Source organism: Tachypleus tridentatus, chromosome 11, assembly GCF_004210375.1.
Source record: "Tachypleus tridentatus isolate NWPU-2018 chromosome 11, ASM421037v1, whole genome shotgun sequence".
Lineage (NCBI taxonomy): Eukaryota > Metazoa > Arthropoda > Merostomata > Xiphosura > Limulidae > Tachypleus > Tachypleus tridentatus.
The window spans coordinates 42,185,783-42,418,620 of record NC_134835.1 but is presented as its reverse complement, the minus strand read 5'-3'; the positions used below and the strand labels follow the sequence as shown (position 1 = coordinate 42,418,620).

At 33.8% G+C, this 232,838-nt stretch overlaps 2 protein-coding genes and 2 long non-coding RNA genes across 15 annotated transcripts; 2 read left to right on the top strand and 2 right to left on the bottom strand.

Annotated features, from left to right (window-relative positions):
- Positions 1-9,835: 9,835 nt before the first annotated feature.
- Positions 9,836-13,658, top strand: LOC143232034 (uncharacterized). The gene is made up of 2 exons (XR_013017349.1): positions 9,836-10,030; positions 10,248-13,658. It is a non-coding gene; the product is annotated as an uncharacterized LOC143232034 (long non-coding RNA).
- Positions 10,778-42,045, bottom strand: LOC143232033 (uncharacterized). 8 transcript variants are annotated; one of them, XR_013017342.1, is made up of 5 exons: positions 41,901-42,045; positions 35,163-35,276; positions 32,464-32,516; positions 25,149-25,234; positions 10,778-14,762 (listed from the first exon to the last, which is right to left on the bottom strand). It is a non-coding gene; the product is annotated as an uncharacterized LOC143232033 (long non-coding RNA). The 8 variants fall into 8 exon arrangements; XR_013017345.1 differs by lacking the exon at positions 25,149-25,234 and having other exon boundaries at positions 32,464-32,699; XR_013017347.1 differs by lacking the exon at positions 25,149-25,234.
- A 19,887-nt stretch (positions 42,046-61,932) lies between these two features.
- LOC143232032 (regulator of G-protein signaling 7-like) lies at positions 61,933-160,160 on the bottom strand. Of its 2 annotated transcripts, XM_076467030.1 has the most exons (16): positions 159,825-160,160; positions 138,486-138,768; positions 101,892-101,988; positions 96,225-96,275; positions 94,868-94,974; positions 89,211-89,259; positions 85,159-85,223; positions 83,263-83,339; positions 81,560-81,641; positions 78,732-78,821; positions 78,370-78,431; positions 76,629-76,742; positions 73,097-73,300; positions 69,446-69,664; positions 66,561-66,776; positions 61,933-62,945 (listed from the first exon to the last, which is right to left on the bottom strand). In XM_076467030.1, the coding sequence occupies exons 2-16, from the start codon at positions 138,561-138,563 to the stop codon at positions 62,759-62,761; spliced, it is 1,698 nt and encodes a 565-aa protein (XP_076323145.1). In that variant the 5' UTR covers positions 138,564-138,768; positions 159,825-160,160; the 3' UTR covers positions 61,933-62,758. The 2 variants fall into 2 exon arrangements, with proteins under 2 accessions (XP_076323145.1, XP_076323147.1); XM_076467032.1 differs by lacking the exons at positions 101,892-101,988; positions 138,486-138,768; positions 159,825-160,160 and adding an exon at positions 97,074-97,100.
- Positions 160,161-204,107: 43,947 nt separating this feature from the next.
- Positions 204,108-232,217, top strand: LOC143232031 (SUMO-conjugating enzyme UBC9-B-like). 4 transcript variants are annotated; one of them, XM_076467026.1, is made up of 7 exons: positions 204,125-204,244; positions 205,076-205,147; positions 205,374-205,457; positions 212,843-212,915; positions 224,728-224,837; positions 227,364-227,443; positions 228,070-232,217. In XM_076467026.1, exons 2-7 carry the CDS (start codon positions 205,082-205,084, stop codon positions 228,134-228,136), a joined length of 480 nt encoding a protein of 159 aa, XP_076323141.1. In that variant the 5' UTR covers positions 204,125-204,244; positions 205,076-205,081; the 3' UTR covers positions 228,137-232,217. The 4 variants fall into 4 exon arrangements, with proteins under 4 accessions (XP_076323144.1, XP_076323141.1, XP_076323142.1 ...); XM_076467027.1 differs by having other exon boundaries at positions 204,195-204,432; XM_076467029.1 differs by lacking the exon at positions 205,374-205,457 and having other exon boundaries at positions 204,108-204,244.
- Positions 232,218-232,838: the final 621 nt, after the last annotated feature.

Genomic DNA, 232,838 nt, shown 5'->3' with positions numbered 1-232,838 from the left:
AAAATCAAGGATTCAATTTCTCTCGGCATACGTAACAGACAACCCAAAGTGGCTTTGCTATAAGAAAACACTCACCTCATATAATTTCACACTGATAAAATTATGGAAGACAATACGTCTTTCAAGCATTTCTATTGCACTTTTAATGCTTATTATATTAAGAAAAAATAGAAGCATAATTTCCTATCAATATGTTACACACAAGTCTTTATTTTACCTGTACAACGGCCCCCTCAGTGGTAAAGCGGCATTTTTTGCGAATGTTTGTTTGTTTTTTAATTTCGCGCAAAGCTAGCTACACAAGAACTATCTAAGCTAGCCGTCCATAATTTAGCAGTGTAAGACTAGGGGGAAGGCAGCTAGTTATCACCACCCACCGCCAACTCTTGGGCTACTCTTTTACCAACGAATAGTGGGATTGACTGTAACATTATAACGCCTCCACGGCTGAAAGGGCAAGCATGTTCGGTGCCACCGGGATACGAACACGCGGCCCTCGGATTATGACTCGAACGCCTTAACTCACCTGGCTATGCCGGGCTTTATTTTGCGAACGTACAACGCTTAAAACCTAGTTTCGATATGCATGGTGTAAAAAACATAGTCCTTTGTGTAGCTTTGTACTTAATTACAAATATACAAAACCATCCAACGTACTGATTGATACTCCAGCTAAAAATACATAATGGTCTTAATGTTGGATAGATAACTTAAACCATGGCCTGGTGATTAAGGTACCCAATTCGCAATTTGCGAGTCGCAGATTCAAGTTCTAGTACCGAACATGGTTTCTTTTTCAGCCATAGTTGCGTTTTAATGTGACAGTCAGTCCATTATATTTGGGAGATAGTAGTCCAAGAGTTGGCTATTTACTCAAAATCGCAAATGGCTGGCGCAGATAGTCAGCGAAATTCAACAGACAAACAGTTTGAAGAAATAATACAGCAAAAATAAGTATTAAAAACGTGTTGTTAAACATTTAAGTTAAAGTGACGGACAGAAAATATGAAGTATATAGCATAATCTCGAACGACTATGGTTGATGTAAATCAGTTGATACGATACGCATCCGCTTTGAATAAAGGTTTGAATCCTAACAGATGATAGTGATAACATCTATTGTGCTAACGCTTATGTTGATGTCCAACTGATAATGTCAAATATAAGGATTAACCTTGTTTGTAAAAGAATAATGTAATCGTGATACTATTTTAGGAGCTAAAACCTACACTGTGCTATTAACAGTTAGGAGTTTAACACTTAAGATTTGTTGTAAGGAGTTATATCGGGAGACTTCAATTAATTATCTTAACGACATCACACAATTTTGAGGTTTTTCTCAATCTGTTATGAAACTTATATTCGGGGAAAATACTCAAATGACTGAATAATTAATTATGGTTAAATTATAAAAAAATAATAATTCTATTTAGAACAAAATTATAACGGGTGCGTATCAAAACGTGCACTTTAAAGTTATTTCACATATTTTCAAAATTTTGACATGTTTTGTTCCACATTTTGCCAAGTGAGGAACACTTTGGATAATCCCCTCCCAACGAAACTGAGGTACAACCGAGCATTATTAATAAATTGTTTATCTGCAAGACATTCCGGATAAAAGCAGGAAATGTGAGTAAGCATATCCTTAGACCCTAAGATTTGACGTTTTTGGTAGAATCAATTAAATCTAAGGCCTTTGAACCATCATATACCCGTTTTCAGTATTTTTTCATATAACCATCTCCTGATGTGGCGAAGATGTTTTCGCTTTTTTGTACATAATGTAAAACCTGTAGATTTAAAAATAAATGCGAAACAATGATTTATAGTTTAGCTGTCAAAACGCTTTAATTTAATGTGTAATACATCTCTTTCTCTTCAATAGCGGTTTAACAGTGCATTTACAGATTGTACAATTCCATGTGGTACAGACATAGTTTTCGAAAACGTGAGATGTTACAAATGTAGTAAATGCCATTAAAAGAATGTGAAATCGAACTTAAAATTCTTATTTTTATTCATAGTAAATACAATATTACATGATGTATACACGAGTTTAATTCAAAGAGGAAACTTGAGCTCTTTCCTAGGCGTTACTTTTCATACTTACAGTTTCAAAGTTGGTACATTTCAAAAGAGATTTTTGTAAACACACCTGACACCAAAGTCATTTTTAATTTAGCACACATACTTTATCACTTTATTGCAGGCTTTGGAGGCCATGGGTAGGTAATTCAGAAAGAAAGCCAAAAATGACCCACCTTATCCCAAATCTAACCTTAGTCCTCAGGAGTGGGCGTGTGTTTTTGAGACAATATGCTGTTTATTCAGATAACAGCCTCGTGAGCAGTATTCATAGAGTGCTGAAACAGAAAATATTGGATAAGAAATTGTATCGTTCCACTGGTAGAATAACTCCTTCCTTGCCTCATTAACATGTTTCAGGTTGCTGGTCTTGTCATTAGAGCGAAAGTAAAACATTCCAGAGGTCAAGAGTTGAAAGTAGATTATTTCCTAAGGATTTTTTCAACTTCTCAGTTATATTTTAACTTAATCATTTCCTAATACATGACGTCTGTTTCAACTGAGATATATAGGCCTAGTAACAAATGATCCACAACATTATGAATATTCCGCTAAAAATATTTATTTGTCAACTCTGGAATGCAGCGTTATAATCTTAAATATGTTTTTTTTATAGCTATCATATTAAACTTGCTTATATGGCTGAATTTTCAACTGCATAAATATTGTTACAGAGGCACAATTTGTGATAAACTGTACACTAGAAAACCCCTGGTTGGAAGTGTTGAGATTCCATGAAGGTCTAAGACACCTCAGGAAGCTAGTTCAACGTCTTCCATGTCGACTTTTTTTTTAAAAAAATAAAGCTGTGAAACTATAAAAGAAGGGTGGGAGGATCAGGGATTATATTCTCAGGGAATGGAAGACGACATATGATGTAAAAATAGGCAAAGTTCATGCTTGCACCAAAGGTCAAATATTCAAATATCCGCAACAGGATTCACGTATGCAAAGTAGGTCCTAAATCCCTTGTTCAAGATGTCTTCCGTATAATCAGTAGTCTTGTGTCTGCCTTTATTGCGTTTATCATATAAAAATATGATAAACTACAGAGCTTACGAGTCTTCCCCCATTGGATCAAAACTCATAATGAAACCGGAAGGGAGTGGAAAAGAGGAAGTGAAAATGCCAGAAGAGGAAATATATATAATGGAACATTGGTGACATTTATCTCTTACAGTTTGTTTTACATATTTTGGGGGCATAATAAGCTTCAAAAACATTATCATGTTGAGATAAGTATCTCTGGGTTGAAATGTGTTATTTTTACCGTCAGAAAAATACTTTGAGCTCAGGAATGAAGTGTATAACAAATTAAAACATTTTCGTGCTATACAAAAATGATGAAATCTCTCTTTTTAAATAACTATGTTCATATTCGTCAAAAAAAGGATTTTCCAGATTCTCAAAACTGAAAAAAAAAAATGATCCCACGAAACATTTCATAAAAGCCCAACATGCACTGATGGGTTCGATCTTTACAAAAAATATCAAAACTTAAAACCAAAGGAAGAACAAAAATAAACAGCGGAGCTTTTATCATAAACTTCGTTATTCTTGTTGCAATCTCTTGTGATGATAAAGGGTAATGCTTGTTGGGATAAGAAACACATAAAAAATGACAAATTTATGCTTGAAAAACTCACTACAGGAAATTCAAAAGTCTGGATTTCTCTGTAGCTCCATTTCCGATAAAAAAAAGTTATTAAAACATGTTTCTTATACACAAACGTTCAATACACTTATTGTAAATATGTTAATTAACAAAGTCGTTACAGCTAAAAAACGAGCATGTTCGGTCACAGAATTCGAGCATGGCTCAAAGATTGCAAGTAGAGTACCGTTATCAAAAGATCAAACCAGGCTGACTCGTAAGAGTTTTGTTTGTTTGTTTGTTTGTTTGGAAATTTCGTACAAAGCTACTCGAGGGCTATCTGTGCTAGCCGTCCCTAATTTAGTAGTGTAAGACTAGAGGGAAGGCAGCTAGTCATCACCACCCACCGCCAACTATTGGGCTACTATTTACCAACGAATAGTAGGATTGACCGTAACATTATACACCCCCACGGCTGGGAGGGCGAGCATGTTTAGCGCGACTCGGGCGCGAACCCGCGACCCTCGGATTACGAGTCGCACGCCTTACGCGCTAGGCCATGCCGGGCCGACTCGTAAGAGAATGCTCAATTATTGCATTTTTTCAGAACTGAATGATTTTGCTGCTCAAGCCTTTTCCTTGAGCCTAATTGTCATTGGTTTTTTGTTTCTCCTAGTGGTTCATCGGTAAGTTTGTAGGTTTATAACGCTAAAAACAGATAGTCTATTGTGTAGCGTTGTGTTTCACAAAAAACAAACAAACTCTCCAAAGTATATTTCTCCATATTTGCAGGCACGCCATAAATAACGTTTTATTTTTTAATTTACCGATAAGATGTTTCTCAGTGTATTTTATGTCCCCTGATGAGAAAGTGATAAATTTACAGACTTACAACGCTAAAATGCGAGGATTGATTTCACGCAGTAGACATAGCATATCACAGTATTCAATGTTCCTTTGTTCTAAATCAAACAAACAATATTTTTCAAGATCTTAAGAAATTACATTTTACATCTCTTAGTGAAGAATATTTAGTAAAAATTCAACAGCTTATTGAATAATTTCTTCATTAAATTTCTGTCAAGTTTAAACTTCATTTGTTTTGAAATTCGCGCAAAGCTACACGAGGGCTATCTGCGCTAGCCGTCCCTAATTTAGCATTGTAGGACTAGAGGGAAGGCAGTTAGTCATCACCACCCACCGCCAACTCTTGAAATACTCTTTTATCAACGAATAGTGGGATTGACCATCACATTATTATGCTCCCATAGCTGAAAGGGCGAGCATGTTTGGTGCAACGGGGATTCGAACCCGCGACCCTCAGATTAAGAGTCGAGTGCCTTAACCACCTGGCCATGTCGGGCCCGGACTTCATTTAAAAAAAAAAGAATAAAAACTGTTATAAATACCGGGAATACAACACTGTGCAAAGGTGATAAAGTCAAAAATTAAATTTCAGACTATTTTCAAAGAACAATGGAAGGTAAATCTTCATATTTAGTACGACAGAAGACTCAGTAAAAGTGGTTGAGTTCAGCAAACAGTTATTTTGTCTGCTCTCCTTTTTTATTTAATGATTGGAAACAGTCTTTCAGGCATTGTTGTAACATATTTTACCAAAGCATCCTTTGGGGTTTTACTCCAAGTATTTCTAATACACTCCCATGAAGTTTCTTTGAAAGTAAATTTTGATTTGTCAAGTTTTTGATCTATCATTTCCTTGATATGCTCAAATGGGTTGAGACCACGGTTCTGTGGAGGTCGTTGCATCACTTTGATGACTCCGGCAGCTTCTTTCTTAGCTAAGTAATTTCTACACAGATCGGACGAATGTTGGGGGTTATTATTTTCTTGGTAGTTGAATCTTTTACCAATAATACACAAACCACTGGGTGTACTTGTATCTCATGATATTTAAGCTGGTTCATTGTTCCATATGTTTTTTTCAAATATCTTTTGTCACCACACAGGAAAAAAAATAACCCCAAACCGTCACACTTTCACACCTATGCTTCATGATAGGTGCTATGCAATGAGGTAAGCATCTGTCACTTTTCCTCCTCTGGACGTACAACCAACGCTTTGAACGAAATATTTCAAACTTAAGACTCATCTGTCCATAACTCCCTTTTCCAGTCGCCAACAATCCAGTTTTGCGCTCTTTTTTATCGCAAATTTCAATTTCTTTACAGTGTTTGGAGATCGAAGTAAAAGTTTTTTAATTGCTACATGATCAAATATTCCATTCTTGTTAAGTCTTCTTGATAATTTAGATTTGGACACTTTTCTATCATTTGGTACTTGGTCGTTTATGCTCATGCATGATGTCACTGGTAGTCTTCCTTCCGTCTCAGAAGCTGCATAAACAATGATACTTAACAACAGTATCATTTGGTTTAGTGTTCTACTTCTTCCTTTCCTATTTTCAAACTTACCTGTCTCGGTATCACGATCTAGGGCATACTTAGCAGTGTTTGAGAAGCATTTCAAGACTGCAGCGTTTTGTCGCAGAGTCTAACCAGCATCATGTAAAACTTTAATGCAAACTCTCTGCTCTACTGACAATTTTCTATGCTTTTTGGGCTGTAGCATGACACCAAACCTTTATATATCGTGTTCAACACTGCTTTTATCAAGGTTTATTTGTGGAGTGTTATTAAATTAATTTCTTCTAGCAAATACAGGCACCACATATTGGTTACTTTCTATATAGTTAAGACATCATGGGGCACAATAACAATTATTTCAAACTAAATTTGATCAGTATGTTCATTCAAGCAGAACCATTATGACATTCCCTTGATACAAGTATATGGGAATTCTTAAGAATGATAAGTATTCTCACCCTGTCATATTCAGTTGTCAAAAGGGATCAGTAAAGCATTACCATAGTGTTGAAATCTACTTTATGTTGTGGCATGGAAGAATTATTCCTCATAAAATAGTATTAGTAACAAAATATTCCCATGTCCTAATACTTTTACACAGCACCATAAGTTTAAAAACCAAAGATAAAATTATATATACATTAAAAAAAACTGATCCGTGGATTCCCAACAGTACGTTTGGCTAAACGTATATATTAGAGAATAGAAGGCGTATTGGAAGATAATGCTAATTTTATGAAGAATCGTTTAAATGAAAGAAAATTTATGTTTTGGCTGAATTTGATATAAGAAAACCCGACTTCTTACGCTAAAGTGTACGGACGAGGAAACGCCACTTATCTACCATAAATTTCATAAATCAGTTATTGGTATTCTTTTGAAAGAATAAAAATAATATTCAAAAATATTCAGAACTCGAAACGGTAAAAATGGAAATTGAATTAGTATAACATAGAGTGGAAAATTAAGAATTAAAACATATAGAAACTGATTTCAGTGTAAACGAAGACTTTAGACATTTTTTTTTTTAAATTGTGACTGAACAATAGAAGAAATTGTGTCAAAAAAAGATAGACAGAGCCAGGAACTTCAGTTGAGAAAAACAATGGTTTACGTAACAGCTAGAAGAGGATGGAAATCCTCAGAAAAGAGGAATAATAAAACAATTTAATGACTAATATTAATTTGAGTTTGGTATTGGAAGATCCTAGACCTCTAAAGAAATTTTGAAAACAAGTTTAGTATGTAAACATGTAATAAAATTTATACTGAAAACGCCATCCTTGCCATTCTGAAGTGAACGATAATAGTAGATTTTACAGGAGTGAAGTTTCAGCATATAAAAGTAGAAGTCAAGATAGAATACAAGCTGATAGGCTGAACAATGTAAACAAAGAGGCATGACTCCTGGAGGTAAAAATAAATTTGTAATAACCCTAGTTTAACACCTAAAGGTATTTAAGTAAAATGGACTTAGCTGTGAATGAAATTAGATTTATAAAACGAGGAATTAAATCCAGATTAAATAACAGACCTAATAACATTCAAATTAAGGAAGATCTACGTGAATCTACTAGAAAGGTAATATTCAAAAGAGTTATGTTTTTAAATACGGAAGAAGATAAATTTCTTATTAAGATGGAGTCGACTTTTAATCGACTGGAAAAGTGGAATCAAATCGGAATTACATTTACTTTGTAATAAAATAAAAACATATCGTGTTTTATATATATATTAAAAAGGATAGTGTTTTGGTTGTAATGGAAACCAGATTTTATACAAATACGGCGTTAGAAACACCTTCATAATGATAATCGTAACGACAAAATGTTTAATAAAAGAGTTAAACTTCTCTATAAAGAACATAAAAATGAAATTGATATATATCGAATTTTGAAAGTGCATTACTTAGCAAGAAACTAAATGTAATTTCGGTCAAAATAAATTAGGAAATTGTTTTTATGCTACCCAAGTTGTAGAAAATGACACATAGAAAGAATACATTAAGGGAAAAAGATCGGAATACTTTTATACACGTCAATCTTTCCTTTTGTGGGAGAAAAAATATTATCATTGAATAATTTTTGGATATTGTTATAAATTTTTATTCAAATGTGAAACACTAACTCAAAGACAGTAAATTCTTTGTAAATCATTTCCCTAAAAATGTAAAACCATCTTTTAGCATCATTTGATGTTTTTACTTTATATAACATGATTTTTGACTCAAAGGAATTGAATTTTATTTTTGTAATTACATGAATTCTATTAACAAGAGGTTTTATAAGAAGGATACTTAAAATGATCTACATGCATTTCTATGAAAATGTTTTACTGTAATTGAAGAGGAAATTTGTTACTAAATTTAGGAAACTGCACATTAAAGCTGCATTAATATACGCAACACTTGAAATAGGCATTCTTAAAAGTAAAATGTTTGATTTTCTTTCAATATATTTTGCAATTTTTTATGTAAGTTATTTAAAAATAATTATGCAAGAAGTTTTTAGATGGCTCTTTTACTGTTTGTAACAAAAGTAATAACATTGAAATTTTTTCCAGCATTTTAATAGATTAAATGAAACAATCAAATTTACATTGAATATAATAAAACTATCATACCGTTTTCAGACGGTCTTTTATTGGTTAACGAAAATTACAAATTTACGATGAGTATGAAGAAGACATATATCGCTTTTAGATCGTCTTATATTTGTTAAATAAAATTATGAAGTTACAAATTTATGTTGAGTATGATGAAAACATACCATTATTAGTCGTTCTTATACTGGTTAAAGTAAATTATGAAGTGTTGACTAATGTCATACCACACCAACCAATTAACACAAACATTTAATTTTTTTAACAATCATACCAAGTCACTAAATGAAATATCCATGTTATCCTTGCAAACGTTTATACACATAATATCTGATCTGGAGGAAAAATCTTAGTTTGTTTGTTTATTTTTAAATTTCGCGCCGTCCCTAATTTACCAATGTAAGATTAGAGGGAAGGCACCGCCAACTCTTGGGCTATTCTTTTATCAACGAATAATGGGATTGACCGTAACATTATAACGCCCCCACGGCTGAAAGGGCGAGCATGTTTGGCGAGATGTGGGGTTCGAACCCTCGATCCTCAGATTACGAGTCAAACGCCTAAATCCACTTGGCCAAGAAATTGTTCAGATTATAAAATTGAAGAAATGTTTGATAAAATGTCACTTTCTATAGAAGATTACTTACAGAGGTTTTAACTCGGTAAAAAAAAATAAGTCACTACGTAAATGATAAAATATATATACGTGTATTGAGAAAATATACTGCTAGACACAATTTATTGTCTAGCAATATCGATTAATACCAAATTTATTCAAAAATAAACTGCAGATAACAAATTAAAGTACGTTTTGAAAGTTGTAAAATTTATATTGATTAAAAATTTCATAATTAAAGAACAGAAAAGGTATTGTAACATGTAATAAAAATTTTAATTTGTGCAAAATCATATCTTAAATTGTAAAATTTAACTCTTGGACCAAAAGGACAGATATAATATACAGAGGAAGGTTATTTTGACTGTAATGCTAAACATGCAACTTATGTTTATAAATATTGTATTATATTGGAGAAACAAATAATTTGAGACAAACAGTGAATTTATTTATCATATTAAAATTCCAAAAAAATTATTCCTTTCCTATGAGTAATTTTTATTTCTGAATTCTAATTATTTTAATGGATTGAATGAAACTTTCCCCCCATCTTTTCCCTTTTGGGATTGCAATGAAAATAAAATAAAAATTTTGAAAAACACAGCTCTCAATGTTGTTATCTGGGTTAGAGAAGCCTTTTCTCTAACTTTTAAGTAAAGACCCTTAGCATATGAAATATTTATTAAATAAAAATCCACAAGTGTTTTCTGACGTGTATTTCAGTAGTTTAAGCATATTATATGGGTAAGTCAGAATAAACCTTATAATTATTCATGACGAAGTAAATAAAGCATGAAAATATCTGGAATTTTTGTATTGTATATTTTTGTAATTTTACTATTAACGTTAAAATATTTCCAGGTTGATTTTACTTTTAAAGATTTGTTTTAATCAATAGTAATAATTTATTTCATAACATTGGTTAAAATTAAATAGAAAAATAAAACTATAAATTTTACAGGTATTATTTCCACATCAAAGAACATCTGAAATAGTCACTTTTGAGGGTTGCCTGCTGGTACAGCAAATTTACAATGCTAAAATCAGGGATTTCATTCCCCTCAGTGGACTTAACAGATACCCCACTGTGGTTTTGTATAAGAAAATACACACACACTTTTGAGGAAAAATTTAGAAAGTCTCATGTAAAATCCCAACATAATGGTAGCTTACCACTTAACTTACAAGAAGTGCATTATTAGAGCTGTGGAGGTCTCACAATTAATCAGTACCAGATGTTACACAACTTGTTCAATATCATCTTCTGCAGCAGACCTCATGACTTAGGAGAGACAAATATCTCTCAAGATTGATAATAAATATACATCAGTTAGTCGGATGATTTCCATTTGCAAGACAGGCTAATGCTTTCAAAGAGATAGAAGCCATGAAAAAATAAAAATTGACAAAATTAAGTACTAGTCCTTTGATTTGCAAGGTTTTGTATGGATTACTATAAGGTGAATAAAGTAATGGACTGGATCAAAACCATTTTTGACATGGGATTTTGGCACGTACAACTTGATAAAGCAAATATAAGGAAAACATCTTGTACTGCAGGAAATGATTATGTCAATTTGCTGTGTTACCTTTCTGATTATGTAAACCATTTTTGTTGCATCTTGATATTTAATAGAAGACCATTAGTTTTGTCTGAACAACCCTAGATTGTCATATATTACTGGATGTAGGAGAACCTTTGATAATACAATGATAAACTAAGAAAGGTTGTGGATTAGACAAAGATAGAGAACTTAAGTTGAATCCTATAAAAATTGTGAATTATTCTATCAACAGACAAGTTCCATGGGACACATATCCAGTATATGAAGTTTTTACAGATGCGTGAAAGATTTACTCTGTCAGAATTGGCTAATGCCAAAGAATCTACATGAATTAAAAGGATTTCCTAGACTGTGCTCTTATTATCAATTGTTCCCTGAAATTGTTTTCTGAGATAACTCATTCTTTACACATATTACTTGAAAAGCTGAATACGTTTTGCTGGACTGCTGACTGTGAACAAGCATTTGACAAATTGAGGAAAGAACTGACCACTACCACTGCCTAGCACACTAATTCTGAAAGATCCATTAATTTTAAATAAAGCCACCAGTGATTTTGAGATAGAGCATTTTTGTCACACGTATGACACAGACAAAACACATATTGTCTACTATAGAAAAGCCATAACTATCTACCTATAGAAAGACATTGAATGTTGCAGGAAAGAGGTATCGTAAAACTCAGAAAAATCTAATAAGAGACGATTGTGCCCTAAGTCAATTCCATCATTCCCAATATGGACAAATGCTAACAATTCAAACAGAAAATGCAGCATTGAAATGGTTGGTGAAGTTTTGGAATTCAGAAGGCCAGGTAGCAGAATGGCTCTAAAATCTACAACTTTAATATTGTGGATCAACTTGGATGGAACCAATGCATTATCCTGATTACCATGTTTTACTGAAAGATCAAAATAGTGAAAAGAGGGAAGTACAGGATAGTAAAAGACTACCAACAAAGTATAATCCAGAACATCACATACATAAGTGATGAAGAATTAACACTTAACTGAAAGATGCTCAGGCAAAAAATAAGAGTTTCAGATGAATCATTTAGCAGATAAAAAATAATGCAGAAAATATTTTTGTCAAACAGTCACTCCATACATCCAAAGACAAAAATGTAATGGGCACAGTATGATTTCTTATGCTTAAAGAGGGCTTGTTATGTCAAACCAGAGGACAGAAACAATTAGTACAGTCTTCATTCTGAGGCACTAACATCTTTGCAACTATTTGATGTCCAGACACATACGTGTTAAGAAGACATTGTAGGTAGTAAGAGAATGTTTATATTGGGTTAGGTGTCAGAAATCTGTACAGAATTTAAATCAACCGAACCCTGCTGTGACAAAAAAAAAAAAAAAAAAAAAAAAAGACAGATGAAACAGCATGGGCAGAAACAGTACTAATCTATTAGAGCTCCAGGAAAAAAGCTGTCAATGTACTTGGGTTTTGGCTACAGTGAAGCTGTGGTAAAAAACATGCTATGGTCATGATGAACCACTTCAAGAAAAAGTAAGAAATATGTGTTCTTCCCAATCAGGAAGCAGTAACTTTAGTAAGGAAACTTTTCAACAAATTTGTTTCAAGATTTGGTGTGTCTATGGAACTTCATCCACTTCAAGGAAGAAACTCTGAGTCAGACTTGTTTGTGGAAATGTGTTACATTCTTGGAATATAAAAAATCCAGGACAACAACCATTTTCTCTACATGGTGGCAAATTAAAACTGCACATTGTTCTGCAAACTTAGCTATTTATATGGATGAACATCAAACAATGTTGTATCAAAATGTGTCCCAGTTATTAGTGGGTTATGTTACAGAACAATATACAGTAAATGGCAATACACCATTATTACTGATGTATGGTAGAGAACTTAAAGGGTTGTTATATTTTCCATACTCTTATCCAGAAAATAGTCTCTCATAAGTCTTACACAGAATAAGTAGAGAGATTAAGGAAAACCATCAATATCATACATGACTTTATTCAAAAAGACTTAAATCAGCTTGTGATAAAATGAAAGATGACTATGATATTAATGCTGATGAAACTGGATTTCACCTTTTTAATACGATGTGTTCCACATGTAGTAAAAGTTTTGGAAATAAAAGCTCCAGCTACAAATTATTTTAATACATATCTACAAAACAGTTCTGGAAGTAAAAGCACCAGCTTGAGATTATTTCAATACATCTATAAAACAGTCCTGAAAGTAAAAACACCAGATACAGATTACTTTCCACAAAATGTTTCAACTCCTCTCTTAAGAGCTATCTTCAAGCTACAGTTAAGAAAAAAAGGATTCACCTGTGTCAGTTACTTCTTAAAAACTATATGTTAAACATACACGTAGTAATTATTTTTATAAATTCAGTTTTAAGCTTAAGACCTAAAGCAAAGCTTGATATTTCAATGTATATTATTCATTTACATTTTCTTTATTTTTGCATTTTATTACAACAACTAAAATTTTGAAATGTGTAGATCTTTCTCTCTGGAAGTAAAAACACCAGCCACAAATTGTTTTAACATATTTAAAAAACAGTTCTGGAAATAAGGACATCACCTACAGGTCATTCTAATATATGTACAACACAATTTTGATTACAAGAAGTGCAACTTACAAGATACTTTTGAATTGTGTGTTGCATAACAAATTTAATTTTTTCTTCTCAACAGCATTCACTGTTTACTGTTAGTTGGAGCACCTACATAATGTAATGCTTTCAATTTGTAATTCCATGTTACTTGTGTCAAGGATTTTTGTGATTTGAATTAAAATGATCTTATTATGGAAAATATTATCTTTACACACTACACAAAATCAGAGAGAAAGAGAAGAATCAAAAGTGAATTAACATAAGATACAAAAGATTAATTTATAAGAGAATTTTATACATGTAATATACAAAAATACTAGTGTATATTATTAAACCCACAAATAAAACAATGCAAACTGATGAAAGAATGTTGAAATGTTAAATCTGAAGCCTCAACTCAAGAGATAAAAGGAAAAAGTACAAGATTTCTTCTGTAGTTAGACATTTCACAGAAGTTCAATAATGTTAAGTAAAAAAAGTCGATTATCCTTCTTTTTCCTTCATGCTTAAAAATTACACATTATTTTTTTAGTAACTGCACATATACTATAGCCCTTGTTAACCAAATGTATTTCCTAACATTTACCATTAGAGATTACAATTACCTCATGATGAACTTCTCTGTTGTTCATCATATGCAGTATGCTTTCTCACTTATTTTTGCGTTATTCATAGGATTTACTGCTGTAAAGTTTCTTTGCTGTTAATAGTAAACATTACTTAACATTCTTTCCTTTGTAATCACACATAATGTACAACAAGATTTGACTACATGTATTTCATAACAAGTATGTTTTAAAACAATTATGAAATATAACATAATACAGAAAATTACAACAGTTGTAAAACACAGTATCCTTAAAAGCAAGGAAATTTTGGCCATTTGGGAGTAAACACTTCATAACATAATGCCGTGTAACTTATATTTACTTATCATTTTATGCTAACTATACATGTATTAATGTTTTATTATAAACACCAGTTTTCAAAGATTTTCATTGTGTTTACTTTTTAAATACGTTATGTGTTATCTTTTGCATGCATGCAATTGAAAACCTATTACATTTATCTCAAAAAATAATATAATCTTGGTAGACATGATAATGGAAAAAATTAACACATCATGCAAATAATTTTGGAAATAGCTATTTTAAAATATCAATTTGGAAGAATTACATCTTCACTTAATATAGGCACTAGAATTTTCTGTGTTCTCAGTATGGATTTATATTCTAACTTTTCAATACATCAACTGGGGATTCAGGGCACAGGTCCTGTGTGCCAGTGCTTGGCAAAACCTCCACTATAAAATTAAAACAAATGTTTTGGTTATAAAAAAGAACGAAAGCAAAATCTTTATCACATTTCAAGTTTACACATTTAACTTTTTTTCTGTTTTCCAACAAGGGTATCTTACTGAATACTTATAATATAGCATTTGATAAAATACTTGGTTTTAAATTTAAAATCTTTTCTAAAGAGCATTAACTTGAGTTAGAAGGAATTTATGTTTGTTTTTGTTCTTATCTAAAATTCCATAAACACAGTTACATTAATTAAGCATTATAAACATTGAATATTATTGAATAATTTTGGTTGCAGCAAAACTTTACAACTACATGTATAAAGTAATTTGAATTTATATTAATATAGAAGGAATTGCATTTTCCTTCTTAATTGACTTTTTAATTAAAAATCTTTGAGCTACAATTTCAATATCAGGTGCCTCAGTCTAAAGACTTCATTTGTTCTAGCTGAAAAGCATACAATTAGCTATATACATTCTTTCTATTGTGGGAATTGAAACCAAGATTTTACTGTTACAAGTCCATAACTTTATTGCTGATCCACCAGCAAAGATCTAAGGATTGAAACTGACTTATTGTTATGAATTAAATATATATTATGAACCCATATTGTAAGACATTATAATTTTCCTATTCTGAAAATTTATTTCTGACAGGTCCTTACTTCTGTTTGTATACATATCTATTCTTGTTTAGCATTGCTTTCTAGTTACAAACATTTTTTTGTATGCCACAAAACCTTTCATTCCATGCACCCCTTGATTCACATGATAAATTTAACCGATTTTCACATGCAAACTATCATGTGACAAACATCCATCAATAGAAATACCACATACCCATGTGACTCCCTCTATCCTGTTCTACCTAACTATCACTTCTAGCTTAGCCAGAAACTTTAGCACTGGTTGACAGTCTGGAGGAAGGATGATAATTGTGAGTGGAAGTAAGAAAATTATAACTTTTGACTAGGTACCTTACTTCCACTTGCATACAAAGCTAAAATCTCACACTGAATAAGTGAAGGTACTGGTGTAAGGAAGAAAATAGGAGTATCTGAAGGGCAATCAAAGGAGGGAGCCCTCTAATAAGACAATTATATATGGGAAACAACACCATTTCTGTGCCATATATACTCTTTGCACAGATATGTAAAAAGTGTGACAGATATGGACAGAAAACTGTGAGAACTACACCTCAATGAGAGAGAACACAGGTTGGACAGTGATCTGAGCCACTGCCCCTTATTAATAGAATGTGGGTAAATTAAAGGATGTACAGAAAGGGTAGGATGAGGATCATACCATCTTCATCTCAAGTTAAACTGACAGGAGGAGGAAATTCCACCACCAATCTGTGAATAAGGCACATGAGTGAGTGAGCTTGCATAAATAGTATAGGATGGAAGGAGAAAGATCACAAGCAGAGGAGAGCTGCCAAGGGATGAAGAGGTGGAACAGTTAGCACATATGTGTAATATATTAAAACAAAGAGTACAAAGGGGACATAGAAGTCTATATAGATCAAACTGGAAATAGAGGTGGTTAGGTTTGTTTTGAAATTCATGCAAAGCTACACAAGGGCTATCTACACTAGCTATCCCTAATTTAGCAGTGTAAGACTAGAGGGAAGGTAGCTAGTCATCACCACCCACTGCCAACTCTTGGGCTACTCTTTTACCAATGAATAGTGGGATTGGCCATCACATTATAACACTGCTGCAGCTTAAAGGGCAAGCATGTTTGGTGTAACGGGAATTTGAACCCATGACTTTCTGATTACGAGTTGAGCGCCTTAACCACCTGGCCATGCCAGGCTGAAATAGAAGTGGAAAATAGAAGGAATGGAAATCTGCAAGAACAAGGTATTATCCAATTTCTCTGCCAAAGTTTTGGGAAGGACAGATCAATCTGGGTTAGGAAGAATATCAGTGGCAAGCAAGTTCAAACAACAAGATCCACATGTCAAAAGGAGAAGGAAATATGTTTTAAGTGATAGATGAAAGATGGAACAAAATAACAAAGAATCAAACAGAGGTAAAGTAAACCTTGAAATACTGTATGCCTTGAAGGTTGACTAATCCAGAAGGAATGCAGCAACAGTGATAAGGCATAAGAGGTAAAAACTGTATCATATAGGAAAACAAAAAGTGTGAGATAAGGCAGCATGGTAACCTGTGATTGAGGAGATAGAAGTCCCATAATAACAGGAACAGTGGAACGAACAGGGGTTTCATTCTAGAATAACAAATTATAACAAGAAAACAAATGTATAGACTAAGTATATTAATATTATTATACTTATCTATATATATATGATATTGACCTTCTAGTTGTGCCTAGCTAAAATTAACCACCAATCCAAAGACCAATGGCAGAAAATGTTCCACTTACAGTGATAAACCTCTATGGAGATAGGGCAAATGAAATGTACTAAAAATGAAGCTACTCAATGTGACAAACTGGATTTCTTTGCCAAAGTTCAGATAAAAACCAGGCATGAAAAAGAAGTATAGAAAGCGCTGGATGAACTATCTGAGAGTGAGTGTTGCTAAAGATAGAATAAATGACATGGAGTAGCATAATAAAAATCACCCTCGAAAGGAGTCAGATAGGAAGATAAACAAAAAGATTTGTCTGGCTAATCTTGACTGAATTCAGACAGCCAATGCAAGTGAATGAGGTACTGGAGACTTAACCAAAGTAATATGGTACTGAGAATTGTGGCAAATGCCTCCAGGTGTAGAATACCTCCCATAATGAATAGCTACCAGAACACTTAAAAATCTATAGACCACTTTGTTGAATAAATAATTTCTGGGGTGAAGACAATCAGTGACAAAGTTGAAAGCAAGAGGTGCATGACATGCAAGGAGATTAATACTTTATGTGTGGGCCTAAAAAAAGGAGATCCAATGTTTTATTACAAAATAAATGAGAACGAGTGTTTCCCTGGTGATTAATATGTGACCTCTCCATAGGACTGCTGGCTATATAAAGAAAATGATCCAAAGCCTGATGTATAGTGAGAAGTTCCAGGATATTCATGTGGTAAAGCCATTTAGTCAGAGATCACTGACATGAAGCTCCTTGCTACTCAATCCATGCTCCCCAGCTGTGAAGTAAAGTGTCTGTGAAAAGATGTATATTCAGATGAGGGGGAGGAAGCAGAACATCTAACAATGTCTCAGCCTTGCCCATGCACCAATGAAGATTGTATATAAAAGAAGGAGAAAAGGCAATATAAACATTCAAGCAATCCTGCACAAGGTTCCATTGGTCATAGGGAGACCACTGGAGAGATCTCACATGAGCACAACCAATGGGAATGAGTGCTGTCATACTGACATATAAAACCACATTCCCAAAAGAGATAGGACCTCTAAGCAGTAAAAGAAGGACCAATAAGGGTGATGAAAACTGCCAGCTCCATAGAATGGAGTCCAGGAGAAGGCTGAGCCATACCGAGATAAGTGTAAAAAATACCCAAATGATACTGGGTTGAAACAAGGAAGGAATTCTTCAACTTGATGAAAAAGGTAGCCCAAGCCACCTCCATAAGAAGAAGACGAGCATGCTGGGTGGACACCAGGTTGGAATAAGCCAACAGTAGCCACTAATCCATGTTATGGCATAAGCACAACTCTCAAGCATGCATATGTTTAGCAAAAGCACTAAACAAAATACTTATGGTGTTGAAGCAAGTCCAAAAGGGGGAGTCCAAAACTGATAAACTACCTTGTGATGAACAAACCAAAGACAGTGTCTCAACAGACAAGATATAGGAATATGTAGATAAGTATTCAAGGCATCTTCCTTGGTCATCCATAAACCTAGATAAAAATCCACCTGAATGTGAAAAATGACTCCAGATCGATCACAGGTCACCAGTTTCCTTGTATCCCCAAAACAACCTGGAATCAAATCCTGGAGAAGAGTGAATAACAGGTTTGATGGCATTCTGAAAGAGAATTTCTTGTATCACCTAGGAAAGATGCTGGCATGTGGTAGGAACCTAAAGCAATTGAAAAGAAACGAGTATCTGAGATAATGAGTGAGGGGAGAGTAAGTTGATGACAAGGCCTTCAGTTAAAAACTGAAACACCCAGAGATCCTTGGAGAATTCAGATAAAGTCTCCACTGAACTGAAACCCACAGGATAGTCACTGATACTGTTTGTGACATGACAATGGACATCAAATAAAACAAAGAGAGGAATACCTCCTACAGGAAGGAACAGGTTATAGATGGGAAATGGAAAGAAGGGATGGTCAAGGCTCAGGGCAAGACAAATGATCAACCAATGAAAAAAAAGAAGAGTTAATTGTTGTCTTGCTGATTCCACTCTGGATTACAAAATTGTCAGATTTCCAAATACCAACCTAGGAAGAAAAGAAGCAAAGCAAAAGTCCTGAATATAAGTAGGTGCCAAACAGACTTGAGACAATGCAAAGATTCCAAAAACAGAGGAACCATGTGTGAAAAGAAAGAGTCAAAGTTGATAAATGTGTCAATATTGATGTAATTAAGGTGAATGTATTCCCTGAAAAACCTTCAGGATCTGGTAGACTGCCTCAGAGGGAAAGTGGATGGTGGACATATACTGTAGGATAGATGTGATGGGAAGACAAAAGTAAGAATAAGAAAATTGGGCATTGAATAAATGAACAGGATAATCAGGATCCACCCCCAAAATGGGCAAAACTGATTTTAGAATCAAGGAATGGAAAAACATCCTGATGGTAGACTAAAGCAAACTAATCCAAAGTCTGTGGAGCGTAAAGCATGATAGACTCTCATGTAATGGGGAAACACAAAAGACTGAGAGGAAGGAGTATAATGTAATAACGAAGGAAGAAAATTATAAGTAACTGGGGAAAAGATAAAACAAAATATACCCATGAAATCATATTAAAAAAACAACCTGTATGAGACCTAGTTGATCCTACAGCATGAACTTGGGACGTCACAGCAAATTCAGATGAAAGAAAAAAGCTGTCAAATGTTTCACTTGAAACAGGTTGGGTTTGTTCAGAAGAAAGTTGGGCAACACCAGGTGAAGGTGGTTAGCTCAAATCTCTAGATGATTAATTGCCAATAATTCTATAGTTGAGGTTCTCCCCACTAGAAGATATAAACTTTAAAGTGGATACTGGAACTTCAGAATTCATAATTCAAAATGGATAATGAACATAGTTATGTTGGTAAAAAGAAATAAAAAATATGAAAATACTTGTATTTAATAAATAACCTTTAAAACTTGGTAGAAATATAAAATAATTCTACTTCAGTATAACTTAGAAATTAGTACAACTGGATAACAAATAATAAACTCGGTAAGAGTTTATTATGAATACTAAATCATTGTGAAGATTGAAAAAAAACCTAAAAAAACTGAAGAGAACACAAACTGTATGCCCAAACACAAGCACTGCTAAACAAGAAGTGACAATTAGATAGAACAGCATAGAGGGAATTATAAGTCACAAGGATGTGTGGCACTTGTACTGGAAGATGTTTGCCACATGATAGTTCACAGGAAATACTCAGTTAAATCTTGTAAATTGAGGTATGTGTGTGTGAATGAGAGGCTTATTGTATGTGAAAAAATGTTTGCAAATAGAGGGCAGCACTGAACAAAAATAGCTGTGTATGTGGCATAAGTAATGAACCTCATGGGAATAATAATATTTAATGAAATATTTCATTCCTTGCACATATAAAAAGAGATCTTGCAGTTTTCAATCATTACTGAGTGAACAAATGGCTAACAATTGTGTGCATAAGCTACTCTTAAAAAATGTATACATTATATGCAAATCATGCACTTTTTCTTAGCCACTGCATACCAACAAGTTTAAAAATAAAGCCTAATTACTCCAGCTTATTACCTTGTCATTTTTCAGACTTAACTATAGCATTGTGTTTTTCAGAGACTTTTCACTAGCTGCTTGAAATCAGTTTGAAGTTAATTCTATTAAATAAAAATATTATTTCTTTCAGAAAAAAACAAACTAGTTGCAGACCTACACTAGCAACTCAAAATGTCAATCTAAAACTTTAAAAGCAAATATAGTTTCCAACCAAATACAGTATTCTTTGTCTAAACTTTCTCTTAAACAAAATATTTCATGCTTAAAAAATTTGAAAAATTTAGAAACTAAACTGTATGTATTTATAAAGTTAAAAAGTTCCTTATTTAAGGAATCAAAAGTAAAACAATAAGCATAATATAAGCTACCTGATACATACTGAGGTTTGATAAAGGCATCTAAAGGAAAGAGCCATAAATTGTGTCAATAATACTGCAGGGTCTTCACTGTGAGAACGAAATTATAAGTATGTTACGAGAGCTGAATATAAGACTAATATGAAAGTATCAGAAGATTGGTTGGCTAGAGTTGTAGGATCAATTCAGTGGTGAAAGGGGAGCTTCTTGGAAAGAATGGTTTAGATTTAAGTAGGATAGGGGCTGGGTTTTGTGCAAGGACTATAACTCAGCTGTAAGGGCAGCTTTAAACTAAAGGTAAAAAAATGGTGAGGGCTAGGTTAAACTATATGCAGAAATAAAAACGATGTCAAAAACAAGGTATAGTGTAGGTACAAAGTAAAGAAATAGTGTAAAGAGTAGGTAAGTTAAATTGTCATTGTTCTAATGCTGGAAGTATAAGAAATGAAATAATCACTTTAGAGAACTAGTCAGAATAATGGATTTTGGCATAATGGGAATGACTTAAAGTTCATTAAATGCATGGCAAACATTTCTTTGAATAACAGAATTATAGGTTATTTATGAGAGATAAGTACTAAAAAGGAGGAAGACTAGTTGTTTTATATGTAAAATGTAAGTTACATCCTGACAATGTGAATGATAAGAACAAGGATTTATTTCTGTTTGGGTTTTTATTAGAAGGAGAAGGCTTTTAGTCTGGATTTGTTATAGAACACCAAATGAAACATATGAAATTAATGAAATACTTCAGTGAGATTAAGATCTCAGCTGTGAACTCATAATTATGGAGGATTTAGTTTTAGGCATACAGATTGTGAAATGTTTGAGTCAAACCATAAGAGATTATGAATTTTTTTTAAATTTTAGAAAGTATTCACAATGCACTATTTTCTTCATCAATTGGTCTGGGAACCTAATAGGACCAGTGACATTTTAAAATTATTGTTAACAGCTAATACAAAAATGGTTGAAAGGGTGGAAAATGGGAAACTTCTGGGTGTAAGTAATAATTGATCATTAAAGTTTGATGTTTTACTACATAAAGAGATCAGAAATTAATTATTACTTTGGTTAAAAATAAAAAAAAGCAACAACAAATTTTGAAAAAATGCAATAAAAATAACCTGTATCAACTGTAGATACTGATCAAATATCAAAACAAAATTTAAATATTCAAGAAAGACATATTCCTTATTAAAAAAAAAAGAATGTGTGCAAATGAAAAACAGAACAAGTTCACTCACAAAAGCTAAAAGGAATAAACAAAGAAAAGCATTATAAGTTTAATAAATTTAAACTGAATGTTTTGAGAGAAAAATTAGAGGGTTACAGAAGATCAGCACAGTTTGTCAAACAGGAAATAAAAAAGGTTACATGAAAAAAGTTTATTGAAAATATAAAGCTAACCATGAGGATTTCTTTAAATACATTAAAAGTAAACAAAATGTTGGTATAGGAGCAGGGCCTTTGAGGGGTGATCAAGAAAGGCTCATATCTTATGATTATGAGATGGCTGGATCATTAAATTCTACTTCTGCTTAAAATATTCCTCATTCAGAATGGTTTCTAGATGTAAACAAGATAACAACGTTAAGTCTGAACTTATTACGAAAAACTTTGGGATATTTAAAGAGTAATGAGTATCTTGGGCAAGATATTTCCCAAGGGTTTTGAAGGAGGTTAAAGATTGGATATTTGAGCCATATGCTACTGTTTTGTTTTTAAGTTCTTGGATAGTGGGCAGGTGCCAGAGAACTGGAAGTTAGTTAACTTTATTCCTCTTTTAACAGGAAATAATAAAATTATTTCCAACAATTACAGATCTGTTAATCTTGTATCATGGTAGAAATTATTTTTGAAAGTCTGATAAAAGTTGGTTTGTAAAGCCATTTGATAAAGTCAGAAATTTTGTCATATGAGTAACATGGTTTTATCAGGGGAAAATCTTGTCTTACTGGATTTTCAAGAAGCAATTCAGAAGATGTCACATAAAAGATATAAAAACAATGACCTCTATAGGTGTAGGGAATAAGTTGACTCACTGAATAGAAAAGTGGTTAGATGGAAGAAAGTAGAAAACTGCTATAAATGGAGTTCAGTCAAATTGTACTAATGTCTTAAGTGGGAAACATCAGGACTCTGTGCTAGGACTTTGCTCCTTTTGATTCACATTATTGATACAGATGAAAGAATGGTTAATAAATTACTCAAAATGTTAATGTTTATTGGGTGAATAAATGACAGATGGCTTTTAATTATATTAAATGCAAGGTAATACAAGTAGGTTATCATAACTAAAGTTATAATTTTGATGAGAATAACATCAAGCATCATAGAAGGAAAAGATCTTCATGTACTAGGCAATCAATCTCTTAAGTTATTCAGGCTATGTGCTACTACTAGTGATAGAGCAAATAGGATTTTAATTGTAGCTAAAGAAATGCTTAATAAAAGTTTATAGGGCACTGTTAAGACCATATTTGGAGTATTGTGTTCAGTGTCATCTTATCCTAGAAAAAACATTGAATTGTTGGAAAAAGTTCAGATGAGAATTACTAACATGATAACTAGGATAAAAAGGTTGTAATACAAGGCCAAGTTAAGATCTGATTGAGATGTTTAAAGTTGTTAGAAGAGTTGACAGTGTTCACACAACATATTTTGTAAACTTAACTGTGGTAATGGAAGGACTAAAGGACCCACATACAAATTTTGGCAGGGTAGATGTTATCTTCAGAGAAAACAGTTTTATTTTTCTAAAAGGGTATTTAGCCTTTGAAATGGGTCACCTTCTGGTAAAATGGATGAAGTAAATTTAAGTAAGTTTAAGAGTTTGGTTTGAATTTCATGCAAAGCTACACAAGGGCTATATGTGCTAACCCTTGTCCCTAATTTAGCAGTGTGAGGGAAGGCAGCTAGTCATTACTGCCAACTCTTGGACTATTCTTTTATAAATGAATAGTGGGATTGACCATTACATTATGGCAATCCCCACGGCTAAAAGGGCAAGCATGTTTGGTGTGACGGGGATTCGAACTGATGACCATTGGATTACAAGTCAAGAGCCTTAACCACCTGGCCACATCAGACCTAAGTTTAAGGGAAGGGAAGGGAAGGCTCGATAAATATTTGAATGATAAGGGTGGGCTTTGTTTATCTTAAACTTCTAGTGAAGGAAATGGATTAGATGGGCTAACTCATTCTTTGTAGTCTTTAAATTTTATGTTTATGTTCATACCATGAGGGTGACTTACAATTGAAAAGCATTTAATTTAAGAACTAATATTTGTTTACCTAAAACTTTTTAAATATTATGTTAAAAGAATAAATTGAAGTCAAAATACACAAAAATCCTCAGTAAAAACGTACACCTGAATTGATTGATTGATTGAGTGTTTTATGGCACAAAGCAGCTAGGCTATCTGCGCCAAACATCCGGTAAAAAGGTAAAAATAAATAAATGTAGTAAAATACATAAAAGGAAATGAAGGTAAAACAAAAAAGTATAAAACCAATGTTGACACCTAGTGTACAACGTTAAGAGAGAAAGCAGAGTAAAAGAAGTTGTAAAGTACTTACTCTAGCAAAATGGTAATGATCATAACCCGCCAGGAAGACTAACAGGTAAGTTCAAGAACCACCGTCAGTAACCTGAAGTTGGCCTTTCCAGTCCTGGTTCTGGGTTATGTGTCATAGCAGCCATTATCAAAATGTAAAAGAATAGAAGTTTTAAAAGACACATAGCAAAATCGTAATAATGAGTAGACAAATGTTCAGTAAAAAGATAAAAGTAAAGTAAATGGAGTAAAATTTGTAAAAGTAAATGAAGGTAAAAACAAAACAGCAAATAAAACAGAAAATGGCGTAAAAACCAATGTTGACATCCAGTCTACAAAGTTGTAAAGGACTACCTGTAGCAGAATGGTAATGATCATAACCTGCCAGGAAGACTAACAGGTAAGTATAAGAACCACCATCAGTCACCTGAAGTTGGTCTTTCCAGTCCTGGTTCCGGGTTATGTGTCATTATGGCCAGTAATAAAAGGTAAAGTAGTAAAAGTGTGAAATGACATGCAGCAAAAGTGTAATAACAACTCACCAGGATGACTAACGAATAGTTCAAACGAATAGTTCAAACAGCAGTTAGTCACCTGAAGTTGGCCTTTCCAGTCCTGATGTCGAGTTATTTGATGTTCTGGCCATTTTCCAATGTCAAATTGAACGAAAGAGAATAAAACTGTAAAAAAGGAACCACAATTAAAAAGGTGTAATGAATAAATATGCAACACTTAAATGAGATTAAAAAAATTAATGGGCATTAAAAAATTAAAAACTTTATCAAGGTGGACAGTGATACCATCACCAATAACACTGTCCAATGTTACAGATAGACCCTGGGAAAAAATATGTTTAAAATATTGCCGTCGTTGAGAATTGAAACGATGGCAAGAAAGTAAAACGTGGCTGATAGTGATTTGAGTGTCACACAAACTACACATTGGTGCATCAGTTCCAGATAAAAGAAAACGATGAGTTAAAAAACTGTGACCAATGAGTAGTCTAGTTAGAACAACTTCCTCCTTCCTAACTTTATGGAAGCTAGATGGCCAAAGTCCAATATAGGGTTTGATTTGAAAAAGCTTGTTGTCACGTTGCTCACTCCAAGTGGACTGCCAGCTGGTACGGAGCCGAGCCTTGAAGACAAGACCATAGTCCATGTACGGAATAGGCACAGGGGTGATAGTGCCGGAGCAGATAGATTTAGCTGCTGTGTCTGCAAGCTCATTCCCGCGAACACCAACACGGCCTGGTATCCAGAAAAACTGGATAGAAGTAGCAGTTAATGAGAAATGGGCCAGTCGGTTTTGAATATCAGCGAGAACAGGGTGTGAGCCAACGTGTAGCGATTCCAGGGCCAGTATAGAACTAAGTGAATCAGTATAAATAGTGCAGTTGGAGTATTGCTCAGCTGCAATATGATCCAGGGCAAGAGATATGGCATACAGTTCAGCAGTGAACACAGAAGCTGTAGAGGGGATTCTGCGTGCAATTACTGAACCACAGCAAACCACAGCAGAGCCCACTGAATTACCTGATTTGGAACCATCTGTATAAATGGGAATTGAATGATTGTTCGAAAGATGTTTATTAAATAAAAGACGGTACTTCCAATCTGGAGTATCTGCCTTTTTTAGATGACTGAAAGAAAGGTCACATTTGGGGGCTGTAATAAGCCATGGTGGGATGGGCTGACCTGTGGAATCTGCAATGTTATCCAAGGACAGACCCAATTCATCCAATTGCGCCAAAATGCGAAGGCCAAATGGAGCAATGACAGATCGTCTGTTCTGAAAAAGTACAACCCACCGAGGAAGGAATACACATCCCCAAGTGAGATGCTTTGTTAAGGAATGAAGTTTCGAAGTATATTGTAAAGATAGTTGCAAACGGCAAAGGTGCAGAGAAGGTTCATGAGATTCAACGTATAAGCTTTGAACTGGAGAGGTACGGAAAGCCCCAGTGCAGAGTCGAAGTCCTTGGTGATGAATGGGGTCCAGCATCTTTAAGGCCGAGGGTCTGGCAGATCCATAGACTCCATAGTCGAGTTTTGATCGAATAAGAGCACGGTATACCTTTAACATCAAACATCGATCTGCTCCCCAACTGGTAGAAGAGAGGGCACGGAGGATGTTCAGTGCTCTTGTGCATTTGACCTGAAGCTGCTTTAAGTGTGGTATAAAGGCTAGCTTACGATCAAAGATAAGCCCCAAGAACTTGGTCTCTGGGACCACTGGCAGCAAAACTTCACCGATATGAAGTTTGGGATCAGGGTGGATACCCCGTTGATGGCAAAAGTGCATGCATACGGTTTTAGAGAGAGAGAAATTAAAGCCGTTTGCCATAGTCCACTTCAGTACACGATTGAGAGCAGTTTGTAGTTGCCGCTCAATATATCTCATGTTCGACGACTGACATGAGATGTGAAAGTCGTCGACATACAGTCCATTCACAATAGTGAGAGGGAGTTGTTCAGTGATGGCATTTATCTTTATACTGAAAAGTGTGACACTCAAAACACAGCCTTGAGGGACTCCAAGTTCCTGTACAAAAGAACGGGAAAGTGTCGAACCCACACGAACTTGGAATCTCCTGTCCATTAAAAATTTTTTAATAAACATGGGTAGATGGCCTCGTAACCCATATGTATGGAGGTCTCGCAAAACGCCATACCTCCATGTTGTGTCGTAAGCCTTCTCAATGTCAAAGAATATTGATACAAGATGTTGGCGTTTGAGAAAGGCTTCTCTGATAGATGTTTCAAGATGAATTAGGTGGTCTGTGGTGGAGTGCTGTCGTCAAAACCCACACTGGGTGGGCGAGAGGAGATTGTTTGATTCGAGGAACCAAACAAGACGAGCATTAACCATCCTTTCTAAGGTCTTACAAAGACAGCTCTTCAAAGCAATTGGACGGTAGTTTGAAGGAATTATTGGATCTTTCCCTCATCAAGGACATCAAGAGAAGCAGGAGATAGATGGTGCAGCATGTCATAATGAACATCATCAGGTCCAACAGATGTACTGGCAGACCGATGAAGGGCCATTTTCAGTTCCACCAGTGTAAAGGGACAATTATAGTCAAAGAAACAGTCAGTTCGAAAGGAAAGAGGTGAACGCTCTGCCCGAGTCTTGATGGCCAAAAAGGTGGAGGAACAAGCAGAAGTGCTAGATACCCAGCAAAAGCTTTCACCTGGAGTATCAGTGATGCTCCGGACATCAGCCACCTCCTGACCATCAGAGAGTAAGATCGAGAGGGGGGACAGAATTGTAGCGCCCATTAACCTTTCGAATCCTGTCCCATATGATCTTGGAACTGGTGGTAGAAGATATGCTAGTTGTGAACTTAATCCAAGATTCCTTCTGTCTTTGACGTCTTACCCACCTAGCATGTGCACGGGGTTTGAAAGTGTGGGATATCTATAAAAAGTATCCCAAGCCCATTTTTGAGCCTTCCGTGGGGGTAATCCAGAGGGGATAATGTCCATTAAAATCCCCCAGGATTAGAAATGGAGACGGCAACTGTTCAACTTCAACGAGAGCATCAAGGTCTGATTGATCATATGTCTCTCCAGGGGAAAGGTAGAGAGAACAAACAATGATGGTATGACCCAAGGAAACACAGATGGCTACGGCCTCCAAGGGTGTGTTGAGTGACAAAGACAAGATGGGCACATGCTGATCAACCAATAGTGCCACCCCTCCATGTACTCGTCCATCACACAGCCTGTCATTTCTGTACAGAGAAAACTGCCGAATGGAGACTGTATCAGCAGGTTTGAGAAATGTTTCTTGTAGGGAAAGACAAACAGGATGGTAGGAAGCAATCAGTGTTTTGATATCATCCAGATTAGAACGTAAACCTCAAGAGTTCCATTGTATCAAGGTGGCCATTTTTAAAAACGGGTAGGTGAAGTGGCTGGAGAACCCTTCTGTTTACGACCACGTCTTTTTTCCTTACTGTCCTTAGTCGGAGGAGGTCTATCAACCTCCATGGATCCTGCCCTGGGTTGATTGGGCAGGTCTTTGTTATTGGAAGGGGATTCCAGCGACTGAGGACGTGAACGAATGATTGTTTTGCCTCTTGGGGTGGGAGAAAAAAGATGTATCAGAAGAAATGCCTGTATTTGAAACTGAAGGACGTGGATCTTGAGGTTTGTTGGAACGTATGGGAGGAACAGAGATGGGCGTGGAAGTCGATTCATCAACCTTTTTAACCACGGAGGTCAAAAGGCTTTTCATTTGTTTTGAAAACGATTGTCTTGGAGGCACAGAGAGATCTGTCTGCACTCCCACTGTAGTTGTGGAATGAAGTGCAGCAGCATATGTCCGAGATGGAGTGGTGGGCAGCAATTTCCGGGCCTCAGGATATCTAATGTTATGTATCGTTTTCAAATGCTGCACCTCTTTTTCCTCCAACCATTTTGGGCAAGAACGAAAGTAAGAGGGGTGAGAACCATTGCAGTTGATGCAATGTGGGTCTATGTCACATTCATATGCATCGTGGTCCTTGCCCCCACAACGAGCACATGTCAGAGAACCACGACATGATGTCTTTGAGTGGCCGAATCTCTGACATTGGAAACATCGGAGAGGGTTTGTATTGTATGCCCTGCAAATGAGATAACCTGCCTTGATGTGGCAGGTGCACGTGATGAAGTAAATGTCAAAACGAGGGTATTTGTTGGCAGTATAACTCCATCTTTGCGAGTGGAAATGCGCCTCACTGCAGAAACTCCTTGAGTGGAGAGATCAGCGAGAATCTCTGACTCAGGGACGTTCTTCAAATCCCTCTCAACAATAACTCCTCGTGATGAATTCAAAGTAGCATGAGGTGTAACCTCAATAGGTATATCCCCAATTGCCTTTGAATTCAAGAGGAGTTCACTGTGTTGGGATGTGGATGTTTCAACCAATATGTCTCCAGATCGAAGCTTCTTTACTGACTTTGGAGAGCCAGCAAGTCCCTCTAGACCCTTCTGAATAAAAAAGGGGGACAATTGCCCTAAAGGTTTTTCCAAAAGAGAATGTAATATAAGAAAATGAGGTACGTGTGTTACAGATGTTGAAGATTGCTGTTCAGAGTCTTCAAGACGTGGTCGCTTACCCATTGACTGTTTTTTCACAATTTTATTTAAATTTTTTGAAGGAGGATCCATAGGAAAAAGGAAAAATTTCGGTACCCACTGACCCCACCCACCATGGAGCCCTACAAGGGGACGCACTACAAAATCATACAAGGACAATGCAGCAACGCCAGGGTTTCGTGAGCACTATACCCAAACACCAGCATCAGGCACAATGTCCACAACACCCATTGAGAACTTCCAACACTGGTACTTGGTTGACTCTAGCACAAATGGACCAGCCGATTGACCCAAGGGGGGCCACCCAAAGGCCGCCCGTCTACAGGAATTCAAGGCCAAAGTGGTGTGTTAGGGTTGGACCCCTCAACCACCAGGATCCTCTCCTCCCCTTCACGGGTCACCACGCACGGCAAACACGTGGGTGGATGTTTAGATCCCAGAGAAGGCTACTAGACAGAACAGAACGTTCCCTTGGAGGTCCCCTCACCACGAACAGGTATCCACACCGAGGGGCGTACACCTGAAATTATTTGATTTGTCATATATCATATGTATTTTCATGTAAAATGAGAGGCCATCAAAGCTGTTATTTCAGAATTCTTTACTTAAAAAGAATAAAAATTATTTCAATGAATTAAACATATAGCAAACACTAGTTATTTTTATTTTACCTTCACTGAATGTGTTGGAAGTTTAAAATATTATGGAACACATTTCATGCTAGAAATAATTTCTCCCTTTTTATTTCACAAACAAACTTCTCTCATTTGAGATCATCTTTAAAAACCTTTCCACACTTATAATACATAAGGTTCAATCTTTACAGATTGTTTCTGTTTTGTTTAATTGCTGGAAATACTCACTTTACTGATACTGTATTCTGATTAAGGATTATGGAATAAAAAAAAATTGAAAAAAATTTATAATTGTGTCACACATACCTTCAATATAACAAGCTTATCTATCCATATTATCTCTAACCAAGTTTCTATTTTCATTTCAATAACAATAAAACTTTATATCTAAACCAAAGTATTCTAACAATAGCAAGAATCTTAATCCTGTGTTTACAAACATGTATATGAAATGATATTCTGAAACAAATTTGAAAGGATCATTGAATGTGAGAAATATATGAATATACAACTTTTAACATTTCAGGCGAGCCAATCTTCTAATCAAGTGCATTTAAAGATATTAAAGAAAGAAAGCAACAAAATATTTAGAAAATAACAAGAACAACATTTTATAAGTTCATGATAATGCTCAATGTATGGATGTTGAGAAAAGCAGTTTTAGACAATATTATTACTTAACTATGTATTTTTACTACCTTTACTTCTGCTAGTAACTTTAACAAATATGGAGATTTTGCTTTGAAATAATAGCTTCTAAATACACAATGAGGAAGAGAAAATATGTAGGTTTTTTTTACTTGTTGTATAGCAGCTCATAGAGTGGCTCTAAGTTTTTCTCCAATACAAACTTTCAGCTCATAGCTCTAACCCTTAACCAATTTGAAAAATAATTACAGCCATAGTTATTGAGGATTTTCTCTTGTTTATACATATTGCTTATCAAAATGGTTTATTTCTTTAGAGCAAAACCTCAGACTTCAGATTTGTAAGGTTGTAGACTTTCTGTTATCCCACTGAGGAATATTATCAAAGTGGAAAATATTTTGAGTTTTAATATTTTTTCACCCATGATATAATTACTTAAGAAAGATATAGAAATTTTAATAAACATATAAAATTATTCATGATTCAGTAGACTAATTAATATATACTTTGAGACATTGTGTCATTCCAGTAGTAAATAGCACTGAAAAAGCAGTCAAAAACAGAGAATAAGTACATTAAAATATGAAGTTTCTATATATACCTGCCAGACTTGGTCACTTAGAGAATTTGGGCACTTTTTCAAAGATAAATATTTAACAAAAATGTACTTGCCACATAAAACGTTTGTAAAAAAAACTTATTTTCACTTGAACTGTTGTCACATCTAAAATTAAATATTAAAAAATAAAATATCTCTGGGCTCTTTTGGAATCAAGACCCTTTAAGCCTTTGTCCCTACTAAAATCAAGTAATCTCTGACCTTTTGCATGTGGCTATGCATATAGAAAAAAGTAATCCTCTATCAAAACTTAACATTTTACCTACAAGTCCAAATATGTTTATTTTAATCCAATACTATCTCTAAAATCTAACAGATCATTATAGCATGTCATAGAATATGACAAAAAATGTTTTTAAATTCTCATTTTTGGTCATTTTACAGCATAAAAAAGCACACCTCTCTAATTTTTTGTGCCATTATGTGTTCTCTGTTATCCTAGATATGGAACAAGATATAACAATGAAAATTAAATAATTTTTATAGTAGTAAAACATTTGAAACTTCAAATTCTACTTAGAATATTTCTACATCTTCAGACTGTGTCTTTTCACCTAATTATTTCACAATACAGCATAAAAATAGCATAGTAAGACCCAGTGTGGCTGATATAGCCATGGAAATGCCACTTTTTTACTCAGTTTAGAAATAAATATTTTTAATGTGTAAAGAAACTATATAAAATTCATGTATACACTTGCAGTGTTTTGTTGTTGTTTGCTGTTGTTTATTAGACATATAGTTCAAGTCTACTGTTTTGTATTTTAAAACTAGGTACAGTGTGTTAATATAAAAATGATAATGTATCATGATATTGAGTCACATGCATCACTTTCAAGAGCCATCACCTCATTGATCCCTCAGACTTCAATACTATCACCTGTATATTTATTAAGATAAAATAAGAGATCTTAACCTACCTGCATAAGATGACTCTTCTATCCCTGGAATCATCCCAGTAATTCTCTGAAGTCTTTCAAATAAGTCAATAACATGTTATTTTTGTTATACAAAGAGACCAAAATTGTATTTACATTCCAAGTGAGACATGTATTGTTACACACCTTCCTTACAGCAAGTGAGTGGATATAAGATGAACTGTACTGAAGAAAGTCAAAACTCTACACAGGTTGAAACATTAGGTAAAGTTATTACTCTGTATGAAAAATATTAAAAAAGCAGACATCAGAATTAAAGATAACTAACATATTTTGTAACAAAAATCAAAGAAAAATGTAATATTACAAGATAAAGTAACAGCATATACATACCATACCATATAAATCTATAATAAATACCTCTGCAAAAAACAAATACCATTCAAAAACGTGCATAACAAAGAAAATTAAATATGTAGGTACAAACATGTTACTTTAATTTTTCATGAAGTTGTTTGTCATTTTTCTGAATGTAAATAAACATAATACATTTAAAATCACCCTTTCATCATAAGCCAAATCAAATTTGCTCAAGAAACTATATCTTTACAAGGAAGAGCGTGTGTATGTGTTTCTTATAGCAAAGCTATATCAGGCTATCTGCTAAGCCTACCAAGGGGAATTGAACCCCTAATTTTAGCATTGTAAAACTGTAAACTTTCTGCTGTACCAGCAGGGGACATTTTGTTTGTCTGTTGGTTTTTGAATTTCACGCCTAGCTACACAAGGGCTATCTGAGCTAGCCGTCCCTAATTTAGCAGTGTAAGACTAGAGAGAAGGCAGCTAGTCATCACCACCCACTGCCAACTCTTGGGCTACTCTTTTACCAATGAATAGTGGGATTGATCATCACATTATAACATCCCCATGGCTGAAAGGGCGAGCATGTTTGGTGTGACAGGGATGAACCTGTGACCCTCAGATTACGAGTCGAACGCCTTAACCCACCTGGCCATGCTGGGCCAGAAGGAAGCATACAAGGAAGAAAAACAGTGAAGTGTTTTCATGTCCAGTCAATGATTTACACACACACACATATAAGTACAACAAATACCTGAATATATTTTTTGCAATAGCTCACCATAACATGACTATCAGGAAAAGAAGATATTTCTGCCAAGTGGTGACTGAGTATACCTTCTCCCTCAGAAAATTGTTTGCAGGTTCCATTTAAAGGTAATGAATATGTAGCACCATATCAGAAGGAAATACAGAATTTACAGCTTGCAAGCCATTGTATAAGTGAAACAGCTTTTTGTTGACTACAGGGCAGATTTCAAAGGTTAAGATTTTGGGCATGACAAAACAGCAATAGCCTTTATTGCCACATATCTAACCAAACATGATATGAACATGATAAGTAAGTAGATGATAGCTATGAAACAGCTCCTGTGATACCAAGCTAATTCTCTGTAGTAAATAATCTCAAAACGTTTCTGTTACTAATAAATTATACCAAGTGCACTTTCCTACAATGATAATTATTTATTGCTTTCTGTATATGTTTGTATCAGCAAACAAACATTATCACTATGCATTAAACCATTACCAAAATATTTCCTGTGCTGCTTAGTAACATATTTAAATACTAGTTACTCATATATTCAGTACTTTACTAAATACAGGTAAGTAACAGAAGAAGGGTAATATTTGAATTTGCTAGTTTCTAAATCATATGTCCTCGTTTTTGTTTTATGTTATAAAGCTTAGACAATTGCTGTTATTCAATATGTTCTTTGCCAAAAATAATTTCTATACTTGTAACTTTTTTACAAAGCATTACTGCTTTAGATTAAAAGGATTACTTAATAAAAATATTGTCTCTGCATTATTTTAATAAATCTCAATACTGTTAAAATATTAAAAAGCATGTTTTATCCATAATAAATTGTACTTTTATATCACTAAATATTATGCACAGTACATTCAACATATATAAAAAGCATAACGATGAAATTCTGAACATTTATCAATTTCATAATGACTGTTAATCTTATGTATGTGAAAATGGGATAGCAGCACGAAACAGTTATTCGTTCAATTCCTTTTCTCACTTACTTTCCACTTATTCATGCAATCTACGAAAACTTGTGGTGGTTCTTTAACCCATCTTTTTTTATGCACATCTGTGTATTACTATATTTTGTTAGTACTGGAAAATATGTATTATGAACTATTTCTTGTATTTCTATTAATGTTGTGGGAAATTCAACAAGTCTTTGGAAAAGACGATGTATTTCATCCTGCTATCTTATCAATATGCTCAGGGTTTCTTAGCTCCCTCTTTTATTTTTCCCCAATATTATTTAATAGTAATAATAATATAGTTTTTGACAAGTTTTTTCTGATTCTTATAGGCCCGGCATGGCCTGGTGGTTAAATCACTCGACTCTTAATCCGAGGGTGACAAGTTCGAATTCCCATCATACTAAACATGCTTGCCCTTTCAGCCATGGGTTCATTATAGTGTGATAGTCAATCCCACTATTCGTTGATAAAAGAGTAACCCAAAAGTTGGCAGTGGGTGGTGATGACTAGCTGCCTTCCCTCTAGTATTACAACACTGCTTAGTTAGAGATGGCTAGCACAGACAACCCTCGAGTATCTTTGCGCAAAATTCAAAACAAACAAAACTGTTTCTTATATAAATGTTACCATACTAAATAACCTTTATCCTTTACCTTGCGTTTTTGGAGATATTTTTAACCAGGTATTGTTCTTGTTGCTTGCTATTTCACTATATCTTCCACAAGATGATAAAAAGTGGCTTCCTGTGTTCACTGATTTTTATTGTCCTAAAATAAACAAAGAAGTAAGTATTTGCATTTTCAACTGATGACACATTAATAATTGAATAAGGTTTCTAATGAAAATGAGTTAGGGATATTTTCCACAATAGAAAGATAAAAGTATATTTTTGAATTAAAGGCTAATATACTTTCTTAACAAAATATTTTATAAATTTAGATATAACATCTTCAATGATATTTAAAATCATTTCATTCACAAACACACGTGCTTTCAACTCAAAGCTTTGCTGTTTTAAATCAGCTGTCTTTAACCTCCGCATGATAAGAAATTAATGATGGTCCAATTTTACTCTAACGTAAAGCTGTAGTAAAAAAGTTTTAAATATAGCTCAATTGACTTTATGTATAGGTGGGAAAAAACATTTTGGTAAAAACTGAGCGGTTTTATTTTGTACATGTAGCTTATGTTTAGACCAAATCTGACACCTAATTGTGGGTTGTAAAAATATATCAGTATATCAAATTTTAAAAAAATCCATAAAGCTAAGTATATTTTTATATTAATGTTTGTTTGTTTGAATTTCGCACAAAGCTACTCGAGGGCTATCTGCGCTAGCCGTCCCTAATTTAGTAGTGTAAGACTAGAGGGAAGGCAGCTAGTCATCACCACCCACCGCCAACTCTTGGGCTACTTTTTTACCAACGAATAGTGGGATTGACCGTCACAATATAACGCCTTACGGCTGAAAGGGCGAGCATGTTTGGTGCCACCGGGATTCGAACCCGTGGCCCTCGGATTACGACTCGAACGCCTTAACACGCTTGGTTATGCCGGACTTGTTTTTCTATGAAATAAAGCTTCCGTACTTTCTATGCGAATAACAAAAAACAAAGAAAAAGAAGGAATCCTCAATAGCTACGACAGTTGAAATTCTTTTAAGCATAATTAGAACAAATTAATCTGCGACACCTTTTCTTCCCTTTTTATAAGCTATATTTATTGTTCACCAGCAATACTAAGTGTGGGTGCCAAAATACCAGATTATATTTTATTACACATCAGGATCTCTACAAGCCTACTCTCAAACTGACATTTTTTTTACAAGATTAGACTAAGTTAATCTATGATGCTTTGGAAGTGGTCAAATACATCAGTTGGATTTGACTTTCGGAGATCAAAATTGTAATTAGTTCTTAAAGCAGTCAAGAGATGACGAAACTACAAGCTAAAAGTTTGTATTCGAGAAACTCGAGCCATTCTATAGCCACTATGCCGCGGCTAGAAATAATAAGAAACTCAATCGAAATTGGAGACTTGTTGTCTCGGGTAATTCTAAATGAGTTGTTTTGAAATTTGATATATGAAGTAACGGTTCAATAGAGCACATACACTGAAAATATGTGTTAGTTTGGATTACAGTAGTCCGATCTACAGAAATTGGAAACTCACTAAATTGTCACTCTTGATAAGACTGTATTCTGCAGGTTGTTTTGGCCTCATGACACAGTAATGTGTGTCTTGTTATATACTGGGCCTTACATGGCCAGGCGGTTAAGGCACTCGACTCGTAATCTGATAATCGTGGGTTCAAATCCCCGTCACACCAAGCTAAACATGTTCTCCTTTATAGCTATGGGGGTGTTATAATATTCCACACTGAGCACTCAAAATTAATTAGACTTATTTGGGCGCTCTAACCACCTGGCCCTGCTGGGCTACGAAATTAAACAGCGTTAAATGATACAAATCTCATCCTATCCCATAGTTTTAACTCTTCTCTGTAATAATGAAAGAAAGTTATTTTTAAAACTATTATATTTATTCTTCTGTCATGTAAATAAAGCTATCCAGACAAGAATATATTCCTTCGGTTGAAGCAATTAATTGATAATTGCAAATCAATGAAAAAAGTGTTTAAACTTATAGTGCTAAAAATATAATTTTAAAAGTACAACCACATAGCATTTTATTAGTTATTGCATTTTTTAATTTTTTTTTGTAACATTGATGTCAAACATACTATCCATGTATAAAGATACCTGGCATGTATTTATTTCGATTTTTATCAAAATGCTAAACCACTTGTAATGTACATTTTGTGTAATTACTTAAAAAATACGACTGTTTTAACTTATATACATAAATTTCTCATACACACATTTCATTTCTTTTACCATTTTGCTGGTATACTGAATTTAACATAATTTTGGTCAAGTGTATTTCTCACGCGTGATCTTTTGGGTTTATTTTCACCTTTAAGGTAATACCGGTCTTGATATTTTCCTTGACGAAACACCATTTTGCACATTTTAGGTCTTATTACTTTAAAACCTCCATAGTTAACGTCAATTTATAGTACTTTCAAATTATATTTAAGAGGAATATTATCATGAAATGCTCATTAATAGAGTGAATTATGGAAGTAACAACTGGAGTTATATTTTGACCTGGCTGATGTAATTCTTTCTTTGGTTTTACGAAAGCTACATCTTCACAGAGTCCAAGACAACGCAGTATTTTCCAGACAATCTTTCTTCACACAGTTGTCACATCATTGGAGAAATATACAACATATCCGCAACATAGTACTGTAGTTCTAAGAGTCCATCTGTGGTGGAATATTACAAATGCAGTGAGGTAGGAAAGAGTTGCAAAAGAGGGATGTTTGGATAGACATGCAGGTTTTGCAACGAGAAATTAAAAGTACAGGAAGCTACTAAAAGCAGCTCCCGTGCTCTCAAAGGAAGCTCAATATAGAAGGGCCTGGGAGCATACCCACAAAAATTAGTATAGTATTGTAATTTTCAGTTGTTATATAAGTCAAATGTTATAGCACCCCAACCACCCCCGTTTCTGATATCTTTGTAATGGAGGAATTGTTCAATCATTCATCATCAACCAATTGTTCTGATGAAGACAATCCACGAAACTTTGTTTTAGAATTTCGCGCAAAGCTACTCGAGGGCTATCTGCGCTAGCCATTCCTAATTTAGCTGTGTAAGACTAGAGGGAAGGCAGCTAGTCATCACCACCCACCGCCAATTCTTGGGCTACTCTTTTATTAACGAATAGTGGGATTGATCGTAACATTATAACGCCCTCACGGCTGAAAGGGCGAGCATTTTTGATGCGACGTGGATTCAAACCCGCGACCCTCGGATTACGAGTCGAATGCCTAAACCCACCTGGCCATGCCGGACCCTACATCAAGCTACCTGATGAGCCTACTGAGGGGAAACGAACCCCTGATTTTAGCGTTGTAAGTTCATAGACTTACCGCTACACTAGCGGGGGCCCTGCAAACATTTGTATTCTCAAGATAAGCGTTTCCCGCGAGTATAGCGGTAAGTCTACGGACTTACAACGCTACAATCAGGGTTTGATTCCCCTCAATGGACTCAGGAGATAGCCCAATGTGGCTTTGCTATAAGAAAACACAAACACACTCAAGATAAGCAGATTGCGAAAAACATATAATTAATTCAAGTAATGATACATTTCTATTTTATAAATACAATAATAATAATCAATGACTACATTGTATTTGCACTGGGAAGCTCTACAATTTTTGGTCATTGCATTCTTTACTTATGTAATATGTGTTTAATTTATATGACCATTGTAGAGCCAGGCTGCACTACAAGTTTTCCACATTCTTTTAGTTTACAGTTAAGTTTGATAATTTGTTCTTTCTGACTATAAACACAACAATTGTAACATAGTGCTGCTGAAGCAAGTTTATATCTCTAACTTCCCGCAGGGGCTAATTGGGCCAAGTGGAAATTAGGCGCTTTCTTGTTAGGTTCCCTTACAAAAAAAACAACTTGTTTTTTAATTAGCATTCTGTGTTATTCTTGTTAGCAAATCAGGCAGTGGAGTCGTCAGCGGTCGTCCCTGCCTGTAGGCTAACTGATTTAAGAGTTTGTTTTTGTTTTTTTAATTTCGCGCAAAACTACTCGAAGGCTATCTGCGTTAGCCGTCCCTAATTTAGCAGTGTAAGACTAGAGGGAAGGCACATAGTCATCACCACCCACCGCCAACTCTTGGGTTATTCTTTTACCAACGAATAGTGGGATTGACCGTCACTTTATAACGCCCCCACGGCTGAAAAGGCGAGCATGTTAGGTGCGGGGGGATGTGAACCCGCGACCCTCAGATTACAAGTCGCACGCCTTAACCCACCTGGCCATGCCGGGCCTTGATTTAACAGACACCAATTACTGTTTTCGTGTTTCAGAAACTCGATAATTTATTTTGTTATTTAAAAGATTGTTGGTTTTTGAGAGAGCACATTTATCACAGATTTTTCAAAGGTTTTAACTAAAAGTTACGTAAATTTCCTACGTAATTTACCAAAATTTCTACCAAATCTTACACATCTCTAGTAAAATAACAGAGCTTTCTTCATTTTGAAATGAAACTGTTTTTGTAACTTTAACACATGAACTGTTATTAAAGTTCTCGCTTTGTATATTTTTATGTCATCCTTCTCTCCGAGAACTTTCGAAATTCTTTTGTAACTTTAAAGTTAATTTTTATTTTCATTTGTACAGGCGCCGTTTGGATTTTGCCAACAAAAGATCGCCACTGAATAGTTTGTAAGTTGTTCCACAGGATACTGGAGCCGAGATTTTTAATTTAAAATATTAATTATCATTGTTATTTAGTAAGGTTAATATAAGAGTTAACGTAGTATGCTTCATTTTAATTTGGAAACACTGTTTGTGATCCTCTCTTCTTTTTGTACGCTAGATACAAAAAGTACAGTGTGTGAAACATATAGTAACAAGAGCATATTGTTCAATAAATTATTTGTCATAGATCTTTTTCTACAGATACGCATATGAGCACATGATCACTTGTCTTATAATGCACAATGGTGCACTGTTGTTATTATAAACTTTGAATATTTTAATTAGATATTCGTTCCTTTTTAGGTTTGCTTGTTTCATTCTTCGTGGTCTAATCGTCAGACCAGTTGGGAAACATACTTCCATATGAACTAAACGAACCCCCTGTTTTTGCGGGGACGAAATTCTGCGCTTTGTTGGAAATCTTCGACACAATTCACCATACATTTAAATTTCATTAAGCGATTTGAAACAAACAAACAACAAACTTACACACACAAATATCTGTTTAGTTCTTCCTGTCATTATTTCTTGATGTTATGGTTAAAAGAAACCTGTCAGTAAGTGCATCAGTTAGCTAACCTTTCAGATTGTCCACTATGTCTTTATGTCTGTCAAACTAACCTTTATATATTTCATTTTCATGGCTTTAAGCTGTGAATACTGTTACACTTTCTCATGGACCTGTCATTTCTTTATTTTTTATGAGCTGGTATGCTTGTAAGTGACAACTATTCAACTCTTTACAACTCTTTAACACGAGCAGGTGGCGTATTTTAATCCCCGTCACCAAACTCGTTCGCCCTTTCAGCCGTGTAAACGTGATTATTCCTTGATCAATCCACGATTTATTGGTAAAAGAGCAGTCAAAGAGCTGGTGATGGATGGTGTTGACTTGCTGCCTTACTTATGTCACTGTTAAATTAGAGACGGCTAGCATAGATGGCTATCGAATACCTTTGAGTTAAATTAAAAAACAACAACATAAAAAATTCTTATCATGAGTATTTGTTTCTCATATCTAAAGATAAACAGTCACTCGAGATGTTTTGTAACAGGTTCGTATTTATACTTTTTTAATCCATTACAGCAAATTATTTTGACTAAATTTGATTTATATCTGCCCCTGAGATAAAAAAAATTACAGAAGTGTGTTTAAACAAACATAATTACTATTAATTGATTATAGAATTGGCACGTCTAGATATTACTAAAAATATTTTTATTTTAATGCGAACAAGATCCAAGATTTCTCATCAGAAACCTGAATATAAATTTCAGAGAATACCACATCGCAACAATTTCTTCAAACTGTGAAAACAGTAGCACTACAAACTACCAACATTACATAATTTATTGTTGAAAAACAAATACTGTGATTATAGCACCAGGCGTAGACCGCAAGTATTAAAAAATATATACAGGGTTAGGACTAGAATGCAATGTCTACGTGATATGATAACGTTAAACAATCGTATAAAAAGAGTGTTAAGCCAAAAGGAATAAAAAGCAAGCTTGTTATTAATTGTTTGAGTCATTCAGCATTAATAAAAATTAGATTTAGAAGACGTAGAATGAAAATGTAAAGTTTTATTTTACAATGTAGTCCACGAGTTAATGGTGCAATACTGTTAATATTTATAAGTACGAATTTAGAAATTGCCCTAATTGATTTCATTCAAACAAAGTTATAAAGCCTAAGTTAAAATTAAAGTATTACCCAGCAGAAGTTATAATTATTAGAGAAATTTTGTCTTAAAACCTGTTCCAGCCTAAACATCTTTTTTTTTTGTTGATATAGAACTTTTAAGTTAGACTTTGTAAGAACTGATACATGTGTATTTTTCTTTTTTTTCCTTTAAATACCCACGTGAGTTACCTTTCAACTCTAAAAGAACATGCTGAATGCAAAACTCATAGATTTAACATGTTGTTCTTGATTTGAATTAAACACAAAACTACACAATGGGCTATCTGTGCTCTGCCCACCATGGGTATAGGAACCCGGTTTTTAGCGTTATAATTTCGTAGACTTACCTCTGTGTCGCTGAGGTGCTAAAATTTTGATCCAACAAGAGAAACTAACAGTGAAAAGTGGATACATGTTGGGAACATTTTTAAGTCCTTAGAAAGGGAACGTTAGTTTTAAAAAAGATGAGGTGTGTTAAAGAAAAAGAGAGAAACTTGTTTATGCCAAGTCTTTCATTCATGGATATAGCCAAAAAAAAGGACACTTGTGTGTGCGGAAAACTATGGAACTTGTATTGCGCACGCGGTTGCTGCATGAATCCGGAAATAGTAATTTTACATTAATAGTGATAATAGTGTTCTCGAACATCTGCTTAACCACACTAATGAGGAAAGAAAAGGTCAACCATTACCCTGATTCTCTCATGTCTTGTGACAAACCATCATCACATACATACTCGGCTAAAACAAACACCCTATGTGACTCATGCACTCAATTCTCTCTGTAGAATGAAAGGTGCTGTTGAGTCATTTCCGTTTAATCGAAAACTCTTAATTGTAGTTTCTTAGTCTCACATAGAAATAATAGAACAGTCAGTATTCGAAGAAGTGTGTTATCGTAAAGAACACTTTACAATAGGTAAATGCACCTAACCCGAATAATTGAAATTCTTTACTGTTTCCAGCGTTTAGGTTTACATTGTTCATCCATATTTATTTACTCTAGTGGAGGCTTTATAACCTTTTCATATTTCATTTAAGCATGTGTTTCTTGTCCTCATTCTGACACAATAATGCTAGTTTTATAAGATTAAGCCATAACCATCTGGCCAGACCAGGACAGGCCTATAACCATAACCATCTGGCCAGACCAGGACAGGCCTATAAGAGTTTAATTTAAAAATCCAGACTTAACTGACACAAAACTAGAATAATTTAGAAAACATCGTTGATAGTAAAATTAGTTGCATTGAATAAAATGTGAAAGAGTAATAAAGAAGATAAGTTATATAATTCGGAGGATTTTGAGAAGCACTTGAAATCAAGCTTTCATAGTTTTCAAAAAACCACAAATAATAAGACCACTACAACACAGAGAAATGTGAATTTTAAAACGTTAGAAAAGACTAGATAGATACAGATTCAGACCAACAAGTCAGACCAGTTGCAGAAAAGGCTAGCAAACATAGAAAAGAACACCCACACAAAAAAACAGGTCATTTCTAGTGTTGTCAGATAATACTCAAGGATGTTTGGTTTCCACAGCCACTTCACTTGAAGCAAAATGTACATGTTTACTCTAATTAACGCATCCATGCATCTACAAATTGAGATAACCACTTATATAACAGTATCTTTACGTGTAATTATACCAATAAAACCAAGAACACGCCCCCCCCCCGCTAGTACAGCGGTATGTCTCGGGATTACAACGCTAAAATCAGGGGTTCGATTCCCCTCGTTGGGCTAAGCAGATAGCCCGATGTGGCTTTGATATAAGGAAAACACAAAAAACACACACCAAGAACATCCATTATTATTTTATTTCACTTAACAAGATCATACCTAATGTAACTGACTTTATCATGTATCTAAAAATATTTACATGTTTTATCTAGTACACAACCATGCATTCGGAAGCTAGCTTTACTGGACATCCAACACCGTTTTATTGCATTTAAAACAATCATGCCCCCAGGAATTGAACTTATCTAACAATACATACATGTTTCACCTCAGTTAAGAAAACCATGTGTCCGGGAATTCAATTTACCATAAATCTAACAATACACAGATGTTTTTCTCCAGTTAACACGATCATGTCTCCAGGAACAGGATTTACTATAAATCCAATAATATCCACAGTTTTACACAAGTAAAAACAATTAAACTTCTAGTGAGTAAATTTTCCACACATCCAATAATATTTACGTGTTTTATTCCAGTTAAAACAAGCAAATGTTTTAGAAGTGAATTTACAATATATCCAGTAATTCCTACATGTTACGTTTCAGTTGAAACAATTAAGTTTTCAGGAATTGAATTTATCTTACATCCAGGAACATAATATATGATTGAACCCTCTGGAATTATAGAACTTAGAAAATTTCTTCCAATCACTGAGCTTAACTGAGCCAAAGAAAGAAAACATATTGTGAAAAGCATCGAAGGCCTGATTCGAGATAATATTGTAATTTAATTAATGCAATAACAAACTCTGAGTTGTACAACTACCGACCTGAAATTACCCACTAACTGCTATTTAATTAATTAAATACAAATAATATTGTGTAGAACAATAATCGCGTGGTTTTGTTAAAATATTAGCTTTAATTCACGAATTTCATTTTGTTGAACTTTATTAAAGTTTCTGGGGATGACATGTTGAAGGCCCGGCACGGCCAGGTGGTTAACGCGCTCGAATCGTAATCTGAGGGTTGTAGGTTTGAATCCCCCTTGCACAAAACAGGAGCGTAAATTTTTTACACCCGATGGGGGGGATGATTTTTGTAACCACTCATGTGGACTGTTCAATTTGCAAATTGGTAATCTCTGATCACGTGAACCTGAAAGCTGTAAACATGCAGTCACAGAGTAATTTTGTTGCTACGATACTTCAAGGTTTCCATGTAGGTTTGTATAAGTGAGGTGTTGCGAACAGCTTTCAAAATGTTAATAGAATAAAGACAAATGTGTCACAAAGTAACTGCCACATGAATTTATTCCTGAACACTGCACAGTATAAAAGATGACCATTATACTTGACAAGGTTACTCATAGCTTTCATTGCATGGATTACATTTTCAAATATTAATAAAATTAGTAATTACCCTTGATAAGTTTATATCTACTGAAAAACTGTTCATGTTGTTTGATAAAAATAATTAAATTGTCTTTGCGAACTCTTGAAAATTACACATCAATACAATGTAGCACTTAATTATTCATACTTTTCATTGAAGTAAAATTCATTTAGTCCTCTAGTCTACATGTTCCCAAACGTAGACCTCCTATGTGATGATCTGTTTATGAATTATTTCATAAGCTCTTCTATATTTATCTTGTCGACCTCATCTTTGTGAGTGTGACAGACTGCCACATGGTTGAGGCGGCACTGAGACATAGTTGACCTTAACAATCTCTTCAACCATCTTAATTCAGAAAAGCTGCGTTTACATTCGCAGCTGGATACTGGACACACAAGCAAAATTTTCATGAGAAGAAGCACTTCACTAAACATCTGCTGGCTTGTTTCATGCATTTTACAGTAAGCATCCTTCGCACCTTTCAGAGACACTGCTTTTGTTGTTCCTTTGAACATGGGCAACTGAAACTCGAGCCGTTGTGCAGAGATTTCTGGATGGAAGTTTATAACCGAGTTGTCAATCTTGCCAGATGTGATCATGTTCTGAAGTGCCAGATACTGCTTCAAGCCATTGTTGTCTGCATTGAATTTAGTGGTCAGATGTTCTATGACTGTGTCCATAAATTCAAAATATTGGCTTCTGTAGTAATCTGTAGCTGTTGCAGAATGGTGTGCTGAGCCATCACCTGAGATCCTTCTGGGGGGTTCTGCGAATGCGTGGTAGTTCAATAAGCACCAGATCTAGGGAAGTTACCTTTTTCTCAGCTTCATCAAATATCTTGTTGTAATTTTCCTATGTTCGCAATAACCGCAGTTGCTCAACTGTCATTGCAGATACTTCAATCATGCCAGATACTGTCGTTGATTTTGCTTGGAATGCACGGTTTAGTTCCTCTAATGCAGCTAATGGATGCTGAACCATCAACAATCCTAAAACTGTCTTTCCTTTGTCAAATCTGTCCAGCAAACCTCGTGCTTTCACTGCTACATCTGATTTTTCATTTGCTAATTCAGACAAAGAATCAACAATGTAACTATAGTGATCATTAGCACATGTAATTGCAGTTAGGGGGCACAACCAGCGTGTTGGACACAGTGGGCGGATGTATTTAACTGGACCATTGTGGCTGTCTGACGATACAATATTTTCGAAGATTATCTTGTATTTGCCTTACCTCTAAAGGAAGACACCAAGTTCATGTACCCACTGAATAGAATCTCAAACACATTCACAAGCTTCAACTGCATGTTGCATTATTAAATTAGCCTTGTGTGCTCCGCAGTGAAAAAACAAAGCTGACGGTTGCTTCTCTTTTATTTTTGCCTGGCATCCACTGTACACACCACTCATGTTAGCAGCTCCATCATAGGTTTGTGCTCTTAATCCTGACAGTGTTAAATTGAGTCTAGTCAGTACATCAAGTATAGTCGAGGATATTGTTTCACCAGTTGTATTGGAAACACTGTACAAACCAAGAAATGTGTCATAGGCGTCAAGGTTCTCATCTACGTATCGTACATATATTGCTTCCTGTTTGGCACCTGTAACATCTTGAGTGCCATCAACCATTAACGCAGAGATTTTACTCTGCTGCACTTCGTGTGCTATGTTCCTCAGTATTTGATGGCTGAACATCTCCATTATTTCATTTTGAGCCTGGGGTGATGTGAATGTGGTTTTCTTTTTCAAGTAGGCCGTTAACTCAGGATCTTCCTCTTCCACGAGCTTCATTAACAGCAGGAAGTTTCCCTCCGTATCAATATGTCCACGTAATGCTAAACCTGGACGCAGTAAGAAACGTAAACTTCTGAATATTTTGACTAGACTTCTTGTGCATTCTTCCTGCTGCTTCTTTTTTCCTTCATGTAGCTGGACAGTCACTGGAGTTACATCAAGTGAACCTTCTGGAGATATAGCGAATCTGTGCTGACAGGAGGATTGACATTCGTTAAATTTCTGTTTTGCCTTTTTCCAGTTGCAAAAACCGGTGGATATGAAGGTATACTCCACTGGCCTCTCCAACTTCCCTGTAAAAAGGCCTCTATTTTCCGCCTTGGCATATGAAAGCATATGACTTTTTGAGTCTGATTGTCGAAGTGGAGCCATGGGAACTCATCAAACCACTTGCCCTGGAAGTTGATATTTTGATATTTTGCTTTCTGTCGTGGTTTTAGTTGTGCGTCTGGATGATAAGGCTTTCCACACTGTATCTGTGGAGTGTCAGATTTTTCATTACTGCACAAACTTGTTTCACAACTATCTGGTGGTTCATGATGTGTAATAGTTGCACAAGCATTTTCAGACTCGTCCTCTGATGAACATGGTATTTCCTTTGTATGGCAAGTTTCTATTCCTTTGCTTGAGGTTGTTGGATTATCTGCATTGTCACTTGTAGTACCAGTAACTGGCTTGCAGAACTGTCTAATATCGGAAAGTTTCAGACGCTTGCTTGTCATAATTGGAATCTGTTTCCCAGATGACTCAACAGGCTAAAATACAGTCTTTATTGAAAAACTTTAACGTACAACGAACGAAGATAAAACAGAATGGAAGTAAGACTGAACTGTACAATGTATTTAAGTCGAACGCGCGAACCTCACAGTGACTACCGAGCCGACTGACCACCTGGGCATCGCTGGGACAATAATGTGTGCTAGTTACAACACAAGTAATTGCAAGTTTCTCGAAAAATACTTAAACAATCACAAATATATTATATTCCTGTTAAAGCTCATCAAAAGGCAAACACGTTGTGATATAATGACTATAAGCACGTCTATTAAATAAAAACACCTAAACAAAAACTAGCAATACAATTTGAGTAGAGGCTTCATGCCGTTGAAATCGCTCCTTTTGTGTTCTAATTATACAATAAAATACAATATTTTTACTATATATGATAAGAGAACATATTGTTCTTTTACCATAAAGCACCAGCACTTTATTAGAGGGCGGTGATAATCTGAAATTTCATGGATTAATGAGGGCCACAAACACAGGTCTAATGAGCCCTGTTGTAAAATCGAGGCTCAGACTAAAGGGAGCGGAGTGGGTGATGTAGGGCGCGTCTGGATCAGAGCAGCTCGAATCTGTCGTTAATTGTATACACTAAACGTACACTATGGTCAGCGGCGTCGGCAGCTAAGGGGAGTAAGGCGTTGGACAATAAAACAGGCTAGACATGCATAAGAACAAATGGCGTAGGAAAACCGCACAATATACACATGAGATTGATGCAGCTACAAGCTACAAATGGTCTTCCAGATCTAGATCACAGGAGTTTACGCTTAGGAGTAATATTTTCGAATTTCATGCTCTGTTCAATCTGTTGTGATGAAAATTTTACTTAATCTTACACTACGTACAAGACGTAGGTAGATTCTGTGATAGTGCTTGCAAGCCTTGCAGGTATACTTAGGCCTACTGACTGATACTTACGAACTATCGCTTAGACCGAAAAGCTTAGAAGCACGCCTATATTAAAGATGGACATTTTGGCTACTGAACAAGCTTACATCTAGGCCTAATTATGTAATTCGATTGGTAAGAACACGAGAATCACAAGAACAAACACACAATTTGTAGGCCTGTGATGCAATAAAACAAACCAACAGACCAAACTGTAGGGAAGGATGATTGTATGCACCATACCCCCACCCATTCCCCCAGGATCTACGCCTCTGGCACCAAACATGCTCGCCCTTTCAGCTGTAGGGGCGTTATAATGTGACGGTCAACCCCACTATTCATTGGTAAAAGAGTAGCCCAAGAGCTGGCAGTGGGTGGTAATAACTAGCTGCTTTCCTTCTGGTCCTACACTGCTAAATTAAGGACGGCTAGCGCAGATAGCCCTCATACAGCTTTGCGCGAAATTACAAAACAAACAAGCAAACATATATAAGTGATTAAGTGATGGGTGCAGTGATGCAGTTTGTACGAACGCTTTCATTTCTTGTTTTTAAGTATAATTATCTTCTACGTAAATGAAAGAATACCGTAAACAACAGAGAGAGAAATGAAAAGCAAAAAAATATCTGGAGCTTTTTATAATAATTTACACTTATTGGTTTTAAAGTTGCTAAAAATTACTTTAAACGTATCCTCTTGAGTATGTTTATAAATATAAAAGTGGATTCATTTGAGATATTTACCAGACAATTCGAAAGACAAATACTCAAACTATAAAAAGGAGGAATAACATTTCTGTTATTTCGTTATATGTCACACTGAGACAAGTTAGCTGAATCAACTAACAAACATATTGTAAAGACATTCCAAAAAAGTTAATACTCAGATGAAACAACCAGATTTAATAATAAAACATCATATAGAAGACATTGTAAACAAATGAATGAGCTTGTCTACATCAGTCAATAAAGGAAAAATCTTACGTACCATAAATACTCTCCATAAACAAGTCAACTGGATCTGACAGCAAACACTCTTGTTTAAGATATTATAAAGTTAATACCTTTCTTTAAACCAGTAACTAAGACTAGAACTAAAACCTCCAAATTGTAAAGAAGTTAATATTTATCTCAAGATGAATCAAATATAACAAGAAACTAAATTTCATCTAAGGCCTCATAAACAAATAATACTCATCCCTAGACGAGTCAACCAGACCTAAAAATAAAGACTTTACATATAGTTACATTCAATTTTAAACGCGCTCTAAACGTAAAAAGGAATTCCTTGCTTTATATTTGCACGTTCTATGAACTTATAAATTATACCACGTCCGCTATTATTATGAAGTTTTAACACACTTATCAGCATCTTTGGGATTGGTTATTTTCATGCTGCATATGCGCTGTTTGATATATTTAAAAAAAAAAACATAACACGAGATAATAATGACTCGCAACTATACCAGTACCACAACCAGTAAAAGTGAAATCAATTACAGCTTGTCCATGACATCATTGTAGATCTTTTAGAGTGTGTAGAGATAAGGGCGTTTGAGAAACCTTCTGTGGATGGAAAACTGTCTGGCGTTTTTTATTTTTTGACGGCACTTCGATCTCTAGTCTGAAGTTTAAAAACAACGAAACCAACAAAAACATGTCAGGTGGTTTTCAGTCCATAGAAGGTTGTGAAGATGCTGGACGTGTACCATGCCTTCTAGTTGTTTGTACGTCTATTTTTTCTTCTACGGTAGTCTTTATCTAGATTCAGTCTGTTAGCATAGTGTAAATAAATCTAACGTTTAGCGCTTCTGTGGAAGACTGGGATGTTAATTGTCAACCTCAACAACTCAGTGAAAGCCTAGTACCGGCTGAATACCTAACATTTGTCATAACCGTGTTTTGGGGAATTTGTGGTAAAATTATACAAAACAACACTACAACAAAACTACAGTAAATCAACAAATAATTATATGACAGGAGTTAATTTTTGTTACCCTTGAATCAACTTTATTTATTTTTTTGGTCTGATTATTTCATTGGGGTGTTTTCCCTAAAGAAAATATATGTTACTCATTTACACACATATATATTTATATACACACATTATATTACTAAAACTAATGGGTAGCATACCTCTAGAGAGTAACGCACCCCTTCCTATATACACATTATATTACTAAAACTAATGGGTAGCACACATCTAGAGAGTAACGCACCCCTTCCTATACACACATTATATTACTAAAACTAATGGGTAGCATACATCTAGAGAGTAACGCACCCCTTCCTATATACACATTATATTACTAAAACTAATAGGTAACATACATCTAGAGAGTAACGCACCCCTTCCTATATACACATTATATTACTAAAACTAATAGGTAACATACATCTAGAGAGTAACGCACCCCTTCCTTTATACACATTATATTACTAAAACTACTGGGGTAGCATACATCTAGGGTATATACACATTATATTACTAAAACTACTGGGGTAGCATACATCTAGAGAGTAACGCACCCTTTCCTATATACACATTATATTACTAAAACTACCAGGGTAGCATACATCTAGAGAGTTACGCGCCCCTTCCTATATACACATTATATTACTAAAACTACTGGGGTAGCATACATCTAGAGAGCAACGCGCCCCTTTCCTCTCTAAATCCGCGTGTAAAGTCCATTGTTCATTAAAGTTTATAAGTGCCACGACTTGCCAATAACAGTTAATTATGATAAATGTACCAAAACTAAAGGATCTCGCAAACATCCAAATAAAAATGGTTGTGGAACATAGCACTGATGTTATGAGTGCCACCACTCAACTCGACCATCGGTAATTTGTTGATGAAAGGTTGGAACACTGGACATTCTAATCAAAACAGTCAGCCTTTCACAGAAGAAGATGGCGTTTGGTAGTGTTAGTTAACCAGTTTGTCACTTCAAAATTAGGGATGATTAGCGAAGATAGCCCTCAACGAGCTTTGTGAGAAATTCGACGAGGTAACTTCCATTCTGTTTGATGTCTTGGGCAGCCTGCAGTCTGCTACTATTTGTTTGCTTTTGACGAACTAGTCTGCGTGTAACAATAGCATGAATAATGTTTTGGATATGATTTGGTTTTTACAACTGTGAGAATGCACCAGTCCAAACCGTAAGCAAAAATATATATTTATAGCGACACTACAATAGTTTATATATGATTCTGAATAATAAATTACTCAGTCATATAGATTTATTATTATTAATATCACAAGTTATTCACGAGGTTAGGAAAAGATATCACTTCAAAAAAACTGATTAAAGACAAAAATAGGAAAGTCTATAATATAAGCGTTTTTGAAAAGTAGAACTGGTGTTTGCTCCCTCAAATTATAGTTTCTTTTTTTTGTCTTTAACGTCACATGTTAAGAATAATATTGTTGTAAATTACGATCTTTGTTTACTTTCCTAATACATTGCAGTATTTTTTTTCAGTTTTAACAATATATTGAAAATATTTAAAGTTTCTCTCCCACAGCAATATAAGGCCCGGCATGGCCAAGCATGTTATGGCATGCGACTAGTCATCTGAGGGTCGCGGGTTCGAATCCCCGTCGCGCCAAACATGATCGCCCTTTCAGCCGTGGGGACGTCATAATGGGACGGTCAATCCCACTATTCGTTGATAAAAGAGTAGCCTAAGAGTTGGCGGTGGGTGGTGATGACTAGCTGCCTTCCCTCTAGTCTTACACTACTAAATTAGGAACGGATAGCACAGATAGCCCTCGAGTAGCTTTGTGTGAAATTAAAAAAAAAAACAACCACAGTAATAATAAAGAGCACCTAATGCCTAAACATCTGAGTATGTATTTGATATTTACACTCTATGAAGTACTCGGGGTTTAAAAGTAAAAAAAAGTAACTTAAGGTACAATGTGAACTGAATAATGTTTTATTCTTCGTGAAACGAATTATTGGTACACAGTTTAATTAAAAAATAAAGCTAATATATATATATACACATACATATATATGTGTGTGTTTGTGTATGCAAAAACACTATTGTGTCATTAATGCAAGCTTAAGGCACTTGACTTGTAATCCGAGGGTTGTAGGTTCGAATCCTCGTCACACCAAACATACTCACTCTTTCAGCCGTGGGGGCGTTATAATGTTACGGTCAATTGCACTATTCATTAGTAAAAGAGTAGCCCAAGAGTTGGCGATAGGTGGTGATGACTAGCTGCCTTCCTTCTAGTCTTACACTGCTAAATTAGGGACGGCTAGCGCAGATAACTTTCGTGTAGCTTTGCGCGAATTTCAAAACAAAACAAACAAACAGTTATGTAAACATTAACATCGAAAGGAAGGACTGCGTTAAAAATAGTAAACCGTAACCTGTGATGAAAAAAAAAAAAGATTTGCTTATCAAAACAGGCCTCAACAAAAACAAAAACGTTGCATAGATTAAAAAGATCACTACTACCTAGGTTGTAATGTGAGTTATAAGATGCGTTCTGGGTTTTGGAGGTGACTGCGCAAATATGACCCACATTGCGGTGATGATACCCCATCGAACTGTGTTAATCTCCGATCGTTAGTCTTAGATGTCAAATACAGATTTTTTTTTTTTTTTAATGTAGGAAGAAGAGTGATATGTGAGTGATTAATTAAGTTCACAACGTCCTACACCTTGTTTGTTTTTGAACTTCGCGCAAAGCTACACGAGGGCTACCTGCGCTAGTCGTCCCTAATTTAGCAGTGTAAAACTATAGGGAAGGCAGCTAGTCATCAACACTCACCGCAAACTCTTGGGCTACTGTTTTACCAACGAATAGTGGGATTGGTCGTATCATTATAAGGCCTCCTCGGCTGAAAGGGTGAGCGTGTTTGGTATGACGGGGATTCGAACCCGCAAACCTAAGATTACGAGACTAGCGCCTTAACCACCTGTCCCATATCTGTATCACACTCCACTACCCGCAGACGTGTGGGGAAAGCGACTGCTCTCCAAAGAAATATGAAATATTAAAGAAAAAAACAAACCAAGGTCTCTCGGAGTCCAGTCATCTTCCCACAGCTTCCTGCAGGGAGTGAAAAGTGGTATGGATGTACGTATGAGTACCCACATTTCGCTGGCTTTCTTATTTTTATTTTATTTTTCTGTCTTTAACATGCGAATTTAGCGAACGGAAGTTAACACAGGTAGATGGGGAATAATCACTGCAATGTGGGTCATATTTCCGCAGTCACTTCCAAAACCCAGAGCACATCTTATAATCTACATTACAGTCTGACCTTACATTAGTGACCTTTTTTCTCAAGGCCTGTTTTGATAATCAAAATACATAAATACATACACACGTATACATATGTATATAGTACTTTTAATTTATATATTTATATATATATATGTATGCCATGAAAATTTAATTATTAGTTTCATCGTTTTTAGTACTTACCCTCTTTAAGACAGTTACTACAATAGTGAGTACAAAAAACACACTTTCAATAGATGAATTTTTATTTTCATTCTAACAAATACATTGAATTTTGAACTTATATACATTGGAAAAAGTAATAAACGGGAACAATAATCAAGGCCTTGTAACCACTCTCTATTCCAACAGCTACTGATAAATACATCTACTATTAAATGATTATGCCCCACAAGAAATAAATAAGGACTGAAATTTTTAGATTAACATTACCCACCTGGAACGAGTACCATATATTTCAGCTGTTTATGTTCTATATTTGATATTTAGTTTCGAAAAAAAAATATAGCTGTACACTGGAAGAGGTGAAAACGAAACAAGATGTTAATTTTATAAAACCTTTATATATCATACGATGACAAATATTGTTCAAAATATCTCCCACAAAAACGTTTTTACCAGGATTATAACTTTTCACAATGTTTAATGTAGACAGCTCTATCACATACAACTGTTCAGTGCCACTAAAGTACATGAAGTGGGATTGACCAAAAGGGTCATTTGTTGTAAATTATTAGCTAACAGAAACGGGAAAAACGCACTCAGAAGGATCACCTAACACATATTTTAAAACAACGGCCAAAACGTAGGCTGTAGTACTTTAAACAATTTTCGAAACTTGTAAAAATAACAGACTGTCGTTCTTCTGGAATAGATAAAATTAATTTCACTGGCATAATATTTAAAGAAACTGAACTTAAATTTTACCAATTAGCAAAAGAAAACGCTTCATTTGAAACGTGAAGAATTATAGACTACATTTATAATCACTGCTATTAAGACCAATACCATAACTAGATGATAAAATCTTAGGAATAACTGGAGTTTAATTCTTAAAGGACAATAGAAAATCTCACCAGGAACGATTCATCCGCATAGTCTAAGAAATAATTTTAGGAGAAAATGTTCATTATATATGAAGTGTGTCAATTTTTTTTTTAGGCAAATAATATGACTACGGTTTTCAGTCTTGATTTTACACAACATGCATGGAACATTTCAGAATTATTATGATTTTAGGTTCATTCCTTTTTAGGATATGAACTTAACATTACCCCAGACAAAACAAAATCGTTCTGATTGATGTAAGAATTGCTTTTGATTTGAATAGAACTAAGTGAGCAAAATCGTTCTGAAATACTGCAAAATATATGAATACTCAAGATGGAAAGCGGACTAAACCTCGTGAACAAGCTAAACGAAATATTATTTATTTCAAAGTGATTTGAATGTGAATAAATATTAGAAGCTACTTTTTCTTTGTATTTTTTAGAATGTTTTAACACGCTTAGTTTTATAAGTGAAATAACCTGCTGACACAAAAGTATTTAACCACCACCATTAGCTTGGTATCAAACAAAACTTTGAATCAAAGTTCTCTTATAGAAACAAATTATCACATTCTGTACAGCCTAGTTTTGTTATATTAATACGGTTGCAAGGAATGTTTCGGTCCAGAGTAGCTTATCTTGTCCTTATCTTAAGCCTAATCACGTATGAGTTGTACCAAGTTTTTCGAGGTTACATTTTCATAGGAAGATACTATAATGTTTTACTATCTTCCGCCTTCAATTACATGAAAGTTTTAAAATTATTGATTACTTAATATTTAACCTCTGTTGCGTCTTAAATAATTCTCTTAATGTATATACTTTTTTAATGACAAGAGTAATTAAAGAAAATATGAGTAATGGATCTTAAAGTTATGGGAGTTTTTTAACATTAAAAATGAATAACGCGTGATAAAATACGTCTGTAATGGAATGTCATCATAAAAGTTCCTGGTAAGTCGTACATGTTCATTTTTATTGTTTTCAAAAATACGGTCATGTGTAGTAGGTGGAAGAAACAAGATAATCCCTGTTTCTTGGAAGTTAAAAAAGTATTTGAAGTCAGTCGTTAATATTGATCCCAGAGGGATTTGAACTGAGTTTGTGTGTTGATCGTTTTCCTTTGGTGATTGCTATAAACAGAATAACAACAAATATAAGCAAAATAAATATGAAAAACTAACATGATACCATACTGGTTAATATTATTAGAAAATAGAACTTTTAACTTTATATAGACATACTTCAGTAACAACAGATTGAAATAAATCTTATAATTGTGTAATACATCACTGTAATTATAAACTCTTATATTCAAATAAGTAATACCAAGTTTCTTTCAAAAAATATTTGAAATAGGGTGAAATATGGTTTGAACGTTTAACCTTTAAATAACACCATTTTGAAATGGTACATCTTTTTGGTTACAGGGGTTTTAAACATGAAACCAAAATATACACCGGGTTTTACAGAGCAGTATTTTTAAATTTCTGAACACAAACATAAAATTGTTCAAAATTTGTTATCTGGTAAAATCACCGACCAATGTGTTAGAACTACAATCTTGTGGTTTAAATAGAGGTTAAAAAAATAAAATAAAAGATCAGATAGGAAACTTTCATTATTGTAATATTACGCCATGAATAAAACACCACACGAAACAACTTGTACCCGATAAGATCGTTTCTTTCCAGTGGTCATACACAGGTTTTCTTCCGCATGTCTAGCACACAAAGACCCGAAAGATAACCAGTGGATATATTTACTTAAATACAAAGGGAAATGCGCCTTTACTACTTCCTTTTGCCTCACTTATTATTTCACATGCTATTTCGTTCTACTTTATCATGGAAAATATTATTAAACTTAATAGATAAATACAATAACGAGAAGCAACAACACGCGACTTAACTCACGTGTACAAAACAACTTTTATTCACTGGTAAAGACAAACTACAGAGATGTAAACTTTTAAAAATGAAAATAAAATAATTTCATATTGGTTAACGTATTGTTATGCCTGATCAGCCCTTGCACATAGACAGTGTGGACTAATCTCCTGCTCACTTCTATCTGCGCATAGCTATCTAATTTTCAACTAACATAGAGTTAAGCTAGACAACAACATCTAATGCCAACCTATGTGCTTTTTTTATCTGACGAAATAGTAGGATTTAACCGTTACTCTTAAAGCGTGCCCACAACCTCAAAGTGCAGGGTACGTTTCTGCGAAAAAGGGACACAAACCACGAATTATCTGATTCACAGCCTAAGTATATTAATCACAAGGCCATGTTATTTAAAATGAAATTTTAAAACGTGTTTTCTACTATAGAAGCTGAAAAGTTGTTACTTCCAAACATTTCTTTACTGAGAAGCTTACAGCATGACACCACTGTCTCTAGTTTAAAACTTGATGAAAACCAGTTCTCGAGCCCTTGAGGAGAGAAACAAATAGGAGAAAGACTGGCCAAGTTCTGGGTGAAACATGCGCATGGGTTGAAGTTTTTTGTTTGTTGATAAAAGTGAACTGCTCACTTTAAACCATGAAATTACAAAAAAATCATTTTTTTTTCATTTTCTTTTCTGAGACTTGTAAATAGCAAATTCACACCGTCTAGTTAGCTTATTTTACGGTCAGGTTTGAATAGCAACAAATCGACAATACATATATATTTTTTAATGAGGTAAATACTAAACGTGTGGTTATTAAATTCGATGACTAAACTCCAGTCTCAACAACCAACCTATCATTCCGGTTAGCAAATTTATTGACCAGATCACTTGTTGTGCGATGACTTTACAACTTATGGTTAACACATTATTTCGTAAAGTTAAAATTACTAGTTCAGTGATTTATTACAAGTAAACCCATGTTTCATACAACTGATGCTTTAGATAAATGAAGAACTAGGCTGTGTAGTTGACAAAATTATGCTTCATTATTATTAGTTTTACTTCAAAACGAAAAATGAATTACCGTATTTCCAGGTGATATCTTATTAGCAGCTGTGACTTCAGTTGTACTACAAGTTACAGAATGTTCATGTAATGAGCCTTTAGATTGCAAGTGCTTGTTGACTTAGTTACACATTTTACATTTCAACTAACCGAAGATAAAAATATATGAAGAAGATAATATGTGTCGAAGTGATGATTTGTTAAAACCAGTTTTTAGGAACGCTTTATCTGCTGGGTGCACATAACGTTTTGAGTCAGCATTGGATTTCTAATGCGATTTAAGGCTAAAACTTGCTAACTGTTATGAGTCTGAAAAACTTCACGTTTCCTTGTTCAGTTAATATATGGCTAAATACTCAATACAAATTCACACAAGCATGCACAAACTCTACCTATTAGGCAACAAAGATGCGTAGTATTTAAACAGTATAACAAAAAAACTGTTAATCTTTGAAATAGATACTTTTTTACTAAACTTGTTATTCGTTTACACTAAGTTTTAACTCTTAGAAATGTGCATAGCTTGCAGTAATATTAAGAAACAGTTCTGAAGGCTCACAATTAGGTTTTGGTGTAAATTTTTCCGTGTCCCTTAATATTTAATTTGACATTTGTATACACTGATAAAAGTGATATAAACTATTTTACAATAAAACAATTTACAACAACAATGAAATAAGCACCAGTTAATCTGATAAGTCTGGAAAAAATATTATTATCTAGCATCATAAGCACTTCCTATAGTATTGGATCACTTTACACAGTACAGAAGTTGAACAATCTCGATATATACAAGCCCTGAATTATAAACAGGAGAACTGACAAAGTAGTTGTGGGAAAATCTTGTATTAAATAATATAGCGAAACATATGGTTGATTATCTGGAGAACATAATGAGCAATAGTGGAAAATGCACAAGAATAGATTGACACTTAATGGAAATTTCTTTACGGTGTAAAAGATTAAATAGCAAATTGTTCAGATAATTAAAGGAATACTGAAAAGTAGACTTCAAATATGGTGAAACAGATTAGTTTGGCTATTTGGAATTAAACACAAAGCTACACAATGTGCTATCTGTGTTCCGCCCACCACGGGTACAGAAATCGAGTTTCCATTGGTGCGAGTCCGCAGTCACACCGCTACGACACTGAAGTGCAGCGAAACAGGAAAAGGTAAAATGAAAAATAACAGTAGACAATATTGAAACTTAGTTAGGAATGGGAATTAAAGGTATGTTTAGACGGAAAGAGTGTAAACATAACGGAAAGGATGGAGGATCGACTAAATAATTATAGAAAATGTGAAAAAGATGCTTTTAAACAATGAGGACTTAGAACGGAAGACTAAATATCAGTGGAAGTTTACAAAATAAAGAAATAGAGAAAAATAACAGACTTAACGTAGCAGAAAATAAAAACGGATAGATTTTTTTAAAAAGGAAACTTTTCAAAGGACGAACTACAGTGAAGGGCGAGAGCGATCAAACTGAAACAAATATATAACTATCACAGGGAATTATGGGAGGATAGCTACCAATACACTAAACCAATAGAGTGGAAGACAGAGAAAATTGTGCAAGATATACGAAAAAGAAGAAATGTCAAGATATGAATAAATATAGAATATGAAGAAAGATTAAACTGAAACATGTTTATTATGTAAGGTAATTTAAATAGATAGTGGACAATTCAACAGCATAAATTACATGTGATAAGATTAGTTAAAGGCGAGAACAGCATGCAGAATACAGCATGAAAAAAAGTGAATGGATATTAGTAGTAGTCTAAACATGTTATAGCTGTGTGAGATAATGCAACACTAACTACATTTAGCTACCTCAGAAGAATCAGATTTTACCTGAAGTGTACGCACGTCTGCTCGAAAATAGAACCTAGTTCATTTGGAATACACTTCCGGTTAAACTTTAATGTCACCAGTGTATTCAGATTTGGCGACAACACCTAGCAAGTCAACGTCGCAAAAAGCACTTTCTATGTGCAAAAAATAAAGTCAAACTTAAGTGAAAAGACTTAGAACATAATTGGGGAGAATCGATTGAATAATGATGCGAAGCGTGAAAAAGATTTAAATGTCTGTGGGTTGAAGTCTTTCACTTTTGCAAGCTTGTTTAAAGTATAAACTTTGTTATCGAATCATGACACTACATTATCATAACTAGGCTATTAGCGACACCTTCTTATTTGGACCATCTTTTGTAATGACTTTCCAGCCTTCGGTTTATGTAGCAATGCCAAAAGACATTGCTATAAAAATGAGATAGCAAAAAACAAACAAGTTAATTCACGTCAGGTTCTGGGCATCGTGCTTGTTTTCCATAGTTTAACATCAGTCTTTTAGTTTTGAGTTTTAAAACTAATATAGAATTAAACGGCCTATTTAAGCACCTTTTAAACTTCCATATGGGTACAAGTATTTGCATTCAAGCAATACAGAGCGTTATGTTTCAATCTTCGTCCTTCGTTGGTGTTGAAACCAGCTCGTTATAACCAGGTATAAATAATGATGTTATAGACGTCTTACACACCCTCATACATACAACATATATAGTATAGCTACACACATACACTATATGTTATAAAATAATTATGCAACGTATTTCACATCAAAATACAATAAAATTCCTATTTATAAAGTAAATCACAGATAAAGTGAAAAATTGTAGATCCTCTTTTTCTACACCTAAAAGTACACTGGCCACAGAAATTCTACGTGTACTCAGAATCTGGTCAGTTATTCATGGACTTAAAGTTGTCTTTCTTCAAATCTGTACGAGTTATTTTTAATATAAAAATTAAGACATATATATCCAAGTTGGAAAAGTAAAGTTTGTTTTAAAGATTACTATAATAATGGGGAGTCCATTCAGCTTGGTATATGTTGCCACGAGCTCATTATACAGGGTTCTCCAAAAGAAGTGTGGGGTTTCATATAATTAGATTTTACAGTGTTAATGAAAAACATTGCTATTTTCTGAATGAAGATTCAAGGTTCGAACTATGTTGATAAATAGGTGGTGGACAATCCAACAGTGCTGTTGAGCTTTATTTTAGGAACGAATGTTCTATTATTACTATTATAAAAGCGTACCATAAAAAACTTGGTATTAAAGTTATTCCATGTAATTAGTGGGATTCTTGGTTTATACAAAATGAAGCCAGCTGTTACACAGCTCAAGATATAATGATAGTGTTCCGTGAACTGTTCTAAAGGAGGGCAATTTCTAGTAAATGAAACAGAAACTGGCCTCCACGTCGCCTAGATTTGTAAGCAGTACTTACTTTTTGAGGGGTGTATATCAACAAGCCACGGATAACATAAAGACCGAAATTAATGACCTCATGCGAGAAACTTTGACCTCTGTAACGGAAGGTGTCATTCTTACCAGTGTGTAGCAGTTCATGGCAGACACCTACCAAACAGTATTTCTCATACATACTTAATGATTTCAAGAAACGTTAGTGAGCTATAATTTCATAAATAGTAAACAAATTATTTATACCAATAAATGTTGTCAATTATTGCAGTTTTAAATCCCGATACTTCTTTTGGCAGACCCTGTATTTCTTCTAGTATTACGTAATTGCATAATATAACACAAAAGAAAAATTTACAACTGAAGTCGAGATCTTAAATGAAAAACTGTTCTGGTGAAGTGATAAAAGGTTTGTTATTAGAGCATCCATAAGCAGATTTCCACCAATTATCCGAACAGTTTGTCCACTAATATATCTTTTCACCTATTAACCATAACATCTAAATAAATTCCGAAATAGTTTATTGTCCAATAAGCATAAGTTCAAACTGCTAATTTTTTACTAAGTATAAAGCTTTAATTATTTACCAAAGCCAATGTTTGAGTTACGTCTTAATGCTCAAGTTTGTTTTACAATTACAAAGAATCGAGCCAAATATAACAGGTTGTTTTTTTTTAACAACAGACATAGGAATCTAGCAATCTAAAACAACCTTGTTAGCAAATAGGTAGTCAAAAGGTCTATTTCTACATAAAGTATCACACAAGGCTAAAGTTTGTAATAAATTACGTGTAATCAGCTGCTCCACGCTAAATTACCAAACTACCTCCAAATATTTAAGATACAGATTCTTCCAAGTACTAGTAAATACGTTAATCTCCAGCCTAACGGTAACACAGGTAGCTTTTCGATTGTATGGTAGTGTTATTGATATTACTGGACCCGATAAGTTACTATATAAAATCTAGTCAGAAAAAAATAAGTGGGTTTAATATCCACAAGAGGTTCTATAAACTGCAATATGAAATATTACTGTTACATCTATTCATTACTACAGATATATATTTATAATTTTAGCATAGTGATATCTAACATCAACTTTTCGTACAGATGTAAATGTATGACTTTTCCGTTGGTAAAATGATACAAACTGTTGGTTCTACAGTCCAGTTCAACTGGACTAAATTATTTCAAAAGCACATTGTCGACCGGTAAAACCTTCCAGGAAGTAAGATAAACATTCAATTTGGACATTTTAATCAAAGCACTTTATCTTAAAATACAGTGAAAGACTCAAATCCAACCAACGTATTTTGAACCTACGTATCTTTACAATCAATATTTGTAAAATGTGCCAATGAACCTACATTGTAATGAAGGTGAAATGAAATAGCTTTAACCTAGGTATTGTTATAACTTATGAGGCACCTATTACTGGTAGAAATTACCAGAGAGCTATACAGTAGTGGAATGTAAATAGACTAATTTTAACTTGGACATTGATATAAACTATAAATCACTTTCATCAATGGCAACATCTACTACAGAGAATGCATACACCAATAAAAGTTAACTGGATTAACTTTAATCTATATAACGTACAAAGCACCTTAACTACTGGTAAATTCTACCAGAAAAGTGACGCAACACGTGAAGGTTGCAGTGGTTACTTTTTAACTTAAATACCTCTACAAGTTTCAACCATCCTCATTGGTTCCGTAAAGACATGCTTCTTAACAGAAGTGCTGGACAAAAACAAACGTTCCAACTTTGGTTAAGTTGTGACAACGTCTCTGATTTGTTGGAATTAGAAGAATAGTGTTAATCAGGTTAGTAAAAATCGTGTTCAGATACCTCGATTACTTTGAGGATTATTGGAATCTTTGATAGAATAGATACGACATTAAGTTTAATACGACCACCTGTATCTTGGACATTGAAAATCCACTCCTTAATAATGTAAACTATTTACAACATGAAAGTGAAAATATTATTAATATTACTAATAACAACATTGATTGTTACATTATGAAATCTTAAAGTAGCAAGTGAACCAAGTAAAACTGCGATTTTGTGGTCTACTGCTCTCAATACTAATCTTCCAGTTCCCAGGGTGCGACCAGGTTCCTGGTTCGTCGAGGAACAGCCAGCGAAAGGTTTGAACTAGTCTCATCCAGTGAACTACTAGAATGTTCCATACGTTGAGATCCCCTTGGAACTTGAAGGGTACTTCGGCCAGTATCATTCACACGGTCACGTGATACTGATGGCGAAGATAATCTAAAATAGATGACGAAAAATCTTAGACAGGTCAAAATAATTATCATGGATACTTAACTTGTGGGCTAAAAACGTATAAATTTTATGTCTAATGTTGTAGCGTTCTTCCTATTAAGTAATTAAACTATTTTTTTGTTTTTTTTTTAATATCGCGCAAAGCTACTCGAGGGCTATCTGCGCTAGCCGTCCCTAATTTAGCAGTGTAAGACTAGATAAAAGGCAGCTAGTCATCCCAACCCACCGCCAACTCTTGGGCTATTCTTTTACCAAAGAATAGTGGGATTGGCCGTCAAAGTATAACGCCCCCACAGCTGAAAGGATGAACATGTTTGGTGTGACGGGGATGCGAACCCGCGACCCTCAGATCACGAGACGCACGCCTTAACCCACCTGGCTATGCCGGGCCGTGCAGTTGCTAAGATACTGAATGGATAAGGATCTTTCAAAAAAAAGTCTTTAGTTTAAGCGACTGATAAAACTGTATTTTATGCAAGTCAAATAAACACACTATTTAGTATTACCATACAGTGACACGAAGAAAAATGAAAAGTTTGTTTCTGAAGGTCGAACCCGCGACCTTCAAATTACGAGTAGAACGCCTTAACCCACTTGGCCATGAAGGGCCAAAATAAAAAGTAAACACGAAATTAAATGTTGACATAACAAGCGTAATTTGTTGCTAAAGGGAATAAAATTTAGTATTTATCAAAGTTTTCCCCGGCACCACCAGATGGATATTGACAGGAAGTGACGACCAAACAAAAGACCTGGAATTGTAACTACTTGATAAGGAAGACTATAAACGTAACATAAGTGTACACTAAATATGCTAATTAGGTGCTACGTTGTCATTAATTAGATTAAAATTAAGATGAAGCAATAAATTTGTATAAAGTAAACATTAGACGCAGACCAATAACCAACTTTGCTAATGACTGAGTAAGAAAATCAGTATGGCTGTGGCTGTACACGTGAAAGTCTACAGAGGCTTAACCAGTCCACAAAAATTTTGCTCTTAAAATGTTCTCCCCATGTATATGATTTTGTTATGAAGGGGAATGTAACTATATTTTTCTAAACAATGGGAATGTTGTCCTTCCCAATTAGTGCTTCGTAAACAAGCATTAAAATCTGATCATTAGTTTAAATATTTTGATAAAGTTGTAAATTAAAGGAGTAAAACCACAGATGCTATAAATGATTGAATAAACAACTAAAAGTACTGGATTTATAGTACCTTCTGATATAACTGTATTGGATTTTATAGTACCCATTGATATAGCTGTACTGGATTTTATAGTACCTTCTGATATAACTGTACTGGATTTTATAGTACCTTCTGATAAACTGTACTGGATTTTATAGTACCTTCTGATACAACTGTACTGGATTTTATAGTACCTTCTAATACAACTGTACTGGGTTTATACCACCTTCTGATACAACTGTACTGAATTTATACCACCTTCTGATACAACTGTACTGAATTTATACCACCTTCTGATACAACTGTACTGAATTTATACCACCTTCTGATACAACTGTACTGAATTTATACCACCTTCTGATATAACTGTACTGGATTTATACCACCTTCTGATACAACTGTACTGAATTTATACCACCTTCTGATACAACTGTACTGAATTTATACCACCTTCTGATATAACTGTACTGGATTTATACCACCTTCTGATACAACTGTACTGGTTTATACCACCTTCTGATACAACTGTACTGGTTTATACCACCTTCTGATACAACTGTACTGGTTATACCACCTTCTGATACAACTGTACTGGTTTATACCACCTTCTGATACAACTGTACTGAATTTATACCACCTTCTGATACAACTGTACTGAATTTATACCACCTTCTGATACAACTGTACTGGATTTATACCACCTTCTGATACAACTGTACTGAATTTATACCACCTTCTGTTAAAACTGTACTGGATTTATACCACCTTCTGATAAAACTGTACTGAATTTATACCATCTTCTGATATAACTGTAATTCTCTGGTACTTCTTTCAATCTTTCTTAAACATGTACGGCACGGAGACTGCGCTAAAACAACAAAGTATCACACTTTCATTATGTTATGTGACATCATGCTCTACTTACGTAACGGTTGTTTTCTAAAAAACAAACATTCCATGAAATAAAACAACAAACTTACTAGTTAATCATCAATTAAACACACTAATGAAAATCACAACCTAGGAGTTGTGAATCAGACGATTTCTGTTTTTATACTATACTGTTAACTTATATATTATTACAAATGTTAGTTTTAAAGGTATTTCTTCACGATAATAAGACTTTATACAGAAATAAACTTGAACACTAAGTCGTTACTACTTCATCAAATTACTGTTATGTAACTTGTGTTACAAGAATACAATGCTGTTCTTGTAACTGAGACAACGCTTTTACTATAGTTAAGATACGTATATACATACAATTTTAACGATACCCGAGTGGCTGGAAAATATCAGTTTCCTTAGTTTAGCGACAGATTGTACAATAGTACATTACATAGTAGGAATTGTGTTTCACTTACAACTATGAAATTTTAACCTCAATACATGTGTAAGTGTTATACCACAGAGAACTCTCAATCTCGATTTTACACAAAAAGTAACTTTAAGCATGTACTGAAGTGGATAAAGCATCTGCATAGTGGCGGCTGGTTATACTTACACAGTGAAAATAAGGTTGATTGAGAACGAGCTTGTATAAAAAAAAACACCTCTGAATATTTGTGTAACGAAGGTAAAATATGTAAGGATAAATTGAAAGAACACGCTGAAACAATGTTTATATCTTCCATGATCAAACAATGAACAAGGAAAGTTCAAATATAAGTTTACATTAACAGTATAAAGTATTTTCTACTTAATTAAAGGAAAGATTGGATATAAATTTAAAGTAAAATCACATAATTGTTTATTGAATATACAGAGACACAAACAGAATTCAGCAACACGTGTTCAAAGGGTGACAGACAATTCTTGTACTAGAGACCTCATACTTTTGTTTAAAAGTTTTCCTGTTCAACAGTTTATTTTTCTCAGGCTAAAACACCATAGAATTATATATAATGTCATTACTCGCAGTTTGCAGGCATTACCTACATAAATTAGTGGCAGAATGTTACGAACATATCACTTAACCTATCAGTAGGAAAGATCCCGGTCCTTTTCAATATATTGTATTAAATTACTCATTTGTGAAGCAACTTTTCCCTCGAGAATGTACAAGTGAATCCAAAGGAAAATGATTAAAAACAATGTTAACTAAATCGAAATAAATGCCTTAAACTGGTTTCAAAATCAACTCTTTTTCTTTTTCAAGACTATATTACACTCCAAAAACTGTATACATACGAATAATTTCGTGCAGTCGTTAGAAAACAGTAAGATACATGGTATAGGAAATATATATTTATTACTCTTCTAATTTCACTACAGTTACATTTTGAGGTTGTCATCGTAGCTTCTGGCATTAAAAGGCTTCACATTTATATTATTAAATTAACTTATAAGCATATTAAAATCACTAGAATACGTAAAGATAAAAATAAATCTAGCAGTGGCTAGCTTACCTACTACAAGACAACTTATCAGAAGGTGTTTCTAAATCCTGAAGGTCACTCGTACTGTGGGAATGTTTTCCCGTAAAAGGGCGTTCTACACTTGGCTGTCGAATCAAGGTCAGATCCATGGTGCTGTTAGTCATATGTGAACCGCTGTTTCTCCTTTTGCTGGTACCAGCTGCTGGCGAGCTCTTTTTACGTGTTGGAGCACCAAAGTTGAAAAACCTGACAATAATGACGTTAATGTTATTAATTCAACAATAAAACAACGTAAAAAAAGTAGATAAATGGTTCTTATGCGGAAAGTTTCAAACCACAATGTTATCAGTTATTATGATCATTTGGTAACTTTAAACCTAGATCATATGAGAAAGTAACATAAATTCATGACTCGTTAAATGACAGAATTACTGAGCAGCTGGAAGTTACACTTCCAGTGGCTTTTGTTTCAAACAATATCTCGTCACTAGGTGAAGAATCTTAAAAAGGTAAACAATTACAGTCTCAGGTTACGAACGACTCAAACTTGCTTGATGAACCAACTCAATAATTGTACACAGTCTAAATGCATATATTTAAAAATAGCTGGCGTGGGTTGAGAACATTTTTTTATGTAGAGGAGCAAACAACGTTTCGACCTTCTTCGGTCATCGTCAGGTTCACAAAGAAAGAAACACATCAAGACAGAAAGCAAAATCAACTTAACAAAAGTAAATATATCCCACGAATTAAAAAATCAAGAAACCATATACTGCTGTATACCATATATTCCCGACATAAGCAGAAAAATAACCAACATTTGGACAAACCTAGTAACAAAATATGACATTCCAGTTAATACTAAATTTATTCAAAAACCAGGCACAAAACTAAGGTCTTTGCTATGTAAACACTACACTAACAAACACCACACCAACATTATTTATAAAATACAATGTGATAACTGCCACGACTTCTATATTGGAGAAACAAGTAGAAGAATGGTAACCAGGTTCAAAGAACACAAAAAGTCACCTTTACACGTTTTCGATCACTGCAAATCAAATAAACATAGCATAACCCGAAAAACACCCAACTACTAACTGAAGAAACAAACATAAACAAACGCAAAATTAAAGAAAACCAAAATAAACCAATACAAAGGAACACCTTTATACCTATATTAATAAATATAATCGAACATCTAAGCACGCCCTCTACATTCCCACACTCAGTTACACAACCGCCTTCAAACGGTCAGTTACCTCTTTCTTTCTTTGTGAACCTGATGATGACGGAAGAAGGTCGAAACGTTGTTCGCTCTTCTACATAAAGTTTTCTTTGCCCATACCAGCCGTCTTTATATATATATATTTTTTCTACAAGTGGGTTTTCTCGTCATCACGGATTAGTCTAAATGCATTAACTTTGGTTTGGTAGTTGTTAAACTCAAAGCTACACAATGGATAATATGTGCTCTGACCATTACGGGTATAAAAACTCGATTTTTAGTGTCATAACCATACAGGCTTACCACTGAGCCACTAGAGGGGGAATGTATTAACATATACTTAACTGAATTTTATAAGTTTTTAAGATCAGCACTGTCAAATTTACAAAACGTCCTTAACTCTAAGGTACCTCAGTATGCTAGTTAAAAATGACTAAATACAATTACTTACTTTAAAATGATGTGGCTATCTGCATTTATCTCATGTAAAGCACATTTGAATTATAAATAACATCTTTAGCTGAAAATAACTGAACATGTGGGTTGTTCTCAAGTTTAAGGATGATACAGTAGTCTGTACAAATAAGTATGACATGTGGGCCCATCTTCCTTAAATTTGCATAATAGAAATGATTATTGGCTCCATTACTGAAGGTATGCAGAGATCACATTTTCACCAGTGTGTGTTTGTCAAAAAGATTTCTTGAAAACAGATTAATCAATCTGGATGAAAGTTGATACACATTTGTAATGCTATGTGACTTAGTTTTTGGAGGGCCTAGATCAAAGGTCAGAGCAAGGTCGCGAAAATCCAAAAAACTCCATTCCTGTTAAGATTGGAATCGATATTTTTCACACTATCTTTGCTCTATAACTCAATTAAATATGTTCTGCCAAAATGGTTCGTGTCGGTTAATAACGACGGACATACAGACAGATCTTCATCTTTTTTAAAGTGTGAATATGGATAAACGCTGCTTGACGGAAGTATATGTTTCACTGAAAGACCCTCTAGATAACGTAGGTAACCTACATTTGTGAAATAAAGTACTAGGAACATTTCTCTGTTTTAATGGCCTGATTATTAGGATGGTCGACTTACAAGTTGCGGGTCGCGGGTTTGAATCTCCTTCATGGAATATATTCGCTCTTTTAGCACTGGAGGGGTTATTATGTTTCACTCAATACCACCATTTGTTTGTAAACGAATAGCTCAAGAGTTAGGTGGTAATGACTAGTTACTTTCCCTGTAGTCTATCACTATTTAAATTGAAATACACAAAGAAGCTAAAGCGATCCTAGTTTATTTTACGTCATGTTGTTTGTGTACTGTGACATGATCTGAAATTACCAAAATTTCATATGAACTATGACTTATTATTCAACTAAGCTTCAGTTTTGGTGTATGTCGAAATAACGTTGAGTTGTTGACCTTCTTTTTTTTTATCCCATTAACTCATGGTATCGACATTTAATCATGGTGTATTGTACTACATAACAGAATCAGGGTAAAGTAGTATTGTGTAAAATTACTTTGTTTAAATTTGCCTTACAAACGTAGTTTTGTTGCATGCTGAAAACTTGGCCCAGTGACGATTTTTTATTTTAATGATGTAAACTTGAAAGGAATAAAAGGTTTTTTTTATTTTCTAAAGTTCCTGATACTAAATAATTAATATTTTACTTCTTCTTCTGTGCCGTTTGTTGGGCGTTTCTGATGAGATTTTTGTAATGTTCAGATCGAAGAAAGCGGGGATAGGAGTCTTTCTTCATCAGTGAGAAAACGTGCTCCTGAGCAGCGTCGAATGTGTAGCGAGACGGGTTCTTCACGAGCTCTTGGGTCACCTCCACTGTTTTGCTGTCCAAGTTCACTTCACAGGGAGCACCAGATGCCAAGAATTCTCTGAAAAACAGTTTTCAAATTATGAATATCGAATGTAGTTCATCTGCGTTTCTTCCGTAAATGTTCAAACCCTTAAAAATAAATTTAACGTACAATCAAGCTGCAGTTGGTTGATTTCTGCTGATTTATTTTCAAACCTGTAGAAAATTGTATCTGATGTAACAAAGAAAAACAACAACAAAAATTAGAAAAGGTTTCAACACTATGAATTTTCTATTTATTATTTTTCACTATCAGCAATCAATAGTCACTAAAATGAGTAATCATTAACTGATAATATTACATTAAGTACAGTGTAATGACATTCAAGGAATCACACACTTTTAAAAGAGAAACTGAGTGACAATAGAACATTAATGTTCTGAAGGCATGAAATGACTAACTGTATTGGATATTAAGTCGTCCCCATTGAAGAACTTACATATAAAGGTGAATTAATATGTGCAGTGAAATGAATTTCGTAATAATTAGGTATTAACACGTGCAATGAATGAATAAAGTGTTCATAGCGTATTAACGTATGCGCAGTAGAAATGAGTAATCAGATATCAAAATTAGGTACACTGGAATACAATAAGTAATGGGAAAGTAACAAACTGGTAACAATTTACACATCCAATGACCTTTGTTCTGGAAATTCCCGTGAATTGCATTTATACGGTTTAAACGTCCTGAAACCTATCTTGGAACTGTAAGCCAAACAATCTGTATAGAATTGGAATCGCAAAAGCGGCTCGAGAACCAAGTGTTCGCAAGTTTCTCTTGATACACGTGATAAAAAGGTACACCAACTGACAAAGTTGCACGAGAAGTGTCTGACATGTGACAAATGAAGTATTGCTAACAATGGGCAAGACAGTTAAGCTCCTGCAACAAAGTCTGGGCGATTTATTATCTGGTGATACAAGATTTTGAAAATGTATAGAACATATCGCAAGTATTTTTTCCAATCGATTTATGTTGTTCGCAGACTACAACAGATACAATGTTGAGTTAAATATCTGGGGAGATGAGAAAAATGCAGTGAGTTTGACATGTTGGAACCACTAAACTAGAGGAAATAACATATTTATTTCGACTGGACATCAATAAAATATGGCTTTATCAAGCCACATCCAAGTCAACTAAAAAGTTAAATTCACAAAAAAAAAGTTCAAACAAGTACTCCAGTTAGAGTGTTCGCAGTTACCAGATACATCTCCCACTGACATCTGTGTTTTTAGGCTGCTTAAATGGACCATGTGTAATTGTTGTCCATTGAACTTTTCAAAGCACGAAAAAAGAAGGAAATAACATTGAGTTTAGTGTATTACACAAAAACTTCCTTGTGTGAAAGTTGTACTGCTAATAAACCTTTAATACAAAAGGATTTTAGTCTTTAAATTTGAATACTTCGTTAAAAAATGTGTTGAAACAACACAAACACGTCTGATACTTGAATGATTATGATACAATGATTGTGGGCTAACAAAACAGAATACTAATGTGCTGGATAATCCACAGTCGTTATATTGAATGTTTTCCAATCTACACACAAATAAGAGCTGAAGCATTTCGTAACATAAAAGTTAAACGCCGCCTAAAAAGAGTATTTAAAAACTTACTTCAGGCAAACAGCTAATTGTTTCACCATTTGATAATGGCATAGTAATAAATCTGCAAACTTATAACGCTATAAATCGTGTCTTGATACCCGTGATGGGCACAGAACAGATAGCCCATTGTGTACATTTGTGTTTAACTACAAACAAACAAACAAACCACGTGCTACTCCTAAACGGTTCATACAGAAATTCATCATGAAAATGTGACTTCGCAACACAATAATACATTAACATAAAAACAATTTTGAATTAAAAACTGGATATTATTTGTGTTTTAAGAAAACACAAAACTTTTCTTTTTATATCACTAAAACAAACAATTATTCTACAGTTTGAGGGCCATGCTTTGTGTTAACTTATAACTTTTCTTACAGTGTAATATTTAACCTATAATGTAAAACACAGTAATTCACACATGTCGAACACCAGTTATTTGGGGCTTGTAGCTACAAATAACAGTACATTCCTTCGTCAGTTTCGCAGGGAATAACTTGTGATTACATTTCATATTCATTTTACTTGGTTGTTATCCACGTATGCTAAATATAACTTAATTAGTCTACAGGGTGGCCCGTAAGTCCCTACCCATCTATATGTTATTATATTATATTCAATAATACTAATGATGAGTTGAAGGCAGCTGTTACCGCGGCATTTGGAACAATAACCCCTGCTATGTTGAGGAAAACGTCTCACAGAACATGGCGTCGCATAATATTATGCAGCGAGAATGAGGGGCAGACAGCACACAGATACACTGGATACACAAGATATATGGATGGGTAGGGAGTTATGGGCCACCCTGTATTATAACATTCTAGACTCAAATATACAGTGTGAGAATAAGATTATGTTAAAAACATTTGGAGATTAAGGAAATTCTAGACAAAATTATGATATGATCCCTTATCAGGCAGGCGGTAGCAATACCAATGTAGGGGTGGCTCGGATTGTTCATCAAAATGTGTTTTAAATATTTCTTCACTAGGTCATCAAAGCTTTACAATACTACACAGTGTTTCCTTTTATAACAACGTAGTTATGTGATAGAATTACACTTCTGAAAGTGTCTATAAATATCATAGCAAAAAGTTTGATTTTTTATTCTTTCTTCTGTTTCTGTTCTATTACATGGCAACTCAAAAACCAAAACAATGGTATCAACCAATCTTATTGAAGTGACATAGTTTCAAGTACAGTATCTGCTTTTTATAAGTTTATTAATAAGTAGTAATTAAAAAACAAAATATAGTGTAAACAATGCAATTATTACTCTTTCAAGTTAAGTTTCTTACAGCAATTTGGTGTTACTTCAAAAACTTAAATACAGAGTGAAACTGAAAGTAACAGCCAATAATAGATAAACAATGAGTATTACAGTTAGAACATCATTGAATTTAAAACTTGGTTAAATACAACCTTCCCATGTGTACTGAAACACTGCATTAAAAATATATTAAAAATATTTTTGCACAAGAAAGTAAATGTAGAGATGGCTAAAATAAACCCTCCAAAACCTATGTAAACAAAATAGTAGGTATGGCAACTTGCATCATCCCTACATAATAGAATAGGCAAGAATAACAATATATATAACCATTTAATCACCACTGAGTTTACTATTTTCGTCTATTAACATTCTTTTACACTGTGTGCCTGTGTTATTATGTAGGAATGATGCAAATGCCATCTCTACTATTTTGTTTGTATTGTTTTTGAAGAACTGATATTAGCCATCTACACATTTAGTTCCTATCTTCACTTGTTTAATACAGAACAATACCATTATAGTAAGAGGGCCACTGAAAGAAACAAATTTCTACTTTACTCGTAAATGTCTTTCACCCTGTCAGCAACACCAGTCTGAGAACCATGTTTTAAGCCTTGCACAGCTTTCCAAAAACGAATATTTTCAAAGCTATATTCTTTCCGCAGGTACACTTCGAATTCCACAACACCTGTTGGGTCAGATAACAGCTCTTCCAATGAAATCGACCACCGTTTAACTCGCTTCTCAGTTGGTATTTCAACCCTAGAAAAAGAGTAAAAAAAACGACTGATGTAATTTATATTGAATTTAATCACATAAACTTAGTAACAGAAATATATCTGTTTGGGTTGCTCATATCTTACAGCTACCCTACTGATGAGGCAATTAATTCTAATCTTTATAAGTAGCAACATAAGTTATACTCATCAGTAGATTTTTAGTCCTGCTCTGAACAGACAGTTTGCTCTGATTGGAAGTTAAAAGTGATTATGAAGATTCAAACTGGCATTCATTAGGCTAACTTGTAAACTTGAAAGATCTAACAATAATGCAGTTATGAAATAACTGATTTTGGTTCCTATTTTTGAAATTAAGATTCAAAGAGAAACACATTTGAAAATCTGCTTATCCACATTTTTCTGTCCAGAGCCAAGAGTTGAATGGAAAAATTACAGAATTACCAAAAACGTTTATAATACATGAGGAAAGATTGACTGAAAATGTAAATATTAACAGAAAAGATTTCTTAAAATACATTTAGAGTACACAAAATATTAGGATTAGGGTGGAGTCATTTAACGAATGATAAAGGAAAGCTCATTCATGATGATTATGAGATGGTTGTGTTAATAAATTCTACTTTTTTTTCAAGTCACTTTTTACTAGTAAAGATTTAAACAATATTCCTTATCCTGAACAGTTACTAGATGGAAACATGATAGTACAAGATGATCACATCACTCTGAATTTATTAACACAAAATTGGGAGGTTTAAAAGAATGATACGTCACATGGCTTACATAATATTTCCTCAAGGGTTTTGAAGATTAACAGCAAGACATGTGAATGGCTTGCTATTATTTATTTATTTTTTAATTAGTCCTTGAATAGTGTACAGGTGCTAAAGGATTGGAAGTTAGCTAATGTTATTTCTTTTTTCCATGGGAAGCAATAACATTATTCTGGTAATTATAAGCCTAATAGTCCTAAATCATGGTGACAAAAAGTTTTTAAGAGTCTTATAACAGATAGTTTGCAAAGTCATCTGATTAAGTCAGAAATTTTGTTGGAGGGTTAGCATGGTTTCTCTAGAGAAAAATCATGCCTTACTACTCTTTTGTTATTTTTTGAAGTGATTACTGCTTATGTTGATGAAGGTAAAGTTTTAACTTGGTGTATCTGGATTTTCGGAAATCATTTGATAAGGGTCTCATACAAATATTGTTAATATTAGCTCTATAGGTGTGGGAGATAAGCTAGTCCAATAGACAGAAAAGTCACTATGTGGAAAAAAACAGAGGATTGTTATAAATGGAGTCTGGCCAAACTGGATAATGTCACGAGTGGGATTCTTCAGGTCTCCTTGTTAGAACCTTTGTAATTTTTAACTGACGAAAATGACAAAGATGAAGGAATGCTCAAAACACTACTTAAGTTAACTGATGGTATTAAGGTTTTAGCATCAGGGATTGTAAGAAGGATGTTGTTGCTTTAACACAAAATGTAACTGGTTTGTTGAGTTGGCAGATAAATAGATGCATTTTAATTATAATAAATGAAAAGTAATGCATGTGGTTTAATACAATTTAAATTATAAGCATAATTTGATGAATAAAATGTTAATGGTGTTATAAAAGTAAAGGATCCTGATATTTTAGTTGATCAGTCTCTTAAGCCATCTAAGCAGTGTGCTGTTGCTTGTGGTAGGACAAACATAATTTTAGACTGTATCTACAAAATTATTGAATATAAGCATAAAGGCTTACAAGTTACAAACACTGGTTAAGGCTCATTCGATGTATTGTGTTCAGTCTTAGGCGCTTTACCTTAAAAAGGTCAAAACTGTTGGAAAGGGTTCAAAGAAGGGCTACTAGGGTGATTCCTGGGTTGGGTTGAAATAATTTTATATGAAGGCAAGTTAAGATCTCTCCATTTGTTTTTTCTTGAAGAAGGAAAAACTAGAAGGGACTTGAATGAGATGTTTAAGACTGTTAAGGGAATTAATAGTGTTGGTTCATTCTATTTGTCATACTTCATTGTGAGAATATTAGGACTAGGAGACACAAATGTAAATTATGGCAGGATGGAAGTTGCCTAGAATTAAAACAGTTTTAGTTTACAAATAGGGTAGTTACCAAGTGGAAATGGATTTTCTTCAAATGTAATGGATAAAATGAATTTAAAGGAGTTAAAAGTGAAAGCTGTTGCTACTGTTCTTAACAAACATTAGTTGTCCATGTTTTAGGGCATCAGTTTCATACTGAACACTTAACGACATAACATAAAAGTTATGGACAAAACGTGACGACTTTAAACACAAGCAGCTAATGATTTTTCGAACAGTGATAAATTTGTCTTACTATTTCACTGTGAACTTCAATATCTGTTGTTCATAGAAGCATGCAAGTGACATATTCTTTAAAAAAAAACTGAACAATTGGTTACTAATTAATGACGAATTTTCCACTGATGAGAGAAAACACAGAAACAGTTGAAGTTTCTTTAGAAGAATCTTAATGTTTTCTGACTTTAGAACTGAGATACATTACTTGAGTAGCCCAAAACATCTCTTAGACTAATTGGGCTATGTAACTAAACATATTTAGGCTTAATAATCGTCGTTTTGTCCCAAAATTTATTCGAAACTAAGATGAATTTTCTACAAAAGGGTCCTTTTATTTTTTAAACTCATATCTTTTTAATATCATTGGTTTGTTTTTTTTTGTTTTTGAATTTCGCACAAAGCTACTCGAGGGCTACCTGTGCTAGCCGTCCCTAATTTAGCAGTGTAAGACTAGAGGGAAGGCAGCTAGTCATCACCACCCACCGCCAACTCTTGGGCTACTCTTTTACCAACGAATAGTGGGATTGATCATCACATTATACGCCCCCACGGCTGGGAGGCCGAGCAAGTTTAGCGCGACGGGGGCGCGAACCCGCGACCCTCGGATTACGAGTCTCACGCCTAACGCGCTTGGCCATGCCGGGCCTAAATATCATTGGAATAATTTTACATGAAATTCGAGAAGTATTCAAATAAGATTAGTTCCAAATATTGCATACAGAAATATGGGCCACTCAAAGCTTTTATTAACATATTCACCAACTGGTATTTGAAAAGTGAATTTGAACACTTTCCAAGAACAATAATATAAATTACTAAAATATAAGACGAAACAGTGGAACATTACATTCCTTATGAACTGGATTATTTAAAATATCGAGAATGTCTTTAGAAAAATATGAAATGATTTATGACTTGCATTATTTATCATATACTACGCTTAACTCACATTAGGCCTCTTACGTTTCAAAGACCTCTATATATGCTAGACATTAGCACTTAATGTTCAATTGATAAAGCTCTTACAAATCATTGTTTAGATTCCAAAGTGTGGTGTCGTCAGATATCCAAGGATTTGATGGCTGAGCACCCGATATAAATGGATCGAAATCAGCATATTCCTTGTACCGATGAATTAAACTATGAAGAAAATATCAAAATTCCTTGAAAACAAATTCCTGAATGAATTCTTATGCATCATAAAAGTGAAATATCGCAAAAGTACAAGAAAATACATTTTCTATCACTTCTTCCAGTTAAATAAGATTTGAACATGTTATTAGTACAAAAGAAAAGAAAAATTATTTTTTGCCTTTGATTTTATTAATAATGAATATTAAATACATACTTTTTAATGAAAAAATACTTAATTGGTGAAAATAGGAGCTGCATGAAAAATGTCAAATAAAACGTTCAAGGCTCACTGTTGATATATTTGAGACTGAAGTAACAACCACATACTAAGTATCAAATAACCCTGTGGAAACGGTTCATTAGTCTTTTTAATACGGATCTAATGAAACTAAAAATGTTATGTTCAAGTTAAGTAAAATTAATCTATACAATACATCATACACACCAGTTAATATTCTGAAACATTACAGTACTTCGAACATCACAACTCGAGTGATATCAAACACTTGAGTCACAGCACTAAGTGGCACTTGAAGTGCCATCTAAAACATCTCCAACAAATACTTAATTTCACGACCACTATATGTCACATAGTAAACAAATAATTACCTAATTTCCAAAAGTAACAAGTCATGTCTTAAATAAATGTTTCATAATCATAACTATGCACTAGCAAGTGGTATATCACACCTCAGCTACACAATTAAGAGATGACTCCCCACGAAGCACAGGTTAAATTTTGAATAAATAATTTTTGGCTGGTCTTTATTTGATGGCATGGTCTAAAAACAAACAAAAATCCAGGTTATATTCTTGTTGTTGGTTTATAAAACATAGCCCAATGCACTTGTTTGTTTTGTTTTGAATTTAGTGCAAAGCTATTCAAGGGCTATCTGCATTAGCCATCTGTAATTTAGCAATGTAAGACTAGAGGGAAGGGAGCTAGTCATCACCACCCACCGCCAGCTCTTGGGCTACTCTTTTACCAATGTATAGTGGGATTGACTGCCACATTATAATGCTCCCATGGCTGAAAGGGCGATTACGGGTCGAGTGCTTTAGCCATCTGGCCATGCCAGGCCCCATTGCACTTGACAACAACCAAATATATTTGTTAATAGTTAACTCCAACTATCCATTTATGGCATCTTAGACAAAATGATTTGTAATCGTTTCTTAACTTTTCACTTTCGTTTTAGTACATTTTGCCACCCAGTAATTCAGGGGCAAATCTCATGGCTTATCATGTTAAAATCGGGTTCCAATACCCACGGTGGGCAGAGTATATAGTTCATTTCATAGCTTTGTGCTGATCAAATAAATAGACAAATAACTATTTTGGAATAATTAATTTTCCAGAAAAAGTATCACAGATACAATTACAGTACATATTTCTAGATAAGAAAAACGTAAAATGTCTTCTTTAAAATAACAACAGTGTACTTAAATGAAAAACAACACATTCTTTAAAATAACAACAGTGTACTTAAATGATAATTAACGTGTGCACATAATAAACATTTGAAATGTTTGACACAGTAATAGTTGATTTGTTAGAAATATGCATTTTATAGAGTAAGTCCTTGATTGAATTTTTGAAAAATAAGGTTTACAGTGAAAAAGAAAACCTAACCTCTCAACAACTTGACGAAGTCTTGTTCTGGGTTTACAGATATACTGCTTGAGGAATTCAATCTATGAAAAGAAAAATCAGTTTATTAATAATGAAAAAAGAATAGCAGTCATGGTGTGACTGAACTGAAAAACAAGTCATAATAAATATATAACAAGTAAGTTAAGAATTATAACAATTATACTCAAATAACAAACTAGTATGGTATACGATGGAATAATTAATCACAGAAATATTTCTTAGAAGCTACTTGTTTAGACTAAAATTATATATAATGTATTAGAACATATGACATTTAGTTCCATATAGATATATATGTACTATTTTAAAACATGTTATTAATTCAAACGGCACAGCATTACCTGCTTCTTTAATTCTTCCTTGGTCTTAGCTTTTCTAGTTGTTTGTTTATTAGCTACTGGGCTTCTTTCCAAACAACTAAATATTCCTGGCTGTAAATAAACAGTTGAAATTTTGGTCACTGCAAGCCGTTTATTTCATATGTTTTCATTTCAATCAGGATACAGTTATTGATCAAAAGGCTAGTTGTCATTGAAACATATCTGTTGCTAGTATTTGGTGCTTTCAACCTACATGTACTTCGCGTAACACGTGACTAAGTCAGCTGGCAATTACCGATCAGATGAAAGGCGATCAATCAATAGCACCGCAGTGGAAACGACTATCTTCAACCAATGAAAATACAGAGCGTGTTAATCAAGTAGCATATAACGAATTCAAATATTGGGTCTTCCAGAATGAAGACCGGTACTCTAATTATTAGGCCTGACAAGCCCATCTGTTACTGAAGGAACGCTTTTAAGCTCTAGATATTAATTAAAGTGTATATTATACGGAAAACTATAATTATAATTGTATACAAATTAAATGGTGAAATTAAAATAAAATCAATTTTGTAAATTGTTCAATATTGCAGCTAGGACTGATCTAATTATTAATGTGTACTTTTATGATGGGCATTCAACAATTGTTAATCTATACGTTTTTTTTCATACAAATCTTAAATTAAGTTTCTTTACACGAACACGCCCCCGGAGGTTCAATGTTAAGTCTCACAAATAACAATGCTAAACAGATTTCGAAACCAGCAGTGGGTGGAGAACAGAGAGCTCATATGTAGCTTTATATTTAATAAAAACATACATGAACACTTAAGCTTTCTAAAATCACTTTATTTCAAACTTGGGCAACCTTTATAGTTACTGTATCTGCCTGAATATAATGTGGAGTTTTTCTTCCAAATACCTTCAGAAAAACTACTTGTGCATCACATTCACACGCGTTAAATTTTTTTTAGGTATTTTACTTGAAGATAACACTGAAAATCATTAACGCATCATTAAAGGCTTAAAAAGAGGTTGCATATCTAGTGCAATGAACGGAACAGATGATGACTTGCTGTGGAAATCAGAAGATGAGGAAGCAAATCTGATGAATGCGATGGTTAATGACAATTCTAATGACGACAAAGTTTATGTGGAGATGAATGATTAGCTTAGTGTATTACCATGTATAAACTTCACAGTAAATTTGTAAAATTGACACAAAAATTTTTAATAGATCGATGATTGATTATTGTACTTTGAAACTATTCGATACTTTGTATACAGCTAATGTGTAAAAAAACAATTCTTTTTTCAATTTAACATTTCAAAGTTGTGTGTCTGTGCATTATATTTTAGCAAATACGAAAGCTAATTTGTAGAACCTTCCCTTTCTAAAGGATGACAAGTTTGTTTTGGTCTGATATACTCGTAGTTGTTAATACTTTTATTCATAAATCTTTAAAAATTGTATAAAGTTAAATGTTAAAATAAACTAAGTTAAATTCAGTCTCTCACACTCAGCTGATGTTAAATTTTAATTAATAATTATTCGATGATGTTATATGCTCGAATAAAAACTATTAACCGAGAAAATATTAATTGTGAGAACAATTCATTTTTCAACCGGTGGTTTAGCGTAAAGTTTGAGGGCTTTGAATGCCAGAAATGGGGTTCAATCTCTGGTTGGGTAAAGCATAGATAGCTCATTGGTCTGCATGACAAAAATTATTTATAAAAGGTTTACTTATTGGATCGAATACTTCCACAAGTTTACGCAAGACATACTTTTACCAGTCGTCACTAATTTTGAACCATTAAAATAGAGTGAAAGCAGTTAGTCAACAGCATTTATGGTAAAATTTTGGGGTATTAAACAAATATTTATAAATGACCACACAGCTCTAAACTGGAGAGCATGATTTTACAACAATGTGATGCGATTCATGGATTTCCGGCTTCATAGTCCAGCACCTTTATAAAAGGAACTTTGTTGGCGAGTTTAAATTTAAGCCTTTTTTGTGTTTTCTTTCAGTTTATTCAACGCTCATCTATCATATTTATATCACCTTACACTGATTAACCTTTACTTTTATTCTATTTAATGTTTTGTTTTTTTTAATTTTCATGCAATTTACAGACAGACACAGCTATCAATCTGGCATACTTAAAGTGTTATATTTCTGGAAATCTTAATCAGTGTTACTTTTACCTGGATTGATAATTTTTGAGTAGTAATTAGAGGTTACTAATAAGTTTGCAAGGTATATCATGCAAAAAAGGAATTTCAGAGATATGTACTATAACTTTTTTTTTTTAAAAGCAAACTTTATGATGTCTACTTAACCACAAGGTTTTGGAGTTGTATTTCTGACTGACATTTACTTGGTCGTATATTGATTTCTTTTCCAAGTTTTGTTTGTTGCATAATAGTTTGGTTGTTTTGAATTTTGCGCAAAGCTACACGAGGGCTATCGGCGTTAGCCGTCCCTAATTTAGCAGTGTAAGACTAGAAGAAAGGCAGCTAGTCATCACCACCCACTGCCAACTCTTAGGCTACTCTTTTGTCAACGAATAGTGAGATGGACTGTAATATTATAATGACCTCACGGCTGAAAGGGCGAGCACGTTTGGTGTGACAGGATTGCATAATAGAAAGTTAGTACTTAGTGATGTATAAAATTCTGACAACAAGCATTTAGTAACGCACGAAACTTCACTGTTTTTGCGTAGAATTAAATTATTCTTTCCCAAAATATAAACAACAATTAAATTTCACGTTTTATTTGAAACACAGAATGACAAGATTCTGTTTAATTTGAAACATACAAACATCAGGTACTTACCGGTGGCCTGTGAACTCGCCAGTAGGCTTTTTCTTGGCTGTCTAATACGATTTTGTCAGTTTTTTTCCTTTCCTTGGCGAGACTGAAATAAACATGTTTAAAATGTTAGTATTTAGATATGACTGATTTCGTTACTATTTTTGGGTATTGTGAAGCATTATTCATTATCAGGACACACTGATTGTAAAAATAACTGTCTTTTACGCGAAGACTCCAGAAAGCATTTAATAAAAAGTTCTTCTTCTAATATGCCAAGACTCTAGCAATTATCCACTGAGAAGCTCTGCTTCTGATACGTCAAAACTCTAGGAAGTATCCACTGAGAAGCTCTGCTTCTGATACGTCAACACTTAGGAAGCATCCACTGAGAAGCTCTGCTTCTGATATGTCAAAACTCTAGGAAGTATCCACTGAGAAGCTCTGCTTCTGATATGTCAAAACTCTAGGAAGTATTCACTGAAAAGCTCTGCTTCTGATATTTCAAGACTCTAGGAAGTATACACTGAAAAGCTTTGCTTCTGATATGTCAAGGCTCTAGAAAGCATTCACTAAGGAGCTTTGCAATCATTAATGGGACTATATATAAATAGCTAAGCCATAATGACAATGTTATAAGAATAGGTTAAACCATGAGCCAATGAGCTGAATCTTCATAAGTATGGTATACTAATAAGTTAAACCATGATACTATGGTACACCAATAAGCTAAGTCATCATGGCTATGGTATACCAAGGAGGCCTTTGGTATAACTTAGTAGAATTTCTCTAAAGTGATAGCTTTAAGACACTGACGACATAATATCATCACATCTGCACTTGCTGAGCTGGTCCTTCAAATGATGGCAGGATAAACACCTGTTATGGTCAGAACTGTCTGCAGAAACATGAAAGGAAAGGTGCGTGATATTTTATTCAATTTGAGGAGTAATTCTCAATCAATGTCTTAAAATTCACATTTCAATTTTAACCACTTTGACAGTGAAAAAAAACAACAGGTCTGGACCATGTACAAACACGTGTTCTACAAATACATTAAATACCTGTGTTTGATGAGAGTATGATTTGTACAAAGATAAGTACAAGCTATCCAAACATTTTGATATGGCACTGAGGTTGCCCAAAATGGAAAATTCTAAATAAAGCTGTTAATGACTTAAATATTAGAAACAACTATGATTTTTGTTTTGTTTAATTCACACATGCTTTTTATCAGCTGTATCAAGCAAAATTCTTACTATGAACAACCGAAAAAACTTATATGAACATTAATGTCTTAATATTTGGAATCCCAAAACTCAATTAATAATTTTACGTTGATTGACGTAATTTTCGGGACATTAAAACAAGTCTAATTGTTGTTTAATATCCTGAAAATTAGAAGAAAAAATCAACTATTTACTATAGCTAATATAATCACAGGGTGTCAATATTCACAGAATGTCATATTGTTACTTCTTGGTGGTGTCTATTATCACTCAGAATATCTTAATCATCTTTTTCTTAGTGGAAGTTAATATCAATACAGTATTATTATAGGGTCCAGTATTATTATACTGGTGCAGCAGTAAGTCTACGGATTTACAACGCTAAAATCAGGGGGTTCGATTTCCCTCGGTGGGCTTCAGCAAATGGTCAGATGTGGCTTTGCTATAAGAAACATACACACACACACATACTATTATAGGAAAATATAATTATCTTACTTGATTTGTTCTTCGGCTTGCATGCACACAAATTCCCACTTATGACAAAGAAGTTTCTTCAAACGTGCCAATGCCTCCTAGTGCAAAAAAAGAAAATTAAATTCACTTTGGATATTTGAGACAATGTCAAGTCATTACTTTGATAGCATCCTTCATAATAATCAATACATACACTTACATCTATGTATGTATACACACACATAATATATATATAATGCTGATTAAATGCGTATCTACCAATTATATCACTATAACACTATTTTACTATTTAATTAAACTATATCCAGGTTTTAGTTTCAGCAAACAATGAAACATATGAAACTAAAATATATCTCACAATGGCTGGTATGGGTATTAACACTTTTACTGACAAGGAGAGAATAACGTTTCGATCCTCCTGGTTCATTTTCAACTTAATCTTCAGGTTAATCTGAAGATGAATTAAGAGTGTCGAAACGTTGTTCTCTCTTTGTCAGAAAAAGTGTTAATACCCATACCAGCCATTCTGATATACATTTTTATTTCAAGTGGGTTTCTCGTCATCTAGAATAAGAAACTAAACATCAGTCCTGAATAGAATGTAATCCACCACTTAGGGTTTAACATTTAGAATTTATACTCTTAAGTGTAATAACAACAGAAAAAACTCGGTAAAAATTACAACATTAAGACTTAAAATAGTGACAAGTAAAATCCATCGTGTGAAAAAATAAAAAGTAAAATCCATCCTGTGAAGAAATAAAAATTTACTGTTTGAATATGATTTTAAAAAATGTTCATAAATAACCGGGCCGAATAAGTTATTACATAGATCTAAAGAGTAATAAATGGCTAGACACAATTAACTAAAAATGAAAAATATTATATTATTACAATGTTACAATATATTTCATTTATTATTGAAAAACAATGCTTAGGGTAACAGGAACAAATTACCTCACTTTTTATTGTAAATCTTTCATCTTATAAAATTGATCAAATGCAGAATAAAATTGAAGGTAGAACAGAAGTTGCTTTTTAGTAAATAATAATTTGTTTTTCTTCTGAATACCTAAATATACTGTATAAATTTAACTTGAAACACCTACACTTATGAAAGATACAGCATATTCTATAATTGAAAACGTAATTGAAGACAATCTTAGTTTGTTTAAATATATTTCATACACGAACAAAACTCTTTTAACGCAACGTTCAAATACATCACAGACATCAGGAATTTCCTTGTGAGAAAGGAGCAAGAAATAATGTTTTTTGTTATTTTGAATTTCGTGCAAAGCTACACGAGAGATCTGGTTTGTTGTGAATTTCGCGCAAAGCTACACGAGGGCTATCTGCGTTAGCCATCCCTAAGTTAGTAGTGTAAAACTAGAGAGAAGGCAGCTAGTCATCACCACCCACTGCCAACTCTTGGTCCACTCTTTGACCGTCAAATTATAACGCCTCTACAGCTGAAAGGGCGAGCATATTTGGTGTGACAGGGACTCGAACCCGCGACCATCAGAGTACGATTCGAGCACACTTATCAGCTGACCATGCCGGACATGATGTTATTTAAGTTAATCTCTGTTAATTGTGATGCCTGTTGTCATTTATTGTAAAGATATATCACAATCAAATATTTAAATAAATAATTCGTCAATATCTGATGAAGTAAAAATATCTAGATTAAACCTAAAACAGAATAAAGGAACAATAACTTCTTTATAATAGTACAATATTCTATGGTTTTACATTTTCTCGTTTTATGGATTACTTAAAAAGCTAAATTCAAAGACATTATACTGCAATACTCAATATATTGCGGACGACACGTTAAAGAATATCTGCATTTTCAAATAATCCAAATGAAACAAGAAAGCGATTAAAACACACCTTTACTTGACTGTTTCTCACCTGTTCGTAATCCTCCAAACCGTGTTTCTGTTTATTTTTTAGGGTTCGTTTCATCAGGAAAATGGCTAAAAAGGAAAAGAGAGGGGAAAATATTTCTAATTAAATGAAACTATACAATGTTTGAAAATTCTATTTCAGACTGCACATAAACAATACCAATACTATTATGCATGCAATTAAACTTCCCAAAAAAGTTTCTGAAAAGATAGCAAAGCTTTCTTCTCTGTCCACGACACATATACGATGAGGATAAGTGATCAGTGTTACTATATTTCTAGTGATTAAGCCTAAAGTTACTTCAAAATTAGACCAATTCTTGCCCAATATCATAGCAACACTACGCTACCAATCGAGTGTTGCCATATGCGATTATATCACGAAGTTATTTCAACGCTTGCTCAAAACGTTTTCTTACTTGAAACCAAATATCAGGCATGGATGATTGTGTTCTGATTCCTGTACGTAGCCATACATGGTATTTGACACGAAAGCAGAATTTTCTTTATATTCGAACATTTCTTCGTTCATTTTAAATAAAACATAAATCAAAAGTTTATTGTTAAAACTATTATTACAAAATAATATTTTATTTTATTTCACCTTTTCCCAACCAACTTATCCATTCACAAATAATACAGCACTTGTAAAGTTGTGCGAGGAAGTTCTTCTCTGAAAGCTATACAATTGGTTCTTAGACGTTAAGGTATCCTCCTCATTGAGGATTTAGGAGCGTTTTCAGTTTGTTTTATTATTTTGAACGCAATATGCTAAAAAGTAAGACATCTATGAATTCAAAAACTTTATAGCCAGTCAAGTGGAATTTGTGGTCACTTCCCTTTATTTCCACTGCACTAGTTCAAAATCTTGGTTCTTCTGTCCTCTTCAGATGTACGAGTTGTGTTTGACTACCAATTTTTTTAACTCCTCACTAATATTGCTTGTCCTTCCTCCATTTCCACGTGCCAGTTGGAGACCTTGGCTTTTCTGTCCTCTTCAGATGTATGATTCTGTGTTTGACTACTTCTCCACTGGTGATGTTTGTTAAGGTCTTAACAGTATTTGTATTTGTAGTCGTCTTATGCGATTTATTAATGCCTGGGTCTAGATGTACTCATTTTTAAAGGTTTAGAAACGAAGCTAAAAACATTATTGTATTATTCTCCTGAAAAACCTTTTTATAGAAAGGGAACTTTTATATAGTTGGAGCCCAGCAACTATCATTCTTCAACGAGTCATGGTCAACCAAGATTTTGAATGACATAACATGTTAACATAAGCCACTACAATTTCTTCCCCATCGTAAACTGAAACGTTTAAGAGCCTTTCTGCCTAAAGTACGAAACCACATATTAAATAATTTATAACGGCGAATATAATTTAGTAAAAATCAACAACTGGTATAGAAGGGTATATCTGAGTGACTTCTTAAGATATACCTGCCAGTAAAAGCAACGAATTCAAAGGGCAAAAAATAATATGAAAAATCTTACAAGTTATCACATGTGGGTCATTTCCTAAAATCTAAAAAATTCTGAAATACGCTATTCATCCTTCATTTAGACCACTGGATTAAATAAGCTATGCTTTACAATTGAATAGTTCCTTCATGAAATATTTTGCTAACAGAGGTTTAGTAGGGGTTGGTTAAAAACGCCCGTTGTGTTAGTAAGGTGTTATGCCAAATTTATTCATACCACACGTTAATTTATTTTCAAATATAAACACTCAAATCTAGTGAAACTTCTGTTCCTCCTTTTTTTATGTCCTTATTAGTCTCCCATATCTCTATATGATGTACTATTTGAAATCACACTGTGGTTCCTGCTGTTAAATGTCCCACATTTACAAATTAAGAATAAAGTAAACCAAACTAGTTATTAAACAGTATAAGCTAAAAAGTTGAGATTTTAGGATTTATGGCCAATTCCAGATTATCAATTACCAGGCTATATTCTCTACTATATTAACGACAAACATTTCCATCCATACACAATGCTAACAAGTGATTAAATTTCCATTTCAACGTAGTGAGCCTGTCGAAATAAAGTAGGGTTATTATTCTTAATATTATATGTAGTAATAGTATTTAGTAAGTAGGTCAAATAATATGGGTGTGGAGCTAAGGGTTTTTCTACAGTAGGTGTCTGATTTGTTGGCGATAAATTCAAATATAAACGAACAGCACACACTCCATGTGTTTTCAAAATACATACATATATACATTCAAAACTAGTTAAACGTATGCACAATAAATTCCTTACACTATGGAGTTCATACGCATGTTACAAACACTGTATAGTTTTCCTTTTGTCAAAAGTTCACTTATGCCTATACAATTGCTTTAGAATTTCAGTTCACAAGCCAAACTACCTTTCTCTATTTCTATCGCACCAGTATTCCTTGTATAGTTCACTTACAATTATAGCGCGAATTACCACAGTCGTATACTGGTCTTTCAGTAATTATCTGTTCCTTTTGCCAAAGTGCACTTAAGCTGGTTCTATTACTTTAGAACTCACTTTGACGAAATAAATTATACTTCTTATCTCTTAAAACTATTAGTTTTATCTAATATATTAATCGTTAGGCCTTTTACTCCTACGGCAGTTAACTTTACGTTTAACTTTTCTTGACCGAACTTTTACTTTCCATCACTTTGCATTCTCGTCTGCTCTTTGTGTTTGCTGTTCCCGCTCGTCTCACACTATTTATACATTTATACATTATCTACTTGCGCTCTAGATATCTCTATATTCTCGACATCAGAAAATTTCACGCGACGTTCAATAGCTTCAGATCAATGAATTATAAACACGACTTCCAATGATCGTCTGCTTTTATTTCTCTTATTATTAAACACACACTAAAATCATGAAATATTAACTCACATTTTAATTAATTAATACGACCTACACTAAGCAGTTTTTTTTATATCTGACGGAGTCCAAATTCGTTTTTTTTTTAATCTAAGCACTTTACTGAGGCATTCATCTCGTCTCGGATTCGAAATGTTCAGCCAAAATTCACTTACACCTTGTTCCGTGTTCTAAATAATTTTAGGTTTGACAAATTCCTATAGTCAGTACAAATGAGTTACTTCGATGCTAATCTTGGTTTGGCTTACTTGGACGTCTGGTTATTACTTTTCTGACCATTGTAAGGCCGGACTTTCAATTCTTCGTCAGTGGCATAGATAAAGAGTACAAAGGGTATCTGTCATTCCGATATATATTTTCTCTACTCAAAACTTTAGGTTCAGAGTGTGTTACAACAATCAATACCACTGAAAAACAGGTCTAACTTCATTTCCAGTTTCTTCATGACAACCGTCAGACAAGATAGAAAAGTATCAGAAAGAAAACTAAACATTACGAACTATTAAAAACATACTTATCTTATATAACTACCGACACATATAAGCATCTAGATAAACTAGTAAAATAATATACTTTATATTATTTGTAACTTGAAACATTTGTTTACAAAAGATATCTTAAGCGTAATGGTCTCACAATATTAGTGGTATTTTTAAAGAGTATGTTTTCCTTGCAAACAATAAGAAAAACCCAGCTGAAACAATGTTAATTATACATCTGTGTTTTGTTTTACACAGTGGATTTGTTCACCAGTAGCTCGGTGATAATTTTCAAGGTTTGGAATCCTTCAATTCAATGTTCAATTCCCGCAACGAACACAACGCAGACAGCCCATTATAACACTTTGTGCTAAAAACGAAATACAACAGACTGCTTTTGGACAATCTGCTGACTAAAAACTATAACTTAACTTAGTGGGTATATGAATGTTGACCAACTTCCTTTTAAGGAGTTGAAAACATCTGTTAGAAAGATACGTATAATTATTTGAACATGAAAACTGTGAAATCACAACTTTACAAGATATAATATCCAAAACATCTGTGTTGCATATTTTTCAAATTGCAAGAAACAGCAAAGTTTTATTTTGACCTTTCAAAGATATATTTATTTGGTTTTTGCAAGTGTTTCCAAGAAAACAAAAACCAACAAACAATAGCAAAAAACAACACTTACCGTAATCAGTATTGTCTGGTTGGTGATTGGAAGGCCAGAAGTATGGTGTCTGGAAGACAAATACGTTATGTAAGTATGACTTGGGAGGTTATGTAAGTATGACTTGGGAGCAAAAAGTTGATTTTAACCAAACATAAATATACAGGCAAAAACCTAATAACAAAGTGAAACTGAGGACTTAGTGTTGTACACAGTAAAACCTAACAAATAGTTCCCGGGTTTTTTGTCAAAAACTTGGAGTATTCCAGGAAAAAGTCACTGGTATTAATAAAATGGAACTAAAGTGGAGGGGTTGGATTATTCTATTAAAACTGTTAATATTAGAAACTAATCACTAACAGAATTAATGATCTCAACAGACATTTACATAAACATGACGTAACATGGTTTACAGTATTTAGTATTGTATTCAGTTAACGAGAGGTAGGCACGAAAAGTTTACCATTATATATGTAAAAATGGTTGGCATGGATAGTGCTTTCTCTACCCATACCAGCCGGCTTTACATATATAATTTTCTCTACAAGTGGGTTTTCTCGTCATCACGGAAAAAGTTTATTAGTTTCACAGATATTCGGGCGAATGTATAAAACAATGTTACAGTAATAAATACTTATTTATTAGATCTTAACGATTTTCCAACATATTTTTCTTCACCGAGTCATGAATGTAAAAACAGATGGTGTTTGACGTTACATATGTTACTACTACCAGTTAGGCAAACTTATATCAGTGTTTGAAGCCAGATATAGTGTGTATTATTGTACAACCCTTATAGATTCTGTACTTTATAACAGTTTTTGGACGTAATGTCAACTACTGCATAATCATTACCATGTGTATGTTGTTTAGTGGTTTTTGAAGCCAGATGTACCATGTGTCATAGTATTATCGTGTAGTTATTAACAGAGTTTGAGGCCTCACGTACCGAGCCCAGCATGGCTAGATGGTTAAGGCATTCGACTCATAATCTAAGGGTCGCGGGTTCGAATTCTCGTCACACTAAATATACTCACCTTTTCAGCAATGGGGGCGTTATTATGTGACGGTCAATCCCACTATTCATTGGAAAAAGAGTAGCTAAAGAGATGGCGGTAGGTGTTGATGAGTAGTTGCCTTCCTTCTAATCTTACACTGCAAAATTAGGTACGACTAGCGCAGATAACCATTGTGTAGCTTTGCGCGAATTTTAAACCAAACCCTCTTGTTTTACACTGCTAAATTAGGGACAGCTAGCGCAGATAGCCCTCGTGTAGCTTTGCGTGAAATTAATAAAACAAACTAATCTCACGCACCATGTGTCGCGGTATTATCATGTAGATATTAATTGTGTTTCACGTCTCACGCTCCATGTATTACTATATCACCTTTTATAGTTGTACACTTTATAACATCTAGTAAGTATTGTATGATATTGTTCATAATTTTACGGCAAACGTTTACCTGTTAGACATTGTAAAATTATTAAGAGTAAGATTGTAGTTACCTAAAGCCCTTGAGTAGGATCTGTATTCTATGTGCGTATATGACAAAAATGACATTATGTTAAGTATGTTCTATCCAGCTAGCAGTGGTGGCTTCACCTTGTAAAACGATTTTTGAAAAGTAAATACTAATCGACATATTTCATATGAATGCACTTTATTACAGTGGTTGTGATCTTGATATATTTAACTGTAGTAAATATTAATACACACAAATTCCTATTAGATTCGAGATCTCTCCTATAGGTTGAGATCCTGGTAGTGTTTGTGTCTTGCAGAGGTTTAGCCGTAACAAACAAAATTCCTGACCACAATGAGTATCTCTTGTTTTTATTGAAATGTCAAATGGCTGTTCTAGTTGAATGTTACGAAAGTTTCGTCGTGTTTTCTAGGAATTCCGATTGTTCATGTGCGTTCTCGTCACGTTACTAGTACATCTGACAACATGACTTTGGTCGACTTTGTTTTGTCTTATAGTCTGGTAACATTATTAAAATATTTGTTGCTGTTTCTAGTAAAAAATACTACAGTGTCGGAGTCAACTGTCGTTTTAATACCGAAACAGCTAACATAATAAAGCCAATACTGAGACAAAACGTGAATAACACTTTCCTTCTTAAAACAAAAACGCCAAGACTGCTTTTAATTACGTCTTTAGTAGAAACGAGTAAAGAGAGTGAACGTTCAGTGCACCTATCTTGCTTCGTAATTACATAGAAAACATGTCTGCTGATGGTTTAAAATGTGAAATATTAAAATTAATTATCATTTCAGACGTAGAGGAGGAACGACGGCCTGGCATGGCCTAGCGCGTAAGGCATGCGACTCGTAATCCGAGGGTCGCGGGTTCGCGCCCGCGTCGCGCCAAACATACTCGCCCTCCCAGCCGTGGGGGCGTTATAATGTGACGGTCAATCCCACTATTCATTGGTAAAAGAGTAGCCCAAGAGTTGGCGGTGGGTGGTGATGACTAGCTGCCTTCCCTCTAGTCTTACACTGCTAAATTATGGACGGCTCGGTGCAGTGGGCTAACAACCTACTCACTTAAGTACTTGTTGAAGAATCCGCAAACGATTGCGGCCCTATGTTCCAAGATGGAATCTAATGGTGATATCTAACTAACTAAGGAGGAATGATAAATATTAAGTGAAAATTAAATATGACGTAATTCTGACTCTTATCTCCTTACAAACGTGTTCAACTTATCGTACAAGTCGGAAGTTTCATACTGAAAGATAGACATCTCATCTCTTTCTTTTATACCCATATTTCTACTTAATCATTATACACAGCAAGTTTTTTTCAGTTATTTAAAACATTTATGTTTCATGATTTGAAAATTTCCAAGAGATGCAACAGTGAAAAAGTGATGTGGAAGACCGTGACATATCAACAACTAATAAATATCTAAATGCGTTAAATGAATCTACAGTAAATATATAATGAATAGAGGAATGCGACTTGTAAAGCGAGGTTGTATATTAAACTTCTAATACATAGCACTGTTCACTGTCAAGATAAGGTTTAAATAGAGGCGCATATCTCATCACAGCATGTTTGTTTGTTTGTTTGTTTTCAATTTCGCGCAAAGCTACACGAGGGCTATCTGCCCTAGCCGTTCATAATTTCGCAGTGTAAAACTTGAGGGAAGGCAGCTAGTCATCACCACCCACCGCCAACTCTTGGGCTACTCTTTTACCAACGAATAGTGGGATTGACCATGACTTTATAACGTTCCCATGGTTGAAAGGGCGAGCATGTTTGGTGTGACGGGGATTCGAACCCGCGACCTTCGGATTACGAGTCGAACGCCTTAACCACCTGACCATGCAGGGGCCCTCATCATAGTAGTCGATACGATACGCATCTAAATATAAAAGTTTTATCAACAGTTTATTACAATGTTTGACAGTTTTGTCTGTAATTTATTATCTATATTACTAACATTGTCTTATTTAAATACTTCACACATTTTCAAAGTCTCGGGTTTGATCAACTAAATGGCAGTTTGCGTGTGAAGAAAAATATAAAAAGTTGATATCTGTTTTGTTATAGTTACTTTATGTTACTTTGTACGTAATGTTTTTAATAAGAACATTTATTAATGTTCTTTAATGTTCATTTATTGAACCATCAATTTTTAGCAAAAATACTTTATTACAAATTCTGATTTTTCTATATAAAAGACTTATATTTACTGAAAGCTTGCCAGACTTCGTAAATTGTATCGTATTGCTGTTTCATCACGTCTTTAGTACTACATATCTGAAGACTTTGCTTATTCACAACCAAGTTAATGTAGATGTCTAATGACAATTACCACTGTAGTTTGGTTGCAGTTCTAGTGGTAATATTTTTACTACGATGTTTCAAAATCCAGTGTTTGAAAACCGAAACAAACACAAAAACTTTATCTAGAAAGTACGGTATATATATATTCATATCTGTCGACAAATGAGTCACGATGCAATACACACCTCTTCTAAACGAACGTATTAAACAACATTTGACGCTTCTTATAAACATAAAATTATAGGGCAGGTTTTATAACGGAATGTTACTGTCAGCTCACGTGCGCTTTAAACCGTCATTCTTTTAAACAAACAAAATACAATGTATCAATACTTTAAACTCAAAGTTAAATATATTTCTCATGTACCAATTCTACTGCGTTTCTAAGTAAAACATTCTATATTGTGCTGGTATTTTTACTCCTATGTATTGTAAGAAAAAGACTGTATGTTGTGTTGGTTTTCAGCTCTTCTACGGTGTAATTTAATTCAGGTTCGTTTCCAACGCAATTACTCGATCGACGTAAGTACCGAACTTTTATGTCGTCCAAAACCTTTGATAACAAAAGATATTTCAACGCAACTTAACTTTAAGGAAATTAAAAGTTTTTTAAGGTAGCAACGCGATATAAAATTAAAAAAGAAGAAAGGTGGACAAATCATATCGTGGATTTTCACTCAGTAAATCTCAGTACACATTGAAAGAAAATTTATTGAAGACTTTGTATTTCAAACGTTTAGCAAAGATTTACAATGTTTGCAACTAAAAACCGGATTATGGATTTGAAAGTACCTTATTATACTGTACTTAATGTACTCAGTAAAATATTATAGTTAAAATTCATATTTCGTGTAAACGATGAAATAACTTATCTTTTTGTGAAATAAAGTTGGGCTTGTTACACAGCTTGTGATGGTGAACGGTTTCTGAGTATTTCATTGATCGTATTAAAAATATGTACATAATACGTTGTTAAGCACTAATACGCTAAACACCAAGTAATCTCGTTGTGGATTTTTGTCACGATCAATTTAAACCTACGGATTAGGTGTGCTACTATACTGTTTAAATGAAATTTTGACCCTATCATGGTTTAGACGCAAACATTTGGAAAGAATTGCAAACCCTTGTTAAAATTAAAATCACCGAAACTGGAATTATTTTTTTGAAGTTAATTACGAAAACTGCCGCACCTTTTCGTTTCGTTAACAAAATAACTGAAAGCTTAAAAAACACAAAAAATCCCATATACGTTTATAAATATAACGTAGCTAACCTTCTCACAGTTCAAACTCACTCGCTAGTAATATGGTTTCTATAGAAACTGATAAAAAAGGAAAAATGAAATAAATTGATTCTGTTACAGACTAAGAAGAAATTTGCTGGAAAATAAATCTCATCAGGAGAAATAATAGGACAGTACATACGAATAATGGCGTATCAGCAAAAATATAGTAAACATACACACTTTAATAATATAAGACGTATACTGTATCTCTGTTACTATCAGAATGATAATTGTTCTGTAAAAACAAATCGACTTATAGTGATTGAAATCTAATCGCGTAAAGAAGCTACTTTATTTAAATATTTCGTATACCTTATGAACTTCTGGTTACTAGATGTTATACATTCTTAAACTATTAAAATTATCTTAAATTTTACCTGAGTCTTGTGTTACTACTGCTTATGTCATGTTAAAACAAAACGGTAATAATAAAATTTGTATTTACTTCGTGTATTTCAAGGAAGTGAACAAGTTTTATCTGTAACATTTATGTTAAAATTACATTTCTACAATAACTAAAATTGAAAATGCTATAATAATAAAGAGTAATGCTACCGATATAGATTAATCATATTCTGAATTTTCGTTCTCACCTGAAACCTGTAGAGGGTGCTGTCGTCTTTCAACGCAAATTTTGTATCATTAACGGGAAAGAAATATCCGTGTTGGCAGAGAATGTTAGCTATGTGGATGGCTTCGGCTAGCAAATTATGAGAACACGTACTAATTCACAAATGGAAACTAAAATAAGTATATAGATACATACATATGTAATCCAAGTGTAAAAGTAAAAAAGCGATTTTATATAAGTGTTTGTCAATTATTTGTAAAAACGTTACAAATACTTTAGTACAGTGGTATATTTGGTTATCGTAGAATCATTTTGATATTAGTAGTTTGTAGAAAATAAGAGTAAGTAGTGAAGTAACCCCAGAAAGCTGAAACTGTGGGGAACCAGAAATGTAACGTAGTAATAACTTATTGTATAAATCTTTATTTTTTATCAGAGCGATGTAACTGTAAGGCTTCTACTTGTTGTTTTTTAAACTTTTGAAAGCAACCTAGTCTATAACGTAAACCTAGAACTCTACAACCTAGTCTATAACGTAAACCTAGAACTCTACAGCCTAGTCTATAACGTAAACCTAGAACTCTACAGCAAGGACAAATAACTTGAAACACGTTATTTACGAACACAAAGTAACTGTATGGACATTAATGATATGGTTCCATTTTTGCCCTTCAAATGACACTAAGTAATAATACATCTTAACAAGCTTAAAGTTTCTTATCATGACATAACACTAACTGTAGATATTTTGTTCATCAAATTCCTCGTAATTTGTCTATTTCAGGTTCAAAATCAGAGGCTTGTCAAAATAGCATTTTCACATCAATCGTGTTTATCACTCTCACAAGTCACTGCCCAGCAGGCCTTTCTACAGTACCAGAACTCGTCAAGTGGGCTGCACGATGAGCGACAAAAGAATCCTTGAAGCGTTATTTATGTAACGAGTACATACATTAACATTTACGGTTTAAACATCAAAACTGGTGAAGCATTTGAAATCAACAGCCTGAAAATGTGCGATAAAAACCACTTTAACTGGAAATATCACCCCCTAACACTTCTCGTAACTTGTTCATTTTAAATTCAGAATCTCAAGCAAAACAGATGCTATGAATATTTTCTTTCGAAGAGGCAACTTTACAGTTAAATGCCATTCATCTCACAAGCTATCGAATACTGCCAATCATGATAACTTAGGCTAAAATTTGCAAGTCGTGACAAATCCAGTCTGGATGTTTTAAAACACTATAAGATTGCAAAACTATTAATATCGGTTGATAAAATTAATGAATGCTTGTATGTGGGTTCGATCAATTATTTCAGTATTTCTATATACTTAACAGACGAATTGAAGACATGAATCTTTGAGTAAGTCTCACCTATGTCTTCGATGTCTAGTCTGTCCATCAACCATTCCACAATATCGTATCCTGAAAAAAACGTGAGTGCATTAGGAAAGTGTCTATATTAATAAAGGCACAACTGGATTAAATACTAAACGTTTGTGAACAAAATTAGATATTTTTGATTTTACAGACAAACTTACAGTCTATAATTTGTGTTTGCGAAAAAAGTAAACGTCCGTTGATTTACACATCAGCTGAAGGTTATCCCAACAGGGTAAGTTTAAACAATAAACAGTTTTTGTGCCGAAAATTGGATTTGGAGTTGGACAAATTCCTTTTTTTAGGGGGGAGTAAATGTTATTTTTGTTAACATAGGAAAAGGTTATTTACAAGGTTTCATTTGCTTGTTTGTTTTTAAGCAAACAGCTATACAACGGGCTGTCTTGTTGTCTATCCAACGTGGATATCAAAACCTGAAATGTTATTCTAAAATATTCATATGCAATTTTATTGGCGTGACAAACGTGAAACGTTGAAGTAAACAAAGATTAAAAATAATAGATTTTTATATTCAAGTTAAATAAACAATAATTTGAACTTCTTTTATAAAAACAACAGTTTCTCAATAAAAACAGTTTAGGAGCAAGTTTTTATAGTTAACGAATTCTTCCAGTTATTTATTTCCATGTAGTTAGTAATTTTCGGTTGCTTTTTGTTCAGCATTAAGAAGTTATTTTGATATTTCACTTACTTATAAAAAGTAACTAAGTTCCACGAATAAAGTCAATTTCCAATCTAAACATTACAATAAATAACTTATTGTACAGGATTAAAATCGGTAAAAGCACCGATAAGACGAGAAAACAATCTCATACACTTTACCTGTTTCGACATACATCAATGTGTCGTTCTCAGGAGTGTAATGTTTGTAAAAAATTACCCTTATTTATACAATTACCAGAAGACCAATTTGGATATTAAAGAATTTCATGCCATCTACTGAGAACATTTCTATCAGGTCCATCACCCTTATTTACTAATTTATATTTATTTTTTAATATTCAATTATCTCAATCGATTCACGTATATTCATGCTAATTAAATTTCCAGGTTGTGCTAAGATAAGTTTCTCATTGAATTTTAGGTTTAGTTTTACTGAGGCGTTCTGCTAAAGGTAAAATAGTAATACTGTTGTTTTTAAAATTTATTTTGTGAATGTTAAATTTCTTTTAGTTTCTCTTATGTAAGTTACTTTACTTTCACATGATATGATGTATATATATGCCAAATTTTTCCATTAAGTCAGTTATCTTTAATTGTATTAAGAATTTTACTAAGTGTTTATTGGTTTGTATATTGGAAATATATGTTTGTTTGTTTTAATTTTCTTCATCATTTGATAAAATAAGTCTGATGTAAATGTTACAGTATGTTTTCTTTTAGCAAACCTACACCAGACTATCTGCTGAAGCTAGCGCCAGGAATCGAACCAGTAGAATTACCTCTGTACCAACGGGAGACTTAACTGTTTGTCAAACATTCTATTTTTTACCTTTTTCGGCAAATGGTTTTAACTTCATACTTTTGTCCCTGTTTTTGTTTTTTAGTTTGTTGGCAGCTGTCAACATTGAGGATTAAAACTTCTTTCTACTGCTACGTGCTTAAATAAATATAACTCGTAATTAGTATCATCGTGTTTGCAATATAATTGTAGTATTCTATCTACATAAGAGTAAAAAACAGGTTTCTGATGTGGCTGAATGATTACAGGGAAGGGTTTGCGATGAATGTCAGTTTGTAATTTATCCATATTTTTATTCATTAAATATAAAAAAACTAAACAGCCATTTCTCCAATTTTCATAATCAAATCTTGTAGAATTATCAATGTTTTTAAAGTAATTACCAAAATTCAATATTTTTTCTGTACTTTATCGCCAAATAAAAAATGTCTCCTCGATATACCTTAATCATACTGCAGGTTTTTATCTGCTATTTCTAACGATTATCTTTCAAAACTGTCTCTCTTAAACCATTTTATGAAGGAGTGTATGTGTGTATTTTCCTATAGTAAAGCCACATGGAGCTATCTTCTGAGCCCACCGAGGGGAATCGAACCGCTGATTTTAAAGTTGTAAATCCGTAGACATACCGCTGTACTAGCGGGGGGAACATAATAAAGGAAATAAATGAGAACCCTTAACTAAACCTTCGTTTTGTTTATCAACTGTTATTAATTTGGAAGAAAGTTTTCAACACATACTTCTACAAAGTTACTTGTAACCATTATTTCTAAAATCGAGTTATTATAGGACAGACCAAAAGAAATTTATTATTCAAAATGAATGAACACAAAAAATGTTTAAATAATAATATTTCTATTTCAACTAAACACACAACTGAATGGAGAACAACTATTATTTTTACACAACCTAGAAATCTAATAAATACGAATACACGTGAATCGTTTGAGATAATTAAATATTAAAAAAAAATAAACGTAAATTATTAAATAAAGATGATGGACCTGCTAGAAATGTTCTCAGCAGATGGCAAGAAATTGTTAATATCCAAATTGGTCTTCTAGTAATTGTGTTAAGTGTTATTCATTGCAAAACATTACACTCCTGAGGATGACACATTTTTATATGTCGAAACATGTGGAGTGTACGAGACTTTTCCAGTCTCACGAATTTTTACCGATTTTAATCTTGTATAGTAAGTTATTGGCATTTTATTGTAATTTTGAGAATGAAAAGTGTCTTACATTTAGAATTGTGTATAAAATAATCGTTACTTTTCAAAAAAATAGTTTAACATTCCTGCGAAGTGCTTAAAAATAACGGTCAAATTCCAGAGAAAGAATTATAGTGGAGATAATCCAACAAAATCATTTTCTGAAGGATACACGCACTTGGACTACTTTGCTGAATGTTGCAAGTATAAGAAAATATGAACAAATTCTAGCAATAGCTTTTCACACTTCACAATTTGTAGTAATAAATATCGAATATTCAGATGTTTTCCTGTTGTGTCTTACCTTATTTCTGCATCTACTTACCTGAAGTGTAACAGAACTGTACACGTTAAGTAAGTGTCAGAACTCTTGAAAATGCTCATGGAAGTAAAGTCTGTAAAGCTGTGCTAAGAATGTATGCATTTACACAATTCCACACTAAGTGCTTTTGCCGGTCGAGGAAAATCACAAGCACTGAAACTTTTTAAAGTTTCTACTCAATATATAAGAGTATTTTAACAATTAAGAGGTAAATAAAAGTTTCATGTTTTGTTTACAAAGTTACATTTGTAACGTGGTTTTAATACGTGTAATACAAGTGATGTAAACATGTTGCAAAAAGGTTTGTTCAAAACAGGAAGAGACTGATTCATTCACGTGACCTCTGTCCTAATATTCTTTCTAAACATTACTGGAATATCAGGATATCAAAGCATCAGACTGTCATCTGAAATAAATGTTTAGAAAAACTTGTAGATATTTCGTCTCGTTATGGTCGCGAATGGATTATTAAAGACTCAATTGTAATTGAGTGTAACAGGATGGATGACTAACAGATCCTGATGCTGTACTTTACTCATTATTGTGAACCTGAGTTCAAACTACCTTCTTGTGTGCGTCTTATCAGAAGCTCCTGATGCTGTTATTGAATAGTTATCGTGAATTTGAGTTCAAAATACCTTACTGTATGCGTATTTAAACTGGTCTGAACCGGACAGAAATCTGAAAACTTGCAATAAACAGAAGAATGAGGCAGATTCCTCTCATAAATGGACAGAGGTCAGTGAGAGTGTAGGAAAAAAGTTTACGATGGGGATTGAAGCACTGTTATGAATTTAAAATAAATATATAAACATAAATATATATATATATAAATACACACGAACACGCACACGCACACTAGCATATGTGTGTATACATTTCAGATTTTGTTCATTTGGGTGTTTTTGGTTGTTGTGACGAAAACATTGCTTTTTATGAAATGTCAATGGGATTCTACGAATAAAGGATTAATATCGTAATTTATGGAAAAATATTTCTGGGTGTTCTTAACATATAGTTAGTCTGTGCAACTCTTCTGAAGTCAAGGATATGCCGAGTTCGTATTTTCTTAGTTTCAAAAATTACAATATAATTTTTGTGACGTTTCAGTCATACAAGGTTTAAAAAAAAGTTACATTTCTGAGGTTTAATCTACAACTCACACATCATATCTCCACCTGGGGCCAGGCATGGCCAGGTGGTTAAGGCACTAGACTCGTAATCTGAGGGTTGCAGGTTCGAATCCCCGTCGCACCAAACATACTCGCCCTTTCAGCCGTGGGGGCGTTATAATGTAACGGACCAACCCACTATTCGTTGGTAAAAGAGTAGCCTAAGAGTTGGCGGTGGGTGGTGATAACTAACTGCCTTCCCTCTAATCTTACACTGCTAAATTACGGACGGCTAGCGCAGATAGCCCTCGTGTAGCTTTGCGTGAAACTCAAACTAAACCAAACCTGTCTAGTCGATAAAAATTTCATCTAGAGACATGGAACATTTCAAAAAATTAAAGTAGAATTTACCTTCCAACTAGTAACAACAATTCAGTTTTCAGGAAAAAGCTCACGATTTCTTTTTTCAGCTAATAAATCAATGTGTGTTTTGACGAGAAAAATGTTCCACGCAACGAAACACATGAGTGACACCTGGATTATAAATTTATCTTGCAGAAGATCATAATGTCTCAGTTATAACAAAAGAAAAACGGTAACGTCTGTTAGTGGTGGTCCAAGGATGATGGCATACTGGCATGTATACTAACCTGTTTGTGGTGATCCAGATAATAACAGTACACTAACCTGTTTGTGGTGATCCAGATAATAACAGTATACTAACCTGTTAGTAATAGATATATTTATATGCATTACTAACTTCTGATCAAAGCAAGCTACCAATGTACATCAGAACAAACAACACACCCAGTTATGAGCACAGCCAGTTAAATATGCTATTTATCCTATCTTAATTATTATGATTAGAATGCATTCTTTCATCATGTAGGTACTGTCGTTGTCAAACTATTTCATGTACATTATTTCAGGTTATTTAAAGAGATGGCAAGAAAAATAATTCTATCGTCGAACTATCAATTAGCTACAAGTACGAGCATTACTGTGTAACTCAACAATAAATATCCACAGTTACTTAATAAAATACGACATATTTTAAAGTGTTGAAATGTGAAGAGGATGAAAGCTCTCATATCTTGACAAATGACGTCATGCGTTGCTAGCCAACGTCACTAAACGAGACTCTCACTAATGGTATATACACGACTGAACTTTCTTTTCTTCACAAATGTCTTTAAATGTCAATTTTCTCGGTCTGATGAACGACAAAAAAACATTTCGCAAATAATTTAATTCTGTGATAAAACAAAGTCTCGTCAGTTTTCACAAATTATATAAGTGTAAATGTTTGATTTCAACTGGTAAAAAAGCAACTAAAACCAATAACTCATTATGTCAAAGCTATATGAAAGATGTATGTGTTTCATAAACTAAGAAAGAATTTTGTGTTGGTTTGGTGAGCGAGTGGTTATTCTTCAATGTAACGAGGTTTAAGATGACGCCATAAATTGTTGACGTTTTAAGCATAATGACGTCACAAAGAATTAAATAATACAGAGATCGATAAACTTACCCATAAAGGCACATGGAATGGATGTGAGGAACGACTTCTGACTCCTCACGGGAACTCCCGCTTCCGGATTTTGCATCTCTCTGATCAGCCTCTCCATCTAGTGTCAAATTAATAAAAAAAAAACAGACACTACAAATTTCACTTATTTTCGTTCACTTGGTAGTATGTACAAACAAACACAGATATACAGTCACTAAGAGAAATATTATTGAACTGTAAAGAGACTAATTAATTTACTGTATCTTAAAAATAAGAAATGACGTAATTTTAATGACTGTTCAGCACGAATTAAGACGCCTCCTGCTGGAACACTAATTCACTAATGACTTTCATGAAGCAATTGTTTCATGTGTGCTGCAAGTTTTAGATTTTACGTACAGTACCACGTGACGTCTTTTCTTCAATGATTATATTTTTCATTTTATGACCTTCACATTAGACAATTTATACCAAGCTGAATAGTTTGACAGTTAAAGCTGTAGCGGGGTACAAACCAGTTTGTTTATAAGAAGTGAATCAGTTTACACTATAGAAAGTAGAAACGAGTACTAGGAAACCTGTTACAATATAAAGTTATATACAAGAAACCCTGTCGATCAACGAACTATTGTAAGGGACAATGTGACTATAGTTCTTCTTTACTACCACAGCTTACAACATGCAACGTTGTTTACAATATTTCATTCTCTTCTCCGTTGTGTACACTAGTTATTTCGTTGTCCAAAATTAATTATTGTTATCGAATGGGAGCACTTGAAAGGCGCTCGTGCAATTCTTGAAAATTGTTCAACAAACAAAAGTGGATCAAGGAGGATACTACAATGACGTCAAGTATTTTGCGAAAATAGAAACTTGGGATATTTGTGGTAAAAATAAACCTGATGACCAATCTGTCGGTTCACTACTTGTCACTGAGTTGTACGGTTTCGGGGAATTCCATTTTTCTCAGTAACCATGGGAACAGGAAATCGACAAAACAACAGTAGGCTTCTTATAGTTTGTTTTTTAACTACATTAGTTGGAAGGCAATTAACCGACACCACAAACAACCAACTATCGCCCCACCCAACAACTCTAAACGTACTTCTGCAGGGGCCCAAACGTTTTTTATTTCAAGAGTGAATAAAACCAAAAGTGAGAGTAACAGATATCATGAGAGTAACAGATATCGTAAGTCATTTGCACATTTTACTGATGTCACGACACTACAGATTGCAACATTAAGTGTCCTTTATGTGACATCATTTTGTGTCTACTGACTGATTGACCGACACACAATATCCTACTGCGATCGGTTAAAACAAGTGACCTCTCGAAGTGGTTTCTGTCCTGTTTCGGGTAAATTATTTTACCTCGCTTTTTTAATACATCCACGCTTCTAAAGTGCTGGGCGCGAACCTTGGCTACTTAGACATAGTCTCGCACATTCACCAATGGTTCATGCTAAGTCGCTTGTTATAATGCTAGTGCATATATATTATTTATATAGTGTTTTTATTTGTCTTTTATTCATCATAGGATTTCAAGAATATCCATCATTGATACTACTAACTTATTACTCAGCAGCTAAGCTGTTTAAGGCCCGGCATGGCCAGATGGTTAAAGCACTTGACTCGTAATCCGAGGGTTGTGAGTTCGAATCCCTGTCACACCAAACATTCTCGCCCTTTCAGCAGTGGGGGTGTTATAATATGACTCTCAATCCCACTATTCGTTGGTAAAAGAGTAGCCCAAGAGTTGGCGGTAGGTGGTGATGACTCGCTGCCTTCCCACTAGTCTTTAATAAATTAGGGATGGCTAGCGCAGGTAGCTCTCATGTAGCGTTGCGAGAAATTCAAACCAAACTAAGCTGTTTAAAATACCAAAAAATGAATTTTTGTATAATCCCAATACTCACCTCTTTTCGCGTAGAATGAAAGCATTATGGGAAATATTCCCTACAACCATATACTACTGTAGTTAAGTCTACATCGTTTTTTGTTGTTGTAGAACAAATCACATGTGGTTATTTTGTATGTGTGTGTGTTTGTGTTATCACTACGAGAAAAACGAACCCGGATTTTAGCGGATGTAAGTCCATAAATTTATCGCTGTCCAACCGTGGTACTAAGGTCATGTTCTCATGTTAGAGATCTGTATTACAGCGATTGTTATCCAAAAATTTAGTTTCCTGATTATCGATCAAATTTTCTCCGTCAGCGATGGTTATATTGTCACCCCTCTGTGTGTGTGTGTTGTCAGCAGAATTAATCGGAAATGGCTGAATGGACGAACGTTGGTATACATTTGTACTATGACCCAAATTAGAAGTGGTGAGTTTTTAGATGGTCGAGGACAAAGGTCAAGGTAATAGAAAGGTCATAAAAATTTAAACATCCTTATCTATTAACACGGTTCCGATTTTTCACATTATTTTTGCTTTATACCTCAGTCAAATATAAGATTTTGATCAAGCTCGGTGGACGTATGTGGAATTATTGCTCATTATCTGGTGCGTGTCCGATGATAACGACGGACACACGGATACATTTACATATTTTTTGAAGGACGAATATAATCAACGCTGCGTGGCACCCTCTTCTGAGCGTTCCTATAGTTTATATTATTTTCTTGCATAACACATTAGGTGAATATATTTACTTTTGATCATTATTGGTTTGGTTTGAATTTCGCGCAAAGCTACTCGAGGTCTATCTGCGCTATCCGTCCCTAATTTACCAGTGTAAGATTAGAGGGAAGGCAGTTAGTCATCACCACCCACCGCCAACTCTTGGGCTACTCTTTTACCAACGAATAGTGGGATTGACCGTAACATTATAACGCTCTCACGGCTGAAAGGGTGAACATGTTTGGTGCCACCGGGATTCGAACCCGCGGCCCTCGGATTACGACTCGAACGCCTTAACACGCTTGACAATGACGGGCCGATCATTATTGTGTTTTCATTTAAAGTTGAAGTAAATACATTGTTATTTTCAGCAATAAAACTTTAGCCATAAATCACTGTTATCATACATTACATTATCATATGAAAGTAAGCCTTAATAATAATAAAGTATTTTTTGGGAAATTAATTAGAATCTCAACACAAAATGTTCATTGTTTTTGTTTGCATTTTTTTGACGTGTGAAAAATTTAGTTATCAGTCACACGCTACCTGATGTTTATGATTTGAGAGTTTCTTTCAACACTTACACGCTGATGTTACTGTAGATCATACATACAGATGATAAAACTCTGAAATGTCGTCTGCTAATTTATTAATCAGTGCGAAAAATCAAATTCTTGAAATATCTTCCTGGAAGTAAAAAAATCCGTTTATTTATTTTTCCTGCTCATTTGTCTCATTTCTTTCAAGTACTTTACTTCAAGTGCGAAATAGAAAACTCGAGTAATTATAGGCAATTTAAGCTCATGCTACAATTTTGTTTTTAAAACTGTCTCTAGGCGGCGATAGATTAATCTCATGGTTATAAAAAACTTAGAATTTTTCAAATTGAGCTCATATTTCGTTCGTGATAAATTGCAATTTATCTAGGTGGCATTTGTTAGAACTTTGAGAATTTTTAAAAAGCCACTGCGTTTTGAAAATAAACTTGCGTAATTTTAAATTATCAAATGTAATGCAGGCTAATGAATGAAAAGAAAAAGATTCATCTGAAACTAATTATTAAAGATAATACTTCGTTTAAAGCTCACTACTTCACGCGGACGATCGAACGTTGTGCCTCATAACCTGTAACAGTTACTTTTAACTTAGCGTCAAATCTAATTAATCAACAATAAAGACAATTGTTGGTTTACACAGTCCTTTATATGTTTGTAGAAAACAAACAAGAATAAAATACAACAGATACCAGCGGTTAAGTAATGCTAGTTTACACGGTCCGATAACTACAGTAAGATATAGATTCTCTAGAATTATATAGATCTATGCATGCACATGTAACATTTTTTTAAATCTCGAAAATCGACTCATTTGATAAAGTTAAGAATATTAAAATCAATAAAATACTTCGGTACCGAAACACAAACTCTTAAATACGTTCTGAAAATTATTCATACTGTATTTTAAAACTTGTAATGTGTCTCAGTCCTGACGAGTGCACTACAGAACCGATTCCATGTGTATCTATGTGTCGTCTGAGCTTACTCCATTTTCAGGATATTTTGATTATATTTGTTTTCCATGGTTTAAAGATAGATTTTTGTGTGACCCCCCTTTCTCTCTGTTAAAATCTGTTGTTGTTTTTTCAAAAGGATAAAATGAATATGTCGATAAACGTCCAGATTAATCGTTTACTTCAAGCCGCCAACAGGGACTACTGACCACTTCTTCAACAAATGAAAACATGACATTACTGCAAAATATGATAGTTACAAACACTTGTTACCAATATTAAACTAGTGTAAGAGTAACATACCGCTGGATACACAAGATAATGTAAGGTTTATTTAATTTATTTTGTAGCTTAATAACTAATGATTCTAATTTGGAGTTTGTTGAATATACAAGACTCTTTAGTTCAATAGTTATCCGTTAGTTTATTTAGTGATTTAATATTCAATGAATGTTTACTTTTCATACCAATAGAGTTATTTAAAGCGATAGTTATGATATGCTTGGTTGCATAGCTCGGTAAGAGTTGTGTGTGTGGTTCAGTTTTGTAATGTTGTTGACACCAAGTTACTCGATCTTCGGTATTTTTCTCTATCTTGAGTATAGTTACGTTATCGTATCGTTTGCATGGCTTAGAAAGTTCGAGACCTCAGTGAACAACATAAATATAGGTGATTCAGCACGCGCAAGTCAAGTAGAGAAAAATAAAGTTCAGTCAGTAAAAAGTTAGAAAACGTGATGTTAGCTGGCGTTTGAGTAATTAGCCATAACGGGAGATATTTTAAAATGAGTTTCACAATTTAATAGAGATAAGGATAATAATTTGTCTTGTTAAGGGGTGTTCTGAAGTAATTGAACCAGTTTGTGTGAACTTTGAAGAAAGATACAATTATTTGAAGTGCAAGATATGAATGTGGTAAACTACAAGGTAATGTTGAGTGAACTTATGGCTGATTGTACGGTAAAAAACAGTAGGGAAAAAATAATTTATCTTGTCAGTTGGATTCTAAAGTAACTGAATCAGCCGATGTGGACGTTCGTCAAGAAAAAACATTGCTTAGAGTTTTAGATAAAACTGCGATATCCTGTAGAATAAAGAATTGTGTGCATATGTTTAACTTGTTTTGAATATATTATTTAAAAACAAGTGGATTGTGTAGTGTCCGTTTATTGTTCGAATTTATCGCCAAGTCACGGACATCACCCAGCTCACACATATATAAAACCATGCACATACCAATGTTGTATATTCAATATACCACTTTTGAAATTTTAAGAGTTTAGTGCAAATATGGGAAGTTACATGTAATCAAAACAGTCAAAGTAAAAGTAAAAATAAAAACAAGTTGCTGGAATAATAAGTCCCGCTGTCCAAATGATTCATCCAAGACTATTGCAATAATATAGTTACAGCTCTAACAAAAAATAAGTCACACAACCCATTTTTTACCTTTGCCCCGAAGAGGGAAAGAAAGAGTATGTGTGTGCGTCTGAAAGATAGAGAGAGAGATCGAGTGTTTCCACGCGCGTATCTCAAAGAACTAATACGTTATTGTATATGAAATTTGTACACAAGATGGGGGATTAGTATGGGACTGTCCTTTCTAAATTTGATTCTGATCTGGATTGTGAGTCACTTTGAAACATTTTTTTATAATTGAGAGAAAGGGCAGTTTCGGGTTAATAACTCCTTATCACACGAAAAGTATGATCTGGATCTCAGATGATTTTTTGGGATTTAGAAGTTGAAATTTTACGTATGTAATAGAAAAAAGGGGGGGGGGCACAAGATATCTCCGGTTATTCTCGTTCTGCATGAAAGTTCATATTATAAGAGATTAAACGTTCAAAGTATCATATCTACTCATTTTCATTAAAATGCTTTCAAGAATTTAACACGCTTTGTTTCAATACGGTTGGAGCCCGGCATGGCCAGGTGGTTAAGGCGTTCGACTCGTGATCTGAGGGTCGTGGGCTCGAATTTCCGTCACACCAAACATAGTCGCCCTTTCAGCCGTGGAGACGTTATAAAGTGACGGTCAATCCCACTATTCGTTGGTAAAAGAGTAGCTAGCCCAAGAAATGGCAGTGGGTGGTGATGACTAGCTGCCTTCTCTCTAGTGTTACACCGCTAAATTAGGAACGGCTAGCGCAGATAGCCCTCATGTAGCTTTGTGCGAAATTCAAAAACAAAGAAACAAAATCTGAGGGCTTTGGAATATAGTTAACACTTCTGAGTTTCTAAACGACGCAGGAACAGTGAAATGTTTAAACGACAGTCTAATACTGTTCTGATACGAAATAAAATGTTTGTTAAGACAAATATTTGTATCCAGGAAAACAAGGTTCAAAACACTTGTCATGAATGAATATACGAAAAACCGCGTACTGTATTGTTAACATTTTTAAAAATAAGACAGATTTGTATTTATTGCAAAATTACAAAGACTATCTTCAGCCGTTCGTAATTTGGGACTACTGAGCAAAGAGAAGGAAGCCAGCTAACAACACAATACCACACAGTTATGGCTGAAGAACTGACTGCCACTTTTGTAACACAACCACAGCTTAAAGAGCTGAGAATATTTTGATATCGTACAAATTAGAACTAGACTTGCCAATTCCATAATCCAGAGTTCTACCAGCACGATCCCATTCTCACACATAAAACATTAACATTAAACACTATAAATTGCTGATAAGGCCATACGACGCGAATAGGATTAAGTAGTAAGTAGTGAACTACTGAAAAAGAAAGAAAGAAAATTCCGTAATGTCATGTCCGGAAGTGGTTCATATGTAACAAAAATCCAACTTCTATACTTAGGCCTATACGAGTTACTCAATTACTTCATAATTATAATTAAAAGCTATAGCGACATGTTGGAATAAGAACATTATGGTATTTCTTTGTTTACATAAATTGTGATTAAAATTGAAAGTGGATACGAGTTCACATTTTAAAAAAGAAACAAAGTACATGTATTTTAGAGTGTATTGATTTCTGATTAAGACACGTTACCTACAGAGATCAGAACTAAAAATTTATCTAGTAATCAATATATACCGTGTTTCTCCGATAATAAGACCTACCTATAAAATAAGACCTAGTGTGATTTTTGGGGATAGTTTTAATATAAGCCCTACCCTTAAAATAAGCCCTAGTTAAGAGTGGCAGGAAGAGGAAAGAAATAAAACAAAATTAATTTATTAATTAGTTTAATAGTTAGTTAATTAGTTTGTTTAAGTATTAATCAGTTAGTTTAATAGTTTAATAATAGTTTATTTTAAATGGTTAGTTTAATAGTTTTACTTTGTAACTTCATTTTTTTAATATATCAAAATAAGACATCCCCCGAAAATAAGACCTAGTGTCATATTTTGGAGTGAAAATTAATATAAGCCCTGTCTTATTTTCGGAGAAACACGGTATAATGTGATATACTAATCTAAAAAGTATGCAATGCCATAAAACAAAACTTAGAACTATTATTATGTACTAATTTATAAGATCTTAATCCTCGCTTTTAGCGATATTCTCCGTTTCAATTCTTACAATATCTCGCGATTCCGTTAATTAGATTACATTGGTCCTAACTAGTTATTCCAAGCAAACGATGCAAAAATAATCATTGTAAAAAACAATACACATACCCACACACACAATATTTATGGGTTTTTTTTTTCAGTCCTTTTCAATTTTACTTTTGGAAACCTAACACATGTGTGTGTGAGTATATTTATAAAATAAAACATTTTAACCAACAGTGTTAATAAAGATAAATTAAAGAAAAAATAAAGCATAACTTACACAATACAATTCTTTGAATTTAATCATTATACAGAGATTTAAAGTCTTAAAGATAAATTTATGGAAACATTAAACAATGACTGTTTTAAGAAAATCACTGAGAAAATAAAAAACTGAACTTCGTTAAACAAAGAAATTACAAAGTGTCAATTCACTACAAAGATTATTACTGAAATATAAGATATTTTTAACATTTTTAAAGCCCATGAAATATATAAACTGATAGATTAAGGTAAACGTTTCTTATCACTGGCGGCAGGTATTTTTCTCGTAATTTTATAACTTTATATATTAGAATAACCTAACCTACAATGAACTTTATTCATAAATGTACAGATATATACATAGATTTAAGTGTCAGTTTTATATAAACACCAGTCTGAGCGACAGATTTGATTACAATGTGATTTAACAGTAGGAACAAAATCAACAATATACCTATATGTTTATGAGTTTCTAATCTAAATGTCAATTACGTTAAAAATTAACGTACTTTTATTAACAAAGACAATATTACATTCTTTTGTTTGTTGAATTTCGCTCAAAGCTACTCGAGGGCTATCTGCGACAGCCATACCTAATTTGGAAGCGACAGGTGAGAAAGAAAGGAACTGATTAATACTACACATCTCCAGCCCTTGGGCTACTATTTTCCTAACTAATAGTTGGATTAACCGTCACATCATAACGCTGGAAAGGCGAGCATGTTCGGTAACGAAATTCGAACACGTGACCTGTAGATTGCGATTCATATCCTTTAACCATCATGCGATAAGTCTAAGGGTTTGTTTGTTTTTGAATTTCGCACAAAGCTACTCGAGGGCTATCTGTGCTAGCCGTCCCTAATTTAGCAGTGTAAGACTAGAGGGAAGGCAGCTAGTCATCACCACCCACCGCCAACTCTTGGGCTACTCTTTTACCAACGAATAGTGGGATTGACCGTCACATTATACGCCCCCACGGCTGGGAGGGCGAGCATGTTTAGCGCGACGCGGGCGCGAACCCTCGACCCTCAGATTACGAGTCGCACGCCTTACGCGCTTGGCCATGCCAGGCCAACTACACGAGAGCTATCTGCGCTATCCGGCACTAATTTAGCAGTGTAAGACTAGAGGGAAGGCAGGTAGTTATCACCACCCACTGCCAACTCTTGGGCTGCTCTTTTACCAACGAATAGTGGGACTAAGTGTAATATTATAACGTCCCCACGGCTGAAAGGGCGAACATGCTTCATGGAACGGCGATTCGAGCCTGCGACCCTCAAATTGCGAGTCGAGCGCCGTAACCACCTGGCTATGCCGGGCCTCAAGACTAATGGACAGCATACGATTATACAAGAACTCTCACGTTTCCTAAAGATATGTGAATGCTCTTTTCTTGTTTCATACAAAATGTTAATGAAATAAATTCCTATTTTGATGGTACAATGTACTGATACTATACAAACCATTGTCGTCACAAAATTGTCTTGACTGTTAATTCTCGATCGAGTTATAACTGTTTTATATTCCTTGTTATTAGACCTAAAAATAGCCTAGTTCGATGCTTCTTTCAATTTCAATAACTGATTACTTATTCAATAACTGCTGTTATTATATGTCCATATTCTTTAAAAATGATGTCTTAACGCTTGTAACTTATAGTTTTATTTTAAATTGTGACAGTAGACAAAATATCATTACATCAGACTGACTTCGTAAAAGTATTACAATGTCTGCCGTATGCAACCTACAAGGTGTTTTGTTCAACGTTAGAACAAAATCCCTTCGTTGGTGGGAAGGTATCAAAAAGTTTGTTTGAAATTCTAGTTATCTGTACCACAAGATTCTTAACGTAAAAATAGATAGATCTGAAGCGCTCTTTTTCGGATGTGAGACACATAAAAAAATTTAAAGGGAGTAAAGAGAAAATAAAATCTAAAGCCACGTATAATTTTAACACTTTTGTTAGGCCTAAAATATATATATAAAATGTATTACGCCATATTATCTAAAGAGAAAAAACAATGAAGTAAAACAACAAATTGTGTTTATTTTTTCCCTAAGACAAATGTTGCAAAAAAGTAACTAAAATGCTTATCACGTGCGCGTTCGCATGCCCATGAATCCGCATATTCATAATTTGCAACTTGCTGTCAGAAAAAACCAAAACAAACAGCAATCCATGGTTGGGAGCTGTGGGTGTGCGATAAGACTAACAGAGAAATTCCAATATTCAATCACATACGATTGTTTGATTAAGAATTGACAGTAAGCACTGTTGACTATCTCCTTTCCTTCTAGCCTAGCAGTTCAAAATTAGGGACGGCTATGCGCACATAGCCGTTGCTCAGGTTTATGCGAAATTCTGAAATAAACAAACAAACAAACAAACAAAACGTGAAAGTGAACTAATACTGATTAGGGTTCGTGAAAATAATGTTTATTTAATTTTAAGACCTCATATGGCAAGATAATTCGGGAACTTGACTCACAGTCAGGGTCATGGATTAGAATCCTCGTCCCAGCTAACATGCTCGCCCTTTCAGTCGTGGGGCACTATATAATGTAACGGTCAATCTCACAATTCGCTGGTAAAGGAGTAGCTCAAGCGTGTGTGATGATGACTAGCTGCCTTCCCTCTGGTCTTTCACTACCAAATTAAGGGTTGCTAGAAGAGATAGCCCTCATGCAGCTTTGAGGGAAATTCAAAACAAACTGATTTTATTTTAATATCTCTAGTGTTACAGCGGTATGTTTGCGGACTTACAAGTTAGAAACCGTGTTTCGATACCCGGTGTGGGCAGAGCACAAATAACTTCAAACACATAACGAAAAAAATTCTATTCTAAAAATTATGTTAACAAATGTTCATATTCTGATATCATAAATAAATTATTACATACACACACACACACATACACACAATATTTCCCAACCCAATTATGTTTATTTTTTCAGCATATGAGTTACGCTCACACATGAAATTTTATTTTAATATATTTCGAATACCAAGTTCTATTTTTTTCTATTAAATACATTTATGTTGAAATGGACTTTTAACTATATAAATTTAACTTTTAAATATATAAACGAGTGTGTTTCTTTAGAAATCTTATCGTGTGTGAGGAAGTTTTAAATAACCAGTAGATATACTTCAGGATACTAACTGATCTGTTTGTTTAAAGTCAAGCGCAATGCTACACAATGGGCTACCTGTACTGTACCCACCACGGGTATTATAAACCAGTTTCTAGCGTTGTAAGGTTTCAGCGTTGTATTACTGGAGTGGTTACTAGTTCAGACCGAGCCATTGAGAATTTCAATGACTCGATATAAACTCAATTACTCATTGCTATAGTTAACAATAATACAGTTTGTATTATTACTGTTCCGTGTGCCAAACACACAGTCGATGTGAGCATACTTCGCAGGTACTATGAAAATAGTCTATACACTGTCAGATTATAGTATTATCACACCTAATTCATGTGATGGTGTTCCATTAACACTAAACCCGGCACTTGTTGTGACCTCATTGTTCAAGTTAGCACACCTTTCCACATTTTAAACTAATAAGTCAGTCGATACGTCATTTTAAGGTTGTTTTAACGACGTAACAAATCATAATCTATTAAACAGATTAGGCAAAAATCTGTCATATATAACACCATGCAGATATAAACAGCTTTGGACAGAAACTTGGGTCCAACAGTGACACAGCGGTATTTCTGCAAACGTACAAGCTAAAAACCGTGTTTCGAAACGAGTGGCGAGCACAGCACAGATAGCCCAATGTGTAGCTTTATACTTAACTTCAAACAAACAAAGGAATAGAAGGTTAGAAAAAAGTTTGTTGATAGGGAACATTTCATTTGGATATACGAACTACGTGTGTCGTCACTGTGCGAAATCAATAAATTTCAGTACAATGACTAACTGAAATTCATGTCATAAAATTACTTCTAAATCTTATACCATTAAATACTATACGTAATAAAATGATAAAAGAAGTTTACATATCTTGTACACCTAAAAACAAACTATAAGACTATTGTTTTTCAGTCTCTGAAATTTTAATTAAGAAATTTCGGTTTTATACCAAAGCGATCAATTCACAAACGAGGATTTAGAACGCTAAAATCAGGGTTTCGATTTCCCTCGGTGGACTCAGCAGATAGCACAATGTGGATTTGATATAAGAAAATACACACACAAACGAGGAACGCTATCCCGGATCTGGCACACCCCGTTTCTTGTGTTTGTATTTAGATTGAAATAAACATAACTCGTGATTGCAACTCATGTGGATATTATTCAACCAGAGACCATGGCTAAAGGTTAATTAATAATCATATTTCGCTATCCTAACAAGATGATGATTCAGTTGGCACGCGACGATGGCTTATTAACGTTCTATGAAAGCTTGTTCACTTTAAACGTCGGATCCTAATATATTATTACTTGTTCATAAATGGGTGTTCTCGTCTTCTCTTGAGAGATAGTAACTTGCTAAGCTAAATTACAAGGACTGCAGTAATAAAAACACTAATGACGTACTTCTGGTTTATTACAAGTAGGGGAGTTTCGCTTAACATGACTTTGTTTCAGCAAATTAAACTTTTTTCATATATAAAGTACAATGAGAAGAATAACTTATACTTTTACGTAACGTTTAGAGTAAAATAGAGTTGAGTTCATTCTAATTATGTTCTATTATCGTAACGTGTCACACAAGTACAGTTTCACGCCTTATCTCGCTCAACATCTAAGAAATCTGCACCATAAAAACCCTCATATTTCTCTAGATTATACTTTCCGGGTCTAAGAAAACCGCCTACTTCAAACTTGAAAAACCGATCATTACTAACGGCTGAACAACTGTTACCGAATGGAAGAAAAATCTGGTGATACCAGTGGCTTGAGGATTCTTAGTACAATCTGAAGCATTCTACGGTGTATAATAAACATGAGTCACGTTACTTTAAATACAGATTTAACCCGACTTTATGAACACAGCTGCACTTAAGAGTCTCAAGCCCGCTGTTTTAAAAGTGGTTCGTGTCGCATCCAAGAATGTATTGATAGAAATCTCTCAGCCATTAAGTACAACAATGGATCCAAAAACCACCACCACTAGACTCCCATTCAGTGTTATTTCGCTCCACAACTGCACCCAGAACCATATATATAATTGGTAACGTCATATTAATGATAGAAATAAAAACAATAATTTCATGCAGTTTCACTGCAAGGTTCCAATAGTAATGGTATAACAAACGTCCGTATTCTCTCTTTTCTACAACTTAAGTCGAAAGGAATTTTTGTTTCCATAACCACTGTGTTAGTATCGCACGGAATTAAAACAACGAGTTTTTTAAGTTGCTGCAATGTCGAATGTGTTCATTACGACCTTGGGAAGGACAAAGGTTAAATATCCTTTTTTTTTTTCTCAAAATCAGGGCCGGACAAAGTTCATGGAAGATCCCCACGTTCAAACAGAGCAAAGGCTCTTATATATACGTCCATATGTATTACAGAAGTGTAGACATAAAGTAGTATTTCCATATTTAACATTGAAATTAGACACAAAATGGAACAACAACATAAAATATTTATTCATATATAATGTATGTATTTTCAAAAGATCAATTTTGCGTTTGATCTATCTATAGATAGTAACTTGAAACTGGTCAATTTATGAAAGGATAAGAAATCGGGAGTTATGAGCTATGAACAGTGATCATAACCATTGATAACTAGAAATGTTTTGTTGATTCTTTGGTTGCAATGTTCATTAATCCGGCCAATCTTTATTATCACTCTAATGTATTTGAGAGAAGCCTGTTTGTCCTCAAACTACTCCTTTACATTTGGAATTGATTCGGAATGGGCCAAGAAATTATTTTACTTTTAAAACGCATATAATTTATGGCTACAATAATGACTAAATATATATCATCCACTAGGGATACTGGTGAAACTTTTATAGCTTCGTCTCTCATTAAGAGTGTGCATTTTCAATCATTACTGGTGTATTTAAGGCAAAACATTATTTATATTCATAACTGGTAAAACGTAAATTCTACAATTGCAGTTCATTTCAAACTCAATCATTTGGGGAATTTCTTTTCGCGTATTCTTTATGTGTATTTTCAACATACACACACTTATACAAAGTAAGATTTTTTTAAAGTCACAAGCTACTCAATGCTTTTTGATAAAAAGAATGAACAATTCTATTCTTTTGTACATTTGATTTCTATTTTGCCAATGGCGTATTTCGAGGTGAGGGGTCATAAACGGATAAATTTGGTAGTGTAGAAAAAATTAACGCTTCACAAACTCTCCCCCGAAAACAATTAAAAAGAAATTAGCTCTATATTAGAGAAAAGTAATATTTCTTCACTCATAAGCAAGCTCTCCACCTACGTCATACACACCAGTGCATAATATGAATAAAACTAGGCTTAGCAACTTTTTGTAAGAGCCGTGTTCCAGGTTCCGTACTTTCGTAATACCAGTCTTAGACCCTTACAAAACATTTCACAGATACTCTACTGTATTTCGTGAATGTCGACCTTTAAGCTCATGTTTAACCAAGTCAAAGGTACAAAAGCCCATTAGAACTGTCATCATTGGCATTAAGAGTGGTTGAGCAGAGTTGCCATGATTCCACAGTGTTGGGTCATCCGACGATTTCGAGGTGAGAATAGAAGCTTGCAAGCCTTTATCAACGTTATATCCATGCTTATTATCTTGTTAACGATATGAAATATAGTCCAGCATCATCACAATGATTTTCTGGATAGGCTATCCTTTGTAAATATAGCCTTCACTTTGCAAATAAGGGCGTTGCTATGAAATGAATTTGGGTGTGGTTTCAGAGTTATAATTTTGACTAACATTAGGAGCTCCCTTTTTGAAATATTACTTCCTTTGGATCTATATCGTTTAACAATCTCGTTATAAAAATATCCTTCTTTGAAAATGACTGCGAACATTTTCTCCAGCTACAAGTTTCGACGAATTGTACTATCGAACTGTTGAAAATATAGATGTTAAACATGTCACTTCTGACGTCACGACTCGCATCAACTAGAACACTTTATTGCGTTAGTATAAAGAATAATTCAAGTAAAGTGCGACTAACCGTCTGTAAAGTTGCTGAAATTATCAAAATTTAAAATATTTTTATATGTTAACGATAGGAAGTTTGTTCGAAAGTTAATTAGTAAATTGCACAGTGACATTCTAGCAACGCCCTCTTTTCTATTTGCAAACTCATAACACATTCTCACAGAATACGTTATAAACTAGAGATGATCATGTAAGAAGCGTTAAGGAAATTATTAAAACTAAAATATTCGTTTTTGTCCCGTTAGTTTGCATTATTATGCATTACGCAAAATATAAACAAGCTAAAAAGTATAATAAACTGTAAACAACAATATAAAGGCGACACCATTTAATCAACATAGAAAAATTAATTATTGTTTTGCAGATCAGGACATGCCGACCATAATTATCGTCTTTATGGTACTGAGGTTAAGGTTAACTCCAAAACAATGATTATATTCCAATATACTGTCTATCTTCCGCTTATATACTCCATTTGTTTTTTTGTTTTTTTAATATTGGGCGTGTACATCAGTTTGTTTTCTTTTTCAAATCAATGATTTATTTTGAGTAGCTGACTGTACTACAGTTAAGAAGGTAGCTTCATTTAAGTACTTTATAATATCGTGCATTTTTTGCTTTTTTAATAAACTGAATTTTATAAATTAGAAATAATAGTTGTATAGTACAGGTTAGTATATGTTTTTTGTTAACTTTTGCTTACACAGAAATGGAACGTTGCAATTAGCATGAACACACAGAACAGTAAAGTGTCCAGTTGAACTTCATGAAACTTAAGTTTTACTACTGAAGAAACACAACTTGTGTACGCTATATCACGACAGCAGAATATAAGAAACAACGATAGAAATCATACTACATAGTAATTCGAGATAAAATGCCCATAAGTTTCTGGAACACGCAATTCTGAAGGACTAAAAGAGAGAAACAAACATAATATTACAAAGATAAAAATATTATAAATGGAAACAAGATTCGTATACTATGATACACCATCTCATCACTTTAAAAAAAAACATTTTCTGGGGAGAGTGCGCCTCATAAGGTAAATTATACATTATAAGGTATTGCAGAACATTACCTTATGTTATTACTATTTTTCTAAAGATGTTGGTCTCTCGTAAGGAACAATATAACAACCATTAAGGAACAACTACTGAAATTTTCATTTACTCTATACGGAATTTGGATTCGAGATGAAAGTGGTCTATTCTCTCTTATAGTAACAAATGTATTCGCTATGGAACACTACAGAATGTGTATCCTGAAAAATATTCGTACAATTTCTTATCGTGTCGAAGATAATTTTCACAGAATAGGGATTCTTTCCGAACAATCTCATACTCTCTCATAGTGTTAAAGATATTCACCATGGAATATGTATTCAGAGAATCAACGTTAAAGATATATATCTTTCAGAAGTAGGTATGCAGGGCATAATAATACACTCTAGTACAATGTTAAAAGGTGTTCTCTGTGGTAGAAATTACAGATCCAGTTTAAAAAGAAAAGTTATTCCTTAACTGAATGTAAGTGGTTCTCCATGGAACGTGGACTACTGAGGAATGGTGGTATATTTTCTTACAGTGTTAAAGATGTTCCTTATGGCACAATTCGTGATAAACAATGTTCTATATGGAATATGGACCTCTAAGAAATAGTATAGCATTAAATTAAAATAGAACAGAAATAAGTTAACTGGTTATAAATAATTACTTTCCAAACAACATAATTTGACAGACAATAAATGCACGAACTTAGCGACAAGTTCAGCTTTAGTATGGTAGTTTTTAAATGTATATTAATAACAGTAGATACTTAAGGAAAAATGTAGAATGCATTTAACAAATTACTTACATCCACAACAGTTAGGGTGTTTTTCAGTAATTAACAACACCACATAAATAAAATGGAGGTGGTATTTAACCTCAACTTCAGAAACTGACGTTAGTTGAAAGAAACAAAATCAACTGTATTTAACATGTTTTAAACAATGTTTAGCAGTGAAGCAAGTTTTCTGTCAGGTTCGGATACAAGGAGAATCCTGTTAATAAAACCAAATGGAATAACATTATAAATACACACATACGTAAACTGTGACTTGTAGCTCATAAAGTAGGGTTCGTGTATTAGAAACTGCCCCACCTGTCGCTCAGTAAACAGAACACTAGAAGAGTCCTGGGAAACTACTGAAAAGGGGTTGCTAAGAGCGCTTTCTCACCATTTAACAAGTGCCATTATCGTACGTATCGGTATGAACTTGGTGTAAGCCACACCTAAATACGGCGGAGATGTACATCAACAAGTAAAACTTTTAAAAACAATATATTTTAAACAGTGATGTCGAGAAAACCCACTTGAAGAGAAAAATATATATGTAAAAACGGCTCGTTTGGGTTGAGAAAATATTTTACTTAGAGGAGCGAACAACTGAGGTCTATACTATGTAAAAACTACACTGACAAACACCACACCAACATTATTTATAAAATATAATGTGATAACTGCCACGACTTCTATCTTGGAGAAACAAGCAGAAAAATGGAAACCAGATGCGAAAAACATAAAAAGTTACCTTCACTCGTTTTCGAACACTGCAAGTCAAATAAACACATAACCATAGAAAACACTGAAATACTAAATAAAGAAACAAACACAAACAAACGCAAAATTAAAGAAGCCTTACTTTTACAACAACTTAAACCCAAAATACCCCAATACAAAGGAACACCTTTATACCTATATTAAAAATAATATAATAAATAATATAAAATTATATATTCAAATATCTAACACCGCCCTCTACATCCCGACACTCAGTTGCACAATCCCTTTCAAACACGTGGTCAACTTCCGGTCAGCTTCTTTCTTTGTGAACCTGACGATGACCGATAAAGGTCGAAACGTTGTTCGCTCCTCTACGTAAAATATTTTCTCAACCCAAACGAGCCGTTTTTACATATATATATTATAAACACATTCACGAAGAGGAATTTTGTAACGAAAACAGCGCAGACATGAACTGTTCCCAGCAGTTTCAAGTATCTGTTGTTGTGTTTTTTTAGTTTACATGTTCGCCGTAGTTGTTTCTCAGAAAATAACGTAAATGCTGCTGATAATTCTACGACATGAGTTGTTGGAACAGAAAAGTTTGTGTAGAGGAACTACTTTATTTCACATGGTGTTAACGACATAAGGTGTACCTTAGTCTCAACCAATGTAAATGCGGCTGCACTAAAATTGGAAATTTATAAATGATGACCTAAACCTTACAGTGAAATATAAAGTCCTTCGTTAAAATCATGCAGAACTAGACATCACATCTTATCAGACAGTTTAAAGATATAATTTCAAACTAACAATAATGTAAAAATATTAGGGAGGCTTCTCAGAGTCAACTATTGTATATCGTTACACACTAAAACCCACTTCTCATCAGAATGAATCCCTTCCGTGAAGTGAACCGATACTTATCTTTACAATGACGTCATCACAAAAACACTTGATCATTACTAAAAAGACCGCAAAGACATGAAACTGTTTTTAGCTGTTAAAAGCAACTTTACGTGTGGAAGGTGTCTTAGTATAATTTGGAAATTTACCACAACTTTGATATTAAAACTAAATTCTTACAGAAAACTAATGGATGAGAATCGACGTAGCTAGGCTTATGAGATATTTTAAACCGCAATTCTTAAGATACGAAATGTTTTTATTTTGGTCAGATGAGCTAAAGATGTTTCACGCTATTCCAAAATCCGAAGAAGTGTTGGGTGTTAAATTGAATCGTATCAAACTTGTCCAACGACTGAGCACCAATCCAGAATGAAGCAAACTTCCTCTTTGAATGAAATATAATCAGAGAATAAGTGACTGTTTTTGAAACATTTACTACTGTTACCAGCGAATAAGTTACAACTTTGAAAACAGTACATTTTTCCAGCACATTCTCGGACACAATATGGACGCATCCACATGTCATGAATTTACTTACTTTAAATTACAATACTGCCTCTGAAGTTTATTTTCGAAAGTGCTATCAGTCAACAAATTTGTAAAGTGAATAACTTATATGATCGAACATTATGTCAAGTGGCTCAGCATAGCAATGTATTTACCTTCTGTAATTTTAGACTGCTGTTTCGTGAAAATAATACTAATGCACAATGTTATTAAACTCTCAAAAATAACGTTCGAATTGAGGATACTTCGTGATATCTAACGTTCTGTTAAAAAAGTAACTTACTTTCACATTGTTTTAGCCTGTTTTAAATGTGTTTGATAACGGTTATAATTTTACGTTTCAAATATAATAAAATCTTCACAAACTTGAAAGGAAAACAAGTAGCTCCTTTCTCTCGTATTTCTTCCATCTTATGTAGAAATTAAACTCAGGTATATTTTTATACATTCCTCCTTATATTCACTCTTAAGTTCTTAAAATTAATCAGGTAGTTCTCCCCCCCCCTTGGTGCTATAGATTTTTAGCCTGATCCATACACAACTAGACTAGTTCTTAAGAATGATGAGTAACTTGATTTCAGTAAAAATAAATTCATAATATGGTCTTAAAATATGGTCTTTATGCTTCATAAAATAACACTTCATCAACTTGATCTAAGTCATACCACAACAGTTGTTCATACAATTTCATAAAATAAACAGCTTAACTGCGGTGTCTATCGTATTCCAGATAACTTGACGAATCGTGGTATTGAATGAAAGACGCTGTCGACATTCGATGTGGCAGATATAATGTGACTGATATATTTTCATATATTCTTCTATACTTTTTCCCAACATTCTTAAAAGTACTAGTTGACGTATCCGTTCAACGCAAAGGGAAACATATAATTTTAGGTACTCGCAAATAGATTGTTACCTCCCAAAGCTTATAAGCCAGGTTTGATGGCAATCAATCCAGCGATTCGCCTGTTATAATGGAAAACAGACTTTTGTCAGAAGATCTGATTGAACTAAATGATTAAAATGCCTGAACTGTGAATATTCATGGTCTATTTCCCGTTGCGTTATAAAAGTGTAAATCAGAGTAAATGGTTGCTACTATTAACTAGAGGCCTTCTCTCTGGTCTTTCAGTTCAAATTTCGGGATGTACTTTGTACAGGTAACTATTGAGTAGGTTTGTTTTATCAGTAATAATCCTAACTGATAAAAAATAAACGATGATGGTATTGAACACTTATTATTCTAAAACATTTGTCACCATAAGAATTATTCACTGTGGAAAAGAAACATTGGTTTTAGTGCTAGCTTTAGAGCATTTCAATGTGTATGTATCTGCATCACAACAACCTGTTGTCATTGACACTGATCACAACCCATTGACGTTTTTAAAACAAATGAAGGGCAAAAAACAGACGGCTGTTAAACTGGAATTTATCATTACAAGAATATGATTTTGAAGATAATCCATGTCAAAATGATTGATAACATTTGTGCTGATGCATTTTCACGCGCTATGTAATTTTATGTTCACGTGGTTATTTATTTTGATTGTGTTAAATACTGTAATGAATTATTGAAATTGTATAAATATTTTCTAATATATTTAACATATTGTTGTCAATGTATGTATATAATACTTTAGTTTAAAACTGTCTAACGCCAATTTTTAATTCATTAAAGAGGGAGAAATGACGGATTTACTATCATATATCTGTTTTAATATAGAAATTTGTTTGGGTTAAATTTATGTTAAGAAATGCTTGTAACTTATACTTTTATATGTAGTGAAACTCTTGTCTATTCACTAAAGCTGTAAAATATTCCCGAGTGTCAGAATCAACAATAGTTGTATGTATATCTATAAATATAACCAACGCGACACGCCAATAAACAGTATATATTATTTGTTTGATATAGATGGTATACTATAATCCTTAATCGGGAACTTTAGATATTTGACCCGGGTCGTTTATAGATTTCGAATATTATAAACCATTTAACTTCAGCGGATTCACATCGGACGTCAGTATTCTATGAAGACGTTATATAACTTCAGCAGTGGATAACTTAACGTCTGATTAGCAAAGAATGCAGAGCTAGCTAGCTATCATATAAATGAATTGTACTTACATCAATTCGAAAGTAACTCGCTCATCGTTAGTATTCGAAAATACATCAAGGAAAATCCAAACCAGAAAGAAGACTCAATACTGTTTGTGCATTTTATACAGATCAGTACTTGTAATAACCATTACTGTAAGATGTGTTATTAATATCATAAAGTGGATATACATCAGTACTTGTAATAACCATTATTGTAAGTTGTGTTATTGATATCATAAACTGGATATATATCAGTACTTGTAATAACCATTATTGTAAGTTGTGTTATTCATATCATAAACTGGATATATATCAGTACTTGTAATAACCATTACTGTAAGTTGTGTTATTAATACCATAAACTGGTTATATATCAGTATTTGTAATAAACATTACTGTAAGTTGTGTTGTTAATATCATAAACTGAATATATACCAGTATTTGTAATAACCATTGCTGTAAGTTGTGTTATTAATATCATAAACTGGATATATATCAGTACTTGTAATAACCATTACTGTAAGATGTGTTATTAATATCATAAAGTGGATATACATCAGTACTTGTAATAACCATTATTGTAAGTTGTGTTATTGATATCATAAACTGGATATATATCAGTACTTGTAATAACCATTATTGTAAGTTGTGTTATTCATATCATAAACTGGATATATATCAGTACTTGTAATAACCATTACTGTAAGTTGTGTTATTAATACCATAAACTGGTTATATATCAGTATTTGTAATAAACATTACTGTAAGTTGTGTTGTTAATATCATAAACTGAATATATACCAGTATTTGTAATAACCATTGCTGTAAGTTGTGTTATTAATATCATAAACTGGATATATATCAGTACTTGTAATAAACATTACTGTAAGTTGTGTTATTAATATCATAAACTGAATATATACCAGTATTTGTAATAACCATTGCTGTAAGTTGTGTTATTAATATCATAAACTGGATATATATCAGTACTTGTAATAAACATTACTGTAAGTTGTGTTATTAATATCATAAACTGGATATATATCAGTACTTGTAATAACCATTATTGTAAGTTGTGTTATTAATATCATAAACTGGATATATATCAGTACTTGTAATAAACATTACTGTAAGTTGTGTTATTAATATCATAAACTGAATATATATCAGTACTTGTAATAACCATTACTGTAAGTTGTGTTATTAATACCATAAACTGGATATATATCAGTACTTGTAATAAACATTACTGTAAGTTGTGCTATTAATATCATAAACTGGATATATATCAGTACTTGTAATAACCATTACTGTAAGTTGTGTTATTGATATCATAAAGTGGATATATATCAGTACTTGTAATATAATTTATGTAATGGTCGAACGGTTCACAAGCTACTACGACAGGTAATAGTGGAAGGGGCAGCCCACGTTTCCATTCACAACACTGCGTGTAAAGTCAAGAATTGCTGATTACCTTTGCTGGTAATAAATAAACGAGTGTGTTTGTGTTTTTCTTATAGCAAAACTACACTGGGCTATCCGCTGAGTCAACCGAAAGAAATCGAACCTCTGGTTTTAACGTTGTAAATCCGTATACTTACCGCTGTACCAGTGGGGAACATAAATAAGCGACAGGGTTATCTACAAACTTTGTAACAAAAATATTGTTGAATAGCTTTAAAATATAGTTTGCTTAATTTTTAAAGTATATTACAAGATTCTCCCTTTGCAACTGAAACAAGGCAGTTTGAAAAGATAAAATGTTAAAGAAATTATAAATAGGAAAACAAATATATATGTTCTTTTACAGCTTAGAATTTAATGTAAAGCGAGTGAGGTATTTCTGCAGTTGAGATATTTACTGAAGTAAATGAAAAGAAGCCTGGATACCAAACACCATATATGGCCAGGTGGTTAAGGCAATCGACTCGTAATCCGAGGGTCGCGGGTTCGAATCCCCCGTCACACCAAACATACTCGCCCTTTCAGCCGTGGGAGCGTCATAATGTTACGGTCAATCCCACTATTCGGTGGTAAAAGAGTAGCCCAAGAGTTGGCGATGGGTGGTGATGACTAGTTGCCTTCCCTCTAGTCTTACACTGCTAAATTAGGGACGACTAGCGCAGATAACCCTCGAGTAGCTTTGTGCGAAATTCAAACGATATGCTAAAAGGTTGAGATCCCGAATTATCAAAAAGCTGTGGTAGAAATATCATGTTAACCTTTTTTACTCAATTTTAAGAAAACGTCCGACATGACTGAAACATTAGTTATATTTATAGACAAGACTTCACTTTCCTGCAGTAAAATGTTAATAATCATGGTTTCTTAAGATAAGAAATTAAAATCTCACTCTACAATGCCTTAACAACCAACCATAAGTTACTGCCACAAGATAACAAGATATTTTTATACCACAGAGTACGATATATCAATGAAGAGCATTTGGGTGTTAAGGCGTGGGGACTATAAATCTTCTTAAGAGAAGGTACTTTAAGCTCTCCAATTGTTCAAGAAAACTACTATTTGTTCTCAAAGAGGATAATCACTAAATTAATGACCCAGAACTCAATCTTCAATCAATAGCAACTTAATGGCAAAAGCTAGAAGACTGTATAACACTGTACTAACTTATATTGGCTGTAAATATCATAGGGTTCTCTTATCATATTGAAAAGTAAAACAAAAATAATATACAAACGTGTATTTTGGTTGCTACAGAAACCAGGGATGACAAATCTGTGGTTTTATGATGGAAATGTTGACAATATCATGTTAACTTACTCAAATATCTCTCAAACCGAAACATAGTTGCTGCAATATAAGCTCATAATATCATTGTAGCAAGGAAGAAATGATAATGCCAACCTTTCATTGTTTTATTGACCTAAATTAATGTCGGCGACCTTCAAATTGGACGAACAAAATGAGTTGATGCGTAGTTTGATAATTTGGTTAAGAATGTTTCAAAATTATATCAGTATATTCTCAAAAGGCGTATAAAAATGATCTAGAAAAAATCATATCAAAACCAAATTGTTGTAGGAAAAAATCAAGGAAAAAGAATGCGAGCACAATAAAAGAAACTATTGTAGATATTTAAAGAAAAGTATTACAAGATAAATACAGTTATATTTTTATATAAAAGACAATGTTAATCTGAAAAATCATCGCTTGTGCATTTGGAAATTAATACACTTTAAACGGATCAACACATATGTTAAATATAACAATTTTACAGATGGTCCCTCTCATCTATCTGTGGTTCAAGAAAAGCTCCTAACCATCCGGATGTGCAAAGCCATCAAGAAGGCTTGGGACTCGACGTTGTGTTTTACATTTCTATCAGTTTAGCGAGATTATTAATCTGTGTGGAGCAAAAAGACAACATTTCGAAGACAGCGATCAAAATTATTTTCCGTGAAAGTGAAAAAACTCATATACAGAGTTTAAGACATCAGTGAACCCATATCCTAATCCAATCTGAGACAACAATTTTATCTGCATAACGAACGAAATGTGGAGAAAAAACACTGTTGCGACAAACCTGATTATATCTCTTCATACTAACAAAGTAAGAAAATCAATAGCTACTTTTATGAAAAAGATGAGCAAAGAAGTTAGGATAATACCAATCCATTTCGACAACATACGTCAAGTCTCCAATGTAGTTCCAATAAAATTTTTTTTCCTTTTAATCTACCAAAACTTGGTATTGAAGTCGATTTTTATGTAAAGTAAAAGGTCCGTTGAAAGTTTTTCAATATGTGTCTTTAAGAATTAATTTGCCATCTTTGACAGAAGATAGATATAACAGAATTTGTGATGTCGGGTGATAGTGTGTAATCATGGACTTTAGGCTAAGCATGATTCACAATAGTGAAATTATTCTAAGGAAAGCGTACCACTTATAATGTCATGTTAATAAAATATCGTTTACTCACAGTATATAACTGAATAATTGAGAAAATCATATATATATTGCGAACGGTAGTATCTGTCCGAGGGTTCACCTGCCTACCATTCAAAAAGCTGTGCACGCATGCAAAGCTCAACATTCCCTTTTCATGCTAAATTTGAGTTTGCCAGCAGGATATTCTACACTAACTTGTTAAGAATTAGCTCCACTACCATTTACATGTAGATTTACTGTATGTTACAGCAGAATAGCTCTCAACACGACTGAAATGCTCGACAACTACTTTTCGCTCTGAGTTTTGGTTCACAGTGAAACCACGAGTGCAGCACATTTAACCTTTTTAAAAGCCATGAAATAATTAAACAGATACATTAACTTAAATTGTTTCAGCTCAGATACTTTTGCTTCTGTGTATAATAATTTTATGACTCTTGTCATATTTCGTATTTAAAATACGAAAGTAATATTGCTGAGAATCTTCAGCAATGCAATTAGTAATAAGAAATATAGTGTCTAAGCCTTTAGATCAGCAATAAAGAATTAAATAGGTTATATTAATAAGATTTTGAATAAACAAATCAGAAAGTCACGTGAAAACAACAGTCGATATAGGTAGCTTAATGCCACCAAAAACTAATCGCTTTTGGGAATGGCACGCAAAAGCACTTTCTAACACAAAATATTTATACACTCAGGTCAAGGATTTACATCTTCCAAGAAATGGATACAATTTGTAATTTATGGTATTGGAAAACAAAGTAGTGTGGATTAACTTAGGGTACCAGGACCATTCAGAAAGAGGTCCGTAGTAAGTAAAGTATGACGTCTTGTAAGTTGCGAGAATTCAAGAACGCAAAGATCACTGTTAAACGCCGTCCATGAGCATCAGGCAACAGTACTGTTCACAATCAAGAAGGATCTCTGTCTAGAAAAGCAACACAAGTGACGTGTATGCATGTTGCTTCCACGACGTATCTGTTATTCCGTCGCAAATATAAAGCAAATGGAGTATAAAACAGGTTTTTATGCTACTTAGATATAACAGTCAAGTAGATGAAAACACAGCGCCTATAGATTTTTGTGTCAAACTGTTGAAACAGGTACTGAGAAACCGTTGTTGGCATGCACTAGGTAGTTTATAAAAAGTGCAGGCGAGAGGAGTGTACTTTGGAGTTGAGAGCCTTACGAAGGTGTCTTTTGCAAATGGAAACTACGCTGAAGGGCTACTGACAACATGCAAGATCGTCATATAAAGCACAACCGGACGTGGCAAAATACTGTAACGACGTGGTGAGTCTAACATTGCGTTAACACAACGTACTGAACCGCAGTACATATTTACTCGGCGCAGATAGCTCTCGTGTAGCTTTACGCGAAATTTAAAAATAAACAAACAATACGTTACTCGGAGTTTCATACGTAGTTAAGGGCCGTATTTAAATATGTGTAATTATGAGCTCGACACCTTCTATGTTTAACGCTAAGCAGTAAGTTTTTCAACCACATTATATTTTATTGTTTTAAAAAAAAGTTCACAATGTAACAAAACTTTAGTTTACAACCACTAATTATGAAGCACAAGTACTACTGTAGTACTAAATCTACAAGTACAACTAATCGTGTATTATCTCACGCTTTGACATTAACTATAGGGAGCTTCAACGTTTCAAACTTACTGGCATTCCAACAACGACAATGTAAGTTTGACATTTTCACGTTTTGCCTTTTTTTTTTTTTTTCTTGTAGATCGAATCTAATGAAAATAACGCAATTTGCGTGATAATTTTATAGATCAATAGACCAATAAAAATACACCAAAATATTCTTAATTACTCGCCGATGATCTTCATGAAAAGAAAGTTTGAGATTTTAATTGTAAATATCAAAAGTTGGGAAACTGAAATTATACCGGATGACTCTAGTGTACATGTATTAACATTTAGAACCTTTTCATGTTAATTAAATTATTTTGGTGAAATCATGTTTTTAAATTATCACACATGATATCGCGAAGAACTGAAAACATTTTGTCGAATTAACTGGAAAAAAAAACTAAAACTAACATGAATCGTAAAATCAAAGTTTTTTATTTTTATGGCCTTTTCATGAAACATCCAGGAAACTTAAAAGGAATTGTCTTTATGGCATGAAAACACAGTGCAAAACTCTGAAGGAAGATGGAACTAATTGGTATTTTGTTTTCAAAATCCCTAATGTTAACAGATAACATTCGACATAAAAAATTTTGGACTTCTGACTGAATACACAATTCAAATGCCTCTCAGAAAAATCAAAATTTACTTTATGAAATATTACTTTTTGTCATGCTACATCTGTTAGTGACAAGTCCACAATCTCTTTTATTTCAGGAAATGCCTTTTTTGTTTTATTTAGAATGGAGCATTAGAAATAATTACAGATTGTTGTTGTTTTGAATTAAGCACAAAGCTACACAATGGGCTATTTGTGCTCTGCCCACCTTGGGTATCAAAACCCGGTTTTTAGTGTTGTAAGTTCGCATACATACCGCTGAGCCACTGGGGGGGGGCAATAATTATGGAAAGAGTAAATGAAATAGGTAAAAAATACAAATATTTTGAGGTTTATGACTCCATGTTGTATGAAAATGAGCAGAAACTAAGTATGGCTACGTACGATTACCTCTCATCTAACAAATTAGACAATTCTATACCAGCATTATGCTTATTAAATTATAAGTATTCATACTATTCCCAGTAGTGGTGTGGTAAATTCAGTCACGTCTTTAGGAACAGAAAATCCCAATGACAAATTCATATAATTTTTCGTTGGTGAAGGTTACTCCTTGTAACAAAATGAGGAAAGATTCATGTTTCAGAGTTGCAGGAAAAGTAAAGATAGTATGTGAAACTATTACTTCTGATAACAGAAGTAATCGAGGTAGACATCCTAAACTCTTCAAAAGTAATGCTAAGTAATTCAATGTATGAGTTTCATATATCACATAAAATCTTGTAAAACCTACCTGCAAGTACTGATATGAATGTTATATCCACAACAGTAAATTTCACTCTAGCATAAAATTACCTCAATAGGCGTATAGCTGCTCAAACACCATTGCTTAAGGGCAGTGATCAAACCAAAAAGTTAAAATGGGGACCTGACTACAATAATGGGATAAAAGCTGAGAGAATTTGCTCCAAATACATTAATTGAAACAGAAATTGTTTGACAACAAGTATTTATAATTTGTTCATTGATAGAGAGGAAAATGGTATTATATTCAACAAACAATACCTACAGGGAAGCATGCTGGCGTATGAATAAGAGTGTGGGATGCCTCTCAAGAAAATGATGTTAGATCTCTACGAAAAACTGTTTGATTGCACCATAACTACTGGCAGGTAGAGATAAAGCCTCGTTTTTATGCTTATTATGTCATTTTTCACAAAAACAAGAACTCTTGGATAGAGATCCGTTTTCTAACAAGACTATAATAACAAACATACAGTAAATGTGGTAAAATGACATTTGGAATTAAACAGAGAGCAATGGAACACTGCAACAATGATTTGGTCTGGTTATGAATAATGCTTATGAACACATGCAGAATATGGACTGATTTCACTTTGCTTTAAAAATTCAACAAAAACACATACATATACATATTATCAAGAGCAAAAGGTTCATGTGAAACTTATAAATACAAATGATAACCAACATCATAATCGACTTGTAGAAAGTAACACATGACAATTGGAGTAATATTTAACAATCGTACACTAGTAATTTTGTGGCAACATGAAAAGCAATCTGCCATACAGTACATTATAAAATTTCTTCCCTTCTCTTGTGAGGCCCTGCATGGCCAAGCGTGTTAAGGCGTGCGACTCGTAATCTGAGGGTCGCGGGTTCGCATCCCCGTCGCGCCAAACATGTTCGCCCTTTCAGCCGTGGGAGCATTATAATCTTACAGTCAATACCACTATTCGTTGGTAAAAGAGTAGCCCAAGAGTTGGCAGTGGGTGGTGATGACTAGCTGCCTTCCCTCTAGTCTTACACTGCTAAATTAGGGACGGCTAGCACAGATAGCCTTCGAGTAGCTTTGTGCGAAATTCTAAACAAAAACAACAACAACCCTTCCCTTGTGTGAAAATAACCTGTACACGGGTATAGTCACGTGCTTATAGTTTGCAGTGTGATTATCTGTCACTTAAATATTCTAACCAATCAAACAGTTCTGCTTATAAGAGTACAGATACACTATTCCTAGTAGTGATGTGGTAGATTCACTCACGTCTCTCAGGACGGAAATTCCTGAAGACAAATGTACAGAAACACTTTAAGCATCATAGATAAAATATTAATGTATTATACATCTTTTTCGTTTTACTTTTGCATTTTCTGCAATGAAGTATTTAAATGATGTCAGTTGGTAATTTAGTTGCAATTACTCATTGTTTGTGTTTATTGTTTTAATACAACAATCTTCACTGATGTTAAGCTGAGTCTTAGCTCTACAGAGCTTAATTTCTTGACTGCTAATTCAACGTTTTATATTAAGTGAACGCCCACAAGGAGCGCTGTTGGGGAAGACGAGATGAATGGATGAAGTTTTATCATTTCATTAAAAAAATGTAATGATTTTTAATTATTACCTTTCAGGTTTATCGATTGTGAATAATAAATAGAAAACAATTTAGCTCTCACTCAAAATAATCTATATAATTCTAATAGTTACCCTATCTATTATTTTATTTTTTACAATCGTTTTTGCACAAATCTCATGAACCATCTTGAAGGCCCCCCAGTGGCTCAGCGGTATGTCCGCAAACTTACAACTCTAAAAACCGGGTTTCGATACCCGTAGTGGGCAAAGCACAGATAGCCCATTGTGTAGCTTTGTGCTTAATTCAAACCAACAATAACAACCATCTTGAAGATGTGGGGGAGTAGCTACAAGTTATCTCACCGTAAAGCCACTTTTGTCGATGTCAACCATTATTTAATTAATCCAGCTGAACGTTCAACTGTCATGTTGAAGCATGTCTTCCTCAGAAACCTCTTATCCATTCCTTCATACTCTCTCATCGATAATTATTCGGTTCCTGAAGTCTACACTGAGTCCATGACGAGTTGACTGACATTTCCGATTGGTCATATTGCGCGGCCAGTGTTTAATTGTCTTACCATGTCTTTGATCAGGCTGCCTGAAATGGAGACAAATAGTCCATTTTGCGATACCACAACTTTCCTGTAACATATCTGTATGCGTATCAGGGTTTTCCCGGTTTCCAATATTTAAGTAGCTCCGACAGTCAATATTTCAATCAATCCCAACCCTCCTCTTCCGCCAAAGGAGAATAATACTATCACACACTTACATGGAGTTAACAAAATCAGCCTGAATGGTCTAGATGTACAGTAGTTGATGTGCTGCTGAGTAACGATGGCGTCTGTCCTCCATTGCTATATTTAGAATAACATAGAAAACTAACCTAAAACAGGGGAAGAGACTGCGTGTATGTGAGTCCGTTATTTGAAATAAGTACATTTACTTCATAACTTAAATTTAAATGATTATAACTGGTATTAATTTTAATGATAATAAAGTCCTAATTTCATTTAACATTTGTTTACGTTCCAACGGAAGCATGTTCTTTTGAAGACCCAATTTTATCTAGTCTGAAGAGGACGCCCTCATATAAAACGGTTGTCAAACAATAACATACACTGAATGAATATATTTTGCAAAGATATGAAGTAAAGAAAGATGCTGAGCAAATAAAGCTTTGTTAAAGTTACATACCAACAGAGTAGCCGACTAGATCGATATGGATATTTGTATGGTTGTGCAGAGAAAAACTGGTCTTTGTAACTTCATGTTAAATGTTAACGAACAGTCTTCGCAAACTTGTGTTGGAAATAAAATTAAAATAAACTGTAGTATTTTTTTCAAGTTCTGCAACGGAAAGTGTTTATATAAGTAGGCTAATAGAACACTTTGTAGTTCTACATGGTACAGACTTGGGTTTATCTTCAACCCAATATTTGTTAGGGTTTTTTTTTTTCCTTTGATAACATAAGCGCCACAGAGGAAAGTCGGATTATTTCTTCCCAAGTTTTACTTCTAGGTAAAAAGTAATTGAAAAGTACCGAGTAAATGTATATATGGTTTACATAATTTTTCAAACATAAATAAGGCCAATGGAATTGTATTTTGTGAACAAACATTTGCTTATTTTGTTCTTTGTAATCGGCACAGCCAGGTGAGTAAGGTACTCAACTACTAATCCAAGGGTCGAGGGTTCGAATCCCCGTCGCACCAAACATGCTCGCCCTCTTAGCCATGGGGGTGTTATAAAGTTACAGTCAATCCCACTATTTGTTGGTTAAAGGGTAGCCCAAGCGTTGGCGGTGGGTGGTGATGACTAGCTGCTTTCCCTCTAATCATACACTGCTAAATTAGGGACGGCTAGCGCAGATAGCCCTCGTGTAGTTTTGTACGAAATTAAAAAACAAGTAAAAATAATCTTTGTGCCATCCTCGAACATAAGTTTGTAATGTAATAGTAACTGACTACAGATATCGACACTGCCAATCATAAGTGCCTTTTAGGCTGCAGGAAGATATTTAACAATACGTACAAGTTACTATGATACAACTGTTTATATTTGAAACAATTTTATTGTTTGTTTTTAACTAACAAAGATACACAATAAGCTTTCATTTTGTGCTCTTCTGTACGTTACAAGCTCCAAGATTTACCGTTGAGCCACCTGGGGGCATCTCTAATAGTTTGGAAGAAATACACCTCAAGCACTGTTCTGCACCCGGTTACACAAATAATGTAGACGCTACAAATGCTTTATTTAGAATATGCAATAGCTCTTATCCATAGGAATACTGTTTCTGAAATGCAGCAAATACAACAAAACTCAATATAGTCGAACAATTTGTTCCATTTTTAAACTCTTACAAAACCAATTACACGTTTTTTCTCTAGTACGTGCACCTAAGATCGAAAGTTGATCAAATATTTACCTCATGTGTGGGTTGGTTGAATCATCGCGTATGGAAAGTACTTGAATTTTCTCATATTACAGCAGTAAAAAACTTTTGGAAACAAGCATTGAAATTTGAAAAATTTGTATTTTTGTTGTTAAGCCCAAAGCTATACAATGAATTATTTATGTTATGTGCAAAATGTGTATTAAAACCCAATTTTTAGCGTCAGGAGTTCTCAGACTAAACACTAAGCTATCAGGGAGAGAAATAAAAGCATTGAACATTTCTGCTAATTGAAATGTAAAAAAAAAAAAAAAATGTGAACAAAATTTGCAATTTTGGTATTGAAACATTACAGAATTACTGCTATCCTGTAAATGTCATTCACATGTAAAAATATCAGAAAGTGATAGTAAAACTCAACACAATTTAAAACATCGGTAAACGCTATGTTACAATAAATAACCTTACTTATCTTCCTCTGGGTTTTTACTTATCTTGTTACTTACTATAAACTATCTATTTTTTGGAAAAAAAAGTTACATTTCACTGGGGTACATTTAACTATATTCTGGATATGCCTGAAGATTTGAACTTTTTAATACTGTTAAGTATCTTTATACATGGTAATACTTTTAATGAAATAATCCTGAAAAACTAATACACATGATCACACCTTGAAGAATACCTAGTGAATTAAAACGTCAGTAATGAAAATACAGCATTTAGAGGAACATTACAATCACTTTATAAGAACGATCTGTACATGATAATACGGTAACCTGTCGCAGCAGATGCGAGACATGGCGTCACAGACGATACTTTTAATATTTATTTCCTTCACAATCCCTGCCATTCAGTTGTGCATACCGCGACTGATAAGTTTATTATAGGTGAATAATAAGGCCATAGTATTTTTCGCTGCAAAATATTTAGTTCACCAGAAAGTGCACGGCATGGTCAGGTGGTTAGGATACCACAGTAATCTGAGAGACAACAGTTTAAATCCCCGTCACACCGAACATGCTCGCCCTTTCAGTCGTGGGGCATTATAATTGGACGGTCAATCCCATTATTCGTTGGTAAAAGATTAGTTCAAGTCTTGGCGGTGGGTGGTGATGACTAGCTGTCTTCCTTCTAGTCTTAACTTGCTAAATTAGGGAAGGCTAATGTAGATAGTTCTCATGTAGCTTTGCGCGAAATTCTAATACAAACAAAAAATCTAAAGAAAGGCAGTTAATCAACGTACAACCAAAATATACGATATTTCGAAGAAACGAACCTCAATAAAATAAGAATATTTGTAAAACAAGGGTTCCACAAGTTACTAAGTCAATAAGGCTAACGTTTCAAGAGACTTCTTCCACCCAATAGTCAAGCTGAGTATATCTCCTGGTAGCGTTAACTTAACAGTAAACAAAATTTTCCAGGATAACAATCCACTGTTTTTCCCAGAAAAAAAGAACTAAGAAGTTGAAATCACAAGAATTCCATCTGATCCAGTACAACACCTCCTCCAAAGCGCCCTTGTTTTGGACACTGTTTGAAGACGACGTTCTCGTACGGTACATGACATGTAAAAAGATTGCCAAGCTGTATGGTATAAATTAACTTCACCTTTATTCGCAGAAGTTTGTAATATCTGAAACTGCGTATGCGTGGCAATAGTGTGTAACCATGGCAGTGCCTGAAAATAATCACTAATGCCACTTTCTACCTGAAGTATCGTTCTTACAAAACACGATTGAATAAAATCACCAGATCGTGAAACGTATATTAAAAATAAATCGAACCGATTCTTTAAAGCGATAGAATGTCATCACATTAGAAAATATTTCAAGTTACACGAAAGCTTCCACGAAATTTACATGCATTTTTGGTGTTTCTTGGTGTGGAAAAACATCGGCACAGAAGTTAACGAAAGTATTAAGAATACAAAGAAATCTTTCGGTAAAAAATATTTAGCGGAACAACTGTTTTAGAATTGGGCGGAGAAAAGTTAAATTTTCGGTAATCGGAAAAGACACAGATCTAAAACTGTCATTTTCTTTTCTCATTTAACATTTACACAAGAATGATAGATGACAGCTTATTGTTGTTACAGTACGAAGAACAACAACAACTAATCAACATACTGATTCTTCAGCTACATGCGTCCCAATAAAATAATTGCATTCGGTCAAAATATATATTGACAAGTGTTTGGTTCGCTTCTTTTATTTTGGTAGATCTAATCCAACCAAATATACAGATCAAAAACAAACCCGTCCCTTAATTTTTATACAGAGATCGAAGATGCACATTAATTTATTAGTCGTTCTATAGGAAGACATATAACTGACAGACTGGTCTATCCTCATATTTTATTAAGATAAATCAATCGTTTACACCCACTGTTGAGCCAAATAAAGAGTTCACACTAATCTCTACTGAGGATAAATAATAAAGAAATCCATTAATATACTGCTTGTGTCCAAATTAACAAGTGTCACACGTGAATCTGTTATACAGGAACAGGTCTAACCGTATTGTCTTAACATGCCTGTTCAGCTATCTTCTTTAGTCATGTTACGTAATTGTTCGTTCCAAGAACAGAAGTTGTTTCACAGATTTCATTTTATTACACAACTTGGTTCGTTTTTACAAATGATTTATTCGGTAAGAAGGGTCACGTTTCATAAATGAACTGTTTCGTCCATGAGTTTTTCTTAAGTATTTTACGTCAGACATATTTCTTCTTTCACGAAGAGTTCCCTTTCTAAATTTATCAAAATTTAAAATTAGTCAGTGATATGTGCAGAGAATCATTTACGAGATCTTAGAGCCCGGCATGGACAAGTGGGTTATGGGTTCGACTCATAATCCGAGAATCGCGGGTTCGAATCCTGGTCGCACTAAACATGCTCGCCCTTTCAGCCATGGGGGCATTATAATGTGATGGTCAATCCCATTATTCGTTGGTAATAGAGTAGCCCAAGGGTTGGCGGTGGGTGATGATGACTTCCCTCTAGTCTTACACTGCTAAATTAGGGACGAGTAGCGCAGATAACCCTCGAGTAGCTTTGGGCGAAATTAAGAAAACAAACAAACAGATCTTAGACCAAACACGCATACATTACATTTACAACTGAAACTTTTTTACACAAACAAATAAAGATTAGACACTAGGGGACACCATATGGGGACACCATAAAAACACAAGTAATAAAATTCACAAGAAAAAAACTGTAAATAAAATGTCTATCAAAGCTCTTAGAGAATTGTTTAAACAGTGACAAGGATTGTTACTGATGTCTACAAACCGGGTTTCGATACCTGCGATGGGCACAGCACAGATAGTTCATTGCAAACCTTTGCACTTACCATCAAGCAACAAAAAAAGTTTGTGGGATTCCACAGGAGGGTATGGACTCAATTACCCTCGGTGAACACAGCAGATAGCCCGATGTGGCTTTGCTATAATAAAACACACACACACCTTCGTACATTCCCTCATACAATTTTAATGCAAATACATTCCGAAAATTCAGCTATTTTTGCTTTTATATTAACTTATTACAGTTGTTTTATAAAAATGTATAGTAATATTTTGTTAATAAATTCGTAATACTGAAGTTTCAATACTATTATTTTATGTAATAGCTTAAATCAATCCTTTAATCACCGGATATCAGGAGAACCTTTAATTTACAGGTTCTTTTGTAAGAACTATTTTTATTAGTTAAAGTTAGACTTTTATCCGCAAGGCTACAGTCAGTATACATGTAGATTTGTTATACCAAGTTTGTAACATAGTGCGCGAGATATCACCATTCCATAATCAAAGGTCGGTTGACAAACTATACTTGATGAACCAGGCCTCCTTCACCACCTCCTAACATCATAATTTCCTACTACTCAGTATTTGGTTCTTTTACCAAAACAAAATATTCGTAGTAGAAGCAAAACCTTGGGGCATTAGGAGGACATTTTTTAGAACATAATTAGTTATAAACTTTATTTGGTAATGTTTATGTTCGCTTTTGTTCTTGATTTTAAAATAACATAAAATATGCAACTTCAAAAATTGTAGGTAACATTTTTTATTGTAACTGAATTATAGGTTAAAAACTAATACGAAGTAAGAAATATTTCAACCACATGCACTCCCTGTGCTCTCTCCTTTGCTCATGCATTTTCTCACATGTTTATATCAAAATGTCACACAAACTGAACTTTTCCCCATATATATAATAAGTTCATCAAGCGTTTAATGAAAACATTTATTTATTCAAATATTATTGTCGTATTTTAAAGAAATCTTTGGCAAAACAGGTAATACTAGTGTTGTATTTTCAATATTTCGCCTGTTGAATTTATATGTAGACAACATTTATAAAGTTAATTCTGTAACCAACTTTAATTGAAAAATATATGCCAAATATATGCAAGATAGAAATTATACAGAAAATAAAAAAGTACTTTTGAAGAACCTGACGAAAATAATTTTTGGGTTGTTTTTTACTTTGACAGTTTTTATAGTGGTCCTTGGTAGTGCTATCGTGTTATAAGATAAATCTCACCAACCTTAGAAAAGACGAGTTCTCGCGGAACATCCTCCTGTTTTGATTGGTCCATTGCGTTTGATTTGACACTTCTGGTCATAATGCAGAGACACCTGTTGTAATTCTCGTCAACTCACCATTTCCTAAGAGTTTGAACTAACGGGAGTTTCCGAAATGAAACAAATTACCAAATAGTTTAACCTCGACGATGGTCTTTCATTATTGTGGAATTTTACCTTCCTAGCTTTCGAATACCACGATAACTTTCACACACAGTCACTAAGATGTAGGTGCGTCAAATATTTCTGCAAATGAAAAACTGGTTTTAAATGGCTGACACATTAAAATAAAAACTAATATTGATATGATAAGATTGCTTTATCAGATTATTGTATTTAATATTGTATTAGTTCGAAACAAATGTTAACAGAGAAAATAATGTATCGAAAAATGTTACACATACAGAAAAGTTTAAAGATAATTATGATACTGAAGGTTATTCACGAATATTAACGTAACAGAGAGCGAGATCAAAACTGTTAACTGACAGAAAAAACATACCGAAACAAACCTCCAATGATTGTAAATAGAATATCGAAAACATTTGCAAATAAATGTTATTGTGTTTTGAGAATCCAAACCTTATTCTCTTAATATAACCAAGAGCTATGCAACAAACATTTTTAGTCGATGAAGCATCGTGTCAATATCATTAGAAACTCACAGGTATCGCTGCAACATTTACATCATGCGAGCACTTCGTATTACAGTTGCGAACAAACCAACGTCATTAAATAGTGACAATATTACACTTAATAAATTTAAATAAAGCATGTGTCAAGTGTATTTAAATCGTTTCATGTTAAAACAACAGTTTTGTGAAATATTCAAGTGGAGTGACTTAGGAACTTCTATATTAGATTAGTTAACTTTACCTGCAAGTCTCTCTAATTCCCAACCTCTCCACTTGTTCACGTGTTATTTATCGCACCACTAGGATTAGAATCATTCAATCAATTGCACTGTGAAATTTTGTCAAACAGAATAAAGAAACTTGGAAAGTTTTAATATTTTACTGGTATGTATTTAATCTCATTACACATAATTCACATTTGATTGGTTGAACACTCGAGAACAAACCCGTTATAATTGAGCTGTGAACTGAACAAAAACGTGGCTGTGTGGTCTTTGACGATGTCTTTGAGACAGGTGCTTTTGTTATTGGCTTATCCTAGCATAAAGGGGGTGAACATTGTAATGTGACAATGTTTCGTATATACAAAAAGGATTTGGTGTGGTTTTGAATTTCGCACAAAGCTACAGGAGAGCTATCTGCGTTAGCCGTCCCTAATTTAGCAGTGTAAGACTAGAGGGAAAGCAGCTAGTCATCACCACCCACCGCCAACTCTTGGGCTACTCTTTTACCAATGAATAGTGGGATTGGCCGTTACATTATAACGCCCCCACCGCTGAAAGGGCGAGCATGTTTGGTGTGAAGGGGATTTAAACCCGCAACCCTCGGATTACGAGTGGAGTGCCTTATCCACCTGCATATGCAAGGCCCTACAAAAAGGTAACAACTAGACAAAATAAAAGTGATAAAAGTGATAACTTTAGCTTTGAAATAATACAAAGAAAAACAAAGTGATAATACCAACATGGAAATAATACAGAGGAAAAATAATGTGATAATATCAGTAGGGAGATAAAACAAAGTGATAATACCAACATGGAAATAATACAGAAAAAAAATAATGTAATAATATCAGTAGGGAGATAAAACAAAGTGATAATACCAACATGGAAATAATACAGAGGAAAAATAATGTGATAATATCAGTATGGAGATAAAACAAAGTGATAATACCAACATGGAAATAATACAGAGGAAAAATAATGTGATAATATCAGTAGGGAGATAAAACAAAGTGATAATACCAACATGGAAATAATGCAGAGGAGAAATAATGTGATAATATCAGTAGGGAGATAAAACAAAGTGATAATACCAACATGGAAATAATACAGAAAACAAATAATGTGATAATATCAGCAGGGAGATAAAACAAGGTGATAATACCAACATGGAAATAATACAGAGGAAAAATAATGTGATAATATCAATAGGGAGATAAAACAAGGTGATAATACCAACATGGAAATAATACAGAGGAAAAATAATGTGATAATATCAGTAGGGAGATAAAACAAAGTGGTAATACCAACATGGAAATAATACAGAGGAAAAATAATGTGATAATATCAGTAGGGAGATAAAACAAAGTGATAATACCAACATGGAAATAATACAGAGGAAAATAATGTGATAATATCAGTAGGGAGATAAAACAAAGTGATAATACCAACATGGAAATAATGTGATAATATCAGAGGAGAAAAACAAGGTAATGTGATAATATAATACCAGTAGGGAGATAAAACAAGGTGATAATACCAACATGGAAATAATACAGAGGAAAAATAATGTGATAATATCAGCAGGGAGATAAAACAAGGTAATACCAACATGGAAATAATACAGAGGAAAAATAATGTGATAATATCAGTAGGGAGATAAAACAAGGTGATAATACCAACATGGAAATAATACAGAGGAAAAATAATGTGATAATATCAGTAGGGAGATAAAACAAGGTGATAATACCAACATGGAAATAATACAGAGGAAAAATAATGTGATAATATCAGTAGGGAGATAAAACAAGGTGATAATACCAACATGGAAATAATACAGAGGAAAAATAATGTGATAATATCAGTAGGGAGATAAAACAAGGAAAAATAATGTGATAATATCCTCAAGGTGATAATACCAACATGGAAATAATACAGAGGAAAAATAATGTGATAATATCAGTAGGGAGATAAAACAAGGTGATAATACCAACATAGAAATAATACAGAGGAAAAATAATGTGATAATATCAGTAGGGAGATAAAACAAAGTGATAACCTCGGTAAGAAAGAATATTAAAAGACTTAAAATCAGGTGATAGTTGTTCATACAGACAAAAAACATTCTTTGGAAGTGACAAATCAAACCAAGAAACACCAACATTTATTATCAAAACCCGTTTTAACACGCATGGTATAGCCACGTTGATTGTGGTTGAAATGGTGATTTCGTTTCAAGCCTCGTTTTTGCAGAAACAGAAAAAAAACAACAATGGAAGTTGAGGTTGGTATCCTGATTTAGTTTTAAGTCCAGTTTTTTAACGGAACTCCAGTGTAATTTGTTATTAGAATGACCCAACATTATGTTTTAAGAGAGAAACTGACACAACCCTGGTATTTCCTGTTCGTAGAAGATTTGTAGTTATTAATGCTTACACTAAAACTGCTTAAAGATTGTTTCCAAACTTTTAAACCCTTAACATTTCACATAAAATCACTGTTCCATTCAAAACCAATCAATCACACAGTTTATAAACATAATAAATATGCGAGTGATACATCCAATCAATTATTTAAATGGTTTGTTACGTAAATTAATTTATTTCGGACAACTCTCCGATTTATTGCGTTACGTTTGTTAACGTATTACCATTTTAAATAACCAGAATTTGAATTTAGATTCAATAGTTAATTAAATGTTGATATGTATTAAATTTATTGTATTTGCCAACAAGATCGGCACACAATTTCCTTTTTTAACACAAATATATTTTAATATATAAACGAAAAATAATACAATTTACAATAACGTTTATTACAAATGATGGTTTATATACAAGTTTCACAAACTTACAGACAACACTGAATCTTCTATCTGGTCTAGAACTAAATATTTTATCGAAGATAAAGAAATTAATTCTCAGTTGATACTGTCACCACACACTTAATCTAGCTAACTGCTGTTTCTTGATTGGTTTCACAAAGGGTACCGATGAAGATATTTATTGTCCTCGTAGAAATGCAACGTCCGAAGTTAATTCACTGAAGCTAAACGTTTTGTAATGTTCGAAATCTATAAACGTTCCCAATCAGATTCCGTAGTTTTCTGATTAATAAGCGTTAATCACAATTACAGCTCCCGAGGCTTTTAGTACACTGTTTGCAGTGACCAAAGTAAATAATCTATATATGTAAAAACGGCTCGTTTGGGTTGAGAAATTTTTTTACATAGAGGAGCGAACAACGTTTCGACCTTCTTCGGTCATCGTCAGGTTCACAAAGAAAGGAAGAGGTAACTGACCGAAAGCTGACCACACGTTTGAAAGGGGTTGTGTAACTGAGGTTCTGTCGCTCGACGCGTTGGTTTGTATAGTTTAAGGTAAGATTGTCGAATATTCAACAATGTTCGAGAAGAGCTAGCGTTTTCGTAAAACAAATATTGTTGATTCTTACTTTCGATAATCTACAAATTTAGAGAACAGGCGGGACTTGTGCAATACACATCCAACAATATATGCATATGCATCAAACTGAACCACACGTAGGTATTAAAATAAACGTGTAACAGCAAATCCGTTACATGTGCAACAAGTACCTTCAACTACAACAATTGTGTATGTATTTGCAGTGTTGTAATTATTTTATTACGAATACGAGGTTCAAACATTCAAACGATATTTGTACGGTAGATTGTAAGTATCGATTTAAAGACTGACATCGTTTTCATGTTTTCCTTATTTTAAAATAAAATGTAGCGTTAATATTATAACATTAAAGTTAGATGTTTGTGCCTAATAAGACAGTTGTTTATATATTTTGTTTACGTTTCAAGTTCCGAGCTGGAACGCTAAAATGAGGCGTTCGATTCCTCTCGATTGACAGAGAAGGTAATCTGATGAGGCTTTATTATAACAAAACACACACACACTACTCTTTCAGTACAATGTTGATAACTCGTACAAAAATATTCTTCCTACTATAATTCTCATTTCGAGACAAAAAATAAACATGTATAATAGTTTCTATTCTATTCCTGAGACACGTAATTAATTAAGGATATCATGTATACTAATTTCTATTCTATTCCTGAAACATGTAATTAATTAAAGATGTCAGGTATACTAATTTCTATTCTATTCCTGAGACATGTAATTAATTAAAGATGTCAGGTATACTAATTTCTATTATATTCCTTAGACATGTAATTAATTAAGAATATCATCATTTTTCAGTTTATTCCCAGGTCAATCAATTTATTATGAATCTTTTTTAAAATTATTCTCAAGCCGTGTAGTTAATTATGAGTATTGTAAACTTCTTTTTTTTTTTTACTGTTTCGATTAATTATTGAGTCACGAGAAAATTCGGTTTCATTTTGTGTTGTGGTTGTAGATGAGTAGAAACAAGGTATTCATAATAAATCACAAGAAAACTCTCGTACTTATGATTTAATTATCAGATAAATTATATTTAACAAGTGTTCAGAATAATCTACGTAATCTGATGTATATAAACTGTTAACATATTGCTGTATTCAAATCTAATTCATATGCAATTAACGGGGATTAAATCACATAAGAACACGTTTTATTTATTATGCCAGTAAGAATGAACTTGAGTTTGTACTTTCTTAAGTAATAAATGTGTTGAGAGGAGAAAGATAAGTGATGAATAAAATGAGTATAAAAGCAAACACTAACACACATATACAAACATACACTACTGGCCAAAATCTTAAGGCCAATGAACATTAAGAATAAATATGCGTTGTTAGACTCAACCACTTATTTGAGTAAAGCTTCGAAAGATGAAAATAAGAAAAGGGAAAAATAAAAATAAAAACGTTTTTTAGCATTTAATAGGGAAAATGTGAACAATATGAAATTAGCCTAAATACTAGCTGGTCAAAAGTTTAAGGCCATACCAAAAAGAAGTCCTAAACAGGGTAGGAAATGCCCAACAAGAGGTCTCAGTAGTGAGTTGCACGGCCGTCATTGCGAATAACTTCAAACATTTGCTTTGGCATGGTCGATATAAGCGTTTGCAAAAGGCTGGCTGGAATGTTATTCCAAGTGGTGAATATGACTTCACGAAGATCGTGTAACGTTTGGAATTGAAGTCTTTTTCTATAGACTATCCTTGCCATCCACCCCAAACACTTTCATTGGGGTTCAGTTCGAGCGAAAACGCTGGATGGTCCAAAAGAATCACGTTATTCGCCATGAAAAAGTACTTTGTCCTGCAGGCATTGTGAATTGCAGCGTTTTCCTGCTGAAAATTCCAGTCGTTTCCACACAAGCAAGGGCCTTCAGTCAATAAGGATGCTCTCTCCAACAGACCAATGTAGCCAGCTGCTGTTTGACGCCCCTGTATAACCTGAAGCTCCATTGTTTCATGGAAGGAGAAAGCATCCCGAGTCGTGTAGAACATCTCTAAAGTGGGATACCCTTATCGTGCCAGTAACGTTAAAAGCCATTGGACCATTCAGGTTAATTTTTTCCCATCAGAAAACAAAACCTTTGTTCACTTTTCTACGTCCCATGTTTGGTGCTTCTCAGCAAAGTTTAACCGAGCTGTTTGGTTGTGTGGAAGGAAGCGTGGCCTTTGAATACGTTTACGTTTTTTAAAGCCTTTTTCTCGTGGATGCCGTCTTATTGTTCTTGAGCTGCATTGTGCGTCCGTAAGGGCCTAAATCTGGTTCGACGATCGGCTGGTGTCTTGCCGGACGATCCGTCAAATCCACCTGCTCAACGCCGGCGAAATTTTCTTGGGCCAACCACTTGAAATTCTCGTTCCGTATCCCTCAGGGTATTTTAAGAAATTTGCAACAGCAGTTTTACTACCCCCAATCTCACCAGCGATAGCACATTGAGAGACCTTGCTTTTGCAGCTCGACAATTCTGCCACGTTCAAACTCTGTCAACATTTTAGCCTTTGCCATGTTTTAACCCAATGTAACACAGGAGATGTCAGATAATGCTTAAACACAAATGACTAAATTTCGTTACGTGTTTACCGATTAACGCTTCGTTTCAGTATGGTTTTAAACTTTTGGCCAGCTGGTATTTAGGCTAATTTCATAGTATTCACATTTTCCCTATTAAGTGCTAAAAACGTTTTTTATTTTTATTTTCCCTTTTCTTATTTTCATCTTTCGAAGCTTTACTCAGATAAGTGGTTGAGTCTAACAACGCAAAATGCATATTTTTTCTTTATGTTCATTTGCCTTAATTTTTGGCAGTAGTGTATATAACGAAATATGAATTAATCACGCAATTAGGCTAGAAACAGGTTTTATATTTTATCTAAAGGACCTATTAACTCAACTGTATTTCACTTTTACTTATGAAGAAACTATCAGTATCTGCTGTACAACAACACCGCATTTCTAAAACAACGGTTTGAAAAGATAATGGTAAGAAACGCAAAAACACATATGAAAAATTAAAAAAATTGTAAGTATCTTCCCACGTACCCAATTAACCTGCATACCAAATTTAGTGAAGATCCATCTATCTGCAGGAGATAGGCTAGTGGTAAAAATCGCCCATAAAAATCGTAAAACTAAAAATTTATCTGTAGCCCCGCATGGATCCAATGAACCTCCACATTAATTTTGGTGAGTATTCATCCACACCCTGTGAAGTAGTTACACAAGCATACAAGAGACTACTGTTATATTTATATACTGCTTCAGATATTCGTAACATTACAGGATGTATTTAAATGTATTAAATTACGAACAGTCCAATACCACATAATATAACCAGATTTACGTGCAAGCCCACCCAAAAAAGTGAATGTATACTCATAGACTACGAGATTTCAATTTTGTTAAACACTGGTCGAAAGCAGAAAGAGACACTAGCCGATATACAAACCAATTTAATTAAAAGTGAGTTTTGAAGAAGAAGTTACCTCATTTTCTGCACGGTTTGTACACACTACCCGCTACGTATGAAGACTGGAGACAAACCAGGTGTTACACACTACCCGCTACGTATGAAGACTGGAGACAAACCAGGTGTTACATATCTTCCAAAACTGTATGCACTTCCCCATGGACCTCGAAAGTGTTCTGTTTCAAAATTAAGAGTTAACAAGTAATGATGTTTTACCTCTTTAAGTTCATATGACATGCTGTGTTATGGTCTACAGAGGGCATCATTATTCTCGTGATTTATGGCATGGATACGTTTTACTGACGTCACAAAAACACAACTAGAAACTTCAAGCGTCGCTTATGTGATGTCATTTTTGTCTAATAAATCACTGACAGACAACGCACTACTATGAGTGATTAAAGCAGGTGACATTTCCAGGCGGTTTTCTGCCTCCTTTCGAGAAAATAACGTTTCAAAGGTGTCACGCCTTTTAAAACTTTTGCAAAAGGCGTTACGTTCTAGAAGTGTTACTCATGTTCTAAAACTATAAGTTTCACGTGTTATTAAACTGTAAATTGAACTTGTTCCAAAAGCTACGTTTTATTAAGCGCAGTCCAAATATAAAACTTATCAAACGAATACACACATGAGAACCCATATCTTTTCAAATAAATCTAGACTGAAAACATTCCGAATTATTTTCGCTAGTACAAAACCAAAGCGCAGGCCATGAGAGGAAAATAAAACTACATTTCCTTGAGGAGCAACATTTTCAGGTTAGGAAGTCTGAAGGGAGAAACTGTTTACAAATTAAAATCCATTATGTGCTCACTTCAAGAAAAAAGTGTAATATACATCTAATACATTCTTTATAACCATGAGTGTGTCATAATACAGAACACAGTATATCTTTTGTTGTGTCTTATTTTCGGCAACAATATTTTCAGTACTTATTATGAGATATCACATCAAAATTATTTTATCATGCGTTTGGAAATTTTGCATACGACACTGAAAAAATCATGGTTCATCGGTGCCACACAGCGGTCTTCATGCGTCTTTCACAAGTTTTACGATGACTACAGGATTATTAAAAGCGCATGCGCATGGGTGTAATTTTTCTGATTTTAATTAAAGCTTTCTATGGGTTGTCAAACTGATTCATCCTAATATTACATCTCTGACACTCAACACATTACAGAAATTTATTGAAGCAGAAAATATTTTATACATTATTGGAATAATGATGCATTGTATGTTCATATCTGTAAAGTGATTTAGTTGGAATATTACGTGTTTCCAATAACCTAGTAAACTCTCCAAATTTCTCACTTTTCAGAACTTTAACTGTAGATAAAAGTTTAACAGGCCTTGGAAACATTAGTTTTAAATTCGTTCTAATTATTGCTGTGAATTAGAATCACGACTGAGTAAAGTCAGCCTGTCATCACGAAAATACGATACGTTATTTGTGCTCTATTAACGTTAGAGACACGGGTTACGTCCGTGTGTGTATTTAAGGAAACATTCCCAGTTTGTTTCGTGTTCGCATTACATTTACAGAGACAGAGATTGATGTAGTGAGAAGTTGTGTATGACAGAACAAACCATCTCGTGCTGCAACAAGTTACAAAATCTATAATCTCCGCCCCTAAGAACAAGACTTACACGCATGCAAGCACGCGAAACATCGATATACTTTATATAAAAATATACATCCTTTTCCTTAAATTATTCTAAAGTTCAAGTCTAGGACAATTAACGTTGTTTATTAAAAAAAAAAAAGAACCGAAACGTATGTAACGTTGCTTGGAGAGAACTTTTCGTGACAAGCTAAATGAATACTAAGCATTTCACCAAGTGTTTTTCTTTAGCAGATAATAGGTACTATTTAAACGATTTTCTAAAATCTATCGTCTCAGTAGCCACTGAACGAGCGTTCTTTACTAAATATTTTATTACAATTGCCTGTTCACTAATCTAACTGATGCTCTGTACCATTATTAATGCTTTACGAAATTCGAGTTTCAGTAGTAACTTAATGGGTTCTCCTTGTACAGTTGTAAATATTTCACTGAAATCGATTCTTTCAGCACTAACCTAGTAGATGCATTATACCCTAATCGAATGATTTTATTTACATTTTTCCAAGTGCGACTTTCTACTATATATTCCATTACATTTGCCAATTTCAACTGTATCATAATAACTGCTAACTATTGTTTTGATACAATCGACTAACTTCGTCAATGTCTTATTGCACTGTAGCGAATGTCCTACCAAAAGTGATTTTTTCAGCTGTAATACCATGACTGTTACTTAATCTACTAACAACCTGTTATTTCATTAGTAACTTAGATATATTCGGTCTACTAAATTGTTTACTAAAATCTACTTTTCCAACAGTATCTTAACGAACTTTTAGTCCATTGGATGTTTAATAAAAGCTACTATTTCAGTAGTAACCTAATAACTGTTATTCTGTTTGTTTGTTTGTTTTAATTTCGCGCAAAGCTACTTGAGGGCTATCTGCACTAGCCGTCCCTAATTTAGCAGTGTAAGACTAGAGGGAAAGCAGCTAGTCATCACCTCCCACTGCCAACTCTTGGGCTACTCTTTTACCAACGAATAGGGGGATTGACTGTCACATTATAACGTCCCCACGGCTGAAAGGGCGAGCATGTTTTCGTATGATGGGGGATTCGAACCCGCGACCCTAAGATTACAAGTCGAACGCCTTAACCAACCTGGCCATGCCGGGCCATGCTATTCTGCTAAATGTTTAGCTGAAATTTAACCAGTAACCTAATAGATGCTATATGTATATATATATATTCCAAAATCCACTTATTCAGCAATAAATTTCCTAGTAAAATTGAGTGTTCCAACAGTGAATTGATGTTCTGTTATTACTATTTCTGACTTGATTTACCAGATTCTTGACTAAATTTGTCATATTTCTGACCTTTTACAAAATTCTAGTCATATTTCTTACTACAACTGCAAACTTTGTGGTCACATTTATCGGACTTGAGGCCAAATTCACCATATTTCTGACCAGTTTCCCAAACTTTTATGATAAAATTCATTAGATTCTGACCATTTTCACAAAAATGTATGATCAAATTTATCAGCTTCTGACCACATTTAAGGAATGTGTTCTAAGCATGTGTCAAACTTCTTCAGCAAGTTGATTATCTTACTTCATTACAATTACAGTTGATTATTTAATAGTATAAACCCAGATTTTAAATTCACAAGTCAGCAGTTTCACTAGTACTTCAGTCAGATTTCTTTAATTACATAATTGCTTAAAAACGAAAAATAAAATATGTTTATTACAACTGATAGTTTCTAATATACTGCAGCTTTCTCTAAATTATATTTATATTCAGAATATATTAGTAATAAATAACAGCATCCCCAGTAGGTTTGCTAACTTATAACACTAGAAACTGGTTTCGATACCCATGGTTGGGAGCGTATAGATAGCCCTTTGTGTAGCATTGTGCTTAACTACATACAAACAAACTAATAAGCCACCTGCTGATACAGCGGAAATTCTACGGATTTACAACGCTAAAATCAGGGGTTTGATTCCCCTCGGTGGACTCATCAGATAGCATAGGGTGGCTTTGCTTTATGAAAAACACTCACACACAAACCAATAAACAATAGTTGAACTTTGTGAAGGGAGTACAATACAGACATTGTTTTATATACGACTGGTTTTTTCGTTTATATCAATAGTTCTATGAAATACCCTTCATATCACGGGAACTTCAGTGTCTGCGAGATTAACATTATTGTATACTGTAGACAAGAAACGAACAACGTTTATATTTCCGCTATGAAACAAGAGCGATAAGTGATGTGTGGATATTCTTAATTTTCAAATTTATTATTATCGTTTAATTTAATAAGAGAAATTATTACGAGAAATAAATTAAAACAAAACTTTTAGTAGTTTTGAATAATAAAAGTTATTTAAAATGAGAAGAGCCCAAGAAAGTCTTATTTTAAAAATATGATGCGTAAACCCATAAACAAATTTTGTGCTTTTGAGCTTCAAGAGATGATCTTTAAGGATTAATCAAATCAGAATGCCGAAACATTACGAGTTTTTTTAGTAAAGCCCCTTCAGTGGCACAGTGATATGCCTGCGGACTCACACCGCTAAAATGTGGGTTTCGATACCCGTGGTGGGCTGATCCCATTGTGTAGCTTTGTGCTTAATTCAAAACAAACCAAATTCTTTTTGTAAAATTAAATTAAAAATACTTGAAATCAAAAAACATTATTTCCCTTAAGTAGGAAATTCCAAGGAAAATCTACGTGAGAACTGGAAAGTGTTAAGAAGGAAATTTTAAAGTTAAAAAAAATTAAACTGACAGCAGCAAATAAAACTTATGTGGTTACCGGAAGACAAGTACACATGATAATATTACATATGACAAAGAAAGGAAAGTCTGAAGAATGCAAAGGAATATATTAAAATGGAGGTTGACAAGTCATAAATAGCTAAGTTCTTTAAGTAAAAAACGGAATATAAAAAGGTAGTAAAAGGATGTGGTGAAACTTGGCAGTATGCATTTCAAGTAATGAACCAGAAGATCGCAGGAAAAGATGTAAAAATGAGATTCGCAAACACATGATTTAAATTTATATTTCAAATCATGAAGTGCAAGAGAATTCAAGACTTACATAACAGTTAAGAGCTTCGGGTGTTCTGTAGAATTATACTTAAAATATGCTTTAAGGTTATGTGAAAGCTTGAGTAAAAAAATTTGCATTATTCACTTATACAATATAATTATGCCCCCTCCTCCATATATATATATATATATAAAATAGATAATATACTTAAGAAACTTGAAAGATCGGCAGTAAAAAAAAAACATTATATGGTGTTAACAGTGCAATCTGGTGATTTTTTATACTTTTCTCTTGCTTTAGGCAGTTACGTAATTTGTTTTACTCTTATTGTACGATCGTTTAACAAACAGCGACGTGATAGATTAACACTTTGTTTTATTATTTTAAAAAATGAACAATGGACATTGTTGTTACGTAACTAAAAATGTCTAAAACCTCATCAGCTAATTAATAATCATTTTTTCATGTCGACTGTTTCATTTTATTCAGTAAAGTGTTTGTTACATGAACGACACGAAAAACAACTTACTTTTAATCACTTGATATGTTCACATCAACTTCCATGTTTATGATACGATATCTGAGGAAAAATGTGAAAAATGTATCTGTTTGTGAGAAATATTCCTACAATTACAATTCGTAACATCATAATGGGCTAAGGGCATTAAAATGAAACGGGCTTATTGACGAAAAATGTGTTTTTTTAAAGCATCATAAAGCAAGATTTTTTAGAGAGAGTTGAAGTCTTAAATGAGACTCCAGAGATTGGGGTTGCCTTTAGTATACAGAGAGTAAAAAGCCATAACATGTAAACAGATTATATTTTACTTCCATTCAACTGGTCTTATAAGCAATTTTAAAATCGAAAGCAGTGAAGTTTTGTGTATTAAAACTTAATAGCATATCACAAATGTTTTGCTTTCTCTGTAAAGACCTAAAAATCTCTGTGTGTAATTCATTTTAAAGTTGATTTTTTTAATTTTTTCTAAAGCTACATTGTTATAGTATAAGATATAGCTGAAAATAATATTTCATCTCTGGTATTCTTAGATTGAAACATTGTTAGAGTATACGATATAGCTGGAAATAATATTTCATCCCTGGTATTCGTAGACTAAAACATTGTTAGAGTATATGGCATAGCTGGAAATAATATTTCATCCCTGGTATTCATAGATTAAAACATTGGTAGAGTATATGATATAGCTGGAAATAATATTTCGTCCCTGGTATTCTTAGACTAAAACATTGGTAGAGTATATGATATAGCTAAAAATAATATTTCATCCCTGGTATTCTTAGATTAAAACATTGATAGGGTATATGATATAGCTGGAAATAATATTTCGTCCCTGGTATTCTTAGACTAAAACAGTGTTGTCTAAATTAACGAAGAATGAGAAGATAATGTCTTATTTCAAACCAACTATTTGTTTGTACAAATCATTTAAATACTTAACCAAAAGAAACAACTCTGAAACTAGGCACAAAATGAGCTCTTTAACAGCATGTTTTGACGTGAAGTGAATTTAACTAAACCTGAGTTAAAGTTGCTGCTAAAACTTCTTTTAAGTGTGCAAGAATCAGACAGATAAAAATGACCATTTGCACCAAATAAACAACTTGTGAGTTATGTACTTCCGATACAAATTAGTTCCTGATATTGCAAGTTGGTTTTCAGATCTATCAAGAGTGAATACAACTCTCCAAACGAATACGTGCTCAATACATTACCAGCAATTCTTGATTTTGACATTTTACTTCCTGTAGGAACAAAAACTAATCACTCTGATACTTTTTGTCATTTTTTTTGTTTAGTTTCTTTGCCGCGGTCTAGTGGTTCATAGAATGGTTCGAGTTTTTTATTCAAGTACAAACTTTCAGCTCATACCCCACCTCTTAACAGATTTGAGATGTAATTACATCCGCAACTATTGAAGATTCTCTTTTTTTTCATAAATTGAATCGTCTTGTTTTTGTACAACATTGCATAAATCGTGACTCGTCAACGAAAAGGTGAAATAAGAGTGATGGCATCTTTAATTAAGGCTCCGTATGTCACTCTATTTCCATCAAAACTTTCCGGATATATTCAGCGAGTTGACATTTTACGAACTTCATAACTAGTTACAAATACCTTATTATTTCAAAATAAGAGTCACTTTTTCCAAAACACGGCGTGGCCACGTGGTTAAGACACTCGACTCCTAATCCGAGGGTCGCGGGTTCGAATTCCACGTCGCACCAAACATGCTCGTCCTTTAAGCCATGGGAGCGTTATAAGGTGACGGTCAATGATCCTATTCATTGGTAAAAGAGTAGCCCATTGGGTGACGGGGGTAATGATGACTACCTGCCTTTCCGCTAGTTTTACACTACCAAATTTGGGACGGCTAGCGCAGGTAGCCATCTTGTAGCTTTGCGCGAAATTCAAAACAAACAAATCGTTTTTACAATGATCTAGCCCCTCACAACTGCATACAGAGTTCCAAGAACTATATCATCTCAGTTCATTCACAAATACTCGAACATACCAACCACACCAGATAGACTCCTACATAGTACAATAATGTAATTTAATAAGAATTGGATGATAAACGAATTACTATGTGAACTAGACAGGAACCTCATACATGATGAAGCTAGTCCTAAATATCTCTCCCCAGTTAACTTATATTTTAAATATAAAAATAAAAAAAAATAATAAAAGTATATGTACATATATATATATATTTTTTTTAATGCCACCAACAAACTTGAAATTCTGCTGATAGAATAAAATAATCACTATATACGAGCCACAATACATGGACATTGCCCTGAAAAGGATCAAAATAATATTCAGTTCTACAATTATAAATACCAATCCGATAAGAACATAAGTACGGGGAGGAGAAAGAGGTCACAGAAAACAATTGGCATAACTTCTGCAAGAACTTAGAAAAAAACAAGAAAAATCCAAAAGAATTCTGGAAAAAATTCAAGAGTATTGCGTCAGACAAAAACACAAATCACATGTTACAACACATCACACACAACAATAAAATCGCAAGGACGGACGAAGAGAAAGCTGACTTATTAGCTGACTATTACAAATCCGCTTTTAGCGATTTAAACTCAGTAGATTTCGACACACAACACCAACACCATGTCAACAACTACATAAATGCAAACCAAGCTTCATTCTCACCAGAATTTCCCGGAGAGACACTAGAAGCATACTCAAATTCAATCAATAGAAAAATAACCATAACCGAACTAAAGATTAATATCAAAACTTGAAGAACACTTCCCCGGACATGACCAAATACCAAATATTATTCTCAAAAAAGTTCTACTCTCTTACTACAACACCTCACAAACATCATGAACATTTCATTAGCGACAGGGTATTACCCTGACACGTGGAAAAAAGCCATCATAACAACGATCCCCAAGAAACAAACTAACAGAACAAATCCAGATAATTTCCGCCCCATCAGTCTGTTAAGCTGCCTTGGCAAACTGATGGAGAGAATTATCTCAACCGTCTCCTCCATTTTTGCGAATCAAACAACATCCTTCCAGAATCTCAAAATGCCTCCAGAAAAATAGACAAACAACAGATCACCTCACACGACTCACCGAATCAATATACAAAGCTTACAACAACAATCAAGTAACCATCGGGGTATTCCTAGATGTCAAAAAAAGCATTCGACAGCGTTTGGCACAATGCCATCATATACAAACTAAACCACCTACAAATAAATCCTACGATAGTCAAATGGATTTCAAATTTTTTAACCAATAGAACAGCACAAGTAAAAGTCAATAAAACCATATCCAAATTATTTAATATAACGGCAGGAGTGCCCCAAGGATCAGTCCTCTCTCCACTTCTTTACATAATTTTCGTCAGTGACATACCTTTTCCAAATCTAACATACACACACAATTCACAATACGCAGATGACATCGCAATCTGGAGCACCTCCAGAAACCCAGTAATGGCCATGTCTCGCGTACAAGAATCACTAGACAACGTCTCAACATGGAGCAACAAGTGGAGGGTCGTGTTAAATCCGACAAAAACACAAGCAATCACCTTCTATAGAAAACTAAAGAAGCAAAGAAAAATCTAGAAAAATAAATCTATCACTTGGAAACACAACCATTAACATGAGCAAAAACATCACATTCCTTGGCGTCACTTTCGACACAAAACTAACATGGAAAAACACATAAACAATATACACTCATCAATAAGAAAAGGATTTCATATCTAAAGACTATAACTGGTAAACAATCAAAATGCGCACCGAACACCATTATACAAATATACAAGGCTTACATCCGTCCACTAATAGAGTACGGATGTCAAGTAACATACAATATGTCAAACAACACACTCCAGAAAATCCAAGTGCAACAAAACAGAATATTAAAATCCGCATTCAGTTTACCATCTTTTACACCAACAAATTATCTACACCAAATTAGTAATTTACCAACTATAAGAGATAGAATAACAGAACTTTCTATGAAATATTATCGAAAAGCAGAAAACAGAAACAAACTAACGGCATCACTACACAAATTATCAAGTGCACCAACAAAATACATATCACCATACAACATATTTCAAGAATCCCAATCCACTCAACAAAGAGTCTAAATACATAAAAACTATGTTATTAACATGAATTCCTTTTTTTTTTCAGGTACAGGGCACACGACAGGCAAAACTTTCGGCGCCTGTCGTGTGAAAGTGGGTTTTCTCGGGGTACTCCCGTTTCCCCCCAAATCAAAATCTTCAGGCATTGGATTTCTAGATCCCAGCCCAGGCAACCTTTTTGCCAGACCCAGAATCGGGCCGTTTGATTTGATCTGAACTTGAGTGAATTACATTCATGTTCACATCTACCCAACTTTTTCTTTTCGAGACAGGTCCCGACCTTTCCTTCTTTCCACTGCTACCTTTGCCTCCACCCAAAAGACCATTTAGTGAGACATTCCCCACCCAAAAAGTCAAGAATAATAACGATAATTAATTTATTAAAATAATAATAATAAAAAAAACAACCCACCACTTAATCCTAATAACAATCCACGAAAGGGGACGAAGAGGAACTACAAAGTTCCTGAACACCCCAGTTGGAGAGAGAACTCTTCGGATTTCTCTCTCTCTAAACTGAACCCCTGCCACGTTAGTTTAGTTTAGTTTAGGTCACAGAGAACCTGACCCTCCAGGGTATGAACTTTTCTTACCCAAACACCGACAGACATTATAATGATCTAGCAAGTGAAGTCACAAATGATTTTTTAAAACATTTTTTTTTCGTTGTAAACATGATATGAAATATGATATGTATATGATTTCATATCCGAGATGTCAATATTGATCCCATTTGTGTAATTAATTAATGAGTTATGGTGATCCCAAATAACTGTTACGCATTGTCTATAAGAACATTTCTTCGTTGTTAACACTTCTCATGATTCATGCTTCCTTCTGACGCAAGTTGTACTCTATTATGAATACTTTCGTTTTATAAGTGCGTCGTGTAGAGTGACTTATGTTGTAATTTTTGAGATTTTAAATGAACTTTGTTGGAGTCCACCTTATTGCCATAATTTGAAAACTGCATTGTTTAACAATATTTCACCACGTGTTGCTAAAAGACTTCAGGCTTCAACTGTTAAACAACATTGTTGCTACAACATTTTACTTACGTTTCGATTATTTTATTTACTTTGTATACATAAATAATATTCATCTTCCATCTTCATAAATAATGTAATATAATCACAGAACATAGTTATCACAATCAAGAATAGTTTACTATTCCAAAAACCAAGTAAGTTCGTTGCTTCTTTAGTTGCGAAAAAATTGGGTAAGATATAAAATTCAAAATTTGATTTCATTTCAGAAAGAAAAAACATTTATCATCGTGTTATTCAAATGTATTTTTATATAAATAATTAATTAAGTTTAATATATAGCATTTGTATGATGAAATAAACGTTTATGTGTTTTCTTATAGCAAAGCCACATCAGGCTATCTGCTGAGTCCACCGAGGGGAATCGAATCCCTGATTTTAGCCTTGCAAATCCGGAGACATACCACTCAACTAGCGGGGAACAAAATAAATGTTACCCATGTGCAGCCATCCATCATTTATATTTAAAAACTTTGAGCATTTAATTCAAAATATTATACACTTATTTTAGTTCAATGAATTATCCTTGTTATAAGAAAAAATTCTAACTATATCATAATTAAAGTGAAAATTAACTATATATGCTCTTATATTCAGTATCCATATTATATTTTAAGATGCCAGCTATTTTTGTGTGGATAAAATCGAAACAGCATCAGAAAAACCATTTTCCATGGTTGTAACATACTGAAATCAAACTTTCAAACCTTGTAACAAGTTGAAAGAAGATCAATTACTTTCACACCAAATATTAAATTAGTCCTAAACTGTGTTTTTTGGGTTTTATATAAGCAACCCTTGTCGAAATCCTCAAGTCTAACCTACACGATTTTTCGCTCAGTTTGTAGGCTTTAAGAACAAGATGAGTTTTTTAGCCACCAAGTGTAACGTTAGAATTTAATTAAATTTAATTTAGCTGAAATTTATGTGCTATTTATATATTGCGCATCTAGGTTATAAATTTTACCAGTATTTATAAAGTAAAAAATGGCTGAGAAACACTTGCCGATTTATTCATTATACGTGAGAATTTACAATATCTCTTCCTTTATATTAAATCAACTAGTAGGTTTATAAATTATGTACATTTATGAATCGAAATGCATTTGTATTAAAAAATAAAAACTTGTAGTTTTCAAACGATTGTTTGTTTTTGAATTTCGCGCAAAGCTATACGAGGGCTATCAGCACTATCCGTCTCTGATTTAGCAGCGTAAGACTAGAGAGAAGGCAACTAGTCATCACAACCCACCGCCAACTCTTGGGCTACTCTTTTACCAACTAAGAGTGGAATTGACGGTAACTTTATAACGCCCCCACGGCTGAGAAGGCGAGCATTTTGGTGTGACGGGGATTCGAGCTCGTGACCCTCTGATTACGAGTCGAGCGCCTTAACCACCTGGCCATCCCGGGCTTTTATCAAATGAATATGATTCTGTAAATTACCGTACTCATTACATCGACATACCAATTTAATAATTATTAAATAGACGATTCAATAAAACGAAGACGACGTTATAAACTACCTTGTATATTTAATAAATCAAGTATTTTTCTCACCAAACCTGCAATAGTAATGACATTTATAAACTGACAGGTTGATTTATATCTTTCTTGGGTAACGTAGATGAAAAGACCACGATGCTAACAATTGTATCAACTGCACATACAATTTAGCTTAAACTGCAAAGTTTGCAGTTGACACCTCATAATAGTATCTTCGACGGTGTCTGTGAACAAAACTCGGAAACTGCTTGAACGCTGTAGTTCAAATTTCAAGGAAACAGTAATAAATTGTTTATAAAATACGCCGTTAAAGAAAAACTTTCAAAGCTTTATAACTAGTTAAAGTCATTTGTTACAGTTGTAATGAATATTTCGAAACATTTAGTTGCATCTTGCTTGTTTATTAATTGAATTCAGTTACCTAGCGGAAAAGAAGTGCGACAATAGAATCCTGTTAGGTACCATTGCTAAGAAGCAAGAGCCTCGATATATATACATATATATATGTACACATTTCTGTCTTAAAATATATATAGATATACGATGAAACACAATATATTTAAGCAATTAATAAGCATTATTTAATTATTTTAATACAGGATCACTAACACTACAACTGTAAATTTATCAAGAGGTCTCTTAAAATATTTACAAGACTATTTCCAAATGGACTTTACAGCTTAGAAGTGATTAAAATCAATATGTTATGATTTTAGTTGTTTCGCAGAAATGTTTTTTTTTTGTTTGAAAACTCAGGCTAGGATACCTCACATCTGTGAACATTTTGCTTCTTACTTTCATATAATTCAGATGAATCATTATAAGAAAATGTTTGACAAGCTAATCAATGACAGCAATGTGTCAGGATAAAAGCAGCTACTGGTGAAAGAACAAGTCATATTTTGTCTTCTTTATTTGAACATGAAACTTAAAATAGCTCTGGACAGTATTTGGTGTCAAGAAACACTCCAGTTCACCATCAAACTTAAGTTACAGATTTAACTAAAGCTTAAGATGGCGCCAGTTTTACTTTCTAGTGCAAACAAGAACGAACTTGTATAGATATCTATAGTCGAACCACTGGCGCTAATAGCATTTTAAGATGGCGTCCGCGTAACTTCACGCCACAACATGTTATAGTATTTCGAATATCTATCAAAGTTTATTTATTATTAAATTATTTTAGACTTATCCACGAACACCGTTATTAAACGGTAAAAAAAATTATGTTAACTTCTGTATCAAAAACAGTAGATGGTTTCTTTCACTGTAGTAATGGTACTTAGAAAATAAGACATTTACTTTTTTTTAGTTTAAGAGCAAAACATTTATATTTACAAATTAAAGAATGTTATTTTCAAATAATTGCAGCAGTTATGTGTCAGTTACTTTGGACCGTAAGCACTAAAATTATTTTGCTTGATTTTCAAAAGTAGGAAAGCGACAAGTTTTCTTGAAATAAGTTACATTTTTAAGCCAATAAATATAAATTACATTTTTTCTTTGCCTTTCAAAACTAATTACAGAAGCAAAATATCGAGGAATAAGTAACATGTTTTGAATAAACACAAAAACCTATAATTTTATTCCAAAAAACATTTTTGTAGAAAGATGACAATATCATACCTAATAAAAATTAACCGTATCACTTTGGAGTTGGAGAATTAGAAACATGCCCTTTGGTAAGCGGAACTTACCTTTGTTATATTATCAAATCGTGCCCAACATAGTACTCTTAATTTGAACTCGAACTCGGCTAGTTTAACTACAAGTTACACACAGCGTATGGTAGGATATAAAAAACGTCAGTGACTTCGCTGCTACTATCTTTTTACAAGTAGGATGTTTGTGAGCAGTTACTTAAGTACAAACAAATAACGCCTAATGGTTTGTCACCTTCTCAGAAAGAGGAGATAAGAGCAACTGTTCGTTTAATTGAGTGAAATGATACGCTCTTAAGAAAGCTTCGAGAAGTATGACGTCTCAAGAGTGCCCGGCTGTTGCCATTGGAGCGCGCCCGTGCGGCGTGCTAGTTCTCACAGACTGCCAACTCTTGCACGCGCTCTTCACGTTATCCACACTGCAGCAGCCGAGGGATCAATAAAACCTTTCATAAGTGCATAAGAGGAACCTTTTGGGATTTGTTTTTCGTCTGTAAACATAGTTTCGACTGTCCATAACTCACAGTTTCGTAAAGGCCTAAACTAATCTGTTACTGTTCTTGTTACAAAGTAAAATATTTGTTTAATTTATGCCATACACAAGTTATCAAAGATACATTTCGGCTCAATTTTTAATTACATATTGTTGGTTAAGGTTAAGCTACCAAAGAATAGCTCAACTTTACACAACGTGTGTGTTATAGTAAACACACGGTTTTATCACACTCCTTGATGTTTCCGTGATGAATAAAAGCAGTAACGAACTAGAGTGTGTGTGTTTTTCTTTTAGCAAAGCCACATTGGGCTGTCTGCTGTGTCCACCGACGAGAAACGAACTAAACATAAGTTATTTATACTGCTGATGTCTCGGTACTTCAAAGAGAGGTGACAAAATATGGCAAACAGTTATATTTATCTTTAGAGTTAGAATGTTTTCAGAGTCTATAGTGGGTACTAGAGGGATTTAGATATTTTCTGGAGATGATAATAAAAAAGGAAATTTTTATTTCTATCAATTGTGTTTTCGTTTGTTTGCTTTTGAATTTCGTGCAAAGCTACACAAGGGTTATCTGCGCCAGCCGTCCCTAATTTAGCAGTGTAATACTAAAGGTAAGGCAGATAGTATCACCACCCACCGCCAACTCTTGGACTACTCTTTTACCAACGAATAGTGGGATTGACCTTCACATTATAATGTCTCACTGCTGAAAGAGCAAACATGTTTGGTGTGACAGGGATATGAACCCGTAACATTCGGATTATGAGACGAGTGCCTTAACCATCTGACCCTGGCGGGCCGAGAGACAAAAGGGAGATGTGGTGAGCTTAACCACACGGATCCTTCCAAAACATTGAAACATTTGTTTGTCTAAAATAGTTAAAATGTACTGATGTGTGTTACCACCTGAAGTCTAAACAGAATCTCGGTGTGCTCTCTCTCTTTTTAGATGTTATCAAACTGATGACGGCTATAACTCTCTGAAGATTGAATGGCTTCATCAATATTTAACTTCTGACTACATCTATGATGTCGTAACGACATCTGCATGGCAATTGTTTTATTGGAGCAAATCTCCGGTATCTATACGATGTTGAATGATATTTGTTTGTTGGTCATATGTTTCTTCAAATGCACTAATATATTTCATTACCTTTACGAGTTTTGTCTACTGGTCTGAACTTAAATTACTTGAAAAACTTTCGAGCATTATCTGAATACCAAACACAAGTTCACTTCTCCAGTATTTTGAAGGAACCGTTATCAGTTCACTTAGGTATTTTGAAGGAACCGTTATCAGTTCACTTAGGTATTTTGATGTTCCATCTAGCATGTCAATGTGTAACTTCATCTTGGCATCCAATTTATTCCTTCAGATTATATTTACAAATTTCACCTAGACGTTGAGAACTATATATTAATACGCTTTTGAAGCCTTACCACCGTGCATCCTGAAAGTAGTTCTACAGCATAACTTGTTTTTCGTTAGCTAGGGGTTCTGCTATAAAACTGTTAGGTCAAAAACACAACGTCCTTCCTTGTTTGATTTCCATCGTCGGTCTAGTTTACAAGAATGACAGTTTTTAAGTTGCGTGTTTCAACATTCCTGTCAAACAGAAATCCATAGGTGTGACTTTGGTAACTTCAATGATATGTCTTCTTTTGTAGTAGCATAGATAACTGTTTCGTTCTTCAGCTACTTGAGAAATGTGACAGTTGAGAGGGAATTGTGATTGGAAACCTTATCTAGGTGAAGTCCTGTCATGGTAGCCTCCTCTTCAGATGGAAATCATTCTTGATTATATTGTATACTGTTGCCTGGGGTATTTCGGTGGCTTTTACTACTAATCTTTCTTTTGGATTCTCACCTGTTACAAGATGCCACACTTTGCTTACCACGACTGAAGCATCTTTTGTTTGCAGGTCCCATTTTGGTTGGTCGTGTATCCCATGTTGATCCATATTTCTTTATTTTCCAGTCCCATTAAGTTCAAAGGACACTCTCATAATGATCTGAGTGCATGAATTTTTTGCATAAAAAAGGACTGTTATATTGTTATATACCCCTTTTCAAACACGTGATCGTCCCACTCTTAACCGAATAGAGGGATTAAATGGGACTTTTATGAAGAGCTCACAACCGAAGTGTGGAGTTTGTTCTTGTTCGATAACTGATATTTGATAATTTGAATTACATTATTCAGATTATTTTATTTTAATTATTTCTTTAAATCTATTCTGGAGATCCGTCTTTCAACTTTAAGTTTACTTCTCTGGGCTAAAACGCTTCCTTGAAAGGTCTTATAGCAAAAACACGTGATAACATAAAAATCTTACTTTTGTGAGTTTAAATCGTACCATCTTTGCAATTTTAGAGACCCTTAAATATGAGTTTGTTTATATCATACAGTGTGTTTAACATTCAAACGTAATTATTACCTATTAGTTGTGAAGCTATTTATTAAAATAACAAGCAAGCCAATAAACTGAAACCTAAACCATATAGTTTATGAAATTATGTAACCTGAGAAAGTGTTAGTTTGTCTGTTAATTCTTCGTTTTTGTTTATTAAGGACTTTCTATTTTCTAACTTCAGTCTGTATCAAGTTACCTCCCACTAGTAAGTTATTTAAACAAATAATTATTTTATGTTCTCGCGCAATAAAATGTATTTTAATTATATAAAACCAACATACAATACTTTTAAGAGATTTCAAAAAGCGCATATTAAGGAATAATTTTGCAAAATACTTTAACGAGACAATTAATTTAACTTTAATTTTTGGAATATGTGTAGCAAAGTATGATATTTTCTAAATCTCTGAAGTGAGGTGAAATATGTTACTATATGGGATACTTTATGAGTGTGTGTTTTCTTATAGCGAAGCTACTTTGGGTTATCTGCACTTTCCACCCAGGGAAATCGAACCCGTAATCTTAGCATTTTAAATCCGAAGACTTACCACTATCCCGGCTGGGAACATTATTTTTATTAACTCACAAGAATGTAATCCGCGACACTATATGCCATTGTTTATAAACTCACAAAAGTGTAACACGTTACTGTATGAGATACCTTATTAACTCAAAGAAGGATAGTAAGTGTCACTATATGAGATACTTTATGAAGTGACAAGAGGGACAACACGTGTCTCTCTTGGGCATAGTATGAACTCAAGAAAGCATAACGTATACTACTCTGTGAAGTAAGTTACTAACTCGCTCAAATGCTTATTATACCCGGATTATAATAACACAAGTGAACGTTTAATCTCGTAAGTTCAATTTTCCATTCGGAGTTAGTATTAATATACTCAATTACTAAGAAGAAACATCTTACGTGTAATTTTTATCACCTTATAGATAGTTTTAAAAACATTAAACTTTTTGTTTTACTAAATCTTGTAACATTATTTACCTGAATTCTCAGTTTTTTCGACCGCTGCAGAAATGTTTACTCTTATTTTGTACAACACTCCATTGAAATAAACATTTTATTACACGACATGACCCTTACGATTCTACTGAAAACCCACAACTTATTTTAAAACTCTATAATATTCTCCCCCCCTCATGTAATCCAAAGTCAAACTTTTATTGTGCGTAGGATTTTGTTATTAAGTAGCTCACTGTTTGTATAATTGTATGTAACTGTAATTTTCCTGCTGACATTCTAATATTATTTTGGCAATAAAATAAGACAAAAGCGATCTTTATTTACCAGTGATAATGAAAAAAAAATATTCGTCAAAAATAATAACTATTTTCTTTTGACAGAAATAAATCCCAGGATCGCGGGTTCGAATCCCCGTCACACAAAACATGTTTGCCATTTCATCCGTGGGAGCTTTATTACGTGACGGTAAATCCTACTATTTGTTGGTAAAAGAGTAGCCTTCCCTCTAATCCTACACTGCTAAATTAGGGACGGCTATCGCAGATAGTCCTCGTGTAGCTTTGCGAGCAATTCAAAACAAACCAAAACAATCCTTCTGCCTCCTGATTTAGAAGACAAAAGTAAAAACTAGTTTGTTAGCAGCACTCGAGAATGTTGTAGGAGTTTTATGACACGTCATTAATCATCTGTTATAATCCAACAACATTTGAGTGGCTTGTGGATTACGTGAGTTGTAGTGATTGTAGTATATTATCCAAGCTTATGACATTTTAATATTTGATTACATATTTTCCGTTACAGTTGAAGCCTGGACATGGTAATCAGCATTCACAATAAACGGATCTGAAAATAAGAGCAAAGTAACGTTCTCTCAATGAACATACGTGAAGTTTCTCAGGTGTCTATCGAGTAGAGAAATAATTTCTACAGACTCTACTAATATAGAAGAAGCGATATACTTTTCCAAACTTGCAACCTTTAAGTCCTATTACTTTTGGCTTCATAACGTATTATAGACATTTGGTGAGAAATTCTATACGATAATAATACTACTTCCAACAGTAATCGAGATTGAATAGTAATTTAGACTAACTGTGAATTGTGTAAAGTCTCTTCAGTCACTAAAATGTGCATTAGCTTATCTGAGGAGAGAAGTTTCATTCATTCTGGACACGGATGCTTGTAACAGTGTAGTTGGAACGACACCGTTACAAGTACAGGATTGTGTAGCTCATGTTATAGCATAAATAAGTGAAATTCTAATATCTATCCAAGGTTGTTAATGTAGAAAGAAGAAAATATTTAAAGTAATAAGATTTATCGAGCACTTTTACTAATAATTTTTAGAAGATAATTTACTACTAGAGTGGATTACATGTCCTTGAAGTGGCCAATGAGCTTCTGGCCAAGTCAGAAAGTATGATAATATGTTGGATTACAGCATTGCAGAAGTGGAACTCTACTGTATCAGACAAGATGGGCCGGCAGTGTGAAAATGCAAAGCATCCTCACTGACAAGTGAGAACTTGTATGTTTGTAGATACAGATATAACTCTGCGATAAACCTAAACCTTCAGTCATGACAGTAAAATATACAAACAGTGAAAGTTACATTAATGGATGAGTACCAATTACGATGAAATAGAAGTTCTGGAAGGATCAGCTAAAGGACCCACATCTAGCTTGAGTGCTACAACTCATGTAGCAAGGTGAAACATGACTATTTCAGACCTTCAAGCATAATGCAAAAGTACATAACCTCTTGCAACGGGTTGGATCTGTTACAGATATAAAAAGGTCTGGTTTTAGAGTTTCGCGCGAAGCTACACGAGGGCTACCTACGCTAGCCGTTCCTAATTTAGCACTTTAAGACTAAAGGGAAGGCAACTTGTCATCACCACCCATCGCTAACTCTTGAGCTACTCTTTTACCAACGAATAGTGAGAATGACCATCACATTATAAAACCTCCACAGCTGAAAGGCCAAACATGTTTGGTGCAACGGGGATTCAAGCCCGCGACCCTCAGATTACGAGTCGAGTGTCTTAACCATCTGGCCATGCCGGCCGGTATAAAAAGGAATGCTACGCCATTAGTACAACCCGAATAAATTCAGTACCCAACACGTGAGACAGTTGTAATTCTAAAATCTCTGAGGTTATCTAAGTATTACATGACATATAGATCATAAGACATCACGCATGTCTTGTAGTACACTTAAAATGACCCAGAATGATCTTACTGGCCACTTTCTTGAAGAGTCACAGATTGACGGTACAAACACAACACTTCCATTGTGGTTCAGAGAAAGAATCATCAACGTTAGGGAAAACTGTCAGGAAATTGTAGGAACTCCATTTTGGAAAATAGCCTAGTATACTAACGGAACTCTCTCCAAAACCAACCAAAATAATCACCCTGATGCTAATTAATTACGTCCTTAAGTGAATTGAAAAATATGCACTAGCTGTTATGTTGTCTGAAACAGCCACTGACAAAGTAGCTGAATAAATAAGGGAAAACTCACTTTGGAGAACCAGAATAAAAAATAAGCCACCGTTTGCGTAAACTAACATCAACATCAGGGAAGTTAAGATGTTTGTGTGAGCTACAGCCTGTACGGTTATGATATCAACAACTGAAAACAATCACATTTTCTGATCTTTCAATTGGAATTTTGCAAAAAATGAATTGTATAGTATTTTTAGTTATTCACTTCATTAATATAACAGCTCGTAGTAATAGCTAGCTGTTAATAACTGACAAGATCTGAACTCTAATGGGCTTCCTTAGAATACCATTTCCACTGTTACTAATATTGTATTCATGATATTGATTGAACACAGTTTCAATGCATATGTAGATGTCATTCTATGGAGAGTTTTTAGTTGTGTTTTTTACATGAGAAATGCATGAAGAACACACTCTGAAGAAAACAGTAAATAAGGCTACATATAATAATTTGGTTACAAACAGGCAGTGAAGATCAGGTTAACATAGAATCACATTGAATATGGAATTTCGTCAGATTTGTGTACTGCAAAAAGAAAGGAGACAGGGAAATAACTTTATGTGATAGTGTTTGTATCTCATCTTACACTAATTATGATTTCTTATAGATAGAGATACATGACTAGTGAGAAATATCCTAAAGTGTTTCTTAACAGCATTAGGTGTTTACACAACTTCAAAATAAAGTTGAAATGTTCAATATTATAGTTGCTCTCCTTTTTATCTTAAATATCTTACTAAATAAACCCCAGGTATGAATATACATACATACTGGAGTATGGCAATCAATGGTAAGATCATATTAGTCAAAATGTGCAAGTCGATCAGGACATATACATCCAAGATAATAAAATCTGAAGAAGATGGATACTGCTGGAGTCTATGTTATACTGAATGAAATATACTTTCGTTATAACATAACTGTTTTGTCTGTACAGTACAAAACCAAGCCGAAAAAGCATACTTCAAGTACTAAATAGCATTAGTAGTTTATTTAAAGAAAGTATAGTTTAGTTTCGTGCACTGTCTTTATTTTCTTGTCACACAGTACAGGTAAGAAAGTAATAAATTAAACTCAAATAATGATCACAAACATGCTCTTATGAATCAAAAGTGAAATCAACAGTTTGTGAAGTCGCTGACAAATCAGGCAGCAATACAGGTAATACCGTATTCTACATACAATCCACATAAAAGTGCTTCTGCTGTTGTGATTCAGTTGTAGACCACTTGATACAGTTCTGCAATTATGTTTTATTTTAGTTTTATATTTATAAAGCCACGTGGCTGTTATATTTTAAGGACCTGTTCCTTATTCAACAGAGAGAACAACATTCAACCATTGTTTACTGGAACACGTGAAAATAGCAGAGCAAACATAGCTTTACGTTCGCAGTATTGATGAAACCGTTACATTAATCTCTACATTTAAGATTTCGAAAAACTTCAGGCTAGTTATAATGCAGACATCATCAACCACTATCCTGTGATGAAGACTGAATTAATGACCTGTCACAAGATAGGTTAACTAATACTGATACCCTAGTTTTAATATTTTGTTTAACTTGTCTCTAAATAAAGTCAGAGTAACCACTCTTACCCATACAAGGAAACAGTTTGGTCTCTTTCTTTTTATATTGAGTGTGACACCATTCGTGGACTGGAGCTGGAAGACTTTGCCAAACTTTGTTCACTGCTAGATTTGTCATTATAGATTTTCTTAAGCTACCTTGATGACAGGTGTGGACAAACACACTTCTGAGCTGATTTGTGTGAACCATCTCATCTGACTTCTTATTTTGTTGGTCATCTCTCCTTGGAAGAACGAAGTTGAGAGCAAGATGCTGATGGATCTAAATTACTCGTGATGTTTCCAAGCTATTCAATGTTGTACTGAATCATCTTACATTTTTGGCTATTCCTTCAGAGTTTGGGTTTCTCATCTACTGCCAGATTACTAAACAGCTGAAGAAAGAAAAGAAAACAGAGTTATAAAGATTACGCTAAATTCTTTAATGAGCAAATTGGTCATCTGGTAATTACACAATTACGTAAATTCTTTGATATCTAAATTGATCATCTGATACTCTTATAAATAAGGGTTATTTTTACAAAATATTACACTCCTGAGAATGAAGCATTAATATCCGTTAAAACATGTAGAGTGCATAAGACTGTTTTCTAGTTTCATAGGGTCTTTTATTAGTTTTAATCTTGTACAGTAATTAAATGGTTTTTACTATATTTTTGGGACTAGAAACTGCTTTATTTTTAGAATTATGTGTAAATTAATCGTTGTTTTTAAAAAAAAGTATAGGTTTTTTAATGTTGATAATTTTCTTGTTTATTCAACTTCATTCTGCGCCTTGCACAAATCATTACATCACTGTCCTTCTATATTAGATCATAGAATTTTCTCTTATTGCTATGTAATTTTGTGTTAGGTTCATAATTGGAAGAACATATAAGTTATGTATGTTGTAACTGAATATATATTTAATGATGTATTTATTAATATCTATGTATTTTAATTGTTGAATTGTAATTGTTTTAATTTTTGTTGAATTTATCTGATTATGATTGTCCCTACATTATACAATGAATGTATGTTGATTAAAGTATTAAAGTAGCAAATCTGGCATTAAAATATGGACTGCTACTCAAAATGATAGTAATTTTAGGTATCAATTTGAAATATTATATCTAAAAGCAAAAACTATTTTAAACATATATACATAGTTCTTATATAAAACCCACCTAGGACTATTTTGCTGTATCTACCGAGGAGAATTGAACCCTTATATTTAGATGTGTAAATTTGTAGACTTATTGCCGTCTCACGGAGGAACAAACATGCATTTGTATTTGATATTTTTGTAATGAAAGACACTTTATGTGTCACATGAGTTGGAAAAGTATAAACCATTGTTGTAAAACATGCTTTAATCAAATTAAGCACCATTTGCTTCAACATTCTTTTACCAACGTGTAACGATGCTGTTTATGTCCTTACTGTAGAAATCAGAGTTTTTATGGTCAATGAACTCCCTGAAAGCTTCTTCTGCAGCTACCTGGTTTTGAAAGCGTTTATTGCTCAAAAAGTTCAAAGTACTTGAGAAAATTTAAAAGAACTGTAGGAGAAAGGTCTGGGAATAAGGTGGAAGTTGGCAGCGCTTGATTTGCTTGTGCCTAGGTTTTCTGCAAGCTCACGTACTGTTCTGCGAGGGTCTGTCTCAATTGCTTCCCTTAATGTGTTTTTATCTAAGGATGGCTTCCTTCCACGACTTTCGTGGTCTTCAAGACTTTAATCTCCATGTTGAAATTTTTGAAACCAACTCTGAACTGTACGTTCAGTAACAAATCCATGGCCGAATGCCTGGTTGATGTTCCGTGTATTATCAGTAGCTTTTCGTCCAAGTTTGAAGTCGTAGAGAAAAATTAGACGAAAGTCCTTCTTGTCATGCTGCCTTAAGGGCTACAAAACTTTCTTTTAGTAGAGTTGAAACAGCAAATAATTAATAACCTTGTAAGCCACAATAGTTATATTAAACTAACCAACGATAAGTTACTCAATATTCAGCTTCTAATTGTCATCGTGAGAATTCCGACATTTATTTCTAAACAACCTAACAGAACTGTTGACCAGGAAAAGACTAATTAGTCAGCAAACTCTGCTTTCTATACGGCCACTCGTAACAGAACAGTAAGATTGACTGTCACAGTTATAACTCACCAGTGGCTGGACTATAAGTGTGAAGCGTGTGGAACGGCATATCCTGGCTCTGACACTGTATCTTCCATCCAGCAGCCTGGTAAGCAAGTCATTAGGCCGCGCCAGTCCAACAGCATTTTAGAATATTTTTCTCTGATTGGACTTATGATTGAGTACATAAGAACTGTCTGTCGATTAGGAATGACTGATTTTCTGACACTTTATGTACAAATGAAAGACTTCATGCTGAAGTAAACAGAAATTAATTAAAGATAAATGATCAAACCAAATCTCTTAAGAACAATCCTGTGTTCTTTTCATAAATTGGGCCGACATTTTAATCCCTTTTTTTTTAAATACAAGCACGGTCTCTTGTCATCGCGAAATATATAAAACCAATAATGATAACTAGTTATGTATAAACGCTATTACTGAAGATTTAGTATAGCAATTTAGTATAGGTAAGATATATTCAAAAACACTAATAAGTAATATAAAAGGAGTCACAATATATAGATACACCATATATCTAAGCTTTTTTTTGTCGTATTTCTGTATGTGTTCTGCTGATTTAATGTGAATGTTCGGCCCCTGTTCTCACACAGGATTAGTGTCATCATTGAAGTTCAATACTTGGAATTTCTCTCCTTAGAGTACAGGAAATGTCTGCTTAGAAAGTCTCCACGGGCTTTTATCTTCTCTTGCGTCATATGATTGTTTTTCAGGATCCTCATGATCTACTTTAGGTTAATTCTCAGCTTATTCTCTGGGATTCCTTTGTTTCAAATGTGGACCAACTTCGCTTTGTTTTCTTCCTGGTCTTGCTTTTCTATCAACTCGACCAAGCACATGTAATAGTCAAAACTAGCATGTATGTATATGTCGAAAGCCATATTTTCTAGCGGTGTGAATATTATAGTTGATTTACCTTGAACATCAATGCAAGTTTTAACATACCTTTACTGCCACAGAAGAGAAATAGACAAATATACCAAACAACAGAGAAATAAAGAAACAGACAAAGTAATAGATAACGGGGAAAGACACTAGACAGAGAAATAGACAAATATACCAAACAACAGAGAAATAAAGAAACAGACAAAGTAATAGATAACGGGGAAAGACACTAAACAGAGAAATAGACAAATATACCAAACAACAGAGAAATAAAGAAACAGACAAAGTAATAGATAACGGGGAAAGACACTAGACAGACAAATAGATAGCATAGAAAGCTAAATAATGATTGATAAATGGATATGCATTTATATCATAAAAAGTAAAAATAAATATTCAGTTTGTCATACAGACGAGCGAACTGACAAATAGGTATGAGAATATATGTGCTTCAAATAATACTTCAAATAAAACTATAAACAAACTGTCACTCGATTTTTAAGTGTAATTTTACATATTACAATCTTTTTATTTCAAAGAAGAAGAAGAAATACAACCAAACTCACATTACTTCTGACAACGTTTCATATGGTTAACACCAACAACCTAAAGTTTTTCCATATTTATTTCTGATCTGGCTTAGGTCGGCATTATAAACCTTAAAGACAGTTTCTTTAGATTTAGTTCTGATCTGGTTTAGGTCAACATTATCAGCCACATATACAGGTTTTTTTTCGGGTTTAGATCTGATCTGGCGTTGATCAGCATTGTAAGGCTTATAGACAGTTGCTTTTTTTTAGGGGTTTAAATCTGATCTGGGTTTGATCAACATTATTAGCCTGAAAGACAGTTTTTCAGATTTAGTTCTGTTCTGGCTCATATCAAGTTCTTTAAGCTGTATGAAATGCTTTACAGGTTTGGAACTGATTTCACTCAGATCAACATTATAAGCCATAAAGATTTATTATAAGATTTAGGGCTTATTTAGGTCTGATCAACATTTTAAGAAAAGTTATCTAGTTATTTCTTTGCATCATTTCTAATATTTAAACTTCACAAAGGCTATTACAGCAAAAAACAAACAAACACACGTATTTAGGCATTTGCAACTTTTCTAAATAAACGTTTTGTACATGAATCAATAATTTTGTACAATAATATATTTCGTACGTAATATTATAAATTAAACTGTGACAACTACAAAGCACGAATCGTCTCAACCATTTAAAAACGTTAGTTACTTTAACTGTTTTTTATTATTATTTCGCTAGGCCCGACATGGTATGATGATTAAAGAGCTCGAATCGCAATATGCGGCTCTCAGGTTTAATTACCCGTCACTGAACATTTTCTCCCTTTCAGCTGTAGTGGCGTCACAAAGTGAACATTAATCTCACTATTTATTGATGAAACGACATCTCAAGGGTTGACTGTGGGTGGTATTGAATAGATTCTTTCCTTCTAATCTATCACTGCTAAATTACGGACGGTTGGCACATATAGCCTTTGTGTAGCTTTGAAAGAAATTCAAACTAAACCAATCGTTATTTCACGAGTATACCGAAAACCTGGTATTCATAGATTTCAAACCTCAATTTTCGTACGTAAATTAACAGATGTGACTGGCACACTTTTTTCCCTGGTTACATTCATTATTTTAATCCACATCAAAAACAATGATAAACAATAAACAGTCAAAAAGCAAAAAAAAAAAAAAACACACACACTACAAAAACAGTTGTTTAACATAGATAAACCTTGACAAATTTGGAGAGGATTCTTTATTTCTTTGTCAGTTGTCGGCAGTATGAAAAAAGCGCTCACACTTATTGTCCAAAAATCTCATTGTCCTCTTTGTCAAAAAGGCGTCAAGAAATTTAAAAAATATATGCAATATATCCACAAGGAGGAACAACTGATTTAGAAACAGTCACTTATTGGTAAGAATTTGACAGTAACAGGTCTCAGCTGAATTCATAATCGTATGTGTAGTCGAAAAACAATGTACCTTCGTTTTTGTAATAACCATGTATCAAACAGCATGCAATATACTACATAAATATAGATCTTGAAACTTTCTTTCAATTTCGGTGTTTACGTTTACCTTTTAAAGAAAAATACTTATCGTAAGTTACAATAAATATTATTGTAAAATAATTAAAGAGGAAGGTTTGATTACATTACAAATAAAGTGCGGAATAATCAACAGAACCTTCAACTTACGTCTCAAACTAAAGATTGGTACTTGTCATCTTTAATAAATATATTTAAGCACGTCAAAGTTAATCCGAATTCAACAACCAGTAAAGAAGCCAGGGTTTCTACAGCGTTTCTTAAGTCAAACATTTCTCCAATAACGTTTTTATGTTCAATGGATAAGTGACGTACAAAATATTTACCGAGAAAAAGCAGATGCTTGAAATTACCATTTTAATAAGTTTGTTGGTTCAAATTGTGAAACAAACTTTTAAAAAGTTCATATATTATATGACTAAAGTGTAGGCAGACTAGACCATCCTCAGAACATTTTTTTGCATCCGTGTTGAAGAAGCCTTAAAAAAGAAAAGAAAGTTCACTCTTTAAAACAGTACACATAAAAAAAAACATAAATGTAACAGAAATAACAAATAATGCCATAGTGTTGATAAACCTAAAATTTAAAGCCTGATTACAATGAACGTGATAAAGGTTTGTTTGAATACAAAGATACACGAGGACTATTTGCGCTAACCGTTCCTAATTTAAAAGTGTAAGACTAGAGGAAATACAACTAGTTATCATCACTCATCGATAACTATGGGGCTTCTTTTTTATCAACAAATAGTGGGATTGAATGTAACATTATAACAACCCCACAGCTGAAAGCGTTTGCATGTTTGGCGTGATGGGGATTTGAACCCACAATCCCCTGATTGTGAATCAAGCGCCCCCAACTACCTGCCCATGCCAGGCGAAAAATTAAAAGGCGTTAATTTTTGTTTGATAAACAATTATAACTGAAAATTTGTAAATATTTGTTTTAATATAGATTTGTTTTCGTCCTCCTTGAGGCTTTAAGTGCTATTATCCAAAAGATGCGCGAAAAAACCAGACAACATTACATACATAATCATAAAAAGCGTCGTTTGTGGTTAAAAACTAGCGTATACCATCCCATACTAGAGTTTATCCTAACCACACATGTCCTAGCTAACTGAAATAAATAAGTTTTGCGAGATCAAGCTTGACCAACAAAGTGACAGAAAAGTGTAGTCGAGGCAGTCAAAGGTTGATAAATACCTTTGTGAGCCAATCAGAATTAAGGTAATTCATGAAACGAATTCATAGAATAATTATTGATAAAAATCAGTTAGGTTAACATCTTATAATATGTAGAAAAGCCAGTGCGTTTTGGTAACACTGCATTCCAACAATTATTTTTATGGTATATCGCCCAGCAACAGAATTATTACCTAATACTGTCGTCAGTCTATGTACTGAAAGTATAAAACGAAATATATAGATATCAAAAATGGAAAAAATATTTGTTGATTTCTTAATTTAGCCCCCTCCCCCACTGACACGACGTTACGAATGTGGGCTTTTAACTCAAGAAACCTCCCTTCGATACCCATATTGGCAGGTCACAGATAGCCCAATACGTAACTTTAGTTCAATAATGTCAAGCTTAATTTAAAGTTTCCGTTATTTAAAGTGGTTTGGTTTTATTTATAACGTTGGTGATGTAGCATAAATTGCTTAATTCAGAAACGATTTAAAGCTTAAACGTTTGTAATTAAATTTATATTTAATTTTATCCATTTAGCTCTAAGCTAGATGATCTTACACTAAGATCCTACTTTAGGTTTATTATATTGACATTCACTACAGTTATAAGGTTCAACGGCGCCTCCACCCTTAAGACCTTATTGCACTCCTATTACTAAAATCGTTAGAGACACCTACTAATGTCCCCCAGTGGCTCAGCGGTATGTCTACGGACTAACAACGCTACCATCCGGGTTTCGATACCCGTGGTGGGCAGAGCACAGATAGCCCATTGTATAGCTTTGTGCTTAATTCAAAACAACAGCAGACAGTAATCAAACTATCTTGATAAACGCATTTTAACTTTTATGATTCATATTTCGAGAAATCAAGTGTGAAGTGACACGCGAGTCTATATATAAGTTAATCGCAAAATAATAAATAAAAACGGGTTATCAATTAAGAAAGAAATACGATATAAATACCTAAAGGTAACTCAAAAAGTAAAATACAAATAATTAAACAAATGATGCTTCTTATGTATGTTACGAGTTCAAACTAAAAATAAAAAATAGAAATAAGCCAAAGCAACAAAATACCTGTTGAGGTTTCCAGTTTTAATCAAACGTAAGTTAGAAAAAATAAACAAAACGAAGTTAATTTATTAAACTCTAGAAAAACACCTCAACCAGTTATAAACATGGACCAAATTAATTTCACTCACATAAATACATAGTTCTAAAAAAATTCATATGTGAAATTTCAGTCATCTCTCCTGTTATGGTCAGTGATAAGACAACAAAGATTGGTAAAAATTCTAAAAGATAAACACGAAATTTTATCTTTCTTGTTTCATTATACAAACTTTTCCGTATTTTGATTATTTTATTATTTTATGCTAGAAAAAAACGTTTTGCTGTCTGCAAGTTACCAACTTTATTATTCTAGTTAGACGAAGAATTACAAAACTGAATGTACATATCGTTAACATTTTAAAACTCGAAACAAACATTCTGAACTACGTTTACACGATGTTATTATCCTTATATTGGACAAACAATTCTGTAAATCCAAGTACATAACTTTGTCGCTAGTTTTTACGAGAAAAAACGTTTTGTTCTCCAAATTCCATTATGTGACGTCGTAAATCTTTACTTGACGAATTGTTATGTATTTTACATTGTCATTTTAGTACAAGATAAAGCTTCTACAACCAAATATAGAGTTTTATCATTTTTATATTACATAAAAGATTCTCTGATCCTACTAAACGCAATTGTCATCTTCAATTAGGACAAAATATGCATTTTTAAACTTTGTAGCTCATTATTGATATGTTATTGAAGTGTAGAAAAATATTTTGTTTACATTACGATTTGTTTATTTAGAATTAAGCACAAATATACACAATGGGCTATCTGTGCTCTGCCCGCCAGAGATACCGAAACCCGGTTTTCAGGGTGGAAGTCTACAGACATACCACCGTGCCGTTACAGTTACGATGTCAACAAAACATGTAATCCATTATTACACGACTTCAACGTTGTAGAGAATACCATGTTTTAAATGTTATACCGTATTGTGCAAAACGTTTCAACACAGGAACCAATTTCTAGGTGGTTAGATTAACATTACATTTGTACGTTTTGTTTCGAACTCTATTTTAATCTATATATAAGTCAATGTCAGCATGTGTATGTATCTGTCTTGAAAATGCGGCCTGACATTGCCAGGTGTTTAGAGCGTTCGACTCGTAGTTTTAAGGTCACAGGTTTGAATCATTGTCACACCAAACGTGCTCACCCTTTCAACCGTGGGGACGTTATAGGTTACAATCAATTCCACTATTCGTTGATAAAAGAGTAGCCCAAAAGTTTGCGGTAAGTGGTAATGACTAGCTGCTTTTCCTTTAATCTTTCACTGCTAAACTAGGGACAGCTAGCTTCAAAATTCGAAACAAACAAAACCTTTACACATGGCTCGGCATGGCCAAGCGCGTAAGGCGTGCGACTCGTAATCCGAGGGTCGCGGGTTCGCGCCCGCGTCGCGCTAAACATGCTCGCCCTCCCAGCCGTGGGGGTGTATAATATGACGGTCAATCCCATTATTCGTTGGTAAAAGAGTAGCCCAAGAGTTGACGGTGGGTGGTGATGACTAGCTGCCTTCCCTCTAGTCTTACACTGCTAAATTAGGGACGGCTAGCGCAGATAGCTCTCGAGTCGCTTTGTGCGAAATTCAAAACAAACAAACAAAACAAACAAACCTTTACACATTTCCACATTTCTTGATCAATCAGCACTAAACTTGACACACCGATACAGGATGACAAGAGCAAAATCATGAGGGGGGATTGGACCTCCCATCTAATTTTATATTCATGTAACTCTTGAAAAGGGTATTTTTTTTTTTTTCATCATTGGTATTTTTAGTGTTTATTATGTTAAGAAAAAAATAGAAACAAAATTTACTATCCTTTGTTACAAATGAGTTTTAATTTCACTCTCCAACATACGGGTGTTCCAACTAGTTAAAAATATTTTCAGTATGTTGTGAAAACAAATTAATTTTAGTCTATGTATTTAGAATATTTCTCTGAAGTTTTTTTTTTTTTTAGTGAAATTCAAAACCTTGAAACTACGCCCTCTCTTGTGGGAAAATTGATCAAAATTTCCCATTTAGTCATGTGTTTGAGATTAACCTACTTATAGATAATTTGTAAGCTTAAGATCGAGGTTGGTCAGGTGACCTAAAACGATCTATTTCTACTTATTTACGTCGAAACGTACTTAGTCTTCATGAGTCAAACTCTTACGTATTATGAAATAAATATTTATTTGAGTAGAAATATTAAGCTAGCTATTTCGAGAAATATGAGATTATTTGCAGAAGAAATTGGACATCGAGAAATTAAGAACAGTAGTAACTAAAAGAGCAATAAACAAGTAAAAATTATATTTCCTTCATTGAAATAAGGCACTTATTTAATCAACGATCGAGAAAGATGACAACATTAAGAATAGGCTACAGATAAAAATGAAGATTGGAATACACAACGTACATAGTTTTACGTCGAACTAACAAAGTACAATATTCAAACGAATCTTGTGGCTTTGGCAAAATATGCATTCATATTTTAAAATATTTATAAAGTGTAACTGTTTAAAAATGTAATCAAAATTGAAGTGCAAATCGACTTTGAAAATTTAATTATAAAAAAACAAAAAATCTATAGGAACTTATGTATTGTTTGAGAGCTATTTATGATTTTCCCAGTAATACAGTGAAAATTCATATATAAGTTGAAGAAAAAATTAATATTACAAGTGTGGTATTTGAGTCGGGTGTATATTTTATCTGCAGTTGAAATCGTGCAATTTAACTACAATGAGATTTGAATAAAATCCAAAAAGGAGGAGAACCGTCAAGCATAATGAAGACAGACAAAATTCTGAGGGAAGCTGTTTTAACATAATGTAATAAATTTACAAGAAAATCATGGCGGGTTGAACAGCTGAAAAAAATGATAGAAAGTAATTAAATACATGTATTCTAGTTACTGGGTTAGTGACAGCCTTGAGTTATCCCCATGACTTAGACAGTAATTAAATGATACATACGTGAATAAATATTACATTGAGTGCTCTCAGTGGTATGTCTGCGGCCTCTCATCGCTACCAACCGGGCTTTGATATCGGTGGTGAGCAGAGCATAGATAGCCAATTGTATAGCTTTGTGATTAATTCTAATTAACTTTCTTAATATATTCAACGAATAATAAAATCACAATTTACAATCACTTTCAAAATTTTTCACACTGTTTTATGGAATGAGTGATTAAGCTGTGCAGCTGTTTCAGCATAATTTAATTAAATAAAAACAATGTGTTTATAAATTTCACATCTGAAATTATTTCTAAAGTGCTACACTGTATGTATGCTGTAATTGTAAACTACTTGAAAAACTGAACATACAGTCATTATAACATCTTCAAATTTAATTGTATTAAATATTTTAAACATTCCATATCAGGTAAGAAATGATTATTTTTAAATATAATAACACTTATTTAAGTTAACTAGTTCACGCCAGACAAAACTTAATTCATCAAGCCTGAAATGATCCGATTATAAGGGCGGTTAGTTTAGACTATGGAGGTCGCGGGTTCTAATCCTTGGCGCCAAACATAGTCGCTTTTTTAACCGTAGGGGTGGTATAATGTGACGGTCATCTCATTATTCGTTGGTAAAGGAGTAACCCAAAATATGAGAAAGGGTAATGTTGACCAGATACCTTCCATTTAGTATATTACTGTTAAATTAGAGAGGGCTAGTGAAGATAGCCCTCGAGTACCGTTGCGCGTAATTCAACAACAAAAACACACCCAACTTCATTTACGCTTAAATTCATAATATTACACTTTCTCGCATGAACCTCCCCCCCACCACCAGTGGTATGTTTGCGGCGTTGCAATACTAGAAACCGGTTTCGATATACGTGGTGGGCAGAGCACGGATAGCCCTTTGTATAGCATTGTGCTTATCTACAAACAAAATTCTCGGCTAGAAACTGACAAGCTATCTTTTAAATGAATAATACAATTTTTCATTTATTGTTTCATTTTTCATACATATCTTTGACGTCTCTTTTGTGTTAGATAAGTCCTGATCTATTTGAAACACTTTTAAGCCGAAAGCCAAACAAACGTTTACTTAACCTTATTTAATTAAACTACACTTAAAGTAAAAATAAGGTAATAGTACTTATAATAGTGCACAAAGTATGAAACAGTTATGAGAACTCAGTATATGATACAGTTTTACGAGATGAAACAACGAAACTCATAAAAGCGAAGAATAAAACCGGTAGTAAATAAAATGTAGTTAATAAAGTTGTTTATAGCGGTTTATGGAACGGTTCAAAGCTGAATTATTGCAAAGTAAAGTAAATGTAAAGTTGTAATGAAGTCAAACTTAGCTAAGTATGCAGAAACGTCTGAAAATATGTTCACAAAGTGGTAAGCATATGGTTTTGAACGACCTTCTCATGCGTATTTTAAACCTAAATTAATCGAAAAAGCCCATAGGTATTGCATTTAGTGTAATGTTCTTTCTTCTTCTTTTTGAGAAAGTAACACGCGGGTTAAGAGTTGTTTGCGTGAATTACATTACATATCACGTGCTCATAACGACATTGTGCCATCGTGTGTCACACTCGTTGCATTGAAAGTTTTAACTAAACAAAAAACTAAGTAACGGCAAGGTGATTCTGAACTGAAAAGCTAATACACAATTTGGACTTCTCAAACAAAAGGTCTTTCTAACAATATGAACTTTGTACCATTTGATTGAGAACTTTGCAAGAAAAGTTTCGGACAGAAAAACGCAAGAGTATTATTTATACAGATTAGAGAAAATGAAACAAAGCGCTCCAAAAGTGAAAAATTCTGATTTATCTTCTTGCAAACCAGATACATCATTCAAAAGAAAGGATCAAATACTGACAGGTGAGTGAAAGTATAATGATTAATATCTTTTAAGAATAATCCTAAATATACTTAGAGCCGTTTTCACCGCTGTGATAAGACTAGTTTTGTGTTTTATCGTTTTAATCTATACATTCCCGTGTAACAAAACTATCCCATTGAATATTTTGTGCTAAACATTTTAAATTATATATATATATATATAAATTAAACTCCTACTTTTATCACATTGAATATTTTTCACATAATTTGGTATTCGTTTTTACAGATCATTTATGTATTTGATACCTTTATACTGATTAAGAATTAACAGTAAAACACCTGAAACTAGTTGGCAAAGTACATTTATTTCACACCCTCTTGGCGCTAACTTTACGGTTGCGGGAACATGTGACATCGTCGAATGACACGTTTCGAATTCCTCGAAGACCCAGTGAACACAACAGCATTTGGGAAAAAAATTGAAGTAATCTGTTGGTATTGACTTCGCTCTGCTTATGTTTTTATTCTGTTGTTTGTGAGTGAATACTGGATACTTAGTGATAATAACGGTAAATAACCATTTATTTTTCACAGTAAATATATGAATTATATTGTTCAAATTACGTTATTTTATGTGGCATGCGTATATTTTGATCAGTTAGTTAACTATAGATTTATTTTTTACAAATGACATAAATTTTAACCTGCTGTTATGCCACAGTAAGTTAAATTATTCTATTTAAGTTAATTAGTGGGATATTTTAAAATTGTATTTACCCTTTTCAGCTTGAGAGAATGTCAGCTCAACCAGTAAAGAAACAAAAACGTTCAAATAAGAGGAACAGCAGCAAAGATTGTCAAGAATCATGGACTGAAAGAGTTGTCATGATCAAAAAGGTTGATGAAGTATTATGTATCTTATGTTCTGATATAGTGGTGTGTAGTACTTCCTCTGTAAAGTGACATTATGAAACTGTTCATAAATAACTTTGTGATAAGAGTGAGGAAGAACAAAAAGAACACATTTCTCGAGAAGTAAAGAACAACAACATGCAGTTAAATGTTTTTCTGATGAAATTGTTCCAGGTAGTTTCAACTTAGTTGTTGCTAGTTTTGAGATTTCAAAGATTATTGCTAAACATGGAAGACCAGTCAGTGATTGGGAGTATATTAAAGAGTCATGGTTAGAATGTGTCCTTTTCCTTGAAAACCAGTCAGTGATTGGGAGTATATTAAAGAGTCATGGTTAGAATGTGTCCTTTTCCTTGAAAACCAGTCAGTGATTGGGAGTATATTAAAGAGTCATAGTTAGAATGTGTCCTTTTCCTTTTTGACGGTTTTCTAGAAAACGAAAAAACCTTTTTAGTGCATTAAAGAATTACTGGTGAGTTGAAACACAATAAAATATAGAATATTAAAGATGGAAACAAACATAGCAGAACAGCCAACAAAGATATTGGTTCACGTAAATTCCTTTTCATTTGTCTTAATGAGAACACTGATGTTACATCATCAGTTACGCTAGTCATTATTGCTCTATTTTGTAGGGGTGATGAAATCTGCGAAGAACTGGATAACTTGGGAACGTTACCAGAAGCTGAAACATGTAAGGCAGCAGTAAACGAATTATCCAATCGACAGGTTTACCTTTCAAAACTAAGTTCCGTGATTGTTTGTTTGTTTTTTAAAGTGATGGAAATTGTAACGAAGGTAGTTAATTTTCTTTCTGCGCCTGCTTTGAAGAAAAGACAAGGTCAGAATATATTGAGAAAGACGAATTCGGTGTACACAGAACTACTCGTGTACGATGATGTTCGTTGACTAAGTAGAGGTTCTGTACTTTTTGTTGAGTGTTTGGATGAAATTCGTCTGTTTTTGGCTAATGAAGAATTTTCTTGTCAATAATTATCTGGTGTTGTGTGAATTTGAGATTGATGTTTTTTACAGATTTCTCCTCACATTTAAATAACTTACACATCGAATTGCAGGTATCTGGCAAAACACTTGATGTTATGTTGGATAACGTTAAAGCTTTTGAAATCAAACTGAAAATTTGTAAACGTGATGTTTACAATGGCACTTTTAAGTATTTTCCAAGCCTAAAAAAACACATAACAGATCTTGAAATTCATGAGAAAATATACATTCGGAGGTTGCAAATGCAATTTTCAGCATCATTAATTCATCTTTTGAACAATTTTCTTTAAGATTTTATACATTCAGGTTATTTGAAGAAACTGCAAAATTAATAAAGTATACAGAGAGTGTAACGTTAAACAAAGTGAATGGAAACTGATTGATTTACAAAGCAGCTCAATTTGGAAACAAATATGTATTGACTTAAGAGCTGAACTAGAAAATATTGAAAGAGATCGGTTAGTGACTGGCATAATACAGAAAATAAGGTTCTGAAAATCTGAAATTCTATTCCTGAAACTTTTGACTGTCTGAAAAATGTCGCAATGACAGTATAAGTAGTATATTTTGTCAACATATTCATATGAGTCATTATTTTCAGCTATTAACTTTGTAAAATGTAATTATAGGAATAGACTTGCTGATGAAACTAGTGCTGTATGCATAGCTTTCAAAACAACCAAATACAAGCCTGATATAAAATATCTGTTGTCGTTGGTGCACCAAGAGTAAAATACGCTTATTTTCCTTTCTTTGATTATTTATGTGACATGATGTGAACCAAAGCTTTTCATTTCACAAAATGCTTTCTGTTAAAATTAAAACAACGAATAAACGTAAATAAACAAAAGGACTCCTTTTTTTCATAAAAAGTCCATTATTATTGTTACTAATTCATAATTTTATATCTTGTGAATTACTATAGTTATTAATAACATGTAACTCCTAAAGCTGTTTCTTTTAAAATAATTCAGAATAATAATAAATGATAATCTGCTGCTAAAAATTACCATGGGGACGCGAGAGAACTTTTTAGAAGATTATTTTCAGTTTGGGCATACACTCTCAAAAAGGTTCGCCATTTCTAGGATAATGCGTTAAACCATAATTATTCATGATAATTCCTCATGATTTAATCAGAACTACTTAAAGAGCAAACAGGCATATAAAAACATTTTTGCTTTGTGTTCTTATGACTTTAGTATAACCAGTATTTTTTGTAAGACTTGAATCTAATAGTCGTAGAACTTCAGAAATGTTCCAGAAATGGGCGAAAATAAAAGCATCCGTTTGCAATTACGGTGATACTGTATGTGATTTCACCATAAACAATAACGATAAAAAGTAATACTGTACATGATTTCACTATAAACAATGACGACAAAAAGTAATACTGTACGTGATTTCACTATAAATAATGACGACAAAAAGTAATACTGTATGTGATTTCACTATAAACAATGACGACAAAAAGTAATACTGTACATGATTTCACTATAAACAATGACGACAAAAAGTAATACTGTACGTGATTTCACTATAAATAATGACGACAAAAAGTAATACTGTATGTGATTTCACTATAAACAATGACGACAAAAAGTAATACTGTACGTGATTTCACTATAAACAATGACGACAAAAAGTAATACTGTACGTGATTTCACTATAAACAATGACGACAAAAAGTAATACTGTACGTGATTTCACTATAAATAATGACGACAAAAAGTAATACTGTATGTGATTTCACCATGAACAATAACAACAAAAAATAATACTGTATATGATTTCACCACAAACAATGACAACAAAAAGTAATACTGTACGTGATTTCACCATAAACAATAACAACAAAAAGTAATGCTGTATGTGATTTTACCATAAACAATGACAACAAAAAGTAATACTGTACGTGATTTCACCATAAACAATGACAACAAAAAGAAAACGATTTACGGGCGATGAGTGACACATATTTTTCTTTTTTTATGTAGAAGACACTGTATACAACTTAGTCTGTACTCCTGGGTTTTTCTAGAACTAGTCAGAATAAAGACCAATCAAGCACATCATTGAAATATTAGAATATTCCGTGTCCAGTCGGATGACTACTCTAAGAAAACAGTAACCCCTTGCTGTACTGTGCAATAGATTGATCAAAGATTTACTGATCAACGTTGCTGAAATAAGTAATGAAGAAGCTGAATATAACCGACAGTAAAACGTATATAGTAAAACCTGTATCATTGATTAAAGAATGAACACAAATTAAACCAAAATATGTTAGTACAACTGCCGACTAACAGAAAAATTTAAATTAATCATATATCACAAAACCTAGAGATAGCTACAAATTCCTAAACTTTCATCAGAAAGCTGTTACGCTGTTTTTAATGGCTTTAAGTTCCCCAGTGGCCCAGCGTTATGTCTGCTGACTTATAACGCTAAAATCCCCGTGGTGGGCAGAGCACAGATAGCCCATCGTGTAGCTTTGTACTTAATTCAACAACAACAATATTAATGGCTTTAAATAATTGAACTTCTTTGTTATATATCAAAGTACTTTGAAATTGTTCAAGATTTGTATTGGTAAGGTTATTACAGAAAAGGAAGTTTAGTATCAGACATTGATATGATTAAATGTCATTGTAAGTCTTGCGATTTATGTGATAGCATGCATGATATGTATATTGACTGCAGATTAAACCATATAAATTTGGTTATTCAATATAAACATATACAATCACTATTTACATTTGAAAAACTGTGGCTGTTTGGTCATCGGACTGTGAGAAAATTTGCAAAATCGCCTTAGAAAAGTTTATTACAGAACAAAATTGAGATTTATTTCTGAGATAGTCCACGTAGGCAGGCATTTGCATGGATCATTGTATAAATCTTTTACCGCATGGGACAGACTCTGTAACCACTTTGTGCTTGTTATAGTTTTCGTGCTATAACGTTTAAATTAGTAAGCGTATCTTCATAAAATTTGGCAAATTATCAGTGACCATTACAAGACTTTCAGATTTTTTAAAATTTAGTTTTAATGTTTGTTAAACAATTTTTTTTTACATTCCTTTTCTCTTTTCGCATGTTGGACAGGCAACACTCTAAGTAATTTTCATTTTACGATTTAAAATACTTTTATGCATCAGAAAATGTAATATCTAGATAGTTATCAAGCCTTTCTTAGGAAACACTTTATATTTTATCTGCTATTTTTACTAACGAATGTACGTACGGGCTTATTTGATTTGACCTATCTCATAAACACCAGAAGAATATTAGGAAATAAGTATAAATTATGCCTTTTTAGTTCTATAATGATTACATATTATAACACAAAAATATAAATGTTTAAATTAAATAGCTTAATTCTTACAAAATTATATATTCATTATATTGACATTTAAGCTGTGTCGGACTAACTATTCAGAAGTTACAGTTATATGACACGCGTGCACTAATGTTACCGTATCCAATAAACTAAACTGACCTTTAATCTTTACAAAGTTACCTGTCTTGGCTGTGTCTTAGTGGACTAGTATTTTGTAAAATACACTCACATTTCAATTATTATACGTTATACATCTTTATAGATTACTACTAGTTACAAACAAGTTCTTAAACTTATTTTTCTTGAAACATGGAACATTAAATAAAGAAATAGAGCCAACAATTATTTCTTTAAGTTACCACCTTTGTACTCGTTTACTGCTTGTCAAAAGTTGCTAAGCCTTAAATTTTGAAATAAGTTTTTAGGTTATGTATATATATGTTTATATACACATACACATTTGAATAACCAAAAATAATAATAAATTACTGTATTGATACTGTAGAAATTCGTTATAGTCTATCGAGGTTTGTAACTAAGCTGTATTTAGGCGTAAAAAATACGAAACTTCCAACAGGCTAAACACACAACCTCCTTGAAATATTGTTTTAAAAGAACATGATGGCGCCCTAACGCATGAAAATGGCTGAGAAAGCCACTATGGGTATATATTGAGTTTTCCAATTCACATGCCATATGTCGAAGTAAGTGTATATAAGTGTTTAAGCGTAGCCACCTTGTTTGAATCAGCACATAAGCGATATCTCAGCGAAATGAAAAGATATGAAGTTCCTATTTTATATTATAACTTGTGAATATTGGTAATATAAGTTCCTAATTCGTACTGAACTATAAATTTAGTATTTTAACATGACAAAAATCTAATTTAAACCAGTATTGCATTCAGCATATTATAAGATACACAAAAAGATTGATGTTTAACTGTGTTTTTTTTTTTCAAATATTTACTTTTAAATTAAGAAATCGAATAATGTATAACACTAAACGTTGAATTATAATCTACAGGTTTATTCTGAACTTAATGATATAAATTCATAAAATAGTAGTTCAATAAAATTTTGAATGCAAGTCAACAAGCGCGATAACATGGCCCTTAACCCATGACCCATCTGGAAAGGAATAATTGGTAACAGATTGCAGGTATGACATAAAAAATACAACCAGGCTGCGAGCCCTTCACAAAGACAATGATATTGAAATTTAAATATTCTTTCAGAAGAAAATCTCACACAATTCCCTTTCGAGAAAAAATCAGACGAATTAGTCTATTGTATTAAAGATGTATCCGATTGATGTTGCTCAGAAGATAAAAAAAAACAACCTCATATGGCAAGATCTAAATGTGCCCAGCAATTTACCAGCTCAGAAAAGTGAAAGAAAAGAGTGTTTTCAAAAAACCTACTGATATCTGTACAGGTATCCCTGGATTTTTTATTAATTTTATGTAGAACAGGTGAAGCTTACGAAGCTTTCAGATGCAAAATATCAGATTTTTTTGTTAAGTCGTAAGATTTGTTAAACAAGGTTTTTCACATCCATTTTTTCTAACAAAATACACGAGACTTCTTCTGTGCACTACAGTTATGGTAGTCTTTTATTGTAAAAGTTGTTAAGAAAAAGTGTAATACGTTGATGGAACTGGTCGTCTTTAAAAGTAAGGAGAGATAATTCAATAAGAGAGATTTTTATCGGCATTTCTGATATTGTAATGTAATATATGAACAAAAAGTCTACAAAGAATACACTAAGAACAAATTATGTAATATCTTATGTGAAACTTTGAGCAAAATACAAATAAAAGCAAACAGTATTTATGATTTTAATCTAATAAATGAAGTGTTAAATAATCGAAAAGCCAGTAGTAGTTATGATGAGGACCTTTCATTTCTATAAAATGGAAATAAGGTACTACATATAAGTTGGGCTCTAAAGGAACTCATCAAAGTTTAAAATAGTGTCAGAAGTATAGTACTACCAAAGAGCTACCTCAACAAGTATGGCATATTTTGATAGATTTCTACACATTGTTAGCAGCAGTGAGGATGGTGAGATATTTAAACTCTAGTTAGAACACTATCAAGGTTGTGTATAGATGGGTGGGCTAGGATTCTTCTACAACAGGTGTCTGTGACATGTAGACGATAAATTTGAATAATAAACGGACATCAGGCAAGCCACTTGTTTTAATATAATATATATTGAAAGTAAGTTAAACGTATCTACAGAAATTCTGTACACGATAGGATATCACACTTGTATCTAAAACTCTAAATAATTCTATTTTATTATCAAAAGTTCACACAGGCTGATCAAGATATTTTAGAATCCAGCTGACAAAACAAATTATTTTTCTCTACTCTGTTTCTTACTATACAGTCTACTATAAAATCACTTACGTTATCCCTTGAGTTACCACAGTTGCATCCGAAACTTTAAATAATTCTCTTCTTTTCGTTAAAATCTATACAGACGAGTCCCATTACTTTAGAACATCCTTTGACAAGACAAATTAATCTCCTTATATCTGATAAACTGTGAAACTAAATTTAAAATATTGTTCATTGTGGCTATGCTCACAATCACAGTCTAACTTCACATTCACAAACTTAACTTTTTCTGATTTCCTTTTTCTTAATTTATTTTGTTGGTTACCATAGTTGTATACAGAACTTTTAATAAATGTCTCTTTCTTTTTTTTCTGTTAAAAGTCCACACAAGCTAGTCCACTTACTTCAGAACCAAACTAACAAGACTAGTTATGTTCCTATATCTGTTGTTACAATGCAACTGTGGAATACACTGTAGAAATTATTCGTTAAGGCTAATCACTCACACACTGGCTAACCTTCACGTTCTATACATATGTACTTTTTTTCTCACTGAACTTTCTTAATTTGCGCTCGCTTCTTCGCCTATATATACACCTTGTCTAACTGAGGCCTGGAACTTTATATAAACTAAGAGACGCTATGATATGACAATACTCACATGGCGAGAAAAACTTAGAAGTCTCGAGGAAGACGACGTTAAGAATACTACACTGATAACGTAAGACACTTACGAAACGAACTTTTTCATAACTATTACCTTTAAAATAATAAACTTTAACACTCTTGTCACCAAAACTGAGTATTCATTAAATATTAAATCACTAAATAAACAGAAGAATAAGTATTAAACTAAGTAGTCTTGTATATCCAACGAAGTATTGCACAATGACAGGAACTAACTGGTGTTTAGCATCACATTCACAATAATGTAAAGTGTAAAGATATAAAAACTATGTAATCGGTTTCAGTGGAAGCGGCAGATGGAACGATTCTGAACGCACGGTAGTCTAATCCTACAGATATACGCTCAGAAGGATATATATATGTTATTCTGTAGAGACACGGATAGTTCTTCGGTACACTAATGAATTATAAGTGTAGGAATCAAATTTATCTTATTAATTTGTCTGCTTGTTCTGAAATATTTGACGTCCATACTTAAAAATACAAAGAAATTAAAAATTACTTTCTAGATAAAGGCAACATTGAAACTAGCAAGGTTATTTGATTTTACGATATCATCATAAAGACTGTAGTGAACGACTTGGTCAACTTGAAATTGAAACACATGGCCTAAGCGGAACTGCAGCTTTAAACATGGCCAGTACTTATATTTCAAACTTAAGTGACAGCATTTGTAACAAAAATGAATCCTTTATAGACAATTTACGCGTAATATCATTAATGGGATTGGGAATGGAACATTATTTTTATTGAAATATGACGCGAGAACATGACGTTTAATATTTTATAATATTTAGAACAGTTATTATTGACCTGTTAGAGAGGGTAGTGAAACCTAATCAGTACAGCTTTCCAATATCTCACAAACCCCAATATCATATTATATTGCACCAAAGATTACAGTAGAATTTATGGAATTATTTTTCTAGGGAAAACCTCTACAATGTCAGCTTGTAAAGAAGCACTGACCTGGAGAAAGACAGTGTTTTAGACCGGTGTGTCAAATTCACTATGGAGAGTTTTAGGTTTATATAACTTTTTTTTCCTCAAGCGTATATGAAAAAAAATCTTAGCAATTATCTGATTACTAATGCTATTTTTTGTGTGACTTTTCTACAAATTTTATATTAAAGAAAAGCAGCGTTGTGGGTTACGGCTGTTTTTGATAATGAGAGTATGTGATCAGGCCTTGTCCTAATGGTGATATACAGTAAACGAGACAGAAGTAAGTTTTGATAATGCTTAATGGCTTATAAGAATAAAGTGTATTAAACAATTGGAGGTAATGAAGATGGTAACTCTTTCTTTTCTGGCCCCGCATGGCCAAGCGTGTTAAGGCGTTCCACTCCTAATCCGAGGGTCGCGGGTTTGAATCCCGTTCGCACCCAACATGCCCGCCCTTTGAGCCGTGGGGGCGTTATAATGTGACGGTCAATCCCACTATTCGTTGATAAAAGAATAGCCTAATAGTTGGCGGTGGGTGGTGAATTAAGGACGGCTAGCGCAGATAGCCCTCGAGTAGCTTTGCGCGAAATTCAAAACAAATACAAAATTTCTTTTCTGGTGATTTCTTGAAGTCTTTAAGTCGAAATTAATGGCGATGTGTTTCAGTTCGAGCTTGAATGAATTGATAAGAGGAAAAAAGTGAAAGAATTGATAATATAGGTAATAATTCTTTTTTCCACGTAAACGGACAGTTATAAATCAGAAATTAAAATGAGTTAAATTAATTTGATATTCTAGAAAATCAGTATCCTGTTTATTTATAGGAAAATGATTGGAATGAATTTATTACCATAGTTGAGGAAAACATACGGATTTGATAATTTTGTCATAGCCGTTATATCGAGGGAAAACGGGAATGGTAATTTTAACAAATAATTCTTTGTTCGTTTTGTTATTGTGCAAAACGTTACAAATTTTAATACATCATATTCATTTGAATTGTTTAATAACTCCTTTGGGTAAGAATAGAACACTAATTGGTTGTAATTTTGTCACTATATTCTTAGTTTTCCTCAGGAAAGAGATTTTTTTAGTGTTTACCAAAGAGAGGGTTAGATTTTTTTTTTCCTTTTGAAAATTTTGTGTTTGTTTGTTTTGAATTTCGCGCAAAGCTACACGAGGACTATCTGCGCTAGCCCTTCCTAATTTAGCAGTGTAAGGCTAGAAGGAAGGCATCTAGTCATCACCGCTTACCGCCAACTCTTGGGCTACTCTTTTACCAACGAATAATGGAATTGACCGTCACATTATGACGTCTCTTCATAAAATTATTTGATTCAGCACAGGTGTCGAAAGGTAGTGGGCTGAAGAGATAGTTAAAAGTTATTCAAGCTTTTTAAAACTGCTCTACCCAAGGGAAAGAGAAAACTAGGGATATTTGAGGACATGCTCCTGCTGAAAGTTTTGACAAGTTTGAACAAATTAGCAGTTTAATGAACATCTTTCTATTTTTACCTTGAACCCTATCTTATCTTTGGCCCGGCATGGCCAGGAGGGTTAAGGCGTTCGACTAGTAATCTGAGGATCGCGGGTTCGAATCCCGGTTGCACCAAACATGCTCGCCCTTTCAGCCATGGGGGCGTTATAATGTGACGGTCAATCCCACTATTCATTGGTAAAAGAGTAGCCTAAGCGTTAGCGATGTGTGGTGATGACTGGCTGTCTTTCCTCTAGACTTACACTGATAATTTAGGGACGACTAGCGCAGATAGTCCTCGTGTAGCTTTGCGCGAAATTCAAAACAAAAAATAATATTATCTTTTCGTTTTATAATAATGAGTCAACATATTGTGGACAAGAAACTTCCTAATTTAACTGATAGAGACCTACGAGTCATAAAATCCAATATATTTATTTAGAATTCTTGTTAGTGGTTGGTCTAGTGGTCATCCTGTCAGTCTGCGGTTCGAAAGGTCTGGGGTTCGAGACGAGATATCACTTCCGGCTGTGAGCACATTATAGAAGTGACAGTCAAACCCCCATTTGGTTCAAAGAATCTAGCAAGGCCCTTATGGCGGCGAATGCTGCTGATTGATTTCCTTCTGTCTGATCAGAATTTCAAAATTAGGGGCGACTATGCCTGGACTATAATTATTTCTAACCTGACCAGTTACAACACGTGCGCATAAGACGCCGTTCAGGCTAAAAATTCCAATTTCGTTTTTTAATAGTTCTTTGCAATTTTCAAACTTCGAGTGAATCTAAATGAATATAAGAAGTTTTTGACAAGAAAAAACAAAGAGAATTCTTCAAAAGTCTCGAAAGAAATTATCTACCACACAGTTGGTACGTTCCACAAAAAATGAAACGAAAACAGGAATGCCTCTTTTAATATAATTAGCCGTGGATTGCTGTTGTTTGAAGCCAGCATAGTCACGTCCAGACATGACACGTCATGTGCACCTGTGAAATATATATATTAGCATAGTATCAAAGTAATATTTTGTACTCATCCAATAACTTTAGTCAATCAAAATTAATATTCATTAGCGTTTGTATTCACTGAAAAACCAAACAAACGAAATTTAGAGAAAATTGTACGAGGAAAAGTATTCTACAAAAAAATGGGTTCAAGACTGAAATTGTTTCACTATACTCTGTGAACAGTGGCGTCGCTAGGGTTTTCAGCACCAGGGGACAAAGTCAGTTTTCGCGCTCCCTCGTGACAAAATATGAGCCATAATCCTAATTATGTAACATCAATTTGGCGCCCGCCCCCCCGATGCTGCGCCCGGGGACAGATGTACCCTTTATCCCCCCCACCCTATCTACGCCACTGTCTGTGAAGTAACTGCTTACGGTTCGTGTTTCTGATTTTTTTTTCTCATAATCGAAAACAAAATTTTCTCTTCATTAACTTTCGTGAACTTAATTGAATTCCTTAATTTCATCATACGTGTATATTAATTAATGAAAATTTCTCACTTTTACGTGACTTTAATCTTCCAACAATTTAATTATGATTTTAACATAGAAAAGACAATAAAATATTTAGCTTTTCAAATAATATAGCATAAACAGTAACTCTACATTTTTTTCTTGTTCACCAGACCTGTAGAATAGGGAAAGAACAAAACTCCTGATATTCCAGAGGAAATTTTTTGTAATAATATAAATAAAAGTTTCACAGCGGTTTGACATTTAAAGTTTAAAGTTAGTTCTCTAAACTATCAATTGAGAATGTCTTTTGACCATTAAAAAAAAAGAAACACAAAACGTTTGAGATTTCAAGAAACTAATGTTTATTAACTAATTCGTTCTGTGTACGAGGCTTACGAGATTGAAAGTGAACACAGATCGATTTTGGGTTATCATAAGCCTATCTCGTTATCTCGTAACATTACATTAAAGTATTGATTTTACACAAAGACGGTCACTACCAGAACTTGATTTGTTGTCACGCACAACCAGAGTTCTTGGTTTAAACGAAAATATATATATATATATTGATTAACTACGTCATTTTATATTTGAAACATTTTTAGTTCTTTGCTTTTTTGAAACAAATTTCGCTAACCGTTAGTTTTCTGGAAGTATGGGGTCGTTCTTTGAATTGATTGTTCTTGTTATGAGTAAACTATTTTATGAATTATTTCATCTTTCTTATATAATCTTCTTTTTGTTGTTTTTCGTTTCATTTTGAGTTAGTTTTAACTTTTCCATTAATTGGTTCGTGCGCGTTTTCTTATAACAAAGCCACAGCGGGCTATCTGCTGAGGCCACCGAGAGGAATCGAACCACTGATTTTGCGTTGTAAATCCGTAGACTTACCTCTGTACTGGCGGGGGGCGTTAATTGGTTTAAAGAAGCATTTAATTCACTTGACGTAATTTATTTAATAATGTTTATTTATTTGTTTGTTACTAAGCACAAAAAGTACATAATAGACTATTATATCTGTGCGTGTAATAACACTAATACTGCAGTGTGGGTTAACTATTTGACACTATCTTCAGCATAGATCATTTCATCTATATTCTAAGTAAAATCAAACTGTTATAAAAACATATTCTTATGAAGTATAGTTTTACTGAAATGATTCACAACCTATAAGATTCAAATTCTTTTAAATCACGGTAAATATAATGTTTTTAAAAAATTACAGTTTGTGTCATAAACATATTTCATTGTCATTTGAAGTAATTTTATATCACGTAGTTGTGTCTTGTTGAATTTAAGTTATATCGTACTTTTCTCGTAATGTTTATTTTGTTTTTGAATTTCACGCAAAACTACACGAGGGCTATCTGTGGTAGCCGTCACAAATTTAGCAGTGTAAGACTAGAAAGAAGGCAGCTGGTCATTACCACCCACAGTCAACTCTTGGGCTACTCTTTTACCAACGAATAGCAGGATTGATCGTCACATTATAACGCTTCCACGCTGAAAGGGCGAGCATGTTGTTTGGTATGACGGGGATTCGAACCCTCGACCCTCAGATTACGAGTCGAGTACCTTAACCACCTGGTTATGGTGGGCTTATTTACTTTGAGATGCCTGGCATGGCTAAGGGTGTTAAGGCGTTCGACTCGTAATACGAGGGTGGCGGGTTCGAATCCCCGAGAAACCAAACATGATCGCCCTTTCAGTCGTGGGGGCGTTATAATGGTTCAATTAATTCCACTATTCGTTGGTAAAAAAGTAGCCCAAGAGTTGGCGGTGGGTAGTGACGACTGTCTTCCCTCTCGTCTTACACTGCTAAATTAGGGACGGCTAGCACAGATAGCCCTCGAGTAGCTTTGCGCGAAATTCAAAACAGACAAACAAAATTTACTTTGAGTCAGAACTTAACCAAAAATACAAAAGTCTGTTATAAAACAAATTTTTAATGAATTTTCACAATAATCAAAGTTCATCACATGTTAAACACATGCAGCAGGCTTATATTGTACCTGGATATTCTATATTTGTTCAAATTTATTCATTTTATTCTGTGCTTTTCTGTCGAACTATTCATAAATAAGAAGAATATCCTAACGATAAGAACATGTTTGGATCAAATACAAAATAACAGTTTATGTTTCGATAACGCATGTCATAATTCAAGATTACAGAAAGTAATTTTTTATATGTATCACACAAACAAATCTTTACTCGATGATTTCTTGAATGTAGACCACATTCGGCAACAGGGCTGCTTCAAGTGACAACAAAATTTGTAAATACAAAAAGGTAAAAACTGACGTTTAGTAATTTGAAAAACTAAAACTAAATTGTTTTTACACTAAGTTTTTATTCATTCGGAACATAATAGAAAAAATATTTTGGCATCTATGTGAGACAATAATAAAAAATGTTGAGGCAATTAATAATACGTAGAGAAGGTGCGTTTGTCTCGGTTCATTTGATGGAATTGGACCAAACCCCTGTGCAAAAGTCATTCTGCAAACACTTAATCAAACTTTAAGGAAAGTACCTACTTACTTTGAACGTGAGGCCCGGCATGGCCAAGCGCGTTAAGGCGTGCGCTTCATGATCTGAGGGTCGCGGGTTCGCGCCCGAGTCGCGCCAAACATGCTCGCCCTTTCAGCCGTGGGGGCGTTATAATGTTACGGTCAATCCCACTATTCGTTGGTAAAAGAGTAGCCCAAGAGTTGGCGGTGGGTGGTGATGACTAGAAAAGAGTAGCCCAAGAGTTGGCGGTGGGTGGTGATGACTAGCTGCCTTCCCTTTAGTCTTACACTGCTAAATTATGGACGGCTAGCACAGATAGCCCTCGAGTAGCTTTGTGCGAAATTCCAAAACAAACAAACAAACTTTGAACGTACCTTACGTGAAAAATAACTGTTTAAGGTGAACCAAATTCAATGAAGAAAAAAAAAAGCACCAAAGCTCGAAATCAATTAGATTTAGAAAATATATGTCAAAGGTATGGATTAATTTGTCATTTTGTGTGGTTGCTAGAAACTTTTATTTAAAAATACTTACTAATTTTAGAAGAAACCAAGCACAAAGTAGCCGATCGATTCGATTTCAAACAACGGCGAATGCTACGATATTCAAGGGCTAATACTCAAACGAAACATTTGTTACTCTTTAAAACATGACGATGTAATTGAAAGACATGTGATTGAAAGCCAAGCACAAAAATATAAACAGAAAAACGAAGAACGGTACAGTAGATTTATACTTTATGTGCGTGTGTCATTTTGTGAAATTTTTTTTATTCTAAATTTCTTATGAAAATGGGACAAGTTTAGTGAAAAGTTGAACGGTGGTCAGTTTATTGAGCTGAAGCGGTATTTTTATAGAGAAAAGGCTATAGTGTAGACCTTACTGACCTACAAAGGTAATTGTTATGGAGGCAGGATGGTGGTGTACTTTACTAACCTCCAGAAGTAATTGTTATGAATATAGAACTACGGTGTGCATTTTATTACCCTACACAAGTAATTGTGCATCTTGCTGAACAACAAAAATAATTTTTATCTGAGTGCTATAATAAAGTATGAATTTTAGTAACCGTCAGACGTAGTTGTTATTGCGCAAGACTATTGTGTACACATACTAACGCACAGAAGTAATTGTATTTGAAACAAAACTATTGTTTGCATTTTTCTGACATTTTTAATGGTCTAAATTAAAAACGCCGCTACAACCAGGGTTTAACAATACTTAGAACTAAATATAATACTTACCAAAACATAGTTAATTAACATGGCCAAGACTTAATACTAATGTTAATGAACAATATATGATGAATACCAATACCAAGAAGAAGAGCAGAAAAGAAAAGCTAAATTCGAAAAATATACAATGACACAAAAATTCCTTTCAATATTGATAACGATATCGAGTGATAAAGAACAATAATTCACCAATTATCTTGTGACTTTCTTTCGGTGAAGCTTCTGGTGGAGTATTTATTCACTGAGTAGATCACGAGAGTACATCTCATGTGATAATAAATTTACATAATATTCTGCTACATTAATAGTAATGTCCGTCACTGCTGAGGAAGTTGGGTATCAGTTTCATCACCCACACGAATTAACTAAAAATAAAAGTGACTAGCTACAAGGTGAGTTAGCGTTTTAAGGCAACCAAAATTTACAAATAAGCTAAACAATAGAAGAAAATAATGAAAAAACGATAAACACAAACATAACCATAAAAAAAATAAAACGAATTTGCTGTCTCACATGTTGACTTACAGGGTAATTGTTATGTAGGTAGAACTACCACTGCGTTTATCTTCAAAGGTAATTAATTATAAGGACAGGTCTAAGATGTGTGTTTATGTGTACTTTATTAAACAATCCTCAACTGTACCAGATGTTACAATTTTACACGTCTACTTACATATTATTTCTTTTCTTTTTTTGGCTTGAAGAAAACAAGTCGCAATGTTTCAGCTTCAAAGTTGTGAGTTAGGGTGCTTTAATAACACGTAATAGAAAAGTTGATAAACTTTCAGACATCTGACTTTCTTTCTAATTATTGCAAGTTTAGACGTCACAGAAGTGATTTAACTTTAAATAAATCATTCAGTACTTGATAAAAAACGAATAGTACAACAAATCACGATTCTATTCAATCTCCGTCACGAAATACCGGTTAGTAATGAAGAACTGTTTTCCTAACCACTATAAAATTGAAAACATATTTCTGCCTCACTCCACTTTCTCTTTCATTATACCAGTGACCTCAGCTTTTAAAATGTTTTTCTTCTAAATTAATAGTTTTAGAGGATCGCACTTAAAACATCAAAAATGAAGTGTTCAACTTGTGGTGCACTTTTTTTTTTACGATGGCTTACCTTCAAACTTTTGTTTCAACTTCAAATCTCATTTTAGTTGTAGAACCTACTTTTATGATTTTATATCCGCTCAAGAATACTTTCAACGTTAAAAACTCATAAGTTAAGTATGTGGAATAACGACATGCACATAATAACCCTTGACTTTTGTTTTGCGTGATGTATTCTTCAATAAAAATATTACAGTGAATACACGATATAATCAACAATTTGATTCACTTTCTATTAGAAATGTTTAAAACGATTTTTGCAGATTGAAAAGTCGATACAAGAAGTTTAAGTTCGTATCATAGAATGAAACTAGTCTTCATAAAACGTGACGCAGTAAGACATATCATGTCCTTTGATTATTATTGAATTTTTATCGCTGATATAAAATAATTTTTATTGATAATAGGAAATACATTTTGCTTTAGTTGATTCAGTATTTTATTACTTTTGATATCGTACAACTCAAAAGTTCAATACCAATAATAACTTCATATCCAAAATTATACTTTCCACTATAAAAGAGATCTTTAGTTTCAAAGGAAAATACTTTTTTTTATAATTTCTTTTCAGGCATATTGTGCTACAATAATAATGGTTCAAAACAAAAATGAAGTTCTCCAGCTGAATAAAGTATGGAACCGATATTCAAAAGTTCAGCTGAGTAGTTTCGATAACACACTGTGACAAGAATGACCGTTTTATATTTTTACTCTTAATTCTATCTAAAATGCAAAAATGTGACATATCTTCAACATTTATATTGATATAGTTACAGTTATGTAGATGTTAAAGACTAGTACACGTGCAAAGTGGGAATCTATAGCAGGATTTTCGGTTTGCAGCCACAACGTTACCTTATAACTTTGAGGTTCGAGGCCCCTTAGGCTTAGGTATAACCATCCATAAAGTTAAACTATTAAGCAGAAGAAAGTAAGCTGGCAAACATGCATCTACCTTCACTGCAACAGAAATCAGGTAGAGCAACTGCTTCCAGATAGTCATGACACTCGAATCGTAATCTAAGAATTACGGTTTCGAATTCTTGTCACACCAAATATGCTCGCCCTTTCAGACATGGTGATGTTGTAATGCTATGGTCAATTCGTTTGCGAAAGAGTAGCACAAGGATTGGTGACAGGTTGTGATGACTAGCTGCCTTTCCTCTAGTCTTACACAGGTAAATTAGGGACGACTAAAGCAGATAACCTTTGTGTAACTTTGCGCGAAATTAAAACAAAACAAGCAATTGTTTCCCCTATATTTATACAGAAGGAACAAAAAGTGGCATTAAGTTTTCATCACACGATACCAAAACAACAACGAAATTTCCATGCATGTTGGAGCTAATAAACATTCATTTGCCAATGTTTTCAATAATATATATATATATACACACACACACATATACAAACATAAGGTTTGTTGAAAGTCGGTTACCCCTATCAAAAATGAAGTTCCTAACCACTATCCGCTGTCACAAAGATTTGGTCATGTTATTTGAATGAAATGAGGAGTCTGACTATCTTTTTCATAATGTTGTACCAACTAAAAGTACATAATGCGTTCAGTGACTTCATGACTTATGTCTTAGACCCTTTGTTTTGAATCCCCACACCTAATCATTCGGTCATACGCAGTATGAATCGTCCAAAAAGGGATTCAAGTTGTTAACACTGAAAGTATCTAACATTTTAACCAAAATAAATTTGCATAAACTTCAGGAAGCCGTATTATTTTGTCAGACTTTGAATTTGATAATCCATGGACAGCGCCTCTTTGCCACGAATCGTACTCCGCCCTTGGAGTAGAAAGTGCCGCACTATTCGATTATTGTAGAAGCCAGGTAGTCACCTACCTTCTCTCTTACTAATCAGTTGAACATTGGAGATGCTAAAACGGATGGCTCTTTTGTAGATTTTGAGCAAATATCCGAAGCCAACAAGAATAAAATTGTTAATAAATATTTTGCCACCCCCCTTTTAGATTATTTGTAAATATTTCGTTGTATTATACGCAGGTTCATCATTGAAAAACAACATTGAAGTTCTAACACGTGAAGTTTTTAGAATAGCATGAAATCAATTTCGTTCGTAGGTTCCTGTCGACGAAATCGTGATTTTTTGGCTTCATACATTTGTCCTAATGTTGACACTGCTTTAAGTTGGTGAGAAAGAAACTAGCCTTATAAGATTGCTTATATTCTGTGTGTGTGTGTGTGTGTTTCCTTATAACAAAGCCACATCGGGCGATCTGCTGAGTCCACCGAGGGGAATTGAACCCCTGATTTTAGCATTGTAAATCCATAGACTTATATTCTGTATCTCCCAAAGATATTGACTCATGGACTCATTTTGACCTTGACTAGACTGAAGACGAGATCTTAATTTATTATTTCAGTTCTATTAATCAAGGGTACTTTTCGGTCAAGATAGCCATCAATAACGATACAACTTCAAAGCTTTGATAAACTTAAGTAATAAATATTGATACCGGTCCTTTCAAACTGAATGTCCATTATGCGGAGCAGGGCTACACCGCCAAATCACATAGACCTAGGATTTAGGTATAGCCGTTGCTAATTTAATATCACTGACTATAAGAAAGGCGGCTAGAAAGCAGCACATGCTTTTTTTTTTTCATTTTAAGACTACTAACGAGGTTAGTAGTCTCATAGTGTAACCACAATTAAAAGGAATCGAGGCACGAGCCTTAAACCTTTTAATCTGCAGGTGGTCCAACAGATTAATCATAAGGCCACATGATGCCCAACATAGCTAATGTTGGTTTAAATTTTGTAACACTACATATGACGAAAGTAGCGTCGTTGAAGTTTACAATTAAATTTGTCTGAATAATGTTGGTTCTCGATTTTAGATTGTCCTCTCTAAAGCATTAATAACTGCCTTTTTCAAGACAATTCTCTCTCCTTGAAAAGTTTAGATAAATTGATGATTTGTGCAATTATCTTCTTAAATTTTGTTCGTATTATCAATTTTCAAAACGTTTTCAAAAAATTCAAAATTTTGCACTCATTATAAATGAGCTTAAAATCAGTGCGAAACATTTAAGTTGTTTATATTAAAAACACCTTACGTTGTGTTCAAAGGTTAAACTCAGAATGGTCAGAAGGAGAGGACAAGGAAGGAGGTTATTAAAATTTAAAAGTAAAATTATTGTCTATTAAAAGCTTTCATCCACAACTTCCAATGGTTCAACAATAAGATTGATTTGTTGTTTGTTCGTTTTTAATTTTGCGCAAAGCTACACGAGGGCTATCTGCGCCATCCGTCCCTAATTTAGCAGTGTAAGGCTAGAGGGAAGGCAGTTAGTTATCACCGCCTACCGCCAACTCTTGGGCTACTCTTTTACCAACGAATAGTGCGATTGACCATTACATTATAACGCCCTTACGGTTAAAGGACCAGCGTGTTTGGTGTGACGGGGATTCGAACCCGCGATCCTCTGATTACAAGTTGAGCGCCTTAACCATCTGGCTATGCCAGGCCAACAGTAAGTCAATGGGCTTATTTCTCTGAAAATCGTGTTTCGATATCCACGATGGGCAGAGCACAGACAGCTTACTGTGAAACTTTCAGTTTTACAACAGATAAAACCTATTAGAAAACACGATTAATTCTTATATGTATACGTAGAAACAATGAACATTAACTTAATGTTTCTATCTCTTTGTTTTGTTTCTTGTTAAGCGCAAAGATACACAATGGTCTATCTGTACTGTATTCTCCACGGCTATCAAAACTCAGGTTTTAGCATTATAAATCTTCAGACTTATCTCCAAGTCATTAAAGGGCTATCCTCTTTTTCTTGGCTAATATTTGCAGGCTACATTTATCCTTACAACAATCCCAGTATACTTGTTGAATGCATATTTCTAAACCAATATTGCACCAAATTACTTGTTGGTACATGACGTTTTATCCGCGACATATCAGCTTTTTTTTCAAGCACAAACTTTAGGCTCATAAGTTCGTCATTTCATGGCCGATTTGTGATTGAATTACAGTTTTGGACTCAGGAGGTTAAACCCCTTTCGACTGATGTATTTGATTACGACGAAGGTCTCATAGATTATTTAATTCTAATCATTTCTAAAATTCCAACTTGTTTAGTCACATACTTATTAATAACCAGAAGTTATACAAATTAATTATAAACAAAAATAACATTAATATTACAGCTAATCCTACTAATTACAGCTAGAGTCCTCTATGTAATTTATGTACAAAACAAATGATTCCACCAAACATTCTTCTTCAATTTTTGAACATATTTTTTTAATACGTAAAAGTATAAAATCACTCCATATGATGCAATATGTGAACTCCAGCGGTAATGAATTGTATAAAAACAGGTCAGTAATTTAGGAATTTACCTTGTAGATGTTAATCTGTGAAAATCATTGAATTAGCTTAAAAGTAGTAAACGGTGTGGTGACGTCTCATTATTGTTTGTGTGTGTGTGTTTTTATGGAAACCAAGAAGAATGCAACTGATTTTTGGACTTAAGAGAATGCATTGGATAGTGTGGATTAGGAGATAATTTGGAAACTATTCAGACACCATGGAGTATTATACAAGAACATATCTATAATTCAAGCCACACATATCAGTGGGTGATGTGAAAAGTTACGCATGGAAGACAGCTAACCAATAATTTAGTGATTAAAATAAACGTATGGGAAAGGGTGTCTTTTGTTCTCTTTTCCTTTTTGTTAGTGATAGATCGTATTATGAGGACAACAACACGAGGAAAAAGACACAGGATACGGTGGAATATGTTGACCCAACTAAGTGTTTTGGAGTTTGCCAAATGTAAGATAAAATTAATACCTTAGAGACCAACCTCAGACAAAATAGCACAACACATCAACAAAAGCAAAAACAAACCAAATTCTCTTAGAATGAGAGCATATGGAAGGATTCAAGACCTTTTTCTACCTATGTTGTGTCATTTGCAAGATAAGGAGCATAGAATCGAAAATAAAGGCCATGGTCAATAAAGTGACAGCAGAGTTCCTGACTTTAAGAAACATTTGGAATTCCGAAATTATAAAATGTGCCACGACTTGAAGTTTTGCTATTTCGATGGTAAATATGTGCTCTTGTGTATATAATAAACATGGAGAGTGATAAAACAATTGTGTACAAAAACCAGTTGTTTGCTCGCATAGGATTCTAAACACTTCTGATGACATGATAAAATCAAAAATAAAGATATATGGGACAAAACTCACAAAGAATCTGTTGGCTAGCAAATAAAGCACAAAAAATGAGGTTGGATACGACATATCCTAAATTAGGCGACATCCAACAGTCTTTGATGTGTAATTTGCAAAGCTAAGCAGATGAACAGACAAAGAAGAAGAAATAAAGAAAATAAGGTAGACATCTCTCTGAACAGAGTATCGAGTTAGTTGTAGAAGAGTCGTCAATGGATTATACTTTATGTGAGGTGGTGAACTTAAGTAAGAAGATACAATAATAATAATTTTAACGTTCTGAACTTGTTAAGGCTAAAATAAATATAGAAATGCAAAGAACAATGGCTATTTTGTTAACTTAATTTTAATGTATATATATGTTACTTATGTAGCTAAATCAGGAAGGGTGTGATTTATTCTAATTTTGTTTACTTTATTTTTATGCATGCATTAAAAATCACACTTCTTAATGTAGAGAAGAATCACTTTGTCGAATGTGTTGTCACAAAAAGGACAGTTAACAGATTCAAAAACTTTTCATCTTCTGCACCTAAAGTATCAATTTATTTTGATGACTTTCAGTTATTATAAATATTTATTTTCTAGCTTCTCCAAATATAAATTTTCTTCTCAAATTATTCAATGTTCCAGACTAATCTCGCTCATACACAAATGTGTCAAGAGCTATTTGATCAGTTTTCAAAATGATTTAGAATGTGAGGATGAAAATCTACAACCTGGGAATAACTCATGATATGGTACACTGTAATGAGCTTTCAATTATTTTATAAGGTAGTCCAGAGCATTATATAGCCTACAGCACTGTAATACGCTTTAAAATAAAGTAGTACGAAGTTTGGTCTGCGAGTTTGTCTTGCTATTCGTTCGTACATGCATATTTGGCAATCTAATAATACTTCCTAAGGTCTCATTGGACCTTAGCTCTTTATCTTTTGTTTTAAAAGAAAACGTGGCTGTTTTCACCTTGTAATACTGCAAAAAATAAGCTGTTAGAGATTATCAATAAAATATAATAGAAGAAAAATCAAAACCCTAAAACTTAAGCGCTTTCAAAAGGTGGACCTGTCTGCTTCAGATGTTAATTTCCCAATTTGGCCCTGAAAAAGAAAGATCCACCTTTCGAAGGCTCTCAGGTTATAGGGTTTTGATTTATTTTTAACAAGATTTCTTGAACCTTGGTTGTTTTGGAATTTCGCACAAAGCTACTCGAGGGCTATCTGTGCTAGCCATCCCTAATTTTGCAGTGTAAGACTAGAGGGAAGGCAGCTAGTCATCACCACCCACCGCCAACTCTTGGGCTACTCTTTTACCAACGAATAGTGGGATTGACCGTCACATTATACACCCCCACGGCTGGGAGGGCGAGCATGTTTAGCGCGACGCGGGCGCGAACCCGCGGATTACGAGTCGCACGCCTTACGCGCTTGGCCATTCTTGAACCAACGTGTTCATCTAACATTATAAATATAACAACATATTATGGAGAAGCCTGTCAAAGCCACTTCCAATAATACTTTAAATTTACAGAGTTCAAATGAACAGAGAAGTTCATGAACTTTAATGGATGGTTTTGAATCTCAGAATTTAACAATAACTTTTAACAGTGCTTTGACAGCTAATACCATTTCAAGAAAAAGAGAGAGAGTTGTGATACTCTGCTAACATTTAATGGTATCACAAATGATATCGATTAAAACTTGCTACATTACTATAGTTAACTAGATTATGTATATATCGATCTATACTTGTCTTTATAAAATTAAAAATTTTATTAATATACTTGTAAAAATAAGAGAACAAAAAATTTAAAATATGAAATTTGCCAATGGTTCATTATTTTAAATGGTCATTGAATTGGCCTAGGCGCGAAGATAAACTTGAAAGGTTGCATAACTTCCGTAAGCAGGCTAGAGGATATACGTTGTGAAAGAGAAAAAGTATTATTAAATATTTATACATAAATTTAAGTATATATTAAGTCAGTGATTACGTTTTCGTTTTTTGTTGTGAAATTGGACGTTTAAATAGTTTTAACAGGCATATAATATATTGAAATGTAATAGCTCGTCCTGGCTGAATATCATTTACCATTGTTAAGACAAGTTGAAACCATCCAGGTTGACTTGTGAGTTCACTTTTCAAAATCAAAGTAACTTGTTATTAAGAGAAGACTTTTAATTAATGGAAGGCAGTTGAATTATATTGTAAACGTAATTAAATTAATATTATATAAAAGTATAAAATGTGATCGTGAACTTAGGTGACTTCTATTTTTAACCTAAAAATGAAACAAGCCCCAAGTCTGGGACTTGTACAGTGATAGTGATAATATCTTATGAACAACAAAGAACAAAGCAAAGACGAAACCACGCTTAATATCATATACAAGTATAAAGAAACTAATAATTACGTGCTTAATAATATGCTTGTGTTATAAGGATATTGTATAATAGGAACTCAGTAGTCTGTATCTTGTACTTAATTTGGAGGGCAACTAAATTTAAAATTTAAAAAATTCCATTTTGGTTTTCTAGTACATCTGAAGCATTATATGCTTATGTGTGTACTGTAGAGAATATTCTTTTGGAAACTAATTTTCAAATCAGTTTTTTTTTCAGCTTGTATGATGCAGTATTTGATTTGCAGATACTACAATTGTAAAACATTCACATGTTATTTGAAGTTAAATTCATTGGAACGAGATATTGGTAAAAGAAATTTGTGATATCTATCTGAATATATGTACTTAAAAGTAATCTATATTTTAGCTTAAGATGTCAGGAATAGCTGCTGCTCGCTTAGCTGAGGAAAGAAAAGCGTGGAGGAAAGACCACCCTTTTGTGAGTAAACCTTGTTTCCTTTCTTGTATTGGATATTTCTCACAGGAAAATTTTCTTTTGAACATTTGGTAAAACGTATTAGCCAAATATTCATTTGAGATATATATATTTATGGATAATTTTGCCTTGGTTTATTTGGATTGAGTGATTGTGATTGTAGTTGAAAATGAAATATTTATACTTAAGATTCGAAAACCATTTTAAAATCAGACATTCAATTTCTTAGGGATTTGTTGCAAGGCCAACTAAAAATTCAGATGGAACACTCAATTTAATGAATTGGGAATGTGGAATCCCTGGAAAGAAAGGGGTAAGATTTAGATTTGTTAAATTGATAACAGTATTTCATTTAAGTGTAGAATCATTCTTTGTTAGTGAAATGTATATAATTAATAGCAACAGCAGCAAATATTTGGGGCTTGAGACAGAAATGGACATTTTGTATTTGAACAGTTAACAAAATACATATTCTATGAAACAAAGTAAAATGTTTTGACACAAGCATTTCTAAATTTATTTATAAAACTCCAACATTTTGTAAAAAGAAATTAAAATATAAAGTAGAAAAATAAGTTTTTAAAAAAAAATTAAAATAGGTATAGAGTACAACAGTAGTTACAATATTACAGCTTTTTTAGCAGAATATTTCACAATAAATATAATGCAAATATTGTTTTTCATAATTTTGTTGTACCTTATGTATCATAAGTTGAAAGCAATTACAATATTGGTAATAACATTTATGGGTTATGTTCAAATATATAAATATAAAATATAACTTAAGGTTGACTTCATGATCAAAATTAACTGCATTTGGGATTATATAGATATCAAAAAATTGTCCTACCATAATGCCTCTCTCACAATATATGTATATGTGTAAAAGATTATACAACAGTCAACTGAGCTATGTCTTATTTAGCCCCAAGTAATAATTTATTTTTAGTGCTATAAGGAGTAATTGCTATCAATAAGCCCCACATTAGTGTTTATTATTTATATTTAGCATTGTTAGTTTCTTTCTTCATAGATTTGAAACATGGTAAAAAATGTTCCAATATTTGTTACATTGCAGAAATATTTGTATTTGTCGTGTGGTTCAAGCTGTTTTACTGAAGTTTTTTTTTCCACAATTCATTAAACTATGTAACACAAATTTTGTACCTGGATAGTATGTGTTATTTCTCAATTTCTTATGTTGTAAAAGTACAGAAAATAGCCATTATTCCCTTTAAAGTTTGCTTTTGTGATCTAGATAATGAATTTTAAAAATTAACCTATTTTCTATGTAAAAATGGGCAAATTTGCACATAAGGTCTGAATAAAACAACATATGAATCAAAATTCACATGTATTTATACTAAGGTTATACAAAAATGAACAAAAACTTTAGAAGTGAGTAGTTGTTTGAAATTTGTGACCATGATATTGTGATAATGTAAATCGCTTTCACATATCAACCCTCAAATATAGTTTCCCATCATGTTTTCATTATACACTGCTTGGTAGTGACATTCAAAGTCCAGTATATTGTGGTGGAAGTGCTCACCTTGCTCTTCTGAGTATTCTCCCATGTCGTCCTTGAATTTATTAAGATGAGCATCAAGGATATGGACTTTCAGGGACATCCTGCAGCCCATTTTGCCGTAGTTCTTCACCAGAGCCTCAACCAGTTTCACATAATTTTCTGCCTTGTGATTGCCAAAGAAGCCCCGAACCACTGCGAGAAAGCTGTCCCAAGTTTTTTTTCCCTTCCTACTGAGCTTCTTGGGGAATTCTGTGCACTCCAGGATCTTTATTTGTGGTCCAATTAAGACACCAGCTTTCACCTTTGCCTTAGACAGCTCAAGGAAGAAGTCTTAAAGGTACTTGAAGGCTGCAGACTTCTAATCAAGAGCTGTGACAAATTGTTTCTTAAGACCCACTTTTATGTGCAGTGGTGGGAACACCTCCAGGAGGTCCAATAGTGGTTCATACTTGACATTGTGGCTCCCCACAGAGAACTCGGTCCATTGTGGCCAGTGCTTCCTGTTGTAGTACACTGAGGTGTCCCTGCTTTCCCAAAGGCAAAGATAACAGGGAAACTTGGTAAAGCTTCCTTGGAGACCCATCAGGAATGCACAATTTTGAAGTCTTCGATAAACTCCCAACCATACTCATCATACTTCAAAGTTTCTAGCAAGGTCTTGACGTTGTTATGTTTCTCTCTAAGGTGCACCAAATGAGCCAGGGGAAGAGACGGATACTTATTCCCATTATGGAGCAGTACAGCTTTGAGGCTTCTGAATGAACTATCAATGAAGAGGCATCACTAGTTTGGGTTACAGGCAATTCCAATTGCCTTGCACAGACTGGATACATTGTGGCAGAAGCAGAGCCCACCTTGACAAGTGAAGAAGCTTGAAAAATGTTGGTGATGCTTCTTCTGACTTGTGACTTGCACACTTTCATATAACAAATCCCACTCCTTGAGCCTTGATGTCAAAAGCTTGGCATTCAACTTTGTTAGACCGAGATCAAGTCTTTGAGGTCTCTTTGGTTGAGGTAGTATGGGTTTCTCTCACCAGCTGCACCTTAGCTGCAGATGTTGTCACAAAGTACTTTATCGCTCGTTTTGATAAATTGGCCACATACATAGCAGAATGCATCTGGAGAATGCTTGCAGCTTCTTGATGCCATTTCTGATAAAAATAATGTAGGTCTATGTGTTCACTTAGGCAGCTGGAACTACACTGAAGTGATGAGTGGTGAACCCCTGTACATATATGACTATGGAAAGTTCTAGAAAATTCCAAAAGGTTCTTGAAAATTCCTCTAAGTTCGAGAAGATTCTCTATCAGCTACTCAGCACTGAATCTACCTTATTAACAAACAAGAGTAAAGTTACTCCCACAGCTATATTTTCTATGTCAGTGTTTACAACATTCTTTGTGAATGAAAACTCTAATATATTGGAAAAACAAAAAGACCAACAAAGGGTAAATTTCAGGAATATAAAATACATGAAAGACTGTAGTAAAAATCTGTCTGGAATAATCCCCATTGTGCTCGAGAGGAGATTATGTAATAAATTAGAATAATATGTAAATAGTAGAATATGAACCACAATGTGAAAAAAGAAGCCCTCTGTATTCACATAATTGATAACACCATGTAACACAAATTTTGTTTCTGGATAGCATGTGTTATTTCTTAATTGCTTTTGTTGTAAAAGTACAGAAAACTTTGCTTTTGTAACCTGGATAATGCAATTTAGAAATTAACCTATTTTCTGTGTAAAAATGGACAAATTTGCACATTTTCATTTGCATGAGATCTGAATAAAACAACATACGAAAAAGATTTACACGTATCTATAGTAAAGTTATACGAAAATGTTTAGAAGTGAGTAGTTTTTCAAGATTTGCAACTGTAATGTAAATCACTTTCACATATCAGTCTCCTGTCATGTTTTCATTATATGCTCCCAGGTCACAAAAGCAAAGTTTGAAGAGAAAAATAGGTCTTTTCCATTTACTTTAGGCATAAGCAATTGGGAAATAACACTTTCTGCCCAGAAACAAGAAAAAGTAAAAATGTTGTTGCATAATGTTATTCTTCACATGATTACTATACTTGGGTAATACAACTAATTATGCTAAAATAATTATTCAAAAAAATGTCAATCCCTGTGTAAAACATTGTGACCTAATATTCTGAATAATAGACATTATATATTATAGTCAATACTGAACTTGAGTTTGTTGGTTTTTTTTTGTTGTTGTTGTTAAGATGCTGTTGTAATAATGTTGACAGATAAGTGTGAAGATATGAATTTATAGCTCGTACTCAGTGGATATTTCTATTTTGCATTCTGAAATTGAAGTCCTGACTGGACTAATAACAATACAAAGAACATCCTAGAAAGATATAAAATTAAGAAAATATATTTAAATACCAAATTTTGGTTTGAATATTCATTAAGAAATATCTTTTGTTTGAAATCTATTCCTATTCTCCTCAAATAAAGTGTAATGTTAAGTTTTAGGAGGTGTTTTTAATTATGATTTATAAATGATATCTTGTTTTTGTGTTAACTTAAAAACTTTAAATGTCCTATAATACTTTTTCATATAAGGATATGCTAAACTTATAGAAACAGGATAATGGTAACATAGGAATAAATCAGAGTAAGAGTAAAAATTAGGTTCAAGCTGTGAACTGTACCTCTTCTGGATGTTTGGAACTTTTGAAACTCATATTAAAGAAAATAAAACTGCATGCTCAGACATTAGAAATAGAAGTAGACAATTATTACTTTTAGATAATAGAATGTACTTTGAAGCAGAAAACACAGTCAACATATTAAACTGTTTTGTCATTGAGGCTTAAAATATGGGTTGTTGTCAATTTATGTACCTCCTAACATTTAGTAAGATTTTGATATAAAGGTAAGAATAACAATAAAGTCACAAAGAAAAAGTAACATAATTTTGAAAGAACAGGGTACATTTTTCAGTGCATGTTTCAAGAACATTTTTTTAATTTTCTTTGTGAGGTATGTTTATATTCTGTGTTTGCTTCTAATATCATCTATTGAATTATGCTGGATATAGCTGATGTAGTGTGGTTGACATATATATCTTTAGTACTGTCACTCTGAATAACATTTATCAGAAACAGTTGTGATTTAGAATAATCACTTATCAAGTAAACACATGTATGTGAGCTTCAGTTCTCAGGCATGTATGTTAAAGATGGTTGAATATTTAAATTTTGAATTTTAAATAAGGGTAGTTATAAAATGTATTTTGAAGTTTTTAGAAAACAATTTAGTTAATTAAAATTGTATTTATAGACTCCATTCCAAGAGTCAGACACAAAAGTTTTAATTATCACTAACTGTTCAATGTAATACTTCAGAATTGACACATAATGTATGCAAAAGTAATACATGTATAACAAAGCTATATATTCTTATAGCACCTTTAGATATTATGTAATAAGTTTGCATCACATATAAACTATTTCTTTTTTTATTATTAGAAAACAGAGTTTACATTTAATATTGTACCAATAAACGTTTTCCAAACTAAATGGTTTCCTTACAAACATAGGAGTAACTGTTCTTTATTTTTAGTAATTTGCTTAGTTATCTATTATTTAATATACTTAGTAATTCAAGAAAAGTTACTAATGTAAATTAGTGTCTGTAAATATGTTATAAATTGTTTTATGTGGCTGTCAAAACAGTCGCCAATTAAAATGTTTTTGAGATTGACTGTTGAAACTGTAATTTTACTATTTGCAAGAATCACTCATTAGGCACAATTCCTTACATTATTTATTATGATTTGATTTAACAGTGTTTATTTGTAAATTTTAATAGTAACTCTTTTAAAATATTTTTGCTTAATTTCAGCCCTTTAAAAATATTTTACATTTCAAGTACATCACTTGAAATATTTCTTTAAATTTTTGAGATTGTATATAGAGACCATGCTAGTTCTACTCTATAGATCTGAAGTTGGTGCAGTTATATTCACCATGTAAAAGAACAGTTTTAAATAATGGTGCTTGTGCAGAACCTAATACATCAACCATCATTACCATGTCAGATACAAGGCTCAAGAAAAAACCAAGATGCCAATAGTTTTTGAAGAAGTCACAAAATGGTGCCCATAACTTTTTGGATATACTTGCACTTTTTATCCCTACATCTGCTTTATATACAGTTTAAAATTGATATTTGATAAATATGAATGACTGTATTGTGTTGTTTTTTGTGTTTTAAAGGGGTCATTAAATTGAGGTGAACCCAAGCAAGACAAAATGACCATTGATTATCACAGTTTAAAATGATGCAGAAATATTTTATTAAAAATAAACTTTTAAAATATGTCTGATACAAATATTTTTGGCTTAACGTTTTCTTCCTTCTTTAGTTCAAATAGATAAGCATATTTAAGTTACAGAAGAAAAAGCAGCTGTGACAGAAGTGATTTAATTATTTAGAACCTAAATAAGCCATCCTGTGGTCACATGGTGAAAAGTGTGTTGATGTGATGTGGCCTGAAGAGCTCATATATTGATCTTTTGACTCACTACAACTAATATTTTAATATACCAAATGAAACTTGCATATTTGATAAGCTATTCATCAAATTATCAGTCTCTCATGATGATGAGAAACCCACATGAAGTAAAAATGTATTCTCAAAATGGCTAATATGGGTAATAAAATGTAATTAAAGTAAAATACACAACAACATTTCGACCTTCTTAGGTCATCGTCAGATTAACCTGTAAATATGTATTAAATGAATTGTTTTTCAAACAACTCCAATTAAAATCATTTTAAGATTGTGACTTACAGATTAACCTGAAGATGACCTAAAAAGGTTGAAACATTGTACTGTACTTTATTTTAATTAAAGTTTTAATAACCTCACCAACTGTATTGAGAATACAAATTATCACTCTAATTGTACTATAATTCAGTATAAAAATTTGATAGATTCTGTTAAATTGGGTCCTGTTTGTTTGAAATACAACAGCCTTGTGTTATGGTCTTAATGATAGAACGATTAATTGCATTCTAAAGACACATGATTAAATTACAAGTTTTGTGGTCATTTTGTATTTGAGAATAAGGCTATGTATTTATAATGTCCAGCTCAACATTTAAAACCTGACATGAATGTCATGGCAGCCATTATATATTTTCGACAGACTGTTAGGCTTGAGGTGTTGCTTGTATTAATGGCCATTATTATAAACAATTAGTTAAGATTGCTTGGAATAAATTTATTGCTTTTTTCTTTCTTCCTTTAATTAATGTGACTGTCACAAAATAAAACAAATTCTCTTTAATAAGAGCTTGTTGTTGAGCTGATGTAAAGATATTTTTATTTTTTACTCAGAAGCTGACTTCATTTAAATAATCTGTTATTTACAGTGAATGTTTCATATACTGTGTCATCAGTTTCACAATTTGTTGTAGATTTGTTGCCTTATATACATGACTGAGTTATGACCTCAATTTGTTAATATGCCCTTTATACAGATACTATAGTACCACTTCCCTGGGATCATATCATTTCAAATATTTTAACACATTGACTCCCAAACCTGTTTTGTCAATAATTTCCAAAGTCCCATTTGTCATTTTACAATTACTTTTTTAGGAAGAGTGTACATGTAGTTATTGTGTCCCAGCCAATAAGTGGCTCTTTAAAAAGAAAACGAGGCATGACTCACCGGTGGACCATGTGGGTCTTACTGGAAGACTATCATGACCCACTGGCGGGTTGTGTGGGTACCAACATGTTAAGTGGATGGTGATGGAACATTTACCTGAGTCATAGGTGTCAAATAATTAAGGTTACAGTAAAGTGACTGTCTCATACTTACCTTATCTTCAGGTGCAGAAATGTTCGATTCAGTATGTTAAAGCTACATAAAGTTTACTATTTTAAAAAATACATAATAATGTATTAATTTGTTATATCATTACACTATAAATACTGCTCTACGAGCATAAAAATTCCAAGATTTGATTTGTTAGGCCTATAATTTTTAAAATTATAGTATATTGAACTATATTTGATAGTAATCTAAATTTTGTTTCATTTTATATAATAACAGGTTTCTTAAACATCTTGCATTGCTTAAAATTATCAGCTTATTACAATAAATAGTGATGTTTTGTTTCAGACACCATGGGAAGGAGGACTGTATAAAGTTAGGATGATTTTCAAAGATGATTACCCTTCTACACCACCTAAATGTAAGTGAAAGACAAAAGTAAAGATGATAAAATTTTAACTTGCTGAAAATACTAACTTTAACTAAAAATAACATATTTTCTATGCCTGTTAAACATTGAATCTTGATTTTCAAGTATGTTGCAATAAAGCAATTTGTTCATGTTAGGGTAAAGCAAAATATGAATACCTTTGAAATAGTATGTTAGATATACAATATTAAATTAATTTTATGTGTATGTAAAGTGTGAAACATGCAAGTAAAGTTGAAACAAAAAGGGGATGCACAAAGGACAGTTATGTTAAGTTAGGGCACAAACTACAGTGTGGGAATAGTAATATATACCCTAGTAGGAGAGGTATCTGAAAAAGGCATTCACACAATGATGGGATACATCTTTTATCAGATTTAACCCCTCGGTGTGAATTCCTGTACGTGGTGAGGGGACCTCCCAGGGAAGGTTCTGTTCTATCTGGTTACCTTCTCTGGGATCTAAACATCCACCCACGTGTTTGCCGTGCGTGGCGACCCGTGAAGGGGAGGAGAGGATCCTGGTGGTTGAGGGGTCCAACCCTAACACACCACTTTGGCCTCAATTCCTGTAGGCAGGCGGCCTTTGGGTGGCCCCCCTTGGGTCAATCAGCTGGTCCACTTGGGCTAGAGTCAACCAAGTACCAGTGTTGGAAGTTCTCAACGGGTGTTGTGGACATTGTGTCTGATGCTGGTGTTTGGGTATAGTGCTTACAAAACCCTGGCGTTGCTGCAATGTCCTTGCATGACATTGTAGTGTCTCCTTGTAGGGCTCCATGGTGGGTGGGGTCAGTGGGTACTGAAATTTTTTCTTTTTCCTATAGATCCTCTAAAAATTTAAATAAAATTGTAAAAAAACAGTCAATGGGTAAGCGACCACGTCTTGAATACTCAGAACAGCAATCTTCAACATCAGTAACACACGCACCTCATTTTCTTATATTACATTCTCTTTGGAAAAACCTTTAGGGCAAATGTCCCCTTTTTTTCTTCAAAAGGGACTAGAGGGACTTGCTGGCTCTCCAAAGTCAGTAAAGAAACTACGATCTGGTGACATATTGGTTGAAACATCCACATCCCAACACAGTGAACTCCTCTTGAATTCAAAGGCAATTGGGGATATACCTATTGAGGTTACACCCCATGCTACCTTGAATTCTTCACGAGGAGTTATTGTTGAAAGGATTTGAAGAACGTTCCCGAGTCAGAGATTCTCGCTGGTCTCTCCACTCAAGGAGTTTCTGCAGTGAGGCGCATCTCCACTCGCAAAGATGGAGTTACACTGCCAACAAATACTCTCGTTTTAACAGTTACTTCACCACGTGCACCTGCCACCATCAAGGCAGGTTATCTCATTTGCAGGGTTGGGCCATACATACCAAACCCTCTTCGATGTTTCCAATGTCAGAGATTCGCCACTCAAAGACATCTTGTCGTGGTTCCCTGACATGTGCTCGTTGTGGAGGCAAGGACCACGATGCCTATGACTGTGACATGAACCCACATTGCGTAAACTGCAATGGTTCTCGCCCCTCTTACTTTTGTTCTTGCCCAAAATGGTTGGAGGAAAAAGAGGTGCAGTGTTATCCTGAGGCTCGGAAATTGCTGTCCACAACTCCATCTCGGACATATGCTGCTGCACTTCATTCCACAACTACAGTGGGAGTGCAGACAGATCTCTCTGTGCCTCCAAGAGAATCGTTTTCAAAACAAATGAAAAGCCTTTTCATCTCCGTGGTTAAAAAGGTTGATGAATCGACTTCCAGACCCATCTCTGTTCCTCCCATACCTTCCAACAAACCTCAAGATCCACATCCTTCAGTTTCAAATACAGGCATTTCTTCTGATACATCTTTTTCTCCCACCACAAGAGACAAAACAATTATTCGTTCGCGTCCTCAGTCACTGGATTCCTCTTCCAATTACAAAAACCTGCCCACCCGACCCAGAGCAAGATCCATGGAGGTTGATAGATCTCCTCCGACTAAAGACAGTAAAGAACAAAGACGTGGTCATAAACCGAAGGGTTCTCCAGCCACTTCACCTACCCGTTCTTAAAAATGGCCACCTTGATACAATGGAACTGTCGAGGTTTACGTTCTAATCTGGATGATATCAAAACGCTGATTGCTTCCTACCATCCTGTTTGTCTTTCTTTACAAGAAACATTTCTCAAAACTGCTGATACTGTCTCCATTTGGCAGTTTTCTCTGTACAGAAATGACAGGTTGTGTGATGGTCGAGTACATGGAGGGGTGGCACCCTGTCTTTGTCACTCAACACACCCTTGGAGGCTGTAGCCATCCGTGTTTCTTTGGGTCATACCATCACTGTTTGTTCTCTGTACCTGTCCCCTGGAGAGACATATGATCAATCAGATCTTGATGCTCTCGTTGAACAATTGCCATCTCCATTTCTAATCCTAGGGGAATTTAATGGACATCATCCCCTCTGGGGAAGTGCTATTATTGATGGGAGGGGCCGATCTGTAGAGCGGATGCTCTCTGATCACAATCTTTCTCTTTTCAATACTCGTTCTTCCACTTACTTTCATGCACCTAGTCAGTCCTTTACTGCTATTGATCTCTCAGTTTGCTCCCCTTCATTATTCTCCCATTTTTCATGGAGGGTTGACAGTAATCCACTAGGCAGTGATCATTTTCCGATCCTTTTGAGAGAGACTGGATGTGGTCGATGCCACCCTACCCGCGTGCCCCAGTGGAAGCTGGATCAGGCAGACTGGTCCACTTTCACTGCTCTCACAGAACTTGATCCTGCCATCGTAAATCAGCCATCAATAGACGACTGTGTAGCAGCGGTAACTGACTGTATTACACATGCAGCTGCTCAGTGTATTCCTAAAACCTCTACGTTTTCCACGATATCCTCGTCCGTGGTGGAATCCTGCTTGCCACTTAGCACGGAAGGCTCAAAGCGGGCCTGGGATACTTTTCGTAGATATCCCACACTTTCAAACCGGGTTGCTTTCCAACTGGCCCGTGCACATGCTAGGTGGGTAAGGCGTCAAAGCCAGAAGGAATCTTGGATTAAGTTCACAACCAGCATATCTTCTACCACCAGTTCCAAGATCATATGGGACAGGATTCGAAAGGTTAATGGGCACTACAATTCTGTCTCCCTCTCGATCTTACTCTCTGATGGTCAGGAGGTGACTGATGTTCGGAACATTGCTAACACTCTAGGTGAAAGCTTTTGCGGGTATCTAGCACTTCTGCTTGTTCCTCCACCTTCCTGGCCATCAAGACTTCGGGCAGAGCGATCACCTCTTTCCTTCGAACTGACTGTTTCTTTGATTATAATTGTCCCTTTACCCTGGTGGAACTAAAAATGGCCCTTCATCGGTCTGCCAGTACGTCTGTTGGACCTGATGATATTCATTATGACATGCTGCACCATCTATCTCGTGCTTCTTTTGATGTCCTTCTGATTGTTTTCAACCGGATCTGGCAGGAGAATGTTTTTCCTGATGCCTGGCGCCAGGCTATTATTTTACCTTTCTCTAAGCCAGGGAAAGATCCCAAGATTCCTTCAAACTACCGTCCAATTGCTTTGACGAGCTGTCTCTGTAAGACATTAGAAAAGATGGTTAATGCTCATCTTGTTTGGTTCCTTGAATCAAACAACCTCCTCTCGCCCACCCAGTGTGGGTTCCATTGACAGCACTCCACCACAGACCACCTAATTTGTCTTGAAACATCTATCAGAGAAGCCTTTCTCAACCACCAACATCTTATATCAATATTCTTTGACATAGAGAAGGCTTACGACACAACATGGAGGTATGGCATTTTGTGAGACCTCCATACATATGGGTTACGTGGCCATCTACCCATGTTTATTAAAAAATTTTTAATGGACAGGAGATTCCAAGTTCGTGTGGGTTCAACACTTTCCCGTTCTTTTGTACAGGAACTTGGAGTCCCTCAAGGCTGTGTATTGAGTGTTACACTCTTCAGTATAAAGATAAATGCCATCACTGAACAACTCCCTCTCACTGTTGCGAATGGGCTGTATGTCGACGACTTTCACATCTCATGTCAGTCGTCAAACATGAGATATATTGAGCGGCAACTACAAACCACCCTCAATTGTGTATGGAAGTGGACTCTGGCAAACGGCTTTAATTTCTCTCCCTCCAAAACTGTATGCATGCACTTTTGCCGTCGACGGGGTATTCACCCTGATCCTGAACTTCATATCGGTGAAGTTTTGCTGGCAGTGGTACCAGAGACCAAGTTCTTGGGGCTTATCTTTGATCGTAAACTGACCTTTATACCACACTTAAAGCAGCTTCGGGTCAAATGCGCAAGAGCACTGAACATCCTCCGTGGTCTCTCTTCTACCAGTTGGGGGGCAGATCGCTGCTCAATATTAAAGGTATATCGTGCTCTTATTAGATCGAAACTCGATTATGGATCAATGGTCTATGGCTCTGACAGACCCTCTGCCTTAAAAATGCAGGACCCCATTCATCACCAAGAACTTCGACTCTGCACTGGGGCTTTCCGTACCTCTCCAGTTCAAAGTATATACATTGAATCTCATGAACCTTCTCTCCACGTTCGCCGTTTGCAACTATCTTTACAATATACTTCGAAACTTCATTCCTTACCAAAACATCCCACCTGGAAATGTGTTTTCCTTCCTCGGTGGGCAGTACTTTTCAGAACAGGCGATCTGTCATTGCTTCGTTTGGCCTTAGCATCCGGCAATTGGATGAATTGGGTCTGTCCTTGGATAACATTGCAGATTCCACAGGTTGGCCCATCCCACCATGGCTTATTACAGCCCCCAAATGTGACCTTTCTTTCAGTCATCTAAAAAAAAGGCAGATACTCCAGATTGGAAGTACCGTCTTTTATTCAATGAATATCTTTCAAACAATCATTCAGTTCCCATTTATACAGATGGTTCCAAATCAGGTAATTCAGTGGGCTCTGCTGTGGTTTGCTATGGGTCAGTAGTTGCGCGCAGAATCCCTTCTACAGCTTCTGTGTTCACTGCTGAACTGTATGCCATATCTCCTGCCCTGGATCATATTGCAGCTGAGCAGTACTCCAACTGCACTATTTATACTGATTCGCTTAGATCTATACTTGCCTTGGAATCGCTACATGTTAGCTCACATCCTATTCTCGCTGATATTCGAAACCGACTGGCCCATTTCTCATTAGCAGCTACTTCAATCCAGTTTTTCTGGATACCAGGCCATGTTGCTATTCGCGGGAACGAGCTTGCAGACATGGCAGCTAAATATGTCTGCTTCAGCACCATCACTCCTATGCCTATTCTGTACATGGACTATGGTGTTGTCTTCAAGGCTCGGCTTCGTGCCAGCTGGCAGTCCACTTGGAGTGAGCAACGTGACAACAAACTTTTTCAAATTAAACCCAAAATTGGACTTTGGCTATCTAGCTTCTGTAAAGTTCGGAAGGAGGAAGTTGTTCTCACTAGGCTACGCATTGGTCACAGATTTTTTAACTCATGATTTTCTTTTATCTGGAACTGATGCACCAATGTGTAATTTGTGTAATACTCAAATCACTATCAGCCACGTTTTACTTTCTTGCCATCGTTACAATTCTCAACGACGGCAACATTTTAAACATATTTTTTCCCAGGGTCAGTCTGTAACATTGGACAGAGTTATTGGTGATGGTGACTCTGTCCACCTTGATAATGTTTTTAATTTTTTAATGGCCATTAATCTTTTTAATTTCATTTAAGTGTTGCATATTTATTCATTACACCTTTTTAATTGTGGTTCCTTTTTTACAGTTTTAATCTCTCTCCTTCAATTTGACATTGGACAATGGCCAGAACATTAAATAACTCGACACCAGGACTGGAAAGGCCAACTTCAGGTGACTAACGCTACTGTTTGAACTACTTTGAACTACTCGTTAGTCGTCCTGGCAGTTGTTATTATACTTTACTACTTAACTTTTTAGTACTGGCCATATTGACTCATAACCCAGAACCAGGACTGGAAAGACCAACTTCAGGTGACTGACGGTGGTTTTTATACTTACCTGTTAAGTCTTCCTAGCAGGTTATGATCATTACCATTCTGCTACAGGTAGTTCTTTACAACTTTGTTGACTGGATGTCAACATTGGTTTTTACGCCATTTACTGTTTTAATTGCCGTTTTGCTTTTATCTTCAATTACTTTTACAAATTTTACTCCATTTACTTGACTTTTATCTTTTTACTGGACATTTGGCTACTCATTATTACGATTTTGCGGAGTGTCTTTTAAAACGTTTATTCTTTTACATTTTGATAATAGCTGCTATGACACATAACCCGGAACCAGGACTGGAAAGGCCAACTTCAGGTGATTGACGGTGGTTCTTGAACTTACCTGTTAGTCTTCCTGGCGGGTTATGATCATTACCATTTTGCTAGAGTAAATATTTTACAACTTTGAAGACTGGATGTCACCGTTGGTTTTTACACCATTTTCTGTTTTAATTGCTGTTTTGTTTTTACCTTCATTTACTTTTACAAATTCTACTCCATTTACTTGACTTTATCTTTTTACTGGACATTTGGCTACTCATTGTTACAATTTTGCTATGTATCTTTTAAAACTTCTATTCTTTTACATTTTGATACTGGTTGCTATGACACATAACCCGGAACCAGGACTGGAAAGACCAACTTCAGGTGACTGACGGTGGTTCTTGAACTTACCTGTTAGTCTTCCTGGCGGGTTATGATCATTACCTTTTTGCCAGAGTAAATACCTTACAACTTCTTATACTCTGCCTTCTATCTTAACATTGTAGACTAGGTGTCAACATTGGTTTTATACTTTTTTGTTTTACCTTCATTTCCATTTGTCTATTACTACATTTATTTTTATTTTTATATTTTTTTTTTACATTTTTACCGAATGTCTGGCGCAGATAGCCTTGCTGCTTTGTGCCATAAAAGACTAAATCAATCAATCAGATTTAATTTCTGATTTTAACCTAAGCCTCATATGTGAAATGAAATTGCAATAAAAAAAATTAAGCAGAAGATGTTAAATTTGGAACAGAAAGATGTTGCTTCTCAAGTCTACAATATCCCACATGTAAAAGTACCAGCCATTGACTACCACTGGTTGGAGGAAGGGAGTTGTGCCTAATGAAACAAAAAGCAAGAAAAGAAATTGAAACAATATAAATAGGTGAAATAATAAGATTTTTGGATAGGGCTCATCTTTACCTTTGCAAACTTGCTTGTTTCCTTGCCTCTTTAATAAAATTTTATTCTTGTAATGAAGATTTTTAAACTTCAGGTAGTTTCTGTGAAATGAAATATCAATGACATAGAGAATATCTCTGTTTTCTATTATATCAGTGTAAATATTTGCTAAAGAAACAGTACTAAAACTATACACAAAAATGTTTGGACAGTTGAAAATTAAGTTTTCTAGAAAAATGTTGCTTTGCAGAAAAGCATAAGATTTTCTCTTGTTTTATCTATATTCTGAGTTTTGAAGTTAAATTCTGTAGAGTTTGTGTATTACAGGAATGAAATAAATTTCCACTTCAAGCTAGTATCTCCCCCAGTAGTCAAAAATATACACTGGAAAAACTTGTACCACCAAAAGGGGCTGATGTTAAATATTTTAATATTCACAACAAAGTATAATAACTGGACTTACTTATATTTAGCCTAAAATACAGAGTTAAAAGCAACAATTTAATAGTAAAGGGATTTAACCCTTAAATGGTAGCTATCATCAGTTGATGCTACTACCTACAACATTACTGCTGTTTAAGGGTTAAGGATGTAACCTGAGTAAGAATGACATATTAAATGTTTTTTCATTCTATGCACCTCATTAGAATTCATTTCAAACTATCAAAACTAAAACTACATTGAGGAACCAAATCTAGTTTGGTAGTTTCTCTGTGATTAGTGCCTTTGCAACAAATGGACAAATTGCAAGAGTAAACGAAAATTTTTGAAGCAAGATGACAAAAGTAACATTCTTCTCTAATTCAGCAGTTTAGTTAGTGACTATTTGGTATTATTTTTCAATCCTACATTGGCCCTCTTAGGTAAATAATTTATCTGTCGTGTCTGTGCTCCTTCAGCCTATGCAGGCTTTATGGATATAGTAGTAGCATGGTTTTGCTTACTCTGATTTCCAGATACTAGACTTTTTGTTTCTTCAGACTTTCCAATTTTTCTTGTAGATATTGGTTACTTAAAAAATTACATACCAGGTTTTAGTTTTATAAAATTATATCTTGTATACCTTCTAAGTGTAGTGAATGGCCCAGCCCTAGTGAATCTGTGTAAGATAAAATAGTAAGTATTTGAAAATTGCCTAACAGCTGTTAAATTTCACTGTAGAACAATGTTCTTTGATGTTGAAACACATGAGAAGCTTCTACTGAGGAATACTTTTCTGGTGTGGCACCTAACACTTGAAAGTGAGGTAATGTCTAAGTTGTCTTGCTCTCAAGTTACCTTATGTGGTAGCAAAAAGTGAGATGGCATCTTTCAGCAAGAAACAAATGGTTTTCACACAAAATAGCTTTTTAAATACTAACTGAATAGCATGTGTAATATGATGCAAAACTCACAGGAATATTGATTACTACAAGCAAGAGGTTATTGGATAAAAATTTTCAAAACAGACAACCTAGGTACAAAGTCCTGCCAAAGTTGATTAAAACTTGTGCCCTTTGAACAACAAATTCAGCAATTAGCACACAGTTACTGAGACAGAACTAATCTGAACACTGAGACTTAGAAAGAAATGTGGTAACAACACTGGATGGCCAGGTCCATTTCATAGCTTTTTCAAAGGATTGACTCAAGGCAGCCAGATATGACAGGATCAAACAAGACAGAGGAAAAGTAAAATGGAAGACTAATGAGACTAATTCAGAAATTATTTAAGTTTGAATTTAATTTTTTTTTACTTTTATGATAAACTTTATGCACTTGGCTAGGTAATTCATACAACATCTACTTTAGGCTTAATATACCAACATTTACTGTACTTGTAAGGTTTCATGGCACCCTTGCACCTCCGTTGCTAAATTCATAATAGGCAGACAGTAACTGAACTATTCTATCTTCATAAATGCATTTTCTGTGACTCCAACTTCAAAAACTCAAGCGTAACATAATGCTCACTGGTTTTAATGTAGGTTACATGGTTTTCTTTGTTAATTTTTGCCTTCTTACTAATATTTTTATCAATAAACAGTATAACAGTTGCACACTGTTACCTGATGAAGACTAGTAAGAAAAACAAATGCTTGCAAATAAAAGTATTTTAATATAGAGAACTGATCACATATAATTCTACACATTGGTATTACAGTTTTAGATAAAACATGGGGTAACAATTATGGAGCATACATAATCTGTAACTGGTAGGAAGGTATGTGCTTCATAACAGTAATGTCAATATGTTCTGTATGTGATGCTATGTGACATATTTTGTCAAGGAATTTATTGAGAATAAATATTTCAGGTCAGTTTTGGGAACACAGTCCATAAAATGGCAAGGGATAAACATATTTCTGTAAGGGTTTCTTCAATGGGTATTACTCATAGTTCTCACTGTCACAAGGTAAGGTGTCAGAAATATATTTTAAAAGTGACAGTTTTCCCTATATCCCCTTATGTTTGGTGAATATTACCTTTATAAACTTGTGTATGCAGCATTCAGGATTCCTGTATCCTTCCATATATCATGATCAAAAAGTACTAAATTCAGTAGTGCTTGTTTTAGTACACTTTCTACTTAAGTGTGTGCTTTAACTCATCCAGAATGAGGCTAGTAATACATTATGTTTCTTAACATGAAATATTTTCCATTGTTTCCACATCTCCTGCAGGCTAAGTATCATAAATACCATAGTTGTAGATTATTTTGTACAAGTGTGATAAGTTTCTTAGTAAGATCATTTCAGTTTAATATAAGCAGGAAACTTGGACATAGTTTTATCTATGGAACAAACCTGAAGCATGTTAATGTTTGAAGATTAGTTCAGCTATCATCAGTCCTTTTTTGGCTAAAATATTTATACAGTGTGTATTATATCCTGCATTATTGTGGAAAGTTGCAGTGATTTGGGTTGATCTTCTAACGCTTCTCACATTTGTATATTATGTCACAAATGTGACATAAGAGGAAGATGTTAGGTTCTTAACAAGTTAAAACATTTAGATAACAAAATTGTACACCATAATCAACATACATTTGTCCTTGTTACATTGTTACTCCACAGCCATTCAGAAAATTAGTAACTTTAATTATATTGCACAGTGAAACTAAATTTGTGTACATCATGTGTGCATCTGTGACTTTCAAAGTAGTGATTGGTTATGTACATTATATTAAAAGCATTTGAAGCCTCACCATTTCTGGTTACTCTTTTATTTGATGACTGTGCATCTTGACAATAGCCCTGTAACATAGTTTCCATTACAAAAGCTTCCTTTGTAAGGCTATCATATCCAAAGCACATCATTTCCCATATTATTTCCATAATTTGTCTAGGGTACAAGCATGCTGGTTTTCTATTGCTCATTTTAACAGTTAAATTGCACAAAAATCTATATACTCTACATTTGGGGTCTCAATTGTTATGCTGAATAAAATAAATAGCCATTTCACTTTTTAGATTCTTCATATATGCAATAATTGAACAGATATATTGTGGAAGCAATGTATATTACTTTTCCAGTTGAGGATTCTTTTTCATTACATTGTGTACTGTTGCTTGGGGCTTTTGTCACTGACTTTGTGGTTTTGGATTCTCACTTTTTTTTACAAGACACTTCATCTCGCTTACTGCAGCTGGGATATGTCTTGGTGCATGTCTTATTCTGGATTACCATAAGACACTAAATTAATCAGTATTCCTTGGTTCTTCAATGTCATCAAGTACAAGGGAAATCCCCTTTTTGTACTCTTTTTTTTTTTATGATCTTAGTGTATAAATACTCTGCATTGGAAAGGATTGTTATGTACTCTTCGTAAAAGTAGTACATTTTCAATGGCATCATATTTCTTACAACACAACAATATTTAAATGTCCAACCTGTTCCACAACATGTAGGGCTGTGACAATTAACCGGTTACGGTTTGGTTACTGCTCTTAACCGGTTGCAGATTTCCTAACCGGTTAATCTAAGATATTTTTCCGAGAAAAATAAACGAGGGAAAACAATACGATTATCGACATTTGCGTGTAAATATTCCATTATTTGACCTTGACATTGGTATGTTTGCTTATCGTGATTTTACGAACTGCTTGCCTTTTTGTTTGGTTGAATTTTTATTGTTGTTGTTGAAAGCCTTTAGAGTTTTTGTTAACGTTCAGTGCAGCCGTCATGCACAAATTCCTAGGGATGTGACGATTACACGATTAACTGGTTACGGTTTGGTTACGAGGCAAAGATTAACCAGTTACAAAAGTCCATAATTGTCGCAGCCCTAACAACATGACCGCTGATTTGACTACTCAAAATGTTTTAATCTAATATTGTCAACCTGGCGTATTCCGTTCTGAGACACTTTGCCTAACTTCAAGAAAGCATGCAGCAAACATGAAATGAAAAATTTTTCTTTTGGAAAAGTTTGCATATTATAATTTCCTTTTCAAATATATATTTTTTTTAATAGATAGATATTTGGTATAATAGTCTTTTGGGTACTCAAATTTACTGTAATATGAATACAGAATGTATTTGTTTTCTATTAAATAAAATATATCTCATTAGTATAAGTATCAAATGCAGCATTTGATATTTCAGGTAAGTTTGAACCTCCACTCTTCCATCCCAATGTTTATCCATCTGGCACAGTCTGTTTATCATTACTTGATGAAGAAAAGGACTGGAGGCCAGCAATTACAATAAAACAGGTATGTTTATATTATATTGAACACCATATGCAGATAACAGAGTAGAGGAAGAGAGAAGAGCTTCAAATGCTTTTATTCTCTTCTAGTGTAAAACATGCATTGAAATAATACTGATATAGATGTTAATTGATATATAGAAACATTTTGTGTTGTAGGAATCCTTTATAGTTATAATCTTAAGTTTATAATGGGATACAAGATTTTAAATTTAACTGTGCCATTCGTGAATTATATATGTCTTGTTTGATTTAACAGTTAACACAAATAAATTGTCTGTTGATTTGTTTAATTTGAGGAGACAAAGCAACTGCTACTTTAGACTGTGATTAGTAGCAGTATGTTCAACAAGTCTTTGCTTTTACTTTGTACTTTAGCAAATTATTTCTTACAATTGCAGTAAGTTATTACAGAGTATAATGATAGAATACTGAGGAAATTATACATTTTAAATACTTTAGATGCCTAGCACTAATTAATAAAGTTATGTATTTTTGCTAAAATAATGTTATTATTTAAGAAATACTCAACAATATATATTCTGAGTATTAAGTTTAAATGTTTTAAAAATATCACTTTTCAGTTGATTTGATCATTTAAGGAAGTTTTCATTTCAAATTTAACGTTATTTTACTTTCAGGATTCTTTGATTCCTGGCTCAATTTCTTATCCCTGTTTGTGTGTTAGGAAGACTGTTTAATGTTAAAGTATTGGCCAATATAATTGCAAAGCTTTCATGGTTCATGATAAAATGAGCTAGCTTAGCAACAAAGTTCTTGTGGTTTTTGGTCTTGTCATTTAAGATGTATATTCTTGATCAAGATGATGAATTTGCCTCTCATTTTGTGTGTCAGATCTGTTTTATCACAGTATATCACCTGTACTTTGAGGTAATGTTCTACATTTTGGTAGCACCATAAGATACTTTAGAACTTCCTTTTTAAAGTTTTGCAAATCATTCACATTAGCAGAAAGCATACATTTAAGAACTGTTTAGGACACTTATTTTTGAAAATTTCAAAGTTTGATACTTAGAACATAATCTGTTACTGTTGAATGAATCTTTAGATGTATCATTATGAAGTTAGGGTCAAATTTACACTGCAACTGTCATGCAGTCGTTGAGCAACAGTAATGAAAGTTACATCCAGCTGAACTTGTAGAAACATTCACAGTAGTATGTAAACAGTCAATACAAGAAATGATCCAAGCAGAATAAAGTCAGTATATATATTATATATAATCACTTTCTCCAGATTACATTGAATGATAGTTTGTACTTACCTCTACTACCTGTAACTATACACATCGTCCGATACAAGTACCACATTTTATGGATTACAAGGTGCACATTTCTGCCGGGTAGCATCCTCAGCAGGCATCACTACAACGTATTGGTCATGACAAGTTTTGATCATGCACATTAGCTTCAAGATTAACTTGGGTCTCTAGTGATCAGTGTGCATCTAACTAAATATACTAACAATAATCTAAAAGCATAATACATTTAGTTAAAGTGTTATAGAGAAAAACTAATAATATCAGTTCTGAATAGTAGAACAGTCATGATAACCTATTTATCACCACATTTGTCTGCTTCTTAAGGAATATGGTCATCTAATAAACAACATATAGTTAATGTGAAATTTGAAAAATTACAAATAAAATAGAAAACTTAAGAGTAAACTCTATTTCAAGATTTTATTGTACAAAATGAAATCTAACAGTAAGTCAAAATAAACTCATGGTCTCATCAGTAATATTCAATTTTTTTCCCAATACAAGTTTAGTATTTTCATGCTATAGAGATGTTTTTCTTTGCTTTGACCAGATAAAATGTCTTTATCCTTGAATTTAAAACTCTTCCAAACTGTGGATCAAGAAAGATAATTTCTTTTTAATTATGTAACTGAATTTCAAATACTGCAAGAATTTTTCACCTCTCAGTATATTAGAAATAAGTTATTTGATCTTATGACAGTATATATATATATTTAACTATTAAACATTTTCATTCATTCTCTTGAATATGAAAAAAATTGAGATGGAATTAAAAACAAGTTTACTGGCAGAAGGAAAGAATAAAAACATCCTGTGAATATATATGTAGATTGAGAAAATTATTTGTAGCCTCTCAAAACTATTGTAGTGGAAATATTTCTTTTACATCTGTACTGACTTTCATCTCCTTGTCTTGCATGCTAAACTATTTTGGGATATTGTGTTCTTTAATATTTATAAACTAACCTCATCTACAATAAAACTCAATGTGAGAATAATCCATTCTGTTCATATTGAAATATATTAGTGTTTTTGGTGTGGCTTTGTATACACTTATGATTTACTGTTTTTATAACATTAAAGTTATTGGGATTAGTGATTTATCACTGAGGAGTAAAGTATCAGAAAGTGCAATATTAAACTTGCATGTATCTAGCTAGTTACATTATTTTACGTTTTGTAGGATTTAATATCTTAAGTTTTTCTATTTCTTAGCCAACTGTTATTTAGATATAGATCTTTGTTTAGATTTTATTAGGAATTCAGGATCTGCTCAATGAACCAAACATAAAAGATCCAGCTCAAGCAGAAGCTTACACTATTTATTGGTATGTATGTGTTTTCACAGTCTCTATAGTAAGCCTATTTTAGTAAACCTGTTGTGTGTCTGCCTTTCATTGCCTCATACTTTGTCATTGACCAAGAATTTGTATAACTTTAAAGGTCAGAAAGTTTTACTTTATAAAACAACCATAAAAATTAATTTAGGTGCAACTTGATTGTTTAGTGTATTCCATTTTCCAACCCCAAATAAACATTAGAAACTTGATTTATTCATGATGAGAAGAAACACAGTTGAAGTAAAAATGTGTTCTTGAGACAACTGATATAGGTATTAAACATTGGTTAAAATAATGGTTATCTTCAAGTTAAGAAAGACTGTGCTAATTATCTACCAACTAGACCAAAAGTAATGACATTGATCCAGCTTTCTATAAAGTTACCAACATAATTCCTGTGAATGCGTTTCTTTCACATTGTTTACCATACTTCATAAATTCATAGGATATTAATATTACTGTCCACCTAGTATGATGGCAATATTTTTAGTGTTATTAAGTGTCAGTATATGAATAAATTTGTCACAAGTTACACAGTTTTAATTTCTATAGCCAATCGTTTTTTGAATTAATGCTAATAATGCACCTAAAGTTTTTGTTTCAACATATTTCAGCCAGAATAAGCTTGAGTACGAAAAGAGAGTTCGAGCACAAGCCAGAGTGATGACCCCTCAAGAATAGTAAACAAGTGTAAAGCCAGTGTAATGACCCCTCAAGAATAGTAAACAAGTGTAAAGCCAGAGTAATGACCCCTCAAGAATAGTAAACAAGTGTAAAGCCAGAGTAATGACCCCTCAAGAATAGTAAACAAGTGTAAAGCCAGTGTAATGACCCCTCAAGAATAGTAAACAAATGTAAAGCCAGAGTAATGACCCCTCAAGAATAGTAAACAAGTGTAAAGCCAGAGTAATGACCCCTCAAGAATAGTAAACAAGTGTAAAGCCAGAGTGATGACCCCTCAAGAATAGTAAACAAGTGTAAAGCCAGAGTAATGACCCCTCAAGAATAGTAAACAAGTGTAAAGCCAGAGTGATGACCCCTCAAGAATAGTAAACAAGTGTAAAGCCAGAGTGATGACCCCTCAAGAATAGTAAACAAGTGTAAAGCCAGAGTAATGACCCCTCAAGAATAGTAAACAAGTGTAAAGCCAGAGTGATGACCCCTCAAGAATAGTAAACAAGTGTAAAGCCAGAGTAATGACCCCTCAAGAATAGTAAACAAGTGTAAAGCCAGAGTAATGACCCCTCAAGAATAGTAAACAAGTGTAAAGCCAGAGTGATGACCCCTCAAGAATAGTAAACAAGTGTAAAGCCAGAGTAATGACCCCTCAAGAATAGTAAACAAGTGTAAAGCCAGAGTAATGACCCCTCAAGAATAGTAAACAAGTGTAAAGCCAGAGTAATGACCCCTCAAGAATAGTAAACAAGTGTAAAGCCAGAGTAATGACCCCTCAAGAATAGTAAACAAGTGTAAAGCCAGAGTGATGACCCCTCAAGAATAGTAAACAAGTGTAAAGCCAGAGTAATGACCCCTCAAGAATAGTAAACAAGTGTAAAGCCAGAGTAATGACCCCTCAAGAATAGTAAACAAGTGTAAAGCCAGAGTAATGACCCCTCAAGAATAGTAAACAAGTGTAAAGCCAGAGTGATGACCCCTCAAGAACAGTAAACAAGTGTAAAGCCAGAGTAATGACCCCTCAAGAACAGTAAACAAGTGTAAAGCCAGAGTAATGACCCCTCAAGAACAGTAAACAAGTGTAAAGCCAGAGTAATGACCCCTCAAGAACAGTAAACAAGTGTAAAGCCAGTGTAATGACCCCTCAAGAATAGTAAACAAGTGTAAAGCCAGAGTAATGACCCCTCAAGAATAGTAAACAAGTGTAAAGCCAGAGTAATGACCCCTCAAGAATAGTAAACAAGTGTAAAGCCAGAGTAATGACCCCTCAAGAATAGTAAACAAGTGTAAAGCCAGAGTAATGACCCCTCAAGAATAGTAAACAAGTGTAAAGCCAGAGTAATGACCCCTCAAGAATAGTAAACAAGTGTAAAGCCAGAGTAATGACCCCTCAAGAATAGTAAACAAGTGTAAAGCCAGAGTAATGACCCCTCAAGAATAGTAAACAAGTGTAAAGCCAGAGTAATGACCCCTCAAGAATAGTAAACAAGTGTAAAGCCAGAGTAATGACCCCTCAAGAATAGTAAACAAGTGTAAAGCCAGAGTAATGACCCCTCAAGAATAGTAAACAAGTGTAAAGCCAGAGTAATGACCCCTCAAGAATAGTAAACAAGTGTAAAGCCAGTGTACCTGTCTCATTAAAATAAGAATAGTAAACAAGTGTAAAGCCAGTGTACCTGTCTCATTAAAATAAGAATAGTAAACAAGTGTAAAGCCAGTGTACCTGTCTCATTAAAATAAGAATAGTAAACAAGTGTAAAGCCAGTGTACCTGTCTCATTAAAATAAGAATAGTAAACAAGTGTAAAGCCAGTGTACCTGTCTCATTAAAATATCATTTGTTACTTTTTTAAATGAGTATTTTTCTTTATGTTTATTGCAGGTTCTTGCAACAAAACAGTTGCTTATTACTATTTATCTAGGATAATCTATACCTTGTGTTTCTGTTTGTATGCTTGTTTTTTTTCTCTTTAGCACTTTAGTGCTTGTAGTTTTAGTTAAAACATCTTTATAGGATGTTATAAACATTATTGTGTGTCATGTAAACACCTCTGTCAAACCCTTATAAATATTTATGCAAGTTTACAACTCCAGAACTGACTGATTTCAGTGTAGTAGTTTATAATCTATATTAAACTTCAAAAATATTGTATTTTTTTGAAACAGCTATTATAAACTATTTACAACAGTTAGCTAACTTTAGTAATGGATAATACAATCAACTAACAATTCTTTTTAAAGACATTTAATTTACACCATGTAGTTTCTTGTAGTTATCTCTATAAATACTATTTGTTGTTTTTATATAAAAATGATTTAAAGCATTTACATTAAGATGGTTGTAAAAAGAATCTGTTATATTCTAGTTTCTGAAAATGTTAGTGACATCTTAGATTGAAACTGTTTCACAAATAAATGAGTTCTGTGTGTCATTACAGGTACTGCTTTTTTTTTTTGCATGCTTCACACAGTTTAACAGTAGAAACATATTGATAAAGAAAACAAAAAGTGGTTACATTCTTAATATTTATTATTTTCAACATGTTCCTGCACCAGAATGTGAGTTATCTTTTTTTTTTTTGCTGAAGGTTCTCGGATAGGATAAGCTTTGCTTAATGCTAGATGTCTTTTCTGAAAAAATAAAGTATTGAAGAGTTTGTTACTGTGGTTTAATATTAACATATGCTTTGTGAACTTGTTAATTTGATATTTTTAATTTCTTTAGTCTTGTAAGTACTTGGGGCACTTTTTACAAAACAAGACAACCTGGCACTGTTTGAGTATTTTGTCACAAATTTTTCACAAGGTTCATAATTTTTAATAATACTATGTGTGATTTTAGTAATAATTGAGTCAGATTATTTTAATTTTACTTTCCAGATATTTTAAAAAGCACACATGCTTACTGTTTAATATTTTATAATAGTAGTGTCTTAAAGTATTATTTCTGTAAATCCCATAAAGTTGATTTACACTGTCTCGTGGTAAAGAATTGAAATTGATCTTGGTTGTAAAAAGTTTGAACTACTAATTTAGTCAAAATAACTCAATATTAGAGCATAACTTATTAGTAAGAAATGGGTAAATAAATTTCTTGCAAACTAAAATAACTAGAATTAATCACTTGTGTATTCTTTATTGTACCTTACCTTAACACCTTTGGATCAACAGTTTTATGCTATAAGAAACTACAGTAATACCCCATTTCACAACATTGAGTTGCTAACTTGAATGTTCAAGACTACATATTTCTGATAAGCTAAAAAGTTAGTATTAATCTTATTACAGTTTATGTTATTATTTGCTGGTTCTGTACTCTGTATCATTTATCATAATAATAACTCTTTAAATGTTACTTATTTTTATGAGGTATCACGACATGTTACACATTTCATATTTGTTTAGGATTGAAGCAGTGAAAATACTTTTCTCTTTTTAACTGTTGCAAGTTATATTTTATTAACTAAGTTGGAAATGAAAGAGAACACTTCAAAAGAGCCTTCTCTTTAGTTAATGGTAAAAAAAATTTGTACAATACTCCACACATGGATTAAAAATAGTGTGCATATAGTGTTTGAACATAAATGTATCATTTAAGCGTGTCTCAAGTTAGGAAAGAAAAAATACATTTTGAGTAATAGTATGCAACAGATTTTAAGGTAAAGTGTATTTTTCTTATTAGTATTCTTTATATATATATAAGCCATTATTTCTGTACTTTTTGTATATAAAGGACGTATAATGTCCTGGTTATTCTGTGATGTTTTTTTTTATTATATATAAAGTCAACATCAGCAGCAAGGATCTTCTACTAAACACTTAAACGTAACTACTTAAAAATAATAATTATAACATGAGCAAAAAAAACATGTTTAGTTTGGATTAGTAAGGTTTGATTCAATGTGTAATATTCACAATTCAACATAACACAATCAGTTAGTGCAACTTTGTGGCATAATAATTTCTAGTTCCATGCTTTCTGCATGAGATACATTATTGGGCTACAGTAAACTGCTCATATCTGTTAGCAGCTAGCTGGCATAATGTACTTTTATTTTGAAAGAAGTATTAAATACTTTAACAACAAACTTTTCAAGTGTGTGAAGGTATTTGTATAAAGAAAGTGAAATATAAGTTGTGTCAAGTTCTCACAGTTTAAATAATACAGATGCAATGAATAATCATTTTAAATTAAAACATCCAGAACAAAAAGGTGTTGAAGATAACCCACAAAACAACTGAATATTTTTTAAACGTTCATACCAGTGTGAGTGAAGTAAGAGTGAAAAGATAAAACTAATAACTAACGTAATAGTTATGGATGTTCAACTTCTAAACATCATAGTAACCAAGGAATTTGGAAATTCTACATCGCAATGTAGTGTAAATACTACACATCTTGTTCTCCCATGGGGTCGAGAAACAACCTAGTGGTTAGCATACTGAACACTGGCTCTGAGGTTCCTTGGTTTGTTCTGTGTTGTTAAAACCCTTTTGCAATCGGTCCGAGCGGTATATACGAATTCGTATACACGTGCACACATTGAGTATTTATGCTGTAACTTTTGCTGCAGCATGTGCATCTTCACAAAAATTCGTGGACTTTTAGTAACGATTAAAAGTTTTTTTGTACACAAAATATCAGATTTGTAATTAAGTATTTTTACTAAAAATTTGTGAAAATAATAAGTCTCTTTTGTTGCTAGTTC

Excerpts from the sequence above, each read along its gene's own strand:
- LOC143232032 (XM_076467030.1), bottom strand. The coding sequence starts at position 138,563 with ATGACCAGAAGTGTCAAATCAAACGCAATGGACCAATCAAAACAGGAG. Across the intron at positions 78,822-81,559 it reads GGCGAGTTCACAGGCCACCG|CCAGGAATATTTAGTTGTTT; the intron begins GTAAGTACCTGA and ends GTTTATTTACAG. Across the intron at positions 69,665-73,096 it reads AGGGTGAAAGACATTTACGA|AGAATTCTTGGCATCTGGTG; the intron begins GTAAAGTAGAAA and ends ACTGTTTTTCAG.
- LOC143232031 (XM_076467026.1), top strand. The coding sequence starts at position 205,082 with ATGTCAGGAATAGCTGCTGCTCGCTTAGCTGAGGAAAGAAAAGCGTGG. Across the intron at positions 205,458-212,842 it reads GAATCCCTGGAAAGAAAGGG|ACACCATGGGAAGGAGGACT; the intron begins GTAAGATTTAGA and ends GTTTTGTTTCAG. Across the intron at positions 224,838-227,363 it reads CAGCAATTACAATAAAACAG|ATTTTATTAGGAATTCAGGA; the intron begins GTATGTTTATAT and ends ATCTTTGTTTAG.